This window comes from Anastrepha obliqua, chromosome 2, assembly GCF_027943255.1.
Source record: "Anastrepha obliqua isolate idAnaObli1 chromosome 2, idAnaObli1_1.0, whole genome shotgun sequence".
In the NCBI taxonomy this organism is placed as follows: Eukaryota; Metazoa; Arthropoda; class Insecta; order Diptera; family Tephritidae; genus Anastrepha; species Anastrepha obliqua.
Genome location: NC_072893.1, coordinates 116798035 through 117086392, shown reverse-complemented (window position 1 = coordinate 117086392; position 288358 = coordinate 116798035). Strand labels below are relative to the sequence as shown.

Genomic DNA, 288358 nt, shown 5'->3' with positions numbered 1-288358 from the left:
TATACGAGATCTACCAGAAAGATGGGGAAAAGTAGTAGCCAGCGATGGGCAATACTTTCAATGGTTCACTTGGAACCATTTTTTTTTTTCAGAATAAAGTTGTATTTTCACCAAAAAACAGCGAGAACTTAGTTGCGCACCTAATAATTTTTTTTATTTTTGCTCCCATCGTTTAAACAGTTTTAATAGCCTCCAAATATTTTGTTTTCGTACCAGTTCAAGGTTGATTTAACAACAAGTTTAACAAAGTAGCAAATTAAGTTATTGCTATTATTTATTTATCGATTTTTCTAACTCAATTAGAAGTCGTCTTCAGAAACTATTGCCTAGGCCAATCGCACTTCAATTACTACAACAAATTTTATCATAAATCCAAATGCGGCATAATAACTTTGAATAAATTCATAAAAATCGACTGAAAACAACAACTTAGCGCATCAGAAACCATAGTTTTCACACAACACTACGATCCCAAAGTACGAAAAGCACAATTTATTGCATTTACGAGTCAGTTATGCACCTTTTACAATCTCAAGACAGACGCTACTACTCACAATACTCGTAAGAACAGCGAAGTGGTTCGACATTCCGCCACTCTACTACTTCTGAACCAGAAATTTCCTTTCAATTAATTTCACTAACTCAAGTTTTCTCTATAGGGCTTCCGCGTAGTCACCAGCAACAGCAACAGCTTATGTTGTACGGGTTTCACCTTTACAATGCCTTGCCAGGTAGGCAGACCATTGCAATCTGGTTCGGAATGTGACGAGGAGCTCAAGCTTGAAATAAAGCAGTTGCTTGTAGTAGATTAATCTACTACCACAGGAAACACTGGATGGACAAGATACGATTATGTGAAGCAACTGAAGTCACATACATACGCAACACATGCCCACCCATATTTCCATTCCACTGCTAGGCTCATGTGCTCAGTCAGGCTGGTAGAAGCTAATAGGTGCGCAAGTGAAGTGGAAGAAAGCCAGCCAGGCAGGAATAATGGGCAATGGGAGGCATTCAGCTTTTGGCACTTTCGCTCAAAAGGACTCGCATCTGGGCAGATGTTTTGCTAAATGAGAGAAATTACGACCCTATGGGGAATAGTTTAAATTAAATTTAGTAAGACGAAATGAAATGATATGAAATGAAATGAGATGTAGTGAAATTAAATAAAATGGATGAATTAATTAGAATGAAGTGTAATGAAATAATATTAATAATAAATAAAAGCAAAAGTGAGAAAATAAAATAAAATACAACAAACGAAAAAAAATAATATTACAAAAAAAAAATAGTACGAGTAACAATAAATAAAGTGAAAAAAAATAAATAAAGAAATATAATAAAATAAAATAGATAAAAATAAAAAAAAATAAAAAAAAGATTAAATGATATAGCATAAAATATAATAATACAGAAAATAATAGAATTACCAAATAACAAAAATAAAAACGTAATAATAAATAAAATAAAATTTAATAGAATAAAATAAAATAATATAAAATAAAACAAAAAAAAATTGAAAGAAAAGGTAAAAAACTAAAAAAAAGTTTTCAAAAATTAAGTAATGTAAAATAAACTAAGACAAAAAAGTAAAAGTAAAAAGTAAAAAATTAAATAAAATAATAATAAAAATACAATGTAATAGAAATAATACAATATAAAATAAAATAAACTAATACATAAAAATAAAAAAACCAAATGAAATAAAAGAAATTCAAATAAAATAAAATAAAAGAAAATAAAATAAAATAAAATAATAATGGGAAGAAAAAAAGCAATCTTCCAACACGAATATGTAAAAAAAGAAAAGCAAGAGAAAATTAAAAGTGCAATACGCAACGAGCTATGAGGAGTGGAAAGAAACGAAGAAGAAATAACACCAGATATAACCGAGGCACGCAACTCACAGCCAGAATTTGCGAACGTCCGATCTGAAATTAACTTGATTTATGAAAGTACTGAAAGCGATAGTCCAGAAACTAATGAAGAACGGGAGGTTAAAGACATTTTCAATAATGATCTGGCGAATTATGAAGGAATGGATCCTTTGCTAAGACCAAGGATACCCCGAATAGGCGAATCGGAATAGTTAAACGAAGTGGTGAAAACACTTAACTCGAAAATTTTGCCAGCATATGTCACCAATAGCACCAACTCAGAATATGTGAACACTCTCTTTTATGTTTCTGCTCTCACTACTGTTCGATTACTGGGTACACCCATAGGTACAAACAGTTAAAAATACAACAACGCAAAAAACACCAGTAGTTCTCAAGTGGCAAAGAAGACTCGAAACACGAATTGCTGGTCTAAGAGAATCCATAGGGAGGCATACTTTATTTAAAAATGGTGCTAAATAGTTCTAAAAGGTTGTGCAATTATGTATCTAGAATCATCACGCCGCTTAAACCTCAGACTGTAGATCTTGATCAACTATCGGGGAAAGTACAGCAACTCGCAGCTTACTCAAAACGATTAAGAAGATACCAGTTGTTTTACAAAAATCAAGAGAGCATTTATAGAAATCTGCAACAAAAAAGGAATGCAGAATCTCAGAGATCGTATCCACAAGATATAAAGCAGTTTTGGGAGAAAATATGAGCACAAACAAAAGGCTTCAATGCCAATGAAAAGGAAAAATCGTACAACGAAGTACCAATGCACTTCCGCGACATAGCATCAGAAGAAATAAAGAATAATATATGTACTTCAGCTAACTAAAATCCTCTGATCTAGATCAGCTGCACAACATCTGGCTTAAAAAGCTCTCAGTAATGCATGAATCACTAGCAATATGCTACAACGAGCTACTGAAAAAAATAGAGGTGCCATCCCAGAATTTCTCACTGCCGGAGTAACCTATCTTCTTTCAAAGGACGCGCCATCTGCTGATCCAGCAAAATATCGGCCAATTACTTGCTTGAGCACGACATACAAGCTCTTGACCAAAAATTATCGCTAATCGAATATATGAACACTGTGAAATTAACAGCATTAAGAATAAAACTTGGAAGCTCATATTGGGTGCTACAAAACACCATAACTTTTTTGTGTGAAATTAGTTTTTATTGATTTCAAAGACAAAATTGTTCAAAAATGATTACAATTTTAACATATACTCACTTTAGTTCGATATGACCACCTTTTGCCTTGACTATAGTCTTCAAACGGTCAAAAAAAGAGTTGCGTGCTGCACGAATGTGATCTTGAGGTATTTTGGCCCATAATCGCTTTTTTCAGCGCATCCATACTGGCATATTTTTTAGTCCTCACCTTGCGCTCCAAAATAGACCAGATGGAATAGTCCATCGGATTTGCGTCTGGCGAATTCGAAAGCCATTGTGTGGACGAAATGAAGTGTGGAACATGATTTTTTAACCATTCCTGGTTCACACGAGCTTTATGAGACGGTGCTGAGTCCTGCTGGAACGTCCTTGGCCTACGACTGAAATGTTTGCGTGTCCACGGCTCTAAAGCAGCTTCTAAAACATTTTCCCGATAATAAGTCGCATTCACTTTGTCACCAGGCTCGATAAAAACGATTGGAGAGCGTCCATCAGCGGTCACTGCGGCCCAAACCATTACTTGCGATGGGAAATTGTTTCGAGTGGCCATAAAAAAAAAAAAAAATAATTGGCGCGTACACTTCTGTCAGGTGTTTGGCCGAGCTCCTCCTCCTATTTGTGGTGTGCGTCTTGATGTTGTTCCACAAATGGAGGGACCTACAGTTTCAAGCCGACTCCGAACGGCAGTTATTATTATGAGGAGCTTTTTCATGGCAGAAATACACTCGGAGGTTTGCCATTGCCTGCCGAGGGGCGACCGCTATTAGAAAAATGTTTTTATTAATTTTGCTTTCACCGAGATTCGAACCAACGACCTCTCAGTGAATTCCGAATGGTGATCACGCACCAACCCATTCGGCTACGAGTGGCCATATGTTAGCTCAAATTCTCGTATGAGCGTTCGGTCAAGTAAACACGATCGTTTTGAGTGTTTATGACTTGTAAGCAATATATTGTACCGTCATTAGAACAATTTTGGCGTTGATGTCATGAGCTGTTTTACAGATACAAGCAGTGTGAAGTTGGTAACACTTCATATCGTTCACCCTGTACTTCGAAATTCTCATGTTTCTCTCCAAAGTAAGCTTTACTTAGCTTTCTTGAAACCGCTATGGACATATGGCATTCAACTTCGGGGCACTGCAGCTAACTCCAACATCGAAATACTTCAAAGATTCCAGTCGAAACCTCTCCGAATGATCTCAGACGCCACTTATTATATCACAAATACATAAATTCATTGTGATCTCAAAATAAAACACGACTCCAATCGTACTCAAACCCTATTGTCACAGAAATAATTGCAAATTCCATAACCTTCAACAGACTCAAGAAAAGGCCTACAAAATACCTCTTTTGTGATAATAAATTAATCTAAATTATCATGTATCGTAAAATTAGTAAATGGTTGCACCTCTGGGTGTATTTCATAAATGTTTCTTCTGAGTTGAATAGATTTAAGTAAAATTTTTGCTTAGTATTTAAAAACACAAGGCAATACAGAAATGGATTACAAGCCAAAAAAAAGCAAAAATTAAATAAAATAATATAAAAAATGTGGAAAAATATCAGTAAAAAGAAATAAAATGAAAACAAACGATAAAATAAAATAAAAATAACAAAACAAAAAAATAATAATAATAATAAAATAATATAAAATAAAATAAATGAAATAAAATAAAAATTATGAACACATAAATAAATTCAATAAATTCAGTAAATGTTCAAACAATACAGTAAAATTAAAGCAAATGAAATAATAAAATAAAATATAAGCAATACATAAAATAGAAGTAAGATGGCAACCAAATTATAAAGGGTTTTCCCATAATAGGTGTTTTCCCCTAAAAGATCAATGGTTTCGTTGCGTCACACGCAACGCCGTCTTGTTGAAAATAAACGTTTTCCAGATCAATACCATCCAATTCCGGACATAAAAAATCGTTAATCATCTCTCGATAGCGCAATTCATTCACCGTAACTGTTGCTTTAGCTTCATTTTCGAAAAAGTAAGATCCAATGACTCCGCCGGACCATAAACCGCACCAAACAGTCACACTTTGAGGATAGAGAGACTTTCCATCAATAATTCTTGGATTTTCTAAGCACCAGATCCGACAATTTTGCCTGCTGACGAAGCCACCGAGGTGGAAATGGGCCTCATCACTCAAGATGATTTTTCGATGGAATTCCGTATCATTTTCATGCATTTGAACGACCCAATCAGCAAAGACACGACATTGTTGATGATCGATCGGCTTGAGTTCTTGTGTTTACTGGACTTTATAAACCTTAAGACCCAGATCTTTATGCAAAATACGGTGTAATGACGTTTGTGGAATGCCTAATTCCAAAGAACGACGAGGAATGGACAAACCGGGTTTTTCTTCAACACTTTCGGCTAACTTCACTAACTTGTCCCAATAGCTCGAACTTTTTCACCAATTTCTGTATTGCGGTCCGACAAGGCGCTTCACGGTGACCCAAAAATGTTCAAGTTTTACGAATCGTCTCCGCTAAATGTTCACAATTTTTATAGTGGTTTTAATAATTTCAATGTGTTGTTTAATCGTGTATCGTTCCATTTTTATTAATTGCGTAGTTTCTACTTGTGAAATATCAAAAAATGACAGCTTCAAAAGTGACATCTACCGAAATAGTGGCCTATTCAAAATAACACCTCCTTTTGAAAAACCCTTTATTAATTGAACTCAAATAAATCGAAATGGCATTTGGCTCAATGGAACGAAAAGTGAGGTTAATCAAAAAAAATATTAATTGAAATAAAATAAAGCTGGATTATATAATAATACTTAAACTAAAAATAGCAAAAAGACAAAATTAAATTAAATGAGTTAAACGTAGAAATCAATGGAATTTCGACATCGGCTACGCCCAATTTGAGTAGGCGGACTTTGGAGAATCATTGTTTTCGCTTTTTTGTTGTTGTTTCTTTTTTTTTTTTGTTTTTATATTTTATAAACTCTTAGTTAAACTTTTTTATAACATTATTGAGTACTGGCATAAAGTCAATACTTTCCATTTGAAATCTTAAAATAACCGCTTCCGATGGCGACTACTGATACAGGTAGGGACGGTAACACTTGCTAAGCGTAAATTCCCATAAGTTATTAGATAACAGGAAAATGTTAAATTTTGCGCATTAAAATATTACACTATGCAACTTTGTTTTTTCCACCAAACAGGGGTTAGCTGGTATCACTAAATTTTAGTATAACGGAATTGTAATCAACTTTATACTTATAGAAGTTATTTTATTGGTAAAATCTGTTCCATTTCCTTACTCATTTTAAGGGATCATTGAACCCGCTCCTGTGTCATTTTTTCTGCTTAGAGTGATAAAGCTGTAGTAAAAGGGACAGCAACTGTTGTAAACAGAAGCCTCTACTGCAAACAGAAGCCTGATGATTTAGTTTAAATAAATATCACATCACAAATTAGAAGGATTCTCATCAAAACATGCAGTTTCGTTATTCTTCTCAGTGAACAGTGCCTTTTAAATTTCCGAGTTATTGAAAATTTAAACTAAAATTTGTTGAGTTGATGATTCGGTGATTACAATAGCCATCCCTGATGTTAAATTACATTAAAATGTGAGAGATAAACAAAGGCTCAAGCAGCAGTGGTGCATGCGAGAAAAATCGAATAATGAACAGAGCAGAGTATTTGAGTGGTCGGAAAAAAATATAACCCCAAAAATAAAATGCGGTCACTTTGCATTAAGTCAACAAATTTCAAGATCTTTTCAACAACAACCTGCAGCAAAAATCAAAAGAAAAAAATTCAGGTTGCTTTCAGTAATGCTTTGTTCAATGAAACGAAAGACTAAAATTAAAATGAAATGCAAGTAAAATGTAATGTCGATGGCAGGGTGGGCGGGGGTGTGTATTCCGAGCATCTGGGGATTTCCTTCAGTTTTCGGCTCCCCAACTACTGTAGTGTCTTTCAGGCTGAACTGATGGCAATAATGAAAGCCGTGACACTGGTACAGTGTGATGCGATATCTGGTGATGATATCTACATTTTCACTGATAGCCAGGCGGCGATAAAATCCCTCACTAAACAGTCGACAACCTCTAAGGTAGCCATGAAATGCCGCACATCTCTTAACGAGATGGCTGAGTCATTTCACCGAACGATAGCATGGGTTCCTGGCCATTGCGACATAGAGGGGAACTGCAGAGCTGATGAACTTGCGAAAATCGGCACCAAACTGACTGATGAGCACATAGACACTGATATAGCAAACATGTAGACTACATATCCACGAGGAAATTGTAAGAATAGCGAATGAAAGATGGCGAAACGAAGCCACTTGCAAAATAGTCCGACAGATGTGGCCGACTCTCAATGCTAAACGCACAGAACTTCTACTAAGGAGAGACAAACATAGTCTCAACATACTGACTTCAGTCATAACGGGGAACTGCCTAATTGGTAGGCACGCCCAGAGAATGGGTGTGCAAACACATGACTTCTGCAGAAGTTGTCTAGACGAGGAAGAGGAAGAGACGATTCCGCACCTTCTGTGCCATTGTCCTGCTCTATCCAGACGTAGACTCGCCAATTTGGGCAAACATTTCTTTAATGAATTAGAAGATCTCGGCTCTGTCGAAATTAAGGATCTAGCAAAATTTTTGAATAGTACACTGTGGTTTCAGGAGGGATAAGGGCTAGTTTCCCCATGCGGCATCACAATGGGCTACGAGCCTGAGTGTGTCCACAATGGGCAACCGCTTCAACCTAACCTAACCTAAAATGTAATTAGTAGTGATTCAGTGTAGTTCTCGTAATCACTTAGAATTTCGTAATCACTAAAGCTATTAAATCACCTATAAGCACTTAACTGCAAGTGTTAACATGAAACTGTAAACTTTCATAGTATTGCGATCAAACGAAATGAGCCGATAATGGAGGCTAAAATGCTGGAGTTACTACTCGTATTATCGGTTGTTATATTAACATAATGTTACTATTAGCATCTGGATGAGTATTAAAACTACCGCTACTAAACCGCCTAACAGCAAGTGTTAACATAAAACTGTAAACTTAGATGAATTGTGATCAAACGAAAAGAGCCGACCATGGAGGGTAAAATTCTGGAGTTACTACTCGTATTATCGGTTGTTATATAATATTAACATAATGTTACTAGTAGCATCTGTATGAGTATTAGAGCTAACGCTATTAAATCTCTTATAAGCACTTAACAGCAAGTGTTAACATGAAAGTGTAAACTTACATAGTAATACAATCAAATGTAATGAGTCGATCATGGCGGCTAAAATTCTATTGTTAACAGTCGTATTATCGGCTGTTATATTGACATAATGTTACTAGTAGCATTTGTATAAATTGTAACAGATTGGCTTCGTTTGCTAATACATAGTACTTTTTCGTTACTTTTATTAAAAAAAATTTGTTGTCATTTCTGACTTGAAAGGCATTATTTTTACAATTTGAACTATATTTTATTAAATCTCTTAATTTTTGATGCCCAAATGGGATCTAGCGGTGCACTGCTATTAAATTTCACATTACACCACATTCCAAATTTAAGTTGCATTGCATAGCGTTGTACTTATTAATATTTGTTAGCAGTTACTCATTAATATTTGCCGCGAAATTTCTACAGATTTATTAAAGTAGGTATATATTTCTGGTTTATTCTGCTTTTCAAAATTAACTGACTTCTCTGTTATTTCACCTTCTGTTGGGCAGCCGGGTGTAATCAGACTTTTCTGGTCCGACTTTTTCGACTTTGGACGTGAATATCCGATATTTCTATTATTGCTTACAACTTGAGCTTGCAGATAGCTTCCACAAATTTTATTTTCTATCGATTTATGTATATAAAAAACCTTTCCTTTTTAAAAAGAATCCTCGAACTGGACAAAAGAGGTCAGACCCGGGTGTCCAATCGAAGATTTTTAAAAAAGGTGTACAAAAAGGGCTAAACTAATGTGTTTCGGCCATTCTCTGAATAAAAGAGTAAATAAATTTAAAAATTGTATGTAAAGTCAAAAGCTTTTTCATAGTTTACATAAAATGAATTGAAATAAAGCTTTAAGTAGCATAAAAAAAATTAAAATATCCTTCGTATGATCATAAAATAAAGAAATAAAGACAATAGGATGTATGCGCACAAAAAGTGAGGAAAGGAGGATGGAGGGAGCACCAAAATTAGCACAAACCAAAACAACCATAAAAGCCAAAATATAGACAATAAATAAAGACTAGGCAACGGAACAGCAATAAATAAAATTCTGTACGGTATTGCGGCCGCCGGTCAATGGCTGCGTGGGGATAGCAAAGCATAGCAGTCGAAAGGCCACTCCAAACGAGTGAAAGTGAAAAGTGCTGTGCTTTGTGTGAACTCGTTTGTGTATGTGCGTGTGTGTGTGTATGTTTTTATCTGCGTCGAAGGTTAAAACACTTATTATTTTTGTTTTATTTGTTGTTGTTTCTGCTTTTTTGTTAATATTGTTTGTTGTTGTAATTGTTTTCCGTTGTTTTGTGTTTTCTGCTTCCCACTCTTTTTAGTTTTTCATTGTTATTGCACTTTTATTATTATTTTACTTGCTTTATTTTAGTCTTTTTCTTTTTTTGATTTTTTACTTGATTTAGTGAATTTCAATTTACCGCGATTGTATTTGTTATTGTATGCACTAAAACAATGAAATATATGAAAGAATATTTGTTGTTATTGGAAAAGTTTTACCTTTCAGCGTTTGATCCTGCTTACTCTCTATACGCCATTCATTAATTCATTTTTTTTTTGCTATAGGATTTTATGGATATTACTTTTGTGTATTTCTGTTACTTTTTTTGTTTGTTTTGTATCTATAATTAATAGCGCCCCATCTGGGATCACATAGATGCACACAAAGGAAAATCAAAATATTATAAATTAGTCAGTCTAGACGGTAATGGGTTTTCGCCAACCCATTTGCCTCCTTCGGCGCTATGTGGCTGCGCTTATATTTTCCTATTCGACTAGTCCCAGAGTAGTGAGTCAATAATAAATTAAGGAACTGTTATAAATCCTCATCGCAGAAGCTGTACGGACTTTGCAAAGAGGGAGAACACTTTATGCACTTTATCTATAAATTTCCGGGCTTGGCAGCTCGATGATTAAGGTCACTGGGTGCTCCTTTCGATATTCTGGTGATATGCTCCTACGAAAATCCCATCAACCTTCTTTACATTAACTGCTCTTGCTGGCGGTAGATATCTGCCTGTTGGAGATCTAACAATGGTACCAAAATGGCGCTTTAGTGCTACTTGGGAAGGTACTTCAACCACTGCACCAACCTACCTACCTCAGGACCTGGCGGTGAACGAGAACAAAACGAAGTACCTCTTGTCATTAAACAAACAGTCGGCGCACTCGCGTATCGGCACCCACGTCACTGTTGACAGTTATGATTTTAAGGTTGTAAAAGACTTCGTATATTTAGGAGCCAGCATTAACACCGATAACAATGTCAGGCTTGAAATCCAACGTAGAATCTCTCTTGCCAACAAGCGCTACTTCGGGCTAAGTAGGCAACTGAGTAGTAAAGTCCTCTCTCGACGAACAAAACTCACACTCTACAAGGATCTCATCCGGTCCGTCCTAGCGTTTGGCGCCGAAGCGTGTACGACGAAGCGTCTCTTGGAGTGTTTGAGATAAAGAATCTGGGGAAGATTTTTGGACCTTTGGAACGATGAGGTGTATGAGCTTTACGACGACATAGACATAGCGCAGCGAATAAAGGTCCAGCGAGTCATGTCGTGAATACCCTATGATCAAAAAGTACCGGGATGGTGATGTTGACTGTTTTCTTCGATTCCTAAGGCGTAGTGCACCATAAGTACCTTCCATCGGGCCAGACAGTCAAAAAAGAATATTATTTATCCGTTTTTAAGCGTTTGAGAGATGATGTACGTCGCAAACGGCCTGAAATGTGGGCAAACAATTCTTGGATTTCGCATGATGATAGATCGTCATCACACCGAGCCTAAATTGTAGATAGATAAGTAGATACCATCGTGCAAGCACCGTATTCCCCTGATATGGCCCCGTGCCATCCCTTCGTCGGCCTACCAGAGGTGCCTGGAGGACTGGGTTAAACGTTGGCAAACGGGTCATATTTTGAAGGGGATAAAATAAATTTGCCTGAAATTTAACTCTGCTTCGGGAATGCTTACCGGTACTTTCTGATCGGGCATAAACGCTCCGACTGTGAAAGTATTCGATGGGTACCACCTAATGGTAGCAAAGGAAGAGGAAGTCCTCCTCTGCGGTGGGAAGATCAGGTGAGAAAGACTTAGCTTCACTTGTCTCACTGGCGTCGATTAGCAAGAGAAAGGAACAACTGACGTGCTTCGTTAAACTCGGCCAAAACCGCCCTAAGCGGTTATCGCTTCAAATAAGAAGAAGAAAAATATATTTACCATTTAAAACAGTTAAAAAAAGCACTCTCGAGTAATGTACTTGAGTAAGAAAGATTTTGAAGAAGCTCCGGTACTCATTTGCGGCCGTCGACTTGGACTAATACAGCCGGACGGGGCTATTCATCACGAGCTAGCCGCATTTGATACTCTTTCAAGGGTACCACATCACTGCATTCTGGCCCATGGTAGTGTACCGAACATTTTTTCAAATCTTTTCTCTACATATTAAATTAGCCCAATCTTTTGGCCAATCAAATTATATTTTCTAACGAGATTGTGCCTGTATCACAAAAATTTGAAGAGCATGAAGATGTGCTGAATACGCTCTTATATTATTATAACGCTGATCCACACCTGCGAATCATAAAACCAATATTCCAATTGCCCCAGTGTCAGAAAAATAGTTCAACTTTCCTCCTCTGAAATAAAGTATACGCAGTGTACGCCTCTGCTTACGCTTAACGTTTAAAACTTTAAATAGGCAAGCGAAACTCAGCCTAGCTTTAAAGACACCACTTTTTATTGTTAGTACACAAATAGAGGCGCGTGTTCCTTTGACCTCAAACCACCCAACTTTATCCACATGGCACAATTTGTAAACCTCCCAATGGACTGCCATACCTCCATTACTTGCTATCTCTCCGCATTGCTACATATACACAAGTATGCTTATGCCACGCGTGCACTCAAAAGCTGAGATTATTAAAATGAAAGCCACTTGTAATTAACAAAACAAATTTATATAATAAAGTATATTAGTAGTTGTGCTATTGACAATGCTTCCTGCGTTGCCTGGGAACAATTGTTGAATATGTGTTCGTAAAATATTTACATTAATATAATATTTCGTAGATAGCGATAATAAATGCATGTGCGTGTATGGGTGGGCATTCAACAAAGGCAAACTCGTTAATGTCAAGTGATTATCTTGAAATTAAACACTTTTCCATATTTACAATGTAACACATGTGCGAGAGCGCCCACCAAGGGACATGTAAATGAACAGTGCACGCGAAGAGTAAAGGAATGGAAAACATTTAAATGTAGTAAAATTGAAGTTAGGAAAAAGAAAACCTTGTGGGATATATACAAGCCGAACATTGAAGAACTCCATTAAGGTCTCATGAGATTTGAAAAGGTCAGGCGTTAGTGAATGAATTAAAGTTGTGTTAAGAAAGAAGCAGAAGTTAATTTCCATGAATTATTTGTGATAATAAACGATATTAGATTTAGATTTATTGGAGGTTTGCACTTCGACCTCGCGGAATTTTGTGCCCTCTAATCATCACAGTACCTCAGCAAAACCTTATTAAACTTAGGAAACGAGCTGGGTTGGACTGATCGTATGTGCCCTTCTTCTGGCTGCAAATGGCCGACATGACTCAACCTTCCCCGCACTATAGCGCTGCATTGAAGTCTCCTGGGATTGGTCACAGTGGAGGTAGTGGACCGCATCCCGAGCATGATGACTGTTGAGTCGCAGATGATCGGTATGTATCTGTAGCGATAGCAAAGCTGCGCTCATGGCCTTAGACAGCCCTCTAACCACTTCAAGAGTAGTTGAGTCCTGTAAATCCAGGTTGAACTACTACTGTGGGCAAAAAGTAAGGTGAATTTATTTGTCAAACTTCGCGGGATTAAAATTTCGCTCTAGTTATTTTTTCCATGAGTTCGTAGCACTGTTAATAATATCTGGGCCAACTTTCATGTGAATGTCATTATCAGTAATATATTTACGCTTGTGTTTACCAAAGGACCAAGAGTGCATTTTTCGATTTTTACAAGGTCTGGTTTGATTGAGCAGAGAAGTGCCATCAAATTTTGTTTGCGGAATGAAATTTCGGCTGCGGAAACGTTTAGAATGTTGCAGAAGGCATTTGGTGATTCGACCATGTCGCAGAAAAATGTTTATAAGTGATACAAAGACTTCAAAGAGGGTCGAGAACGTGTTGATGACTTGGAGCGCTCCGGACGACCATCGACGTCAACAGATGACCAACACGTCAATAAAGTGAAGGAGTTAGTGCTCAAAAATCGTCGGTTGACTGTTAAAGACCTTACTGATATGATCGGAATATCAGAAGGATCTGTGAAAACCATTTTGAAAGACCATTTGGGTCCACGAAAAGTCAAATCTCGTTTGGTACCGAAAACTCTCAATTTCTTGGAAAAAAGTCGTGGCGTTGATGTGTGTGAAACAATGCTTTCAGACTATCAGGACAAGCTCAAATGCATCACTACGGGAGATGAGACTTGGATTTATGCTTACGACCCTGAAAGAATTGACCAATCAAGCGAATATCGTGCTAAAGGCGAGGCCAGACCGAAAAGAGCACGTCAAAGTCGTTCAAAAATAAAGGTCATGATGACAGTTTTTTTCGATTTTCGTGGTGTGCTGCACTATGAATTCCTTCCACCTGGCCAAACTGTTAATAAGGAATATTATTGGAGCATTATGCTTCGTTTACGTGAAGCAATTCGTCTAAAAAGACCAGAATTATGGGCCAACAGCTCTTGGTTTTTGCATCACGATAATGCACCGTCTCATACCGCACTCGTTCTTCGTGACCATTTCGCCAAAACCTCCACGCATATCGTTCCGCAACTACCGTATTCGCCTGATTTGGCTCCGTGTGACTTCTGGCTATTCCCAAAATTCAAGAGACCACTCCGGGGAACGCGTTTCGAGTCGATTGAGGAGATAAAAGCTGAATCGAAGAAGGTGCTGATGGCTATACCGGAAATGGACTATTTGGCATGTTTCGGGGATTGGAAAAATCGTTGGCATAAGTATATTTCATCGAGAGGGGATTATTTTGAAGGGGATGAAATTGATTTAAAATAAATAAATAAATAATTGGCGCGTACACTTCTGTTAGGTGTTTGGCCGAGCTCCTCCTCCTATTTGTGGTGTGCGTCTTGGTGTTGTTCCACAAATGGAGGGACCTACAGTTTCAAGCCGACTCCGAACGGCAGATATTTTTATGAGGAGCTTTTTCATGGCAGAAATACACTCGGAGGTTTGCCATTGCCTGCCGAGGGGCGACCGCTATTAGAAAAATGTTTTTATTACTTTTCCTTTCACCGAGATTCGAACCAACGACCTCTCTGTGAATTCCGAATGGTAATCACGCACCAACCCATTCGGCTACGGCGGCCGATAGAAAAGGGAAAATTCGAATCATTCTTCTGTTCCACTAAGACTAAGGTGAAGAGTTGGAACAGGCGGCCAAAACCAGTTTAGCTGTTTCTGGACTCAATTTAGTATTCAATGCAATAGCAAAGTGCCACAAAAGATTCCGTTCTGATAATATGAGCGTCAAATATGAAGCACGCTCTGGTAAGCCAAATGAAAATGGAGAAAAAATCATCATAGTCGTATGTATGCATTAGGGCGGGTTGATTTAAAAATCGCTCATTGCTCTGTGAAAATCGTATTCTAAGGATCAAAATAAGAAACTTTGCCGAAGGAACCATACCTCTAAAACGAATTCTGATGTCCCCCAATTTGGGTCGAACGAAAAATTCCACTTTGACCCATTTAGAGTGCTCCAATCGAGTCCAAATGTATGACCGACCCCCACTAACTTTGGACGACCCATCCATCCATGCCATGGGCAAACCCCCTGGAACTCCCGTGGGTGGTTCTCCATACAATCATTTCAATATATCACCATTTCTGGCCTTTACATCAGAAAAGAAACTAAAAAGTTCGACCCAAATTGGGGGACATCAGAATTCGTTTTAGAGGTATGGTTCCTTCGGCAAAGTTTCTTATTTTGATCCCTAGAATACGATTTTCACAGAGCAATGGTCGATTTTTTTGCTTCCCCACAAATCCACCCGGCCTAGTGAGCGTCTATCGAACAAGAGTTGGGATCAGAAAAAAAAATTTGATTGGGATTTGTTGTTTATGATAATTTCATCATCGAAATAAGGCGAAAAACGAGGTGCACTTTTTACTTCACCTGATAGTTTTTTGTGCACTTTGAGACCAACGGCTTGGCCTTCTTCACTCAGGGTTGTTTGTTCACAATGCAAATATATATTTTTATACTTTTATGCCTTTATACTTTTATGCCTTTATACTTTTATGCTTGTTTACATAAATATACATTATACAAGTAACCAAAAGCAACAATAACCCTAAATAAAAACCAATGAAACAAACTCGCATACCAATCAGCTAAAAAGTTACTCAACCGTAAACCCCTTTAAGCAACAATCGCAACCCCATTTTCCTACACCCAAGAACACATCAGCACGCCCAATCACACACACAGCTTCAGCGAAAAAAATTAATTTCTTTAGACAGCCGTTTAAAAGTCCATAAAAGATAAATGCATGTACTTACATACATACATATACACCTGCTTATAATCTATATGGCGCCATACATATGGACAAACACCAAACGACAAAACGATAGCACAACAACATCATTGACTACTTCTCCCTCATTTTTTAAACGTTCATTTTTGTTTTTATGAAAACAAAGCTTATAGTCTAAGAAAAACCCTGCAAGTCACGTTTTAAAATTCTATATGAAAATTTGAAATAGTACACATATTTAAATTACAGTTCTAGATTTTAATCACGATTTCTAGAAAAAATGTTGGTATGCAGTTCTATAGTTCATTGAGTTTTAGCATAATAAAATGCAAGGTTCAAGTTGCTGAAAAATACCGTTAATTTTCTATAATTTTTTTCCTCTCATTAATAAAAAAAAGTCGTGCATTTGTTATATGGAGAAGATGCGCAACACCATCTGGAAAAAAATTACAGAAAATCTACCAAATTTTTTAGAAGTTTGAAACTCGCACTTTATCAGACTAAAATTCAATAAACTATATAACTGCACACCCAAAATTTTTCCAGAAATTCTAACTAAAAATCATGGAATTGTAATGAAAAATTGGTATATATTTTTTGAATTTTTGTATAAAGTTTGAAATTTCGTTTTTAATGGTTTTTGTTAGACAACGAGATATATATATTTTATATTTATAAAAAATTAATGCGCATTAAAAAAATAAAAAAATAAAAGTAGTAAAAACTGGTAAAAACTTTGATATGCCCGCGCTTAACTCGGACTGTAGACATGACCTTGCGTATGCGTGCGTGCAAAATAGTAAACAAACAGGGGACGTATACGCACACATTGAAGTGCAGTAGTCAATATAAACAAAAATAAAAGTATACACGACTGTTCGTGTGTATATTTCACTACTTCAAAGAAAAAGCGAAAATTTCCTGTGGCGGCGTGGGAAGCTTCGAGTACGAAGGTCATTGTGCGCGTTTGTAAAGTTGGTGGCAGTAGACAGGAGACGACAAAATTGTGGTTAATTTCATAAAAAAATTTTATTGGCCATAACAAAAAGCAAACAAGGAAACTAAAGCGAAAGAACGAAACAAAAGCTGAACCACAGAACAAAAAAAAATAAAATAATATTTAAACGAAAAAAAAAACGAAAAAGAAAAACAAAACATCAAACTTGATTTAAATAATAAATCGCAATTCATTAAATAAAAATTGTGCTCAAAATGTGTCAGCTTATTTTAAAGTCAATATTCAAAATAAACAATCTCAATTAAATGCGAATAAGGGAAATAAAAGAAATAAATACCAAATACCAATACCACAAGAGAAACATGAAGCGCAAAAAAACCACTCTGAGAAAACCAGAGTATTTAAAACGCGACTTTCTTTATATGTAATTTTTTTATTTGGCAGCCGTCACAGTTTAATGGCGCCACTTATAATTATAAAATTTGTATTTTACAAAAATTAGTTAAATTTTTTCTTAAGAGCGGTACCAAAATAATTTCACTGCCCTCAAAAATAAGTTGAAATTTAAAATTTAGCCCTTAAATTTTCTAAAAAAAAAATTACCTTTATATGCCGATGTGTGCCACGGTAATAAAATAAGTTTTGCTGGTATCAAAAAATGTGATGAAATTTCAAATTTAACCCTTAACTGACACTCGGTGCTATTTTGACTCCAGACCATTTTCAGGTTTAATTTTGTTTTTGCAAGGCTCTTGGTTGGTTGGTTAAAGTGGTGATTCTTCCAGAATCCAACTAGCACTTCCGCATCATTTTGTTGCCACATCCTCGTTACCAACTTGTTTACCGGTTATTTCCGGCATGACTACATCCAGTCTGTGCGGTTTAAGAACCTTATTAAGGTTTGTGACGTCTAAGCCCTCGAACAGCGGTTTGCCCAGGGTTAACATTCTGTCCTTCCATAGTGCGGGGCATTCACAGAGGAAGTGAAAGATTATTTCCTTTTTCTGCTGTTGTTTACAACTGTGACAGTATTTGTTGTGAGGGATGCCCATTTTGGCTGCTTGTTTTTTCACAGACCAAAAGCCGGTTATGACAGCCGATAGTCTCCAGTCTTCCGTCGTTTCATGTTTATCAATGTTGGCGATTGCTTAAGATTGTAGGTGGGCCACAACGTTCTGTTAATTTTGCATTTCGTCTGATCTCTCCAAATGCAATCCACGATTCGGAGGTATTTTAGGGAAATTGTACTCTTGACTGCACCTAATGGTGTGAATACCGATTCTGCAAGAGCGCTATTCATGGCAGGTCCCCCTCTTGCCCGTTTATCTGCATTTTCATTACCTTCAATGCACCGATGTCCCGGGACCCAGATTAAGGTAACATTATGGTTTTCACTCAAGGTGGAAAAGCTATTTCTACTTTGTTCCACCACCATAGAGGTTGTTGTAGCTGAATCAAGTGCCTGGATTGCGGCTTGGCTATCCGAAAAAATAGCGATATTGCCCTTAAAGGAGAAATCTGCGATTAGTAGCCTACAAGCTTCAACAGGCATTGGGGAGACGCAAAGATTTTTCAATTTTAAGTCTATGAGAATTATACCAGCTCCAACACTATAATCTATTTTACACCCGTCTGTATAGACTGTAGTGCTGAAGATATTTAGTGTGAATCCCTTATTCCATTCCTCCTTAGATGGAAAGAGAGTGGCAAAATTCCTATTAAATGTTACCGTCGGGAAGATGTAGTCAGTCCTCATCGAGGTTAACTGAGTTTGTCGCAATAATAGACTGTCATGGTCATGCGTTTTTTTCTTTCAAGCGACCCCCTTTATTTAGTCTAAATACACTTATGGTTGCTGCCTTTTTAATATGCAGGTCTATTGGAATAACGTGAGTCAGTGCGTTGAGGGCCTCCTTAGGACATGATCTCATTGCACTGACCGTTATTGCAGAGGCTGATCTTTGTATTCTGCCAAGTAATTTGATGTCTCTTTAGAGCTTTCCACCAAACCACCGAGCCATACGTTAAAATTGGTCGTATAACCGCCTTATGCAACCATAATGTATACTTGGGTGGAAGACTACATCTTTTTCCTAGCATACGCTTACAGGCATATAAAGCGATTTCTGCCTTCTTTACCCGTTCTTCAATATTTAATTTTCAGCTAAGTTTGGAGTCCAGAATTACCCCTATGTACTTTGCACTGGTTGAAATTGAGAGGGTTTGTCCGTTAATATTTGGTAGGGTAAAAATTGGTACCTCATATCTGATCGTAAATAGCATGAGTTCTGTTTTACGCTGGTTTAAACTTAGGCCACAGCCTATAGCCCAAGAGTTAAGCTCGCCTAGCGCCCTTTGAATGATCCCACTGATCGTATTGGGACACAGTCCTGTTGCCATTAACACCACATCATCAGCGTACGCAACCACTTTTACCCCACCTCCATTAAGTTTTATTAAGATTTTGCTAATCACACATAACCAAAGAAGAGGAGATAGTCCTCTCCGCTGTGGAGTACTCCTAGGTTTATGGTTAAATAGCAACAATAATTTTTTAAAACAAAAACCTCTTTTGAAAAACTTAGTAATAAGAATAAAAAATTTCAAAATTTTCTTGATGGGTAACAAAAGCATTTACATGGAGAGCAGAGATCTGCAGATATTCGTACTTCAAAATATGAGTACGCCTCAATTTGGCATAACGTGGACAATCCTTAACCATTTCACCAATCCTTAATCCAATCACTTCAACCATTTCACCTGTTACATGACGTCATTGTACGGACATGTCCCACTATCAGTGACTTCGGATCGTTTTAGGTAGGCATAATGGAAGTCGAGGCCAGAAAAAATTTGAGTCATCTCAAACGAGGTATCAAAATTTTGCGTATATGCGAGCTTCTTCAGGAAATTAAAAAAAAAAGTTGTGTACAAAATGAAATTTCTGCTGCAGGAAGGTTAAACATTTTATAAAAGTCCTTCGGAGACCTGATTATTTTACAAAAAAAAAATTTACGGATATCAAAGGTGCACAAAAATCTGCGATTGACAATTAGATACCTCGCTGATACTATAGTAAAAAAAATCATTTGGATCAGGCCAACTTGAGTTTGAAATATTCAACTCCGCCTGAAAAAAGTGAAATCTCGTTTAGCGTTAAAAACACCCATTACGGGCAACTCACACAGCACTGGCGCTTCGACAGCTATTCGCTAAAAATTAACAAACCAACTTTTCAATTCGCCGTTTCACAACCAACTCTAGTAAACTTTTTGAAAACTTTTTGGTTTATCGTGAAAATGGTGAATATGTGAATATAAAATTTCGCAAAATAGTGAATATTTTTAATGTTATAATCATCCAGCTGGGACTGTACTTGAATTTAAAAAGAAACTCATACACGAAAGACCCTGTATGCATAAATAAGCAAGCTGCACTGCATGTGGAGCAGCAGTCAGCAGTCAGTTATAATCAGCTTAGAGAGATTCCTTTTATTTTTCATCCAGATTAAGTCGATTTGCTTCAAATTAAAGGAAAATAATTCCACTCAAACGCACACATACATACACATGGATTCTGTGTTTACTTTGATGCAACAACATTTTTGCTTAAGCCACAAAGCTGTTAGCTCGATGAACTCGAGAAAATTAATTAAAACTAAATTCTTTGTATGCGCTTTCTATCGAATCAGTGGCGAGCGGCGCACAAGCTGCTCAAAGGGCCTGTAAGAAGTAGCAAAAGTACACAGCCGAGAGTGCAAAGGTAACTGAGAGGCAAGGGTTATTGCGGCTGTGCTTGTGAAGACAAGAAAAAAGTAAACTGGCATGGGTGGACAATCTAAAATCAAAGGCAATTCAAATGCGTGCTAAAGCGAGGTTGCAGGGATACGCTTTCTCAGAAATAAATGCTAGCACAAATGACTAAGTAATTTTAGAAAATTTAATAGATAACACATTCTAATTAAATTAATTGATTTTTTTTTTTAGTTTTGAACAAAAAGTTATTTTTACTAATTTAAAAAATATATATTTTTTGAGTGATGGCAATATTTATTTTGACCTTTTAGCGCTCCATTGCTTGTCTGTTTGTTTGTACTGCAGCTGTCCAGTTGGCAAGTGATTGACCTACGTCGCCATTGGCAAAAATTTGTAGCCTTATGATAGGGTGATTAATTCTGCGTTTGTCGTTAGCGTGTGAACTACGATCTTAAAAAAAAATATTTCACAAAATGGCGGACGTTCACAGATGAAAAACCGTTTTTTGACCCTTTTTTGACTAAAAAGTTCCGAAAAAAATACTAAAAAGGTTTTTTGAAATGGTTGTGGTTCACACGATAACGACATCAATTCTACGTCATTTTAAATTTTATTTCATCAAAATCGGTTCAGTAGAACCGGCTATATCTGTGTCCATTTTTTGAAGGCCGAAAACTTTGTGCGGGAACCTCGTATGGCGAAAGGAAAATTTTTATTTTTTAATAATGAAGCAAAAAGTTAAATAATGAGAACAAAAGTAAAAATTTACCTTTTTCGTTTCCGTTTTACACGCTTTTAAAGAAACACCCAAATAACACCATTTAAAATTAGGGGAGGGCCTTAATAAATCTTTTTATGCTTACTCGTGTAATGAAATGTAACTCATATTTCCATGAAGCCTATAAAAAATGCAAAGAAGAAGAAGAAGAAAAAATAGCAAAATATCATTACCCCCTAAAACCTTTGCCATCCTTGGGGGTGTTTACGTACCAATAGTGCTTTTTAAAAACGGATGTTGAAGTACCAGAAAGCCAGAAATTTAAATACTAATTTTTTTAATACTTATAAAATTTCTTAAGAACACTTCCAACTTTAATAAGAATATAATTTTGTAACTTTTGATTATTGCTTTGGGTAATAAAGAAATATTAGGGGAGAATGGGGAGTTCTGAGACGGGTTTTGTTTTTGGGCCCGTGTTACTCCAAATCTTAATATTCTGCATATGTCAGCGATGGAATCTTTAGTCAATGAATACTGGAAGCTATTGGTATGGCCTATTTAACAAAACTACAATTTTTCCTTAAAATTAAAATTGTATAAAAATAATACAATAATATAAAATATAATACAAAATACAAAAATGTGGGGAGTTGTGAGACACCATGGCTTAAATCAATAAAAATGACTTATTTTAGTTGTTAGTTCTTTATTAAGATGAAAAATAAAAAAGAAAAGACAATTGTTATAAAAAAGTGTATAAAAAATGCAATGCCGTCAATCTGATGATTCGCAGTGAGAACATGTATAATAACCAGTTCGTAAATTGGCACACTTTAGGTGCACAGCTCGGTCGCATACATTGCAATGAATGGAGTTGTTTCTGCTTAACTTTAAAAGCGGAAAAACAATAAAAACTAAAATTTAACCAAAAATTTCATGATATATGTACAAACAATGCATGAATATTGCGAGGTACTTATGAAAGATGCGTTAAAACGTCGAAAAAAACGGTGTCTCACAACTCCCCACATTTGTTGTCTTACAACTCCCCAAATCGTTTTTTTTATAAATGGCCGCGTAGTCATAAACACATCGAACGTTCATTCCCAAGTGAATGTGTAAATTCAAAGCTAATAGGACAATTAATAATTTGTATATATTAACATTTGCAATTTGCTTCAACAACATATCGAATGTATCGCAAAACAAATGATGAAAAAAACTTACCGAGAAATTCCAAAACATAGTAACTGGAATGACGCGTCGAATGCGTGTAAATATGACCAATGCTAGCTGAAAAGTGAGATCGCATCGAGAACACTTGTTGACACTTAAAATCGAATGTAAACAAATGAATAATGCCGAAAGGTAACAATGTCTCACAACTCCCTGTGTCTCACAACTCCCCATTTTCCCCTATTAAAATTTTTTTTTTTTTAAATAAGGTGTTATTTTAAAAATATATTTTTAACCACTAATTCATCCTCTACTTCAAAAAACAAAAATTCATACACTTTAATTCTGTGAACAAAATGTTTTTCTAGAGTCAATAGATATCGAGTTGAAAATTCGTGAAGGAAGCATGACTCGGCAGTTTTATTACCAATGTCTTGCACAAAAGTTGAAATGTTGGCGCACTGCAAATACACCACAAATACAATAAAATCATCAAAGAGCAGGCTTTTTATATTTTAGGCTAATAAAGCAAAAATCGTTTTTTTTTGTAATTCGACTACTTGTGCCTGCTGCTGCGCCTCATTAGCCGACTTCTTTTCAAAGTTAATTTTACCAAATCATGTAGAAAATATGAGGCTCGATGCTCTAATAGAAGCTGAAAAAAATGATAAATAATAATATGTAGAAAGTTGCTTAAATATCTTTGGTAGGGTGGTTAACAAAAAGTGAAAGTAACAAAAGAATTGCTATATATAGAGACGTTCGCAGAATTGAGCTACCTTGGAAGAGAACAGACACTTAAAGTTTGCTCATAGAAAACTATTGCTTTTTTTGTTTTTATATCAAATTTGCGCGAAAATTACTTTTTCCTAAACTCGCCTTACCAAGAGGTTGGCAAGTGGTAGTGCTCTCTCTCTCTCGCTAATTTGTATGCCGTACAATTCGCTGGTATATCACCAAGAATGATAGAAACAAGATTGCGCCCATCAGAGTGTGCGTGACGTCACATTGGCCGAGTTGTGAAGTGTTGCCCACCATTTGCTCTTCGCAATAAATTTGGTGCTTTTTTATCTATCAAAATGCGAAAATTTTTAAGTTGGTGTTTGTTTCTTATTTTTGATTTAAGGCTACCGAAACTATAAGTTAAAAAAAAAACTTTATTATTAAACAAAATAATCTTAAAACGAGGTCCCTCTGAGAAAATTTTAATAAGCGTTTGAATTTACTGAAAACGAATTAAAACCATAGAGGTGTAATCATTTCTTCCGGTCATAAATCCTAGTGGGACATAGGGCATCAAGAGGTAAATTCGTAGTTAAAATAAGCAACAAAATATCAGTAAATACTGGAGAAACCATAACAACGTTTTTAAAAAAGAGTATCTTATCTTGTTACATAATCTCAAATATAGCAAAAAAGTCGTTCTCATAAATTAAATTGTACATAAGTATAACAGATTTATTTAAAAAAACGCACATTTAAAGACAATTTGTCACGCGTATAAAGTTATTTAAGTAATTCAATAAAAACTTGGTGTTTCATATTCTTTAAATGGACATTTTAGTGCATTTTTATATCCAAAGCTAGGCAACACTGCAGTAGCGAGAGAGAGATTTAACTGCTGAAAGCAGAAGAACACCAACAACAACTGCAATAGCGGGCAATGCACCATATGTTAATGAAAGTAAGTAAAGTTAAATAAAACTGAGTGAATTATTGAACTAATTAAAAAAAAAATGTATATTTTACAAAATTATAAGCATTACTTTTAATTAGAACCGGTTAGAAAAATGTCATGAAGAAAGAACTAAGACTCCGAGACTAAATAACAAAAAAAAATCCTAAATCAAGTTACGAAAATGGTATTCTGGCCATACTGGTGCTAAAATGACGTAACTCATTATCAAATTCGCTGACAACAAAGTAACGGTACCACGATAGGCGCCATCTCATTATTCTTTCCATCACTATGCACTGCCAACCATATCAAAAGGATGCAAAAATATTCCATGGGCACTAAATATAAACTAATTTCAAGAAAATAAGCGTCTTTTATTTTCCTGCATCAAAACAATTCTGCAGAGTATCGTTATAAATATTCAGAGCCTCAACCTTTTGTAACCACCCTAATGTTAAGCTCCCATGTTTCATAAAACGAGAGCATTGAATAATGAAAATTAATATTTTGCTTTATTTTATTTTCAGAAATTGGACAAAAAATCGCCTGAATCGCTGCAAAAAAAGGAGGAGACAAAAACCTGCATTGTTTGCTTATTGCAAAATATTAAAAAAAAAATGAAGTAAATATTTGCGATGCAAGAGCACAGCAATGAATTGAATATTCAATTAGAAACAAATCACAAAAATCACAATAAATTGTAAGCAAAGCAAAGTAATAAAATTACTATTAATTAAATATATAATAAAAAACAAGCAAACTTAATGTAAGAATAAATGAACTTTGAAAATTTATATAAATATAACTGCTTCGTGGCTGAGCAATACAAATGTTAAAAAAAAATATAATATATATTGTTTATGATATAGGGAATACGAATAAATATAATACGATAATTTTTATAAACTTTGTCTGTCTGTATGAGCTGTCTAATGTGTAGAGCAAAAGAACCAAATTTTATGAGATTGTCACTAATAGATAGAATAATTTTTTGAGTGGGTTATTTGCTACTTTTTATAGACAGAATATAATAAGAGATGTTGTAACCTAACACATGGGCTGAAAAGTCCCGGGCATAACAAAGAAAAAACGTTTTTGTTTTTGTTTAAAATTATTATTATTATTTAAAATTATCCATCAACGTAATTTGCTTCAAGAATAACGCAATCGCCGCGCTAACATTTCAATACCACTTTTGTAGAACGATTTATCTTTTGCCTCAAAATAGGTCTCAGTTTCAGCGATAACCTCTTCATTCGAGCGAAATTTCTTACCGGCGAACATTTTTTTTAGGTCTGTGAAGAGCCAGTAGTCGCTGGGAGCCAACCAAATCAGTGGATGTGGGAGCAATTCGAAGTTCAATTCATATAGTTTTGCCATTGTTTAGACTGACTTGTGAAACGGTGCGTTGTCTTGATGAAACAAAAAACAGTAGGCAAACGTGGCACCCACTTTGAACAGAAACTTCTTATAGTAAAATGTTCATGCAATATAAGGGGTTAGGGGTAGGCAAAGGCCCGAAAAAATGATGATTTTCAATAACTTTATTTTGCTAGTCAATTGGTTTATTTTACAAAAATAAAAACATGGTAGTAATTCATCATGTTTCGACTTGAGCTAAGCAAAATTTCAAACAAAAAAAAAAATTAGTAATTGCAAAAGTTATCGCTGTTTGTGTGGAGCCCGTTTCTCCAGAAGTCCCTTGCGTTGATCATCACAAGTCCTTGGAGATTCATCTAAAATCAATCGGACAAAAGAAATTAGTTTTATTAATACAGGGGGGTCCATATAGCGTTTGCTTTCTGAACCACCTATTTTTTTGAGAATGGCAACACAAATGACATGTCTAATGTGTTCATAATTTACTTAAAGGTTTGACATTTACGAAATGGGACACTATACGGTTGAACAAAATTGGGAAATATTTAAAACCTATTTCCACAGTGATGAGTCTTCTTCTTCTTTTCTGATTTTCACATCGGTGGCTACGTCAATAAGCAAAATTGTCGGATTTGGGGCTCAGAAAATCCACACATTACTGTAGAGAAGCAAATGCATCCACAACGAGTCACTGTTTGGTGCGGTTTTTGGTCTGGCGGTATCATCGGGCCATTTTTTTTCGAAAATGAGCGAGGAGCCGCGGTTACCGTAAATGGCGAGCGTTACCGTGACATGCTCAACGAGTTGTTTCCTAAAATTGAAGAGGATGACATGGACGACATTTGGTTTCAACAGGACGGTGCAACTTGTCACACTGCCAAAGTTACACTCGAAGTTTTGGCTACCGTTTTTGAAAACCGAATAATCAGCCGAAATTCCGATATCAACTGGCCGCCTCGGAGCTGTGATTTAAGCCCGTTGGACTATTTTTTGTAGGGGGCCGTTAAGGACAAATGCTATGCGAACCATCCAGAGACGATTGATGCTCTAAAACACGAAATCGAAGTTGCCATTCATGAAATTGGAGCCCAAACAATCGAAAATGTGCGTAAAAATTGGGTTGATCGAATGGCCTACTGTAAAGCCAGTCGTGGCAGTCATTTGAACGATATTATTTTTCATTCATAAATGACAATGTTCAATCTTCAAAATAAAAAAAAAAGTTTGAAAAAATATTGATTTGTTTTTTTTTATAGCCGATTCAAAAAGCAAATTTTACATGGCCCACCCTATAGATAATCTTGTGCTTGATCGAAGCTTTTTTTTCAAAATTATCCAAATGACGGTCTCTGACAATATTTTTTAGATTTTCGAGAAAAAAACCGACAATTAATGGTTAAAAAAATCGAAATTTTTGAAAAAAAAATCTTGTGATCAGGTACGAGTTTTTTATCTTTTTCAAACGAAATATAAATTGTATTCAAATCTATCAATCGGTTTTTAAGTTACAGTGATAACCAGTTCAAAAAACATAGTTTTGAGAAAAACGCATTTGAAGTTTGGCTACTTGCTCTCGAACGCTTCGAAGCGCACGGTGCCCTTTGTTACTTGTTGAATAACTCGAAAAGTATATATTTGTCGGATTCACTTCGTATATTCACACAATATTTTTAAGATATTATAACTTAAGAAAATGCAAAAAAATGGAGTTTTCGAAAATTCTGTCTATCCTTAACCCCATAAAGCCCACACGTTTTTTTGATATCTTTACAATGCCAACTAACTCTCGCAACTTTACTTTTCGATCATACAAAACGATTTTGTGAATTTTTTTGTTTGGTGCTTTCTGGTGTTACCACCTCATTTGGACGTCCACTGCGTTGAGCATCTTCGATGTCTCTACGACCACGTTTGAAGTCAGGGGACCATCGTTTTATTGTTGTTTCTGATGCAGCGGAGTTCCCATAACACTTTTCAAGCCATTGCTTCGCTTAAATGATATTTTTTTCATCCAAAAATAGTGTAAAATTAAAACACGAAATTTTTTTTGATTCATTGTTTTTAAAAATAGCAAAAGTAGTGTCGTTCTTAGCACAATAAGTCACGAACTAATGAATAGAATATCATGGAATTTTAAGGCTAGTACTAACTGAAGAAGAGGTGGCTGCAATAAAACTAGTGCTATCATTGAGTTAGGCTCGGGACTTTTCAGCCCATGTGTTTAGCATTAGTTGCTCGTGTGTTATAATATTTACTGCGAATTAATTTATACTAAATTAAAATTAATAAAAATAAATATTTGGAAATCATTACCTGCCTGTTTGAAATTGAAAATTTTCAGAACAGAGGAACTGAGTTGCACAGAACATTTACTGGCAGATAAACACATTTTCTGGGCAGGTTATATTTACTCGTATGCAGTTTTTAATCCAGAAAACATTACTCGCTAAGTGTCGCTGATATTGATTTTCTGTTTATAGTCAGATCCGGACTATATTGAAAACACATTTTGACTAAGAAAGAACAAAAGCTTTCTCAAAAATATGTGCCCGCTAGGTGGCGCTCGGATCAAAATATTTTTAAAAGTCGTGTTTCTTGTCTATTTTAGTTCAATTTCGCGGAACGGAAAAACTTCTGCCAAAAATGTACTAGCTAGAAAGTCAGCGAACGGAGATTTCTCGAAAAATTGTATTTCTGTTCCATTTTAGTTCAATTTCAGAATAAAGTTTTTGCCACGGAGCGACACTTATTTGATGACTAATGCAAGGTTAGGTAGGCAGTGCTGGCTGATCTGTAAAAAGCTCTGACTTGGCCCTCTAGAGGCCAATGTGTTACCAGTGCTTTGTATTTGGAGTCGAAGATATTATTTTATGTAATTATTAATGCACATCTTCGCGAGATTTAACAAACCGTTCAGCCTCTTCTCAGCAATATCCTTCCAGGATTGTTGATTCTAGGCACATTTGTCAAGTCCTGCAAAGAGCAGAGCAGTGGAAAGGTAGGTGTTCCAAAGTACCCCTAGCATTCACATCGTTGCATTTGTTCTGCGCGATATTTCATGCGACCATCGAATGTTTATTTCAGTGGTAAATAAGTTTAAATCCCACTTATGGTATGCGAGTATATGGCTGTTTTCTATAAAAAAATGCCTTTTGGCTAATAATAACACATCCAGTAATTGTTCTCCCTCATGAGCGGTGCACTTCGCATGTCGCACGCATATTTTTTGTTATGGCAACGGGACCAAAAAGGCAGGAGTCTATTGGTCGTTGATACATAAAACTGTTGAACTGCAGGAAGAATTCAGCCCGTGTCCTGCAAAGTGCTTTTCAGCTGTTGCACGAACTCTGGCGAGACTTTTTCTCCCCTACCAGACTCCAAAAGTATGGCCCCGCCTTCGTTTTCCTGACGCACCTTATATTGACTGCATAACTATGGCCTTCTGCGCATTTTATAACAACAGCTTCTGGCTTTACGTGTTGTATTTGCGGCTTGCTTCTTTTTTTTTTGGCTCGGCTAGCTTATCCTTCGGCTTTTTTTGGTTGCCCCTCTTAGTAACTGTCTGTCAGCGTTCATCTGTTTCTCAGGGGGTCCGTTTTGTTTCCTGTGGGTCCATTTTCCCTGGCTTTCTTACAGCTCTCAGGGGCAGCTGGACTGGTTGCCTTTCGCTTCGGATTTGACGTCACAGAGGTTAGAGTATCTGTTATTTGTTGGTCGTAGTGTTCTTTCGGGCCGGGACCGCCCTTGTGTTCAGCGTTACATCCAGCAACTCAGCCATTTCGAATACTCCAGCTTTGACTTCGTTGCTAGTGTTCTTTTGACGTCTGAATGCCTGCTGCATAGACCTTATCACAGCTTACATTGGGAGATCGCATCTTCCTCCATCCTCCTCATGTTTTTTAATAGCTGATCGTTACGTCGATTGACGTTCTCTCTTTTATGGGGATCGATTCTGTGTTGCCATTCGCTGAAAGGGAGCGACGAGCCTTTTTGGCAATGAAGAGTACTGGTTGGCGTATACTGCGCTGGTTATAGCCCTCCAATGGCGATATTGGAGGCAGCCTTCAATTGAATGTTGATATTACAGTGCCCTTGCTGTTTGCGGGGCCATCAGCTTTGACATTTTTGAACGCAGTGTGGACTATTCCGCTTCCAGCTGCATTCAGGATTGGTGCGCTCTATGCCGGCGGGGATCTTAGCAGTAAGCTACTTTTTCAGAAGACTTCTATTGGCTCCCCGTTGTCATTTAGACCATCTCTGGCTTCTGTTCTTTTATTTTCGATTTTGGGTATTCATTTTCAAATTCTTTTGAGCCCCGACTTGGGCCGCTATCCTTACACGAAAGTGCAGTTTCCCTAAGTGTCCCCATGTGAGGGTTGACTGTACGATTCATGGCCAATAGAGTTCAGAGCTAGGACAGGAACTAGTCAGGATTTCTCAACTGAGCCTGCACCACCAACTAAACGGTGATATGTAAGGAATGTACCCGAAGACTTGCCACTGCTTTAGCGGTACGGAGGTGATTGCAGCATTAGCCTATCAACCATTTTGGTGAGGTGTAACCCTCCTATACTGCGGTGATAGAATACAACTCTCACCAACCCATAGACTTCCTAGTCTAAGAATATTTTCCAGTATACCGTAATCAGGATCTTACTGGTCTCGATCCTGATGAGATTTACATTCCTGACGCTGGAGGTACTCAGGGTATATGAGGCCTTTCGAGCGGAGCCTCCTCCTCCCCTGCCGGATTTTAGTCGCCTCTTACGGCAGGTGTGTTTGTCTATACAATCATAATAATATCGAAACGGCATTTTAGTGCTACTTGTGGAGTGCCAGAGTGACACTTCACCCATTTTACCTACCTTGTCGGTACAAACTTGGTAACTCGGTTTCCAAAGTATTTCCAGTATTTCCATTCTTTACCTTATTAGAAAGTGAATTTATTTATTCATATTTAAATGTAATATTTATTTAAATATACACTAAAAAAATTAAAAGGATGGTAGAAAATAATTCTCTTAAATAGCTGATATGATTTACCCAGCGATAAAAAAACAAATTAGTAGCATATCTCAATCCCCCACACTTAATGGCCTTCATCGTTTCTGGATTGTCAACATTGCATCAACGCTTAACGGCATCCTACCAAAGCAGCTGAGTGGTCTTAGCTCGCAGCTTCATAGAAGCCAAGTAGCATCACTACAATAGATGATTAGATGATTTTCAAGCTTAGCAGTCGGAAAATCTATTATGAAAGAACTTCTGTTGCACATAGCATACAATTTGTGAAACCCCAACTCACTAGAACCCACACCCCATTCATCAATGTTAGGCTAAAAAAACTGGTTAGCACGGCTGTGTATATAGTAGATATTTCTAGTAATCAAAGCGTTTTAACCCTCGAAATTTTTGAAGAAAAATCAGTTAAGTAACCAAACCGAGCCAAACGGCTACCACTACCAAACAGTCACACGTTCCTAATGTATTGGCTATTCTACGATTAATTGTCACTTTTTTACGTCATTGCTTAGGATACATGAAAATGTGCCTTATCTATATGATCGAAATTTGCTGCCATTTACGAACTGCCCCAAAGTTTATACAGAGATGTGACTGTTATCTATCTTAAATTTCAGAAATAATTGCAGCTTTTGAGCAAACAGACTGAGATTTTTAAGGAGAATAGTATACAGGACTGCTCCATCAGATGTATTTGTCGCCTAAAATGTTGAGAGTTGAAAACCAATGAAAGGCTTGCTTTAATTTAAGCTGCTGAGATAAGGAACATTGGCAGAATCCTCGACTGAGTGAATTGTATGAACAGAGGGTGAGCTTGTTATGTCAATTAATATATCCATTTTTCGAACTTTGTTCACAAACTTACGCAGACAAGGCGTAGGTGGAGATGTTTTTTTCTTAATTATCATTTTTTCAACATCACAGAATGCACTTTAAAAATTGGTTATTAATAATGCCAAAGAATCCATTTAGTAGTACCTATGGAATACCAAGTTTCTGTTACTTTTTTTGAGGACGAAAAGCTGAGGGTTTCGAAATAATATCAAATTTAATAAGAAAGCAAAATATTGGAAATAAGAAATAAGAAATATTACAATGTTGGATTATCACTATTGCTTTTATAGATTATATATAAATATATATCTCGATCTGTATGTAATTATTATGTATGTATGTGTTGTAATTTAGAAATTAAAAAAGCGGAGTTAAGACTATATATTAAAAAAAAATGTATTTTGAATAAAAATATTTAAAAAAAAATTCAAAAAAAAAAATGTTTAAATACATAACTAAATAAAAATATACGAGTATATTCCAAAAAATTAAGTTTCAGGAAATTAATAAAAAACGAACCAACAAATTAAATAAAAAAAATACGTACACAAATTTCAATCAACCGAGTTGCTCATACGCCCCGGTGAGCCAGCGTCATTTCTTATAATAAGCTACTAAAAGCATAGAAACTAAAGGCAACGGCAAAACGGCACTGAATGCGAGGCGTAGCTGTGAAAGGCCAATAAAAGCTGCAACATTGGCGTAGAAGAAAGTGAGTGAAAGTGTAATAGCGAATTAATGAAGTGATTATATAAGCGCAACAACAACAACAACAACATAACTAATTAAATGAAGCCAATTTGTTAAAGTGAGAAAAGAGTGAAGCGTGGGAAAAGAAGATAAAAGAAAATAAAAAAACGGTCTACAGACAACCAAAGCAAATACCTTGAACAACAACAACAGCGGCAGCATTGAACAAAATTGGCCAGTGTTACACAGCAATTGGCAACATGACTGAAAACAAGGATAAACACGCTACTGGCGGTGGCGGCGCTGAAATTGCAGGCAGCAACAATAGCAACGCACAAGGCCAAAGCACCACCGCCGCCGGCAGCAGCAACATTGGTGGGCCGAAGGATAAGAAAAATGACATCGACGGGACAGTTGCGCCAACGGATACGCAACATGAACGAGAAAAGGATAAAGAGCCGAGTGACAGGTGAGTAAGCGAGCGAATGAAAGCGAAAGAGCGACACGCACACACGTATATAAATAATATCAAAGCGCAGCTTGTAGAAATGTGTGTATTGTATAAAAGGCATACAAAATATGTACAAAGCGACATGAATGTTTTTAAGTAAAATTGTTGCTCTGTGTTCGTACTAACAACAAACAAGTAAAAGGTGTGTATGTAAGCCTGACGCCTGGCTGCACGTTTGTGTCAACTCAAATGGGGGAAAATTGTTTGTTTTTTTTTCCTGCAGATATAAAAAGTTCTGTGTGAGTGTGTTTGTGTATGTGCGTGTGCACGCTAAAAAGACAAATGACTGTCAGGTAAAGCCAAGTGATACGTTTTAATAAACTGCGTTGGGCATATGGATTTGTACATACATACAATTTGTAGATATTTGTATATACAGGGTTGGCCATATTAAACTGACCCATGTGATTATTAAAAAAATATGGAAAAAGAAACATTTTTTTGTGTTTCATTGTGAAAAACATTTAATTTAGTTCAAGGAGATTCGTTTACATCACTTTTTGAATATGATATCGCGCAAGTGGTCGCCCTTAGCACGTATTTGGATATGTACAGGGTTGGCCATCTTAAACTGACCCATGTGATTATTAAAAAAATATGGAAAAAGAAACATTTTTTTGTGTTTCATTGTGAAAAACATTTAATTTAGTTCAAGGAGATTCGTTTACATCACTTTTTGAATATGATATCGGGCAAGTGGTCGCCCTTAGCTCGTATAGCGTAATGTGCCCGTTTTTCGGCGTTTTCCATAGTTTTGGCCAGCGTCTCGGCCGATATGGCGGCTATTTCCCGTCGGATATTGGCCTTAAGTGCGCCTAGTGTCTTTGGCTTGTTGACGTAAACCTTAGATTTCAAATTACAGTAAAAAGTTATAGGGTTACTCAATGGGTCAGTTTAATATGGCCAACCCTGTATATTTCGATTTTATTTTATGTCATTTCATTTTCACCTTCATTGACTTTCGAAATTGTATAGAAATTTACTTTGCACGCCAGTGGAGTTAACTTTCTTAATATTAAGAATTGCCAGCGCAAATAAACAAAAGCAAAATGACACACAGGCAAGTGCGAATAAGTAGAGGTAAAAAATAAATACTGCAATGCTAATATATTAGGCGATGGAGTGTGTATAAATGTAAATATATGAGGTATATACCTATGAAACCGGAATGTACACAGATTACGCTAGCTGGCTATACGAGTAAATGTTAGATCGGGTTTGTCGCCATACAAAAAAAACCAGTTGTCAAAGTCCACTCCTGTATGTGAAGCTTATTCTGTGAAGATTTCGGTCGTTTTTGGTCGTACTAAAATCCGCCCAAATATATTTTTTTTAAATAACTTCGTTCCTATAAATATTTCCTTCGTATATACATTCTGTCAAAAATGTACCGGGAATTGTTCAACAAAACACAAAATAATTGTTCAATCATCAAACTTTATTTTGTCACCTTCAAAATGGGCTCTATTCGAAGCAATACACATATGCCAACGTATAGTCCATTTAAAGTACCTTCTGAACTTGGTTGAAGAGATCTTCTTCAGCTCCTTCATCGAATTCTCCTTAATGGCCTCTATCGACTCAAAGCAGCGGCCGCGGAGTGGCAATTTAAGTTTTGGGGAAAGGAAAAAGTCACAGGGAACTAAATCTGGTAAATGTAGAGGTGGTTCGATGATATTTGTCCAGTTTTTGGTCAAAGAAGTGCTCACAATATGAGCCTTGTGAGACGCTACGTTATCATGGTGCAAGACCCATGAGTTTTCTTTTCACAAATTGGGGCGTTTTCAAAGCACATTCTCTCTCAAACGTCGCATAACTTCCAAATAATACTATTCTTTAATTACCGTAGAACCATTTGGAATGAACTCCGAGTGCACGCCACCACGATAACCAAAGAAAACGAGTAGCATGACTTTCACTTTGACCGACTTTGACGTGGTGTTTTGGGTTTCGGCTGATGTTGGTAGCGCCATTCAGCCGTCTGTTGACTGAATGACTGGTTTGCATGTCAAACTCATATACTCTCTTCTGATCCATTACCTGTTATGATGCGCCGGCTAACGTTGGGTCCAAATTCACTTGCTCCAGCATGTCCTCAGCCACCTTCTTCCGATGAATTTTTTGAAAGAAATTGAACTCTCTTGGAACGAGGCGAGCAGCCGCGCGTCTCATCCTTCGTTCGTGAGAGCCGCCAAGGTCACGAGCTACCTCCCTCAAACTTAAATGATGGGTTTTCAGCATTATTTTCTTCACTTTATCGACGTTTTCATCCGTTGAAAACGTTGATGGGCGACCAGATCGGGGCAAATCTTCCACGACTTCTCTGCCCTCTGCAAAGGCCTTATACCACTCGCCATAGGCTTTCTGCAATATTTTCAACGATTCGGCACACGAAATCCCGTTCAAAACACAAAATTTAAGACAAATTCTTTGTTCGATATTTTTATCCATAGTGAAAATCGCAGAGCATACTTACGGTTAACCGATATAATTAAATGCCAAAAATAAGCTAATTGACAGATCACACTAAGACTCTGCGACGCTATAGAGGATAGTTGTACCAACATTCGAGAAAAAAAAATTAGACATTTGTGTAACGAGCACTTTTTAAATGAACAATTCCCGATATTTTTAAACCACTTGCGAACACATTTCTGCATATTTGCTGACTAAAAAAAACTCCAGTCAATGAAAATTTTCACTTCATACGCACAGATTTAAGTACTTATTAGAGATAAAAAAAATAATAAGGGCAATTAAAATTTAATAACTTAGTTGTCGTACACAATCGTGTTCAATTATAAAAAACTGTAGTTGTTAATTACAAGTACAAAAAATGCCGATATGTACACTCGGTGATTTAATTAACAAACCACAGTTGAAAGGCTTGTTAAGGCAAATATTACAATGCTGCTTATCCATTAAAACTTAAAAAATATAAATAAAAACAAAATGCAAAAATTACGTTAAGCTTAATGAGTGGCGAAGGCTTCAAAGCAAGAGTCATAATAAGACTTTTTAATTTTCGATATATTGTTCAATAACACTGCACGACAGCATTTCTGATGATTGGGTTATGATACATGTTTTTAGTCCAATTTTTAATGACAATTTCAAATATGTAACTGAAATTCCTGTATCAGCTCTATATGACTCTATATGACACATTTGACTTTTTGTAATAAAACACTATAGATTTAAAGATTATTTTATTTTATTGCCTTCTTAAGTTTAAAAAAAATGTCTTTTATATGATTTCCTTGCTGAAGTTGAAGGCATAGAACTGTTGTTAATGCTCCAACTATAGTCGGCCATCATGTGTGTGTTCCAGTAACCTTGATAGCGTTCCTCCATCGTACGAAGGTCCTGGTGGAATCGCTCGCCTTGTTCTTCGCTGAGATCCCCAAGATTGGCTGGAAAATAGTCCAGATGTTTGTGAAGAAAGTGTAACTTAATGCTCAGATTACATCCAAACCTTTGGAAATGACCCATTAGTTGTTCGACGTGCTGAGAATAGTCAGAACTTTTCTTATTTCCTAAGAAATTTTGAACAAGCGAAACAAACTCATTCCATGCCATTTTCTCAATCACTGTCATAGTGCCTATGAAATTTGAGTCTTTTATTAACGACCTTATCTGTGGCCCGTCAAAAATACCCGCTTTTATCTTTTCTGCACTCAATTTTGGAAACTTTTTAGACAGAAAAAGAAAACAATTTCCATTTTTGTCAAGAGCTTTAACAAATTGTTTTATAAGCCCCAGTTTTATATGTAACGGAGGTAAAATTATACGATCCCTTGATACTAAAGGTGGGTTTATCACGTTCTGTTGTCCTGGTACTAACGCTTCCCGAGCAGGCCAATCTTTTTTAATACAATGTTGATTTTTAGCTCTACTATCCCATAGGCAAAGAAAACAGGGAAACTTTGTGTAACCACCTTGTTGGCCCAAAAGAAAGTTTACCATTTTTAAATCGAAACATATGACCCAATTGTGTTCCGCATATTTAATTTTGTCTAAAACCAGAGCAATAGTTGTATATACTTATTTTACTTTAGTAGAATGTGCAATAGGTAATGACCCCAATTTGTTCCCATTGTGTAAGAGAACACATTTTCAACTCCGTTTTGATGAATCTATAAATAAACGCCACTCACTAGAAACGTAATTTTGTAATCCCATTGCAGCCATTAAACCAGGTATATTTTTACAAAATACAAAGTCATCTTCTTCAGCAAAATATTCAAGGAAAGTTTGTTCTCTTCTGCGATAGTAAGAAATTTTAGTTTCTTTTGTGACTAAGTTTCTTTCTTTTAATCTAGACGCCAAAATTTCTGAATCAGTCTTTGACAGTCCCAGGTCTCTACTGAGGTCATTTAAATCATCTTGGTTAAATGGTTTTGGTGTTCCCAGGCCACAATCAAAGTCACTATCGCTATTGTCTGTTTTTGCCTCAAAATGTAAAGGTTCTTCCTGTGAAGCACCAGGTTGAAGTTCAGATGACATCGTAGGGCTCAAAACACGTCTATGTGCCGATCGTATGGAAGGATATTCCCATTTGCCTCGATTTTTTCGGTTAATTCCAGTTATTTTTACCATACAAAAATAACAGTCGTCGTGGTGGTTCACAGGTTCAATGCAGATCATAGCAGTTTCGTATCTAAATTTATTCCTTTTCTTATTCGTCCACAAACGTAGATACTAAACGCACGTTCTGAATATCTTTTGTGGAATCCAAGGCTTATTTTTCATTTCCATTGGGTGACCGAAGTAATTTTTGTACGCCTCATTTACGAGCGATGTCACATTCAAACGGGTTTCTTGAAACATATACTCTCCGCAAATAAAACAAAAACTATTCTGGTCATTTATACAAACTCGTCTTGACGATGCCACAACAAATAATATTAAGAATATTTGTTTAAATATTCGTCAATTAACACTGAAATATAGTGATTTTTTTGTGATAGCTATAACTCGTAAACGAGAGCTGTTACAAAAAAAATGAGGGTATATTTAGAATCAGCGTTGTCAAATTATTGTAGTAAACATCAAGTATCAAAAGTTATTCATCAGACAAAAAGTGCGATTTTGTTTTTTTTGTGTAATTTATAATAAATATTAATTTAGGGCAAAGATTTCTGGCTTGAGATCTTCAAAAATTTTGAATAATTTAGATTTTTAATTACAAAAAACAAATACTAACAATATTTACAAATTTTTAAGATCGAAAATTTGCTGAGAAAAATACAACAAATTTTTTCGAACTTTTAAAAACTAGATTTCATGAGCAAGCAAAACGCAACCTTCATGTAAAACATCGTTCTTTAATTGTACTTTGAAATATGAAAATTTGGTAAAGAAAAAATTCAAAAGTTTATCAAAAATTTCCAAACTTGAAGAGAATAAAATCCCAGTAGTTTATTTAGTGTTTTAAAATTAGCTTGGAGTATCAAAAAGCCAGAATCTTATATAGAAAAAGAACACAAATTTATTTTTTCAGATATTTAGAAGCTGGAATTGGATGAGAAAAAATAAATTAATATTTTCGCTTGTAGAAGAACTCGTCAAGCAACCAAAAAAAGCTAAATTTTTCAAAACTACAATTTTATTAGAAAAATACCAATTCTTAAAAACAAGAATTACATGAAAAAAATAATTTGATGGTGAGAACTTTATACGAAATCAAAACTATTTTTGGACTTTCCGAAACCAGAATTTTACGGGTAAGAAATATTGAAAATTTGATAAATAAGGAGCAAAAATATTTTTTTAGATATTTGAAAAACTAGAACTTTGTACCCACAATTAATTTAGGCTTTTAAAAAAGGGATTTTTTGTCGGAAATGGGAAATTTTTGTTTTAATTATTTTACGAAAAATGTATTTAGAAATTTTCATTTTAAAAATTTTAGAAGAAGAATAGTAAGAATTTATTTTAAATTGAAATTTTTTGGAATTTTTAGAACTAGTTCGAAATACTTTTTTTATTTGGCGGGACAAACTAGCAAATACAGCACTCAATCACCATTAAGTCCATTGTACTGCTCTTGGGTTCCCTTTTTAATTTTCTTTAAATCTATCCGGGACCTCCGAAAAAATCTAAGTAGATCTTGTGTTTCCAACAAGCCAAGATGGTCGCTTCTTAACACATCAGTGCCAAAGACCTGAAGCCTCATTCGCGCGAAGGCCCGACAGGTGCACAGAAAGTGGTCTGTCGTCTCATCCTCCTCTGAGCATGCTGGGCAGAGTACAGAGGGTCTGAGATGCCCACCTTTTCCATGTGCTTCGCCCACCGAAAGTGGCCCGTCATTAGTCCAACCAGCTGCCAACAGTATCTTCTGCTTAATGACAGGAGGGTCTGCGACAGTCGGTCGGACATGACAAGTAACATCAGTTTTGTCCATTTTCAGTCCCTCTCCGCATGCCAAACTGCCGTTTGCTAACCGTGGCTTTGATGGCTGCAGAAGAGAGTGGCAGAACAGGTTTCGGGCCAAAGAAGTTTGGCTCAGAGCCCATCCAGCTAAAGAGTCAGAGATCTTGTTACCCGCGACACCCACGCATCCCGGGACTCATGTTAGCATCAGGATATCATATTATGTCTACCGACATAGTTCGGCCTGGATTTACAAGACTCGACTACCCTTGAAGTGGTTGGGGGGATGTCTAAGGCCATGAGCGCAGCTTTCCTGTCGCTGCAGATACATACAGATCTTTCTCTTCATCTGTTTTCCACAACAAAGTGCATCGCTTCTTGAATAGCATACACCCCCGCTTGAAACACAGATGCGTGCATTCCAAGAGCACAGTGTAGTTTTTTCCCGCTAAATTCCACGTAGATGCCAGAGCCGGACCGTACTCGATCCTGGAGCTCGGTCCGTGATGCGAAAACAGTGTTTGCTGGGCTCATTTTCAGAGTATGACCACAATTGAGTATCTGGCATCAACACACTGTATCTCTTTTCAAGTACGACTTTTGATGGCATGGAGTCAAGGGGGCAGGGAGAGCATCATTGGAACGAAGTCTATGCCTACTCTGTTGTCCAATGCCGGACAGGGTCCGTACAAATTCCCATTGTGTTTCAGCCTGCAGATAGCCTTCAAAGCCTCTCCTTGGATGAAAACATCCAGTGGTGGTAGACTAAGCAGAGTATCTACATAATGCCGGGCCTGAAGTAGTCGGAAAGGCTCTGGTGAAGCAGATCACCACACTGCGTTGTAGCCTTGATAAGATCCTCCTAACTCCCACGAGAGAGAGTCTACTCATCCAGATCACTGATGTATGTGATAATAGGTCTTATCATTGCCGAATACATCCATAGGACCTTGCTAGGAGAAAGACTCCACGTGTTCTCAAAAACACCCTTGCACTGCCAGAAGGCTGAATTTGTTTTAACGTATGACTTCCAAAGGAGTTTACTGTCTAGGACTACTCCAAGATGTTTGATTTCTTTGGATAGCTGTATTGTGACAGAACGAGTTTACCAAGCTTCCTCCTTCTGATGCAGAGGATAATACCAGTTTTGGTAGGGTTGCCGATAGCCCATTCGCACAGCACCAAGTGTCAATCATATCCAAAGTTCTCTGCACTTTTCTACAGATGTTCAAAAGTGAAGCAAGGCACTGAAAATTTGATGAAAAAGCAAAAAATTTCGTTAGGACTTGGAAAGAAAAAAGATTATAAGAATATTTTTTTCTGCTGAACATTTGGTTTCAAAATAATATGTGAACTCTAAAATGCTGAATTTTATTGAGAAAAAATACCGAAACATATTTTGATTTTTCAAAGGCTAGTATTTGATGAGCATAACATAAAGGGTTTTCCAATAAGAGTTGTTATTTTCATATTCAAAGAAAAATGCTACTTTTTAATATAAATGATCGGATGTTTATTTCATTATAAAAAGGAAGGTATATCGTTAATAGTAGAAAATAACATCAGACAAATTACCACCACGATCACGACTGCAGGACAATATCCTTTTCATGAAATTTTCCATAACCGAATTGCAAAATGGCTGCCCTATTGCCTCACGAACTCCATCTTTGAGGTCTTGAATCGATCCTGGGCTGTTATCGTAGACCTTCTCTTTCCCGTGGCCCCCCAAAAAAAAGTCACAAGGTGTTAAATCGAAAGATCTCGGTGGCCAATTGTGACCACCTCTTCCAGAAATAACACGGTCCGAAAGCTTTTCCCTTAAAAGATGAATGGTTTCGTTGCTTGTGTGGCACGTAGCGCCGTCTTGCTGAAAATAAACGTTGTCCAGATCAACACCATCCAATTCCGGCCATAAAAAATCGTTGATCATCTCTCCTGTTCAACACCTAACACCTGTTATTGGGAAACCCTTTATATAATATTACAATTTTATAAAATTTCACGAAAAACGATAAAATTTTGTTATGAACTTTTAAAAGAGAGAATTTACTGAAAATATACCCGAAACTTATGTCGGGCCTTTGGAAAACTTTATGCCATTGCAATTTACAATTTTTGCTGTCTTAACATAACCAAAAACCATTTATGAAGTCGAATAATAAAAAATTCAAAAGCAAGAATTTGATTAAAAATATATCTAAAATTTGATGCAATTTAATTTTTTGCTATTTACAATTTTTGTTGCCTTAAAAGAAAAAACAAAAAAAAAACATTTATGAGAAGGAAATAAAAAAATTTCAAAAGCTAGAATTTGATTAGAAAAATATCTAATATTTGAGTTTTTGAAATTTACAATTTTTGCTGTCTTAATATAGGATAATAATAAAAAATATTAAAAAAAAAGAATTTGATTAGAAAAATATTAAAAATTTAATCAAATAAATATCAACATTTTAGTGTTTTCGTACTTTTGAAAGCCAGAATTTTTACCGTAAAAATCAAAAAATTCTGCCAACTGTAAGGTTATTTTACCTTTATATAACACATCCGGGAACAAAGGAAACGCACGTTTAAACTGCTCGGTTGCTTTATTTCAACTAACTGTACATATTAAAACTAAGAATAACGCCTGAACCAAAATGTTCATGGCCAACTATGATTATTACAAATCATGGCCTGCTATGATTCTTACAATATTGTTTGCTGTGATTCTTATAATCATGGGTTGCTATGATTCTTACAATTCTCCCTCTCAACCCAGTTATTTTATAAATTACATTTTTCAAAATTTTCCGTATTTTAATATTTTCATTACGAAAAAACTGTAATAATAATATTGCTACTTTTGAATACATTTTAATTACATTGTAAGCTTTAGCAATTTACATCCATTTTTATGTTTCAATTTCTTTAAAAATTTAGTCATTATATCTGCTGCATTAGCATCAGAATTTACAAAATGTACCTCGATTTCGCCCTTTTCAAACAACTCACGGACGTAATGAAATCTTAAATCTATGTGTTTACTGCGCTTGTGCACCATCGGGTTCTTCAGCAAAAATTGTGCACTTTGATTATCGCAATGCATGTTCGTAGGTTCATTTACGTATCCGTCATACCCCATTTCACGCAACAACCCTCGAAGAAAAACAACATCTTTTGCGCCTTGACATAGAGCTATATATTCTGCCTCCATTGTACTGAGGGCAACGATAGACTGCTTTTTTGACTCCCAAGAAACCAGACCATCAGACATGAATACTACGTAACCGCTGTATGACTTGCGATCAGATACGTCACCAGCCCAGTCGGAATCTGTGTAGCACACCAAATTTTCGCCTGTAGATGAATAAGTTATTTTTGCTGCTGAACTCTGCTTCAAATATCGTAACACGTGCTTCGCGGCTTTAAAATGTTCTTCATGTGGATGATTATTAAATTGTGATAATTTAGATACAACATGGGCGATATCTGGCCTAGATATTACCGCCAGGTACATCAACCCTCCGATTAAACTTTGGTATCGCATCGCGTCAATATCTTTACACTGCTTCTCACACTTCTTGAGCACCGTGCCATCAACCCAAGGTGTAGTTGCCGACTTGCAGCAGTCCATTCCCCATGTTTTAAGAAGCTGATTCACATAATGTTCTTGATGAATTGATATTTTGCCAGTAGATGCGTCTCTCTCTATTTCCATACCTAAATAAAACGATACCGGCCCTTTATCTACAGCTTCAACAAACTCATTTAGCTGCTTTAAAATAATTTTCGTCTGCCCTGCATTAGAGCAAGCTAACAGCATATCATCCACGTACAAACCAATAAGACACATGGAACTATACTCCCTCTTAAAATATACACAACTATCCGCTTGACATCTTTTGAAGCCCATAGTCGTGAGGATTTCGGAGATCTTTTTGTTCCACTCGCGGCCTGCCTGTTTAAGACCGTAGATGGGTTTAATTTATTTGCAAACCTTATTGGGGTATCTTGAACTTTCAAACGCTAATGGTTGTACCATGAAGACGTCTTCGTTTAAATCACCATTTAAATAAGCTGATACTACATCGACATGATTAACCACCAGTTGGTACTTCGCTGCTAAAGCCAACAACAATCAAATGGTCGAATGTCGTACAACAGGTGCGTAAGTCTCGGTGTAATCAATGTTGCGCCTTTGGGAGCACCCCTGAGCTACCAATCTCGCTTTGTACTTTTCGATACGACCACATGGTTTTCGCTTCTTGGTGAACACCCACCTACAACCAATGACGTTTTTATGTTTTGGTTGGTCCACCAACACCCACGTATTATTTTTAATAAGCGAATCGAACTCTATTTGCATAGCTTCCTCCCAATATTCACGTTCTGGCGAAGACAAAGCTTCTTCTACAGTTTCAGGACTCTCAGCAATGTAATTTAAAACCTCTACCTCATTATACCGTCTTTTTGGTCTACCATTCTGAATTTCACCGCACTTGCCATCATCCGATGGAGATGACTCTTTTATTTCATGGTAGAAAGGTACTTCTTCACTAACGTCTTCTTGTATTAAAATTGGTTCAAAAGACGATTCAAAAAATATACAATCACGAGCTATAACAATACTTCGCTTGTTTTGATTATAAAGTCTATAGCCTTTAGCACTTCCGGCATAGCCAACAAATTTTAGTTTAGTGCCTTTTGTATCGAATTTGCCACCCTTATATGGCCCTTTCTTTAAAGCCACCACGTCACAGCCAAAAATTTTAAAATGTGACACCGAAGGTTTCCTTTTATACCACACTTGATAAGGAGTTAAGTTTTTCAACACTTTAGTTATTGTTCTATTTCTCAAGTACACCGATGTATTAATGGCTTCTCCCCACAAATATTGAGGCAATGTCGAACTTTCGAGTAAACAACGCGCCATTTCCACTAATGTTCTGTTCGCTCTCTCAGCCACGCCATTTTGTTGAGGCGAATAGCTAACTGAAGTTTGGTGAACAATACCCCTTTCACTAAAATACCGCTTAAACATCATATTGGCAAACTCTTTACCATTATCACTTCTCACAGTTTTTATTTTGCGGCCTATCTGTGTCTCCGCAGTCACAGCAAAATGTTTAAATGCATCAAAAGCATCAGATTTATTTTTCAAAAAGTACACTGTCATATAACGGGAGAAATAATCAATAAATGTAATGAAATATGACGCTCCCCCCAACGATTTAACCCGCATGGGACCACAAAGATCTGTATGAATCAAGTCCAGCACGTTTTCCGATAATACCCTACCATATGCACTGTAAGGCAAGCTACGAATTTTGCAAACAGCACAAGTTACACACTGATAGTTATGAACGCCACTTATATTCAAACCTCGTACCAGATTTTTGTTTGACAGAATTCGCAAATCGTTTATATTTACATGTCCGAATCTTTTATGCCACTTTTCTAACATTTTATTTTCAATTAAGGCATTTAACTTTTCAACCGGTTTTCTAATTGTCATTTTAACAACAAATACACCACCGACTAACTTCGCTTTTAACATGCTTTCTCCTTCTTTTGTTTCCATTAATGCGTAATTTTCCGAAAATTTTATTGAATGACCGTATTCTATGGCTTTGCCAATTGAGAAAAAATTTGATTTTAGTTCAGGAACATACCACACATTATGTAAAATTATGTTCATAAATTCCGTTTTTAAGCTCACCGTACCTATACCTTTCGCATAAATTGTTTTTCCCGTTGCAAGCACTATTTCTTGCCTTCTGGGCTCAATTGAGTTGAAAAAACTTTGTTTCATACACATGTGCGAACTAGCACCACTGTCCACATGTCACTATCATTTTTTCGCTCTTCAAACAAACAACATGCCTTTTCATTTCTTTTTTCTTTAGGCATTGGCACTTTACATTGGGCACGTATATGTCCCTTTTTGCCACATTTAAAACACACAATTTTTTGTCGATTTTTGGACTTGGCCAAAAACACCTTTTCATCAGGAGTTGAACACTTTTCATTTTGGCGTATTTCGCTTTCCAAAATTTTTGACACCAACGCATCGAATTTCGGCAAGGTATCCCGGCTTTCAATAGCCACTACAAAACTTTCCATCTCATCAGGGAGACTACAGAGAACCAAAATTGAGATGAAATCGTCTGGCACCACAATTCCTATTTCTCTAAGATCCTCAACAATTGAACGAAACTCATTTACACGCGCTGCGAACTTGTCTTGCATGGAAATTTTGAAGTGTATTAACTTTTTAAATAGAGCAACCTTACGCGAGTTATGAGTTATGTTATTGTATTAATTATGTTACTATGTACCCTGTATTTATTAAGGTATTTACTAATGTATGTATGTATTATATTATTCACCGGATTCATGTACTATGCGAGTTAATGATATAAAATATGAGTCGATGTAGTTTTGTTTTTTAAGTTGAGTTGAAAAAAGAAAATTTTCTGGAAGTTATAAAATTGAGTTGAATGAATAAAGTCATCAAAAAATAAAATTTCTAGAAAATATTTTATTTCTTTGAAAAATAAAATTTTCTTTAAAAAAATAAAAGAAAATTTAAGTGGCGCAGTCGGTAGGATTCCTATTTTTGTTTAAAAGGAATCCAGTGAAACGAAACGAAAACTCTAAAATAATTTTATACCGAAAAAGGACACACTGCTGGTTAATACAAAAAAAAGGCGTACTTTTTTCCAAGTGAGCAACGAAGTTAGTTAAAACAAAAATTTAGTAACTAACGCAGAAACAACACTGTGACAATATTGTATGAAAAGTCAGGAGAAACGCCAACAAATTTTTGAGAAAAACCGTAAAATGACGGAGGGTAATCAAAGTACCATCGAACAGTGTCTAACGGCTTTGACGCAGCTCGTAGTAGCGAATAATCAACCCATATCATGGAGGAGTAAAATAGAAAAGGAAATTCGGTATTTGCCGGAGTTCCGAGGAGAAGCAGGTACTCTGCCATCCTTTATAGAAGCTGTTAACAGAGCCCTTGCAGATTTCCCGTCAAGTTGTGATGATGTTTATAAAATAATTTTCAACCTGAAGATTCAGGGCATGGCCAAAAATGTACTATCCGTGAGCCCCCCTTCGACGTGGGATGAATGCAGGCAGCGGCTAAAGAAGCATTATCGAGCGTCCAAAAATCAAATGGAAATAACGAGTATCATCAATAATCTTAAAGTAAGAAGTATAAAAGATCTAGATTATAGAATTACTAAAATATTAGAGTATATAAGCGAACTTGCACTGTTTGAAGATGATTCCGAAACTGTAACTAATATATTTAGTGGCATGCTTGTACAAAGAACAAAAGAATTAGTTTCAGGTACTCTTGCATTCGCAATTATGAAAAAACTAAAAATTCAAGAAGTTAGAGAAATTGTGGTTTCTTTTGTAGGTCAAGACGAGGGTAATTTAAAAAGTAGTCTACTTCTAAAGCATACAATAAAAAATACTGAATGTCATTCAAAATATTACCAAAATCAAAATTACTACTCAGATCGTAATAGTCGCTACGAAAATGAAAAACCAAAACAGTTACAACAAAACATAAGCAAATACGATCGAGAAACTAGACATCATACTAATAGTTCACAACAGCATTCATATAATACTAGATCATACCACAATAACAATTATAACCGAAATCGTCACGATGTAACAAATAGCAGCAATGAACCATTGAGACAAGACAGCGATAATACTCGTAGGCAACAATATAGGCAAAGCGAACCGATGGAGGTAGATGTTATCAGCCAAACCCCATTTGAAACAAATACAACTGAAGACATTTTTTTTATCAACTAGCCTCGGACCGTAATAAAATATTACTTAAACTAACAATCGAAAACCAAGAATATCTTGCGTTATTAGATACAGGGTCCACTGTAAGTTTACTAAATACCAACAAAATAGGAGAAAATAAATACAAAATATTAACAGAAACCACAACACCATTAAATACGATAGAGGGTAGAGTGCGTAAATTTAACAAAACAGTGTCTACTAAATGCCCAAAAGAGTTTCAATACCCCTGCAATTCTAGAATGAAATGGCTTGCGATATCAATGGATAAGCCATATGACCTTTTATTAGGTATGGATTTTGTTGTAAATAATATAGCAAAAATCGTTCTAAAAGATCAGCTAATACTCTTAACTAATGGAGCTATTTTATATTTTATATCAAAAGAATTTGAAGTCAATGTTTTAGAAGAATGCAAAATACAAAAGGAACAATTAGATGATTTAAACAAAAAAGAGAAAGAAGTTATTGAAAGGTTATTGAAGAAATATAACAAATTACTTTACAAAGAAAATGACATACTGACGAGTACAACAACAATTACACATGAAATAAATACTACGACAGATAAGCCAATAAATTCAAAATTATATCGCTATCCACCCAAGCACGAAGCAGAAGTGAGACGTCAAATGGAAGAAATGGAAGCTCAAGGCATAATTAGAAAAAGCAAAAGTCGCTATAGCTCTCCTATAATAGTCGTCCCAAAAAAATTAGATAGCTCAGGAGTCCAAAAGTATAGAATTGTTGTTGACTATAGACGTCTTAATCAAGTTACAATCGATGATAAATACCCCTTGCCAAATATAGACAGTATTTTAGACAAGCTGGGAAAAGCACAGTATTTCACCACCATTGATTTGGCAAAGGGATATCATCAAATTTTGTTAGCCAAAAAGGATATCGAAAAAACTGCGTTTGTCACCCCTGCAGGCCTCTATGAATACGTTCGAATGCCGTTTGGCTTAAAGAACGCGCCGGCAACTTTTCAGAGGCTTATGAACGATATTTTGAGAGAATATATTAACAAGATTTGCGTTGTATATCTTGACGATATACTTATTTTTTCTACCACCTTAGAGGAACATGAAATATCGTTAAGTAAAATATTTTATAAACTGCAGCAGCACAATCTGAAAATTCAGTCCGATAAATGTAGTTTTATGAAAAAAAGTACATCATTTCTGGGGCATATTCTCACAAAAGAAGGAATGAAGCCAAATCCGGAAAAAGTAAGAACAATTCAGGAAGTTCCATTACCCAAAACAGAGAAACAGTTAAGGGGCTTTTTAGGAACGACAGGTTTCTATAGAAAATTTATTCGAAACTACGCTAGTGTGGCCTATCCAATGATCAAATACCTTCAGAAAAATAATAAAATTAATAGTAGTGATCCTCAATATATAACGGCGTTTGAAAAGCTGAAAAATCTGATAACAACTCATCCAATATTGAAGTATCCAGAGTTTGACAAGCAGTTTGTTGTAACAACCGATGCCAGCGATTATGCTATTGGCGCAGTGTTATCGCAACAGGGTCACCCAATATGTTATGTATCGCGGACTTTAAACAAGCACGAAAAGAGTTATAGCACAACAGATAAAGAGTTTTTGGCAATTGTTTATTCAGTGAATTACTTTAGGCCTTATTTACATGGAAATAAATTTAAAATTCGGACAGATCATTTACCGATAAAATACATGAACGACAAATACAAGGGTAAGGAATTCTCCCAAAGACATCAAAGGTGGCTGTTAAAACTTCAGGAGTACAACTTCGAGATAGAATATTTAAAAGGGCATGAAAATAAGGTAGCTGATTATCTTAGCAGGTTGACTAATGCGGAAAAAATACGAAAAAATAATGAAACCGAGTCTAATATGCAAATATCGAGTACTGAAGAGGAAGAATCAAGACAGTGGATACGAATAAAAGAAGAAATTGTGAACAAATATAAACTGCAGCTTATTTTGACATACAATATTGAAAATGAAATTCAAACAATTCATAATAGAAAAATCATTGAAATTAATCCTTTAGGAAATGAAGACTATATAAAAGACTTGTTAAAGTGGAACATCAAACCAGGAATAATTGGCATTTTTGCAGACGTATCGGACAGGGATTACCATAAAATCCAACTTCTTTTGATTTCCACTTTTTCCACCAGCACAACCAAGTTTGTAAAATGTACACTACGTGCAAAAGAAATACTGAACGAAGACGACTTACATAAACAAATATCATTATACCATACCGAAGAATCTCTACACAGCGGTATTAACGAGTGTTACAATAGTCTGAAAAATAAAATATACTTTCCAAAATTAAGAGAACACATTCATTTAATAATTAATAATTGTCAGAAATGTCAGGAAATAAAATATGACAGGTATCCTGTAAAGCAGAAGTTTTGTATCACAGAAACGCCAGCTGAAAAAAACGAAGTCATTCATTTAGATATATTCCACATAAAAAAACATTCATTCGTAACAACTATAGACAAATTAACAAAGTTTGCCGCAGCTTATGATATAGGAAATAGAAATTGGCAAACGAAGAAAACTTTGATTTTAGAACACTTTGCTAAATTTGGTAAACCGAAAAAAATTATAATGGATAACGAGTTCAGGGCAGAACAGTTGCTTGAATATTTAAAAGAGGAAAATGTAGTTGTCCATTTGACAAAACCCAACTCACACACTGGCAATGGCGACATAGAAAGATTACACTCAACTCTTATTGAATTAATAACAGGTATCGAGGATAAAGATCTTACTATAAATATGAAGATGCAGGTTGCTATAAATACTTATAATAACCGATACCATACAACTTTAAAATGTACCCCTAAAGAAGCCAGAGATGTAGTAGATGCAGCTGTTTTGTGTGAAAGAACAAGAAAAATTAAAGAAAATTTAATAAATAAAAGAAATATGAGCAGAGAAACTTATGTAGAAAAACGAATAACAGGCCCAGTAAAAAATTATAAAAGAGTTAGGCATAAAGACCAACCCTATTATAGAATACTGCCATTAAGAAATATTCATGTATCTAATATTAAACGACCATTTAAATATTCATCTAACCGTCTAGAAAATCCATAAAAAAAAAAAAAAAAAAAAATTATTGTTATTTTCAAATTTGGATTAATTGTAAACACATATTTGTGTATGCCCCTAACTAATTAAATGAATTTCTTCAGAATATATTGTATTAATAAAAATCTAGAAATAGAGTCCAGGAGAACTCTTATCTAATCCGTGGAGGAGTTATGAGTTATGTTATTGTATTAATTATGTTACTATGTACCCTGTATTTATTAAGGTATTTACTAATGTATGTATGTATTATATTATTCACCGGATTCATGTACTATGCGAGTTAATGATATAAAATATGAGTCGATGTAGTTTTGTTTTTTAAGTTGAGTTGAAAAAAGAAAATTTTCTGGAAGTTATAAAATTGAGTTGAATGAATAAAGTCATCAAAAAATAAAATTTCTAGAAAATATTTTATTTCTTTGAAAAATAAAATTTTCTTTAAAAAAATAAAAGAAAATTTAAGTCGCGCGGCACTATCTGTGCAATAAATTGAATTTAGGACCCGCCACGCTTCCTTTGAAGTTGCACAACTTTTTATTATTAATTCGCTAGATTTTACGCACAATGTAATTGTTGCCAATACTTTCTGGTCACTTTTTACCCAGAGAGCCCTTGCAATCTCTTCGTCCGGCTTTTCGCCAACCACATATTCCCACAAATCTAATGTTACTAACAGGCTTTTTACCTGTACCGACCACGTCGCGTAATTGTCCTGGGAAAGTTTTTCAATATTTGCGATTGAACTCATTTTTCCGTATCAACGCGATACCCAAAAACGAAACAAAATCAAATGCCCACGTGATCTGGGCCCATAACCAATGTAAGGTTATTTTACCTTTATATAACACATCCGGGAACAAAGGAAACGCACGTTTAAACTGCTCGGTTGCTTTATTTCAACTAACTGTACATATTAAAACTAAGAATAACGCCTGAACCAAAATGTTCATGGCCAACTATGATTATTACAAATCATGGCCTGCTATGATTCTTACAATATTGTTTGCTGTGATTCTTATAATCATGGGTTGCTATGATTCTTACACCAACTTATAAAGGCTTGAACAATTGGTGTTTCAATTTTAAAAGCTAGATTTTGATGCAATAAAAATGCAAAAAATGTACACGAGTGAGAATTTGATGCGCAAAACACCAATTTATTACCACATATTTTTAATGAAAAAAAAGAAAATATTCCAAAAATGCAAGAAAAAAAATTCCAGAAGCTTAGGCAAATCTGAATTAAGCTTTATTGCAAATATTTTTGTTGCATTGACTTTCGCTCCGAAAAGTTTAAAACGCAATTTATTCCTGCTCTACACAACCAAGTATTTCAATATAAATTATTAAACTGTTTCCCTCTAATGACTACCCAATAAAATGCTTTCAATTCTTTTCGTCATGGAAGTGTTGCATTTCACTGGAAATTAAAAGTTCAATTCCACAAACACATTAAAGTTGCATATTTCGTTTTATCATGCAAATAAATATTGTGCATATTGGCCTATATTTACTTATGGAATTATACGAAATTTATATATTTACGTTTGCTTGTGTGTGTGGGCAGCGATACACAATGCACAGCTGCTTTCATTAGAAATCCTTTGTCAAATGTCTTTTATGAAATGTTTGCATTTAATCTGGTACAAATTAATGCCGATTATTGCAGTTATGCTCTTCACACACACATATACACATATGTGTATTGAGCACGGATATGCTTACACATACACACCTATACATTTACATATATGCTTTGGAATTTAAATTTAGCTTAATGAGCCTGTGGTAAATGTTGTGCTAGGGGTGGCTATATTTAATTTTAAATTCATATGACATATTTAAATATATCTCCATGTAAATGGTGTGTGTAATATTACCGTTATGTGTGTGTGCTTTAAACAAATATATTTACCTGTTATTCGGCGCCTAATTGTTTGGGGATTAGTGATTGTTTAATGAGAATGAATAGCTTTTATTAGGAGGAAGCCAAAAGTTCTCCGCATACCCGCGTGTAAATGTGCATAAATACACACATTCAAGCATGCACATATACTTACACAATTTCATATTTCACATAAGTATTTGCATTACATTCCACATACATTCACATTGCACATATTTACATGAATGCTTACACTAGCAAATATTCGGCATGCGCTGCGCTGCTGTTAGTGCAGTTAGTATCATATGAAAATATGTAGGAAATTGTGGTGAGCAACACAATAGCAAATCAGCAGATTTAGAAATCAGAAAGCATACATTTTTCATCTTTGCTTTGCCTGCTAATACCAGCTTAGGGCAGTCTGACACACAATGAAATTTTTTTGTTTTTTTGAAAAATTGAAAAAATCGTCCTATTATTTGGAAAATTTTAATACTAATAGAAAATAATTGATAAAGTTCATTGGTGCAAAGTGATAGCAAGCATTTCAGAGTTTTACCGTCTGTGTCCGAAAAAAGGAACCGAAGTATAAAAGAAATGAAAATACATTAATGTACATATGTACAAAACTACGAGTCTCAACTACTCAATAATAGTCAATAATAGTCTTTATCGTTGTCGAGTATAGCCTGGCATATTCTTTATTCTTCCAGCTTTTCTGCGTAGCTCGTCGACAAACAGGACTAGATTTTGCGAACTTGACGCACGAGTTGCTTCAAATCATGGACTGGCCTTCCGGCAAGATGCGTTTTCATAATTCACTACACATTTTCAATGGGCTTAGCATGTGTGTACTGGGAAGGCCAGTCCAATACTGTCACGCCATTTTCTTTTTTCGGTTTGTTTTGGTTTTCTTGCAGTGGTTTTGATTATGGAAGACAGTAAGATATGTTCGCTCGTTTAAGTCGACGTTCGATGATGTTCATACTTACATCTATTCCCTTTTTAGCAAGAATTGATCGGGCTTCGCATAGTCTCAAAGAAGAGTCCCGCTCAAAAAGTTAGACCATCACTTTATCCTGCTTTTTTGTCGTCACTCGCTTCAAGCCGCGCTCGAAAAAGTCATCAACATTTTTGTACACCTTATACCGCTGATTTCACATCACAACAAACTTTTTTGATTCTTTAATTAATTTTGCAGCCGCGGCGTAACATAATTTCGGCCCTTTCGAATGCGCGCATAAAAATACCGCCTCGAAACGCTTCGCGTACTTCTCACTCATTTTGTTTGGTTACGTTTACGGGAAAGTATCGAACGACATTAGCTTGAGCTAGCACTGGCGTCGTAGCCCTTGAGTGGGACTATTATAAAGCAAAGCGCAGAACGAAATATATCTTGAAGTTACAAGAAAAACCCGGTTATTTTCTTCTGACACAGACTGTATAAACCTTAATGCTTTCACTCAGCACTTTTTTACAACTGTCATTTTGTATGAAGAAAATCGTGCACTTATCTCTCTAATGCACAAATGCGTTGAATCGAGTCATGCGTTAGCTTTAGTTCCATCTCAATAAAAATCTCTACTCGTTTTAAGTAAATTCTTGCATAACATCAAGAATTTTTTCTTTGGAACATCACTGCAGTTTTAGGACGGATAGCACGCTCGTCGTATGCCTAAACTTAATGGCCTTCTTTAAGTCGCATAAACCACTCAAAAGAGAGGTGCGAGATAAAACCTCATCACCATAAGCTTCTTGCATCATTTGATACTATATCGGATGCCGGTTTTACCGAGTTTAAAACAAAGTCTAAAATCTTTCTGAGCAGTTCTAAGAAAATAGGGAGAAATAACGAAAAACGTCTCTTTGAAAATTCCACTATTTTTAATTAAGATTCAAATTAAAAAAAAAATTTTTTTTTTTTTTGTATTTTTGGGAAAATTTGCTTTGTTTCTATTACGATTTTTTGGGCAATAATTCCTAAATTCCTGGCCTTCTTTAAATCATACAATATTAGCCCAACTGATAGTAGAATTACGAGATAAAATCGCATCGCCATAAGCTTTTTGCATCATTTGATGTGTACCAGATGTCTCTTTACCGATTTTAAAGCAAGATCTTATGTTAGGCAGTTCTCAGAAGGAAGAGAAATCCTGGTCTTAACTTAACAAAATTTTTTCTTAGAAATTATAAAAAATAACTTCTTCTTGAAAATTTCACTATTTTTTAAGGAGGATTTAAGTTAAAAAAAAAAACATATTTTAGAAATAAATTTTTAATAAAAATATTTTTTTCTAATTTTCTAAAAATATATATAATATATTTTTTTTGTTTTTGGGAAAATCTGTGCTGTTTCTATTAGGATTTTTGGATACTAAACAGTTTGAAGATTTTTCAGTATCGGAAGATTTTTTATTTAAAAAAAATTAGTAAACAAATATATATTTTTTTGATTTAATTTTTAAAACAATGTGGCGCAAAATGAAACCCCCTATCGGAAGATTTATCATTTAAAAAAAATTAGTAAACAAATATATATATTTTTTGCAAATGGCGTTGTACGTCAATCATATTTGACACTTATAAATGACAAAATTAAGATTTCCATCACTCAGAATATTTTTTTCCTTTTTTCGATCAGCAAAAAAGCTATTCAAAAATATAAGTAACGTCTTACAGGCCAATAAGTTTACTGACACTTTTCTCTAAAATATTTGAGAGAATATTTTTACGGAAAATATCGCCAATTTTAAAACAACATAATATAACACCTGAATATCAATTTGGTTTTCGCTGACACCATGGAACTCCCGAACAATGCCACCGAGTGGTTAACTTCATTGTTGATTCTTTCGAGAGAAAAGAGTATTGTTCAGCTGTCTTTTTGGATATCCAACAAGCATTTGACAAAGTTTGGCATCATGGTCTTTTATACAAACTGAAAACAATTTTCCCCTCACAGATATATTTAATTCTAAAATCGTATCTTACTGAAAGATCATTTTACGTGAAAGTGAAAGATGAAACATCTAGCATTACTTACATCAAAGCTGGGGTGCCTCAAAGAAGCGTACTCGGTCCAGTTCTTTATACTATTTTCACATCAGATATGCCAGTAACTGAAAATGTACTTATTGCAACATATGCTGATGATACCGCTTTTCTTGCATCAAGTTATTCTCCAACCGAATCTACCTCGCTAGTACAAATTGCATTGAATTACTTCTGGTTCTGGTCTGGTTAGACTGCTGGAAGATTAAAGTTAATACCAACAAATCTGTACATGTTTTATTTACACTACGGCGAAATGACTGTCCTGACTTGCAGATCAATGGAAACATTATTCCTAAATGTAACAGTGTAAAATATTTAGGCTTACACCTAGACAAGCGATTAACATGGAAGTGTCATACACAAGCTAAAGCTAACCAATTAAAAATTAAAACAAGAAAACTTTATTGGTTACTTGGACCTAAGTCACCACTTTACTTTGAAACCAAATTATTATTATATATTACAAAGCCTTATTGAAGCCAGTATGGACATATGGCGTACAACTTTGGGGAACAGCCTCTAATTCTAATATAGAAATCTTACAAAGATATCAGTCGAAAACCCTTCGATTGATAACGAGTGCACCCTGGTTCATTACCAATAAAGCCATTCATTCAAACTTACATATTCCTTTCATAAAAACTGAGATTAAAAGATTCAGTACAACATATTTGCAAAGGATAATTAGACTGAAAAGACAACATGTTCTAGATCTCCCATTTCGTACCTAATCACTATTTATTAATATGTTTACAACATATTCATATAACGTTATCACATGTATAGCCTTAACTTTGTATAAATATATGTATTACATATAAGTATATTATTATTGTTTTCACTGGAGATCAGTAATACATGTCAAATAACCACAATGTTATATAATTTGCCTATTGTTCTTAGAATAGATTGCAAATAAAAGTATTAAAAAAATATATATATATAATTGGATGATTATCATTTTACGTTTTCCCTTTAATTTAGTTAAATAACTTTTTCATGCTTTCCTTTTAACAGCTTTCTTTCATATACCAAATTTTCTGTTTGAAATATCTTGGAAAATATAGTTGTTGTTTTTTTTTTGTTTGCAAAATAGCTTAGCACAACTATTAGCACTCAATGTACTAAAAAAACTGTCGAGTTTACGGGGGGGGGGGGGGGGGGTAGGGTCACAAAATCGAAATTTTTTTTCTTCACTCATCTTATAGTAAATCATTTCAAGAATGTTGTGTCAAAATTTTAAGTGGATCGGAGCAGAACTCTCAAAGTTATAGCCTTTGTAGGCACTCTACCTCGAATGCGGAGCATAGATAATTTTTCAGAGTCATTTTTTCAAACGCGTTTTTCCCGAAACGACTTCTTAAAAGTCGGTGCCAATCACAACTCCGAAACTATTTAACCGATTCTTTTCAAATTTGGCACACGTTTTCTAAATCAAAAATGCCTGCCCCCCCCACTGTTTGTTTTTAATTTTTTTTTTTAAGGTTGTTTTTCACTAACAAATATGGCGAAATTTTTCGCCAAAAATCCTCGTTTTACGTTTTTTTGCCACCAAAACTACAAAAATAAAAAAAAAAAATTTTATTAATGGGGGGGGGGGGAGCATTACGTCATACTTTAACTGAAAAATTCGACTTTTTTAGTTTCAGATGATTCTACGACGAATGCCGATTGGCACCGCAGAGCACCTCTCGAAAAACATATCTCCAAAAAAGCTCTGTCATGGGCTTATTTGTCAATATTTTATTATTAATATTTTTTAAAAAGTTATTGAAAAGATGTACAATAACATGCAACTGATTTTATTAAAGTATCTTAAGCCATATTTCTGTAAAAAATTCAAAAAAAAGTGTTTTTTTTTTGCGCTAAACCCCCTTAAGAAAACTTTATAACACACCATTTCGTTCTCATATGGACCGGCGCTATTTGTTCTTTGTTCAAAATTCAAACTTCAATCGATGGTACAAAAGCTAAATCAAATTAGACGGCATAGCTCAGCTTCTTTTACATTGCATACCATAAAATTTTGGCACCACATTCATGATGGATGGAGAACGGAACACCCAAGTGGTCTGAGGTCAGGTTTGACACCCAATGTTCAACCTAGAAATCTCGGGGAAAAATATATATAAATGATCTAAAAGACAATGTCACTGCTTGTAGAGAAATGAAGACAATCTGGCTAATTTTGCCACAGACCCTGGATATTTTTTACTTGATGTCTAACAAATTTGTACACTTCTTTCAATAACAGCTTCACTGTATAGCAGTTTTACTGAATAGGTTCCTGTTTTTTATTTATGAAATACTATTTTCATTTAGCAATCACTTTTCCCAGCAATTCCGCATCTACCACTTGGCGTGCCATCTGGTTCCACTCAAACTATTCACTGTTCACTGTAATTTAATTTCACGGTGCGTTTCCCTTGCTGCCTCCATCTTTTCGAACTTACAAGAGAACTAAATACACTTTCAATCACTGTAATTTGGGATTTTCTTTTATTATTCCTTGAGGATAATTCAGCTTACTAAGCCTGTGTATTATTTCATCCAGCATAATGTAGATATGTCTGTATATCTCTTCGTGCCTAGGTGAGTACAGCAACAATGTTGCACACTTTGTTAATGACATTGAATATTCACTTTCATTTATATTGCCAGCTCTTTCATCAGAAAAAAGAAAAAATAAATTAACATTAGATATTCTCTTTTGTAGGCCAAACTCACTGCCGAATCAGAAGATAAAAGTTATTTTCCACATAATTCCTTTATAAGTACAGCAAAATAATATTAAATTATTATTTATGAATGCAGAAGAACGATTTTATGGGATTTTCTCATACAAAGGCAGACTTAAATAAGTGTAGCCGATGTAGACGAGCGAGTTTGTGCGTGAATAACATTTCATTGGCTCCAAGTTCGTGGCACATTGGATACATAGAGCGTTTAATGACAGAATAAGTGGTAGTCTAATGAAAAAAATTCAAGCACAGTTCGGTGATGAAAAGGCTACTTATAAAAGTCAGCTGGCATTCGAAGTCGGCAAAAAACTATTGGACCCTCCGTTTCTAGCACGAAACACAGAGGACTACAACTTAACTCAGGAGATGAAAAAACATGTGCAAATCACATCGATTTAGAAATCTTTAACTTTCATACGTGCACCAGTTCATTCGTTCATTAGGTTCGCCATGAATTGGAAGCATCAAACGGCAATGTAGAATTTGTTGCAAAACGAACAAAGTACGAGAAACGTTGTGACACTGTCCGATCGGCAGAATTTATTCGACAAATGCAAGCGATCATTGACGGGGAGCCTCAAAATACATGAAGGTCTTTGCGATACTTCTGTGGAATGTGGGATTATATGTATTCGTCGAGTTGTCCATAAAAATCTCCAGTACATATAAATCCGTTATGCGCAGTAGACAGTTTATATCGAAGCAAACACGAGAACAACGAGATATCAGATCAAAAGATCTTCTAAACAAAATTAAACACCCTAAAGTGCCTGAGATGTTATGGATTTTGTCTGACGAAAGAAATGTTGGTAAAGACAAGAAGACCAACTGTCATTTCAACTGCATTTTGCAGTTGGTCTTCTGGTCTTGGTTAAAACCTCCCACAGAAATCCCTGCTGTCATGCACACGAGGTTTCCAGCCGCTGTTTTAGATTTTAGGGCATGTCATGACACTATAAATCTTTACTCAAGGATTTCCATTTGAGTTTTGCTGCATTTATCGAGGTTCTAGAGACAATAATGAACCCCTGAATTGATAGTTTACGCGTTGACAAGCCCATACATCTTTTAGCAAGACTCTGTTCTCTCACACAAAGCGATGGCGACACAAAATTGGATGGCTGATAATTGCAATTAATACCGTTATGGTCAATATGAATAAGGATGATTTGATTCGGGCATGCAATGGTTTCCGGACCTGGTGCGAGGAGGTTTTTTCAGCTGATGGAAATTTTATTACGCGATTTTATTGATATACTAGCGGACCCGGCAGACTTCCTTCTGTCAAATAGATTTTGAATGTGGCAGTTTATATAATATATATAAGACGTTTTTACTCTGCTGAATTAAAGAAAAGGGTCAGCTGGGATGACCTAAGTATCTTCGCTTCCACGAACTTTGGCCACCCTTTTGGGACCCACTAAAAACTCCGACTGGGATGTTTGCCATGGCTTCAAACTATATTAAGAGGCGAACTTAAGGTGCAAACCTAATTGAAAAATAATCTAAACGGATAGTGGGAACCTAAAGGTGACAAATATTTTTAAAGTGGGTGCTTCAATGACAAAACATAGAGATAATTAATTTTTTATTATTATTAACATAGGGTTACTAACCGATGTAATAAAGAATAATGAAATAAAACGTGTATAAAGGGTTTTTCAATAAGGGCGGGTAGATGTTGGAATGGAATAAAATGGCGTTTGCTGTGTGGCACGTAGCGCCGTTCTGCTGGAACCACATGTCGTCTAGGTCCATATGGTTCAATATGGGTCATAAGAAATTGGTTATCATCGTTGCGTAGCGCTCGCTGTTGACGGTGACAGCCTCACCAACGTCGTTTTCAAAAAAATACGGACCAATGACGCCACCGGCCCAAAATCCACACTAAACGGTAACTTTTTGAGGATGCATTATCACCTGGTGAACCTCGTGTGTATTGGTGTCGTCCCATATACGGCAATTTTCTTTGTTAACACAGCCATTCATCCAAAACTGTGCCTCGTCATTAAAGATGATTTTTCGCCGAAAACTGGGGTTCTCTTCCAAACGATTCGAAGCCCAATCAGCGAACAAACGACGTTGTCTATGGTCATCAACTTTGAGCTCCTGGGTCAGTTGGATCTTGTACGGGTGTAGGCCCAAGTCCCGACGCAAAATTCGCCAAGTTGAAGTCTGCGAAAGGCCAATTTCTTGTGCACGGCGAGGAATAGACTGCCTCGGGTTCTGCTGTACACTTTCACGGACCGCGGCAATGTTCTCGGCTGATCTTGCGTTCCTTGAACGTACGGGTGTTGGCTGATTGTTTACTGACCCGGTCGTCTCAAATTTGGCCACCAAACGTTGAAGAGTTGACTTGGAAGGGCCACCACGTCTACCGAAAAATAGGCGCAATGCGCGCAACATTTGCGTTAATGAACATTCATTTTGATAATAAAGTTTTATCATTTGAACGTGCTGTTCAATCGTGTAACTTGCCATGATGATTTGGCATAAACAACTGAATAATAAACAAAAGATTTGACAGATGTCACCAAAACAAAATGGCTGCCACAGGGCGCCAAAATCGACCCGCGCCAATTGATAAACCCTTTACATAAGTATTTTCAGTGATCGCTTTATTGTAAATCAAGTGAATCAACACGGGAACAGGCAACATACAATTGAATATGTGAGAACTATGAGTTTTCTAGATTAATACAACAAACATCTAATGATTGCCCCTGGGACTTATTTATGGTCATAGCAAAAGCAAGCCGCACTGGAAACTGTAGTCGTTTAAATTCAAATGGCACATCAGCCGGAAACATTTTATACTTTATTTACCTTTATACTTTCCTTTCAGTATAGTTGCCTATCACGTTGTTCAATAATTTTTTCATCGCTAGCCGTGTGCCGTTGCAAAGACGCGGTTGTTTGATATTTCTCTACTAACTACCGATCCAACCTTTAATTGAAGATCGTGAGGTGGCAATCCTAGTAAATCCAGCGAGCTTAAAAATTCAGGCGGATAGTTGACGACATCATCTTGGTTTGTAGCTGAATCAACTGATTTATATATCCTCAATTCGCCTGTAATTTGTTCTTGAATTTTGAAATTTAATTTATTTACATCTATGTTTTTTGCAGCCAATATAGTCCGTTCGCTCAACCAATCATGGTTTCTGTCATTTTGAGCAACATCTGGAAACACCTTTTAAATAAGTTCATCTTTTGATCGAGTTAACTGACAAAAACTTTGAGGAAAGTTAATGCAACCAGTCAAGGTGTCTATAGAAAATTCGCCATTACCAATGTCAATGAGTTGTTTAGAGAATATGTCTCCAAATTGATCATTTTGCAACTCGACACGCATATTCTTGCTTAAGCGTAATACGAGTACCTTGACATGTTTCCACAAATTGGAGGGCTTTAAACATGCATTGAGTTCCACAGCTCGCGTTGATCGTGGAATCACTGGCAATGTTTGACGAAAATCTCTTGCTAATAAAATCATTGCACCACCAAATGGGTTATGATTGCTTCATAGATCTTGTAAAATATGTTTGTCTTTTGTTATTCTGTTTTAGGGGTTTCCCGGAAATTATTCGAATTTTCCTCGCCGCATAAACCATCCTTGGACTTCAAGGAACATTTTAAAAGAAGCATTGTTAAGATTGGTCCATGCGTTGTTGAGTTATGCGCTTACCAACAGCGATTCATTTTTATATTATAGATAATAAGACATATTACATAGGCAATGAAATAGGCATACCCTTGCAAACATATAAACAGCTTATCTTTAAGGAAATTGTAAGAGCAGAAAATGAAAGATGACGTAATAAAATCACTTGCAGAATCGCCCGATAGCTGTGGCCGACTCTCAATGCTAAGCGCACGGAACTTCTGCTAAGACGAAATAAGCACAGTCCTAGCACACTGATTTATAACAGGGCATTTTCTACTCGACAAGTACGCCCAGAAGATGGTTGTCTACATAAGAAAGAAACGATCCCGCACTTTTTTTCTATTCCGCTTCAACTTAACCTATATATATAAGTTAATATAGGTACACAATTCATGAAGTTCCATACAATTATCTTCAAAATAAAAGCTAATTAGTTTTACTTTTAAGTTATTCTCAAATACTGTATGTACCCTGTATTTTAAGGCTGGTACATTTTTTTCGGCAGATACGGATTCTACATAAAGTTAAGTTCGAGACTACAAAATTTTAAGGGAAGCTATATTTGGTTAAAACAAAGTTAGTATGTAGGTTGATGCAAAGTGGTGCAAATTTAATCAACCATTTTTATTTTGTAATAATTTTTTTACTAATTAAAAAAATGCTTTGTTTTTATTTGTATTGCAGCTATCGAACTCAAAAGTGTAAATTCTGATTAATGTACTACGCCATTTGCTAAAAAAAATAGTCTTCCGATAGACTGATTAATTTTGCGCCGCCTTACATTAACCAAGATATTATAAATATGTTTTTATTTAAAAATTCAGCGCCAGCAAATTACGAGAGTCGTTCGAAAAGTTCATGCAAATTCAAAAAGATGACACAAATGGCGAGTGTCGAGGTTAGGCTTAGTTAGTAGCATCACTTGGAAGAATACACACCGAGTTTCAGCCAAGTTGGTCTTATTCTTTGTGTTTGGCATTCGTTGGAATCGAGGAAGTCGAGTAATTTTGAAATAATGGACGAAAAGAATTTCGTGTGTGAAATTTCACGCCTTTCAGTAGTTTGGAAAATCAATGGAAATAAGGTTCCAATTCATTTCACATTCCACTATTCTCCAGACTTGGCTCCCTCGGATGCGTCGGACTACTATTTGTTCCAGAATTTAAAGAATTCACTGGCGCCAAAAAGGTTTATTCAGACGAGGAGGTAATTGCGGAAACAAATTGTTGTTTTTCAGACTCAGGCAAATCCTATTATTCAGACGCGTTCAACAAACTATATCAGCGCTTGAAGAAGTGTATAAGCCTAAAAGGAGACTTTGTAGAAAAATAAAACAAAGTTTATTGGGTAGACCACTGCTTCCGCAGTTATCCAGATTTCTCGAGCCGCTGTCAATCGTCATCAGTTCTGCATGGTCATCGATAACCGAACCTACCCATCTTTTCTTTGGCCTTTCTTTAGTTCGCTTCCCATACGGTTGCTTCTTGAAGGCTCGTTTTGGTGCTCTTTGCTCTGGCATTCTTTCTACCGAGTCCAAGCCAGCCTATTCGGTGGATTTTTATGTACCATATTTTATGATGATTTGTCCCTTTATAAGGTGTTAAAGTTCTGGGTTGTATCGAATACGATATTCGTACAATGCCACGCCACCTTGATTCTGCTATATATTTTTCTCAAAAGTTTCCTTTCGAATGTTGCTATTTGGTTCACGTCATTCATTTTCATCGTCCATACTTCACAGACGTATATCAAAATTGGGCGTAGGAGCATATTGCTTTAAATAAATTTTTATGTGCGACAAACAATTAGATGGGTTTTATTTTCGCAAGGACTTTTCAAACGACCCTCGTATTGTAATGTATTCAAACGCAAATCAAACTGAAACTTGCAAAAAAGAACCGAGAAACAATAAATCATCAATTCTTTTTTTTTAATATTTACAAACCTTTTAGTTTTAGGTGCTTTTTACTTTCAAAATGAGGCGCCATTTTTCTATTTCTATCTGCATAGGCATAAAAGCCTTTCTATTCTTTTATTAATAAAATATGTCTACCTTCTTTCAAAATTTTGGGAGCCTCGATATTGATTTCAGAACTATGCTCTAATCAACCCTTTTCTTAGAAGTTTATCTTCTGTAGAACCTTTTCTTCAGAATTTTAGAATCCGAACATTTTAGGAATGACGTGCAGAAAAGTCATTCCATGCAAATTTACCCACCCTAATGTATATATATGAATGTGAGCACCATCAAACCTTCAAACCCCATTCTCTAATTTAATTCCATAAAATCCTCAAACTAACCAGCTGATTCAAAGTGCTTTAAACTGCAAAGGACTCAAGGCACTCTCTAAATAGATTCAGTTGCTCATTGCGTTGCTTAACTCATACATCCGTACACAATTTATGTTAGTTTTATTTATAGTCGCAGCAAACGTGAAGCAACAGCGCTGCTATTAGCAAAAGATTATGCCGAAGGAGGGAAATTTGCTGGAAATGCGCGGATAGCCGTAATTGGTAACGAACTGAAACTATTGAAGCATTTCACTTTAAACACAAACTTCACACTGAGGGGTAGAAGAACTTTTCTTTCGCAAATCAGCTGTGTGATTAATCTTAATCTGCAAAAGTTTGTTAGCTTTCGTGCTTCGACAGCCAGTGAAATTCGCGCGCAAATTTCAATGAAAGCCCTGTAGGGAAAATTCGAATTAGGCAGATCTATTTGGTTGGTAAATGCTCTGGTTGCTATGCAAGCTCAAGAAGAGGTTCTACAGAAAAGCAAAGGAGCGAAGCGGAGTTTTTGAACCGAGAGGAACGGCGAAGCTTAGGCGGGATTCCTATTTTCAAATACAGCTGAAAAGTGCGCAATGTAATAAGAGCTGCCCTCTTATACAGAAAAGCAAAGGAACGAAAAAGACATGTTTTGTGGAGGGGAACTGCGAAGATCAGACCGATAACATTTGTTGGAAACATTTGAATCCCACTTTTATGGGCAAATCAGGTTGACAACGAAACTCGAGAGAGAAAAGCAAAGGAGCGAAAGAGGAATTTAGACAGACATAAACTGCCAAGCTCAAATGAGATTCTTATATGTTATCTTTTACCAGCATTTCACACTGAGATATTCTTATCTTCCATCATCCACCAGCGCAACTTATCGACTTCTACTTACAGACGACTCTAGCGTTACACAAGATGATTTCTGTGCAATTATGTAATACAACAACAAATGTAGTAAGCCTGGAGGACCTCGCTTCGTCAAAACTCCCGTTCTTGTTAAACAAACCAGCTGCGCCTTCAAGTTGGGTTGTAACGACTAACTGGAAATGTGTTGAAGCATAAGGACGATCGTCAAATTCTCTCTGACAGCCACCCACAGTATTTTCGACAGCTCCCCGTTAGTGTTTTCAGGATCCCGACACATAATAGTGTTTCGGCAAATGGGAAATCATAGAGTTGCGCGATCTAATATTTTAAGACCGGCATAAAGAGGAACAGAGTAATGCTGGCCTGGTTTTGCAAGTTTCAGAGAAAAATTGAGTTGCCACTAATGCATAGTAGGTGGAGCCTTTGGAAGCGCCTTGGACATGAAAGTATAAAAACTGTTCATTCACTTTTGGTGCAATATTAAGACGTACCGCAAACATTTTAGGAGCAGTTTGAACTCAAGTCTTAACAACGAGAGAAACTATTTATGAGTAAAAAATATTTTAGAAGGCATCAACCGGTACCGATAAATTTCCCTACGGGGTTGTTTTAAGACAAAGATATGCCCTTATATGTGAAGGACGAACGAACGATAAAATTTATGAGAGAAGAAAACTAACAAATTTTTAATGGGCACAAATGGTATTAAAGCCAAGGAAGAAAAATGGACGAAGAACTGTTCTCGGTATTGAGTTGTGCAGTTAATATAAAAAATTTAATTGCAAAGTTAGCGCAGAGCGCAGTTGATTGAACTGGTTTTATGGAATCCGAGCATAATTGGAAAACAATTTTCTTGCAAAGCTTAACGACAGTAGGGATGAATATTTCGGATTAAAAGTTATTTTTTTTAATTAATCAGCATTCCTTTTGCACCTCGTGGTAATTTTGAATTAAATTCAAGTTATTTTGCTCCACACTCGTGTAGCTGAGATAGCGTAAAAAGCTCTGTGACTGAAGTAGAGGAAAACCACATAAAAACGTGCAATTTAAGGATTTACTATTAGCAGCGTGCGACGCAAGTGGACGCTTCAATTTTCAATGAAGAGTATTGGGAGGCTTGTGGTGAGATACCATATTTTTGCTGAAGGCTATCGGAAGTTATGAACGCGTATAATGACTTTGTCAGAGAGCTTGCAGTATTGAAAATCTTGAGGTGAGATGCCCTATTTTTCGTGGATTCTATGGAAAAGTGCGGACAAGGTATGACGAACAGAAGGCTAGCTATAATTTCAGAGGGTGTTGTAGAGAAAACTTTGTTTCAAAATAATAGCGTCCAATAATCCTGCATAAATTATTCCCCAGACCGATACGTTAATAAGTATTGGTGGCCTTGTAGTGACTGCTGTATACTTAGGCCGAAGAAGGGCACCATTATGACACAAGCCTGTGGTGTCTCATTTGCAAAACCTTCCAGAGTCGCTGTTGGATTTTAACCAACTTTTGAATCGACGTCTGCTACCTGATTTGGACTATCTAAGAATATTGTCTTCAGATGGAAAATTTGCTTTTATTCTCATGTTTTACCATGTAGCTTCTATCTATTACCAGAGACTCTGGGACTCTGATGAGGGGGAAATGTGTGTAGCTATCCATTCTGGAAATGGGTGGCAGTGTGCCGTAAGTTCGAAATTGAATGTGACTAAACTCAGAGCTCAAATTGTCATCAGACTGTCACTTATTACAGATTCCCTTCGAAACTATTCCTCGACTTACATATAGGCTGTGATTCCTCAGTCTGAAAAAAGCAGCAGTGTTCGAATGAAAAAGTTCTGGGGTGAGTTTCGTAAGAAGACGTCACCTTCTAAACTGTTAGAAAGGTTAGAACCATCTTCATAAATGGCTACACTATCCAGCGATGTATTGCAGTACTGTATTTTCTTGGAATATTTAAAGGAGAATTGCTATCAGGAACAGTGATCCGGGCAAGCGATCTCTGTTGCGCGGACGAAGTTTTTAATAATTGTGGGCGCCCTAATTAATCATGATTTACAGCGTGATTTTTGTCACACTCAAAGCAGAGCTTAACTTAGAGTAGTTTTGAGCTCCTCACTTATGCTAATCGTTCCAAATGTTTGCGTTTTTGAAAACAGATTGGAGTTAACCGCCTTACCTAAAGTAGACCACCGCACCACCACTCTTCTTAGACGAATAGATCCGACGATAACTGTGTAGAGCCAGTCGAAAATATCTGCGGTTTGTGATTCATCCAACCTAATCTCTTTTTTTTGGGGATGACTTCCATGAAGAAGATACTCTCATAAGCATTGGCATAGTAGCTTATATTACTTGTAGTTTCGCAGCTGCACCTACGTACTAAATACCTCTCTACAATCTATCACTCTCCCTGCAGAACTGACAAATAGATATTACCTCTAAGGGCTGGTTACCTCAAAGGCTCCTAGTTATTGTTGACGCCAACGAAACTTCGCGCGTCTTAGATCATTGTGAACATATTTTATACTAGCAACCCGCCCAGCTTCGCACGGGTATAAAATATATACCCTATGTCACTCACTGAAAAAATGATTAAAATCGATCCAGTAGTTTTGGCTTATTCATTATTGCCCGTGGCCCGCACGCGTTAAATTTGGAGTAAAACAATTCTCCTTTCTTTACAGCATGAAGATTTCCTGCTATCTTTGGGATATCTAAATTCATACCCTACATTTTTGCATATTAACTTTCTGCATTTTTACATATGTATTTATTTTATTTTTACAACAATTACTATATTACAGAATGTCTTTATATACAACGTTCATAGCCTTCTTGTCATTAGACAATACAAACATGTTTTCTCTAGAGGTTACTCTTGAAAGAGCGACATACAGTTGGCCATGTGAAAAACAGTCAACACTCAAATCTAAGCCTGCAATGTTGAAGGTTTGACCCCGAGATTTATTAATGGTCATTGCAAAAGATGTCTTTACCGGAAATTGTAAGCGTTTAAATTGGAATGGTAGATCCGATGGTATCAGAGGTATTCGGGGAATCAATACATCTTCTCCGGTACCACATCCTGTGAGTATTGTGCACTCTATTATGAAAGTTTGCAGTGATTTTACCAGCAAACGCGTGCCATTGCAAAGTTTAGGTGGATTTAGGTTTCTTAATAAAATAACAGGACAACCTATTTTCAGCTCCATTTTGGGAGGAGGGAGTCCAGACGGGTTCAAAGAATTTAGAAATTCTGTAGGAAATTGAACAGCTTCTTCCAAATCGAGAACAGTATCGACCGAGTAGTATATTTTCGTCGGCGCATCAATCTTTGAAATAATCAAGTTATTTACTTTATCTACTTGTTCGTTAGTTGGTGACAGAATAGCTCTTTCTTTAAACCAAGATATTGTCTTATAACTTATGTTATCAATGTCTGGATAGACATTGTTGACTAACTCTTGGATGTTGTCTATCAAAACACAAAGGTTTTCTAAGTTAATCCTTCCCTCACTTTGTGTTAATTCTCCATTGCCAACTTTTAGCAGCATCTCTGGAAATAGCCTGTTCTCACGTGAAGATGACGAAATCCTCATATTAGTTTTAAGATCTAATTTATTGACATGCGACCAAAGGTGGGATCTTTTTAGCGAAGCATTTATTTCGTCAGCACGTGTTCCACGAGTCACAACTGGTAGGATTTGACGGAAATCTCCTGAGAACAGAATTGTACATCCACCCATAGGTGCATTTTTGTTGCGCAAATCGCGCATTGTCCTATCCAGTGCTTCCACAGACGCCTTGTTTGACATGGTAGCTTCGTCCCAGACTATTAATGAGCAGTCACGCATCAATTTTAGTGTATTGCTCTGTCTAGAAACACTACAGACGCTGTTATCATCATCGGTGGCGATTTTCAGCGGGTGCTTCATTGTAGAGTGTGTGGTTCGGCCTCTTTCCAAAAGACTCTTTCCAAAAGAGTAGCGGCAATGCCGGATGACGCAACAGCTAACGCAATTTTTCCGGTAGATCTCAATTACTAATTACTGTTGTAATATCTTGAAAAATATTGTTTTTAATTATATGCTGTAAAGAGCCATATACATAGATCTATATGAAAACAACAATGTATTTAAGGTATTTAATTGGATAAGGATTAATGTTGTACCCATTTGTTGAAATCGCTTCGAAAATAAGCTATTAGTTGTCGTAAAAAGTAAATGACAAAAAATGTTATTGTATGGAATTGATAGCAAACTAAACGCGCTCCGAATCAATAAAAACTATTCAAAAACTGTATTTTAATTATGTGCGATTTACTAATATAGAACCTGAAAATAGCGTTTTATTTCGCTGTAAAATTGTATGTACATATAATTACATGGAATTCAGTACATACATAGAGACATATGTACATATGTCCGAAATGAAATAATGCGAGCGATTCGTAAATACATACATACATACGTCACCATACGATGTAATTCAACATTAATGAGGTGTGGTGAGATTATCGCTTAACGCCTGTTGCTTCATTCGGTTGACAGCGAACACACACACAAACAGCTTTTTTGGAAAAAGAGCTGCTTTTGTTTAAACAATTTTGGTTAAATAACAAATAAATCAATTTTTTTTTTGATGCAGAACGAAAGTAAATATTTCAAAGTTAAACTTCAAGAAAGTTTCATTTTAATTGGTTCATTCGTTTATGATTTATGGCCTTGAAAACAAAAAAATCATGTTTTTTTGCCACATTTTGACCGATTGCCACGCCCCCTTTATATATTTCTTCACATTATATAGATATAAACCTTCCTCTTCAATCAATCTATCTTTAAAAAAAAACCGCATCAAAATCCGTTGCGTAGTTTTAAAGATTTAAGCGTATACGGGGACATAGGGACAGAAAAAGAGACTTTGTTTTATAATATGTAGTGATACGCGAAGATCTCCTTCCGGTTATCAGCTAATTTCAGCATCTACAAATCTTCAATATTTTCTCCGTCTAAGATTTTAAAAGTTTCGGAAGCATAGCGTAGACATAGGAACAAGACGTGATCAACATCTTCTTCCCTCACTGTGCGATTGGAAAGTTTGGTGAACTGTCATGGACAAATTTATGGAGGCATTTTCTAAATACCCCGCACCCTGAAAGGAATTGAGTTAGGTGGTGGTTTGTCCTGCCGTGGCTCCTTTATAATCGCGTCATAAGGATGGCTATTAACTCACGAGTCCATCTACCCTTACGTGAACTGCTGCATTGGTCTTACTAGTGGGCGATCGAGCTACGTCTTTCTGCTGCAGCAAGCAATCTATCCTCTAGTCCACTGCATTTGAGTGGCTGACCAGTGAACTTCACTAGAGAGTCATCCATTATAATTACTTAAATGGCATTAGTCATGGCTTCTGGAGTTTCATAGATTGTTGGAAGCGCCTTCAGTGTCTAAGCGGAAAAGCTATAAAGCTCTGCTGGGCAGGCTTCGGAGGGTTTTGTGATATGTGCAAAGAAGAAAATAGCGACAGGGCTTGTATGCGAGTACTCACGAATCTTAGGAGTAAAAACAATTGAAATATTTCTCAAAGATTAAACTTATATAAGGTTTTGAAAATTGTCAACTATTTGTCTATTTCGTTGACAACCTCTGCTGAGACTCTGGTGTTTTGGTAAGCTGCACGGATATAATCGCGTTGAGTCCGAAAGCTTAGTAAGTTTCTGTTTGCCCATTTAAACTTTTATTTCCTAAGAAGGCGTGGATTGCGTGTAAGCTGCCCGAAAGAAAAGTTTCCAAAGGTTCATATTTTAGACGATTTTGAGATTTTGAATGCACGGATAGGGATTTTATTTATGCTTTAAGTGATGAATACTGTAGCTTTTAGCAGGGAGAACGGGTACTTCTTTAATCGATTTTTGTATCCTTTTTTTATTTTGCGAGTTTTTTAATAGGAAGACTATCAATTAAGGAAGTTCTTTTGAAAGCAACCCATTTTTTCCATGTCAACTAATTTATTAGAGTTCTACACGACTTGCTGGCCACTGTAAGAAATAGCAGCCAGCTAAGACTGGCTGGCATCATAACAAGTGAAGCGGAAGCTATTAAGTGTCTCGGAATGGGTCGACGGGACCAAATATTTGCTTGAGTAAATAGCAAGTGCTACCTTTCGCTTGAATGCCACAATGCAGGTGAGGTGGAAGAAGCAAGTGCTTAGCAAGAAATGAGTAGAATTTATAATTTAAGGGTCCAATAACAAATCTCATAGAAAAATAAAAATAAATAAATAAATTTTCAAATAGAACTTAAGAGCTAAAAGAAAACCATGGCGATGCTTATGGAATATTAATTAACAGTAGCAATTCGAGAGCAAAAATTGAGAATGTTAAAACTGTTGATATGTGGCATGCAAGAAAAAAATTAATAAAATCAAATAAAAAATAAGAAAAAAATAAAAAATTAAATAAAAACATACAAAAGAAAAAAAAATAGAGTGAACAGAATACAAACAAGGCTGAATTTATTAAATGCATCTCGTGTGGGTAGTAAATGACTAGATTTTAAAATAACCCATAAAGAATGATGAAGATAGAAAGGCAGTAACAAAAGATAAAAAGGCAGTAACAAAAGGAACTCAAGTGCCTCTAAGTCATATAACGAAATGGACAACTGCAAATAGAGCAAATCTCGGCGCTTAACATCGCACCATCCACCAGTGCTGAAGTGTTGATGGTGTCCCAAAACCATGTTAATGGTATTGTCAAATTTGCTGAGTTCTCGATAAATAGATGAGGATATCACAAATGCTAACAAAAGCGATTGTAAATGCACACAGCGTATGGGCGAAGAAAATAGAGCAAAAGGTTGAAAAAATATTAGCATAAAATTCCGAAGAAATCGAAAGAGTACGGAAGAGTTCAAAGGCAAAGCAAAGTAAAAAAAAAAACAAAAACAAAATATACTTAAGCAATTTCTATTGCTTTGCTAAACAAGAACCTATGGGCAAAAGGTCAAAGGAGGTGATAATACAAGGCAAAAGTTGAAGGGACTGCTGCGGAGAGAAACAATGGCCAGAGAAAAGCAGTCGCACATAGTAAATATACCAGCAGCCAAATAGGCCGCGCTAAGCAAATCAATGACTCAAAAAGCTGAGAATAAAGCAGGCATGAATTATTGTCATGCGGAAAATTGAAAATTGAATAGCGACATGGAATATCCTTTCTCCGTCTTTGAACCTCAGCTGGCGCAACGCATCCACTTCAAAAATCATTTTGTGGCCAAGTGTTCGATAGGAGCATCCTTTGGGACAAATTGTCTTCGTTGGGGCAATTCTTTAGTGTCAATGAAAGTTGAAAAAAAAGGATTTCGTTTGCACAAAAGGCAAGTCAAAAAGAAAAGGCTAAGCATGTAGTGATAAGTAGCAACTGTTATGCCCAGCTCAAAAGGCGCTGTCTACGCTGACATGCGAGGCAGACATACAAAGGAATAATGCGCAGACAACTTGAGCTCAAACATTCCCTTCGTCTGCCTTTGGCATGTAGGCATACGAACAGATAAGAAAATTGACAAAGGTCCTGTGTTGGCTGACAAGCCGACACGGTTGTTAATAGATGTGTTGCGGGCAAAAATATTTAATCAAATTTAATTAGCTTGTTAGCGTCATTGAAAGGATAGAATAAATACGAAAACGGATTGCGGCGGGTGTTGATGGACGATGGGTGCTTGCCACCTTAGTGAGGTGGGGGAAATTTATATCTAAATTGAATGTGACTGTGTATAAATTTTGTGGTGGCAGAGGGGAGCGCTGATATCGCTAGATTGCGTGCAACATTTCTGACAATTTTTATTTGTTTGCGGCCTCTTTCAATTTGACACTTTTATTTGCTTTCACTTTCGTTTTCGGCTCTACGTGTTCGCGGTTATTTATTCAGTTTCTTGTTTATTTTTGGAGAAGAAGAAGAATAATGTTTTTTTTTCTTATATTTTATATATTTAGTTAGCGTTTCTAATTGAATTATCACTCCGGCTCAAGTTACGTTCATTAAGTTAACTTTTTCTGGGTAGTTTATTTCCAGCCCAACTGTAGGAATAATTTCAGGCACTCAAAAAGTTAGAGGAAAATGATGAGTTAATGATGCTTTCATTATTATTTTTGGTTTTTTGTTTTTTTTTTATTGACTAAATGAAGATAATTAAGAAGTGGAAAGGAAAGGAAAAAAAGGAAAAGGAGGGAAAGCAAAGGAAGGAACGTAAAGGGTGCGGTCTGAAAAAGTAAAGTAGGATGAGTTAAAGTGAGATAAGGAAAGGAAAGGAAACCAAAATAAAGGGAGCGAAAAGGTAGAAAGACGAATAAAAGGCGATTAAAGGGAAATGAGAGAAATGGTACGTAAAGGCAAAGGAAGGAAAAAGGAAAGGAAAGGAAAGGAAAGGGAAGGAAAGGAAAGGAAAGGAAAGGAAAGGAAAGGAAAGGAAAGGAAAGGAAAGGAAAGGAAAGGAAAGGAAAGGAAAGGAAAGGAAAGGAAAGGAAAGGAAAGGAAAGGAAAGGAAAGGAAAGGAAAGGAAAGGAAAGGAAAGGAAAGGAAAGGAAAAGCAAGGAAAAGAAAGAAAAGGAAAGGAAAGGGACAGAAAGGAAAGGGAAGGAAAGCAAGTGAAAGCAAAGTAAAGAAAAGGAAAAAAAGAAGCAAAGAAACGGTAAATAATTTAAGGTAAAGTAAGGTAAGGAAAGGAAAAGAAGGTCAAATAAATAAAAGGAAAGGGAGGAGACCGAAAGAAAAACGGGAAGAAAATAAAAGGCAAAGAAAAACAATGAGAGAAATTGTAAGGTAAGTTAAGGAAAGTAAGGAAAAGAAGAGAAGGGAAATATAAGTTTAGGGGAAGAAAAGAAAGAAAAGGAGAAAACTGGTAAGATAGAAACTAAAGCAAAGGAATGAAAGGAAAGTAAGAGTAAGGAAAGATAAGAAAAGGGAAGGGAAGGAAATGGAAAGAAAGGAAAGATAAGCAAAGAAAATGAAAGAAAGGGTAATTAAAATTAAATTAAGACAAGAAAATGTAACGTAAGATAAGGAAAAGAAAGAAAAGGAAGCAAAAAAAGGAAAAGGACAGGAAACGAAAGGTAAGGAAAGAAAAGAAAATGAAAAGTAAGTTAAAAAGCTAAGGTAAGATAAAAAATGGTAAAGTATAATATAATAACATAAACAAAGGCAAGGAAGGCTCAATAAAGTGCTAATAATTTGTGAAAAAAATTGAACAATATTTTTTCATGTATCTCTCAGTACACATCACTTTTCGAAAACAGCATAAATAATGGCACAGCAGGCAAAAAAATACACGAATGCAGTATATCAATACTGACTAAATTAGTTTTATTAAATCGGGCCCGCCATCTATCGTTACGGATTTGAACTAGGTATTATTTGAAGAATGGTAACACTTAGCTGTCATCTGATTTGACTGAAAATTAGTTTTATTCTTCCGGTGAACGAAAATGGTTGTGTATATGCTCAAAGAACGCTGGGAAATATTGCGACATTACTTTGAAAATCATGGTAATGTTGCAGAATGTGTACGAAAATTACGTTCGGCAACGGGAAGAAGAAAAGCACCGAATGAAGCGTATGTGCGTTACTCATTTCCATCTCGGCGGGTATGTTAACAAGCAAAATTGCCGCATTTGGGGCTCAGAAAACCCGCACGCACTTGAAGAAAAGCCGATGCATTCACAACGAGTCACTGTTTGGTGCGGATTTTGGTCGAGAGGCATCATTGGTCCATTTTTCTTCGAAAATGAGCGAGGAGTGGCCGTAACCGTCAATGGAGAGCGTTAACGGGCCATGTTGAATGAATTTTTGTTCCGAGAAATTGAAGAGGAGGATATTGGTGGCATTTGGTTCCAACAAGATAGCGCTACTTGCCACACAGCGAATGCTACGATCAATCTTTTGCGCACTGTCTTCGAAGATCGCATTATCAGCCGAAATTCTGATATCGTTTGGCCGCCTCGGAGCTGCGATTTGACGCCGTTGGACTATTATCTTTGGGGTGCCGTCATAGACCAGTGTTATACCAACAAACCAGCAACAATTGATGCACTGAAGACCAACATACGCGATGTCAAAGCTGAAATACAGCCGCATACAATCGGAAATGTGTTGAAAAATTGGACCGACCGTATGGGATGGTGCTTGGCTAGCCGAGGCAGCCATATGAATGAAGTTGTGTTCCATCATTAATCGGAAGGATTGTACTTCAAAATAAAAAAAACCGTTTGGAAAAATATTGAGTAGTTTCTTTTTTATAGCATATTTAATTCCGTAAAGTTATATGGCGGACCCTTTAGATCCTCTTGTGCCTAATCGAAGCTTTTTTTTCAAAATTAATAATATGGCGGCCATGGGAAATATTTTTCAGATTTTCGAGAAAAAACCGACAATTAATTGTTTAAAAAAATCGAAATTTTTGAAAAGAAAAATACTTCGATCAGGCACGCGTTTTTTATGTTTTTCAAAACAAATATAAATTTTATTGAAATCTATCAATCGGTTTTTAAGTTACAGTGATAACCAGTTAAAAAAACATAGTTTTGAGAAAAACGCATTTCAAGTTTTGCTACTTGCTCTGGAACGCTCCGAAGCGCCCAAGCGCCCTTTGTTAATTGTTGAATAATTCGAAAAGTAAAGTTTGCTAAATATGAAATTATCTAAATAATAAAATAAATAAAAAATTGTTTAAAAAGTTCATAAAACTCCTAAAATAAATTCATAAATAGTTCTATTTACATGGAATAGAACTTGAGATCTAATTGAATTCTCTTAGTTCGCGAACAATAGTAGCATTACGCGCATAATAAGTGTTAAGGGTTTCTAATATAATTTCATGGCGCATATTTTTATGGATCAATTCGGCCGAATATTTCTTATGCTTGTATGTAATTTTTACTGTTTTTTTTTTAATTTGAAAAATATTAAGTTTTTAGGGTAGATGAAGGGCTAGAGTGATAAGTTATACCCAAAAATATTTTCTGCAAAATTTTAGTAGGGGAAATTTCTCAGTTACACTTAGATGAAAACTGCTATTAAAAATTTTTTATTTTTCTATTTTTAATTTCGCATCTCTTGCTGTATTATAAAAATGTAGAGGAAATAGTGGAAATAGTGAAATACAGTATTAGCAATGGTTACTTTAAAAAATGCATATTTGTCCTAGCTGGGATTTTAGGTATCCCCATTCGAATGAAATCTATGAATCTAAATCTATATAAAAATGTGTTGTTGCATAATTTATACTGTCATCTATCTAACAGTGCATACCTGCATGCTCTGTTTGCTCTTTTTTTAATTTTTCGCATTTCTCGCAAAATCCTCGATGGTCTAGAAATAATGCTCAATTTCATTATTGTATTTTATTTTATTTCGAACTTATTTCCTCACTTATGGCTGCCATCATTGAACACTTCACTTCCCATTGTTAGCTGTGCCCCAAGCAATCGTGTATTTGCAAATCATCTTTCTTAAGTGCATCTGTTGCCATTCAACTGGTCCTTCTTTGTTGTTGTTGGTTTTAGTACAACGTTCTGCCTTCTTCTCTCTGTGCTGCCTCTCTCTCCTGCTTATTTTTGCAATACAGCATTGCATTTTCACAGTTGTTGTAGAAGTAGTTGTTAAGCGTATAATAAATTTGTTTCGGTTGTAGCATACTTTATGGCGCTTGACGGCATTGCGTTCAAAAATTGATTGCACTTAAAAGTGATAAATTGCCTTGAACAATGGGAGAAGGCGCAAAGATGTGCTAAAGTGAGAAATATAACGGGAGAGTAATGCACTTGAGCAAGTGTAAGAATTTGTATATGTGTAAAGGAGGGAAGTATACGAAAGAAGGAATACGAAAGCATTGATAATTTATATTTCTTATTGTTTCTTTAGATTGAGTGAAATATTTATTAATATGCTTTATTTAACACACGCATATAAAGGGTGTTCAATTTAGAGGTATCGGTACAAAAGGTCATATCACACGATCTTGCTCACGGAAACGACGACGTAGTAAATCCACTGTTTCACAGGCAATATGGCAAAAAACGGAATCTTGTCGGAACCTTATTCGATAGCCAAAAGTTGTAAACGAGGGTATCCGATTATTTACCTGAGGCTACGAATTTGACGATTAGTTATTCGAATAAGTAGGTTGCTTACCCGCCTATCCTAGTTTGGTTATAGTTAAACAAAGTACCTACACCTCCCTATGCTCCAACAGGAGTTAAAGGCGTTAAAGGAAAACATATAATATATATTGTTTGAACCAAATGTTTTGGAGACCACGGGCTGCAATTACCGGCATCACAAAGTCGTTTATCATGGCGCGATAACGTTCGCCATTTACTGTTACCTTGGCGCCAGCCGCGTCCTTGAAGAAATATGGGCCTTTGATTCCTTGATTCCTCCAGCCCATAGGCTGCAACAAAAGGTTGCTTTCAATGGATGTAATGGCTGTTCTTGACTACCTTCGCTCAAATAGTGCCATAAGATTGGCCAAGTTGTTGAGATCGGCGCCGAATCAATTCTTCGGGCTCTTCGGCAAAACTTTCATTTACAGCCGCAATATTTGCTTTACTTCGGGCTGTACGTGGTCTAATCATCTCATAACATAAAATTATTCACAATTTTGCCGAATAGTGCATTCGGTAGAAAAGTTATGTACACCATAGGTTGGCCTGAACGCTCGATGAGCACTTTTAACGGAGCGTCGGTTTTCGTAATGCAATTGTACGACTTGTAAACCTAGTTGAGGCGTAAGTTTTTTTAGGATGAAATGTGATTTAATACTGAAAAAAATTATGTATTTAGTTTGACCGTACTCATGCGTGATCTGTTAAAATATCTTATTGGAAAAAGTACCATATCTCCAATCTGATCACCTTTTATTTCTACCAGAAAAGAGTTTCATGCATGGTAAGACTCGAGTAAGATTCTTTCAGTTTTGGAGTCACCGGAAATTTTCGAATTTTTCTAACACGAATTATTTTCTGTACTATCTTTTGTTTATTATCTGCTTCGCATAGGTGCCGATGGAGAGAAGTTGCAGTTCGTGTACTAAATTTGGTGAATTGGTGCCAATAGGAATCCAATTGGATATAATTTTTAGCGAAGTAAATGTCGTTCGCGAATTTTTTTCCCGATGATTTGAATTACTATAGGTATTAAAAATTATTCCGTCACTTTTAGTACAAAAAAAAAATTCGGGACTGGTTCGAGGCTATTTCGGGATTGCTTCGGGACTACTTCGGTATTGTTTTTAAAATATATGATTTCCTGCATAACCACTAAATTTATGTGGTTCTTATGGTTTCCGCATTATCGCGTACTTTTTAAGGGGTTACATATGTACGTCCAGCAGCACCAAAAATGCGCTAAAAGGAAAACTGTTTTTAGAAGCGACAACAATAGAAATAAATATAAAAAAATTGTGTGCATTGTTTATTAGTACTTAAACTTTATAAAAAAATTTATTTGAATTTTTCTTTACAAAAATTAGTGTATAAAAAATCACGTGACCCAAAGTACAATGAAAAAAAGTTGTTCCACAGTCTGCATCAGTTCTCCTTGAAATGTTGATAGATCTGTAAAAAGTAAAAAAATTGTTGTAAAATAAAGTTGTAGTTATAGCCTGTCGAGCCAGATTTTTGAATTTCGAAAAATTTTGCAATTTACGGCATTTAAAAAAAAAATATGCGTTTTACGGCATAAATGTCAGACTTTAATTATGTTTATAAAATTTTTTAATAAAAATATCAAAAATAAAATCAATAGAGGAAACACTTTTGAATATTAAAAAAAACCGCATCAAAACATATCAAAAACTGTATGACCGTGACCATCCAGACCGTGACGAAAAAAGTAGTTTCGAGCAAAATGAGTTTAAACTTTCAAGTGCATTTCGCTCGAGGTCGCGCGCATTTAAAGCAAGAATTAAAAAATGATTTTTTAAATTTATTTTGTTAACTTACGTCCAGTCTCCCATTCCAATTTCATTTTGCATGCCTTCCTGATCAGTAAGCAATTGTTGTTGTTTATTTTTTTTTGCATCTTTTGTGCCTTGATTCGTGCGTGTTTTAGCCGGTTATCCGAGTCAATATTGGTATCCCTCATATCCAATTTGTATTTCAAGTAATCTTCCCATTCTTAATAAACTCTCTGTTCTATCATTAAAAGTAGATACAGCAACACTGGTAGCTATGCCGAATGCCCCAAACGAAGGACAACTACCTGTGCGCATCAAACTCTCGTCGCGACGCGTCGGGGAGTTACATTTTCTACCATAATTTTGTATCTATGGGGAATTTTTGCAATCAACTTCCAAAGAAATACACGTAAAACTACAAAGAATAATAATCTGTAAAAAAATCAATTTTTTTAACATTTTGGACGTATGTAACCCCTTAAATTAATAAGGTAGGTCTCAGGGATAAATAAAATTCTTACATAGATCCTTGAAGCAGCTCATTAGTTGTGGTGCACATTATTATCACACATTGATTTGATATTTCTGTAAAAACCTGCATTAATTTAATAAGTTTTAGAAGAATCTATTAGTAATTTTTTTATTTTATCTAAACGTAGGTTACCGAAAATTGAGACAAGTTAAGCGCGTCTCCTGCAAGTAAGGAATCTAATTAGATTGTAAGCGCTTTTTTTCAATTCAATATATTCAAGCACATTTGTAACTCTCATCTCCTATCACTAACACTACTATCCAATCAAAAACACAAACACAAACCTTTTTAATAGTGTAGTAGTAGTAGTTCGTACAGGCTACCAACCGTTACTAAATGCCTACGTGGCTCAGCAGGGCGTATGATTACTCTGCACTTTTACATAATGCGAGTATGCACTGCATAGTGAGTACAGTGACTGAGCGCGTGAGTGTATGACGAAGTGCTGGAGTGTGGGAGCGAATGGGCAAGCCGTAGCTGTTGAACAAGTGAACTGTTGCTGTCACAGTTACTGTTTTGCTTGATTTCCGCTGCGTGCAGTGATTTTGATGCGTTAGTTAACTCTCGATTGTAGTATATAGTTGTTTTTTCTTTTCACCACTCGTTCCACTCGTACGTGAGTGAACATTGTTAGATAGCATTCATTTCGTTTTTATTTTTATTTAGTCTTTTTAGTACCTTTTTGCATTTGCTTCGCCAAATGTAGCAGCGTTGGGGAATAGTAAATCTTATTCCCGCTGGGTTGGTGATTATTCATGAAAAATTAAACATCAACGCAAACAGCAGTGCGTGCGTTAAAATATGTATGAGTGACGAACATTTTTGTGGAGTGAGATGGGTTGGTGGTTATGTTTTTGGTAGTCGTAAATAATGAATGAATTTTGAAGTTATGCGATTCCCCCCACTGATGCGGCGGGAGTCATGAGTTAGGGCTGTTTTAGAGCAAACATTTTTCTTATCAATTTTAGTATTTTTTTTAAATGCGGCCGCCGTAGCCGAATGGTTTGGTGCGTGACTACCATTCGGATTTCAGAGAAAGAACGTAGATTAGAGTCTCGGTGAAAGACCAAAGTGAAGAAAAACTTTTTTTAAAGCGGTCGCCTCTCGGCAGGCAATGGCAAACCTCTGTATATGCAAAGCGAATGTATTTCTGCCATGAAAAAGCTCCTCATAAAAAAACTTAGCACAAAGTCCCCTGCTTTGTTGAGTTAAGAAACTCCGCAGTTACGGATCTTTGGGGTAAAGCATTCTTTTTTTTCCTTGTTCACTCCTCTCGGGTGCATAGGGCCTCGACAAGACTCTTCCATCGTACACGGTTCTGTGCTGTTGTTTTTGCACCGATGTCAGCATCACTAGTTCGCGCAGCATCGACCTTCTCCACGTGTTTTTTGGTCGACCGCGACCTCTGCTCCCTTGCTATTGCCAGTCAAGTGCCATTCTCGTGATGCTATCTAGTGGTAAAGCATATATAATGGTTATAAAGACAGTGAAAAGACTAAAAACCCCCAACACCCATGCCGGAAAGGCGGTCCCTCAACTATTTGCACCTCCGAGCCTTTTAAAGGTAACAGATTTACATCCTTCACCCCCCAATTCAGAAAAGTATACGATCTCAAAAGTAGAAGTGTTGGCCGCGCTTTCGAGAATCAGCGACGCAAAAGCTCTAGGTCCGGATGGTGTCCCTAACATTGCTTTCAAAGCAGTGGTCCAAGCAAGTCCAGATATTTTTACTGAGCTCTATAGTGAGTGCATCAAGTCTGGTATATTTCCCAGGAGATGGAAGCGACAGCGTCTAGTGCTGCTGTTAAAATCGAGCAAATTGCCAAATGGTCCATCAGCGTAAAGGCACTTCCTTATGTCACTTACTGTACGAATCAGCTGCGAGCATTTGCAGAAATACCTAAAGGGACAAACAGCACTTACGTAGCGACAATTTGGCTTCAGGCGAGCAAAGATCCACTGTCGACGCCATTCGAATTATGACCGAAATAGCGAGCGAGACTATTAATAACGCAGAGCATAAAGAACGCTTTCAACTCAGGAAATTGGACGCTTATTCTTTCCTCGCTGAGGGGTCTTGGAGTGCCTTCGTACCAGCTTCGGATTATCCGGAGATATTGCAATGACAGGATTCGTGAATACGCCTCCGATGAGAGACCTCAGAAATACATAATGTCGGGTAGTGTTCCGCAAGTATCGGTTCTTGGTCCATGGAATGGAGCTGCCCGTGAATGCGAGACTGGTGGGATACGCAAGCGATATTGCGCTGGTTATAACGGGAAAACATGTCATTGATGTGCAACTCACCTGCAACGATGCGATCGCAAGTTTAGAGCGCTGGTTGTATAATGCCAACCAGCTGGCAGCGCAAAAAGTAGAATAAGTTTTGTTGAGCAAAAGGAAGAAGAGATAGAGCTTTACGGTAAATGTCGGAGGTCTCAACATCCAGCCTAAACCAGCTATAGAGTACTTAGGGGTTTTGATTGACTCACGCATGACTTTCACGATCGCGACCATGACCATGAGCACGCCATGAAAGACAGCACAAAAGACGCCGAAGTTGCATATGCTCTAACAAGGATCCCAGGTCCAAGAAATATACCTTTCAGATGCCACAAAGCTTTATAGAGTGAGCGTTTTGCAAGTAGCCTTTGCTTATCGGACCGTATCGGAGGTTCCAATTTCCGTGATTGCGGGAAAAATCCCACTGGATATCCGAGCACGTGAACTGAAGCATCTCTATTCAAGGCAATGTGCAAAACAAAGAAGAGGCCAAAAGTGGGAACAGCGAAGAGCGTCACTTAAGAAATGGCAGCGAAGATGGAATAATTCTTCCAATGGCCGCTAGGCACACCAACTCATCCCTAACCTTGCTACGTTGCTACGATGAAGACACGGAAAAGTGGAGTACTTCCTGTCTCAGATGCTTAGTGGATACGGCTGCTTCCTACCTGCCCAGGGAAGGTTGAAGACGCGCTACATGTACTCTTCTACTCTCGAAGGATCGCAAGAAAACGAGAAGTATTAGCCACGATGTTTGAAGAGCAGCCAAGTGAGACAATTTAAACTGGCGGTTTATGCAATTCAAAACTTTGCTGGGATGCGACATGCAAGCTTTCGAAGCAAGTGTTTTAGGACAAAGAAAGGCGAACAAAAGAGCTGTTTTAGCTACGTCCGACCACACCGAGCTTCCCGACAAGTGCTGAATTGCAAATGAAACAGTGTTCCAGACGAAGTCGACTCAGATGTACCGACGGCAATTACAGGCGCTCCGTCAATAAGAAGGTAGGATAAATGGCTGCCCCTGCAAGTGGCTCACTTGGTCCGACAGCATCAATCGAAATGTTTCTGACATTTTAATCCACCCCGTGCCCAAAAACAGTTTTTTTTTAATTATTCCAGTACTCCAATCGTTAGTCATTTTTAATTTGTTTCAGTTTGAAAATTTATTTAATGATTTTGTAACACATTTTGACTCATAAACACACCTCTTGGTAAATTTATGATATTTATTTAGAAAAAAGAACCTTCCAGGAAAGATTAGCTTCAAAATAGAAAGAAAGGCAATTTTTGCTTTGGTCCGTATAATTTTTATTCAGCTTAAGTTGATGCCAAATATTCATAGCATTCACTTAATGTCGTAAAGATAAATTGCAAATAAAAGTATAAAAAAAATAAAATTATTCAGACATCCCATCTTAATTTATATTCACATGATAATACTTTTTTATTTTCATTTTTATTCATATCCCCATACATACACTCACTACCTTAACGCTACCATCACGGCATTGAAATGTATTTAAAAAATTTTATTTTTCCATATTTTGACCTCTTCCTTCCGCTCTTGATTTATTTATTTCGCTCGATAGTCTGTGAAACAATTTAAAATGCATCACTGATATCTGAGCTTAACACCCACACATGCACAAGATATTTGTAAACAGTGCCTTGGGAGTAACGATGAATTGTGCAGAGCGTAACGAACGAAAATATACAAAAAATACTTCTTATGTGTGACAGCTGCTGTTTTTGTTTATATTTCATTTTAAAATGAGCTTCGTTGTTATTCTTTTTTGTTGTGGTTTTTTGCCTGCTTAACTGAAATGCTGCTACTGTAGTGTTACGCTAACAGGCATTAAGGGTGCTGCCATGTACGTATGTATGTATGAGTGTGTACGCCAGTAATGAGTAAATTTTAAATTCACCGATTATGCGCTATTTAATGAAATGAAATGAAAATTATTTAACAAAAAGTGTTTTCCATTTTTAAGGCTTACTAATTAAGTGAAATATATAATAAATTAAATGGAAGCGATGGAACTTAAACCCAGTGAGGATTTGCCAGGCGTATGAGTGATTTACTACAGATTTGTCTTCGCCATATCTGGTATTCTCTTATTTTCCCTGAGTAAAATCTCCAGTATTTTAGATCAATTCAATTTAAAAAATTGTGCAGTACACACTTGCAGACCGAATACTTTTTACACCCAGCAAAGGAAGGACAATCAGGAGATTTAAGGACTCATTAAGGACTTGAGTGAGTTCAAGGACTCCTTTGAAAAGCGATGATCTACTCTTGGACTAGTGTGCAACCAGTTAGTTCATGAAACGCAAGCCGAGCACCCTCTCATGTTAGGTTGCGAGCTCTTTCTGATTATATGTAGATTAGAGGCATTGAAGAGCTTCGACGCGACCCTCGTTAGTGATGGCGGTTTTATCCAGAAAACTCATGCGATGACACTTTTTAATGGAAATTCATGCGATGAGTCTCAAATTCCATTTAGGTGAGCTTAGATGGGTCGCTTATACTTAAAATAGTTCACTTAGAGATCATAAAGACCCCTTTGGGGTATGCAGGAAAGACTTATGCATCCTTAATTTATGCCACTTTTTTGGCAAATATATTTGGAGCCTCTAGCGGGATTGTGTCTATTTTTTCAGACTGTCAAAGAAATACGGAATCTACATTTTCCTCTTCTCCACATTTTCCAACGTGGTTTCCATATGACCAAAATACCTATTTCATAATAGCATTCCCGTGAGAAGCCGTACATACCTAATTGTGTGCCTACTCACTTATTAGTAATAGCTACCGGAGCCATCTCCTCAAGCAATCATGGCTTATACGCTGGCTGTTAGAGATTACGTACATACTCCTGTTGTGTTTTAAAAGATAGCATAGCGATCTGTCATAGAGATTGTAGCAGTCTTCGGCAATCTTGAAGACATTTCGAGCTGGCTATCAGTCCAAAGGTATCGCTCGCATCCGAAGGGTCTACAAAGATTTCGAGCTTTTATGCAGTAAGGTCCATCAAGTTTAGCAGCTTTGCAACCAAACCAGTAGTGACAATTTCGGCTTATAAACATGGTAGTGGCGTGGAAGTCTATTAGCTTATGCCAATGAAAGTTGCTGGGAGTAGATACCAGTCTCTATCTCGATGTCCATTTCGGAACCATCAGTGGAGATAGATGTCTCATCATCGCTCAGAATGGCATGAGCAGTAGCTTCTTTGCAGGAAGGAAGCATTGAAGTTCTGGCAAAAATCGATGTCTATGCTCAGAAAATAAGAGCTTCTATGCTGCACACCTACGCTGTTTAAGTTGTAGACATGATATTCGCATGTAAGGGGCAATGTATTAGACGGCCTGAACCTGAAGACACTCTTTGCTGCCTGCGACTTGAGAAAACGCTAAAAGAAAACGTTCAGCGAGATAAAATCGCTCTATCGGTGTGGCCAATTCGCATCACCTCCGCGAGATATTACAATAACTCCAATCCATTTATTATAAATGTGCATGTGCTGCTCATTGAACCTACCATGAGGACTTTGCATTTTGACTCTGTAACTGAGCACTTAGCAAACACTCCACTTTCATAAAATAACTCAATACCGAACTATAAACTTCTAACCATTTACCTATTAATCTATGTTGTTGTTGTTGGTGTTGTAGTTCACTAGACCTAGTTACCGCCAGTGCGGTGTAGTCACCGATCGTCATCCTCTAACTTATCTAACGGAACGCCTAGGAAAAGTGCTGTTTCGACAGGTTGGCCGCAGAGGGAGAGTTCTGTTAGATGGCAGGGTTTAAGAAGACATCTGAATAGGTGGCTAATATCGTGCGGTGTACCTTCATATACCGGGCATATTGGTATTGCGTATGACGGGGTCGATTCTAGATAGGTAGGAGTTTAACGTGCTACAATATTTAAATGATAATTGAGCCAAAGTAATTTCTTTTTTTTAAATATGTAAAAAAAAAAATTTTGTTAAAAACTTGGTTATTTTTTTGTTAAAAATTTCGTTTTTTTTGTTGAAAATATTTGTCAAAAAAATTTAATATTTTTTGTTTCATATATATGTGAAAAACGAGATATTTTTTTTTTTTTGTTATTATTTTTCATTAATAGCTGAACTCAGTAACATCTGAAAGTTTCAGAGTGAGATTCCATGCACTTTTTGAGTTATATTCAAACGGAATTGAATCTCTTCATCTGAAATCGATAGTGGTTGGACTCTAATATCGGCATTCAGGGTTCGGGAATTTAGGATGGATGTGAGAGTCTCCCGATGAATGCCGTTTAATGTCTGCCTACATTATTGTCCAGTCCAATAGTTGCAGTTGTGTTTGGTGTAAACGAACAGATGTTTTGTGATTCGGCTGGTAGGTGGATTAAGCTCTAACAAATGCCCCCAAGGGTGATTCCTATGCTAACACAAGCATAAATTGCTTGCTAAGCATTTTGCTCTACTCCTTGACCGGGAGTATGCAAGCCTCATTTATCTATCTATATTTCTTTCTTCCTTTTCTTGTGATGATGGTACCAAAACTAATTGTTCTGTAACTCGATCTCTTCATGATTTAGAACCAGCCATCTTACTAAGTCTACCGTTTTATCTACCTTCAGCACCAGCTTTGTCTATAACGCTTAGTTTTACTATTTCAAGTTCTATATACGTTGACCGATACCCACCTAGACTAAAAATTTTCAAATCAACTTAATAAAATATGGAATATTTTTCGCTAATTAGAACCGAAATGTGTGCCGGTATTCTTTTCAGCAGCCATCAGAGCTACTTAAATTTTTGCTCATTTTTTCTTCTAATTAAATTTCATCACATTAGCATTCTGAGTACAAGGAAAAGAGCACCACGTTCCTCTTATTTCCACATTTTACATATTCGTTATATTTTTACATTTGGTGCTGAAATTTCCCTCAGTTTTTGCAGTACCTCGAAAAATACGAAGCCGAGTATCTGTACGTATATTAGCATTAAAAGACAGCTATGTGATATCAGATACCCCCAGTGCACACATACATCTACCTACCTACCTACTAGTATATGTATAAATGTATGTAGCTATGTAGATATGTATGCATGCAATTTTGGCTCACCTATTAGCCTCATCCCACTGGGAAATAAAATAGTAACACTTTGTGTGGCAGCATACAACTGTCTTTAGTTTTTGTAACAGTTTACACATACAACTGAACTTTCAGATGCATGCTGTGCTCAAATTTTCATATATACCTACTTACACATATGCATGTATGAATATGAGCACACACAGAACACAGAATTTGTATGCGCACCGGAAATGTGAAAAAACGCAGACACTGCCAAAAGTGGAAAAATTCCGTTGAAATATATTCGTTTTACTAATTCCTTCCGAGAATTGCAAATAACAAGAATGTGTAAGCCGTGCACTTGCATTTGTGTAGGGGCTAACAGGTGACGGTAGTCTGAGGCACTGCCTTCCATGCCGGGAAATTACTTATGAATAAATTTGTATGCTCCATAATAATCCATATTCAATTACAAGCAGTCGGAAGATACATTAAGAGGTAAGTAGGTAGGTGTGATACTTGACATACCACTAAAGCCCCGTTTTGATACCATTTTGAGGCATCCAACGGGCAGATGTCTACAATCAACTAGAGCTATTGATGTAACGGAGAAGGCTGATAGGGTCTATGTTGGAGCACTGCTTAGGCTGTCAAGGAAAGAAGCATAGTTCTCTTCAAAATCCTTACAACTGGAGCAGCAAACATATCGCGCAAAAGACTGAAGTTCACCAGCCACCAACTGATTGCACCTTTCTAGTGTGACTTTAGACCTGGAAAACCCGCACTTGACCAGATATGTAAAGGGTGTTTTTTAGAGGTTAGGTTTTCAAGTTGGCACTACTTTTTTCGTAGATGGTCTTTTTGACAGCTGTCACTTGATTTATGCTCAGTTTGGTTTGCCATTTCATAATGAATAGACTTACACCTGAACAACGTTTGCAAATCATGCAAATTTATTACGAAAATAATGGTTCGGTTCGCGCGGTTCGAAAATAATGGTTTTTGTTCAGCGATGAAGCTCACTTTTGGTTGAATGGGTATGTCAATAAGCAAAATTGTCGCATTTGGAGTGAACATAATCCACAAGCCATTGCTGAGATGCCGTTACATCCTCAAAAAGTCACTGTTTGGTGTGCTCTATGGGCAGAGGGAATCATTGGTGCATATTTCTTTAAAAATGAAGCCGGCCATAATGTTACAGTCAATGTAGAGCGCTATAGAGCCATGATTAATGACTTTTTCGTGCCTGAATTGGACAACAAGACGGCGCTACATGCCATACAGCCAACGCAACAATCGATTTATTGAAGGAAACTTTTGATGAGCGCATTATCTCGCGCCGTGGACCTGTAGCGTGGCCTCCAAGATCGTGCGATATAACACCGCTGGACTATTTCTTGTGGGGCTATGTGAAGTCGCTTGTCTACGCAGATAAGCCCGAGACGATTGACGTCTTGGAAGAGAATATTCGGCACGTTATTGCTGACATACGGCCCCAATTGCTGCAAAAAGTGGTCAAAAATTGGGCCTCTCGGCTGGAATTTATTCGAGCCAGCCGCGGCGGCCACTTGCCCGAAATCATTTTTAAAACATAATGGCAAACCCTTATCTTTATAATAAAGCTAAATTCTTGGCCATAACATTAAATTATATACGTTTTATTTCATCTTGAAAACCTAACCTCTATAAAAAACACCCTTTATTTCCAATAACTCAAGTTTTGGAAAAAATGCATGAAAAAATAATCGACCCACACCATATTTTCGTCGATTTCCAAGCCGCTTTTAATTAGGCGAAAAGGAGTTGTCTATATGTCGCGATTTCTGAATTTTATATTTTCAAGCTGTTCTTGTTATTGTTGCTGCTCGGTAAATGCTGCTAGAGTGACAGTCCTTGGCCGGATATAAATCCAAGTTGCTGCGGTAACGTAGAACCGACTATCGTGGGAACGTTCCAGGGGATGCCTCATCGGATATTGTTATCGTTCAAGCTTCTTGACCATACGATAGGACGAGCATGATGAGAGACTTATAAGTGTTAGGTTTGTTCTTGGGGAGAGGAATTTACTACTCAATTACCTACTTAGTCCAAAGTAGCTCTTATTGGTAAGACTAATTCTCAGTTGGCTTTCACGGCTGGAATTGTTGTCCCTGTTAATGCTGGTTCCTAAATAAACGAGGTCTCTTGAAAATAAATAAATAATTGAAGCGCACACTTCTTTTATGTGAAAACGCTTTTCATGCACAGAATTCGAACCTACGCGACACTGAATGGCTGTCGCGCACTAATCCATTCGGCTACGGCGGCTGCGAGGTCTCTTCCTACTTCCAAATCATAACCGTCAACAGCGACATGGATACCGATACGCAAGTGCGCCGACTATTTGTTTGATGACAGGAGATACTTCATTTTGTCCTCGTTCACCACCAGACTCCTTCGTTTAATTTCTTTATCCAGCTAAGGTAAGACAGAGCTAACAGCGCGGTTATTAAGTCAGAGGAAAGGAATATCAGCGACATTCGCAATCGATTGTGCACTCTTAAAATAAATGGTGTCGGTATCAAATACCTCGGAGTGGTCTTTCTCAATTCTGACAGAGCTGCTCTGGGCTTCGCTAGCTAGGTCATGCCGTTCGAATGGGAACAAGCGACCGACTCTGAAAGTATTCGATGTGGTACTCTCTAGTGATAGCAGAGGAATAGAAAGGCCTCCTCTGCATTGGAAATCTCAAATGGAAACTGACTTGGCTTCACTTAGTGTGTTCAACTGGATCCGGTTAGCACGAGAAATAAACGACTGATGCGCTTTGTTAAACTCGCAAAGTCGCCAATTCGTCCTGGCAAATTGTGCCAATTAATAAGAACAAGATTTAGTAAAACCTTATACAGATTGTCTTGCTTGACTCCACCTACAAATTAGTTACTCAAAAAGTCGTGTCCTAAAAGATACATCTAGCCTAACTCAACTTCTCATTGCAAGTAATTTTATTTCTCTACATAGGTAAAGATAGAAGTTTTGAGTATATTTCCGGTTTATTTCGACCATTAAATCCATTCATGTTCGAGAACTTATGTCCACTTTTAAGAAAATTTTATAGTTCCGTATTTGAAGAAGTCCTCATCTGTTACAAAGTGTCACGGAGTGCTTGTGTTCCAAAGAGCACGGCAATCTTTCCAGACTTCTCGCTTTAGCACTGCATGGAACCCGCAACCTACCGGTACTAAATCCACGGCGATCCTTTCACAGGCTGTGCGAAGCAGTTTGACAACTGGAGGTTAGGGTCGATGGCACACCAATGCTGGCTGACAATAACCCAAAGTTACTGGATATTACCGGCTGAGCCACCTCCCAGGCACATGAGGAGGCATCTCTTCGACTTTGCTGACGAGATCCAGGACTTTATACAACACTCACTGGTATTTTTAATATAGAGACAGGCAATACACGGCTTTCGAGGGGAGTCTTCTATCACCTTTTTAAACTCCTGCCACCCAAATGCCGTTATCGAAGTCCAACCACAAGCCATTGCGGACGTGACACCCGCGTCATCTTAGCATCGTTGCAACCATTTCGTTCAGGATATTGGCTCAAGTTAAACTCCTAGCAAACTCCTCGGCAAACGAATTAAGCAAACTGCATCGCCTGGTATGTGTTGGCATTACAGGGGCTATGAAAACGTGTCCCACGGATGCATTGGGTGTGCTCCTGAACATACCACCGCTTCCAATTCTAATTGAAAGGGAAGCTCGCTCGAGTGCCTTAAGACTAAAAGGTATATCTGAACTTAAAAGTGGGAATATGAAAGGACATTTAAAGATCTTAGAAGACTTCCTACACAGTCCCATTCTTCATAGGGATGATATACTATCACCCAAACCAATACTCTTCAGGAACTTCCAAGTTATAATCAATGAACGAACAGACTGGAGAATTAACTCTATCACTTTCAGACCTGGCTCCCAACTATGGTTTACTGATGGGTCCAAATTGGAAAATGGTAGAACAGGGGCAGGAATCAATGGGCCCAAATTCAAAAAATCGATTCCGATGGGATCCTACCCAACTATATTCCAGGCAGAAATACATGCCATCGAAATATGTGTGAGAGAATGCCTTAGAAGGAAAATGAGAGGTACTCACATCTACATACTCTCAGATAGCCAAGCGGCTCTATAAGCCCTTCTATCAACAACTATCACCTCTAAATTGATAAATGATTGCCTAAACCTTCTAAATACGTTAGGAAACCTCAACACAGTAACACTATGTTGGATTCCGGGACATGAAGGACATGTGGGAAATGAAATGGCTGATGACCTTGCAAAACAAGGAGCAAATATGCAACTTACTGGTCCTGAGCCTTTCTGTGGACTAACAAAAGGCCACGTAAATGAATTCCTTAGGAAATGGGAAGAAAGAAAACTTGCCGCACACTGGCTAAACTGTGCCGGTCAGCGTCAAGCTAAACTATTCCTAAGTCCCAACAAAGGAATATCTGACAAACTTCTCTCACTAAACAGAGTAGATCTGCGTCTTTTAACTGGATACCTTACAGGTCACTGCAGCCTGAGGTACCATCTAAATAATATTGGCCTATCCGAGACCAATGTCTGCCGCTTTTGCGAAATGGACATAGAAAGCTCAGAACATGTGCTTTGTGAATGTCCTGCGTTGGGCAGACAAAGACTTCACCACCTTGGTGGTACCGTAGTATCTCCATGCAATCTTTGGAACAACAAACCCAAAACTGTGCTAAAATTTCTAAAAAGCCTAAAACTCTAGGGTTACAAAATAGGCCTTCACAATAGATCAACTCTGGTCGCAGTGCGTAATGGCCTTCTAATAATAATAATAATAAACTCCTAGCTCCTATCCTCACTCGACCCCAACATACTCAACTTTTGTCCGATATGTGCAGACACCCCACACGATACGAATCACCTATGCACGTGCCCCCTTAAACTCATTCAATTAGTAGACATATCCCTTTGTATCCACCTTGACGAAACAGCAAGTTTCTTGGATCTACAGTTAGATGAGATTGACAATGACGACCGACAAGGCTTGATAAACTGCTGCAACAGTAACAACTACTGTACTTGGGTTCGAGCATCATTTTTTGGATTCGTAAGCGCGCTGATGATCGTACTTGTGAGGCCAAGTAGGACTAGTTTGTTCATAACGCAGGCAGGATGATCTTGTTGAAGATTGGAAGCGCGTATTCAACTCTCTGACATCAAATGTAAGAAATTGGATGAAAATAAGTAATTTGCCTAAAACATCGTTTGGTTTCAAAAGACTTGAAGAGAAACTTCCCAAAAATTACAGAGCCGCTGTGGAACTGTGCGGGGTTACCAAATTAAGACATGACATCTTATAACTTTAAAGTTGACGAAAAGATCTATACGTTGAATTTTTATCGAGGTTCTTTTATAGTATTGCCAGCTACCAGTGAGTAATTTTGGTCTATGGCAGATTCGCCAGCTATAAAGAGACAGAAAAACATACAAAGATTGCATATATCGGACAAATATTCGTCTTGCCATCTGCTACAGATAACAGTTGGTATTTGCAAGCATACAAACATACATTTAAAAAATTCCTTCCAGCTGCCTTTGCACAACTCAGCCGGTAACGCACTTTTTCAATTTTTCATTTAATTTTCTGCCACGTGTCTACATACATTGAAAAATATTGGTTTTATTTCTATGCATTATATGAATTCTGTTGCTCTCTTCTTGTTATAGAAATGTATTATCCTTGCCACATAGTGATGCCAGTGTCTTGTAAACTTAATTTAGTTTTTCACATTTTTTTCCTAGTACAGCTGTAATGAAAATATACTAAAAATTTAAGAGACACCACAAAATTCAACGATATGAGTCTGTACTGGATTTTCAGTATATGCGCTTATGTACCCTGCAGTGAAGCCTACTAGTTTTGAACTGGTTTGCTATCAACTTGCTTTGCAGCCCAATTATTTCATATTCGACCGTTTTTCAAGGCTAGCAAGTGGTATTTTTAACAAGGAGATCCCCAACGAAATGTCAGTTGTCAGTCTCTATATCAGCATTATTCCAGTCGACGAACTAGTAATTGACAACAAAAGTACTAGTCAATTTTGTGGTGAAAATCATCACTTTCGGATGAGTAAGAGAATCAATTAAAACTATTTTTACAACTTTAAAATTGTTTTTGGTTTACAAGGTTTTTTTTAACTTCTATATATATAGGGTTTTCCAATAACAGGTGTTATTTTGAATGTGATTGCGCTATCGAGAGATGATTAACGATTTTTTATGGCCGGAATAGGATGGTATTGATCTGGACAACGTTTATTTTCAACAAAATGGTGCTACGTGCCACACAAGCAACGAAACCATTGATATTTTACGGGAAAAGTTTCCGGACCGTGTTATCTCTCGCGGAGAGCTGGTCACAATTGGCTACCGAGTTCTTGTGATTTAGCACCTTGGGACTGCTTTCTTTCGGGTCTCGTGAAAGAGAAGGTCTACGCCAACAGCCCAGGGTCTATTCAAGACCTCTAAGATGGAATTCGTGAGGCAATCGAGGAAAAGGATATTGTCCTGTAAGCGTGATTGTGAGGGTCATTTCCTTTATTAACGGCATACCTTCCTCTTTATAATGAAATAAACATCCGATCACTTATCTTAAAAAATAGTATTTTTCTTTGAATAGCAAAATATCACCTCTTATTGGAAAACCCTTTATAAAAGAATTTATTTAATTATAATTTAATTACATTTAATTCTCTTTATTATACAACTTTTTTATTATTAAGTAATACTATTCACATACCACAATAATAGCAATAAAACTTTGAATTGGTATTTTTGGAACTAGTACATTTCTAGTCGCTCTCGGACCAGTTCTTATATAGCTTCTTTCATTAAAAAATACATTTTCCAAAATTTTATTTATTCTGAGACTAAATGCGAAAATTTATAATTATTGCTATTTAAAACTATAACAACAATAAAAACAACAAATATTTTTAAGTGGTAATTTTGAAACTAGTTCTCGGACTAGTACATATTTAACTTCCTTCATCAAAAATTACATTTTCCAAAATTGTATTTCAATTTGCCCTTTTGCAACTAGTATATTTCGAGTCACTTTCAGACTAGTACTTATATAACGTCTTTCATCGAAAAGTATATTGTATTTATTCTAAAACTAAATGCAAAAATTTGTAAGTCTTGCTATTAAAAAATATAACAACAATAAAAAACAATTGTTCACTTTGCAACTGAGACAATTCTAGCCACTCTCGGACTAGTACTTACATCAATTTTTTACCACATACCAGTTCGGGAACTAAATGATTTGCCGAGTAGTTTGGCTTGTCACTGCAAGATATTTATACATTACACATGCATGCAAGCTAAACCTATATGCATATTTGGCATACACCTGCCAACACAGCGCAAACACGCGGCAGTAAACGAACGTGATTGTCTTAGCAAACAGAATAAAACGAAAATGCTAAGAGTCAAATGTAAACTGCCACAAATTCGATTTTAACGCTGCCAGCGACACGTTTGCATATGGGTGCAGATGTACAGTTGTGAAAAAATAATACTACTATGCACAGAGGAATCGAAAAGCAGGAAATAGAAGTGGCTTTATAGCCAAATTGCGAATCTACCTTTACATCCCTAGCTGACTTCCAGTGAAAGCTAGGTGACAACCGGTTCAGTAGAAGCGAAGTTATTGCGTCTAAAGTGGCAGTATGTTTGTCTCATCTGTTTCGAACAAGAGCTAATTTGTTTTAAAATCGGTAAAACACTAGAATTGATCAGTTGAAATTCATGGAATCGAAGTTGAATATCTCCAAAACATCGATTTATCGCATTTTAACTGATCATTTGGGCTTCTGAAAGGTCTGTGCACGTTTCATTCCACACAAGTTAAATGAGGACCAAAAATTGCTCAGAATTCAACATTCTAAATGCCTCATTAAAGAGGCGAGAAGAGACGAGAACTTCCTTTAGACATTGTAACCGGTGATGAAATGAGGTGCTTTCAACATAAACCTAAAACTAAGCGTCAAAGTGCCGAGTGACGAGCCACCACCCAAAAAAAGAGAAGTCAAAAATTAAGTCGATGCTCATTTGTTTTTACGATTCCAAGAGAATTGCCCACCGGGCCAAAGCGTCAATGCAATTTTCTATCTTGGCATTTTGAAGCGTTTGTTGCATCGCATTCGTCGAACTCGCTCTGAATACCGCAAAGGAAGAAGCTGGCGCTTATTGCATGATAGTGCACCATCTCATCGATCCACTCTTCTGAGTGATTTTTTTACTAGAAATCGCATTTTAACCATCAATCACTCACCGTATTTGAGTGGCTCCCTGTGACTTCAACCTATTGCATTTGACCATGAAAGGAACACGTTTTGCGTCCGGAGAGGCCATCAAAAGGCTTGTACCGGTATCCTGAATGACATTCCGGTCTATGACCTGAAACACTCTTTCGAAAAGCTTTTAGATCGCGCAAAACAATGTATCGAGGCCAGAAAGGACTATTTTGAAAAAATAAACCCGCAATTATCAGAAGAAAGCTCCTATCGTTTCTAAGTTAGCTCAGCTTTGTTTATTTTGGACTACACCTTGTATAAACTGACACAGGTTTTGTCCAGACATGGGTAATTTCTCAAGTGATGGTGACGAATGAGAAAGGTGAACTTACCAAAACGCATTTATGGAGGAGAACACTTTCTTCAAATTCGAGACGTGGAACACAGAGAGAAAAGCTCTGCCACGAGATAAGCGAAATCTGTCCTTCTTAAGACGCCGTCTTGCACCTCTAACTCGAAGTAATGTGGAAACAGTCCCGGGATTGAGTGAAAATGACGAAAAAAGAGGTGGGATGTTTTTAGTGGAGCCAGTGGAGTGCGCAGGCATTTTTAAATCCATCTCACCGCCAAAAAATATAAACAAATTTACAAAAAATACGATAAATAATAGTCGGATGTTTCGTTTCCATATTCATTTTTTTAGTTTTTTTGCACATTTTCTCATTATAGTAAGTAGTTAAGTACAGTAGAAAGAATTGCTTTTTGGTTCTGCAATATGGAGTTCTGAAGGTAGAGCCTAAGCAACCTTAGTTTGTTCCACGAAAAAATTGACAATAATTTAGTTTTTGTGGTGTACCCATTGGCCGACAATTAGACCTAAGAGATCGGAACCAGAAGATCATGTAGGTCAAAGTATCAATCCGAAAGAACTGAATTCAGCTGTTGTGAAACGATTTGGCAAAAAAGTACGCTCCAATCTCTACTAACACTAATTTCAAGCTCTAGAAGTGTTACCAATTAGTCTGGCCATGTTGGAAACTTATGCTGTAATTTCTATAGCATTAAGAAAATCGGCATGCTATTTTTCTTACCGCAACTGTGCATGGGTATGCTCGTATTTTATGCATTTCTACTATGTCTCGTAAATTCGGCGAATGTGCGTTAGTCTGTGTCTATCAATTTTAACATGCTTTGGTATACTCATACGTAGAGGAGCACGTTTTTCAAATTCGATGCGATTACATTTCGATTTGCATGTTTACACACACACGCAAGACCACAGCAGGCAAGTCGAAGGAAGCTATGTAAAAGAAAATCCATGAATGGTAACATGAAAGGCCAACCGAAGCTTAGTCATATATATGCATACACATGCAATCACAGCCACCAGCATGCAATGCCACCTCCTCCACAAGTTCTTAGCGGCACAAAACGAGTTGTTATGCTTTCAAGACCTCCAACCACCAACGGCGCTAGTCCTAAGCATTTTATCGTATTAGCGTTGAGTTATCGCATCGCAAGTCACACAAGGCCAAATATACATATAAGTATGTATACGTTCTTCTACAAAAAGTTATACGCAGCCCGAGTGATACATCCATTCACATGCATCCACCCACTCGAAATTCAAGGAAACATATCCTTCGTTTATTTTTCCCATTTTCAGACATTACCAAAGCTAACAATGTAATTTGCATGTAAAGTAAAAGAGAATAATCTGCCTCTCGTGGTGGGGGGTAAAGTTGAGTTTAGCTCATAAAATTGCTGAAAAATAAACACGTCTATATTCAGGCAAGCCTTTAGTAAAAATTGTCGTAAATTAGAAAACTTGATTAAAAATAACATTTTGCTGGCTAAACAATGGCTCTATGGAGACAAACATTATGCATGCGAGGGAAGCGTGCAATCGTTGTATTTTCTGTATGTATGGAAATATATGTTAGTAGTTGTGTCTGTTTTGCTCAATTTAATTAACCTCCAGAGAAGTTTGCCAGTCATTGGGGAAAGACCACATGCAGATATCTACCCACAAACGGTCGGAATCACTATTCTGCACCGGCCCAGGGAGGCGGAGTAGCAGGAGTGCTTAACGGTAGCACCAGGAAAGGCTGCTATCAGGCGGGCATCCTAACACCCCTACTTTGCAGGCAGGTGGTAGTGGATAAACTTTTATAAACATTTATAGGCAACACTTACCATATTCACAAATATTTATCACAGCTAAAGTAATGAAAGTAATATAGACGTCACAACGAAAGGAAGTTATAGGAACACTGTTTGGGAAAACATGAATGGGACTATGCTAAACAAAAAATTGGGTCTATTTAAATCCATCAAACGCAGCCACCTCTCCGTTTACCAGTAGAAAATGTCTATCGATGATCAGCATTATGAGAAAATCTATGTTTCCATAGCAAAACGTTTAGCCCTAATCCTTGATCAGTGAGCCTTCATGACACTAGGCTAGTTGCGGTATGTCTAAATGCTGCTCAGCTATAAAATTAGCTTAGATGTGGACACAAATAAATTTTATTAAATTAATACATATAAAAAACTGTATACTGCTATACTCCTTTCTTGAAATTTTAAAAAACTTTTTCACAAAAATCACTGAATATTAATGTGGGTAAGAGCGGCCGCTGTAGCCGAATGGGTTGGTGAACGGAGAACGTAGGTTCGAATCTGCGTGCATTAACACCATGAAAAAGATCCTCAGAAAAAGCTTCTGCCGTTCGAAGTCAGCTGAAAATTGTAAATCCCCCCATTTGTGAAACAACATCAAGGCGCACGCCACAAATAGGAGGAGGAGCTCGGTCAGATACCTAACAGAAGTGTACGCGCCAATTATTTATTTATTTTATAATGTCAATGTCATTTTTAATAATGTCTCAGAGCTAAACCATAGAGCAAGTAATCATATACATCATAAGCCCCCAACATCGCAATAAGCTCCACGGCGAACGAGCTAGCGAAAAATGTAGTGATCTATTCTCGCACTTTACTTGTAATACAGACATCGCACACTTTCCCCGCTAGCGCCGGCTTAGGCTGTATTTCATGGAAAGACCACCTAACAGACGGATCCTGGCATCCATTTTTGAAGTTACCACACAAAGCTCAATAAAAGCCGATTAGAAGCTGGTACAATAACCAGCCGCCATAGCCGAATGGGTCGATGCGTGACTACCTTTCGGTAATAAACAGACTCGAAACCCGTTGTGGGCCTGAAACACCAAATTATAGAAAAGGTGTGTTCTAAGAGCGGTCGCTCTTCGGCTGGTAATGGCAAACCTACGAGGGTATTTCTGCAATGGAAAAGCTTCTCACAAAAAATCATATTCCGTTCAGAGGTGGCGCAAAACTATACATTGATCCAATATAGAAAATACTAAATAATGGATGTAAGGGTCAATTATACATATAAGTTACGGGTTTTCGAGCAGTTACACTTGAATCTATTAATGGGCCAGCCACCAAAAAGAAAATACAAGTTAATCAAGGATGCAAAGTAACCCATCCCGACTGCCTGATCGTTGTGGCCGTTCCTTGCTTCCCAACTTCGTCCACGGGCGGCGGCGCAATTCTTTCATTACTTGTTTGATCTTGACTTGTCACGGGTGCATCATCGAATGCAGTAGGTAATGACTCCCATTACATTATCTCCCCATATATATGATGACACTGCAACGCTTAAAACGGTCAACCGTGGGAGCGTTGCCACGAATGCGACTGATGCGTGTTAACTTATATATAACAACCAGAGCTCTTTAAAGGGGTTAGCATAATTTAGCTTTCCATAAAACAATTTTCACCGCAACTCTAGTAACAGGAACACTAAATCGGTCACTGTTCCGCCATGTGTAACATGCGACGCTGTTAACTGAACTTGATTGGCCTGCACTCCTAACTTGAAACTTGTCATGAAAATAGAGAAGGTGTAGATATAGAGCTCAACGTCCATCTTCTCCCACTCTACAAAGTCTCAACGTCTCAGATTGGATAAAGAAAAGGTGCTGCCTTCTTCTGATTCAATGAACCCAGAGATGTTATCAATAAGAACATTCATTTTAAAAGAAAATTCAAAATAGAACCCACAGCGATTTAAACATATGTGTACGAGCAGTAAATGGAAAGCAAAGATCACAGAATAAGAGAGAAACCTAGCAATTTACTAGTATTATTTAAATAAGCCACTGGATACCCTCCCCAACAACAAAGAATTCCAAAAATAGTAACCGCTTAAAACCTAATAAGAAAACAGGTATTTTGGTAGTTCATCGGAAACTAAATAAGAAATCATTCGCCCAGATTGAGTATAAGAGCAGATAGTTCAAGTCACTTTTGTGATTTACAAATCACAGACTTCAGAACACTTGTTTCTATGAAGACTGTGCGCTCATATCAAAGAGACGAAGAAGTATAGGGTTTTCCAAACAGAGGTATTATTTTGATATTCAAAGAAAAATGCTATTTTTTAATATAAATGATCAGATGTTTTTTTCATTATAAAGAGGAAGGTATACAGTTAATAGTGGAAAATAACATCAGGCAGATGACCACCACGACCACGCCTACAGGACAATATCCTTCTCTTCAAATTTTCCATTACCGAATTGCAAAATGGCTGCCCTATAGCCTCACGAATTCCATCTTTGAGGTCTTGAATCGACCCTGGGCTGTTTGCGTAGACCTTCTCTTTCACATATCCCCAAAGAAAAAGGTCGCAAGGTGTTTAATCGCAAGGTGTTAAATCGCAAGACTTCGGTGGCCAATTGTCATTGTTGAAAATAAACGTTTTCCAGATCAATACCATCCAATTCCGGCCATAAAAAATTGTTAATCATCTCTCGATCCATTCACCAATAATACCTGTTATTGGAAAACCCTTTATTTGAGCTCACCAAGTTTGGAGCTAAATCATTTGCACTCAGTATCATCGAACATTATATTTAAAGCTCGCTTAACCACTTAAGGGCAAGTCATTGTGTTTGATGGCGTCAAAAATCACTTGGAAATATAAACTTTGTTTTTGGTCTGAATTTCAAAAGTAAATTTCAAATGCAAAGAGAAAAAAGCGTTTATTTTTTTAATTGAAGAGGAGATAAGTGCTTTCGGAAGGTAATTTAAAGAAATTAAAGTCATTGCGAAGGACCGTACGCGATGAAAACGTTCAACTAGGAACCAAAGGAATCGGTTTATAAAATAAAAAAAGAATAATAGAGAGCGATATAAGATCGGATGAACGGCGGAGCAGACGAAGATGTCAACAACAGATAGAGAAAGATAAGGGCTGCGTTCGAACACTTATGGAAAATTTGGGCAAACTCGAAAATTTTCAGAAACAACAAGTTCAGGATATTCAACACACTTGTCAAGTCGACGCTACTATATTGTGGCTTGTTTCGAAAACGATCACGCAGAGACTTCAATGCTTCACCAAAAAATGCTGGAGTAATATGTAGAACGTTCTGGCCAAACATAATAAGTAACGGAGAGCTTTGGAGACAAATGAACGAGGAGCCCATCTTACATCAACTAACACGCAGGAAATGGAGTTGGATAGACCACGGTTTTAGAAAACCGCCCCACAGCATCACAAGAGTGGTCCTAAATAAAAATACTCAGGGACACAGAAGCCGCGGCCGGCCAGAGAACATCTGAAAAAGATCAATCCTGTCTGACTTATCTTCCATGAACACAAGTTGGGACAATGCTAACACAATAGCATCTATACGCGTACAATGGAGAAGTTTTGAAGACGCCCTATTCTCCTCGAAACAGTCATCAGGAGAAAAAAAAAAAATAAATAAAAATAAGATCGGGAAACCTACATATAGTAACTCACTTTTAAGCTGACGCTCATTCTTGTATCACTATTTTTATTAATTTTTATTTATTTATTTGCTTTTTTAACAACTAAATCTATGTCTATATGGAACAGAAATTTCTTCTAGCGGTTTTCTTCAGCTGCCGCCGGTATTAACAATTTCGACACCACATTGTTATTTTTTTCAATAGCGATCTACAATCAGCCACCAAAGATTAGATACCCATTTTCGAAAGTTGCGATAATCTTTTCCACCACAAATTGTCACAGCGGGCCGAAGTCTTGAAAACAAATGACTTACGCTTAAGTAAACAGAAAACAGAGCACTTCACTTTCGCTTTTAAAGATAGTGGCCAGATTCCAAAATTTCATATCGATGCTGCAACGGTATTCACGTCTGAGAGTTTCAAATATTTTGACTCCATTGTAAGCGATGATTCTGCCTGGCAAAGTTGGCGCGCAGTGTGAAGATACTTGTGCGAAAAAAAGTGTCAATAAATTTAAAAGGCAAAACTTATAAAGCTATGGTTAGACCTGCAATAGCGTGTGCCTCAGAATGCCGCTGTCTGTTAAAGAGGAACAAAGAATCCATGTGGGGGAGATAAGAATGCTGCGATGGGCATCGGGTGTAGCAAAACTGGATAAGATAGGCAATAAACACATCAGAGGTAGCTGTCATGTGGCTCTAATAAACGAGAAATTGGGAGAAAATCGTTTGTGCTGGTATGCGCACATTATGAGAAGACCCGAACAGCATGCAAGAAAGGTTTTGTTCACTACCACCAATGGGACGTGGCCGATCCTTTAAATCCTGGCTAAACACTATCGAAAATGATATGCAGCGAAGCGAAGTCAACGAAGGGACAGCCCAGAACTGTGTAACCTGGAGATTGCGTACGGCCGACCTTAACCAAGAGACCATGGCGAGGACGAAGAAGAAGAAGATGCTATAAAGTTCAGAGCTGTCATAGCTTTTCGTAATTGTTTGCTCACAGTTCTACGCCAGTACCTCCATCAGCTAGTACTCCAACTGTAAGAATATATTCTGCACCATACCAAAATCATTTTCTTTACCTTTATTTTTTCGTTTTTTCAACCATTTTTCGTTACTTAATATTTTTCAGCTTCAACGTTTCCTCTTCGAAACCTAAAAAATAACAAATACGGCAACACTTTTTCATTTCCGTTGCCAACAAGATTTCATCAGACTAACATCCTTTGCTGCACGCATCCGATTTTCGCATTACTTGTTTCATTTCCCCACGCTTTTGCAGTACTAAATGAAAGGGTCAACAAAACAAAATAAACTATGTAGAGCAATCACCAAAATACATAAAAAATGTGTCGTGTTATTTAGGCGCCATAGGGTTGGCTGGTAAAAAAATTGCCTTCATTCATGCCTTTGTATTTGAGGTTCACCACTGTGCCTGATTGTACTCCTCTACACTGCGTACACTACTTTTGTCGTCGAGTGCCAGTTTGTCTTTGGCTTGTATTCGCACTGTCGTTGACACGTTAGCCGCGTCAACTTGTCAAGTGGTTGGTTGGTTGTGCTTGAAGTGCATTCGAGTGGTGCGTAAGCGCATATGAGATAAACACGAAAAAACGACCATAAGTGGGTGCATGTGAGGAAGAGTGATAGTGTGTGTGTATGTAGCTGACAGCTAAGATTATCAGTTAACTAACTTGTGTTGGGAGATTGTTCTGAAGTGTAACCATTTTTCGTTCTTCATTGTGTTTTTTTTTATGCTTTTTGCATATTTTCTAAACAAATCCAACACTAAGCCCTTCATTTAAAAATTCTCGCATAGGAAGGGTTGTGCGTTGCGTGTTTTTTTTTTTTTTTTTGTTTTTTTTTTGTTTTATTATCCACCAGCACTATTTAGTGGATCTTTCTCGCCTAGCAGCCACAAGAATGATAGATCGCCAGGTTTGGTCTTCAGCTATGGTGCAAAATAAAATTGAGCGAGTAATTTCAATTGCCATGTTACAAGGTACTCGACAGCGGAACTCTGCCCGCTTTCATGCGTACTCACACACTCACCCAATCAATCGTTGTTCAGATGGCAACGGGGCAACATAAACGAAGACTGTTTTGCAATTTTTTATGTCACCAACACAATATCGATTTTTTCGTAAACAAACCGCTGTTATGATCCCTGTTACGTCAGCGAGTCAGCTGATTCTTTCAAATTCACTGAGTCCATCTGATCTTGGCTTGGCCACACCTTCTGAATTGTTTTCACCACTCTAGCTTCTAAGCAGTGAGAGAAATATGGATGCAAGAAAGGCATACTCCCAAAATCAAAAATGTCGAAAAAAATGGCTTAAAAGTTTTTAATTTACTATACCCCTCTAAGTAAAATTAAAGACATATTTTCATTTCATGAATTAGGCACAGTTAGTAGATATCGCCATGAAGTTTGTTTATACAGCATAAAATAGGAGCTAATGATCATTTCTGCATACTTACAAGGATGATAGATTATTATTTTTATTTATATACTTATTTATTTAATCTATTACAGGGGGTCTTACAGACTACTAGATCAGTTAAACATATTAGTTGTTTTATGCTTAAAGTTAAATACATTTAAATAAGTGTTGCATAGTCGGATACATCTAGATATCGGCCCATTATTTGTATAATTAGATTTATGTACAGCGACCGTTAGCATTCCAACCTGCCTCAATTCACATTTAGGATAATGAATATTTAGCAAATTGTAAATTTCACTACAGTCTACTAAACCATTAAGAACATTGTACTTGTAAAGTAAAAAAAATAAAAAAGCGAAGCCCAGTAAAAATCATAGGTACTAGTATTAGATTGACTCGATCACCATTTTTTCCCCTACGTATAGTTATTAAACTTCTGCAACAGTTCAATTCATGCCCTTGGCATTTTAAGCCACTTACATAAAACTCCCTTACATAAACTACACAACACTAACTCATTATCTGACGGAAAGAGAATAAAAACAAAGAGCGAGAGGGCACCTCAATACACCGCACTAAAGAGAGAGAGAGACATGTTTGCTTTTGTGGTTCATTATACCCAAGAATGATAGAAAGAAAATTGCGCCCATCAGAGAGTGCGTGACGTCACGTTTTTCCAAGTTGTACAGTATTGCCAACCATTTGCCCTTCGCAATAAATTTAGTGCTTTTTTATACCGAAAATGCGAACATTTTGAAGTTTCCTGTTTGTTTCTTTTTTTTAATTTAAAGCTACCGAAGCTTTAAGTTAAAAAAAACTGTATTATACAAAAGAAGGTTAAAAAAGGCCAATTAAAACCATAGAGGTGTAATCGTTTCTTCCGGCCATCAATCCTTAGTGGGACATAGGGCATCAAGAGGTGTATTCATTGTAAAAATAAGCCACAAACTACCAGAAAATACTAGAGAAACCACACTGGCATTTTTACAAAAAGATTACCTTATCAAGTTACATACCTCAAATATAGCAAATAAGTCGTTCCCTTAACAAAAAAAATCTCGCTTAATAAAAAAAATCAGAAATTAAATTGTACATAAGCATAACACATTTATTTAAAAAAACGCATTTTAAAGACAATTTGTCACGCATACGAAGTTCTTTAAGTGGTTCAATAAAAATTTTGTGTTTTTTTTTTTAAATGGGCATTTTAGTGCGTTTTTATATCCAAAGCCAGGCAACACTGCAGTAACGAGAGGGAGATTTGACGGCCGAAAGCAGAAGAACACCAACAATACCTGCAATCGCGGGCAATGCCACCAGATGTTATAAAAAAAGTAAAGCTAAATAAAACTAAGTGAATTATTTAAATAATTATTAAAAAATGTATATTTTACAAAATTATAAACATTACATTTTAATTAGAACAGAAAAATGTCACGAAAGGAAACTCCGAGACTAAATAACAAAAAAAAATGCTAAATCAAGTAACGAAAATGGTAATCTGGCCATATTGGAGCTAAAATCACGTAACTCGTTGTCAAATTCGCTGAGAGCCAAGTAACGGGACCACGATAGCCGCCATCTCATTATTCTTTCCATCATGATTGTACCTATAACTCGATGCAAATTGACTCGCAAGTCGCCATTTGCAAAAATTATAAATCTTCCCATAGGCTGATTAATTATGCGCCACCTTGTATAATGAACATTTATGTTTAAAAGTAATTCTTATATAGATTTAAATTTAATATTGAGTGTTACAAAGGCCTGAAAAATTCAACTTTGTCTCTGTCGAGAGAATGCAACCAAGTGCTTCCGAAGGGAATTTTTGCGCTGGACCCGAACACAGATCGCTTTTGGGAATTTCGGAAAAATCTTAGTAGCCAAAAGGGATGGATAAAGAATTTAAGGGGTTATATACCTTGTGTTGGACTAAAAAATCGAAAAAATGTGTGTGGTATATTCTAAAAATATCATCCTTATCATCCTCATCTTAAAAACACAAATTAAAAAAATCATAAAGATTGGAGAACTAGAACAAAAGTTACAGACCGTGGAAGCGCGCAAATTATCCATAAATAAAGTGCACGCAAAACGTTAGACGCGATTATCTCGAAGTCGTGTTTTTTGAAAATTAGCGTCGCGGTGATCATTATTTATCAAAAACTATTTGACCGATTTGCATAAACTTTATTTTAATTATTCGAAGTTACAACCTCGTGAATCACGGTTCACTTTTTATAAATATTTGCATAGTTCGCTGGAATTAATTTTTTTTTTTTCAACCCGAGCTCCTCCTCCTATTTGTGGTGTGCGTGTTGATGTTGTTCCACAAATGGAGGGACCTACAGTTTTAAGCCGACTCCAAACGGCAGATATTTTTTTTTATGAGGAGCTTTTTCATGGCAGAAATACACTCGGAGGTTTGCCATTGCCTGCCGAGGGCGACCGGTATTAGAAAAATGTTTTACTTAATTTTGGTGTTTCACCGAGATTCGAACCGACGTTCTCTCTGTGAATTGCGAATGGTAGTCACGCACCAACCCATTCGGCTACGGCGACCGCCTATTGCATATTTGGTAATATTTTGTACTTCACGTTTTCGATTTTATTTCCCAATAATTTATTTACTAATTATTTTGACCATCCCTCAGTAATATTAAGCTATTCTAAGGTATACCATCTTGATCAAAAGGTTCCCGGGATATATTCAGAAAATTCAAAATACAAGTTTATTTCTCAAAAGTAATATGATATTATCGCCTTCAAAGTACTCCCCATGAACTGCAACGGACATATGCCAGCGTTTGATCCAACTCTCAAAATATTCCGGTACACTATTTTCGATTAGCCATCAGAGACGACTTTAATTCATAACGTCTTTAACTTCTTTAATCCTTCGCTGTTTAAATGTAGTAGTTTTTTTACTCGATCAAGCTGAAAAATATCACAGGGAGCCCTATTAGGCGCATTCGATGGCTGTTGGATGGTATTCGTTTCGTTCTTGGTCAAAAATTGACGGATAAGAATAGCAATGTGTAACGGTGCGTAATCATGGTGCAGAAACTACGAATTGTTTTCCCCACAAATCCTTTCTTTTTTGGCGAATTGCTTCACGCAAACGTCTCATAATACCCAAATAATAGTATTTTTAACTGTCTTACCTTCTGGCAAAAATTCGTGATGTACAATATGTGGTTTTTTGGCCACAGTTCATTCGTAGCTCTCCACTCACACTTCTGATATCTGGATTGCGAGTCGTACTCATAAACCTACGTCTCGTCTCCTGTAATGATATGTTTGATAAATTTAGGGATTCAAACTAGGAAATCATGTATTTGGCAATATCAATGCGGTCTTCTTTTTTGTATGAAATTCAGGTCCTTTGAGACCAACTTTACAGCAACACGGCGCAAACCTAAATCATCAATTACAATGTCCTGAATGGATCTATAAGCAATATCCAAGTCTTCAGTCAGCTCTCTGATGATTATATATGTCGGTATTAGATAGGTTAGGTTAGTTAGCCTGGTTGGCAATAAGCCACGCATAGACCTTTTGGTCCCTAGCGATACCAGATGGAGACCGACCTCTATGAATACCTAAAGTAGACATCATGTAGGATGTCAGCGCTTTTGGCGAATCTAAGTAGGGCTGGGAGCTCCGCTTTTGAGACGTCTTCCAGACCCTCAAACAGTGGGCCTCCCAGACATCTTAGTCGCGTTTTTGATAATGCCGGACAAACGCACAGAAGGTGTTCTAAGGTCTCCTCAACATCGTCTCTGCATTTTCTGCATTTGTCCGTGTTAGCAATCCCTATCTTGTACGCATGCGCAGCCAATAGATTGTGACCTGCTAGCATACCTATGATAGTTCTGCATTCCTTTCGCGAGAGCGTAAGTACGAATTGAGTAAGTTTTTTGTCGTTAGTTCTACACATGACTTTTATTGTTTTGCATGTGGTCAGATTAGTCCACCTAGCTTCCCCTTGCCTTTTCATGTGGTCGCCCATTTCGTTGTATATTGTGTTTAGCGGTCTTGGTATGTCGTTCTCTTGTTCAAATGGTAGTCACACAGCACTTTTTGCTATCTCATCTACTATTTCGTTCCCCATAATGCCTTTGTGACCAGGTACCGAGTAGATATGCAGCCTACTGTTTCCGGCTAGCCTTTCTATGGCCTCCCTGCTCCATCGAACATTTTTGGACTTAATACAATATGAGCTTATTGCTCTTATTGCTGCTTGACTATCCACGTATATATTAATTGTTGAGTTCTTTCTTGTTCTAGTGTAGGCTAGCTCCGCGGCCTTCCCCATAGCAAAAACTTCCGCTTGGAAAATACTGCTGTGGTCTGGCAGCTGGATAGACTGCCTTATTCCTAGTTTTGAGCAGTAAATACCCGCTCCCACTCCGTCGAGCCGTATGTATAGATGTGAAAGGTTCTATGGCCAGGCTTCATGCCTTTGTGCCATCCCTCCTCTTCAATTGTATTGCGAAACCTTCTTTCCCAATTAAAGTACGGAGTCATGTAGTCTGTGCCACCTGAGCTCCACTTTGCTATTGAGCTGTAACCGAAGGTTCTGCAGGTGAATACCCCCGCAGCCATTAGCCTCCTCGCGGATTTCGCTGCCAGGTTTTCCGCCATGAGGTCAATAGGTGGCATGCTGAGTATCATTTCCAGCGCCGCCGTTGGAGTGGTCTTCATCGCTCCTGTTATGCACAGAGCAGCGAGTCGTTGAATCCTTTCCAGCGGCATTAAGTATGTCCGTTTTTTTGTCGCAGTCCACCATACTAAGGTTCCGTACAGCAATATCGGTCTGACTACTGCTGTGTAGCACCAATGCATCAGAGAGGGTGATAGACCCCAAGTAACGCCCAGCATTCTTTTACATACGTACAACGCATTACTGGCCTTTTTCACCCTCTCCTCAACGTTGTGCTTCCACAGCAATTTGCTGTCCAGTATTACTCCGAGGTACCTTGCATAATCTTTGAGAAGTAGTTCGTTGTTGCCTAGCCTCGGGAGGTTCCACGCCGGAACTTTGTACTTCCTGGTAAAAAGTACCATGTCCGTTTTTCCCGCGTGAGAGTGCTGTTCATCACATTACTGATGGTGTCCAGGTACTTTCCCGTAACTACTATAGCTTCGGTATTAGATAAAAGGAGCTCATTCAGTCAACACATAGCTTTGCAAACTATTTTTGAATTTACCTGCTTGATCCAGCATGATTTTATAGTTTCTTGTCTTTTAGAGCAGCTTAATATTTATTTTCCAGTCGCTCTGTCTGCAACTATTGCGCAGCTCAGCTTTGCTTATGATCACTCAGGGAGTTTGATCTCATGGCGATCGACCAGCTAATCCTGCTTAGAAAGTGGATAATTTTTGATGCCGATCTTAGGGCCATAGTGTCAAACACAGATCGCGTTTGTGGTATCTCGGCATCTGAAGAATCTTCAGTAACAGACCTGAAGTTCATCACAGTCTCTTTGTGTGTGTAGAATAAAATTGCTCCTTTGCCTTGTGAAAGGCCTTATTTTTATTTTATTTTTTAATAAAAAATATTTTATTTCTTTTATTAATTCCTTTCATTTATTTAAAATTTTACTCAAAATTTAATTATAAATAATCTTATTGCAAAACCAAGCCAACAAGCAGCAGAGGATATCAATCATTCATAACCTTTCAGTCATCACTGCGCCGCTTTGTCCTTTGAGGAATTTCTTATATAAGTACAAGACAAATTTAAATACAACTCTTTACTAAAATATTTTATCTGTTTATTTATGAGCTTCGCTCTATTCTTACATATCTGCTTCGTGTTTATTGCAATTGCATTTAGTTTGCTTGAAAAAAGCACTACAATCCATAACACTGAACTTAGAAAAGGAAGCTTTGTTTTGTTAAATTCGGCGCACATACACCAAAATATGTTATCTAGGATATGCTGGACACAATAGGAGTATCCAATTTTCTAGACTGGCTTACGTACGAAATGTAATGATCATTAGATCACATCATGTGAGCTCGTCACATGATATTACCGTATGATGTCATTATGTGATCTTATCGTATGATGCATCATATGATAACGACGTGTGATCTCATGGCATGATCTCATAATGTGTCTTTTATATTTTATATAAAATTTCGATGTGAACCAACAGACAATTTGTTATTTTGTAAGAATAGCCTTCAATAGAAGACATTTTACCAAAAAAACAAAAAAAAGCAATGACTTGAGTATCTATATGATTTTTTTGCAAATTTTATATAATTTTTTTTTTTTTTTTAAGTATTTTATTTTATGTCGGCTACAATAGGAAAAGCGTTTTGATCGACTAATATCAGTACCAAGTCAATAAATAAGTTTCATATGAAAAATATCAGATATATGAGATCATGCGATGACATCATATGATGCTCTCAAGAATACAATTTTTTAAGTCTTACTTCTTAAATGAGCCAAAGCCGCCATTTTCATTTAGCAGAAGTATTGATTTGCTCATTTAATTTTTTTGCAAATATTATTTTTTTTATTTGTATTTTTATTATTATTTTTTAGGAACGTTTGTTTTTTTTTTGTTTTTTGTTTCGGATTCAAACGGAACACCCACTTGATCGACTTATATCGATATCACATCAATAAATATGTTTCATATGAACAATATCAGATATATGAGACCATGCGATGAGATCATACAATGCTATCAGTAATACAATTTTTCATACCGAACCCAATCATTTAGCACAGTGTAACAAATTCCACTTATTAATTTCCACTGAATCCCTTATATTAATAAGTCCTCCTCTGGTGAAATTTCTGTTTACCTTCGGCTTTTTATGACATCCCACATAAATCATTACAGAAAAAATTTCATTTTAAAACTTTTATAAGCTGAAATTCTATTTTATTATTTTCTACATTACAATTACATGGAATTCTACGAGAACTTTCGAGGGAAAACAGAAATATTAATCTTTGCTTCGGGCAAAGCATCACGTACTAGAACTGCCAAATGTTCGTAATGTGAATAAATGCTGCCGCGCATGACAACCAACTGCAAACTTATGCGTGTATGAGTATTGACTGAGCGTGATTTCGTTTTGTTGATTAAAATTCAGTTATCACTTGCGGCGGGCTGAAAGGGCTAAGTGTGTGTGTGTGTGTAGGTGAAGAATTATGTGTAGATATTCGAAATTTCATATGAAATTGTTGAGAGCAACGAAGTTTTTCACGCTCACTGCCTGCGGGTAGTTGGCTTAAAAACATGCATACATATGTAGATATGCCCCACATCTAATGCTCGCGCGCGTGCTTCACTTTTCGCCATATTCGCTTATTTCGCCACGCATGCAGGGAATTTGTTTCACCCACATATTTACGCAGCATGCACTCAGGCAAATATTTGCTAGCCAAACCAACTCGAACATTTAAAAACAGTAATTTTGTTGCATTAGCGCACAAATTTGCTGTTATGAAGAATATTAATTTTGTTTGTTTGTTTCTTATGCAGAAGGGAAAATGCAGACTCATATTTTTGGTTTTAAAAATTTGCAACTACAGAACGCTGCTTTTTATTTAATTTGAGGAAAATAAAAAGCAATATTTTTACCAAAAAAATATTTCACCCAGCAGTACCTCCTTCCATTTCAGCGGGATAAGGTATTCCGGCCGTCAATTTCGACTTTTTCAAAAATCAGTAAATTAGCTTCGATGGTACTGAGTGAATTGCAGATATTCAATTCACCGATTCATCAGCAAATTAGCAAACAATGAGAAATAACGTCAATTATGTTGGTTTATTTATTTATTATATATTACTCAGCAGAGTTATTTTGTATATTTTGCAGTTTTTTTTATAAAAAATACTAAATAATTATTTTCCTAAATATTTATGCTTACAAATATTCATATAGGCGTGCATAAAGCTCACTAATTGCCACAGTATTGTTTAGTCACTAATAGCCCTAATATGCAATACAACAACAAAATACTTTCAAATAATCGACTTCCAATGGAAGCCTAAATATTCAACACCTACGGAAAAAAGGAACAAAATTTAAAGCGCAAAAGTTTCAAAAGCGTTGTTGTTGTTAAATATTCAAATTAATTCATCATCCATTAAATCTACCGATGACTGTTTTAAATGAATAAATGAATGGTGTTGGGGGCCATCAATCACTGCGCATATGAACTTTCAGTTTGATTTCGATTCTCCTCGTTAACTTTTTCCAAATAAATATTAAAAAGCTTTAATTATTCGTAGAAAAATAGGCGCCAAATAATTTGTTGCAGAGAACAGCATCTGTACATATGTACATACATATATTTACACAAATATAAATATTTATTGTATTTGCCCACGTTCGAGCAATTGGCTCTTGCAAGCTTTCCATTTCACGCAACGTAGAGAGATTCATGGAAGCATCTGTCAGCACCATATGCGGTTCAAAGCAATCAAACACGTATTTATGCATGTACGCAATCACATATATATATATACATATCTGTGAATTCGTTTCAAAATTATTCCGATATGTTTACATTGCAGCGAAAGTCATTATCATGAAAAATGTATCATCAGCGCAGACTGGCTTTTAAAGCTGCTTCTTGCTTCCTCGATAAATGCGATTGACTACTTTATTTCTAGTTGTTAAAATATAAAATATATTTTGGATATAAAAGTATTTGAATAGATATAAATATATACATATTTTATATTTTATTTATATACTAGCATCACCCAGTGGGCTTCGCACCACCATACATAAAATGTTTGTTTTATATCGCAAGAAATTTTTCATATTAAGTTTTCTTTATAGAACTCCTAAAATGTTTAAACAGTTGAATTAGTTGATTTTTTTCATTCAACATACTTTCTAAAGATGTCACAATAGCCTTTTCTGTACTTTTTTAAAATTTGATTGTGGTGGTCACCTATATACAGGTAAGGTACCGGTTCAAACACATCCTAGGGTTATCCAGGTCCACGTTTTGGTCTATATCTCGAGACCCTAGTTACGGAGGGGCATTAAAAATACTCTATACTATAGAATCATCAGCAGCTTCCATTTGCTACCCATATTGTACAAACACATCCTAGGGTTACCCGGGTCCACGTTTTGACCTATATCTCGAGACCCTATCTACCAATAGGTATTCAAACTATACGGAAACCATCTTCAATACCTACTTAACAATGTGTGTAAGTTTGGTTTAATTCGGTTTAAAGACACGGCGGGTCCACGTTTTGGCATATATTTCGAGACCCTAGTCATCAATAGGTATGAAAATTAACCCGTATTAAAGCACTTAACCACAGCTTTCATTTGATATCCATATTGTACAAACATATTCTAGGGTCCACGTTTTGGTCTCTATCTCGAGACCCTAGTCACGGAGCGGATGGAAATACTCTGAACTAAAGCATTCACCAACAGCTTCCATTTGATACCCATATTGTACATACACATCCCCAGGTTACCCGGGTCCACGTTTTGACCTATATCTCGAGACCGTATCTACCAATAGGTATCCAAACTATACGGAAACCATCTTCAATACCTCCTTAACAATGTGTGTAAGTTTGGTTTAATTCGGTTTAAAGGCACGACGGGTCCACGTTTTGGCATATATTTCGAGACCCTAGTCATCAATAGGTATGAAAATTACCCCGTATCAAAGCACTTATCAACAGCTTTCATTTGATACCCATATTGTACATACACAACCAAAGGTTACCCGGGTCCACGTTTTGACCATTTTACCCGCAATTATTCGAATTTTTCTCACCTTTTAAACCTTCCCTAGACCTCCACGAATAATTCAAGACCAAGATAAGATAAATCCGTTCAGCCGTTCTCGAGTTTTAAGCGAATATAGGGACAGATTTTCACATTTATATATATAGAATAGATAATTCATATTTTGCATCAAACATTTTTGGAAAAATAATTTGTAAATTTCTACTGCCTCAACAAAATAAAATTAAACAAACTGAAATAAAGTGCTCTAAAATAGAAACAACAACAAAATAAAATAAAAATATGAAAAATTATTATATAAGAATAAAATGATAAATATATAACAAAACATAACATAACATAGCATAAAAAACAAGAAAAACATTACCAAAAAATAATATATGATATAATAACAAAACAAAACACTGCATAACATAACATAAAAAATAATAAAATTTTACAAAACATCGCCCAAAATAACATAACATAAAAAATATAACAGAACATAGACAGAAATTAACAACAAAAACAAAGCACAACTAAAACTATGCAATTCAATAAACTAAAGCAAGATAAAATAAAACGAAATATATTAAAATAAAATGAAGTAAAATAAAATTAAACAAAGTAAATCAAATCAAACGAAATAAAGAAGGAACAAAAACAAAATAAAATAAAAATATTAAAAAATGTTAAAATAAAATTATAAATACATATATAGAAAAGCAAAGCATAACAAAATATTAAATAAGATAATAAAACATAACATAAGCAAACATAACTTAAAATAACATAACAAACATAACACAACATCACAAACTTAACAAAAACATACCAAAACTAAAAATGAACAATTCGAAATAATAAAATGAAACGAAATAAAATAAAATAAAATAAAATAAAATGAAACAATACGAAATAAAAGAAAATGAAGTAAAATAAAACAAAATAATAAAAAGTGCAATAAAGTTGGAAAAAAAATTAAATAAAAATGTTGGAAAATAAAAATATGAAATTACAACTATGTAATAAAGCAAAAAATAACATATCATAGCATAACATAACTAACATAGCATAACAAAAATAACATAACAAAACAAAACATAGCATACCATAACATTAAAAAAATTGTAAAATTTCACAAAACGTAACATAAAAAATATTATAGAACTTAACAAAGCATAAACAGAATTTCATAACAAAAGCATAGCATAAGTAGGAGTGATCAACTCAACAAAATAAAATAAATTAAATAAAGTAAACTTAAATAAATTAAATAAAATGACAAATATAACAAAGCAGAACAGAGCATAATATAATATAACATAACAACACATTTTTTTTTGTTGTTAGATAAGGTTCAAAATGCCTTCGCACTTATAGCGGCCGTCGGCAACTGCGTCGAATGGTGTAGTCATTACCAATCCCTCCGCCTCTTCTGGGGAGACTCCCTTCCCATAATCACACATAACAAAACATAGCACAACTTAACATAGCATAACATAACATAACGTCACAAAGCTAACAAAAACATAGCACAACTAAAAACGCACAATTCAACAAAATAAAATACAATAAACTGAAGTAAAATAAAATAAACCGGAATAAAGTTGAAATAAAACCAAAATTAAATAAAAATTAAAAAGTTAATATATCGCACCCTAAATACAAAAGGGTCACAACTCAAAATGTACTTCTGCTCAATTATGAACGAGACGTTATCAATAAAACGGTCCGCGGATGACATATGGCAAAAATAAACTTTTTGTTGTTTGGTAGGACGGTTATAAGCTTACATGGCAAATTTCAGCGTGATATGTCACATAGTTTGTTTTCTGTGCTACTGTAAACAAGTCAAGCTCGAGTGTGGAAAATTTTGAGTTGTGACCCTTTTGTATTTAGGGTGCGATATAACAAAAAAACATAACTTAACATGAAATAACACAACATAACATAAAAAGATAACATAACAAACATAACGCGAAATAACAAAACATAACATAAAAAGATGGCATAACCTTTTAGAACATAACAAAACATAACATAGCATAACAAGCATAACAAGAAATAACATAACATGAAAAAATAACATAATAAAGCTATTCTCTAAAGCATATTTAATATAAAACAAAATAAAATAAAATAGCACAGCATAACAAGCTATTTTTACAAGCCCATAGCATAACTAAACAGCACAATGCAAAATGACATAAAAATCATAAAACCGTATAACTTTCTATAACATAATAGTATAAGTAAAATGATGGCCAAAATATAATAAAATTGCAAAAAAACAAAACTATAAAAATAAAGTAAAATAAAGCACAGGGAATAGACGAAAAGATTTTAGTATGCCAGCCAGACTCCCTTCGGTGTAGGGAGCTCTAATTTAGCCGAATGATTATTTTATATATAATTGGCGCTTACACCCTTTTTGGGTGTTTGGCCGAGCTCCTCCTCCTATTTGTGGCATTCGTCTTGATGTTGTTTCACAAATGGAGGGGCCTACAGTTTAAGCCGACTCCGAACGGCAGATATTTTTTATTAGAAGCTGTATTTCGTGGCAGAAATACACTCGGAGGCTTGCCATTGCCTCCCGAGCAGCGATCGCTATTAGAAAACACGTTTTCTTAATTTTGGTGTTTAACGTAGATTCAAACCTACGTCCTCCAAATGACTCCCAATGGTAGTCACGCACCAACCCATTCGGCTACGGCGGTCGCCGAATATTAATAGTATCAATCAATATATAATTGGCCCACGTAAAGCACGATCCTTGCACTTTTCCAAATACACCTACTATACTTCCCCCGCTTCCAAAAAACACAAACCTCATTCCTCAACTCCAAAAACTTATGCTTTCCATGATGGAATCGTCTGCGTATTACTTGCATTGTGGCTGCTAAAACAAGCAAAATTCAAAGAAAAACACACAGTTACACATTGCATCAGTGGCGCCAGCAAGAGGAAGCGGGCGACTGCGGTAATAGCATAGACACACGAAATTTAGCGAAGTCCTCAACCATCTGTGCGATCCTTCCGGCAGAAAAATGTGAAACACAGATGGCGCTCCAAGCAGCAAGAAGGCGTTATGTCTAAGCAACGACAAGTGGGCATTCCCACTACTTAGGATTAGTAGCGGCAGGCTAATCACCTACCTTGTCAGAAATCAAAACAGATTAACGAAACCAACGCAAGGCTGAGTCTTCTCGAGGCCTTATGCCCCCAATAGGATTGACCAAGGACAAAAAAATATATATAATTGGCACTTGCACGCTTTTGGAACCTTTACCCAAGCTCCTTCTCCTATTGATTCACTGCCATATAATTGGGTCTCACTTTTCTTCCTCTCTTACTTCCCCATTGGTTTAGATCACTTAAAAAAATTATATTTTAAGGCAGTTTTTGAGCCAGATCCATCATAAATATGTCAATATTTAGTTAGCATTCGATACTTTTTACCATCTGTTTGTGTCTGGGGCTGCAACGAAACTTATACATTTGTAGACGACTCTTATTTACTAGATAAGTACCTTAATCCATTAATCTTTGGTCAGAACTGCGCTGGTACGAGCATGTGGATTATTTAAACCATATGAGTTACCCTTATTTTACAGAGATCGTCCACACTTTAAATATAACTCATTGAATGAAAGTCAGTTTACACCCTTATCAGCTCATCCACGGTGTAGTTCCCAACAAAATATTTGCCACTAACCCGTGCACAGACTTCCACTGCCTACCTCAATGTTGTGCAAGGCCCAAGGTATACAATTCCGCTAAGAAATTACTCGATATTCCCAAGTACTCATAAAACCTTCACGCTAACAGAAATTTTGCGTCGTCAACAGCTGACATTCAAAAGTAATGCAACTTAACATCAACTTAAGTATCCGCAATGTTTTCAAGTTGTAAAGGATTCTTATTTTATGAGGGGCAATTTCCTTGAGCTGTGGACACAACTTCGTACACACGCATTATGTATTCATATGTGTACTATTTGTAGCCACGACCTTGCGTTGAAATGCGTATTTGTTTATGCTTCACTCCTTAAAGTATGCTTCATTGTATTTTATGTTGCTCCTTTCCTATTCATTCGAGATGTCATTTATTTCTTCTGCCGCCCACCTTATTTGCCGCTATTTGGCATCTCTATTTGTTCCTGATGTTCATGTTTTGTTTACTCATCTTTATTTATTTTCCCTGTATGCTTGTGAATGTGGTTATGTGGCACACCACACAAATGGCCGCTCATCAAAGCAGGCAGGCTGACAGGTATGAATTAATGCGTAGATGGGGGCTCTTGCACGTGTGCAAATGTACACAATACACAAATACATACGCAGGTAAGCTGAAAAAATATGAAAGTACTATCGCAAAGGTGAAGCGTGCACGGAGCAGTCAAGAGGAAGTGAATATAAGTAAAAGCGGTTAAAATGTAAACATTTAGCGCTGCGATGAAAGAAATCCCCTGAAATGATCGAGTGCTACAGCAAAGTCGTCAGTCCTTCTATAATTTTTTACTAAGCTATAGATTCTCGCTTTCTTATTAGTTTTTCATTTTATGACTTTGAGCGAATATGAGGCGTGACTTTAAATTCATAATTAGGCTATCTGAATGTTTCCACAAATATTTTGCTCATAGTTTGTATAGCCAACAACAGTTAAAGAGTTAACCTCCTGGTACTTTAAAGTCATCTCGAATTTACTTTGGAGTGTAAAATATAGTGCATATTACTTTAATGCTTCACAATGAGAAAGTTCTTATTTTTAAGCGCGCTAAAAAGTATGCAATTGATTTAAATAAGACACGAACTGATCATCATGATAAACCGAAGGCGAATTGAATACTGAAGGTGGCGTCTTCCCAAAACAGCTACTTTATTTTTTGCAATTTTGACAAGTTTGACGGCAGGCTCCTTTCCAATACAAAATTAACAAGCACAAGGAAGAGAAATTACATATTCGTTTCCTGTGTTTCGTAGCTTCTATTGCATTCGCCTAATCTTCTTCTTCATAAACAAATAATTCCCTTCCTTTTTGTTTGTTTATTCATGGAGCCTGACGACACAATGAACTCCGAAGGCGCAACCTTGTATTCTATCATATTTGCGATGAGCCTATAAATCTCAACTCCCTTCAAACTGCATGGCACAAAAAAGTTCTATGCGTATGCTCTGTGACTAACATTAAGCTCGTGCTAAATCTATTATGGGATCTAAAGGCCTTCAAATTTAAAAAAAATACTTTATTGCTTAGGAAAACTTCAAATTTTAGAATTTACATATTTATTGAACGATTCCATGTCAAGAGATCCAAATATTTTGGACACTGTCTCCAATTTTTCCGAAAATGGGTTTACTTTTAGGCTTGAGTATGGACAGAAATAGGCTGAAACAATTCTTAAATAAAATTTATGATTTTGAGATTTATTCAATGTCGATAATTTTAGTACAGATTTTTTCCAAAGTAAAATCTCTTCGATTCTTGTTAAAATTCTTAAAAATAACTAATAATTTTCAGATTTATTCAGTATTAAAAGTTTTTGTATAGATTCTTCTAAAGTAAAATCTCTTCGGTTCTTTTTACCATTAAACACTTTTTTTTGTTCCTTCAGGATAAGGTAGTTGTGGTCGTTGTTTGCGCGTTCAAAATTAGTCTGGGAATGCCTAACTTCTCTCTCGCCAGCATGCGAATACTTCAATATTAGGCTCATCTGGATCCCCGGTTACAGCGGCATAGAGGGAAACTGCTGCGCTGATGAGCTGGCCAGAGAGGGGACTATAGATACGGTTTCATCGCAAAACGATAGCGATAGGGATTTCCTTGAGGACTTATGGAGCACGTCCTTTCCACAGAAGCTGTCTGGAAGACGAAGTGGAATCATCTCAGGACTTTCTTTTTGCCAACCCTGCTCTAGTCAGGCAAAGACTTAGACATCTGGGCTCTCACTTTTTTGCTATATCTGCGAATATTACGGATTTCAATATCACAGAGGATTGGGGCTCCCTTGGTACCCTTGAAAACCCGTGGAGCACGTCCTTTCTGCAGAAGCTGTCTGGAGGACGAGGTGGAATCATCTCAGCACTTTCTTCTCATCCACCCCGCTCTCTTCGGGCAAAGATTTAGATATCTGGTCTCTCACTCTTTTGCTATATCTGCGAATATTACGGATTTAAATATCAAAGAGGATTGGGGCTCCCTTGGTTCCCTTGAAAACCCGTGGAGCACGTCCTCTCCGCAGAAGCTGTCTGGAGAACTAAGTGAAATCATCTCAACACTTTTTTCTCACCTACCCTTCTCTCGTCGGGCTCTTACTCTTTTGTTACATCAGCGGGTATTGCGGGTTTAACTATGACACACCTGGTGAATTTCATCAGTAGCTTGAATCGGTTAATACAAACGTAATTAACCACTATTGGTCGGCACCCACTAATCCAATCTCTTCTTCCTTTTTTCCACCTGTTTGGTTCTTTTTCTTCTGGGCTCATCTTTAAGTTCCACCCAAATTTTCAAGAACTAATCCAAGCCATTCGCAAACCGAACGACGTTTCAGATGAAGCAACTCTCTTTGGGCAACTTCCTCAAGCTGATGCTGGAAAGCGTAATACGAGCTGCCAATCTGAACCGGTCTGGCAAAATATGGATTTTTATATTCAGTTGATCTAAAAGGTTACAAGAATATTCGGAAATTATGGTTTTACCAGTTTGCGTATAATCGACAGATCCTTTCGCATCCAAACAAACTGATAGTAACATCTTCTTGGCCGATTTCTCGACGCGAACTCATTTCGAAACCGAAGAGCAAGGTTCACACCACTCTTTAGCCTCTTGTTTTGATTTCGATGCACAAAATCCACTTTATCCTTTCGAAAACGCTCTAAATGTTACTGATAAAGTCACATTCGAATGTGTTTTTGTTCTATTGTTAACGAATGCGGCAGCCATTATGCGTACAGCTTTCTGTAAGGAAATACTTTAGTCACAAGGGCTTCCACTAAATCTCTTTCAGACACTTGACGATTTTCCAATATTTCTGTATTTTTTCTACGATTTCTGTTGTTGTTGCAGTTTTTAGACCTCCTTAATGTGCATCGTCTTCAAGGTGTCGTACCACGTTTCAGTTCAGAAACCCATTTTCTACTGCACTAATTCATGGCGAAAAGTCCTTTTACACTTTCAACATTCGCTCATAAATTTCCTCTGCTTTTAAACCTTCGAAAAATAAAAGTTCAATCACTGCACTATAGTTGATTTTTTCTGTTGTTGAAAATATGCTATGTGTTAGGCCCGGGACTTATCAGAAAGGAAATTTCACATACGTTTATATGAAGAGTGTGCCAAATTGGCAAAAAGCAGTTAGGCTAATAGCAAAAAGAAGAAAGTTTTTTTTTTTTTAATTTTAAAAAAACTGCTGCAGGGCAGAACCTCTTTTTTACTATTTTCGTATTTCATTCGGAGATGTCACATTAAAATTATGATATACTGGAATCCTGTATAAAAAACTGAGAATAAAGTAGGCGAGGTAAGCCGAAAGGAAGCAAGCAAACAAACAAGCAACAAAGTCGACATTCAGTGGGATGTTTATGAAGGTGCGAAGCATTAAAGCTTGTGGGTGAGTGCTTGCAACTGAAAGGACGTGCTGTTAATGTCATAGTGGGCACAGTAATAATAGTTACAAAAGAACGTTGCATACACAAACATCCACGCCCAACACCCATTCGAAATTTATAGCTGCACTCTATGGTCATTACTTACATATTTGGGCTTACATGGCGATATACCTACAGTGGCGAGTGTAATTGCGTGCATGGTGATTTTTTTTTTTGTGTTTTTTTTCTTTCGTAATATTTACAATGTTTTTTGAGTAAAAGTTTTTCTGTTAATTTTTTTTTGATATTATTCATTATTTAACCAAAACCTTGTAAATGAGGCTTTCGAACTTTATAAATACAAAATTTAGATAATATAATTTAAACAAATTTGCTTATAAATTTAAAAATTCTTTAACGGATTTTTTTTTAATTTAATTTTGAGTATGCAGTTTTATAGCCTATTGATTTTGGTATAAAAAGGTGTAAGTTTCAAGAGGCTAAGTAAACGCTTCGTTTTTAGAGTTTTTTATATTTTCTTTTGTTGGATGACGGCGCTTGCTGTTTTTAATTTTTGAAAACTAGAATTAAATTTTTCGGGTATGCAGTTTTGTAGCTCATAGAATTTTAGTAGTGCAAGTTTGAAGGAGCTCAAATATCGCGATGATTTTTCACAATTTTTTTTTTTTGTTTTTGAAGACAGCTTTGCCGGTTTTTCATTTTTGCTTATTTTTTTATTTAGGTTCGCATTTTTAGACATTTTTTAAGTATGCATTTTTGTAGGTTATTAAAATTAAGTATAATATATTGCAAGTTTGAAGTCGTTCAAAACTCTAGTCTATTTTTTTAGAAAAAAAAAATTTTAATTTACAGTGTTTTTCGAGTTAAAACTTTTCTGCTAATTTTTTTGTTAAATATTATTCACTATTTAATCAAAATCATGCAAATTAAGCATTCAAATTTTATATAAACTGTATACAAAATTTACAAAAAATCGACAAATTTGCATATAAATTTAAAACTGAAATTTAAAAAAAAAAACCGGGTAAGCAGTTTTATAGCCCAATGAATTTTAGTGTAACAAAATGTAAATTTAATAGGCTAAACAAACGTTTTGGTTTTAAAATATTTCTTATCTTTTTTTTGTTTTTTAGATGACAGTTCTTGCGATTATTTATTTTTACAAACCTCGGTTTTGTATTTTAAAAAATTTTTAGGTATGCAGTCTTGTAGTTTAATAATTTGTGGTATAATAAAGTTCAAGATATAGGGTGGGCCATGTAAAATTTTCTTTTTGAATCGGTTATAAAAAAAAACTAATCAATATTTTTTCAAACTTTTTTTTTATTTTGAAGATTGAACATTGTCATTTATGAATGAAAAATAATATCGTTCAAATGACTACCACGACTGGCTTTACAGTAGACCATTCGATCAACCTCATTTTTTAAGCACATTTTCGATTGTTTGGGCTCCAATTTCATGAATGGCAACTTCGATTTCGTGTTTTAGAGCATCAATCGTTTCTGGATAGTTCGCATAGCATTTGTCCTTAACGGTTGCCCACAAAAAATAGTCCAACGGGCTTAATTCACAGTTCTGAGGCGGCCAATTGATATCGAAATTTCGGCTGATTATTCGGTTTTCAAAAACGGTAGCCAAAAGTTCGAGTGTAACTTTGGCAGTGTGACAAGCTGCACCGTCCTGTTGAAACCAAATGTCGTCCATGTCATTCTCTTCAATTTTTGGAAACAAAAACTCGTTGAGCTTGTCACGGTAACGCTCGCCATTTACTGCAACCGCGGAAGAAGAAGAAGACTCACCACTTTGGAAGTAGGTTTTCAATATTTCCCAATTTTGTCCAAGCGTATAGCGTCCCATTTCGTAAATGTCAAACCTTTAAGCAAATTATGAACACATTTGACATGTCATTTGTGTTACCATTCTCAAAAAGGTAGGTGGTTCAAAAAGCATACGCTATATGGCCCACCCTGTAGAAGTGCCTCTAATATCGCTTTGATTTTTAACAACTTTTTTTTTATTGTGTTTTGTTTTCTTTTTCGATGGAGGGTTTCGTGATTTTTCATTTTTGTTGTCTATTTGATTTAAAATTTTTTTAAGTACGCAGTTTTAAAGCTTATTAAACTTAAGTATACCTAAAAACAAGCTTGAAGTCCATCAAAAATTGCGCTGATTCCTCAAAAAAGTTTATTTTTTCTTTTTGATGACGACTTTTGTGGTTTTTCACTTTTTCCATTTGTGTTCATCTTTTTAGAAAATTTTTAAGTACACAGTTTTGTAGATTTTTAAATTTTACAATACAAAGTTCAAGTCTGATAGCGCATAAAAATTGCGTTGATTTTTGACAATTTTTTTTTTGCATGCGATGCTGAGAATTTTCTTTTACTAGTCTTCTATATGGAAGCAAATGTTCAGCCACGAAAGCCATTATAAATTATGAAAAATCGACGTTTTTTAAGCGTCTTCAAATTTGCACTTTATTATACAACTAAAATTCAATAAGCTACAAAACTGCATACCCAAAAAGTGCCTAGAAATACTAACTAAAAATGTTTAAATTTTGATTATGATTTTCTGGATTTTCTTGAATTTTTGTGAAATTCGAACTAAAGACTATATTATTGTACAAAATTAGTAAAAAAGATTTAATAAGAACATTTTACAAAGAAAAACAAAACGCAGACTTTTTCCGTCTAGTGTACATACCAGCTTTACAGCTCGCCTACCTGGAGGTGTCAAAGTCTTGAAACTGCAAATTTCTATCATAATAATCTTCGAGCAGCCGGAGCGTGAACTCGTAAATGTTGTGTGTAAAATTGCAAGCCATTCAACAAAATTATTACAAAAATATACACAGTTATGTGTGTGAATGTGAGTACTCGCCTACATACATCCACACCTACGAGCTTGCATTTCAATGCCGTCTCTGGCAGTTGTGCATTTCGCTTAGCTACTCGTCTGCAACTGCAGCTTAACAACGTAAATATTTGCTATTTGTTTAGTTGCTTTTGTAAATGCGTACATAAATATAATGACTCACACACACAGATAGCACTTAAGCGCGGCAGGAATTCACATCGCAAATAAACGCATACCCATGCACACACGCACACGCCATCCCTTGCTTGAGTGGAAGGTGGCGCAGTGTAATATCTGCTTATGGAATTAAGGAATGCCAAGAGTTCCTTCGCACCCAGTTGCATGCCATGCACATTCTCCATGTTGCAATAGTTGCTCTGCACATTTATGTTGTTTGGTTTTACGACCCGGCACTGGCAGAGGTGCTGCGGTGTTGACGCGTCAGGTATTTGCAGTTGTTGCTTGTGATTTGTGGCATTTCTCGGGCACTTCGCAGCCAAAGGGGAGAAATGGGATTTTCGACGTAGCTAATTTACTTGCAGTGAAAGGAAATGTGGTATTCAAAATTAAATGAAATGGAAGGAAAATAAAATTAAATAAAAAAATATAGAAAAAGACAGATAAAAAATAAATTATAATAAAATGTAATAAAGACTATCATAAAGTGAGTAATAAAAAACGCATAAAAATAAATTGCAGACAGCAAAAATGAAGGTGCGAGTGTACTTTTCAAGGCAGCTCAGATAGCAGAGAGGACTTCTGCATTACTAACCTTTAGTTGGGACCTGGTGCGATGTCCACTATAGTTAAGATTTACAATAAGAGACATACAAATATTTGCTTAAATTTAAATTTAACTTATTTCTTTTACACCAAGAAACGACGTTATCTAAATCAGATTGAAGATTTATAGAGTCTGCTGTACTTGCAATCGCCGATTTTATCTTTAATTCATCAAAACAACTGGAAATATCTTTAGCAAAAACTATAAAAAAGTTAAAATGCCTGTACATTTCCCTGGGTTACACCAGAGGACACAATAAAAGAGAATTTCTGAGAGAAGAGATAGGATTTAATTCATTTTAAAAGACTGCCGTGAAATCCTATAGCCCTTAAATTGGAAATTAAAACCGTGTGTGCAAATAGTTTGTACACAAATTGTTTTCTTTTTTAATGTTGCGAATTAAGAAATACTTAGTGCAAAATCGTAAATTCAAAACTTAATCAAGCAACCACTTCTAACTGTTAGGGCTTGGTGGAAAATTTACTGATTTTGTTAATTGACATACCCTTCAACTAAAAACAGCAAAACAATAGAAACTTTGAACTAGCATTTAGAAAAAGTGGGCGTGCAGGCAAAAAATAAATATTTCTTTTAGTAATTTTTAAAATCGAATATGTCGAAAATAATATTTTTTTCTTTGTAAAAATTTTTAAAATCGAATGTTTCAGAAAATATATTTTTTTCTTTGTTATAATTTTTAAAATCAAATATCTCGGAAACAATGTTTTTTTTGTAATAATTTTTTAAATCAAATATTTGGGAAAAAATATTTTTTTTTGTAATAATTTTTAAAATCAAATATCTCGGAAATAATATTTGTTTTTTTTTTTTTGGAATAATTTTTAAAATCAAATATCCCAGAAATAATAGATACTTATTTTCTTTGTAATAATTTTTTAAAATCGCATATTTCGGCAAAAGTATTTTTTTTTTTGTAATAATTTTTAAAATCGAACATATGAAAAAAATATTTTTTTCTTTGTAAGTAATAATTTTTAAAATCAAATGTCTCGGAAAAAATATTTTTTTTGTAATAATTTTTAAATTCAAATATCTCGGAAGCAATATTTTTTTTCTTTGTAATAATTTTTAAAATCAAATATGTGGGAAACAATATTTTTTTTGTTGTAAGTTTTTAAATCAAATATTTCGGAAAAAATGTTTTTTTTTTGGAATAATTTTTAAAATCAAATATCTCAGAAATAATACTTTTTTTCTTTGTTATAATTTTTAAAATCAAATATCTCGGAAACAATATTTTTTTTTGTAATAATTTTTTAAATCAAATATTTGGGAAAAATATTTTTTTGTAATAATTTTGAAAATCAAATATCTCGGAAATAATATTTTTTTTTTGAATAATTTTTAATATCAAATATCTCAGAAATAATACTTTTTGTCTTTGTAATAATTTTTTAAAATTGCATATTTCGGCAAAAGTATTTTTTTTTTGTAATAATTTTTAAAATCGAATATGTGAGAAACAATATTTTTTTTTTTGTAATAAATTTTTAAATCAAATATTTCGGAAAAAAAATTTTTTTGTAATAATTTTTAAAATCAAATGTCTCGGAAAAAATATTTATTTTGTGTAATAATTTTTATAATCAAATGTCTCGGAAACATTATTTTTTTTCTTTGTAATAATTATTAAAATCGAATATCTCAGGAAAAATATTTATTTTTCTTTGAGAGAAAATAATAGAAACTTTGAACTAACACAAAAAAAGGGGGCGTACAGGCAAAACAGAAATATTTCAATTTTAATAATTTTTAAAATCGAAAATATCGTGAATTCTTTTTTTTTGTTTTTTTGTTTTGTGCAATAATTTTTAAAATCAAATATCTCGAACACGTTTAAGCCTTCAGCATCTTGTCATTTAAACAAAAAATAATCAGAAGTAATAATATAAGTAATAAAATAATCAGAAGTATTAATATCTAGGACAACATCGTCGGCGTGTATACACGCCTATCGACCAAATAATAGTATCGCGATATTTTGACCAGTTGTTTTGGGATTTCTTTTGCTTTTTTAATTTTTATGTTATAATCTATATATATAAAAATGAAATGATGTTCGTTCGTCCGCATTTTTTTGGGCCGATACGAGGCCAATTTTATTCGTTCTTTTTTCATATTATAGGGATCCACTAGGGGAAGGTTTTTAGCAAAAAAAAAATTTCTTTTAAATATTTTCTTCATATAAAAAAAAGAAAAAATCAAAATATTGTCCAAAACAAAACTTGCTCGATTGTTAGATTAAAGTAAGAATGAGAGTGATATTGAAGGGCCAATGCCCCCAAGCTCATTTAGAAGAAATATATACATATTATTTAAAAACAAGTGGTTAACAAACAATGACATATACGATTAGTTGACAATTGATTACAAGGATTTTGCAAGATCTGTTGGTGTTTGACGGTTAAGCCGACTTTAGGTAGATTTTTCTTTATTTGGTAGTCTTCTCATGATAGGATTTGTATGCGTTAATAGTCTATTTATGTGTCTTCTGCTAGCGCTTTGTATTGTTTCATCAATAGTATCGATGTCAAGGTCGCGATGAATATCTGCGTTAGGTATGTACCAAGGTGCATTAGTTAAGGTCCTAAGTATTTATGAAAATAATGTTTCAATTCAATTGAGCAATGCTTTCTTTGACCAATTCTATATGGAAATGAATGCGTTTGCAAACGATGTTTTCGGCTATGAACAAATGTTGGAATCGAATGAAAAAGGAAAGAAACGCGAAATGATAAAAAAAATTCTTGAATTCTTTGTTTATTTCTCATTTTTTCAGAAGTACACCACACAAGAACTCATTCCAACTCTGATTTTGAAATCCTGTTCGACTTGGTGATCGATAATTTTGTCACTATAATGGTCAATGGAAATTAGCGTGTATCAGACCCTGCATATTATTTACCATATCAACTTTTTATGGAACATATGGACCAAATGAACACAAAAAAATAATTTAGTTTTGTTTTGATTTTTTGCAACATTTTGGTTTTCAGTTAATACAATAAAAACAATACTGTTTTTTTCGTGAACACAAAATTCTAAATTTATTACGTTGTTTGTTTAGAATTTTTTTAGAAAAAAGAGTAAATTTTTTGGTTTTGAGGAAATTTGTTTATTGTTGCTATTTGTGAAAGCGTAGATATTTGTAAGTATTTGACTATAATCCTAAAAGTTAATGGAATACCTCTATGACACATAGAAAACATTTTTTCAAAGGGGTGTTTTTCGAAAATTATAAAAAAAATTGTTTTCAAAAATTTTGAAGAAATAAAGTAAAATAAAAAAATTTCGAAAGCATGAAATTTTTTCAAAACCAAATTTTCCTCAAAAAGATAAAAGAAATTTCTTCGAAGAAGTGTTTTTCTAAAATTACAAAAAAAAAATTTCAAAAATTTTAAACAAATAAAATAAAATAAAACTTTTTCAAGGGTATGAAATTTTTTCAAAACAAAATTTTCTGAAAATCAAACAAAATTTAAAAAAAAAATGGTGTTTTCAAAGCATTTCATATTCCACTATTAATAGAGAATACATTTTTTCGAGGGGGTGTTTTTCAAAGCGGAAAAAAATCTTTTTTAACAAATCAATTTAAACTTTTACAAAAGTGTGAAATTTTTTCAAGAACAAAATGTTCTCAAAAACGTTAAATTAAAAAAAAATAGTTTTTTCAAAATATTTAATTTTCAGCAATTAACTGAGAAGAAATTTGTTAGAGCGAAGTGTTTTTCAAAACTTCAAAAAACACTTTTTAACCAAAAAACATAAACCTTTTTTCAAAAACAACAGGAATGATAACATTGCCTAACAATTTCTGCACTTTTGCACAGTCTAAAGAGGCATTGATACAGAGTGTATTTCCAAACATAGTTCAACATTACAAAAACCATGATTGACTCAGCGAAAGAGCAATTTTAGCTGGGAAAAATAAGGACGTCAATGATATAAATTCAGCTATTTTAGATCAAATACCTGGTGACATAGTTGCGTATAAGTCAATGGACACTATTACTGATCAAGATGAGGTCGTAAATTATCCAACTGAATTCTTAAACTCACTCGATTTGCCAGGCTTACCACCTCATAATTTACGCTTAAAAATTGGAGCACCGATTATTATGCTGCGCAATAGTAATGTGCCCCGACTTTGCAACGGTACCTGACTCGCTGTGAAGAAGCTAATGGGTAACGTTATCGAAGCAACAATTTTGAAAGGGAAGTACAAAGGAGAAGACATTTTGATACCCTGAATTCCACTGATTCCGGCGGATTTACCATTCGATTTCAAACGTTTGCAGTTCTCTATTCGCCTTGCCTTCGCTATGAGAATTAATAAGGCGCAAGGACAGTCTCTACAAATGTGCGGTATTAATTTAGAATACCCAATTTTTTCTCATGGACAATTGTATGTAGCTTGCTCACGAGTTGGCAAACCATCGTCATTATTCACGCGAAAGATGAAAAAACCAAAAACGTTGTCTACCAAAAAGTGTTACAATAAAGTTCGAATGAAATTGTATCAAAGAATTTGCTTTGCTTCGTATTAATTTTATTCTCTTTCAGCAAATCATTGAATTTATCGTCTAGCGAAGCGGGCGAGGGTACGCTAGTTTTTTATAAAAATATGACTCACCAAAATTTCAGATTTTGTGCAAAATCTATAAAATTTCAACCCTTTTCATTAACATTTTAAACTTTTTAAACGAAAATTTAAAAAGAAAGCTTAATACGCAGTTTTATGTTTGAAGGGATGCCTGCAGACTCATGACAATCCTAACTGGCTTCTGGCCCATAGCAGAACAAGCAGCCAAAATGGGTACCACTTACAAAATACTCACATGGCATAGTTGTAATCAACCGGAGAAAAAGGGTGATATATTCCACTTCATCTGTGAATGCTTTGCTCTATGGAAGGCGAGGCTGTTAATCCTTGGCAAACCGAAGAGCTGGCTGGTATAGACGTAAACAACCTTATCAGGTTTCTCAAACGCACAGATTGGATATAGTCGTGAGTATAATCCGTATAACCTGTTGGATGCGGGGAAGTGACAGCAAAATAGTGCGGAAGCGCTAATTGGATCCTTGGAGAATTACCACTTAAAGCAACTAACCAATGCAGTTTTACAGCCCGTTAAATTTTATTATAATAAAGTGCAAGAGTGACCTGGCTCAAAATTCTCTTTACTTTTTCATCATTTTTTTTTTTTGCGGTGCACAATGGGGATTTTTCGATAAATTTAGTTCATAAATCCTAAATAAGGCAATTATTAAAATGCTCTTAATGATATTTAAATAAAAGTTCTAGGCCCGAATTTCAATTTTTTTTAAATGTCAAAGCACACACTTGAATATGGGTATCTTTATGAAAAAATTCCGAAAAACCTTAAAAATAAGAAAATTTTATGTAGGTATTCAAATTCAGTTTCTATTTTTTTATTGTAGTTCCAATCAACGGTAATACATCCTGGCAAGTATGCAAATTTCCAGCCCCTCTTAAGAGGTGAAATAATTCCCTAACTACCTTAAAACTTAAAAACTAATTTTTTCAAGGATAAGCCGCGAATATTCACCGGAAAATTTTCAAAAAATGTACTATATACTCGTTTTTGGGGTTGCTGAGTCCGAATTCGTTATCAGTTTGTTCTTGCGGGGTAAAATTGAAAGTCAGCTCGAGATCAAACACAGAATATTCACCGGAAAATTTAAAAAAAAAATTATATAAATGATTTTGGACTTGCTGAGTCCGAACTCATTATCTATTTGTCCTTGCGGGGTCAAATTGAAGGTCAGCTCAAAGTCATACACGGAATATTCACCGGAAAATAAAAAAAAAAATATTTAAGTGACTTTGGAGTTTCTGAGCCCGAATTCGTTATCACCGATGCCGCTACGAATGGTAGATGATTCTTTATAAGAAGTATAAATACCCTCGGAGGTTTGCCGTTGCCCGCTCTGCAAATATGAGGAACAATTTTTATATAATTTTGGTTATTCATGCCCCTGGGAGTGCCAAACACGTAAACTTCCGAATGATAATCACACACAAATCTATGCAGTTAAGGTGGTATGTAAGCCAGTAATTGTTGAGAAACCAAAAAAATTTAAATATTAAGACTCTTGGGCACAAGTAACGGGTGGGCCATATAGCGTTTGCTTTTTGAACCACCTACTTTTTTGAGAATGGTAACACAAATGACATGTCAAATGTGTTCATAATTTACTTAAAGGTTTGACATTTACGAAATGGGACGCTATACGCTTGAACAAAATTTGGAAATATTGAAAACCTATTTCCAAAGTGGTGAGTCTTCTTCCTCTTCCGCGGTTACAGTAAATGGCGAGCGTTACCGTGACATGCTCAACGAGTTTTTGTTTCCAAAAATTCAAGAATTGAAAATTGATGACATGGACGACAGTTGGTTTCAACAGGACGGTGCAACTTGTCACACTGCCAAAGTTACACTCGAACTTTTGGCTACCGTTTTTAAATTCCGATATCAATTGGCCGCCTCGGAGCTGTGATTTAAGCCCGTTGGACTATTTTTTGTGGGGAGCCGTTAAGAACAAATGCTATGCGAACTATCCAGAGACGATTGATGCTTTAAAACACGAAATCGAAGTTGCCATTCATGAAATTGGAGCCCAAACAATCGAAAATTTGCTTAAAAAATGAGGTTGATCGAATGACCTACTGTAAAGCCAGTCGTGGCAGTCGTTTGAACGATATTATTTTTTATTCATAAATGACAATGTTCAATCTTCAAAATAAAAAGAAAAAAGTTTGAAAAAATATTGATTAGTTGTTTTTTATAGCCGATTCAAATAGCAAATTTTACATGGCCCACCCTACACGTTGATTTCGCTAGAATCAATTGATGCTAGTATCATTGTCGATTTAAAGCGAAAGAGCGAACACCATTTTTTATTTCACCAAATGTAGGGTATGAGGATATGATTTTCTTTTCTTTTTTATTAAAAATTATTTGCTTCTTTTTCAAATTTTTTTTTTTATTTTCTGAAGCGCGCACGACAAATAATTATCGTTTGATGCCGTGAAAACGACACATCAATTTCGTTCGATCAAGCATAAATATTGCCCAACGCATAAATGATTATCTCATCTATGATTACCATTTACATTTGCATTTGCCTACAGTTTCTCCCACTCACTGCTTTTCTTCTTCACTGGATTTCGAATTTTGTTTTCGATAGAATATTTCGCATACGCCACCAAAGTCAAAAGGCTATTTAAGCTTTGCTTCCGGCTTCTCATTTCCTCTCACCACCACTTGCGGAGCCGCAAAGTTCTTCCACGTCTCTTAGTCGTTAGGCAATATGGCTAATGACATTCATCTAATGGCTTCGCCAGCCACATTGGCTTATTTGGCTTCATTGGCCACTTTTCTTTCTACTTCCCGCACTGCCATAAATTGCGACTCTCTCCAGCTACTTGCCACTCTTACGCTATTTGCCACTTACATATATTGATTTTGGCCAAACATTTGACCCACATATGCGGCAATTTCGCTGGAATCCTTTTTGCTGGGCTTAGCCACACTTTGCTTTGTGGCTGTGGCGTTATTTAATGCGCTTCATGTGCTCCTTTCGTAGGTCAACGTTGATACGTTCACGTATATGTACGTGATTCACAGTCATAAACACACACAAACGCGCTCATACACACACATACTACTACTACCACTTGCGTACGTGCGCTTTACATACACTTCGTCCGGCAGTGCCTTTTCCCTTGATCGTTTGCTGGTTGTGGTGCGACAGTGAGGCGTTGAATCGTGGAAGTAAGGAAACAGTGACGGTGTGTTGGTCAAGTTATTTCCCTTCATGACTCAACGAGTCCACCAGCTGTTCCTCCCTTTGAAGGCATGCCTTAATCGCCTTTGCTGTGTGACAGTCTCTGCCTGCTGGCGCAAACGAAAAGTGTTGCATAATTTATGGCGCAAAGTGTTGTACATTTCCTGCAATTGCTTTTATATAGCCATGTGGCATACGTATATGTATGTATCAGGATATGAAAATGTAGGTATCTGCCACATGCGACTTTTGTACGAAAACTGTTATCCGATTTCCTTTCTTAACATTTTTTTATGATTAATGTAAGCGCTTCTTTTTACTTCATAGCGCATAGGATTTCAGGGGCGATGCATTACATTTTTGTTTTAAATTCATAAAAGCAAAAAAACATTGTTAGAGGGATTAGGAAAGGTCAACTATTGGTTTATTTTTTATTTTGTTTGTTTTCTGAGGCTTTATAGACAACAGTTACTATTAAAAGCTTCAATACATGCATTATGATAAAATAACAGGCATGTATTAGGGATGTCTGTCCCGTGATTTCGGGATTGCAGTTTTTCTTAAGTCCCGAAAATCTGGTTTATTGCCATTTCTTATGAATCATATGAATTGGAGATGAAAAACTACTCTCTTTCAGCAAAAAGCCAATACTGGCTTCAGCTCTTTAACAATCAAGCAAACAAATCTGCTCGAATATTTCTGTTTTCTTGTATTATAAAAAATAATTTATATATAAAATGTATGTCTCTGTTTGAAAAAGTTACCACGTTAAAAGTTTCCGAATTTTTTTTAACTTAAATGAATCAAAAATTCCTCCGTTGTGATACCATAGTGAAGAATATAAGAAGATTACGAAGAAACGAAGGAGGTAAAAAAGGGGGATGCACATTTGTTGAAAGCGATCAAACGATCGAACGATGAGTTTATCAGCAAGCCTCGCAACGAGATGAGAGCCCAGATATTTAATTCTTAGCCCTGGGACAGGGCAGCCAAAGGGGAAGTGCTGAGACACATCATCCTCCATACAACTGTGACGCAAAAAGGATACACAGCATGTATGCCTCGCCAATGCCAATGTTCTATAAGAGCACTCACGAAATTCCAAAGCTAAGATTTGGTTAACCTCAGAAGATTCCTCGAGCTCCTCCGATCCACTCTTGGGCAAAAACATTTCGAGACCTTACACGTTTGTTTACCTACCCAGCGTTCGCTGAGTTGACGCAAAGCCCACCTCCCTAGGAACAGACCGTAAATAGTCAACGCAGGATCTCAATCCTCTCGTTTCGCGGTAAAACTACCTCACAGGTCTCCTCTCTAGCCAGCTCGTCCACCTCGCAGTGTTCAGCAATGACCAGGTACCCAGATGAGCCGTTTATCGAAGAACTCGGATGCGATCGAAAGTGATTAAAGTAAAGTAAAGTGTTAATATATATATAAGTATGAAGTATTATGCAATAAAATGCAGGTAGCTCTAAATAAGATTGAGTATTAGTGCGAATTGCATGTCTTTCGGTGAATCCTACAAAAAGTCCCTTAGTGCTTTTCACTAGGAAACGCAATATGGAAGGTCTGTTACTACCCACATTGATAGGGGTAACACTGCAACTGTCTTCTGAGCTTAAATATCTAGGAATAATCCTAGATAGTAAACTTACCTGGAAGAAGCACGTCGAGCAGAAGGTCTCTCGAACACTAAAAGTCTTCTAGCAGTGTAAAAGAACCTTTGGCAAGGCATGGGGTCTAAGATCGGCGATAGTACACTGGATGGTACATCACCCTGATTATACCCATTATTACATACGCCTCTGTAGTATGGTGGAAAGCCACTATGGTTAATTCCAGAGTAAAACACCTAAGCAGGCTACAGAGAATTGTGTGCTTGGGTATCACAGGTGCCATGAGCACAACATCTGGTGATGCCCTTAATGCCATTCTGAGCTTGCAACCACTAGATCTTCAAATTCGAAAGGAAGTAATGAAGGCGGCGTACAGGCTCAAGTTAAACGAAGTCTGGGGAAATGAAGTAAGCGCTGGCCACTGTCAGATATACCACCAGTTGTCGGAGCGGTGCACACTGTTCTCGATGCCGGTGGACAATCGGGTGCCTGTTGTTAGCTTCGGTAGGAAGTATGATGTTTTGATTTCAGATAGAGATCAATGGTTAAGACCAGAGAACCGATTAACGGGATACCAGCATACTTTCTACACCAACGGATCCAAAACCACCGTTGGAAGTGGATCTGGATGGTACTTAGATGAAGACACTAAGTACTCCTATGCCACAGGACAGATGGCCACGATAGTCCTTACGAAAGTCTATGCCATCTTGAATGTGGCGTACTGGCTAATTGAGAAAAAGTGGCCGGCAACAGTATTGGAATTTGTAGTGACAGTCAAGCTGCACTGAAAGCTCTTGCTAACCCACGCTGCTCTTCGAAGTTGGTCGGTGAATGTAAGACCAAACTCAACAGTGTTGCAAAACACGACAAAGTTAGTCTTATTTGGGTGCCTGGACATTGTGGTATTGCAGGGAACGAGTTAGCTGATAAATTGGCAAATGAAGGTTCTGCAAGTATGCCACTAGGCCCTGAACCCTTTCTAGGGGTCAATTCCGCATCGATTCAACTATGAATTGACGACTTCATGAGGTCTACTCACAGAGGTCGTTGGTCTGAGTTGAACTCGTGCAGAGTAGACAAGTGCTTTGTGAAAGAACCAAACTGGAAAACAGCGACCTTCCTCCTAAAACTCAGCAGGAATGACCTGAGAGTACTGGTGGGTGTAATCACAGGGCACAACGTCTGTGGTCAGCATATGGCTACCATGGGGGTCGTGGACAGTCCGATATGCCTATCCTGTCTTGAGAATGACGACACTGCAGAGCATTTTCTCTGTAGCTGTCCTGCATTTGTCAGAATCAGACTTAGGATATTGGGTTGCGATACACTGAGTATGGACAAAGTTCATACTCTTCCTCTTCCGGATCTCTTAAAATTCATCAATGAATCCAAGAGATTTGTGTAGTACAATGGTCTACTGACTGAGTGCTTGGACTTGCCCAACGCCCCACAAATCTAATCTGATCTAATGAAGTATTATTAAATGCCAAAAAATTTAACCACTGTTTTTTTTCTGGTACTAATGAAATAATTTTCATTTAAATAAAACAGGATTTATGTATATGGTAGGAGCGCTAAGCAAGAAGAGCAATATCGATAGAATTTCTTCGGAGTTAAACTCCCGCAAATAATATTTTTAATAATTTAATATCGGGGCTAGCACCGGGGTGCCGTATTTCTAATAACGGGAAAAAGGGATCGTAAAAGTCTAAAAAAATTACATCACTATTATTAAAGGCTAGAAGAAATACTATTAAGTCCACAGGTTCTATACCGACTGCAGTTATGGAAAAAATACATTATTTATCATTACTGCTTAGAGCGATACGACCATTTGCGGTCATTGCCAATTTCATACAGCAATAGGCTCACGAGAAACGAGTAGCTTCGTTATGGTGAAAGCAGTGAGAAGAAGATGTTACTTGAGTCGATTTATTCAGGCATGTGAAGAAGTTATCATAGTCCGCTTAGTTACAGTTATGTGATTACCAGGGGCTACCTTTATAATATATGTCGGGCATATGTTGAGTATATTGGGATGGATTTTAGATAGGTTGGAGCTTAATTAGCTAAAATCTACCAACTCTACGACAACATCCAAGAATCTGATTATTTAAAGGGTTTTCCAATAACAGGTGTTATTTTGAATAGTCCGCTATTTTGGTAGATGCCATTTTTTGATATTTGACAAGTAGAAACTACGCCATTAATAAAAATGGAACGATACACGATTAAAGAATACATTGAAATTGTTAAAATTCACTATAAAACTGGTGAAAATTTGGCAGAGACGGTTCGTAAAACTTGAACATTTTAGGATCATCGTGACGCACCTTGTCGGACCGCAATACCCAAATTGATGAAAAATTCGTGCTGTTGGGACAAGTTGGTAATTTAAGAATAAAACCCGTGCACGTCGCTCAAGAACAGCCGAAAATATTGCTGTTGTAGCCGAAAGTGTTGAAGAACACCCATGTTTGTCCATTCCTCGTCGTTCTTTGGAATTAGGCATTCCACAAACGTCATTACACCGTATTTTGCATAAAAATTTGGGTCTTAAGGCTTATAAAGTCCAGTTAACACAAGAACTCATCAACAATGGTGTGTCTTTGCTGATTGGGTCGTTGAAATGCATGAAAGTAATCCGGAATTCCATCGAAAAATCATCTTGAGTGATAAGGCCCCATTTTCCACCTCGGTGGGCTCAGAAAATCCAAAAGTTATTGTTGAAAAGCCTGTCCCATTGGACCTTACTTTTTCGAAAATGAAGCTGGAGCAACAGTTACAGTGAATGGATTGCGCTATCGAGAGATGATTAACGATTTTTTCTGGCCGGAATTGGATGGTATTGATCTGAACAACGTTTATTTGCAACAAGACGGGGCTACGTGCCACACAAGCAACGAAACCATTGATTTTTTTTCAAAATAACACTTTTTATTGGAAAACTCTTTACTTCCAAATATGAGCGGTATTCGCAATAAGTCGAATGATATTTGTCTTCGTAGTGCAATCTCAGAGTTTGCCGTAATATTCTTTCCTATTCTGGAAACACGGCTGAATTCAAGCTTCTTTGACAGCGAATTTTTTAATCCTAAATTATAGTATTTAACGTATTCCGATTAACAAAACAGGTTTTGCTTGTGGCCGAGGAATTCTTATTGCATCTCGGCGGTATCTTAGTGCTTTTCACGTTTCCTTAAGCAATGCTGATATAATCTTAGATCAATTATGTGTATGTATTAAGGGTTAATCAGCTGTATGTTCCTTATATTTACTGGCATCATACATCCCTCCTGGAAGTATGATAGTTTTGATATTTATATGGCTCATACGGACAATATTTCATCACTGGTCCATAATCAGCTAGCAAAAAATCACTTATGTGTATTTAGTGATTCTGATCTTCCAAATATTAACTGGTGTAATAATTTAACCAAACTGGGTTGTTTACCAATGAAAGCTAATTCGAAGATCGATTTCTGTGTCGTTGATAATATTTTAAGTCCTAATTTAATGCAAGTTAAGTGTTTTGAAACAAGATCAATAGAACTCGAGATCTCATTTTTATCAGCGACAATATTGATTTTAACCATTTTCACCTACAGACAATCATCAATTTTCTTTGGTACTTAAATTAAATTTTTATGAATTCGTTACTAGTATTCCTGAAGAAAAATTCGCCTTTGACTACAAGAAATGTGATTTTTCACGCATTGATAATTTTTTACTTGAAGTTCACTGGGAAAATTTTTTTGTATGGTCCTTAAAAAAAAATTCAGGCATTCTGTGAAAAAAACTGAAAACGCAACTTTATTTTATTTCGGGCTCTTATTTCGCGCGCTTAATGGGTGTCTCCTCACAAAAGCTATTGCGGAGCATATATGACTGCTAGATATCTTCGTCTTCCTATTCCGAGTTTGCATGTAAATCGACTATAAATTTAACAAACAGGATATATTACATTCGCACATTTCCTTTCTTTTCCCACAAAGTTTATATTTTTTGCTCCAGACAAGCAATTTTCGTAATTCGTAAATTCTATCGCTTACATATCACCAGTCAAGCCGCCATATATCTGCACCGGAAAATCTATCAGACTAATCAATTTGTATCTACCGTCATTGGCCATCCTTGTGCGCCGCTCCGCTCCCTTCACTCGCCAATTTTGGCCACTGTGTGATGAGTACATTCGCGTGTATTTGACAATTTGACAATTTTGTAAGCTAGTAAGCCGCTTGTAGCGCTGTGAGCATGACAAGTTGCTGGATATTATGCATGCAATTACCCAACAGTCGAACTTACTAGTTCTGAACGAACTACCCTACCTCCAGTTCAGTTTGCAGCTGAAGCAGTTTGATAATAATTTTTTTCAATAATATTAGCAGACCGGTGTTTGCGAAATATCAATTGCCAGGCTATGTATACATCGGTATTATAACAGTTAAAGAACTAATAAACCATTGCTTCAGTGTTGCACCAGTTAATGAACTGATCGATATCGGACGGAAAAAACAAATAATTGTCACCATCAATATTTATATTCTTGTATACGTCATTGCATGCACCCCTATCCTTTTTAGCAACAGAAACAAGAATATTTATTTGTCGGGCCACTCAATTGGTCCGTTTGCAACTAGTCCAATACTAGCCGCTTTCGTACTGGTATGACTTCTGCCTCCAAATACCAGCTGATGAACTTAATTGGCCCTTTTGCAACTAGTCCAAATCTAGTCGCTTTCGTTCTGGTATGACTTCTGCCGTCAAATATCTGCTGATGAACTTAATTGGCCCTTTTGCAACTAGCCCAATTCAAGTCGCTTTTGTTCTAGTCTGGCTAGTATCCCATTAAATGGTAGCTGATGTACTTAATTGTATCTATTGAAACTAGTTCAATTCTAGTCGCTTTCGTACTAGTATGATTTCTGCCATCAAATACCAGCTGGTGATCTAAAACGTTTGTATACGTGTATACTCATGCAAACGAAGACATACATACACAAAATATATTAACTACCATATATTTACTCCCCACTTCAACAGTTTTTGTGCGCCTGTCACCGCTCATCTGACAGCCCCCGCCTTTGTAATTGTCAGGAATACAATCAAAAGCACGCGTTTGCTCATTACTTCTCATATTTACATGTTGCTAATATAAATACATACTTATACCTATATGTGTGTTAGTGCATCCACACACCCGAAATATTACACCACCACAGAGATCCGTTTTGTCAAATTGGTTTTGTCGGCTTTGACGTCTTCAAGGCTGGAAATTTCATTATGAAAATTATAAATACATCAGCATACTCGTTATGTACCACATGGAGGTATGTGTATGTTCTTGATATAGACATGGGTGTGTGCTCATGTTTGGGAGTGTACCGTATACTCTTGATTTATATGGTGGCATGTCTCCTGCCTTTTCAAATGTGTTAGTTGTCTTGTCGAACACATTCCCTCTTTCAACACAAATTTCGATAGTTTTGGCCATACGAGTATTTGATTTTCCCTCAAGCATATCGTATAGATATTCACATGTGGATGTGTGATTTTGAAAATTGGCACACGTAAATTGACAAGCTGTCACATAATCAGCCTTCTCGACCAACTTTCATGTGCTATAACAACTGGATTTGAGAACAATGAATAGGAATGTGTATGAAACTGAAATTAATTAGTATTTTTATTTGTTAAAATTTCTTTAAAGAATTCTCAAAAATTGTTGGCACACTAAGTCAAGTACAGTCACTTTTAAATTAATTTAAAAATAGTTATAAAACTTGCATAACCTTTAGAGATGTATTCTTGTTTTCAAATGTACATCTAATATTTCAGACATGTGTAGATAACAGCATCCAAAACATAGGCTTAACTTAGATTTTTATTTAAAAATTAAAGTTAAACGGCAAATTTTAAAAGGTGACGAGTGACAAGTACCAGCTTATATCTTACGAGGCACGATTAGGATTTTTTTTTTTTAATTTTTATAAATTTATAAAGCAAACATTTTCGTTCTGAGCTTAGTTTAAATGCTTCGGAATGAGTGACAAATGACAGCTGACAGCCGACAGCATCCCAAACACAGTCGACCAATAAGGCATAGTTATAAGGCTATGCCATTTGCTAAGCATGGTTTTCATTTCAAAATTCAAGTTCAGCTGCAATCTTTAAAAGATGACAAGTGACAAATGACAGCTTACATATTCTGTACCACAGCTAAGGTTTTTTTTGTTTAACTTTTGGGAGTTTGTAAAGCAACAATTTTCGTTCAACATGTGAGTTTAGCTGACAGATGACAGCTGACACATCAGAATAGACCAATAAGGAGTATCTATAAGGCTGGGAATTTTTTTAAACAAGGCTTCTATTTCAAAATTCAAGTTAAACTTCAATCTTTAAAACATAACAAGTGGCTAATGACAGCTTATACATTCCGAGCCATAGTTAGGATTTTTATTTAATGTTTAGAAATTTGTAAAGCATGTATTTTCATTCAACATCGGAGTTTATTTTTAATGCTTCAGAACTGAAAAGTGGAAGGTGACAGCTGACACCTGACAGCATCCGAAACACAGTGGGCTAACAAGGGGCCATGACATTTTTTAAACTTGCAACATTTTTATTTCAAGATAATTTGCCAACTATGATGAGTTCTAGGTTAGATTAAGTTGAAGAAGTTATCCGTTATGAGACATGTTCAAGCTCATAGTCCATTGTGACGCCGCGTGGGGAACTTGTCCTGAGCCCCCCTTAAACTAGTGCGTACTATTCAAAAATTGTAGAAGATTCCTGATTTCCTCAGAACTGAGATCTCCCAATTCATACCTTAAATGGTGAATCGTCACTTCTTCTTCCTCATCTAGACAGCTTGATGAGCTATAATGCTTGAATAGTGGTTTCTTTTTAAAATTTAAGGTTTAAACTTTAAGAAGTGACAAATGGCAATAACAAAAACAATAAGTGACAGCTGGCAGATATTATATCACAATTTTCCTGCTAAGATGAATTATACAGCTTAAGTATATGCTAAGCAAAACTTTTAACCCAAAATTTATTTGGTAACCTTTAAAAAGTGACAAATGACAGCTGACAGCTGACAGATTACGAAACACTGTCGACCGACTAACACTGAGTATTTGTAAGTAAAGTTTTTCTTTCAAAGGTTTAGGTTTTATTTTTATCTTTTACAAGCGACCAAACGGTGCAAGCCAACATGACAGAGTCTGAAACAGGGGTCAGAGCATGTCCCACAATTGGATGACTAAAGCTTAGTATACATTTTAAATCTCTCAGATTAGGTAACAAGTGACAGCTTCCGAGAATTACTTTTGCTCTACCGGCCTCCATGAAAATCAATACGTCCTCAATATCGGAAAATCTAAGTACTCTCAAAGTATACCACTAATACTCCAGAGATTTTTCTCATGTATCGTATTTCGTCAAATATTTTAAATGTTTTCAGAATCTCTCGTTCGCCACTTTTCAATCTGCCCATCATCGTGTGGCCTCTTTCAGCTAACGAAGGTCATTTGAAAAGTTCGTGCAAAGTCAGAGAATTGGCACTACTGACGCCTATCAAATTTATGCTTAGTTAGTAGCCATCACTTGGACGAACCCACACCAAGTTTCAGCCCGAGCGGTCTGTTTCCTTGTGTTTGGTATTTGCTTGAATCAAGGAAGTCGAGTGATTTCCAAAAAAGCCTTTTTCCATCACGTCGACGCACCAACTCACGACTCAGCAGTTGTGGTCGCAAAATTAATGGAAACAGGGTTCCAACTCGTTTCACATCCCTCCTATTCTCCAGACTTGGTTCCCTCGGATGCGTCGGACTACTATTTGTTCTTAAATCTGCAAAAATGGCTAGCGTGAAAAATATTTTATTCAAACGTGTAGTTGATTGCAGAAACGAATGGCTACTTTTCAGACTCAGACAAATCCTATTATTCGCAAGCGGTCAACAAACTAGGACAGCGTTGGGCGAAATGTACTTAGTTTGGCCATAAGTTCTGTAACAAGTTAAGTCCGTTATAGATACCAAATTATTTAGAATATTTTTTAATGTAGTTAGTTTTATGTATTATTTGTATTTTTTGTATTATTTTGTATTTTATAAATGGTCACCATTTGCTTTTAGACAAGCCTTCAAACGATTAGGCCATTCAGTTCTTGCAGCACGCACGGTTTCCATTAATATTCCAGTTGAGCAACGGAAGTCTTTCATGTGGCGATCATCTCTAATTAGTCTTGACATGACTCGTACATCTGTATGAATTATGAACTGTATTCTGTCATCTGTCAAGAGTCATTTAACATATTTTAGTTGTTTATTGTTACTTTTTGTCATGAATTGTATTTATCGGAATCCTTTTAATTAGTAAACGCCTCTAACTGTTTGTCATATGTCAGCTAACATGTAGTAAATGCTTTCAATCACTAGCTAGGCACCGTAAACTTGTTAGCCGTGGTATCTGCAAAGCGAACAGTATCTCAATTGCAATATCCAAAATATATAATAAATTTATATCTGAGTTGGCTGTCGACTGTCGACTGCCAAATGTCATCTATCATCTGTCAAGTTCAGGTTCCCATTTTAATATTTAATTGTTACTTGTTGCTATAAATTACATTTCTTTTAGGTTATTTACCTTCAAAAACGTTTACTCTCGCTTGTCACATGTCACCTGTCATCTATCAATAGCCGCTCGTCACCAGTGGCACACGGAAGTAAAATGGAACTTATAACTGAAAATGTTATTTTGCTGAAAAGGAAGTGATAGTTCGATTATGACACTCCTAAATATGAACCCTTAGTTTTGATAGATTTAAGGCTCTATTAATAATAATGTTTTTATTTCAATATCTGAAATTGAAATTTTAATGATTCCTGAGCACATCTGAATACAAGCCTACAAATTTGGCTCTTAAGGAATTTATATTTATTTTTCTTTATTTGACTTTTAAATTTATTTCTTTATTATCTCTCACGCCCTCCACCAAATAATTTACCATATTTGTTTGTATAGGTAGGAAAAAAAATATATTTTTTATTACATTTTTTTTCAAGAAGCTCACCTGAAACACTTCACACTCACTATTTACTCACCCTTCAATCGCCTCCTTTAACCTACACACACACACATCCACACATCAAGTGCATTCAACCGCCATTAAACGCTGTCTAACTTAAGGCGCGCTAACAACCTCTTCACGATTTCGCAGCTGTTAGCGCCCAAGTTATTTATAAATTTCCGATAAATATTAATTTTTATGAAGTTCAAAAGCAACTGGAAAATAGAAAAATTTGAAATGCCTTGTCGCACTTTAGTACTGCCACTGGCAACGGTAATGGGAATTTTATTGATTTCCTGGCAAACTCATTATTTTCGGGACGTCGTCTTTCAATGTCACTAATACATACATACGTAAATAAATATATAATATTTTAAGTAAGTGTGAACAGTAAGCGCCACCCAAAGCGGCAGCTGTTTATTTATTTTTCATTGAGTTGAAAAAAGAAATTTATTTTAAATTAATAGTCTGCTTTTAGGTGCAGTAAAATTGAAAATGAAATAACAATGCAATCAAGGAAATGTTTTTGCTGTCCATTTCTTCCTTCACTTTACAGCACTTCACCCACTTTTGGCAAGAAAAACAAAATATTTCTGAAACTTAATCAGTTCCCGCATTTTTGTTGGCAATCATGGCCTGCTGTAGAGTGTCGCAGTCAATAAGTCAACAGCTTACTAACTGCCCTGTCGCCTTGGTTAAACACTTCAAATGGATTGCGTTTGACAGCTTGCGCTCACTGATACCTGCAAATAAAGGAGCGTTATAAATTAGGTTCCATAGAATATCGGCGAGCATTGCCTATTTAAAGGCGCAACATTAGTTGGAAATGTCAGTGTGCGACGGCAGATATCTACATGCCACCACTATCGAGTTGCCTTTGTCCAACCATGCTGCTCAACCTATGCAATAAGTAAATGGGAATATGTCTTTGCGTTGACTTGTCAACGCTTCAGCCACTTCGTCTTATATCCGCTAGTCATAAATTAAAAAGCCGTTGCTGCGCGTCACTTTGCATACTTATAGGTTGTTGAATGGCATACTAACAAAATTTAATTACACTTCAAATACATCAAAAGGCCGTCGGCAAGCAAGATGACTAACGATTTTTGATTTCTAAAACTGCGTCAGGCTGAAGGATTTATGTAATGGATGTTTTATACTTACATAAATATTTTCGGAGCATACTTTTAGGATGAGAACTTTCAATTTGTAAATTACTTGTTGGCCGTCCTTTACTTAACGAAAGTGCCATTTGCCAGTCAACAGGACATTTGGAAAATTTAATCAGTGAATGGTTAGAAGAAAGCGATTGATGGCTGGAAAACTAGAGAGTAGGGGTATTTCAATGACAGATGGCTTTTCATAAAGGTGCATGCACAATATAATGACAAGAGACTAACGAGAAATATGCGATTTCTAGCAAGTAAAAAGAAAGAAATGAGAAATTACAACTGGCAGCTGATTGATTACAGATGTCAAATAAGAGGCAACAGATTATAACTGGCCTGTTCCAAATGGGTGACAGAATGCATTGAGTGAAAATAAGTATAAGAAGACAGATTTTACATTTGACGTATGCGAGGGCTTACAACTGACAATTGACCATTCAGAGGCAGCAGATTAAACTGGTATTTAACAAATCTACTAGAGAATGCACATATGTCAGAGACAACAGATCAAAGTTATTCTGTAGCGAATAGACGATTGATCGGTGATGCTTGAAACAGGTAACTGATAGCCGGCTACACATTTGGCGTGCTCTTTGTGGGTAGTTGAAAAAATAGCATGCAAAAAAATTTTTTACATTTTGAAATTAATTTCTCTTAGTTTTCACTAACTAGCGGCACTTGGTTGTAAGTAATCAAAAATATTTGATCCAATAATTTCGAGTCACTTAAATAACCATCTTTAAAGGGTTTTTTAAATATATTTATCGATTACGTAAGTGAAGCTTAGTAAGCAAGGTGAGTGAATTTGTGTCAAGCGATCTAAGTATTATGCACATTGGCGTTGAAAGGCCTATATACTTAAAAATTTTGAGATTTATGCAAAGTTGAAAATTTTTGTGAAGAGCTTTAAAAGCTGTTTTTAATTTTTTTAGAATGAAATAAACTTCAGCATTTTTTTTAAGTATACATTTAGAAACAAATTTTTCTTAAATTTTCTTAAAATTATTATATTTTTTTATACAAAAAAAAATTTTTTTAAATATATTTAAAAAATGTTCCTAAATTTTCTTAAAATTAGTATATTTTTAAACAAATATTTTTTTCCTTAAATTGTAGAAAAAAAATGGTCATAAATTTTGTTAAAATTAGCATATTTTTAAACAAAAAAACTAATTAATTAAAGAAAACAATGTTCTTAAATTTACTTAAAATTAAATATGTTTAAACAAAATATTTTTGCTTTTATAAATATACCTTTTAGAAAAAAATATTCTTCAATTTTCTTAAAATTAATATACAGTGCACTCGCGATAACTCGAACTAATTAAAACAGGCGCCGTTCGATTTATCGAATTTGTTCGACTTATCAATTGAGTATGCTATGTTAAAAAAACAGTCATCGATATCGATTTTTTTCAATTAAATTTATTTATTTATTTACATATGGATATGAACATGAATATGTTTAAAATAATTAATTCGTTTCAATATTTTTCATCAAATATTTGGCAGTCTTTGTGTCAGTTACACAAAAAAAGTCAGCTTTAACAGAAAAGTTAGGCCGAAAAGAAAGTTGTAATGTGTGTTTGTCTTTTCTTGCCTGCAGCAATGTTGAAGAGTGTTAACCTTTGCGGGGCTTACTTGTTCAGTTGTGGCCCACTGAATTACCTTATTGATAGAGCTAACTGCCCCCTCAGATGATATCCGCTCACATGTCTCAGTTGTGTTGTTAAACTCAGACTCAGAATCACTAGTTTCAATTATTACTTCTGTGTCGGTAAATTCGGCACCATCATTCCATTTGTTAACATCATAAAGCGTAAATTCGACTTGTAAATTATGTTTTTCATGTTATGTTCTTTCAAGATGAGTCCACTTATTGGGTAATTCTTTTTTCTTTGGGGCAGAAACCATTTGTATAAAGCGGCTTTCATTTTAGGAAACTCAGAAGCTTTTAAAGTTCTCCTCTTCCCAGGACCCAAAAACGTGTTGTTTACTGCTTTTAAAATTGCCTTGTCTTTCTTTTTTATAAGACTTATGGTGGACTTGGCTACCCCATATTCCTTCGCTAGAGAAGTAACACTACATCCACGTTTAATTTTGTTAAGGACTTCAGCCCTCTCTTTTAATGTTAAACACTTCAACCTTTTACGATCCATTACTCACATGCACTGATACACTACAAATGACGAATTTAAAGCAATTTGGTCAATGCAAGATGTTGTTCCCAGAAAACTAACGGGATATTAACGTCGAAATATTCATATGGACAATACACTAGTATACATATAATTTATATACATATACTATTACATATGTACAAAATGTACATGTTTGAAAAGAATGTGTGTACAAATAAATTTGTTTTTTTGTTCGAGTTATAGCGCTTTAATATTGTTCGAGTTACAAACTAGTCAATAGGGAAAAAAATGTGTTCGAGTTAGCACGTCGTTCGACTTAGCGGCTATTCGAGTTACCGCGAGTGCACTGTGTTTAAAAAAAAAAATAAAAAAATTTAAATACACTTTCAAAAAGTAAAATGTTCTTAAATTTTCTTAAAATTAGTATTCAAATTTGGTTTCTTGAAATATAGGTACTTTGTAGAAAAAAATGGTCTGAAATTATGTTAAAATTAGCATATTTTTAAGCGAACAAATTTTTTCTTATATACGTTCTATAACATTTTTTTCGTAAGTATACTTTTTAGAAAAAAAAAGTTCTTCAATTTACTTTTTAGACAAAATATTTTTGTTTTTATAAATATACTTTTCAAAAAAAAATGTTCTTAACTTTTCTTAAAATTAATATATTTAAGAAAAATAAAAAACATTTAAATACACTTTTAAGAAGTAAAATGTTCTTAAATTTTCTTAAAATTAGTATATTTTTAAACAAACAAATTTTGTTTCTTTAAATATACTTTGTACAAAAAAAGGGTCTTAAATTTTCTTAAAATTAGTACATTTTTAAACAAAAAACTGTGTTTCTAATATACTTTTTTTATTTTTTTTTTCATATACTTTTTAGAAAAAACATGATCTTAAATTTTTTCAAAATTAATATATTTTTAAACAACAAATTTTTTTTTAAATATACGTTTTAGAAAAAAAATGTTTTGTTTGTTTTTGTTTATATACTTTTTAGAAAAAGATACGTTCTTAAATTTTCGTAAAATGAATATATTTGTAAACAAACATTTTTGTTTTTTTTTTTTAATATAGCTTTTAGGAAAAAACATGTTCTTAAATTTTCTTAAAATTAGTATGGTTTTAAACAAAAAAATTTTTTTTAATATACGTTTTAGAAAAAAAATTTCTTAAAATTAATATATTTAAAAAAAAAAATTTTTTTTAAGTATTCATTTCAGAAAAAATGCTCCTAAATTTTCTTGAAATTAATATATTTATTTCATTTATGATTAATTCTGCGCCGCTCATACAATATGTATACATATGTATGTCAAATCAACGCCTTTGAAGTCAATGTGATATAAAGAAACAGGTTTTAGTTTTCTTATAGCTAAATCATCTGCTTTATAAGAAAAAAACTTGCCCGTCAATCTTATTTTCTCGTAAATCTCTTTTCAATCTTTTCGGAAAATTCGTAAAGACCGTTGTCGAAGACAATCGATGGAGCAAGGGCTTAGTTCCAAGAAGTGGCACTATTAATGAATTTACCGATGGATCAAAATTGGAAGAGGGAGTTGGCGCTGGCACTAAGTATGAAAAAGTTTTGTACACTCCCTAACTATTGCAATGTATTTCAAGCTGAGATCTTTGCTGTAAAAAAGCAGCAGAGCTTGAGCAGAAAGAGCAGAAGCGACAATTAATTGAGCAGTAAACTTCTACGTGGATAGACAAGTGGCTATAAAAATGAACAAATCATACCTTCTATCATCCAAAAATGCCCACGAATGCAAGAAATCAATTAAAAAACTTAAAAAACTTGCTTGTAATCGCAGACTTTGATGATAGCTATACTAAATCGGTTATATCGTTCGATAGCAAACTGTAGAATTTTAGTTGGTGTACTAACGGGGCACTGCCTAGTTGCAGCGCATGCTTACGAGCTAAATCTAATTCTTAACGAAGCTTGCAGGAAATGTAATGAGTCGGGTGCAAAAGAAACCCTGGAGCTTAGTGGTAAGCTGCTACAACAACAACCATGTAGCCTCTCCTATGCTGCCGTCCGGCTCTCTCAAAACTAAGCTATACTATCTGGATGCTCTCAGTTTTGAGAGACTAGAATGTGTCCCTGAAGTGGAGATTGGGTGACTCCTAAAATTTGCGAACAGTATGCGCATCTTGAGTGATGCATATTTTCACTAAAAATAATACTCTGATCTGGTATGCCTGGACCAAAATGATTTCTGTTTATAGCCTGACTTAACCTCTATTTCGTCTTCAGAAGAGTTAGTCAGCGATTCTTGAGAAACAATTACCATTTCAATATTGATTTTTTCTAAATGGAAAAGACTTTCCTTCACCCTTTCCGCTTGACAGCTTCCGCAGATGGGATTGAAGGGGAGGGTAAGTCTTGCTGCATGATAACCTACTTTCCAATGACCTGTAAGCGTTGCAGTAATGCGTGAAATGTTTGGTCGAGAACAACCTAAGAGGTGATTCGTCCTTTGTATTTTGTACGACGTCCATGTGTTTTTGTTGTAATGCACGTAGTTAATTGCTTCCATCCATCAGTGTGGTGGAGACTGCCACCGCCTCTTCAATGTCTAGTGTTGAAATTTTTCTTGCTAGATCATTCGCTATCTCATTACCCCGTATGTTCTTATGACCGGGAACCCATATCAGAGTAATGTCAAGCCAATGGCTAAGTAATTCTAGTTCTTTTCTACACTGTAAGACTAGTTTGGATGAAATGGAGTTGGAGTCTTAGGCCCTTGATAGCAGCTTGACTGTCTGAAAATATAGCTATTCTTGCACCAACTGCCTTGTAGAGTTTTACTGATTTGCATGCTTCTCTGATCACTAAAACTTCTGCCTGGAACACGCTGGCGTAGTCAAGAAGTCAAATTGACTGAGATAGGTTGAGTGGCTCCGAATGAAAGCCAGCTCGCACACCACAGTTTATCTTAAAACCGTCAGTGAAGATTTCAATATGGAATCTTCCAATCACCTTCCCTTTGCTCCATTCGGCTCTCGGTGGAAAACGTACCGTAAAATCTTTCTTGAAGTTGAGGTTGGGAACTGTGTAGTCTGATCGGTTTTTGAACAGCGAGGGTCCCTGTAGGAGGATCTTACTGCGACCGTACGACCTTATTGTCCAGCTTTCTATGTCTCTGAGTCTCACCGCACTACAAATAGCGATTGTTTTTGGTGGTCATAAATGAGTTAGTTTATTGAGCGCTTCAGTGAGACTGATGATAAGCGCTCCTGTAGTTAATATACACGCTGTTCTTTGTATCTTGTTCAGCTTGGTTTGGTTGTATTTCTTTTCTATTGCGGGCCACCAGACTAGTGCCGCATATGTTAGTATTGGCCTTACAATGGCTGTGTAGGACCAATAGTTTTGGTTTTTTGTAGGATAGTTTTGGTTGGAGACCCCATTTTTTCATTTATTTAGTATTGCAAGGAATCCAACCAGCTCCTTAGAAGGGAGCATTTGCAAGGTTTCATCTTCTAGTAGGAAAGAGCTCAGGATTATGGGAGGATAATTTAAGAAAGTGATAAAAATTAAAAAAATCCCTAAGGTTTTTTGTAGTGCTGAAAAAAGTATCCGCTTATGGAAGGAATCCATTAAAAGAGTTTCCACTGTACATAATAACTCTTACATACAAACAGATAAATATATTTGACGTAAGACAGCGTGAAAAATTCTTGCTGTCAGGAAAGTAAATTCTAGCCTGTTTCCAAAAAAAATATTCCTCTTATCCAGTTGCTTGGTTTTTTATAAATTTTCCAGAGCATCTTTACACATCATCGCGTATGTGTATGTGTATATTTTGTGTTTTACCTTTCTTTCGCATGCTTTATTATATTTCATAATAAATATGACCTTACGCGCAATATGAGAATCACCTCAAACAAAACATATCCATAGGCGTTTTATGGCCTGTATTTAAATTTTAATGCTGCCGTCGCTGTTGCTGCTATCAGTATGACGGCCAAGAAAGCAGTAAAAGCAAATATTCTTACATATCGCAGCATATGCTTGTAGATGTATGTGTTGGCGTTATAAGCTCCAGAAATATTTTGCTATGCTTGTGTATGTATTTGATGTCAGCCAAGTGGAAAAATACTTCAAGTCTGTGGGGAGAGAAATTTCAATAAAAAACGCTGTTATTTAAATTAGTCAACCATAAAATTCTGAAAGGCTTTGAAATAACGCAGCTGCTTGGCAGTAAAGTAGAGAAGAGCAATTTCGTTTAGCCACGCCCACATGCTGTGCAATATTCATTAATGCGCAGCGCCTTAAAGCAAGCTTTAAAACAACTTTTACTACGAATTGTTTTTTATTTAACTTTTTCTTGTGGCAAAATAGACAATCTCGCCTTTGCTTGCACTTATTTTTGGTGCTTAACCTTTTATTATTGTAGATAAATGAAAGGCCAAATGGTGCGCTTTTTGATTTCTTGCTTCTAGGCGTGTAAAAATCAGCGATGATAAATGAAATTTGCTGCAATGTGTTAAGGAAGAGGAGCTTGTGAGTAAAAATGAGTGAGAGATATGGCATGTAGTGATGAAGACATCTGCTGTACGAAATCGCATGCGTGGGTAAATGTTTTTTTTGTTTTCTCTTACATAGAAACCGCCAACATGAACGGCAGTCACGATTCATACTGCGTCACTATTGCGTCAGGTCCTACCCTCCTTGATCTATTATCTTTACATATATAAATAATTGGCGCGTACACCCTTTCTGGGTGTTTGGCCGAGCTCTTCCTTCTACAGGGTGGCTCACGAATCGTGCTACAAAAACAAAACGTAATAACTTTTTTTCTAATCAATGTATTTAACTTTTTGTTTTTTTATTGTATAGATAATTCAATTTTATTTTATGTAACTAATTAGTTTTGAAAATAATAGAACGTAAATGACCTCCATGCTCATTCACGCATATGCGACACCTGATGAGAAAATTGTTCATTGCGCACTGAAGGGTTGAAGTCGGAATCGCCTCAATTATTGTTGTGATGGACTGCTTCAATTCAGTCAAATTACTTGGTTCTGCTTTATACACCTCTTGTTTGAGATAACCCCATAAAAAAAAATCTGGTGCAGTGAGGTCAGGTGACCTTGGGGGCCAGCGGAAAGTGGAATTTCTGGATATCAATTTATTTCTAAATTTTCGTTGGAGCTCCTCCATAACCGGTCTGGCTATATGTGCAGTTGCTCCATCTTGCTGGAACCAAATGCTGTTAAAAGCGATACGTCTTCGCCGCAGTTCTGAATAAAAAAACTCCTTCAACATGTTTAAATAACGGTCCCCATTTACAGTCGCTGTTACACCGATTTCTTCGAAGAAGTATGCCCCGACAATGCACCTTGATGAAACTGCGCACCACACTGTGACTCGTTCTGGGTGCAGTTCCATCTCATGGAGTATTTGCGGATTTGATTGACTCCATATACGGCAATTTTGCTTGTTTACATTGCCGTTTAGATCAAAATGGGCCTCATCAGACATAAACAAGCAATTTTTGAAGTTGTTGTCTTCTTCGGCCATTTCAATAATTTTTTGGCAAAATTCCAGGCGAATAGGCAAATCCAGAGGGTTTAATTTGCTTGTGATTTGAACTTTGTACGGAAACAAGTTTAAGTCATCATGAACTATCCGCTGCAATGACCGTCTGCTAACTCCAATTTGCGCCGACAAGTTACGAGTCGAAACTCTTGGATTTGCCTGAATTGACGATGCTACAGCCGCGATTGTGGCTTCGACCCGAACATGGGGATCTCGATGGTACGGTCTGCGTGCGATGCTTCCAGATTCAGCAAACATGTTCACCAGCCTCATAATGGTCCATCTGCTCGGGGGAGTGCCGCCAAACTCCCGCCTAAATTCCCTTTGGACGGAAATGATGGACTGCAAAGCATGGTACCGCTGCACTATCCAAATCCTCTTTTCGGTATCCCAAGCCTCCATTTTTTGTAAATCTAAATACTAATCTGCAAAATAAAATAAAAAGCCGATTACTCACACAGAAAAAAAGTTATTACGTTTTGTTTTTGTAGCATGATTCGTGCCCCACCCTGTATTTGTAGTGTGCGTCTTGATGTTGTTCCACAAATGGAAGGACCAAGAGTATCAAGCCGACTCCAAATGGCAGATATTTTGTATGAGGAGCGTTTTCATTGGAAAAATACACTCGCAGATTTGCCATTGCCTGCCGAGGCGACCGCTATTAGAAAAAACCTCTTTTTTTCATTTTGGTATTTAACCGAGATTCGTCTATTATCTTTAGGTTTAGTTTTTCTAACCACTGTTCGCCACTGAGTTGCATCCACATTCTCAGTCTCTTTTAGTTGGGCGGGCGGCCCTGTTGCACGCCTTTTACGCTTTTTATCGAATTACTCCGCTTTGATTTGGGCGTTAAAATGTCAGCGTCCCATTTCGTTTTGGGATCTGGCTTGTGCTTTAGCCATGACGATGTTTAAGAACAGCTGCTCTTTCTTATAACGCTCTTTGCCTTTTCGTCTCCCTGCTGAATGGTTGCCATTTCATATAACGCTTCGATGCTCTGGATTGCATCTCTCATACGTCTTTTAACATCTTCTAGCTTTTCACTAGGCTCGTATTTTCTCGCCTAGTCTCACCTTTTGCTTGAAGGTGAGGATTGCGCCTTCAACTTGTCTCTGCTCACTTTTTTTCTTCCACGACTTTACGCTCTAGCCTCCTGGGACAGCGCCGCACTCAGATCTGGAGATCTCAGAGTATGTGGCTTCTTTCGAAATGCATTGGTTTCCACCACTCCGAATTCGTTATCGTTAAGATTCCTGCCGTTGATATTGCTGCCACTCTATCGTAGCAATAGTTGTCACTATTTATCGGTGTTACTCGCATCTTGGTTTGATTTTTTTTTTTATGTTCTACTTTTTCTTCTCCATTCTTCTGTGCTCCCCACTCAGGTCGGTTATCTCTAATCGTAATGTAGTTGCTTCGTAACCCCACAATTGGCTATACTATGTAGAGAGAACATGCGAGGGACACATGACTATATGAGTGCATGTACTGAAAACTATGGTCAACACTAACCAGGAAAAGTTCTACTGGACCTACTTACCTGGTCAGTCGTGACAATCAGAGAGCGTTACATGAGGCCTTCCTCGGTTTTAATGGGACGGAAGCTTTCGTGACATTAACCCGAGAGCCATTTCAGAAAGTAACCACCCTTGCCTACTAAGGTCCTAGAATACCACAATAACCAGCCCATGTTAAACTTAATTCCTCTCCGATCGCCAGTACGCCATAACTAAGATCTTACTGGTCTCGATCTTAATGAGGTCCCCCTACCGATATCATGCGGCTTATTACAGATTGTAGGCAGTATTTATCTTATGCTCCGTTTTCTGAGAAGCTTCCTAAGGGTTGCGTTACCCATGTTGGCCTGTGCACTATCGCCTGCCTTTAGAGTTTGGCGGGGCTGCCCATAGGAGGCCCCGTGGAGGTTGTGAGTGGCCTTTAGTGCGTTTACAAGGATGATTCTGGCGTCTGGCCTTTGCCACGTCAAAGGCAGTCAGACACGTTGCCTTGTATCTGACTTATTTTATCAGCAACCCTCTTCTGAGGCTTGGAACGCCACCGTTGACCCTCAAGGGCTCATCCGCCGCCATTTCTACATGGCCAAAGAACCTGGTGTAGCACTTGGTACCTATCCGAACCTCATCTTCAAATATGTTAAAGAAGCTGAGAATAGGAAAAAGAAAAGGTGGTCATCATCTGCCTCCAACTGCCGTTTTCATACTCTGAGCTAACGCTAGCTTCGCCGTTGGGTTCAAGGGCATGGTCACAGAGATCATAAAGGCAAGTAGCCAGTAATAATCAATAAAGAACCGACATGTAATTAATAAATAACCCGAATGTGATCAGCAGGTAACTACTTCTCCTTTATTTGCTACTCTTAATCAATATAAGCGATTATACAATATAAAAGTAATAAAATTTGTTTACAAATTTTTTTTGGTTTTTTTAATACAAGTTTTAAACTATATTTGAAAACAATTCGTGATCTCTAGCTGCTTCCTAGAGTGAACCCACACGTTGTATACCGGTCTACTGCCTTATGTTTCTCAACCAATATACCCCGATACCTCTTCTTCCTTCAATCTTGCCCTGCAACATAAGTTGCAACAGTTCATATTTCGGATTCCGCAGGAAATGCCCCAAATATGAAGTTTTTCTTCGTTTTATTAACTTTAATAGTTGTCTGCCACCGGAAACTTTTTGCAGGAGCTCCTAAGCGTAAATTTCTGCCCTACCCAAGAATTTGGTATTCTTTCTGTTAAACAGATTAAGAAAAAGCATAGCCGCTCTAATGTTATCTGACGCATATGATTACTTATATCGCCTGCCTAGACTAAGCACCGAAACGACACAAATGCAAGCCACAAACACGCAAAAACCCATAGGTTAGGTTGGGTTAGCCTGGTTGGCAACAAGCCACGCATAGACCTTTTAGTCCCTAGCGATACCAGATGGAGGCCGACCTCTATGAATACCGAAAGTAGACATCATGTAGGATATCAGTGCATTTGGCGAATCTAAGCAGCGCTGGGAGATCCACTTTTGAGACGTCCTCCAGACCCTCAAACAATGGGGCTCCCAGGCATTTTAAAGGAATTTTTAATAATGCCGGACAAACGCACAGAAAGTGTTCTAAAGTTTCCTCAACATCCTCTCTGCATTCTCTGCATTTGTCCGTGTTAGCAATTCCTATCTTGTACGCATGTGCAGCCAATAGATTAGCATACCTACGATAGTTCTGCAGTCCTTTCGCGAGAGTGTAAGTACGAATTGAGTCAGTTTTTTGTCGTTAGTTCTACACATGACTTTTGCTGTGTTGCATGTGGTCAGATTAGTCCACCTAGCTTCCACTCGCCTTTTCATGCAGTCGTCCATTTCATTGTAACTATATTGCAAAAACCCATAACAACCGGTTGAAATTCATTTCACCGCACACTGTTGACAATTTTCACTTCACGTTCATTTCATGTTCGCCACCGAGTAAACATCGAACACGGAAAAAAAATGACGGCCATGCATGTGGGTGTTTATTAAGAATGTTGCCATTTTTTCGCGCATGTGTACACTTCCAAATCTCAAAAGAAATAGAAAAAAATCGCCAACTTCGCCGCACATATGCAACCAATTGCAAGAAAAACCAAAATTCCTGTGAACTTTCAATATGTTGCAAACCACGCCGCACACACGGCGTTCTGCTGAAATTTTAATCGATTCTTATGATTTGCTGCGTGTTTAAGTGTAGTCAACTAACTAACCTTCTATTTGAAGTATCTAGAAATTATAAACATTTTTAATTTTTGTTTTTAATTTTGTTTTCTGTAGTAAATATTTAAGCTACGACAGCTAACTCCGTTTTTAATTATTTATTAGATTTTTCTCCGAATAATTTACTTTCGTATTCTTTACACACAAATTCTCTGCCACCCAATTAAGTCCACCCTAATGTGCATATTAATTTCCAAATACGCATTTGCAAACGTGTTTCATGCACGAATGTGTATGCGCCTATGTTAAATATTTGTGTGGAGCATCTCTCTCTCTGCATGCTTCACCGCAAATAATTTCTCTTGCATGTGTCTCATTACAATGGCCAACTTCAGTATTATTGTTGATGTCTGTATTGAAGTGCTTGTAGCTATTAATTGAACGTTGCATACTTTTAGAGATTATCCCAAATTTGATTACATTAATTCTTTTTTTATAACCATCATATAATATTATGCCATTTGGGCTAAGATCTGTTTAGTGATAATGCGAGTGATTGGAGGTAATTTATTCCAAACTGCATGCAGCATAGACTGATTACAACAAGGCAATAAATATAACTGTGTATGCGTACTTTTCTATACATTGTTTGCATTTCAATTGGGCAAATTATATTATTAAGAATGATAGTAATTGAATGAATGTGAAGCTATCATTTAATGGAAATCATAAAAGGAAAAGCACAAATTGCATATGAATATATGGCACGTGGCTATATACAACGCATACAGTTTGTCAAGGAAGTCTTTTGACAACTACTACTCGAGCGAAATTCAGACATTTAAGCCACATGTATTGTGTATATTGTATATATTTTTTCTTGGCTTCCTTTCCATCTTTTATTTTATTCGACTAATTCAGGGTTGCCCATATTCGACGGACACATGTGTTTTTTTTTTAAATCAAAGAAAACACAATTTTTTTGATGTTGACGATAATAATCATTTTATTTGGTTCAAGTAGATTTGTTGACATTACTTTTTGAATATGATATCTCTCGAATGGCCGCCTTGAGCCTGTACGGCGTATTGTGCCCGTTTTGCAGCATTTTCCATAGTTTTAGCTAACATTTCGGCTGGAATACCGGCTATTTCCTCACGGATGATGTTCTTCAGCTCTTCTATGGTCTTTGGCTTATTAATATAAACCTTTGATTTTAAATATCCCCACAAGAAGAAGTCAGGTGGCGTTAAATCGGACGAACGCGGTAGCCAGTCAAAATCGCCATTTTTCGACATCAAACGACGAGGAAACAATTTCTTCAAAAAATCGATTGTGGTGCTAGCTGTGTGTGGTGGAGCGTCGTCTTGTTGAAACCAGAACTGCCTCATACGCTTTCGACGAATAATAGGCATCACAATCTTCTTATTTTCTTCTTCTTCTTTTCACAATTGATTCTTTTGTTGAATGCAAATTTCAACAATTTGGAAGCGCTCGCGTGACGCGCACTGTTCCATGGTAAAAATCTGCTTGGACTAACGCTTCCAACGCGGTATGTCATTAAGCGATCTGACGTCTCTGTCAAAAGATACCGGGGTGCCAGATGGGTCCGTCGAATGTGGGTAACCTTGTATAAATAATTCCTAAGCCAAGGCGAATCTATTAAAGATGGTATCGGTAAATCAGCTGCTTTATTTTTTTTCCTTCGCCGTGTCCATGTGGATGTTAGCCCAGAATGAAACAAAGCAAATTCATTCCTTGTTTTCTTGCCTAAGTAGAACTTTTCTTCTCTAAATGCTATGCTTGATTTGCTCCCATTGGATCTTAAGATACAACAGGAAGCAATAAAAGCAATGTGTAGACTCCATAAATATGGTTTCTGGCAGGAAGACGAAACTTCGGGACACAGAGAAATCTTTAAGTTGCTATCTGAGCAGTATCCACTGTTTTTATTTTATTTATTTATTATCTATCTTTGAATGGATACATGTACAATAGTTTAGTAGTTACTAAGAAAAGAACGATTGAAGAAGAATTTAAAAACATATTTGGCACCTAAAGACGACCTGATATCCACAGTTTCATTTGGCAGGAAATTTGATGTCATATTTCTATTGCGTGAGCAATGGAGCAATCCAGAATGCATGCAGGGAGGTGTTGGCGTATATTTTCTTTATCGGTGGATCCAAGAATGAAATATGATCTGGAGCCGGATGGTACTTAAACGATAATAAGTATCACTATGCTATGGGGGAAATGGCAACTGTTTTCCAAATGGAAATTTTTGCCATCTTGAAAATAACCGAATGGATAATCGAAAGGAGATGCAGCGTGAAAAAGTTTGGAGCTTTCAGTGACAGCCAGGCTGCAGTAAAGGCCTTAGAGAACGCGAAGCAATCCTCGAAGATTATTCAAGAATGTAAGAATAAGTTTAATTCTGTCGCAAGACAGAACAGGCTTGTACTTATATCCTTTCCAGGAAAAGAGATTGCCGATGAATCGGCCAACTGTAGATCAGCGGTTCTCCCACAGGGTTGGTCCCTTGGCCAATAATCGGCATCAGTTCCGCAGGAATTATGAGTGGGATCAGCTATTATGTATGCAATTCACATAAAGAGCGATGGTCCGGTCTAGAACGCTGCAGAACTGCAAAGTATTTTGTGACAAGTCCGAACAGAAAACTAACAAAGTTTTTACTAAAACTTGGAAGGAAAGACGTTCGGTTGATGGTCAGTATTATTAGAGGATACAAACCATGGGGTCAGCATATGACCACCATTGGAATCATTGAGAAACCAATGTGCCGGCCTTGCTTGGAGGAGGCGGACAGTACTGAGCATTTTCTTTGTGAGTGTCCTACCTTTGCTAGAGCAAGGCTCCGATGTCGTGAGAATGAGTAATATTCGTTCTCTAAAAATGGAGGATAATTACAGATTAACCAAAGAATCTGGAAAGTTCTCACAGTACTACCTATCTTTGTCTCTGTCTCTATTGTTTCCTATATCTTTCCTTGACTATCTACACTCTTTCCAGAGCTCTAAATACAATGGGCTTTTTAGCCTGAGGGTTTTAGGAGCCACCAAATCTCCTGGTGCTCCTTGGCTCGACCTATTCAAATTTGAAATTTCAGTACCAGTAAGGGTCAATAGGTCTGTGATGGCTTTCAGCCAGTCAGGTCAACCTAACCTAACCTAACTTAACCAGATATTTTGATCAACAAATCACACCTACGATCACTTTATGACTGGATGAATGACCAACGCATGTGTAAGAACTCAGTGAGGTAACGGTGCATCAACTCACCGTAGCAAACGATGCCAAAAATAGATATCACTTTCTTGACAGCCAAGAGAGGAATTTTTTTTTTGTTATGTTTGTGTTTGCTTGCTTTGGTGGACTCAAAAAGTTTATCGTTAATGACTTTAAAATACTTTAGTGTGTCAACATATTTGCTTCATCAACTGTATGTTATGTGCTTATACATTGGCATATGCACAAAGTGTAATTAGACACATAAATATGCTTGCGAACCACAAAATTACCTATATCTTAATTTTGCGAAATATCTTCACTATTTTTGCTTGTACATATCTAATATTATTTGACATTCGCATTCATCTATGTTTCTAAATTTATTCATTAAGATATCTACACACAACTGACTTTTACTTGTATGTGTATATTATGCGTTGCTCAATGGTTGCCACAAATGCCATAAGCGTCCCACTCATGAATATTCACACATACTAAAAATAGGCACACGAAAATTTTTGCATGAGCCTAACATCTGAGGCACTGCAAAGCACTTGAAATCTTCTTAATGCGAAAAGTCGTCCAACAATGTAGCTGACGCCCTAAAGTTTCGAACGACAATGGCATTGTCAAAAGCATTCTGTACGACCAGAAGCAAACTACTCGTACATGGCGCACAACACTCTCACTAATTGGCAACCAAAGCTTCATTCTGCCAACCAGATTAAACAAAGCCATTCTATCGATTAAGCATGCAAAAATGTAGATGGAGGCTATGTGATGAAAGCAAGCCACTTTGAATACAAAGCACAACCGTCTCTACAGGTGATTCAGTATGAATGGCAACATTGTAAGAGATCTGTAGCTTTTTGGGGCTAATATTGCTGTGACTCATAAGTGTGGCAATGAAGGGCATGACAAATACTCCCCAAAAGCTTGGTATGTAAGCCAGTCCAAGCGTCGTTGTGTGAAAATTTTACCATATTTCTTAGCCATGCTGAAAATGCTATCTGGAACTCTAGCAGAGTTGAATGATTTGTGCCTGAAATTCAGAAAAAAAGCTAACTTCTGCTGCTTGTTTTGGGTAAAAATCTAAATTAGAAGGGCATAATCAGGTGGCGATACAGGAGCACTACCTATACTCGTAGTCTGCACCTGTAAAAGAGACATAGGCAAGCCATGCGTAAGTGAGAGCTAAAACCGGATGCCACGGAACCTATGCAGCGGTTATTACACCAGTTCCACATCATGAAAAGATTTTGTGGCGAACAGCTTAGGGTAAGACAAGTAATCTAAATCTATGTTTTAGAATGCAAAATTCTTGTATAATTTGTTGTGAAATCCCGCCCAGAACCACACCAAGTGAAGTTTAAACGCTATTTTGAGTCTTCTTCTAGAAATATCAATCTGCCGTTCTTACCTTTCTGCCTTGGAAATACACATCTCTGTGGTTTCATGATATCCTACTTCACTTGTGCCTAGTTTTCTTCCAACAAACACAGATCGGTGTGCTCTAATCCTAGTTCCTTGGCGTAAGTTTAGCACAAAAAATTTGGGCAGAAAAGAATGGACAAAAGACAAGTCAATTTTTGTGAGAGTTAAGCTACAATCGGCGGCCGCCGTGGCCGAATGGGTTGGTGCGTGATTACCATTCGGAATTCACAGAGAGATCGTTGGTTGGAATCTCGGTGAAAATAAAATTAATAAAAACATTTTTCTAATAGCGGTCGCCCCTCGGCAGGTAATGGCAAACCTCCGAGTGTATTTCTGCCATGAAAAAGCACCTCATAAAAATATCTGCCGTTCGGAGTCGGCTTGAAACTGTAGGTCCCTCCATTTGTGGAACAGCATCAACCTGCACACCACAAATAGGTGGAGGAGCTCGGCCAAGCACCTAACAGAAGAAGAAGAATTATTTATTTTTTTTATTTAAGCTACAATCGAAACTTTGAATTGGGCAGAAAATTTCAATGTTACGACACAAAGATCATTTTCACAATTTTTAGGGTGGTCCAAACAAAATTTGCTTTTGGTTGAGTTGATTTCTGCGAACTTTTTTTTTGATAAAATATATACTATTACACAGGCCAACAACCAAAAAACTTTTTCGATAATTTTAACTAATTACTTTGTAATTTGGTGTCCTGATTACGAAAAAAATTATTAAAAAGTTATATCACCCATCAATTTTTCACATTTTACAATTAAGTAAAAATAAAGTTTATATACCAAAATGTATCGGATATATTTTTAACTTCTTAAATACTTTTTAGTTGGCAACATTATTAAAATGTAATCAGATTGGCAATGAAGGAAAATGTTTTTTAAGTTGGTAGTTCTTATAAATTTAACAGCTGTTAGCTTTCTTTCAGTGAGTTATAACCTCAAATTGCTGTGCGTTTTTTATTCAAAATTAAAATGGTTAAACGTGATTGTAAAAATGCTCCTAACGCTTTTGGCTACATATGTGGTAATTTTGTCATTAAAAAACATCAAAGGGAAATTACTGACTTTGTAAAAAAAGTTTACTTTGCATATTTTGGTTTAGAAATCAGTAATCAAGACAAGTTTGAGTTCCGCATAAAGTATGTTATGTTTGTGTCGAGGATCTAAGGAAATGGCTTAAAAAAACGAAGAACGCTTTTAAATTTGCAGTACCCATGGTATGGAGAGAGCAAAAAAACCATTTAGACGATTGTTATTTTTGCTGTATAGATGTTAGTGGATATAACTCCAAAAATAAAAAAGCTATTATCCATCCTAATGTTACATCAGTTGATCAGCCGGTAGAACATGGCCCGAGCCTTCCTACCCCTGTGTCACCTGAGGATATTGATGATGTTTTACAGTCTAGTTTCGAATTTAGTCAAAGTCAATCGACTGATATTCTATTTGAATTGGAGACTTTTAGAAATGCAAATTCAACCTTTCTAACTCTCTAACGCCCCTGTATAGGGGGAATTCAAAATAGTACAACTTTTTTTATATTAATCGCAAAAATATTTTTAAAACTTGATTTTAAAGCTGAAGAGTAGTACTTTGCGATGCCGTTGTGGAAAATTAAAAGAAAAGTTTACCTTGCTCAAAAAAAAAATTTTAAAATGGCCAAAATCTGCATTTTTTGACTATTTAACCTCAAATTGCCAAAAATCCTGACGTGCTGGAACATTTTCAAGATCATATTCGATTTCAGGATAAAAAACCTTCAGGAAAAACCCATAGCGGTTTTAGAAACTGTAAAAAAGCGAGATTTTGCAGGCCTCTGTTATAGAAATATAAAATTTTTGGGGTAGTCTAAAAAATTTTTTTTTACTTCAGTTGATTTTTTGCGAATTTTGTTTTTTGATAAAAACAATACTTTTATCGAAATATGTAATTTTTAGGGTGGTCCAAAACAAATTTTTTTTCCTTGAGTCGATTTCTGCGAAGTTTTTTTTAGCATTTATGTTAGCTTTCACCGGAATATACAATTTTTAGGGTAGTCCAAAAAAAGTGTTTTTGATTTTGATTTTTTGCGAGTTGATTTTTGCGAACTTCTGTTTTAATAAAATATATACTTTCATAGAAATATAAAAGTTTTAGGGTGGTTCAAACAATTTTTTTATTTGAGTTGATTTCTGGACTTTTTTTATAACATAAATGCTCTCACCGGAATATACAATTTTTGGGGTACTCTACAAATTTTATAAAAAATTCTGCGATTTTTTTTTTTAATATAACAAAACTGCTTTCATTGGATTATACAATTCAGTTTAAAATATAGAAAATCAATTTTTCAAATAATATAGATTCTTAAAAGAACAAAGTTTGCATTTAGAGGGGTACAACTCTGAAACAAGACTTCAATTGAAATCTGGCTTGGGAGATGAATAAGACCTTAGAAATCATGCAGAAAATTATAAAAAATATGAAAAAAAATATTTGAAAGATTTTTATGGTGGTTGAAAATTTTGTTTTTTAATATTTTTTCATTATAAATTTTATTTTGGTTTCGTGGTGGTTTTTTCAATCCTTTTTTCGATCCACTATATGCAGTGCTCATCGGACTACAGAATGTAATATCATTTATTTAAAAACACATTTTTCAATTTATGTTTAAAAGAAAAAGTTGGCACTTAGAGGGGTACAACATTGAAAACCAGACTTCATTTGAAATATGCCTTTTGAGTTAAATAACACCTTAGAAATAAGGCAGTAAATTACAAGTTTGTAAAAAAAATATTTTAAAGATTTTTAGGGTGGTCCAAAAAATTGTATTTTATTTTCGAGTTAGTTTTAACAAGCCTGTTTTCGATCCACTGTAATAAATGTAGTGTTTATCAGACTACATAATATAATTTCGAGTATTCAAAACAAAGCCAAAGTTATGATAAGAAATAATTTTTAGGGTGGTTAAAAAACTTTTTTTTTTTAAATTTTCTCATTGTTTTTTTCAACTCGCTCTAATACATCACAAATATATGTATTCAACGAAAATTTCAGCACGATTTTTATTTTGAGTTCTTATACGGCATGAAAATAAAATTAAAATAAAATAGAAATTCGTATCATTAAATCGTTTCAAAAGAGAAATTTGTAAAACATGCACAAATAAGAACACAGCTCGAAGTCTTGAAGGCAGTTGCATGGAATGCAGGTGGTTGAATTGTAAATTAAAAAGTGCCACACTAGCATGAAGGTCTACAAGCCGCTCACATACAAACATATTCATGCATAGGCACACACAAAAGACTCACTTCAATTGAGAATGTCTACTGAAATATTTCATTTCATTTCAATGCATATTAAATTCCACACACAGAATCAGGCGCCTGACACGCTTGCTAACGGATAAATGGGCAACGCATCACACACATCATGTAGCAGCAGCAACAGCAACGGCAGCAGGGAGTAGTGATGGCACTAAAAGTGAAGCCACTTCAACTAGCGGCGGTGGTGGCATGATGTCCAAAATTAATGCGCGTCACTGGCTACATCCAACGTCGACACACTCAACTTCATCCTCACCGTCAGTGACACCACCCACAGCAACGCCTCTGGCGACCACGCCCATTATGCCGCTTGCCACCGGCACCAGTAGTGCAACATTCCTGCCCGCCACATCGGCCACAACACCAACACCCTCTGTTGCATCGTCGGCCTCTTCTTCATCCGCTTCGGTGGCGGCCACTATTACAACACCGTCGTCTGTCATGCATCACCAACAATTGCAACAACAACTGCAACAACAACAGCAGCAATTGCTAACCAGCGAAGAGTTGCGACGCAATACTTTCTATCGCACGGTTTGCGCCAGCTTTCAAAGCGCCATTTTACTGCTGGACATGGACACGGGCGAAATAAGCGACTACAATGAAAGGTCAGAGCAGGCAAGATGCATGTGTCGTTGTACATGTGTATATGTGTTCGTGTTCGTGTGTGTGTTTGTTTATATCAAGGTAAACATATGTGACAAGATAGGATGTCTGCGCGCCGTTGCACTCTGATTGCGCCCATAAATAGGCTATAAAATATTTAAGCGCATTTGGAAGCAATTGAATTCAGGCTTCTTGCACTGAACGGGGAAATGATAAAACAAAAGCGCGTACGTAAATGTGCCCGTAAGTATGTCAAGGCTCAGAGACACATACGTGCCGGCATAAATGGAATGTTCATGCAAACAATGTTTTTCAATTATTTAAATGCAACAAAGTCTTATGGCCCGTGTGGCAGTTGCTCAGCAAAGCGCACAGAGCATTTGGTTAATGGGCTGCGATGAAATGTATGCAGCGAGCATTGGTAGCTATTACTTAATGAAATAATACATAAATAAAAGTTATTTAATAAAATTATATTTATTTTTTTTTTAAATGAAATATCCAGAATAGTAAATTTCGACACTCAACTTAGTTATTTGATTATTTTAATATCTGCGAGACGATCTGTTAAGCGATCTGGCCGATTTGCTGTAAACTTATTTGTAATCGCTGTCGGACCCCATGACAAGCTGATTCTTCATTAATGTCCCAAAAACCTTGGTTAAATACTCAACTGTCCCTTCGACAATTCCCTTGTGTTTCTACAATTCTGGCAATTTCAAGGCACTTTCAAAATTGTTAGTTCTATTTTACTCTAATCTTTAAAAAACAACTTTTGTAGTTGTTTACCTCTAAAGTTTAATATGCATTGTCTAAAAAAATGTAAAATATTATATTTAAGGAGATGGTAATATGGACGGGTGGCTGCCAAAGCCAAAAGGCTTGCTACGTAACTTCCATTCGGTACTGCCCGGGTTCGAAACCCATTGACAGCACAAAATGTGGAATGCAATGTACGACGGGATTCTCAAGATTGTGATGCCAGCAAAACCCGAAGCTGGTCCTTAACAGTAAATGTAGGCGGAGCGAGTGTATCTTGGAGTACACATCGATGAGAAGTTAACATTCAAGGAGCATCTAAAAATACCCAGTAACAAGGCAATCAGAGTGAATTGCGTTATTGCGAGTAAAGTTCCTTTTTATATACGAGCAGAGGATTAGATTATATTAGATTTGTAGGAGAGAAAAAAATGTCTGCAGTGTCGTCATCCTCAAGACAGAAGAGGCATATCGGGCTGTCGACGGCCCCCATGACAGCCATATGCTGACCACAGGCGTTGTGGCCTGTGATTACACCCACCAGTACTTTCAGGTCCTTTCTGCTGAGTTTTATGAGAAAGGTCGGTATTTCCCGGTTTGGTTCTTTCACAAAACACTTGGCTACCTTGCACGAATTCAACCCAGACCAACGTGAATTCGTCAATCCATAGTTGAATCGATACAGAATTGACCCCTAGAAAGGGTTCAGGGGCCAGTTTATGAGCTAACTCGTTCCCTGTAATACCACAACGTCCAATCACCCAAATAAAGTTAACTTTGTTGTGTTTTGCAACACTGTTCAATTTTGTCTTACATTCAAGGGCTTTCAGTGCAGCTTGACTGCCACTAAAAATTCCAATACTGCTACCCCGCGACGTTCAAGATGAGAGAGACTTCCGTAAACAATACCAAGGCCATGTGTCCTGTACCATAGGAGTACTTAGTGTCTTCATTTAAGTACCATCCAGATCTGCTGCCATCTCTGGTTTTGGATCGGTTGGTGTAGAAAGTGTGCTGATATTCCGTTAATAGTTTCTCTGGACTTAACCATTGATCTCTATCTGAGAACAAAAGATCATACTTCCTACCCAAGCTAACGAACCTAACGAAAGGCACCCGATTGTCCACTGACATCGAGAATAGTGTACACCGCTCCGACAACTGGTTGTATATCTGACAGTGGCCAGTGCTTTTTCATTTCCCCAGACTTCGCTTAATTTCAGCCTGTACGCCGCTTTCATCGCTTCCTTTCGAATTTGAAGATCTGCAGGTTACAAGTTCAGAATGGCATTAAGGGCACCACCAGATGTCGTATTCATAGTTTAGGGGTTCCACTCTGGAATTAACCATTGTAGCCTTCCACCATACTACAGAGGCGTAGGTAATAATGGGTCTAATCAGGGTGATGTACCATCCAGTGTATTATCGCCGGTCTTAGACTTCATGTCTTGCCAAAGGTTCTCTTACACTGCCAGAAGACTTTTAGTGTTCGAGAGACCTTCTGCTCGACGTGCTTCTTCCGAGCAGAGGAACTGTATCACTCACGTGGACCCAAACCAACACCTGAAGATAAGATAACTGATGGAATCACTCCTGCAAAGATCGATGGACACATAAGTTGATCACCAAACTAGATGAATGGATAAACAGAAAACACAGCGAAACAGATTAATATTCTTGCGTACCTCCACCGTTTTAATCTAGCAGATAATTCGACCTGCCCTGATTACCACAGCGAAGAAGAAAGTGCAGAACACGTGACTTTTCACTGTGCCAGATTTTATGAAGAGCGCTTCGAGCTCGCAAATATTCTCGACGTCGTCCCCACACCAAATAACCCTGTAACGCAAATGCTGAACTTGGAAGAGAAATGGAAAGTAGTAAAACAGTTTGCAACAAGGATAGTAATAAAACACCGAAACTTAGAATGGAAGCGCAAAGTGAATACGACCGATATAGAAGAATACTCAACAGATGTCCACATGCGTCGCCCAAAGAAGCCATTTTTAAACAGATCTCTTGTGGGGGTGACTGTATTCACGAGCAGGCGACAAGCACTAATGCCTCACGCATTCACGTAAAGCCTCAAGACGAACCCAAACAGACGACTAGACAATGACATAGATATATTAAGCTACGCATCGTTGAAGAAATCGTATGGAAAGCAAACGAAAGATGGCGTAATGAAGCCACCTGCAAAATCGCCCGTTATTAGCTCTGCTAAATCAAAATAAACACTGATTTCGGTCTTAACGGGGCAGTATCTAATAGATAGGCATGCCCAAAGGATGGGTGTGCAAGCTCATGACTTCTGTAGAAGTAGTCTTGACGAGAAAGAGGAAGAGTCAATCTTGCACCTTCTGTGCCATAGTCCTGCTCTATACAGACGGAGATATGCTATTCTGGCCACATCATTTTTTAATAAATTGGAAGATCTCCGTTCTGCAGAAATAGGAGATGTTCTAAAATTTTTAAAAAGCACACACTGGTTTTAGGAAAGATAGTGAAAGCTTCCCATGCGTCATCACAATGGGCTATGAGCCTGTGTGTCCCACAGTTCAACCGCTTCAACCTAACCATGCGTAGTGGAACCATGTCCCACATACCACTGGTGTCACGGCGCCTTTGATGATACTCGTATTTCTAACATTAACGATTTTAGCCTCCTCTGAACAAAAAAAAAAAAACATAAAATATTAAATGCTAGAAAAAAATTGCCTGAGGACGAACGTATCGTGGCTGATGAAGGCAAGCATCCAAGTATGTTTCTGCCATGAAAAAGCTTCTCTTAAAAAACATCTGCTACTCGGAGGCTGCTTTAAACTGTAGGTCCCTCCATTTGCGGAAAAACATTAACACCCACACCGCTAATAAAAGAAAGAGCTCAGCACAAACACCTAACAGAAGTGTACGCGCCAATTATTTATTTATTTAATTTAAAAATTTATTTTACTTCTTCCACTCGTGAAAAATCAATCGCGATTTTCTTCATGCATTTACAAGGTCAGAAGAGTTCGGCCAAATAACCAGCGAAGGATGTAAGCGCCAATTATATAAATATACGACTACATATCTACCAGACTGTATACTATCATAAATAATAAGAACTCAAGACGAATATGTGACAACGCGCAACGACCAGACGGCGCAGCCAAAATAAAATCGCGACACTGCTTGAATGGATAATCAATGGTGATAACGGAGACTGAATGAACAATAAGCAAGTCAAGAATGTATTGAGAAAAAATTTATATATTTATATATATGTTTATGTACATATGTATGTTTGTATGCGCAAAAAAATTTAAGTGCAAATTGAAGAGAGCAAAGCACAATTGAGATAAACTTAAAAGCGCTTTCAGAATAAACGGCAGCCAAGCGCGGCTAACAGCCTCCGATAGGGCACTAGCCAGTGAGTCACAAGAAAAAAACGAATAAAAAACGCAGGCCTTACAAGGAAGAGTGTAGTAACTTGACAGTAAAAGAGAAGAATTTAACTAAATATTCAGTAAAAAGTGCATTGTAAAAAACCGATAAAAAAGAATAAAGAGTAGGGCGCGTCTCGACCATATTTTTATGTGTGACGCTATTCAACATTTTTTTTTCACTCTTTTGTTATACAATAACGAAGAAAAAATTTATTGAAAAGCGCAAGATAATATTTCATTTTTATGACACTGCTTTTCTTAACAAACAAAAAAAACGCTACATTCACAAAAAAGTTGTAGGCGCCCATGTATGAGTTGAATATTAGAAAGTTGGCCGGCCTGAGCAAAAAGTTTGAAGAAGGTCGAGAAACGCGACACAAATGAGGGGTTGTAAAAAACTTGTAAGCATCAAATATTCATATATACATAAGCTGAGTAGATGTGCAACTTAGCAATACGAAGCATAAAAGGCACTTTCAAGAAGTACAAGAAAGACAAGTAGACCCGATTTTGCTGATGTGGATGTCTTTTTTTTTCGTTCTTTTTCTACGCGAAAAACCAGAATCAAAAATAGTAGCACACATATTTGCAAGTGACCACTTGGCGCATGGGCCGCCACGTGCAATGTGCTTGAATGGCAAATTTTGACATATTCGGTTAATTTTTGCACTTTATTTCAACTTTACTTCTGTGTATGGTAAAATAAGATCTCACATGCAAAATTAGAGAATTACTCAATGGCTTAGCTTAAGAAAGGCACGATTCATGCATGGACTTAGATAAACATCTTGGGGAAGAAAATTCCTTATCAATGCCCTTTAAGATCATAAAAAATTTCATAAGCGCTCTAGAGATTGAAGTACACGAAAATAAAACAACAGTTAAAAACTTAAGATTCTGAAAGAGACATTGAAGCCAATCAGCTCGACATATTGAGAATATTTGTTTTACTTTTGATTCAATTATTTTTAATATTTTTGGCTTACATCGCTTTCATTAAAAATTGCATGAGTTTTTTTTATGACCGTAACGGCTAGCTCACGTTGAAACAAAAGATAAGAGCAACTATGTTATTACATTTTATGCAGTTGCGAATGCTGGTCGAGATCGCGCTGACTGAATGCAATGACTTCTTTCAAATTGTATGTCCTAAACTGAGTGTCGTAATGATAAGGTCCCTATTGATAAATTTTGAGTATATTTTATTTGAAATGAATTTTAGTTGTATTTTTTTACATAAAATTGCATTTAATTCTTTTACAAAGCCAACAGAAAACAAAGCTTTAAACTTTAAATGTTTAAATATTCATTCAACTCCAATTAAACTTTCACACTTTTTTATTCATAAATTTTAGAAAATTTTTAGGTACGCAGTTTAATATTAGTATAAAAAAGTGCAGTCTTAAATGATTCAAAACTCTTGTTAAATTTTGATAATTTTATTCCCATAAGGCGTTAGGCCGCCGTAGCCGAATGGATTGGTGCGTGACTACCATTCGGAATTCACAGAGAGAACGTTGGTTCAAATCTCGGTGAAACACCAAAATTAAGAAAAACATTTTTCTAATAGCGGTCGCCCCTCGGCAGGCAATGGCAAACCTCCGAGTATATTTCTGGAACATTTGTGGAACAACATCAAGACGCACACGACAAATAGGAGGAGGAGCTCGGCCAAACACCCAAAAAGGGTGTACGTGCCAATTACATATATATATAATAGGCCGGGTCGATTTGTGGGGAGGCAAAAAAATCGCCCATTGCTCTGTAAAAATCATATTCTAGGGATCAAAATAAGAAACTTTGTCGAAGGAACCATACCTCTAGAACGAATTCTGATGTCCCCCAATTTGGGTCGAACTTTTTAGTTTCATTTCTAAAACTCACTTAAATTAATTTTTTCATTTACATATGTTCTGACTAAATAAATTTCTCAAGAGAAAAAACAGATATTATTATAAATAAATAATAAATATTATTATAAATAAATAAAAATAAAGAAAAATATAGCCATTTAGCTGATTTTTTCATGTAAAGGTCAAAAGTGGTGATATTTTTAAATTGGGGGACATCAGAATTCGTTTTAGAGATATGGTTCCTTCAGCACAGTTTCTTATTTTGATCCCTAGCGTACGATTGTCACAGAGCTATGAGCGATTTTTAAACCGACCCGCCCTAATATATAAGGTGTTAGGCATTCTTTTCATATGTGCTCTCTCATTCTTATTATTTTTTATATGGAGAAAAAATTTAAAAAATCAACGAGAACTTTCAGCCTGTTAAACTTGCACTTCTTTATACTAGAATTATATGGGCTACTCGTATAACTCCGACCACCGTAGCCGTATGCGAAAGCGATAAAATTTTTTTTACTAGCGGTCACCCCTCGGCAGGCAATTGCAAACCCTCGGGTCTATTTTTGCCATAAAAAAACCTCTCATAAAAAATTATTTGCTCTTCGGAGTTGGCTTAAAATGATAGGTCCCTACATTTGTGGAACATTATGTTGTTGTTGTAGCAGCATAAACATTCCCCGTGCATAAACGAGAAATGCTGCTGAAGTGAGTCCTTAGCCGGATATAAATCCGGGCCGTTCCGCTTACGTAGAACCGACTGTCGTGGGAACGTTTTTTGTGAAACATTACGTTTAAGTTCGGTTTACAAAGTTCAAAAATTTCCTGAAATGTAAATTGTAAAATTTTAATAAATCTTGTACAAAAGGTTTTCAACTGGAATTCATGTGGTATTTATTATAGAATAGACAGAATTTAATGAAAAAATAAAACTTTCACATTTTTTATTGAGAAATTTTGGGAAATTTTTGAGTACGTAGTTTTATATTTCATTTAATTCTGGTATAAAGAAGTGTAAGTTTGAGTGGCGGAAAATTCTAGTTGAGTTTTGATAACTTCTTCCCGATAAAGTGTTAGGCATTTTCTTCATATAATGAATCGACGAGTTTTTTATATGGAGAAAATGCGCAACCCTCCCTGAGAATAAAAAACAAATTTAAAAAATCACTTTTTAATACTAGAATTGTATGGGCTATAAAACTGCGTACCCACATTTTTTATTTAATTATGTTTTAATGTTTAAAATTTTCCTGAAAAATTTTAGAATTATAATAAATCTTGTACAGGGTTTGAAACTGGTATTCATGATGTATTTATTATATGTAGAATGAAATATGTTTTCATAAAAAGGAATTGAAATTAAGATGGGAATAAAATAAATAATAAATAGTCAAAATTTGTAAATATTTTACAATCCGCTCGACATATTTTACAATTTTACAATTTATCAAGCCAAACTGAGCCAAAAATATTTCTAGCTATATTTTAGCTATACTCCTTACCTATATATGCACATTTGATGCTAAAAATTAAACAAATTAGAAAAAAAAAATTCTCCATTTTTTTGTGAAAATTTCAAAACAAAATAGTTTTGCTGCGTAAAGACCATTTTTTAAACTATAATAAGTAACAACCAATAATTTACTGCCTATTTCCCTTTTTTAGTGAATAATTACACTGGGAAGCACTCCTTCAAAAAAATTTTGACATCCCTTTTTTTGATTGAAATTTCCCAGGCCTAATATTACTGTGTATTTGTCAACTAAAAATAGGTCATGCACTCAGAAGCATAGAAGGTGTACTCTAAAGTCACTTTGGAACAAAAAATGATAGTGTTAAACATTCATTACATGAGGCTGACACGAAGAACCGAATTGACCAAACACCACTCTGAGCAACACATTTTTGATTTGGCTGACGCATTTTGTTACGGACACCAGAATTTTATTTAAATTTTTAAATAAATGACGCATAAATTGTTCTGATTGAAAAGTGCAAACCCTGTCATTAAACACGGAATACAATAAAATGTCATTCAAATCTCTGGCACGGCTGTCTTTACAGTACTCCTCTGTGCCAATTTAAGTTTTTAGTACACCTCGAAACAATACTTGCATTTCGCTCACTTTTTGACGTAATTTCATGCTAATTTACGTTTCACTCACAAAAAAGTTGTTGCTGACACTCACATTTACAAAATTATTTATACACAAACAAAATATTCTATGATAACCCGCTTGAATGCAGTCTGGCACGAATTAGTGGACAGCAAAATTAAATAATTAAAATAATTACCACTAAGTGGGTAGCCTTTTCGTGACTCAAAATGAAAAAGCGCACATTCAAGCTGATTACGTTAACGCTATAAAGCGCTTAATATGTATGTTGGCACAAGGCTGATGTAGAACAGTCAGCCAGTCAGTTGCCGTCTCAGTAGCCAATGAAATTTTTCTGTTTTTGCGCTTATTTCTCATTTTATTTTTCCTTTTCACTTTTCAGCAGAGGCTCTTGTAATTTTATAAATTTTTGTTGCTTGACGCGCACATCCTTTTATGTGCTGTTTTTCGAAGCCTTTCGACGTCAACGGTAGCGTAGCGTTTACTCGCCGGACCACTTACTGACATTCATCGCCACATTTGTAGCACTTAATTTACAGTTAATGCTATTTTTGATCAGATACGGGTAAGAATTTGGCAAATAAAGTGTTAAGTGATAAAATTAATTGGAGAGAGAGAGAGAGAGAGAGAAAGGGAAAGAACGGGAAAACCAAGGGATGCGTGATTAAGTGAAAAATTATGTAGCCAATTGCGAAATTAAACTCGCAGCAAATCAAACGAACACATATTTTTTCATGTTATTAATATTATTACCATGTTTACTTCGAAACTTTTCCTGGAGACACAATTAAATTGATTTTGCTCCACAGGCTGTTAGCGCAGTTGCGTGCTACGGGGCGTATGAGTAACCAGAAGGAATATTTTTTTTTAGTTGTCCGAGCAAGTCGTTGCAGTTGCATATTTTTTGACTTAAGTATACGCATAAAATACAAAAATTAAATTGTTATAACTACATACAGTAATGCGCAAAATAAAGGAAACATTTCCTGTTGAGTAATAGATACCAATTTTTTTTTTTAGGGGTTAGGCTACTCAATTACGATTATATGTCAGTTGTGAACTATTCAACAGTTTCAGTCAACGGTTTTTTATTTAATTTTAAACACTTTATGAAAATTACAAAAACAAATTTTACAAAAAATTTGTCTCCATCAGTATCCCTGTTGTCTGTCCGTAGCTTGCCACAATATTATTAGAAAATATTTTTTGTTTGTGTGATCGTTGTAAATAATTATAAAATAATAAAAATTACTACGCGTTCCCGAAATTTTAATTTGCAATTTATTTTCAAGAACTAATTCTGTATGAAACTACGCGTGAATTTGTATTGTCTAACATATTTTTTGGAACGATTTTTTTTAACCTTTAACCTTTTGCTTACAATCAACTTTCGTATAAATATAAAAAACTTCCTGTGCACCCCTATAGCTATTCAGGCGTACAATCAGGCAAAAAAAATTAATGTTAACTGTAAATTGAATATTGCGGGCGCTGTTTGTACGTATGCGCACCCACTAAAAAAAAACTCCGTTGGAAAAAGTTATTCAATCTCCATTTTTTATATTTATTACTTTGGAAGTAATAAATTATACACCTAATGCTTACTTTCACTAGCACCGTGGCGTAAGAGTAACATTTACGGCATATAAAATTATTTTAGTAGAACAACTGCCACTTAAAGATATTAAAAATTATCAACAAGAAATTTCGCAAAGCGCACATTTAACTGTATTTGAGTTTCCATATTCACTAGCGAAGTCACAATAAATTAAATAAACTGTCACTTAAATTACACACAGAAACTTTCGTTTATCAGTTCAAACGCCATGAAGTTTTCTTCCATTTTCTATTCATAGTTTCTTATTTGGATTTTATTGTTTGTGCGTTCCACTTTCTTCGCTTAAAAAAATATTCGTGAAATTTCATTAAAGTTGACGTAAATTGCCGCCAGCATCAGCATAAAATCGATATGCCTATGCCGGGCCAGCAAAATAAACACCAATACTCGCAAACATCAACAGCATAAAATGGGAGGAAAAGTGTAGAAACACAAAAAAATAGCGTATAAAAACAAAATCCCAATGAAGCATCGAGCAATCAACACGTCAGCATCACTAGCTCCTACGGCAATAGCAAACAAATCTCCTTTCTAGCTGCGTCAGCTGTGCCGTACCTTTCGAATTATTCTCATGCCACTTCCTCGGCGATTATTACCCGTTTGTTTTACCTATTTTTAGAAACTTTCTTACCCAGTTATTTTTAACGTTCCAACTCTTTAGCTGTCATCAAGCACAAGTGAAGTTGAGGGGCGGATAGCCATACTTACAAAACTTATTTTCTAAAATGGTTGAAGCGAGCACTTGACAACAAGGCCAAATTGGCTGGCGGCTACCAAGTCATTTGGCAGGTAAGTAAATGCACAAACACACATACATAGACTAGTTCTATGTATGTATTTGTGCTATTGCTGGTATGGTTTGCTATTCTTCAGTAGGTGCAAAAGAAACTAGTGGAGGCGTGGGTAGTTTTCTAAAAGTATGCCACATCAAAACTTAAAAGTTTGAGCTACTTTTCCAATGTGTAGTATTCGCCCTGGGTGCAGTAATTTGACACTTTTTCTTTCGGACACGAATTTGAAACCGCTCGGGGTCACAGAGTTTGAAAATAGTTTGCGCCGACCAAAATAAGCTTAACACTGAAAAAAATTATTTTTGGTTTTGTGACCAATTTAGAAATTTCTTAGAAAAATAAGTTATTTTAAGAAAAATTTTCTCTACAAATTTTTTGTGACTTCATTTCAAACTTATCTAAATATTTCGATAAAAGTTACAAGTAAATACCATATATATTTTTATTTCTTGCCATATTTTAGATTTTTACTAAAAACAATATCATATTTTTGAAGTGAAACTTCTTAGGCGTCGATGGGCGAGCGAGAATGGAGAGTAAAATTTCAAGGCCATGCAACGTTTTGGGCATTTTCGTTCCGCGAGCGGGAAAAAAGATATAACGTAGAGGAAAAGGAGAGAGAGAGAACTATACCTTATATATAGTATATCTTAGATACACTTTAGGCTATTCACGTCTCCCTTTTTTTGTTTTTGTACCATATAATATTCTAAATTGTTCAGGGCCGTCGCGACTAAAAGAATCATGGTCGCTGCGACTGTGTCTACGAATGTATTTTGTTTTTGTAGTCACTAGGCTTAGATTTTGAGCTTGGACGACATACGCATATTGAGGCATGAAATGAATGCGAATGTTGTGTTCTAGAACATTTTGGAATGCGTGGTGCCAAAGCGCCCCTCGCACGGCGCTTGCTGCTGCTTTTGCGTCAATCAAGGTATTTTGTTTTTGTAAGTACAATATTCGGAATATTGACTGGGGGAAGACAAAAGTACACAGAAGCAAGAAGGGAGCGCTGTGCTCGCGAATATATAAATGTATGTTTGAACTTGCATGGATGTAGTTACATATGAATACAATTATTTTGTAGGAAGTTTAGAAGGCAAGTAGGTATGTGGGTATGAATACATGCTAGGACCTCAAGTGGGTATATATACATACACACCCACATAGGCTTTAGAGCAGAATGGTTTTTGCGCTTGTTAGGAAGAAACTCGTTCACTAGTGCGTACTTTTATCTGATTTCTTGTTGGAATGTGATGTGCTGTGACATGTGAATAAATAAGTCAAGGTTATTTGGGCATACATGCATATGTACAAAGGAAGAAGGATGATACATACAAATGTAATTTGCCGTCGAATACATAAACTATAAATAGAAGTACAACATAAAACAAGTGTTGATTTATCTTAAACCATTATTTTATTTTTGTAAATTTTGTCTATTGGAATTCTTTTCAAATGTTGTGAATTTATTTAGATATACCTGTGTGCAAAAAGTAAGTTGAATTTGGTTGTAAAATGAATAATCTTTTTTTATTCTTGTAAATCAATTTCATCCCCTTCAAAATAATCCCCTCTCGATGAAATACACTTGTGCCAACGATTTTTCCAATCCCCGAAACATGCCAAATAGTCCATTTCCGGTATAGCCATCAGCACCTTCTTCGATTCAGCTTTTATCTCCTCAATCGATTCGAAACGCGTTCCCCGGAGTGGTCTCTTGAGTTTTGGGAATAGCCAGAAGTCACACGGACCCAAATCAGGCGAATACGGAGGTTGCGGAACAATATGCGTGGAATTTTTGGCGAAATGGTCATGAAGAACGAGTGCAGTGTGAGACGGTGCATTATCGTGATGCAAAAACCAAAAGTTGTTGGCCCATAATTCTGGTCTTTTTAGACGAATTGCTTCACGTAAACGAAGCATAACACTCAAATAATATTCCTTATTAACAGTTTGGCCAGGTGGAAGGAATTCATAGTGCAGCACACCACGAAAATCGAAAAAAACTGTCATCATGACCTTTATTTTTGAACGACTTTGACTTTTCGGTCTGGCCTCGCCTTTAGCACGATATTCGCTTGATTGGTCGGTTGTTTCAGGGTCGTAAGCATAAATCCAAGTCTCATCTCCCGTAATGATGCATTTGAGCTTGTCCTGATAGTCTGAAAGCATTGTTTCACACACATCAACGCGACGACTTTTTTCCAAGAAATTGAGAGTTTTCGGTACCAAACGAGATTTAACTTTTCGTAGGCCCAGATGGTCTTTCAAAATGGTTTTCACAGATCCTTCTGATATTCCGATCATATCAGTAAGGTCTTTAACAGTCAACCGACGACTTTTGAGCACTAACTCCTTCACTTTATTGACGTGTTGGTCATCTGTTGACGTCGATGGTCGTCCGGAGCGCTCCAAGTCATCAACACGTTCTCGACCCTCTTTGAAGTCTTTGTACCACTTATAAACATTTTTCTGCGACATAGTGGAATCACCAAATGCCTTCTGCAACATGCTAAACGTTTCCGCAGCCGAAATTTCATTCCGCAAACAAAATTTGATAGCACTTCTCTGCTCAATCAAATCAGACATTGTAAAAATCGAAAAATGCACTCTTGGTCGTTTGGTAAACACAAGCGTAAATATATTACTGATAATGACATTCACATGAAAGTTGGCCCAGATGTTATTAACAGTGCTGCCAACTCATGGAAAAAATAACTAGAGCGAAATTTTAATCCCGCGAAGTTTGACAAATAAATTCACCTTACTTTTTGCCCACAGTAGTACATTCTTTCTCTCTCATTCCCTCTCGAGTATCTCCCTCTTTTTTTGTCTGCCTTGAAAGTTTCACTGCTGTTATGTGTACTACGTTACACGCACTTTTTTCAACTATAATATTTTCCAATTCAGAGACCAAACAAATATGCTCTGGAAAGCTTACTTTTATAAGGTCCCACGAATATGGTACTCACGACCAAGCGCGCACAAAACGAAAAACAAAACCAGCTTCAGTTACAGAATTTATTCAAGTGAACGCTTAATTCTAACATTTATTATGTCAAGTTAAAGATGCTTTTGGATTGCAGAGTTGCTAAATCGACATTTTTCAACACTTACCTTAAAGAAAGCTTAGTTTTTTTAATAATTTTTTTTTCATTCCTAGAACAAACAAACTTTACTTTGGAAGTATACGAAGAAAGTGCCATTATTTTTCATGATCTTTTCGACTTTCAATAAAAAATGTTTTATAGAAAATTTTATTTCCAATTCCTATAGCGAAAATGTTTTTCACTGTTTTTATATTTTTTTATTTAAAACAATAAAAGCCTAAAAATATTAATGACATTACTTTTCTTAACTTTTTGCCTTTTTACTAAAAAAACACTTGTTTAAAAAGAGGCATTTTTCATTATTATACGAAAAAGTTTTAGACAAATAAATGTATTGAAGATAATAATAACCTAAAAATTTAAAGCCATTATTTTTCGCCAGTTTTTCGATTATCATTCAGAAAATAAATTTTCCAACATCAAACGCACGCCACAAATATGAAGAGGAGCTCGGCCAAACACCCGAAAAGGGTGTACGCTAGACCGGAGTGAAATACGTAAATTTTTTCAAATCATATCGTAATAGCAGGGAAAAGTTGCTACATATCAATACAAATTTAGGAAAAAAAAGAAATTTCAAATCGGTTAATATCTTCCGTTCGCGCATTGCATTTAAAATTTACAAATTTTATCCCAAATCCAGCTGATTTACGAAAACTTGTAGAAGTTGTAAATGATTAAAGATCGAGCTCCCTTTTTATACATAGCACTTTCAGCATTGAGTAGTAGATTTTTAATTTACTAATCTATCCATTTCTCTGGTTCTGAGCGATTAACTTTTACCAATTTTACACCAAATCTACTAAGGAAGCCTATGCCTGCTTGCGTGAAAGCGGCTTACGGCTACTACAACACGTCTGTGCTTTAGATCGTCTTCCACTTGGTTACTTGTATTCCATCGTCTTTCTTTTCATTTTGCTTTTGATTCTGGCATACCGATAAACGAAGTGCACGGAAGAGCTAGTACTCTCTGGTCATTACCAGTTCTGCTTTCACTCTTGTCGAACAGCGCTGTTTGGTCAAAAAAAATTCTATTCGATGTTCTTTTGAATTACATAGTTTACACAATTACTTAACATTAAATCTCTTGAAACATTTTATTCATGTCTCTTACTCGTAAGGACATACACTGCCCATTTTTTGGTGCACCTAAACCACTGCTGTCATCGGTCCTTCCCACTAATACCGACATTATACAATGTTGGCAAGAAGTGAGGTACAAAATGTCAGTAGAATCTTCTGCTGCCAGTTCTGGTCAGAAGTTAAGCTTCACAGTTGTAGCAGATACTGTAGCTCATCAGACTGAGTCCCTTTATTCCAAGGCTTCGATTCCAATAGTTTCCCACACAAGAGTTGTACAACAGATTAAACATCTACATGATCGATACTACACTCTTCGTAAATCTTATTCAAGGGACAAAGACACACCTGAGAAACAAAAGAAGTACAATGATTTTATTGAACAATCTTCAAGTTATTAGGTTATTAGGTTACAGGTTAGGTTATTCAAACAAATTCCTTTTTTGCCCATCCAGAAAACATTCTTCTCTCGATGGTGGTAGATGACAGAGAGCATGTCAGCGATCTTGGATTGAGGCGAGTTCTGAAAATAAAAGAAATCCCTTCAAAAGACAAAAATATTAGAAACTTTTTGGTTCCTAAACTGAACTTTGAAGCAAATGAATATTTTGAGTTAATTAATTGGTCTGAAATGAAACTTACCTGCCCTCCAATTTTAGACAGCCTTTCTTCTGAAGATATCTTGCAATTAATTTCTGATAAAGAAAAACCTAAATTAACCATAGATTTAACAAATATTCCATGCCATACGCAAGCTGTGGAGCGTTGCGTAAAACTAGTAACTCAAGCGTCCTCAAAAGTGTATGGGAACGAGAGACGTGATGGGTTTATAAGAGCAGCACTCACTTCTCGTACAGTTATGCCTCAATTTGACACTAAAGCAGACTTTGCCACTCCCGAATAAATAATTTTTCATCTTTGGTTGGTTGGTTGGGAAGGGAATGGGTGGAACTCGTCGTACAGTCACCTTCACGCGGTGAGTTCTGAGTCGTCCAAAAAGGGCGGGTCAAGAGCTGTACAAAACTTCTTTAAGATAGTGTGGTCAGTGGGCGCGCTAAGAGGGGAATAATTTATTCTACTTATATACTCAAGAAGACTTATACAAAAATTAAAATAGAGAAACTAACCACCCGCAATTACGTAAATTTATACAAAAAATGACATTTTCCACTTCTTTTCAGGGGCTGTAGGGGCTTTGATAGAGCGGTAGACGTTTTTCTTTTCAAACTATACCTGATGTTGTAATAGTCTACAAAAAATGAACTTTATCTAACATCATTTCCACCTCTTACAATTTTTCGAATATTTGTTCAATTTATTATAAAATTTGTAAATTTTAAATGCAATGCGCGAACGGAAGATATTAACCGATTTGAAATTTCTTTTTTTTCCTGAATTTGTATTGATATGTAGCAACTTTTCCCTGCTATTACGATATGATTTGAAAAAATTTACGTATTTCACTCCGGTCTAGTGTACGCGCCAAATATATATATGTATTAGGTATACCTAAAAATTGTACACTGAAAAAAATTAATTTTTATTTAGGACAATAATAATCCAAATATATAAATGGCATCCGAATTTCATTAAAAACATTATTTCTTTAAGGGAAATTTTATTTTTTATTGATAAACGAAAATAGCTTTACAATCAAAAACATTATTTTATTTAAAATATTAAAAACTTAAAAATATTAAATTAAAATTATGTTAAATAAAACTTAAATATATTTATTGCCTTATTTTGTTCTACTTTTCGATATTCACTAAAAAAAATTAATTTTTTATGTATTTACAATAATAAGAACTTAAAATATAAATAGCATGAGTTGTTGCTTACTTTTCCTATTAAAAACCTACAAAAAATTGCATTATTTTTCGCAAGTTTTTCGATTTTCACGAAAAAAATAAATTATTGAGAGAGAATATTTTCCCAATCCCTAAGACCAAAAAACTTAAAATTGAAAAACATGGTAAGAAATTGAAATATAAATGATATTATTTTACGCCTGCTTTTCGTAAGCCTTTTTGTAAGGAAAATGTCATTTTCCATTGCTAAACCCTAAAATTTCTGCACTAAAAAAAATTATTTTTATTTAAAGTAATAAGAACCTAAAAATATGGAGCGCATTGTTTTTCGTAAGTTTTTCGATTTTCTCTGAAAAAATAAATTTTTTAAAAAAGTTTTTTTTCATTTCTATATTTAAAACTTTTACACTGAGAAAAAACTGTATTTAAATTAAAAAGAACTTAAAACATAAGTGATATTATTTTTCGCTTGCCTTTCGAAATTTAATAAAAAACAATTTGAAGGAAAATGTTACTATCTATTCCGAAACCAAAAAAGTTGTACACACAAAAGTTGTAATAAAAGCCTTAAAGTATAGATGAAATTTAAAAATATAGATATATAATATAGAAATTCAATAAGGAAAATTATATTTTCCTAACTAAAAACACTAAAAAAAAATTATTTTTATTTACAAAACCAAAAAAAATCAAAACTATTGATTTCATTGCTTTCCACTCGTTTTCCAATATCTAACAACAAAAGGAGAATTTTTGAAGAAAAATATTTCTTGGAAATTTCTTAGAAACTTTTTTCCTCCATTGCTACAAAATTAGTTTCATTTAAAAAAAAAAGAATTTTTTTAATATTCAATGTAGTAACAATTACTTTTCCAAAAAAGTCTAACTTAAAAAAAATACTTTTATTTAAAGTAATAAGAACCTAAAAATATGAGTGTCGTTTTCGAAATTCAATAAACACAATTTGATTTTCTATTCCAAAACCAAAAAAGTTGTACACTGAAAACAATTTTGTTATTTAAAATAAAATAAAAACTAAAACTATTCATGGCATTACTTTCCGCTAGTTTACCGATTGCTAATAACAAAAACAAAAAAAAACTTTTTTCAGAAAAAAATTTCTCAGAAATGTCTTAGAAATGTTTTTTCATTCATAAAAAAATAAGTTGTACTCCAAAAAAAAATGTATTTTTTTATTTACGACACTACATTGGACTACTTTTCAATATTAAATACAAAAAACAACGCTTTTTTATTTCCTATTTCTATTCCAAAAAAATTTTACTTAAAAAAAATACTTTTATTTAAAATAATGAAAACCTAAACATGTAAATCGCATTAGAAAAATTTCTAGACCAAAAAAGTTTTAGACCAAAAATAAATTATTTTTATTTAAAAAAAACACCTAAAACTATCATCATCATCAGTCAGCGGGGGGGCTTACTTACTATTCGCTTCCACACTTCCTTGCTATTTGCTAAAGACCGCCAATTTCTCACTCCAATTTTTTGAAGTCATCTTCGATGCAGCCTAAGAAATCCTAAAAGTATAGATAGCATTATTTTTCGCATGATTTACACTTAAAGAATAAATTTTTTATGAAAAATTGTCTTCTCAAAACAGTTACTTTTATATAAAATATTTGAGAAAAATATTTCTTTCATTGCTATGCCCAAAAAGCTTCACACTGAAGAATGCAACTTTTTAAAATAAGTAAAGCTGAAAAAATATTCATAAGTTTCTCGAATTCCACTAAAAGGATAAATCTTCTAAAGAAGAGATTTTTCTGTTCAAAGTCTGAAAAAATTTTAGACTGGTAAAAAATATTAATCGGAAAAATAAGCTTATAAGAAAAAGATAAATTAACCAGTTTTTCGATTTCAACAAATTTCATAAAAATGTGTGCTTAATCAGTCAATTTTTAGTTTTTTGTAATTCAAGTTCAGTCGCCAAACATTATAACATATTTATAAACCGTGAGCCTGTCTCTATTGAGCGATTCTGAGTCACTCTTTGTTGGGTGTTCAGCCGAGCTACTCCAACAATTTGCGCTGTGCATCCTCAGGTTTATTTGGAAGCTTGAATAAAATAAGAACTAAATTGGCAAATTTTTTAAAAACACTTAGTAATTTCGAGATCTATGCAATTGATTTATTAAAATAATGAAAATTCTTCAAAAAAATGTTAGAGTTCAATTTGGTATAGACTTTTTAAGTGAAATATCTTCGGTTCTATGTATTTAACATTTGTGTAACTTTTTTAAATTTTAATATAATATAAATTAAAAAAAACACAACATTCGGAAAAAAATTTAATGATAACGATACAACTTTGCTAAATACTTTTAACAAAAAAATTAAATTTTCTTCCGAAATTAAAAAAAAAACATCAAATTTTCGTCCGAATTTTTAAAGAAATAAAAAAAAAGGAAAATTTGTTTTTTTTTAATTCGGGAGACATTTTTTTCCCCGATGCTAGCGCTGCACTACTTTCAGTTTGTATAATAATTTTATTGTTATGTAAACCTTTATAAAATAAAAACAAAAAAATAAAATAAAATTTTTTTTTTTAATTTCGGAAGAAAATTTACTTTTTTTTACAAAAATGGAAGTAGTTTTCTGGTTTTTTTTTTAATTAAATTTTCTTCCAAATTAAAAAAAAATTGTTTTCTTCCGAATTTAAAAACGAAAAACATAAAAATAATTTTTTTTTTTAAATTCGGAAGAAAATTATATTAATTTTTTTTTCAATTCAGATGAAAATTATTATTTTTTTCTTTTGGAAGAAAATTTAATTTTTTTGTTAATGCAAAATTTTTTGTTAAAGCTAATGCAAAATGACTAACAATTTGATATATCATATAAGATGAGTGAATATTTTAGCTGCTTCCTATGATTTCCAGCTCCGCGCAACTTGCATCGCACCAAAGACTTAGAATTTGCTTATGGTCAACTTAAACGAAACACTAGTCTTCCAAATTCTTCCTCAAAAACGAGTTTTCTCTGAAACTGTTGCTGCTTTAATTGCCTATCAGTATGTCTTACACGACGCAATTCACTTAAAGTTAGTAGAATCCTTGAAGGAGCCCTTGTGAAATGCGCTTGTGTTGCACTTGCTTAGAGTCCTTTAAATTGTATCGATTTATTTCCTATACATGCATACATGTATGCAATACAAAATATACAAATATACATACATACATATATATATATACATTCACTACCACTAAGTAGGAAAATAGGTAAGAAATGGTTTGCGTTGCTTTGGCTTTAGTTTCCACTCATACGCGTGCATAGCAATGGTGTGATTGTATGTGTATTTCGAAGCTAAGAAGTGTTAATTACTTAAGTGAAGTGAAGGTTAAATGAGTTAAAAGCAAAGTTATGCTCGGCTTCGTGGCAGCAATCAAACAAACGAAAGCAAGGATAGCGATGAAAATGGAAATTGACACTGTGAGATATTATTTTGAAATTGCATACATTTTTACATTACCAAAATTAATATTCACAGCTCCTTTATGGCTTTAGCTCGCCAATTTATGGATAAGAAGATGGGAAATGAATATGAACACTGAATACACTGAAGGAACCTCAATTACAATTAAATAAGTAGAAAAACAAAAAAATCCCATTCCTCCACCCCAACAACTTATCCTTTCCATACTTATATATATATATATAATTGGCGCGTACACCCTTTTTGGGTATTTGGCCAAGCTCCCCCTCTTGTCTTGATGTTGTTCCACAAATGGAGGGACCTACAGTTTCAAGCCGACTCCGAACGGCAGATATTTTTATGAGGAGCTTCTTCATGGCAGAGATACGCTCGGAGTTTTGCCATTGTCTGCCGAGGGCGACCGCTATTAGAAAAATGTTTTACTTAATTTTGGTGTTTCACCGAAACTACGTTCTCTCTGTGTATTCCGAATGGTAGTCACGCACCAACCCATTCGGCTACGGCGGTCGCCTTTCCATTTTTACGTGCGGGGCACAATAGTCAGCGCATTATTTGCAATTATGGCTGCTAAAACAAGCAAAAACAAAGAAAAATACACACTTACACATTGCATCAGTGGCGCCAACAAGAGGAAGCGAACAACCGCGATAAGAGCGCAGACACACGAAATTTAGCGAAATCCTCAACCATCTGTGCGATCCTTCTGCCAGAAAAGTTTGAAACACAGATGGCGCTCCAAGCAGTAAAAAGGCGTTGCTTCTAAGCAACAGCAGGTGGGCATTCCTATTATTTAAGACTGGTAGCGGCAGGATAATCACCTACCCTGTCAGAAATCAAAATAGATTAACGAAACCAATGCAAGACTGAGTCTTGTCGAGGCCCTATGTTCCCGAGAGGAGTGATCAAGGAAAAATAAAAACAGGAATAAATGGAAATGAACGATCTGGCATGAACCGAGGATCTGTCATGAGTAACGTTCCTGCAGAATCGGTATACACGCCGCCATCGGCAATGAAGGATGCAATTTCCTTAAAATATCTACAACTTGCTTAACGCAGATGGAGAGACCACACAACATGCAAAGTTAGCAGAATTTTATGGGCCACCCGCACCCATAAACAAACGTCAGTGATAACTGGCTATTCTGGTCTAATGGGGAACAAGCAGCCAAAATAGGCATCCCTCACAGCACACTCAGTCACATGTAAGCAACGAGAGAAATAGAAAATGGTTTTCCATTTCCTCTATGAATGCTCTGTCTTATGGAAGGAGAGAATGTCAACCCTTGGCAAACCACTGTTTGTTCACTGAGAGTCGCGAACGACTGCCTTGTTTAGACGCCAACAACCTAATAAGGTTCTCGAGCCGCACATTCTGGAGACAGTCATGCTGTAGATATTCATTAAGCAAGTTGGTAGCGAGGATGTCGCAACAGAAGTGCGGAAGTGCTAGTTGGATTCTGAATGAATCACTACTTTATCCAAACAGCCAACCAACCAACAAGTATGAAGCAGAACTTTGCTTGTAAGGCTCGAGGTCTCTAGCTTTTTTTCTTTTCCAGAATTAAGCCACAGTAAAAACCTTAGTTTTTTTTCGATTTAATAGTTTTATTTTAGAAAATAATTTCTTAATACTCTGTAACTTCTCCTAATGGACACCTCTAAAAATTTTTTTCTATACAAAATCTTATGTATCGGAAAAAGTTACCCTCTTTTGAGTGGATACCTCTCTTGGACGGAAAGAAGCTGATTGACGATGAGTGTCCGCTATGAGTGTCCGCTACTTCTATCTATTCTTCTATTTGGAAATAAACGACTCCATCAAAGAATAGGAAGCTGCACCTTTTTTCATTTTACATATTTTTTCATATTATTTTATATTACTTTGAAATAGTATTTAGCCCAGTCTCTGATATTTAGAATATAGAATCCTTATCAGAACTTAGACATATTTCATTAAAAAAAATGCATGGAAAAAAATTCTAACAAATTACTATTTCTTCCGCCTAGCACCGCCTGGTCTTTTGTTTTGGATACGCTATTCAGTCCAAACACTCATGACCAGCAATTTCACAAAATAGAATTTGTGCTGTCCGTAGGCGTCTAGTCGCTCGCATATCATTGGAAAAAAGAAGCAAAACAAACTTCAAATTTCTACCCGATATTTGAACCACTTCAAACTTGCAGTTTTCATAACAAAATGCCATGGGTTATAAAACTGCATACTCGAAGTTTTTCGAAAAATGTTGATGCAATTTTTTCATTAATTCTTTTTTAAATTTTCACAAAGTTTGAAGGTTTCGGTTTATATGGTTTTTGTCCGAGAATGAACTAAATTTGCATACAAAAATTAAATAACAAACAAATAAATAGTTCAAATTTGTCAATAAGTCCATGTGCTACAGTTATTTAGCCCAGTCCATGTACATCGAATAATTTTACCAGCGTCGACTAAATAGAGTAGGATATGACAACGAGAAATTTGAGTAACCCAGAGGTCTCTAAGAAAGTAGTTCAATCAATTGTACAATAATAAAATAAAATAATTCAAGTTCGCAGTCAAACTTGCTTGCAATATATCGTATATATCAGGTCAGTCCATAAGTTCGTGCGTATTTTACCCATAATTTCACTTTTGTACGATTTTTGCATACAAAATATTATTCGCGGAATATAACGGAACTATTTATATTTTCTTTGATATATTGTGCATTCAACAAGTGATTTGAATCGCGGATAGAAGCACGTGTTGTTAAAAATAAAATGGAATCTTCGAACGCGTATAAGAGGCATATTTTTTTTTTTTTATACAAGTGGCAAAAATGCAACAACTGCTTCTGCAGTGTTTATACACTGTTCACGGAGAGGATCCCGTGAGTGTAAGGACTGCGCAAAAGTGGTTTGCAAATTCCGAAGTGGTAACTGCGACGTGGAGGATGCCCCGCGCGCTGGTCGTCCTGAAGTCTTTAACTCCGTAGCCTTGCTCGAACTCGTGGAAACTGAGCCAAATTTGATAGTCGATATGATAGCTCAGAGGGTAAATTCATCGCATGGAACAGTTCACCTACATCTGGTTTAGTTGAGAAAGGTTTCAAAGCTGGGAAAATGGGTTCCGCATAGACTTTCCGTCGCCAACCTTCAGCAGAGAGTGAATGTGTATTCTCAGCTGCTGCAACGGCTTGAAAATGAAAGTTTTTTTAACCGTATCGTTACTGGTGATGAAAAATGGGTCCTTTACAATAATCCTGTTCGCAAACGCTAATGGTTAGATAAACAAGAAGCGACCCCTAGAGTTCGCCTTCACCCCAAGAAGATTCTCCTGCCTATTTGATGTGATATGGCCGGTATTGTTTATTATTATTATTATTATTTTATTATTCCCATCAGCTATCAAACCTGAATGAGGCGCTTAAAAAAATCGACCGTCTTTAGTGAAGAGACGCACAGTTTTGTTTCACCACGACAACGCAAGACCTCATAATGCCGCATCTACCATACTCTCCGGATATTGCACCTTGATATTATCACCTTTTCCGTGGACTTCAATCCCATATGAGTAACAAGAACTACTCCTCAAAAGAAGCTATAAAAAGGGATATCGAAGCGTATTTTGGCTCCAAGGACAACAAATTTTTTGAGCAGGGAATTAAAAATTAGCCTAAACGTTGGAAAGACATTAGAAATAATGAAGGAAAATTTATTATTGATTAATAAATACTTTAAACATATTTTTTATTAATTTTAAAACCACCTTTAAAAAACGCACGAACTTATGGACTGACCTTATACAAGGGTTTGTCCAGTATCGACCACATCGGCTTAAATATTTAATTCTAGCAACGCTAGGCACTCATAAAAAATGTATCACTCAATCCACGGATGATTTCGTGTTTGGTCTGTCACGCTAAAGGTATTCGAATTTTTTATATAAATTATACGTAATTAATTTCCAAACTTTTTTTTAGAAATTATCCATTTCCTATTTTTTTTTATAAATTATAATATAATTAATTTCCTCAGCGTCTATTGCAAAATCGCATACAAACGAGGTAATAGTAAAATTACTCATACGCCCCGTCCCACGAGGTTTCATATTGCATGCCACGCACTCTGGTAAATCGGCAAATACCTATTATTTAAATCCATTGATTAAATTATTAATCGCTACAATTAGTGAAACAGAGCAAAATACTTGTTGTGCTACACAACAACAACAAATTAAAAATATGGGCTTCCTATCTAACTAATCAATGCAGCAAAGCCATGCAATGCATTTTGCGCAAATTTTGAATTGTATTCATAAAAGCCATGAAGCGGGTAAATATTTCGTGGCCATCCATCCCAAAGTCCGATGTAATTCTATTATTTATGGAATTTATTATTTTTACGCATAGCGATCTATTAAAATTTTCCGCTCTACGCTCCGTTGGGTAATTAATTTTACTTGATGTATAAATAATTAATTTTAGATTAGTAAACGCGCCACAATATTATGAGCCACAATAAAATTTTTGAACTCAACTGGGTATTGCTTATTAACATTAAATATTTTCTTAACATTCGAGCTTCCATGAATTGGGCTATCACTGATTTTGGCGAACAATATTAACAAATATTTGCAGCTTGCGGCTGCTGGACTCAAAGTATTGTTAATTACTGCAGTAGTGCAATGAAATATTAAATAATATTAAACAGTGTTGCCAGCTAATACATTTAGAATAAAAATTAGAGAGATTAATTTTGTAAAATGAATTTTTACTGTAAACTCCAGATTACAATTTCGTATTTTTATGTTTCCATTTCGATATAATTTTCTAAAATTTCCACCTAATAATTTTAAAATAAGCTTAAAATAAACAAATCTAAAATTCAGGCAAATTACAATTAAATCTTTGAATTGTATTATAAATACTTGTAGGGTAGACATATAATAAATGTACAAAAACTTAATAACAAAAATATTTTAAGCAAAAAATTGGATAATTTAGTCCACTGATTTTTTTATTTCTATTTCTATATAACTTTTTAGGGTTGCCACCTAATAATTTTATATAAAGAACAACTAAATTCAGGCAAATTGTAAATACTTTTAGGGTTGCCAACTAATAAATTTACAAAAAGGCTAACAAACTCAAGCACATTGATAATATTTTTCGATTCCCAGCTAATAAATTTTCAAAACAATTGAGAAAAAAAATAAATTAGATTTTCGTACACTTTTGTTGGTGTCAAGCCCCTACTATACTTTGGTCAAGCAATTTTTATATTTCCATTTTCAAATAATTTTCTAGCGTTGCCGCCTTAAAGTTATAATTTTACCAGAAAGTTGAAATAATCAGTACTGTAATTTGGTCAAAAAATTTTCGCTAATTAATTTCGAAATATTTTTCAAGGGTTGAAATCTCAAAGTTTTGCAAAGATTTTGCACAAGAACCTGCATGTGTTCATTGTGGTATTGTATATTTTTCTAGGATTGTCACTAAACATTTTTCAAAAATGCTCCAGAAAAAATTGAATAAAAGTTTGGCAAAATGACTTTCACATGTTCTTTTTCATACGGTTTTTTGGGGTTGCCGTTTAATCATTTTAAAATAATGTTAAAACCTTTTACACCAAAACTTTGGTTAATTCTTTTTTTCACTTTGAAAGAATTTTGCCAGAGTTTGACAGGCATTTTTATATTGTATATTTCACTAGGGTTGCCTAATAAAAGGTTGTCTAATAAAAGCGCAATAAAATTGAAATAGGCAATACTGTAATTTCGATAATCCAATGATTTTGCGATAATAAAATCCAATAATTTGTTCAGCAGCTGGAAAAGCTTCGCAAAAAGTGAAACAGTCTGCGAAGTTTCTTGGGTTCGCACAAAAATGTAAAGCCAAACAGAAGAAAATAAATGGACTGCGTTTGAATAATTAATATTTACCGGGTATCCTATTGGACTGCAATGGTCATCCAGTTACCTATTTAATAAGCAAACTAACTTCAGATTCTTATAATTATATTTTTTTGGCAGGAATAAACTTTTAGTGGTACAACTTTTTAATGCCATTAATTTAACGGTCAGAAACTTTTTATATAATATTAAAGGAAACCAGCTAACAAACCAACAAATTTTAGAGCATAACTGCTCAAACTATCCACGAATCGTCAAAATTCGTTCTAATCTGCAATTACACCACTAATACTCGCTCTGTTTATATTAAGTTGTTGTTTGTAAAACTGTTAATTTGTCAAGTCTTTACACAGCATAAGTGCAGGCGACAGCCTCTGCATACCAATGCCATTTTATGGGGACGTAAAGTCGGCTAACTAAGTTTGCGACAAATGAGTTGCCAATATGCGTTGCCACATACACCCACAACTGCGTGTTTGTTTGTGGTGAAACGAAGCGAAAATTATCTGCAGTGAAAAGCCAAGCTATTAAGCACACATTCTATGTAGTTCATGAATTTTGATTTGGTGGAAGAAGTCGCACTAGGTCGAGACGGCCTAGAATGTGACTAGTTGCAAGATGAACATTCATGTAAAACAAATATTTGTTGAAACTTTCCAGCACACATTCTAGATCATACAGTAGTATTTGCTGGAAGAAATCGTACTAGTTCGAGACGGACTAGTAGGTGACTAGTTGCAAGCGAACCATTCATGCAAAACAAATATTATTTTTTTTGTAATTCAATGGTATTCGGTGGAAGAAATCGTACTAGTTCGAAACGGACTAGAGTTGGACTAATTACAAGAGGCCCATTCATGCAAAACAAGTATTATTTTTTCTATAATTCAAACCGATGAGGACACACGAAATGAGGATTAAATGAATAAAAATGTTCATGAGGTCAATCAGCTAATTTTTTGGCCATTCTGAATTAATTTATGATCAGGTATAAAACTGGTGCTTGAGTTCATTAACTGGAATAATGTTGAGGAATGATCTGAAAATTGGCATTTCGCAGTACTTTTCCAAGTAAATGTATCAGTTGTTTACATTGATAAAAAATAGAAAACGTACTAGTTTAACTGCAAAACCATCAGGTTTGACTTTAGGGTTATTGATGTATGCCAATGTGGTGGAACTGTGATAGTTGATGTCTCATGACTGCTTGTCAGCAATAACTAATCCCAATGAACTACTATACTATGTATATGCTTCCAATTGTTGACTTATTTTGCGGCATCTGGGCAACCTAAAGTGTACAGCGTGGCATTGATAATCGCGTTTACGTGTGCCAATGTGAGTGCCTGTTCATGTTTAATGCCTATCCATTGCCACTAGCACTTCACTAGAATTTATTGCGCCTTAATCGAATTATCACTTCATATTATTAGGCAGGCGAAGGCCAGCCATGACAATAGAGCAGAAGGACTTCCTGCTTGTCAAGGGACGCCAACAAAGTAAATGTGACTGGTGGCCTGTTTGCGACCAAACAGAGTTGCTTTATGCGCCAATTAATTGTTTGCTGTTCATTGTATTTATTTTTTTTTTATCTAGCAAATTAGTATCAATAGCATCGTTCAACAATTTCCTTAGTTGCCTCTACTTTTCAGACGTCTCTTAACTCCAGCTAATTCGCTGGGGGCCACAGTACTAGCAACGACTCCGAGCACTGACCAAGTAATTTAATTTTAACTTAATTTGTATTATTTTCTAATTTGTACATCCGCCCTTTGTCATCATCCTGATATCTATCGGGTAATTTTTTCGCTTGCTCATTTTTTTTTCTCTTTTATTTAATTTATTTTTTTTGTGTACTTTGTTGCCCGCCAGCATATCATGTCACTTCCTGCCGTCCTTCATATTGAAGCTTCATTTCGCTTACGATCACCTTCTCATCTCTCATTTCGTTTAACGCGCTCCTCTACTCCCTGCTTCTTTGTCTTCTTGCACACACACACACAAACAAGCCCTTACAAGTACTTTGTTTACATAATTTGTGGAAGCTATTTAGGTTTGCGGCGCTTAATTGATATTAATTGAGAGTTGTAATGCTATTAAAATGTGACTTAATTGAGTGCATATGTGTGTGTTTTGGTATTTTATAGCTCATAGACAACCACTCATGCACATGATATTCGTTCACATAAGTATTTGTGGGGCAGAAAGTTCACTGAGTATTACCAGAATGAGAGTTATGAATGTGAATGGAAGAGCGGCGAAGAAACGTTGAAGTTAACAAATTTTGAAGTGAATAAATAAAAGTCTCAATTTCGGAATATATATTGCCCTTTTTCATTATTATAACTTGAGATGTAGGCGCATAAGGGATTAGCGACTCGAAGCGGCTTTTGTATATCAGTAACACTGGATACTCCTTAGCTGTTTTGAAGCCAAATTTCTAATAAATAAAGAGTCAGCTATGTAAAATTTTAATCAAAACTATTTATAATTTCAATTTCAACTCGATTGGGTATTTTTTGATAACTTTTCATAACCTTTTAACTTTACAACTTTCATAAACTGGGTTAACACAGATTGTGGGGAATACTAAACATAAATAAATAATCTAACTTACGGCTTAAGGAGCGCAAGCATTGGGTTCTAAATAATGATATTTACTAAAATTTTAATAGAAAATAATTTTAGATAGAGTTGCCATCTAATAATTTTACAAAAAAAAATTTTAATATGTAACAAAATTTCAATAACGTTATTTTGGTATTTTTCTAAAACGGTCGTCTAATAGTTTTACAATAAAGTTAGGAAAAAATATATAAGTAATAAAATGTGACCGTAAGAGTGATAGTAGTAATAGTGACATGATTTCCGTATATACTCACACGTATAATTTCTGCTCAGAAAGTTTTTCAGAGTTGCCATTAATATTTTTTTATAAAATTAAAAAAATAAATACCATAATTCCGATCAAATGTTTTTCACATTTCCTGCTTGGAAATTTGTCCAGGGTTGCCATTCATATTTTTTAATAAAATTAAAATAATAAATACAATAATTCTAAGTAGGCGCTCCTAATATTTTCGGCTTAGAAATTTTTCAGGGTTGCCATTAATATTTGTTTATAAAACTGAATAATACTTTCTTTTTAATATTTCTGCTTGGAAGTTTTTCCGGGGTTGCTATTAATATTTTTTTATAAAAGTAAAATAATCAATCAGCCGTTTTTGATATTTTCTGTTTAAGAATTTTTCTAGAGTTACCATTAACATTATTTTATTTCGCAACTAAAATAATAAATACCATAATCCTGATCAGACGTTTTTCATATTTTCTGCTTATACATTTTTTCAGGGTTGCCATTAATATTTTTTTTATAAAGTTAAAATAATAAATACCATAGTTCTAATCAGGCGCTTCTCATATTTTCTGCTTAGAAAATTTTCCATGGTTGCCATTAATATTTTGTTTTATTAAATTGAAATAATAAATACTATAATTATGATCAATCCTTTCTCATGTCTTCTGCTTAGATAATATTTCACGCTCAGCAACATGTGATACAGCATGAATCGAAAACACGGACTCCCCTTTAAACTATTTTGTGTGGCCAACAAACCTGAGAAGCTTCTCATTTCACTGTGCCCGCTGTGCCCGACATTTTTTCTACAGTCCCGCGTAGAGCGTTTTTCCTCCACATACGAGTTACTTTGAGAAAAAATTCTGCATTTGTGAGCTTCCAGGAAGCAAACGAGTAGTACAGAGGAGCCTATTCATGCAAGCTCGTTTACATATTCATTACTTGGTATATTCCATTTCAGGAAGGAATAGGAATTGTTGTAGGATCTTCAGAAATTCGCAAGTTCGCTGCCTATTTCTGTCTGGCTAAGCCAGCCAGTGTGTACCCTTTTTTCACACTATCTAGCAATTTGGCGCTCTTCCCACTAACAGAAGGGTACCCACAGCTACGTAATTAACAGTCATTATTTGATTTCAACTGCCGCTTCTCACCTCAAAAGCACTTTAGTCACACCTAAAAAGTGCTTATTTCTGTAAATCACCAAACAATAAATCGAAATTGGAAAATGTCAATGAAAAATTCCATTGGCTACATCTCACTCCCAGTTTGTGAGTGCCTCGAATATTAACGCAAATAGAGTTAAATTGCTAATGGCACGCTTTTAGGCGCTTAAACGAAATTTCACCTAAATATCCATCATTCACAATTGATTTGCGGTTTCCAAACAGGAATGCCCATTTTGTGATAATGACGTGGGTGAGATGACCAGCGCCCGGGAATGTAATAAAGCGAATATACGCACGTGGAGCAACTGCAATGCGCAATCATCATTATCACCGAAATACCTTGCATACTTTTGTGAGCGTAAATTAGCACACATTTCGTACGGTGTGCATACTTAACAGTAATACGAGGAATGTTATTCGAAATTTGTGTTTTTTTTTTGTTTACTTGGATTATTTTGTCACGACTACTCATTTGTTTGTGTGTGTGTTTGTCTTACGATGTGTGGGCTGTATTTGGCTAAAAGTGTAAACATATTTTTATTTACTTTTTTTCAGCTCAACTTCTGTAAAACCACGTATGCTTTTTGTGGCATGCCAATCTTTTATAGCATACCTTTGTGCGCATTTGTACCATTTGCAGTTCCTGAAATTTCTCTTTAACAAATATTTGCTTTGAGAAAAAGTTTTTGCTTTTGTTTTTTTAGCAACACAAATGACTTGTGGCGTTTTTAAATTGATTTAGTTGGAATTTCACTCATAAGTGGGTAGCACTGCAAACTTAGAGGCTGTCAGCCTGGAGGTATGCAAGGCAGAGAGCAGAAGTCTGTAGCTGTGGGAGATGGGATAATACGCCAGCGCCTGTTATTGTTGTAGAAAAGTTACTATATATTTTTCAGATTTGCTTTACATAAACAAACTTTGATGCGCAATGCATTTGTGTGATATGCGTGCGTGTGTGCACACATGCATAATTCCCCAATGCCTTCAAGAAAACATGCTCGCTTGCCTTGTGCACTCATTTCATTCATTTTTGTGTGCTATGCTTGGTTTTTTTTTTTGGTTTTTTGTTGATTCCACTGGAATGCGTTGTTTTCAGGAATTTGCTAGTAAATGAAGGAAAGTGAAATAAATCAATTTTGTGAATGGCACAGCAAAATTTTTACATTTACCCCGTCTGCAAGTGTTGCTTGGGTTTTATTCCCTTATGCATAAAATATGTAAAGGTAAGTTTATTTTTATAAAGTACTGAAAAATTTTTGTTCATTGTGTTCATTTCTTCATCTAAAATACATTTCTTTACAAGCGCAAAAACTGCTGGAGTCAGCATGCAACTTTTACGATTATTTATGATAGCATTTTTTACTTCTGCGATGAACTAAGAAGATATTGTTTAGCACACTTGGTGAATAAATATATACTCTTGCAAAAATTAGAAGCAAAAAAAAAACATTTCCGAAAAAAAAATGTTAAAGGTTCCAGAAAAAGTGCAGAAAGAAAAATATTATTAATATTATTCTATTCTCAGTAGATACTTTCCCAGTGAGAAAAAAAAAACTGTAAGAAAAAATTATGGAAGCATATTGCTATTTATAGTAGATATTGCTATGAAGAAAAAACTCAATATACGCCAGCAATGAAAATTTTTTTAAAATAAATAAAAATTTTATAATAAAAATTCTCTCCCAAAGACAATATTTTACCAACTTGGTTAAACTTTCTATTTTCAACTTACAAAAATTTAATACCGAAAGTTAATATTTTTTTAATTCTTTCAAAAATAATAACAATTCTGAAGAAAAATATTTCACTAATTTATACTAAAAAGCATTAAAATAATTAAATTAAAAATTTATATAATATTTTTTATTTAATTCTGATACAAAAAATTCCCAAAAACAATACTTTACTGATTTTAGCTCAAAACTGTCTGAGTGCCTTCATTTAAAAAAATTAATAAAATTTAGTATCTTGATTTTTCATTAAAAAAAACAAAGAAAAAATAATTTACTAATTTTGACTCAAATCCGTCTGAATGTCAGCATTAGAAAATCTTACCAATTTTTTTTTTTTTTTTTTCAAACAAAAAAATCTCAAAAAACATATTTTTCTATTTCGCCTCAAAACTGTTTGAGTGTTTTTTTCTTAATTTCGATAACAAAAAAATTCAAAAACAAAAGTTTTGCCGATTTGGATCCAAACTGTCCGAGTGCCTGCAATAAAAAAATTTTGCACAATTTTTCTTTCATGATATCTAATAACAAAAACTTCTAAAAAAAGTATTTTACCAGTTTTGGCTCAAAACTTTTTGAATGCCTACATTGGAAAAATTTACAAATTTTTTTCTTGATTTCTGATTTCCAAAAAATCCAAAAAAAAAAATATTTTACTAATTTTGGCTCAAAACTGTCAGCATTAGAAAATCTTACAACATTTTCTTTCTACATTTGAATTTTAAAACGAATTTTTTTCTTGATTTCTGATAACAAAAAAGTCCAAGTCATCTGAGTGCCTGCATTAAAAAACCTACACAATTTTTCTTTCTTGACTTCTAATAACAAAAACATCTAATAAAATATTTTACAAGTTGTGGCTAAAAAATCTTTCAATACCTGCATTAGGAAAATGTACACATTTTTTTCTTGATTTTTTATTTTAAACAAAATTCAAAAAACCAAAATTATTTTACTTATTTGGCTCAAAACTGTCAGTATTAAAAAAATTTAAATTTTTTTGTTTTACTTTTTACGCCACAAAAATAATTTTCGATTGGTTAATTTGGCCACAAACTCCATCAAAAAATAAAAAATTTAAAGGAAAATGTTTTAGTAATTTTAAAAAAAAGTTACATATACATATATTTTTGATTTGTGCAAAAAAATATTTTCTCGTAACGAAAACTGGTTTGAGCGCAACCTCTCTGAATGAGGTGGCATTCAAAAACTTATAATATACAAATTTTTTGGTTTTCGAAAATTTTTGTTTTCGGGAAAAAAAATATCTTACTGATTTAAGCTAAAAACTATCTGAAAATCTGCTTGGAAACATACTAAGGGGGTATTCTGGTCTAGACGCCTTAATTTTAGGTATTTTTAAAACTAAGATAAAAAAAGAAAAACATTTTCAATATCCATTTTTTTATGGTTTTTATTAATATTGGAAAAGTATAAAAAAAAATAAATTAAAAAATCGTGGAATTACAGGCCTGCTAACTGGAAGCTACATAAAAAACGGTGCTCCATGGTTGACATGATTCCAACCCTTGCAGTGATTTAAAACAAACAAATTAAAAATATTCTTCATTAGTTAGGATGTCGCTATCAGACTACGCCAAATCAAAGAAACAAAAACAAAATTCACAAAATGGCGTCAACTTGAAAAAAATGCTTACTCTCTTTTTCACCTTTTCAAATTCTTTAAAAGTACTTCAAACTTAAATTTTTCAAACTCCGAGGCAGGCGCGATAGACAGATGTATAATAAAAAATTCTTATCAAACTGCAAAGCAATCCGTCAAGTAGAACTTGATATCTAATGACTACCATCTCAAAAAGAGTAGTTTTGAGAAAATCGCGTTTGAAGTTTGAGCAACAATTCCAATAGAATAACTTCGATCATAATATTTACTACTCATTCTGGATTAATCGGCGATATATTTCCAGGTGTATATTATAGAAGTATAAAGTATATATATATATGTATAGAATAAATAAAGGTTGTGTGGGATACAAAAGACTTTCCGGAACAAACGAGGCCTCAAATCGTCCGGTAACATCTGCCGTTCATTGTGCAATTCGCTCCACTCGGCCGGCTTAAACGCCACGTCACAAAATCCGCTGTAAAAATTCGTTGAAGGGCATATTTTTGAAAGTCTAAACTTTGAATGTATGCAAAACAAAACATTTTTTTCAAATTTCTAGACCAGAATACCACCTTAAACGTATTTCATTTTCGGAAAAAAATATTCGAAGAAAAAATATATTTATTGAGTTTTGCTATAAAGAATTGTGAATTTTGCAACAACAAAACATTTTTTCAAATTCCTACACCAGAATACCACCTCAAACGTATTTCATTTTCGGAAAAAAATATTCGAAGAAAAAATATTTTTATTGAATTTTGCTACAAGGAAGCAAACTGTCAAACAACATGCGACTATTACTATGTTTGTGGATTGCCGACCAGTACTGGTCCTGTTTTGAAATAACTCTGCATCAGTCAAGACAATCCAACCTAACCTAATTTTATCACTCGCACTTTTCACAAAAATGCAAATTTTTAATATCTCTAATTTTAAATCTTATCTCTTCTTTCATAATTTTTCATTGTGCTACAAACTTTTGCATTTTTTATTCATTTTGTTTTTTTTTCATTATTATTTTCCTTCAAATAAACGCAATGGCATTGAACGCCCTTTGACTAACTAAGTCGTTGGCCTAGCCTTGTTTTGTGTGTCCTTTTCGGTTCTGCTTTCATGAAAGGGTGCATGCCGTCATGTATGCCACGCTGTATGTATGCGTTGTGGCTTCAAATAGGTGCACAAAATATCTGTCCGAAAAACACAAAGCGACAGACGACCACCCACACATGCAGCCATTCAACAGCTTGTCAACACAGTTTGGGTTTCGCTTTGTCGCCTGTCTGTATGCATTTCGCCAAACCACTTCATTAAAATACATATCTCAGCGAGTGTGCGTGTGTGTGTGAGTTTGTGTTTGCGCAAAATTGTGGGCGTTTTGCTGACGAAATTAAAATAATATTAGCACAACTTTAAAGGACTGTTTGACTTGGCGTTTTTTCTTGAATGTCGTTTGGCTTTGAGTCGGTGCAGCCACTGGGAATGCCAAATTGTACAATGTAAATAGCAAATTGACTGTGGTAACTTGTATGCTCAGTAGTAAATTAAATGCTAATCGTATTTATTCAACAAATTTTCCAAACAAATTAAAGTTCATTCGCACTATTTGAGTTGGGCAAATTATTGCTTTTACACAAACACTGAAAGGGATAGTGTGGAAAATTTTGGTGAAATTTGTATGAAATTATTAGCATTTAGTGTAAGAATTTATATAGATTTATAACTAATATCGATCTGTAAACATTTTATAACAAATTTACGGAGCAGTACAGTAGATAGTTGAGTCTGCCAATCGAAACAAGATAAGAGAAGAAACAAAATAAAATTTAGATAAATGTGCCTCTCTAAATGTGCAGTCTCAAAGACTTATTTCAATTTCGGCCCAGTACTACCATTTTGTTCTCATTGCTGAAATTTTTAGTAAACATGAACTTCTAAATTTAGCAACGAAATATTCATTTAATGCAAAATAAAGTCTATCAACTATGGCACAAATTTTATATTTTTTTATAAAATCTTTGTCAAAGGCATTAAAGAAGATATTTAACTAGCAGTCGTTACTTAAGCCAATACTAACAACTTCAAGGCTGCGAAGGCTCTTACTGGGAGTATTAAAATTAACTCTACTAAGAAGGGCAGGAGAATCAGTTTTATCAGAATTAACATCGAGCATAAAGGACTGCACCCAAAGCTATTTGACATACTAAGACAAATGGATATTTCCAACTTGCATTGGAGCAAACAGCGCGCCTTGACTAGAAAATGTTTTAACGAGTAATATTACAATCAAGGATGTATTTATCTCCTCAATATTTACTCGGAAGAAGGTTTGGCATCAGTCAACTAGGGAGTAAAATTCAAAAGCGAACTAATCAATAATATAAGATGTGCCGATGATCCCACAATATTGGCTTACAAAATGAATGGCTTGCAACAACTCGGGCGCGAATAAATTTTTTTCTTCCTATGTTTTCACATATTTTTCAATTAAATGAAGGGTGTTTTTTAAAATTGACTCAATTCAAACCAAAAAACCAAAAAAAGTTGTGCTGGAAAAATATTAAAAAGCGAGGGCATCGGTTCGTTCCTTTAAAAATCGTTTGCTTAATAATAATTTGCCTTTTGATTTAAAAATTAGCATCACACGCACCCCTCGTTGTCTCTTTTTCGGCATATAAATCCATAAATCATGCAAATTTACTCATTAAAGCTCCTTAAGCGGACAGTTAACAGTATAAATTAATTTTCCAATTACTGAATTACTGCTTCATTTAAGATTTCATTAATCATTCCTTGACGTACAAATACATACACAAGCACACATGTATGCCAAAAGCTATGAACCTTGCAATTAAATCTAGTAGATTCGGAACTACTTAACTACCAGTTTGTTTTGCAGCTCGACTAGCTCCAAATAGACTAGTTGTGATCTACTTCTTTACAAGGTTGCTTTGCAGCTCAAATAATTCCAACCATACTATTCTTGAACTGTTTCACTACCTGTTTGCTTTGCAGCTCAACTAGTTCCAAACATACTAGTTCCAAGCATACTAGTTCTGAACTACTTCATTATCAGTTTGGTTTGCAGCTCAACTAGTTCCAAACATACTATTTCAGAACTACTTCACCATCAGTTTTCTTTGCAGCTCAACTACTTTACTACCATTTTGCTTTGCAGCTCAACTAGTACTATATATACTAGTTCTGAAGTACTTACCCACCAGTTTTCTTTGAAACTCAACTAGTTACAAACATACTTGTTCGGCACTACTTAACTAGCAGTTTTCTTTGTAGCCCAACTAGTACTAAGCATACACGTTCTGAACTACTTAACCAGCAGTTTATTTTGACACTCAACTAGTACCAATCATACTAGTTCTAAACTACTACACTACTACTTTACCACTTTGCTTTGCAGCTCAACTAGTGTCAAGCAAACTAGTTCGGAACTACTTACTCACTAGTTTGCTTTGACACTCAACTAGTTACAAACGTACTAGTTCTGAACTACTTAACCACCACTTTGCTTTGCAGCTCAACTAGTGTCAAGCAAACTAGTTCGAAACTACTTAACCACCAGGTAGCGCACCAGAACAACAGGTTATTGGCTCCATCAATATTTATACTCATCTAATTCGCATTGCCTGCATTCTTAAAGTTCGAATAATTCTTAATTTTTCTAAAGAAGTATATTTGCGGAGGTGTATGCAGCTCTAACTGTCTATATTGCAACTAGACCAATTCTAGGCACTCTCCCACTAGTATGACTTTCTCCACTGAATACCTAGACTAAAGTGTAGCATATCTCTACACACACATATAAGTACTGTGATTACTTTAAATATAATATGTAAATGTATTATATTGTACACAAAAGATGTATGGCAAGTGTGCAGAACTTGAGCGAATAATTAAGTGAGTGGATAATGAGGCAATTGAGGTTGTTTGCACAGAGTAGGCAGTGGAGGAGGGGTGAGTGCGTGTTAAATTGCGAAAATGACAATCGTACACCCCTATCACTCGGCCACTCATGCCAAATCGGTTGTTGGTTTAAGTGTATTTTGCGCTGCGACAGGCAATTATTTTTCGCGCTAGCTCTATGCCACTGCAACTGCTGTGACCACTGCCCACTTACGCACGCAAGCATTTCATTGCACGCTGTTCTACTTATAGTATTTATGTACATATTTACTTTTTCGCTATTTCTTTTTATTTTCGCGTAATTAAACATTCTTCGGATTTAATTACAAGCGCATTCAGGGAAGTTCGGGAGCTTTTGTGGCAAAGAGAGAAAAAAATTAAATTTTTATTTATTAAAGTATGGAGCAGACAACGCTAGACGCTTGTAGAATCAACTACAAGAGAAAGTAAAAGAAATTGGAATGATAAAGTAAAAATTTTTATAAATTATTCAGAGTCGTCCCTTACCATAAATTTAAAATGGCTAGGAAAAGTTGATATTATCACAAAACCACACAGGTTTATACTGTAAATTATTTGTGTCTATTTATATTAATTCTCTTCGAAAGAAAATTTATTCATAAATATTTAGTTCCAAGAAATCGCACATTTTCCATTAAACAACATTTCTTTTCTCTCCCCCAGCAGAAGCACCATCAAGGATGATTTAGGCACACAACGCGTGTACAAGAAGACCTCACCAAATTGTGTGCTCACCCTTTATTTGCCAACACGCGAGATCACCCTCTCTGGAAATAATCCAGCCATAGTACACGGCATTATCTATGTGGATCCGAAAGCAATACAGGGTTATCGAGTGTATGCGCAGTTGACATTGACGTTTCGGTGAGTACTGATTATGAATGGGCATAAGCTTTCAGCTTAAATGAGTTTTAACCTCAGAAAAAAAGCTTTCACCTTAAATTAGCTTTCACCTAAGTAAATAAACTTTCACCTTACCCAAATTTTCTCATGTAACAAAAAGCACCACTTACATAATAATCAATCAAAAAATATAATAATTTGGATAAGAAGTTCACAGCCCTGATAAGCAATGTCTCAGCAAGTGAGGAGTATCTCATTATATATATAATACATTGCATCGGATCATATTATACATTACGTTTCAAGAAAAGTTTCTGGACAGCTTTTCGCTTAGTGAAGCCACTGGGATGCCATAGCGCTCCATAAAGGAGCTAAAAGAAAAACGAGAAACTTCGATTTATTCTTCAGATCCACTAAGCCCAGGCGAAAAGTCAGAGCAGATGACCAAACAAAATGACTGTTATTCATGAACCCAATACAGCATCGAATGCAGTTGATGATATGGACGTTGAAGATGAGACAGGCATTATACAGTAAGATGATCATTGAAAACATCAATGAAATCTTGCAAATCGTGGAAGCGGACCGCCATATGACCACTTATTCCATAGTACAAAAACTTAAGAATAGCCAGTAAATTGTGTAGAACCAAAGAAAGAGAACCTGTTTGACCGTATTGAGGCAAGCGATTATTTATAGAAACATTCTTTTTGAAGGAAATGGTAACTGACAATGGATAAAAATGCAACGAAATTTGCTTGAAAAGATTGTAGTAAAGTAAGCCAACAGAAACGATTGCCAAGCACAGATCTAGAAGTTTTTTTCTAATTCTCGTGAAAAGTCGACTTGGCCAGTGTGGGGCTTTAAAACGGTCTTCTAGTGTAGAGCTATGAATTTCGCCCGGTTTTTGAAGCACTGCAGAAGGGAAACAAAATAATATGTACCACCCATTTTTTTACCATTTGTTTATTTATTATTAATTATTACATTAAAAACTAACCGGAAAAAAATAAAAATGACAAAATTATGCGCAGTCAAAGTAGGAGTCCAAAAAATAGAAGGTGGCCTAACGTGCATGATTCCTGGTGATCTGAACCAAACGGATTCTTAATTATTGAACAATTTAGCGAGAATTTTTTTTAACAATATGGCGGCTATTTGAAAATTATTCTTTTTGTTTTTTCAGCAATCGGAATTTTTTTTTAATACTTAATGAAAAGTTATAGTTTCGAGCTAGGGTCATCCGATCTAAAGATCTTCCCCGCCAAATTTGAAGTAAATCGGTCCATTAGAATTCGAGATATCCTTACCGTCAGCTGCGTCAGTTGTTGTTGTCTGAAGTTCACCTTTCGGGCCCCTCTTCCTCACGCAACACTTTTGTTATACGCAAACAAAATTGTCGGATCTGGGGCTCAGAAAATCCAAGAATTATTGTTGAAAAGCCTCTCTATCCTTAACGTGTGACTGTTTGGTGCGGATGATAGTCCGGCGGAGTCATTGGACCTTAGTGTTTCGAAAATGAAACTGGTGCAACAGTTACGGTGAATGGATTGCCCTATCGAGAGATGATTAACGATTTTCTATGGCCGGAATTGGATGGTGTCGATCTATTCAACGAGACGGCGCTACGTGCCCCACAAGCAACGAAACCATTGGTCTTTTACGGGAATAACGCCTATTATTGGAAAACCCTTTACTTTTAAAAAATCAGCTGCCTTTCGTAGGCTACATAAAACTGCAGCCCAAAAGTTTGCGCGGCTCGAAATTGACTTTGTAGCTATGCTCTGGTTCTATTCTTGTCTTATAATTTTATATACTTATAGAATCCAAGTCTGAAGAAAAAAATTTATCTGCCCAAATATACACATAAGTTGACCCCCTTTGCGCGCTGCGAAATTAAGTGCAAAATTTGCTAAATTCAATATTTACTAAACTCGTCTGCATTGCACAAGATCTCATCATTCATTTGCACTTGTCTACCGAAATAATTCATCTAATATTCAGTAAAATAATCCATTCATGTATATAAATGCCCACATTATATTTACACTCAGACTACTCGTATAAGTGAGCCAAAGGCTCAGTCAATCCCATTATCACTTTTCTGGTGTCAATATTTACCCAATACTTCTTTCAATTTACTCCTTGTTGTATTCACAATTTGCATATATGTTTTATTCAAAGTTGTCTACGCTTCATACTTTTTTCATATTTCAATTTTCCATCTTTACTCCACTATATTTCCACTTTTCCTTAACAACATGTTTCATTGCTTCAGTCTTCCATCTTCAGCTTAATCCATCTCAATTAAATAATTCACAAATTGTTTATGTTCTTTCTTTTCAATCAATATTCTGCAGTTATGGACGAGAGGATGAGGAGGTGATGGGTTTGCGTTTCTGCAATGAGGCCATCATGTCGCTGCATCAAGTCTGGCCGAGGAATGAGGAGCCTGCGCTTGAGTCACTCAGCCCAATGCAGGTGAGTCCACACAGCAACAGTTTTTTGTATTTTTTTTAGCCACACACAACATTAGTTACATAGCTACTTGCTGTGTACGAGTATGTATGTTAAGTGAATTATTTACGTCAATGCAATCTTTTCAGTTGCGGTATTTTTCAATTTTCTTTGTTTTGATTTTTCTTGTCCTTCGTGCCGTACAAATTAATTCGTAATTTGTATTTAAAATGCGCATTTTTTTCAAATTGTTTTGTGCTGAATATATGCAGGTTGACTTGTGGTTTGAAAGGGATGGCAATTTGCTTCTTGCATAATTTATTCCCATAATATTTGCATTTGGGTAGTATTACAGAAAATTGTTTTCTTCAAGCTTTCGATTTTGCTGTTGCTGACTCACCATCCATCTTGTGTTGCTTAGTGGAAATCGAAATAGGAGCTAGTGTGGTAGATACTGACTTGTTGGCATATGAAGGTACCCCGCACGACACTAAGCACCTATTCCATGGCCCATTCAACCAACTCTCCTAACACCACGCTCGCTTTGAGCCCAACCCGTTCAAACAGCATGTCTCCTGGCCCTACACTACTGGCAGGGCTTAATAACCAGCTACAGTATTGACATGCAACATAAAACATTTATTATACAATTTTAGGAATTCTACTGTATTAATACCACTGCGAGAAATATATGCAGGGTAGCCAAGAAACTCTTACTAGATGCTTGAGAAGATTATTATTTACGTATTGTAATTTCTGATAAATTTGGTACCTTATATACCCAAAGCTAAGCAAAACTTAAGCGTGTTTGAGATATTCGATTTGAAAATTTATTTAGTGAAAGGATATATGAATTAATAAAAAGAGTCGATCAAATTTAACCCAAGCCCTGACAGTTCAAAATGGCTGCTTGCTAAATTTTGAATTTACTAAACAGACAGATGACACAGACAATTTACGACAAATTTGCAGTCAGAGTGCAAGGGAAGAGAGAGACGAACATGAAGACGTTGCGCAAGCCGTCGGCTTCAAACTAGCGGTACTATTTTCAAAGACGAAGGAAGGACTTATTAACATTTCATCTAATTGTTTGCAACAGTGAAATAAACGCGCATTACGTTTAAAATTTTACCAGCTGCAATTTAATTATTGGGCATGGGAATAAGTTTCCGTCCTTTCATAGCCAAAGCCACGAATTATTTAAACAACTAAATAATACAAGATAGTATGTGAAGTATGTCACATTGGAAGCTACAACTTTACTCCATCTGCAGCATACGGATTATTTGAGTACTTTTGACTTGATCCATTCATTGAGCCAGTTTCCGATGTTCTCGTAAGAAGTGCACCGCTCTCCAATAAGAGCTGACTGCATTAATCGGAATAGAAGGTAATCCGAAGGTGCAGTGTCTGTGAAATACGGCGGATGGGGCAAGAATACCCAAATCGGTCCCTCTAAATATTTCTAGACCGATTTAGCAACGTGTGGCCTGGCGTTGTCGTGCAGCAAAATCAGTTGATCCTATCTACCGTCCCATTCTGGCCGCTCTTCTTTGAGAGCTCGATTCAAACGAATTAGCTGCAGTCAGTAACGATCGCCAGTTATAGTTTCAGATGGTTTAAGGAGTTCATAATAGATGACACCCTTCTGATCCCACCAGATGCACAACATAACCATTTAACCATGAATATTTCCTTTCACTGTCGATGAACATTTTCTACGCTTCTTCTTAATTGGCGCGATAACCGTTTACCCGATTTTGGCCGTGTTTAACAAAGCGCGACAGACCTTTCTGTCTCGTGCTAACCGGCACGAAGTGAAGCCAAGTCCTTCTCCATCTGATCTTTCCAACACAGGCCTCCTCTTCCTTTGCTACCACCAGCTGATACCGCATACTTATAGAGCCGGAGCGTTGATATCCATTCGGACGACATGACCCAGCCAACGAAGCCGCCGGATCTTCATTTGCTGCGCTATATCTATGTCGTCGTAAAGCTCATACAGCTCATCGTTCCATCGCCTACGATACTTACCGTCGCCAACGTGTTAAGGTCCAAAAATCTTACGCAGATTCTTTCTCTCAAACACTCCAAAGAACACCTCATCGGATGTTGTCATCGTTCAAGCTTCTTGCGCCATACGTTAGGACGGACATAATGGGAGTCTTGTAAAGAGTTAGTTTTGTTCATCGAGAGAGGACTTTACTACTCAATTGCCTGCTAAGTCCAAAGTAGCACTTCTTGGCAAGAGATATTCTTCGTTGGATTTCTAGGCTGACATTTCTATCGGTGTTAATGTCGAAGTCTCTTACAACCTCGAAATTATAACCATCAACAGTGATGTAGGTGTGACGACTATTTTTTTAATGTCAGGAAGTACTTCGTTTTCTCCTCATTCACTCCCTGACCCATTCGCTTTGCTTTTTTATCCAGTTTGGAAAATCCAGAGCTATCAGCGAGGTAGTTAAGGCCGATGATATCAATATCACCTTGCCAACATCAGGTTAAAGAAGTCACACGATAGAGAGTCACCCTGTCTGAAACTTCGTTTGGTATCAAACGGCTCGGGGAGTTGCTTCCCAATTCTGAAGGCAATGCAAGTGTTGAGCAACGTCATTGCCGCTATTCTCACCTCGTCATGGTCGGGTAGCGGAGCGACTGTCTCGTCGTCAAAGACTGGGGTATCGGTATCTTTACATTCTCTGTGACATGCGTAGTTGTCTCTATTTAGCATTTACTGATAAATCGAAGAGCATAAGGCAAGGTTGTCCCCTGTCGTCCCTTTTCTTCGCCATCGTCCTAGACGACTTCATAAGCCAATTGGCCCTACACAAAGGGGTCATCGTATGGAGCTTCACCAGACAGCTTGAAATGCAAGCAAATGCGGACAGATTAGTCACGAAGGCTATGAGAGTTAACCACAACAAAGCAGTGTATATAATGGCTGACGTGTGCTCGCTGGAATTTGTCGAAAGTTTCTGCTACCTCGGCTGCACTATCACGACAGACGGCGGAGAAGATTAAGATGCTAAGATTAAACAAAGCAATATGGGCGAGTTCATAACTACACAGACGATTTTTCGAATGTGTACGCAAACTTTGTCAGCTAGCAAAGTTGACGGAAAAACCTTTGATTTGACATTTATTCATAAGCTTCTACAGCGCATTGAAATTGTGATAAAAATGTTATCAAAATCAGTGACTGGTTAAAAGTTGCATGCGCTTTCGTGGCCATTCCTGACTCATTTGACTTGTCAATTGACTTCGTAAATGAGCAAAAATACTTGAGAGGGAAACGGAAAAATGCATGAGGGATCCATCAACTGCCTTTACATTCCAAACAAGTCACTGTTTAGCGTAAGTTTTGGCCCAGCAATATCATCGATCTTTATTTATTCGAGGAAGCGTAAGGAGCTCACTGCGCTCACTGACAATGGTGATCTTTAGCGGATGATAATAAAAAAAGTTTAGTGATCTAAGATATCACGAAGTATGCTAGTACTTGGGGTCATACCACTTTGTCGGCACAATATTCTTTGTCACTACTCCTATTTCTAATATGGAAGTTGAAGCTTCAATAAAGTGGAGGTTTAAGCCGCATGTCACAGCTTGCCTTATTGCGACGAAATATTGAATTTATTAGCTTTACATAAGCGCATACATACAGCACCCACAAGTCACTGTCGCCAGTCACATACAATCAAGAAACTTCACATTTTATTCATTACTAGCGTACCCTCGCCCGCTTCGCTAGACGATGAATTCAATGATTTGCTGAAAGAAAATAAAATTAATACGAAACAAAGCAAATTCTTTGATACAATTTCATTCGAACTTTATTGTAACACTTTTTGGTAGACAACGTTTTTGGTTTTTTCATCTTTCGCGTGAATAATGACGATGGATTGCCAACTCGTGAGCAAGCTACATGCAATTGTCCATGAGAAAAAATTGGGTATTCTAAATTAATACCGCACATTTGTAGAGACTGTCCTTGCGCCTTATTAATTCTCATAGCGAAGGCAAGGCGAATAGGGAACTGCAAACGTTTGAAATCGAATGGTAAATCCGCCGGAATCAGTGGAATTCAGGGTATCAAAATGTCTTCTCCTTTGTACTTCCCTTTCAAAATTGTTGCTTCGATAACGTTACCCATTAGCTTCTTCACAGCGAGTCAGGTACCGTTGCAAAATCGGGGCACATTACTATTGCGCAGCATAATAATCGGTGCTCCCATTTTTAATCGTAAATTATGAGGTGGTAAGCCGGGCAAATCGAGTGAGTTTAAGAATTCAGTTGGATAATTTACGACCTCATCTTGATCAGTAATAGTGTCCATTGACTTATACGCAACTATGTCACCAGGTATTTGATCTAAAATAGCTGAATTTATATCATTGACGTCCTTATTTTTCCCAGCTAAAATTGCTCTTTCGCTGAGTCAATCATGGTTTTTGTAATGTTGAACTATGTTTGGAAATACACTCTGTATCAATGCCTCTTTAGACTGTGCAAAAGTGCAGAAATTGTTAGGCAATGTTATCATTCCTGTTGTTTTTGAAAAAAGGTTTATTTTTTTTGGTTAAAAAGTGTTTTTTGAAGTTTTGAAAAACACTTCGCTCTAACAAATTTCTTCTCAGTTAATTGCTGAAAATTAAATATTTTGAAAAAACTATTTTTTTTTAATTTAATGTTTTTGAGAAAATTTTGTTCTTGAAAAAATTGCATACTTTTGTAAAAGTTTAAATTGATTTGTTAAAAAAGATTTTTTTCCGCTTTGAAAAACACCCCCTCGAAAAAATGGATTCTCTAATAATAGTGGAATATGAAATGCTTTGAAAACACCATTTTTTTTTTAATTTTGTTTGGTATTCAGCAAATTTTGTTTTGAAAAAATTTCATACCCTTGAAAAAGTTTTATTTTACTTTATTTCTTCAAAATTTTTGAAAACAATTTTTTTTATAATTTTCGAAAAACACCCCTTTGAAAAAATGTTTTCTATGTGTCATAGTGGTATTCCATTAACTTTTAGGATTATAGTCAAATACTTACAAATATCTACGCTTTCACAAATAGCAACAATAAACAAATTTCCTCAAAACCAAAAAATTTACTTTTTTTCTAAAAAAATTCTAAACAAACAACGTAATAAATTTAGAATTTTGTGTTCACGAAAAAACAGTATTGTTTTTATTGTATTAACTGAAAACCAAATTGCAAAAAATCAAAACAAAACTAAATTATTTTTTTGTGTTCATTTGGTCCATATGTTCCATAAAAAGTTGATATAGTAAATAATATGCAGGGTCTGATACACGCAAATTTCCATTGACCATTATAGTGACAAAATTATCGATCACCAATTCCAACAGGATTTCAAAATCAGAGTTGGAATGAGTTGTTGTGTGGTGTACTTCTGAAAAAAATGAGAAATAAACAAAATAAATCTAAAAATTCGAATTCTAACTTTATCTTGTGTATGTTCTTATTACCTTTGAATTTTTCCAATGAAGCACCATTCATTTTAAATTTTCCAAGAATTTTTTTTATCATTTCGCGTTTCTTTCCTTTTTCATTCGATTCCAACATTTGTTCATAGCCGAAAACATCGTTTGCAAACGCATTCATTTCCATATAGAATTGGTCAAAGAAAGCATTGCTCAATTGAATTGAAACAATATCTTCATAAATACTTAGGACCTTAACTAATGCACCTTAGTACATACCTAACGCAGATATACATCGCAACCTTGACATCGATACTATTGATGAAACAATACAAAGCGCTAGCAGAAGACACATAAATAGACTATTAACGCATACAAATCCTATGATGAGAATACTACCAAATAAAGAAAAATCTACCCAAAGTCGGCTTAACCGTCAAACACCAACAGATCTTGCAAAATCCTTGTAATCAATTGTCAACTAATCGTATATGTCATTGTTTGTTAACCACTTGTTTTTAAATAATATGTATATATTTCTTCTAAATGAGCTTGGGGGCATTGGCCCTTCAATATCACTCTCATTCCATCTTTTTGTAAATCAAATTACTTATTGTCTAACGACAGGTGTAATATTTTGTGGAAGAAATAAAAAATAAAAAAATTTCATTCGAATCATTTGAAATTTCTGTATACAATACATTTCTGTATCACAATACAAATACAAAAAATTCAAAAAAAGTTGTACACATAAAATTACACATAAAATGAATGTCGATTCGAAACTTACTTTAATCTAACAATCGAGCAAGTTTTGTTTTGGACAATATTTTGATTTTTTCTTTTTTTTATATGAAGAAAATATTTAAAAGAAATTTTTTTTTGCTAAAAACCTTCCCCTAGTGGATCCCTATAATATGAAAAAAGAACGAATAAAATTGGCCTCGTATCGGCCCAAAAAAATGCGGACAAACGAACATCATTTCATTTTTATATATATAGATTTTAGACAATTATAGGAAATGTACGGAAAGGCATACAGCAAACGTAAAAGAGTGAACTGGAGAAAACAATTAAAATTATAAATGATTATCTTATGAGTTTCTCTTTAACAATACAGGACAGAGTAGGCGTCAAACAGCTCAACTTAGCAGCAACACACAAGCAGGCATTAACGCCTACGCAGTAATTCAGCTACGGCTCGGAAGCGAAATGATATCCATTTCATACGAGTTTCTACGAACTTCATTCAACAAATTCTATGGCCCGAAGCAGAACACCAGAAACAAGCAAACAAAGCATTAAAGCAATGCTGACAGCGACACCAGCAGGATGAGCGAAAATTTATAAATAGTGAGGGTGAATGTGTGGGGGTGTGTGTGTATTTGTATCGAAATTCATTTGTGTCAATTCTAATAAATCTATGTTCATATTTGCTTAATTAGTTACTCGTTAAAGAAAAGCATTAACATTTCTGACTTCTTGAATCAACTGACACAACTGTTGATTTGTGCCGTTCAGCGTCATTGCAATATTACGAGGGTGCTGCTCAATGATTGTTTAAATGAACTCGAAGACAATCGCAAGCTAAGATGATAATGGGCGGTGCTTAAGTAGGAGGTGTGACTGTATTGAATATAATTATGAATGTTTTGAATGCTTGAGATGAGCTAGACGCCTATGTGAGTATACGGATTTTATTTGTATATATGTATGTGTAGCTATCATTATGAGCGCGGCGATAGTGTTAGAAATATTTAGCATGGGCGTTGAGTTGCTGGTAACTGATAGGCAATTAATGATGAATGATATCAGTTGTATCGTGCAATGTGTATGTGTATGTGTGTATTATGTATTCTATACATAACAAACATATGTACATACATATAAACATATAGAGACGTATTCAAATATGGGTGTACTCATTAAGGTACTCGGTGAGAATTTTGCCAAGGAAATTATAGTGTCGTGGAGGCTAGTCACAGTGGGATAAAAGTAGAAAAAAATGCATGCTTGAATTTAAGAAAAAAAATAGAGTTTTTATTAAAATTGGTAAAACAATAAATTTTGAATATTATTGTAAAACTTTAGGACAGTTGAAGGAAAAAAATCCTGAACAAAGACTCAATTTGCAAGAGAAAAAAATTAGTTTTCCTCAGAACTATCCACCATTTTACCAATGGCAAAAATCCAGAAAATTTAATTTCGAATTGTTGGAGCATCCACCAAATTCATCAGAGTTGGCCACTAGCGATTTCCATCTGTTTCCAAACCTAAAAAAATTAATGCGTGTTAAGTGTTTTTTATCAAATGATGAGGTCATAACAACTGTAGAAGGGTATATTTGAAATTCTCACTTCAGGAGGATAGAATTCATAAATTGAAATCTCGTTGGTACAAGTGTATTAATGTTCAGGGAGGTAGGTAGGTAGGTATAGTGGTTGTCAATTGACACACCTAGGCCTGGTGTAAGCCCATTGTGATACCACCTGGGCTGTCCCCTCTCCTGACTCTACATTGTCCTCATTGAGCCAACCTATGGCTTTAATATATCTAACAAGGCTTGTTATTTTTATATTGCCTATTTCTGCCAAGTTATTCAAAGACCTTTTCCTAAGATATTGAACCTTCTTCTATCCACAGCCATGCACCCGCATAGAAAGTGTTCTATAGTCTCTTTTTCTTCAATATCGTTACAGCTTCTGTAATAGTCGTTATAGCGTGCTGCCAATATACTGGCATGTCTGCGAATCAGACAATTCCCTATTAGAACACGCCAAGAAGATTTTCTGTTAATGTGGTACTACCGATCTAACAAGACAAAGCGAATATACCTACCACTTGTATGATGCTTATAAACAAACACACTATCAGAGCTGCCAACGGGCTATGGTCTCAGTTCCTGACCTGTGCAACAAGCAGAATGACGTGGCCAGAATGGAACATGGGCCGCACAAACCGACTGTTGAAACTGAACAGAAAGTCTTCTTGACGTGTTCTAATAGGGAATTGTCTGACATCGCTAGTTCATCTGCTTTGCAGTTACCTGCTAAGTCGCTGTGATGCGGCAACCAGAGCAGGTTTATTGTAAAGTACTGTTTCATTCGGGGAGATTATACTGAATAATAAAATATATTTCAAACAATAAAAACGTGTTTTTCTTAACGAACCGCTAAATCTACTGAGCAACCTAATACGGTTGCCACCTAATTTAAAATTTAAAATTGAAATTTACTCATGTGTCACTTAAAAACCTCTTGTTTTTTAATAGCCGTAAAAAATAACAACTGTAAAGTTTCAGTAGAGAAATACAAAATTGGTCACAATCCATTTGAAATCTGTTTATAATTTTTATAATAAAAAAAAATTGGTTTTTAATTTATTTATTTAAAAATATTTTTATGCAAACACTGAGTACATTGTCAATTAAAAATACTTTATTACCCATATATTTACTTTTTATGCTAATTTTTTTTAATGACACCTTCATCAAGAATTGATCTTATTTTCATAACTTGGTATACGGCCAGCTCCACGAATAAACACTGGGTGCAGAGCATCGCAGTAGGGTAATTTATAACATCTGACGGTTTCACACTTTTCTAGGTAAAACCAATACGTGAGCTGAATTTCATCAAAATCGGTTAGCACTTGGCATTTCCACCCCCAAGATGAATAGGCGTAGCAGTGGGTCAATAATTAGAGTATTTCATAAATCTTTTTTTCTAAGTAAAATTACACCTCGCACTAAGTTTCAGCAAAATCTGAGCAGGTTCACTATTTTTGCCCACAGATTACATGGCGACGTTACACTGTGCGTATACACGCTAAATTTAATAATAAACTCCCTTCATTAGCACACCAACCGCATGTGGTTGGTCGTCATTTCTGAAGGTTATAGGTTCCAACTGTTGGCACGTGAAATACCTGCGACCTCTAAAGGTCAGAGCGAACGAAGGAATGTTTTTTGTTCAAGCAAAAGAACAAAATAATTTATGTTTTATTCGAGCGAGATCCAACGTTAATCACTGTCCGTCACTAGCGGACTCTTGTGGCACGCCTTATGTATTGCGGGACAATTCAACAAAGCAATTACCAGAAATATTTAGTAAAAGTACAGAGATGTCTACCTCGAGTCGGAGTCACGAAAATACAAGACATTTTTGTGCTAGGCTCATGAAGTAAACAGCTTTTAACTGAAAAAGTGGCAGCAGCTTCCACGCCATGATAGGAGCTAAGTAACCGCAAAAGCCACCGTGACGCCCTTTTACTTCACCTGACTGAGCAGAATTCATAAAGAGGGCAGAATACAATAAATTATATGGTACTCAAGAAACAACTAATTCTCAAAACTGGGGTGAGAGGAGCTTGTAGAAGAGCTGCTATTTGCAGGCTACCACCGAAAAAATGGGGAGTGAAGGGGGTAGATGTTGATACCTAACCTGATGAGTTAATGATCTGGTTTCATCTACCCTGATCTGAGGGTTCATCTACCCTCATCGGACAGAGACAATTTGATTGTTAGAGACAATTTGATTGTAACGACTTTTCTCACAGAAATACCTTTACTATTGGCCTAGTCTTACCATCCACCGGCGGTCTAAACCTCTACCGTTCAATGTTGGAGAAACGTGTTTGGAGTATTTTCGGCCTGATCACGAGATTAATACTCTTAAATAAGTACCTCAACATAATAGAGGTAAGAGACTTAGAGTTATGTGAAATAGGCCTAGAAGAGACAAGACTGCATTTTATGACATGTGTGAATATCCCGTATTCGGATGAGTACGGGAGACACGTCATTCGAAGAGACGATCCACACGGACTCCGATCCCACGAAGCTCATCTTGATGGACTTTCTTTATTTTACAAAATCGACGTTCTCTTGGTTGCGCATCAGAGGCTTTGGAAACCTCAGGTCCGATTTGAGTATAGTGACACTATAAACTTCTAGGCAAGGTATCAAAAAATTGTGTCAATCACAAAAAATGAGTTAACACTGTCAGCATATGTGGCCTTATTCTTTTTGTTTGACTGGACTGGCTTATCTTTCTTGGTTTGTTTATTTTTCTTAATAACTTTCTACCAGTCCTCATCTTTGATCTCTGGGAGTCCATTTTTGTTTCCACTAGATTCTTTTGACTTGGATTTCTTACAGCTATAGGAAGTAGCTTGACTGCTTGTCGCCCGCCTTGTGTTGCCGCTCGCTTCTGTTGGTTGAGTGACACTGCTCTTGCGGTGATTTGAGATTCTCATTTCGTCTTCTGCAGCCTTCCACGAACGCCTGTAGGTCAGCGTTACATCTTACAGTTCAGCCATTTTGGATACTCCAACTTTGGATTTCGTTGCTCTTGTTTTTATGTTGTATAGCACCGTATAGTGGCCGCCGTAGCCGAATGGGTTGGTGCGTGACTACCATTCGCAATTCACAGAGAGAACGTCGGTTCGAATCTCGGTGAAACACCAAAATTAAGAAAAAAAACGAGGTTGTCTGTAAAGTCGGTTTACTGACGATAGTTTAACGTAATAACGTCATAAGAAAATACTGATTGAATGGTTGCATTTTTCGAAAGAAAATTTTAATTTTATTTGTTTGATAGATATTTTTTATGGATATAGAGAATGAGTTAACATTAACATAACATAATATAACATAACATAACATAACATAACATAACATAACATAACATAACATAACATAACATAACATAACATAACATAACATAACATAACATAACATAACATAACATAACATAACATAACATAACATAACATAACATAACATAACATAACATAACATAACATAACATAACATAACATAACATAACATAACATAACATAACATAACATAACATAACATAACATAACATAACATAACATAACATAACATAACATAACATAACATAACATAACATAACATAACATAACATAACATAACATAACATAACATAACATAACATAACATAACATAACATAACATAACATAACATAACATAACATAACATAACATAACATAACATAACATAACATAACATAACATAACATAACATAACATAACATAACATAACATAACATAACATAACATAACATAACATAACATAACATAACATAACATAACATAACATAACATAACATAACATAACATAACATAACATAACATAACATAACATAACATAACATAACATAACATAACATAACATAACATAACATAACATAACATAACATAACATAACATAACATAACATAACATAACATAACATAACATAACATAACATAACATAACATAACATAACATAACATAACATAACATAACATAACATAACATAACATAACATAACATAACATAACATAACGTTGTCACGTCAAAAAATATTAATAACATTAAAACAACAGGTATTTATAACAAACTCCGTTTTATTTTAAGTTCTTCAAGTAAATCAAATTAATAATAATCAATAAGAAGGCATATGCAAATACAAATACGTGAATTTATATATGTACATATGCGCATATACATACACATATACGCTCACTTAAGTAGGAGAGAGCAAGATGTCGAACGTTGCCGTTCGTTTGCTTTGGTTGCTTTGTCGTTCGTTCCGCGCTTTCGCTTGCAGTTCATTCAAGGTAACGGCAATGAGCAAGGTAACGACAAATGAGCAAGGTAACGGCAATGAGCAAGGTAACACTAATGAGCAAGGTAACGACACATTTTGTGCGTGCAGCCTGTTAAATCGAATTATAAGACGTTATCACGTCAAAAAAAGAAAAACATTTTTCTAATAGCGGTCGCCCCTCGGCAGACAATAGCAAACCTCCGAGTGTATTTCTGCCATGAAAAAGCAAAATATCTGCCGTTCAGAGTCGGCTTAAACTGTAGGTCCCTCCATTTGTGGAACAACATCAAGACGCACACCACAAATAGGAGGAGGAGCTCGGCCAAACACCCAAAAAGGGTGTACGCGCCATTAATATATATATAGCACTTATGACCAGCCTGCATTGGGACATCGCATCTATCTCCATCCTCCTCATTTGTGTGATCAGATCGAGCGAACGAGGTTTTTCAATTGCGTCAATTGACACGCTCTTTCTGGTAGCGGGCGTTTCCACAGGCCAATTGCTGGGTGGGAGCGACGAGCTATTCTACGGCTGCATGAGTACTGGTTGGCATTTGCAGCCCTGATTATAGCCTTCCAATGTTGATACTGACTATCAGCTATTGGGACGATACTCCTGATAAGCTATGACGCTTTGGAGCTTAGTGTGATCTGATCCGCTTCCAGATGCATTCAGAATTCGTGCATTCTTTACCGGTGGAGATCTTAACAGTAGGCTGCTTCTTCTAAAGGCTCTTGGATCTACGTCGGTCTCATTTCGTCTATCTTTGCTTCATTCATGTGTTGTTTTCTCACTTCTCTCTTCCTGTTGTTTTAAGGTATTCATTTTGATTGGGTGCCAACTTCAAGCCGCTATCTTCCGATGAAAATGCAATTTCCCTAAAAACCTCATGGTTGTTTATGCGTGTAGAAATGCCATGCAAGGATTGACTCTATGCTTCATTGGCAATAGAGTTCAGAGGCAAAACAGGAATTTGTAAGGATTTTTCAACTGAGCCTTCACCACCAATTTAATGGTGAAATATGACGAACGTACCTGAAGACTTGCCAAAGTTTTAACAGGACGGGGGCGCTACAATATTACCCCGGGAGCCATTTCAGCAAGATGTCACTCTTGTTTACTAAGGTCTCAGAATACTGTGGCAATCAGCTTTCGCGACCTTCTCACGTTATCAGGTATCCAGTGGCTGCTAGAGTCCCAGTATCCAGGGAGTGCCTGAGTTAGTCTAGGAGGCCGTGAGCTGCTTGATATGTACTTTCAAGGATCATGCTGGGCATTTCCAGCTTAACGCCGGTCCGGCCTTGTAGTTGCACACCCACTCCCTTAACGAAAGGTGTTCTCGCCTAAACATAACCATTATTTTAGTTCTTTGTTAGGAACTCGACGAAAATTACACGAAAATGCCATTGTTTGTTTTATGTTTTTCAACTGCTTTTATCAAATATTTACTTCCTGTTTAATTTCTTTTGTTCTCTACCTTTTACTGTTGAATAATTTTAATTCATTGAAAAGCATCAACTCAATGCAACACTTTTTTTCACTCCATTACAGGAAGCCTTAGTCAAGCGTCTCGGCGATGGTGCGCACCCATTCACACTCACCTTAACCCCACAAGCGCCACCAAGCGTACAATTAGTGCCGGCAAAACGTTACTTTGGCGCACCAATAGGCACCAGCTACGATGTGCGTTGCTTTATAGGTAAGTGCAGAGTAAAAACAATTGGAAAATAGAATGGAGGATTCTAGAAACTGAATTGCAAAAAATTAAAAATAATAAACATATCGAGCGAACAGAGAAAGACAGAGCAAATGGGATCTAATAAGTAAAGGAAAACCTTAACTTTCAGGGAGACAGTTAGAAAAAATTAAAATTACAAAGAAAATTGAACGCAAATTGTTTGAAAATTAAAAAAAAAGCATTTGAAATACGAACACGTCTTGGACATCAAAAGTAATTATAGTAAAACGTATTCTGAGAAAAAAAGTGCGAAATAAAAAAAACCCCCTTTGAACACTCATTGCACAAAAAGGGCCCTAATGAATACAAGGACACATAAATATATCCTTCGTGGAAGATACTAAACGTATTAGAATTGCGCGCAAAACACTAAACGAATCAAAGGATGCGAGGTCCAATGGAAAATATGAGAATATATTCGTGCTTTGCCATAGCCGGTAGTGGAGAGATCTCAGTGCTGCTACAATCATTGATATTTACTTTTTTCCACCTCACACTCACACTCACACTCACACGCATACTATTTACTATTGCATTTGTCATCCGCATATATGCATAACATTTTTCTATTAGTTTTACCTTCGCGCAATTTTATTAAACCGGAAATTGAATATCCTGTTCGCAGGTAACACATCACTCAACACGCTACCACCGCCACCACAATTGATAAACGGAAATCCGTTTTACTATATCGACGCACATATTTTTGCACCCCTTAACGCACTTAGAAATGTGATTGTGGTTGTGTTGGTGCGCGATATGTGACACTCACGTCAAGGCCGTCACTATCATAATGGAATTTACCTATTCCCTTTGCTCGTTCGCGAAAATCGTTACAACTTTGCAGTGTAGAAGCGACAATACTACTCACACACACAGCAACAATTTTATGATGACAAGTTGATGGCTCTGCTAAATGCGCATAATCATTTGGAATTATTTGTAAAATTTATTCCAATTTATAAAGCGTTTAATGCTAGTTTTTGCAAATAAGTGTATTTCGCAAAAGCAAAACTAGAACTTCAAAAAATGTTACAAGACTTTATAATAAATCTAAGAAATTATTTGATGATATCAAAATGTTCAACCCAAAATAAAAATATTGTTCACATGTATTTCCGAAGCCTATCCTAAAAGGTAATATGTTAAATATAAGCTCCGAATTCGCCATATAAATTTAGCAGGTGACAGATGATAGATGACAGCGGACAAAAGCACATATATGACATATAACAAATGACAGAAGAGAGAAGGCATGGCACTGATTTCTTGAAATATTTGATTTTTCGATAAAATTTGGTACAGGAAATCTAACAGCTGTCAGCTAACTCTATGACAAATGGCCAACAATAGATATGTAATAAAAACAAGATAAGGAGTAGATGATCCGATTATTAAAGCTGATCAAGCTTTAGCAAAATTTTACAAATGAAAGCTGACATCTGACAAATTACCAATTAAATGTATGCAAAGAGCATGACAAAATCACCCTTTTGGGTCTCTCTTGTCTTGATGTTGTTCCACAAATGGAGGGACCTACAGTTTTAAGCCGACTCCGAACGGCAGATACTTTTATGAGGAGCTTTTTCATGGCAGAAATACACTCGGAGGTTTGCCATTGCCTGCCGAGGCGTGACCGCTATTAGAAAAATGTTTTTAATTTTTTTTTTAATTTTTGTGTTTTACCGAGATTTGAACCTCTCTGTGAATTCCGAATGGTAGTCACGCACCAACCCATTCGGCTACGGCAGCCGCCAGGTTATACTTACTACAAAATTTTACAATGATAGCTGACAACTGACACCTAACTCACAATAAAACACAAATTACACTGTGGAAGTAACGTAAAACTGTAACGCAAAACTATAATAAAAAAGGAAAACAGTTGGCATTGTTCTGAACTATTTAGTAGGATGACTGCTGATAAATGGCATATAAGAAATGAATAGTAGGAATTCGAATGAATAAATTAGTTGACACTTCTCCATTTCAAACCAAACTGTGTAAAGGAAATCGTACAGCTCTCCACTGACAGCGGACACCTCATATATAACACATAAAATCCTAGAGCAGGGAACTTAAGATCAAGTAATAAGTTACGTAATAACCAATAAAAAATAAGAAGGCTAGATGGTATTAATTTGGAGACTTTTGAACAATGACAACTGGTGTGCGACATTTAAAACATAAAACTTGAAAATTTTGCAATACATATGAAATATCGATAATTACTTAAGCTCGGTGGTACATTTCAGTACTTCAAAAGAAACTTCGCAAATAACTACTGACAACTGCCACATGACACAAGACATATAAGAAGTGATAAATAATAAATGACTTATGATAAATAAAAAAACACAGATGCTATTAGTCCACTTACTTAAATTTATTTGCTTTTGGCATTTCAAACAAAATTTTAGAAATAAAATAATATGGCTGACACATGACAAGTGACACCTGACCAATAACAAATGGCCGATAATAAATAAATTAAAAAAGAGAAAAGCTGTCATAATATGTTCGTTTCCACTACGACTTTTAGGAAAAAACCTTTAAACCTGCCAGCTAACACATGACACGTACCAAATGACAAATAACCAATGATTAATGACTAATGACTAATGACTTATGACTAATGATTAATGACAGATGACTGATGACTAATGAAATAAGCAGATGCCATAAGCCCACTGCCTAAATTTTTTTACACTTCTGTATTTCAAATAAAATTTTACAAATGAAATCCGATGGCTGGCGCATGATATGTGATACATGACCAATAACAAATGACTGATAATAAACAAAACAAAAAATCTGTCATAAGATGTTCGATCACACTTTGTCATTTTAGAAAAAAATATATATACTTTTAACCTAACAGCTGACACATGACGCACAGAAAATGACAAATGACGAATGAAATTGACATATGCCATAATTCCACTTACTTCAACACGTTCAAACTTCTACATTTCAAATAAAATTTTACAAATGAAAGCTGACAGCTGACAGCTGATAGATGACATATAAAAAATACTCACGAATGAATAAAAAGGTCGGATGCAATTAATTTGATTATTTAAGCTCGGCAACTATTGGAAGGGTTAAAATAAAAAAGTAAAATAAATCAAAGAGAAATTTGGCGCCCAATAGCTGACAGCTGACACATGACACAAATTGATCAGATTTTATTGCTTATTTACAAATAATGTAGAAAATACATGCTGACTCAAAACAGATAAAGATAAAATTATAAAATCTAGACGTATTTACAAGTATTGAAAAAAATGTTTTAATTAAATATTTTTTTTTTTAACTTTTTGTTTTATAAAAATATTGTTTTATTTTTTGGTGATAGCCCTGGCAGCTACTGCTCCGTAGTCAATTTTTAGCAAGTTAATTTATTTAGTTTTGTTAATAAATTATAAAAACAATAATATTTTTGGTTAATTTTTTTATTTATTAATTAATTTTTTTTATTTTTATTTTTTTATTATTATCATTTTTTTATAAAAAATATAATTCATTTTGCAACAAACAACATTTGAATCCAAGTTTCAATTTTTGTACAGGATTTATAAAAAATCGACAAAATTTAAAACTTTTTAAGCCAAAAAGAAAAAAAATTACGCGCTCAGTTTTATGTTTCAGTATAAAAAGGTGCAACATTTTAAGTGGCTTTCGTTGATTTCTGATTGTTAATTGTTTCCCCTGATGACACATTTTCTCCATTTAAAAAAATTCCCATTCGTTATATGGAGAAACTGCGCAACACCATCAAGAATAAAATATATCAAAAATCAACGAAAATTTTGAGCTACTTAAAACTTGCACCTTATGGAACTAAAATTTATTAAGCCGTGACCTGCAAATCCTAATTTTTTTTTTCATTCTGAATAAAAGTGTGCAATTTTCATAGAATTTGGATAAGAATCAGATTTATATAGTTTTTTTTATGGAATGGAATATTTAAAAAAATATATATAGGTTGTCAAAACAGTCTTGCGGTATTTCCGCAAGCTTGTCTTTGCAAGCGCGTAGTTCTAGTTGTATTCGTCGCATCGGTTCACGCTAGAGCTTTGTGGAAAGCTCTTTTCACGTGCTAACACGTGTTTGATTAATTGTTGTTTGCTTTTAGTCGTTCGTGAGTTATAGCGTCGCAAACATGGAGCAAAATAAAGAAAAAATACGGCATATTTTACAGTACTACCACGATAAAGGCAAAAATGCATCTCATGCTGCCAATAAAATTTGTGCAGTTTATAGACCCAATACTGTTTCCATTTCCACCGCACAACGATGGTTTCAACGTTTTCGTTCTGGGGCAGAGGTGATCGAAGATGCGCCACGGTCCCGGAGGCCTGTCGTCGAAAATTGCGACAAAATCGCTGAATTGATCGAAAGAGACCGGCATAGTAGCAGCCGTAGCATCGGCCAAGAGCTGGGCGCGAGTCATCAAACCGTTATAAACCATTTGAAGAAGCTTGGATTCAAAAAGAAGTTCGATGTATGGGTGCCACACGACTTGACGCAAAAAAACATTTTTGCCCGTACGGATGCATGCGAATCGCTTCTGAATCGCAACAAAATCGACCCGTTTTTGAAGCGGATGGTGACTGGCGATGAAAAGTGGGTCACTTACGACAACGTGAAGCGCAAACGGTCGTGGTCGAAAAGCGGTGAAGCTGCCCAGACGGTGGCCAAGCCTGGATTGGCGGCCAGGAAGGTTCTTCTGTGTGTTTGTTGGGATTGGCAGGGAATCATCCACTATGAACTGCTCCCCTATGGCCAAACGCTCAATTCGGACCTGTACTGCCAACAACTGGACCGTTTGAATGCAGCACTCATGCAGAAGAGGCCATCTTTGATCAACAGAGGCCGAATTGTCTTCCATCAGAACAACGCCAGGCCACACACATCTTTGGTGACGCACCAGAAGCTCCGGGAGCTCGAATGGGAAGATCTTTTGCATCCACCGTATAGTCCGGATCTCGCACCAAGTGATTACCACCTATTTCTGTCCATGGCGAACGAGCTTGGTAGTCGGAAGTTGTCCACAAGAGAGTCCTGTGAAAATTGGCTCTCCGAGTTTTTTGACAATAGGGAAGCGAGCTTCTATAAGAGGGGCATTATGAAGTTGGCATCTCGTAGGGAACTCGTCATCCAACAAAACGGCGCATATTAGACTTAAATCGCATTATTATAACCAATTTTATGAACAATTGAAAATTCAATAAAAATACCGCAAGACTTTTTTGACAACCTTAATTGAATTAATTTGAAAATATATAGTCACATGCTATGAATAAGCGATAGTCTTGTCATTTTGACACGCACTTTAAAGTAAATCTGACAAATGACAATTGACAATTGACAAATGAGAAATGAGAACATATACCTATATGAGAAACTATAGCATAACTAAGGTTACTTAGCATAAAAATAAAATGAAGATTTGCACTTCGACTTTAGGCACATTTTTACTACCTAAATTCAATATAACCTTAGCCTTCCAAACAAAATTTCGCATAACACATAACAAAACACCAAAATCAAGTGAAAAATGAAAATTTAATATAAAGAAAACATAACGTAGCTTCTCTCAGAAAATACTCATGCATTTTTCATTTCATTCTTCTCAGTATTGAATTTTCAAAAATCCACAAAAGTATTTATGCAATAACACAATGAAGTCTCGCTCCACAAATCCAAAGCATTGAATTCTGCAAAATCTATCGACTCACTACTATTACAAAAAATTCTGATAAAAACAAAAATATTTATAGGTGCAAGAAAACATAACGTAGCTTCTCTCAGAAATGACTCATGCATTTTTCATTTCATTCTTTTCTGTATTGAATTTTCAAAAATCCACAAAAGTATTTATGCAATAACACATTGAAGTCTCGCTCCACAAATCCAAAGCATTGAATTCTGCAAAATCTATCGACTCACTACTACCACAAAAAATTCTGATACAAACAAAAATATTTATAAGTGCATAAATTGCTCGCAGTTTCCAACCAAATAGTCAGCTTAACTATAACTAACCCCAAACGTACCCACCCACTGTGTGCACTTTCCATCTAATAGCGCGCGGGATCATTGAAAAAGCAGCATACCAATCAAATAAATCGGTGCAAGGTAGGGAAGAAAATTTTATTAAATATGGTTTCAAATATGCGCAGCAATTCATACTCATACATAAATTTACGTAGTAAGAAACAAAAAGAATGCTTAGGAAGCTTTCAATGGAAATGGGATTGAGTAAAAATGAAAGCTGGAAATACTAGGAATACTTTATCAGCTGACGAAACAATAAAAACCACAAAAAATCTGCAGGGGTGCAGATATAGCTTTCTAACTTACCACCTTTAAGGAGATTTGTTGATTTGGGCTGATGGAGGACTTGTATAGCATTCCTTTGGCAAGCAGCTGAATCGATATCAAAGTGGTCGCAAATTCTTTTTTCTATGAATGGCAGAAGGTAGAAGAGGAGTTGTCAGTAAGTAGACGGATAAATTTATCAGACTTAAGTGTGGTATCTAGTATGAAAATGATTCTTGATGAAAATAATTATTGGTTTGGTTAAAAATTGGTGCTTGCACAGAGATCTTTAAATACCTGTGGTCAGTGAAAAAACAAATTGCAGAAAAAATTATCTGAAAAGTTGCAAAATACTGCTCCTACTGCTCTCACAGACCCAATCGGCATATCGCTCCTGCAACCACGAGATCACCCCCCATTAGAAGCAGATACTTAGATCAAAAATATCCCACTTAGTAGTTAGGTTAGTTTAGCTAAGATGGTTGCCCATGCGAGAACCTACTCACTGGAACGAATATACAAAACATCGTACGTTAACATCATTGTGAGGGGGGAAACCCAAGAAAGAAAAGATAAGGGAGAAGTGGTAATGTTTAAGGGTTATGGAGAAGAAGATTGAATCATGGCTTTCGCTGTTATTGTTCTTGTTGTTGTAGTAGCATAAACATTCCTCTTAGATATACAGGGAATGCTGCTGAAGTGACAGTCCTTGGTCGGATAAAAATCCGGGTCATTCCGATTATGTAGAACCGACTGTCTCGGGAACAAAGGTCGGTAGTATTAACCGCTTCTTACTACTGATGAAATTCATCAGGTGTGTGTATCTAGACCTGCCGTATCTGCAGGTATAGCAAAAAATTTAGAGCAAAGATGTCTGAATCCCAGCCCAGCGAGAACAGAGCAGCTGAGAAAAATACGCTGAGTTAATTTCATCTCATCTTCCAAACACCCACAAAGTTCAAGGGAGGAGAAATTAACCTTAGAATTTCTCTCGAGCACCACCGAACTAGCCATGCGCTGAGGATCTTGCGACATTTTACGTACGCACACTAATCCATGACTCGCTGAGTTGAGACGAAGCTTATACCACCCATTAAGCAGACTATAGGTTTGCAAAGAATCCCAATCCTTGCGTTTCGCGGGAAAACCGCCATGAGGGTATCCCGTCTAGCTAGCTCATGAGCCGAGCAGCTTCCCACAATGTCTCTGTGACAAAGGATATATTATTAGACTAATATCAAAGTATTCAGATGCGGTCGCGAATGAAGTCCATCATTCCCTGAGTAATTGCAAGCGCCCATCTATGAGCCCATCGCCTTAATCGCCACTTGGCTGTGAGTGTATTTACGAGTATTAACCTCCTTGATAGTAGTTACACAAGTAAGAAACCCTTTCACTGCTTCTTTGATTCCAGTTACCTCCGCCTGAAAACACTGCAGTGATCCGATAGCCTGAATGTGAGCTTGAGCTTGAGCTTCTCCATCAGCTTTTCCGTTTAACTTGAAAAATTCACCAGGCCCCACTTATAGTTAAATTAGTCAATGATTTAAGGGTTTAAGGGTAGTCAGAGGCCCGAGAAAATGATGATTTTCAATATTTTTTTAATGCCAGTCTGTTGCTTTATTTTACAAATACAAAAACATAGCTTTAATACATCACGTTTCAAATTGACTTCAGCAAAATTTCAAAAAAAATTAATAATTGTAAAAGTTATCGCTGTTTGTTTGGAGCCCGTTTCTCCAGAATTCCCTTGCGGTGATCATCACAACTCCTTGGAGATTCATCTTAAATCAATCTGACAAGAGATATTCGTTTTATTAATAGATAATATTTTACCTGATCGAAGCCTTTTTTTGAAAGTTAACAATATTTCGGACTCAGGAAATATTTTTGAGATTTTCGAGAAAAAACCCGACAATTAATTGTTTAAAAAATTCGAAATTTTTGAAAAAAAATCCTTCGATCAAACACAATTCTTTTATGTTTTTCCAAAGCAGTATAAATTTTATTGAAATCTACCAAGCGGTTTCTAAGTTACAGTGATCACCAGTTCAAAAAGCATAGTTTTGGGAAAAACGCATTTAAATTTTTGCTATCAATTTATGTATTTATGTAGCGCCCTTTGTTAATTGTTGAATAACTCAAAAATTATTTGTCAGATTCACTTCAAAAAAACCAATCTAATATTTTGAAAATTCTGACTGCCCCTAATCCCTTAAAAACGTACTATTAGACACAAGTTTACCTCTAAGCGATTTTGTAAAAAAATAAATGTACATACAAAAACTCTTAGTACAGATGAATATCTACGTATAGGCCATCATTTCATAAATCATTGAAATATAAAATAAAAATCATATGTGTTTTTCTCTCAGTAAGAAAACTAAATTATTAACCCCAGTAAATTCCCTTAAACGGTTTGTAGAATTAAGTAATGTTTTCACTCATTTTAACAAGAACTGAAAAAAGCTAAAACACAAAATTTATCTGGAATTTTTCATAAATTGTGGCTTTTATAATTTCTACAAGTCCAAAGTTCTAACAAACTCAAAATCGTGTTTCTTTTTTCCTTTATTAAGTTTTATTTTCTTGATGCTTCAAAGCACGTTTTCCCTTTGATTATCTCACACACTAACCACAGTGAAGTTGCGTAATTAAAAAAAAGAATCCAGTCAAAAGCGCTCTAAATGTTTCTCACCCGAAGGTATGCTACATGTTTCTGGCAATTAAGCGACACATGCGCATACATACTACACAGAGCTGCACATACTTACAAACACATATACCACCATCGTCCCGCAGTGCTTAGTGATTCGTTTGTTCGTACATTTTCGCCGAGGGTCAGCTTAAAGGACAGTCTACCAATTTAGCGAAAAAGGGTTGATAACGGAATAACACAAAAATCCTAAAATGACACAGCCGCTTTGAGTGCGGTGTGTGCTAACAACACCAACAACTGCTACTCAGGTGACCGAAAAGCATACACAGCATAAAGCATACAGAGGTATGCGTGTGCGCTTATGTTTCATTGCCCTTTGTGGTTCCTGTAACCTATTGTGGCTGCTATTAGACTGCCATCCATTCATTTTATGCAGCTATGTGCATATGCACGTGCGGAAGCGGATTAAAGGCGAGAAAAAAATACCTTAAAAATGTTTGTATGTACTATGTAGCCGTAAGCCTCTTATAAACCCATTAAACGCTAAAAGCCATTTGAATGCCTCGTTAGGTGCACGCAACTGCCGCATTCAACAGCCAATTTTTTAATGCCCAGCCAGCGCTTTTCAAATTACACGCAGGCACACACACTCACTAATTCTCTCCCTCCCCCTCTCTCTCTCTCTCCCTCACTCTCTCTCGCTATCTCCATCTCTACAGGACTTCAATTTGCACGGATTGATTTACGTTTATCGATTCATTTAAATTGCAGTCACACTCTCTGCGCGCTTAAGCTATTTATAATGCCTACTGCTTTCGTTTCTTTTTCTCTTTCCAGCCGACAAAACGGATGAGAAATTCCATAGGCGCACCGCCGTCAAAATGGGTGTACGCGTCATTTATCGCACCGATGTCTACCATCATGCCAATGGACCGGACAATTTCGGCGCTTTCAGCAGCCAGGGCACCTCACCACCGTCCACTGCTGCTTTGACCTCACCCCCATCGACGCTCACTAATACTGTCAACTCTCCTGCACACACTCAAAGCGGCAGCACTACACCCGCCTTAGCCTCGGCGCTGGGTGGCAGCTGTAGCGCCGAAAGCAATACTAGTTTTGAGGGTACATCTGGCAGCGATCGCGCGCAGTCAACACAGCCGACCACACAAAGCCACGCCAAGCCACGCAAATCGGAACGTGGTGACTCGTTCCCTAAGCTGCGTCTTTCGCCGAAGTCCTTTCGCTTTAGCGGCCGCTTTGGACGCAGTAAAAGTGAGATTGAAAAGTGTCCGAGCGATCCGTTCTACAACTATAGTAAATCGTTTCAGGAGGTAAGTATTGGATGGTAGAGGAATTATAGTGATGAGATTAAGATAATTATAAAACAAACACAAACTGGTAAAACAAACAAACAAATAATTGGTGCGTACACTTCTGTTAGATGTTTGGCCGAACTCCTCCTCTAATTTGTGGCGTGCGTCTTGATGTTGTTCCACAACCGAAAGGGCCTATATGTAGTTTTAAGGCAATTGCGAATCCCAAATATTTTATTTTTATTTTCCTGGCAGAAATTCACTCGAAGACCTGCCGAGAGGTGAACGTTTCTTTCATTTTGGTGTTTCATGCACAGAGATTCGAATCTACGTACTCCGAATAGTACGATCGATACGGTCTTTGGTACCACCAGGACCAAAAGGAAAGTCAGAGTAGGTAGTCAAAAAAATGTGCTACGGACCTAACACAGAATCGAATATTCGCATAAGATGAGAAAAGCTCTGCTAAGCTAACTATCGAAAATGTGGATAAAATCATGGAAATCGGGAAGTTACTTCTTCCATTTCCCAAGAATTGGCGATTAGCTAAAAAACTATTTACACTTATTTGCATTCGGTAGGTCTCAAGAAGAAGTTACATGAATTGACGCAAAAACAAACTTAGGGCTGAATTTACAACTGCGACAATTTTCCGAAATTTAACGAAGTCAATCCATTTCTGAACAGGATAACAACCCCCGATGAAAAGTGAGTCATATATGAGCTCAATTCATCACAAATCCCATACTAACGGTCAAGAAGGCCAGATGGATGCAAGTTATCGATCAGAACTGGCGAATAGACAGAGTGTTGTGTTGCAGAAAGCAACTCTAGGCCGCACATATCTCAAACTAGGCACAATAATGTCCGCAAACGTCAGGCAAAGCGAGATTATCACATTTCCAAACTTTTAGCATACCTTTCATCCCTATTTTACGTCGCTATATAGCTCGTATGCTGTTTTTCAAGTTCCCCAGAAAGTAATAAATATATCAATATATCTTCGCTGTACCCAGGTTTGAAACCTACCACGAGCCAAGTCATAGAGAACAATTTTTCTAATAGCGTTCGTCCCTCGTTACCAACTTGTTTAACGGTTATTCACAGCATGACTATATCCAGTCTGTGCGGTTTAAGAACCTTAAAATTCTGGAACAACGGTTGACCCAGGGTTAACATTCTGTCCTTCCATAGGGCAGGGCATGTTTGAGGTTATAGGTGGGCCATAACGTTCTGCTAATTTGCATTTCGTCTGGACTTTCCACCTAAAATCCGCAATTTGGAGGTATTTTTGGGAAATTGTACTCTTCTTCTTCTTCTTAATTGGCGCGATAACCGTTTACGCGATTTTGGCCGAGTTTAACAAAGCGCGCCAGTCGTTTCTTTCTCGTGCTAACCGGCGCCAATTGGACACACCAAGTGAAGCCAAGTCCTTCTCCACCTGATCTTTCTAACACAGAGGAGGCCTTCCTCTTCCTCTGCTACCACCAGCTGATACCGCATCGAATACTTGTAGAGCCGGAGCGTTTATATCCATTCGGACGACATGACCCAGCAAAGGTCCAAAAATCTTACGCAGAATCTTTCTCTCAAATACTCCAAGCTTCGCTTCATCGGATGTTGTCATCGTCCAAGCTTCTGCGCCATACGTTAGGACGGGCATGATGAGAGCCTTGTAGAGTGTTGGTTTTGTTCGTCGAGAGAGGACTTTACTGCTCAGTTGCTACTTTGGTAGCACTTGTTGGCAAGAGAGATTCTACGTTGGATTTCAAGGCTGACATTGTTATCGGTGTTAATGCTGTTTCCTAAATAAACGAAGTCTTTTACAACCTCGAAATTATAACCGTCTACCCTGACGTGGGGGCCGATACGCGAGTGCGCCGACTGTTTGTTTGAAGACAGGAGGTACTTCGTTTTGTCCAATGTTCACCATCAGACCCATTCGCTTTGCCTCTTTATCCAGTTTGGAGAAGGTAGAACTAACAGCGCGCTTGTTAAGGCCGATGATATCGATATCATCGGCATACGCCAACAATTGTACTCTTGACTGGTGTAAATACCGATTCTGCCATGAGCAGATCCCCCTCTTGCCAGTTCATTTGCTTTTTCGTTACCTTTAATGTTCCGATGTCCCGGGACTCAGATTACGGTAACTTTATGATTTTCACTCAAGGTGGTGAGGCTATTCCTATTTTGTGCCTCCACTTTAGAGGTTGTTATAGTCGCATGCAGCCCCTGGATTGCAGTTTGGCTATCCGAAAGAATAGCGGCATTGCCCTTAAACGAGAAATCTGTGATTAGTAGCCTACAAGCTTCCCCTATTGCAAGTACTTCCGCTTGGAAGACGCTGCTGGTATTAGGGAGACGCACAGATTTGTCAATTATAAGTATGTGAGAATATGTATCAGCTCCAACACCGCAGTCCATTTTACTACCATCCGTATCTACAGTCTATACGAAGTTGTTTAGGGAGAATCCCTTATTCGATTCTTCCCTAGATGGAAAGAGAGTGGCAAAATTCCTATTGAATGTTACCGACGGGACGATGTAGTCAGTTCTCACCGAGATTAAATGAGTTTGTCGCAATAATAGACTAGCATGACCTTAAGTTTTTTCTTCCCAGCGACCCGTTTCATTTAACCTAAATCTACTCATGGTTGCCGTCTTCTTAATATGTAAGTCTATTGGAATAACATTTGTCAGTGCATTGAGAGCCTCTCTAGGACATGATCATGACCGTTACTGCACAGGCTGATCTTTGTATTCTGCCGAGTAATTTGGTATTGTACTCTCTCCCTAGAGCTTTCCACCATACTACCGAACCATACGATAAAATAGGTCGTATAACCGCCTTATACAGCCATAATGTATGCTTAGGTTGAAGACCCCATCTTCTTCCAAGCATACGTTTACAGGCATATAAAGCAATTTCTGCCTTCCTTACCCGTTCTTCGACATTTCATTTCCAGCTAAGTACTGTAACGTATATTGAATCCAAAAAACTTAAAAAAAAATATGATTGGGTAGTCGAAAAAGTCTTTTCATATTTCTAATCAAACTCAACTCATTTTTTTTATATTTATAATGAACTTTATTAAACCAAATATGGCGACGCCCTTTCTGCTGATCAATTCTTGCCGTTTTTTTCGATTGCTTGCTTCAATCTCATCAGTTGTTGACAGTAAAGTGTAGAATCAATCGTTCGAGCGGACTGGAACAGCTCATAGTGGATGATTCCTTTCCAATCCCACCAAACACACAGCATAACCTTTCGAGGCGTCAATCCTGGCTTTGCCACCATTTGTTGAGCTTCACCACCCTTGCACCATGATCTTTTTCGCACATTATTGTCGTATTTGATCCACTTTTCGTCTCCTGTTACCATTCGCTTCAGAAATGGTTCGATTTCATTTCGTTTCAGCAAAGAATCGCAGATGCTAATTCGGTCCATTAAATTTTTCACAGACAATTCATGTGGTACCCAAACATGGAGCTTCTTTTTGTAACCAACCTTTTTTAAATGGTTCAAAACCGTTTGATGATGAATGTTTAGTGCCTTGGCGATTTCATGGCAGCTTATGTGACGGTCCTGGTCAATTCCTGGTCTTTTCCATAATTTCATCGACTTTTTCAACGATAGGTCGACCGGAGCGAGGTGCATCTTTCACATCGAAATTTCCAGAACGGAAGCGAGCGAACCATTGTTGTGCTACACGAACTGATACAGCATCGTCTCCGTAAACTTCACAAATTTCATTGGTGGCTTGCGCGGCATTCTTCCCTTGTTTATAAAAAAATTTCAAAATATAGCGAAATTCTTCATTATTTTCACTCATTTTTGAACAGCTATAACTTTTTTTCAACTTCTCCAAATTTAATTTTTTTTGGTTAAATGAAGCTTAAAATGTCACCTTTCTAACACCATATGATATGACACAATGTGATTGGTAGCACTGGAGATAGATGACTCCAACGACATCTATTGACAAAATACGAAAAGACTTTTTCGACTACCCAATAAAAAGAATGGCAGATATTTCACTTTAAAAGCTCTACTAAAATTTACAGCGTTAAATAAATTTGAAAATTACCATAAGATTTTTTTAATATGACTTTTGGTGGTTCTTTAATTTTGCAACGGCGTTTAATATTTGCTCAATAAAGCACAAAAAATAATGCTATAATAATGTAAAAATTGTAATAAAAAACTGCTAGCGAAATGACCAAAGCGTAAATGTAGAAAATCGCAGAAGCAGGAGAGTAGCAAAAATGTCAATCAATATAAAATTGAGTCAATATTTGCTTGCAGGCGGAAGAATGGCAGCCAATAAAAGGCAAACTTATATTTATCTATTGTCGGCAAACACATATTAACCCATTGTAAGCAAAGGCCAGACAGTGTGAGCTAGGGAGTAAATTGAAAAATGAAAGCTAATAAATAAATAAACGACAGGCGAGGCACACTAATACTTGACAACTAATCGAATTTCCGTTTCCTCTCTTGTTTTCCATGTCTCACGCACTACTCCGGGAATGCCACTACAAATGTCCATCACAAACAAATAACAACAACAATAAATTCTTGAAAATCCTACTTCAACTACATCCTCATCATCTTCACCTTCATCATCACCGACGTTTACATCTTCCACTGCGCACAGTACGATTCCACTGCTGCTGGCGGTGGTGGTGGTGGTGCCGGTGTCGGTGTTGGTATTGCCAATGTACCACCACCTCACTCCGCATCGCTTGCTGGTGGTTGCGCGGTTGGCGGTGTGATTGGTGGCAATGCAGCCACCGCCATGGCGGGTGCGCTTAGCTGTGGCGGTGGACCACAGGGTGCGGTGGACAAGCCATTTCTATTACAGGATGGGCGTGTTGGCTTGCAGGCGAGCCTCGATAAGGCCTGGTATACACATGGTGAGGAAATCTGTGTGACGGTGAATATCAAGAATGACAGCCGCAAGACGGTGCGAAAAGTGCGGGTGAGTATTAAAAGATACTATAAAATGCTGTGGCTGTGTGTTGGTGGTGGTGGTATGTGGCGAGTGTTTGTATGTATAGAATTTTCAGCTAATTTCTGCCGTCAGCAGTGTTTGTTATTTGTTTGCTCTAATGCGAAAGTTTATTGCCGAGGGACGGACAAGTTAATAATGAAAGTGTTCATTGCAGGAAAATTGGTATGAAATTTGTCAGGAATAATCTTTTCAACACCACTTGAAGGGGTAACTTTTATGAGTAAATCAAATATTATAAGCAGCATTGCTCACTTAGCTGGCATTGGGAATGATTTAGAATTTTGTGCTGCTATTTATTGACAAGGATTCTGAATTTTATTACTGCTATTTGTTCCTAATAGTTTTAATACTTTTGCGACTGCTATATATTTTATACGTATTGAAGTGTTATAAAAAATGATTTGTAATGCCTTCTAATATTAATAAATAATTTCTTATACGAAATTTACTACTATTCTCATTTATACTACTTTCGTGACTACTGTATGTTTCTGAATTTTATTACTGCTATTTCTTATACAAAATCTACCAATATTTTAACTTTTATTACTTTTATGACTACTACTTACTTCGCTTTAAGGGGGGGTAGGGTTAGCGCTAAAAAAAAAACACTTTTTTTTAATTTTTTACAGAAATATGGCTTAAGATACTTTAATAAAATCAGTTACATGTTATTGTACATCTTTTCAATAAGTTTTTAAAAAATATTAATAATAAAATATTGACAAATAAGCCCATGACAGAGTTTTTTTGGAGATATGTTTTTCGAGAGGTGCTCTGCGGTGCCAATCGGCATTCGTCGTAGAATCATCTGAAACTAAAAAAGTCGAATTTTTCAGTTAAAGTATGACGTAATGCTCCCCCCTACATTAATAAAATTTTTCTTTTTTCATTTTTGTAGTTTTGGTGGCAAAAAAACGTAAAACGAGCATTTTTGGCGAAAAATTTCGCCATATTTGTAAGTGAAAAACAACCTTAAAAAAAAAAATTAAAAAAAACAGTGTAGGGGGGAGGTATTTTTGATTTAGAAAACGTGTACCAAATTTGAAAAGAATCGGTTGAATAGTTTCGGAGTTGTGATTGGCACCGACTTTTAAGAAGTCGTTTCGGGAAAAACGCGTTTGAAGAAATGACTCTGAGAAATTATCGATGCTCCGCATTCGAGGTAGAGTGCCTACAAAGGCTATAACTTTGAGAGTTCTGCTCCGATCCACTTTTTTCACCCAATATTTTCTTGAGCAATCTACTACTACTCATTTATTTACTACTTTTGTTACTAATGTATTAAAAGTGCACATTTTAGTGTCTCTACGAATGAATTTCAACTTAAGTGGTTAACTTCTTCCACATATTTTCTTATAGAAAACCTACTACTATTCTAGTTTTTAGTGCGTTTGGAACTACTGTACATTTCGTACTAAAATTGCACATTTTAGTAACACTAAAATGATTTGGAATTCTTTCACTACCATTTTATCCGAAAATTTTCTTGTACGAAATCTACTACTATTTGTATTTTACTACCTTTATGACCAATTTCGAAGTAAAAGTAGTCATTTTAGTGTCATTTACAATGATTTGGAGTTCTATTCTTTGCCAATATATTCTTGTAGGAAATCTACTATTACTATTCAGATATTTTAGTGCTTTTGTGACTAATATATTTAAAGTGCGCATTTAAGTACCTTTACTGATGATTTTGAACCTTTGTGCTGCTTCAGTGGTTTACTACTTTTTTTTCGAATGTTTTCCTCTAAGAAATCTACTACTATTTGTAGTTTTACTGCTACTACTACTGAAATTACCCACTTAATGTCAATAAGAATGATTTTAATCTCCTCCACTGCTGTTTTCCCCAATATTTTCTTGTATAACGTCTACTACTATTCGAATTTTTAGTACTTTTGCGACTACTATATATTTCGTACTAACTTTACACATTTTAGTCTCATAAAAACGAGTCGGAACTCCTTTATTGCTATTTTCCGATAACTTTTTTATCTACGAGATCTACTACTAAACGTATTTTTAGTACTTTTTTGACTACTAAATATTTAAGACTAAAATTGTCCATTTTAGTGTTATTTATTTAGAATAATTTGGAATTTTTTCGCAGCTGTTTTCCCCAACAATTTGCTTTTAGGAAATCAACTACTATTCACATTTTCATTGATTTTCCCCCTATTTATATTTTCTACTACAATGACACATTTTAGTGCCAATTTTTCACCCTTATTATTTACTTTCTGTTTAATACATAATTTCTTAGTCTTCTTCATTTTTATTTTTACTACTAATTCTTCTTCTTTTTCTGCTGCTGATTCTCATTTTCAATATCGCTTTATTTTAATACCACTTTCTATCGCTCTTTTATTTTATAATTTTTTTGTGCCCTTCTTAATATTTCTACTTTAATTCTCGACTACTTTTTAAATTTTTTGATTTAAGATTTGTGAATACTTTTTTCGCTAGTGCTTAACATCTAAAATACGATTTGTAGCACTGATTTAATTTGGGTCCTAAATTTTTATTTCTACTACCTTTTTAACTTATTAATATGAAGAATAAAAATGTTCTTTTTTTCTGTCTTGACTGAAATTTATTGGGTCTTTCCTCTCAAACTCTATTTCTGCTTCTTTTGAATTTCGTGATTTAAGATTTGTGAATACTTTTTATGCTGGAGCTTAAGATTTATTTGCTTCGAAAATTATATTTCTACTATCTTTTAACGTTTTTAAAATGAAAACTAAAAATTTTCCTTTCTCTGTTTTGGCCACTAATTAGTGAGAAAAGTACTATTTTCCTCTCAAATTCTATTTCTGTTACATTTTTAGTTTTTTTTATTTAAGATTTGTGAATACTTTTTATGCTGGTACTTAACATTCAAAGTTGTTCCGGTCCGGCCCCGATTTGGTTTTGCTCCAAAAATTGTGTTTCTATTCCCTTTTTAACTTTTTGAAATGCAAACTAAAAATTTTCATTATTCTGTTTCACTTAGTGGAAAAAGTATTATTTTTTTACAAAAATTATTTTTACTACGTTTTTAATTTTTTTTTAATTCTATGTAGGAGAGTAGTTTGTAAGATATTACTTTTTTAACAATTTTTATTACTTCCAAATTTATATTTATACTACTTTTTTAATTATTATTTAAAGAGCTATGCAAGTTCTGTTTGCTGTTGATAGTCGTAGAAAAAATTTAAAGTTCTGTATACGATTCCAATATATTTTACTTCTAAGCTTAAAACTTGCTACTACCTTTCAAATTTTCTGGCTTAAGAAATCTGAATTTTGTTTTTAAAGCAACCTTTTTTTCGTAAATGACTATTTGCATTAGCATTTTTTATTACTCCTAAAATTTTATTTCTACTACTTTTTTGATTTTTGCCATTTGAGAACTATGAAGCCCTATCCAACACTTTATTTGTAAAATACTAATTTTAGTTCCAAAGCCTCAATTTCCATTGCATATTTTAACACAATCTTCCAGTGTTACTGCAACAATTCTCATTAATATAATTATGTGCGTCCAAAATATTTACTAAGTATTTCCCTCTCTACATATTTTGTTCGTTTAACAAAAAGTTCTATATTCCTGTTATTCGTAACTCATCTTCATTTGCCTCATTTTGCACTTTAGTGCTACTCAAACTATTTTTTAACTTTTACTTTTCCTTCAATTCGGTTTTCCTTGCTTCCCGTAGTTTGCTTCCGTTTGCAGTTTCAGCAAAACTTTTTATCACTGTTTTCACTTTTCAAATTCCATCTGTTTCTGTTGTTGTTTTTTGAAAATCCACTCTGTCTTCATTCAAGCCGTTTTACAGCTTAAACTTTTAAGTGGTCGCTGTTGGCTGTGAGGATAATCGCATTAAGAAAATTATTGAAATTCATTTGGATGAATGAGGCTTGAGGAAAAGTGTTGAAATGCAAAACACGCAAAATTTAGATGATCAGTGTTGCGATGGTGAAAAGGACACTCATGGATATTATTTTAGAAATTTTTCGAAAATGGTTATTATTAGGAATTTTTTATACCGAAACGGGCGCACTACAAAAGCTGAAAAGATATTTTGTATTTCTATGGAAACAACAAATCGAACGCTATTGCGAAAGAAGCAAGATTTCTAGACTAACAAAGAGGTCTCCTTCTGGTGGGCAAGCGTCTCGCTACAATTCTCACACAGCGAGACACCTCAAAATCTCACTCAATTGTACCCACAGCCCATCGCAAGTGGATCACGATCCAACCAAGAATCGTATACACAGGCAAAGGAAACTCAATCAGCCAACTGGAGAGCTCTACACCACCAGATGTTTTTATGAAAAGTCTTTTCATGAAATAAATGTGCTCAGAGGCTTCAAATTGCGTGTCTAGGGAACAAAGTCAACAGAAAAAATGTTCGATATCTACAGTTTCAAGTCAGTCGAAGGAAGCGAAAGATGTGTCAAAGAAATTCGGGACAGCTCAATAAAGCACAGAAAAATAGGAAAGGAAATCAAAGGTGGCCGGCGACTACCAACACAACTTGGTCTACTCCGCTCAAAACTCCTTCGCGGACTCCACAACCTTTCTGCTGTACTTCGATGTTTCTCTCTTATAAACAGCGTTGAAAACGTCTGTGGTCTCCTCCTCCTTTCTTTCATCATCATCATCATCATCATTCCTTAGTACTCCAGCGCCAATGTAAAAATGATCCCTGTCTTATAGACAAAGCTCCCCTTGCAGTAGTTTCTTAAACATTGAGATTTAAAACTGTTCAATTACCGCAATAATTTGTACAAAGAGAATAGTAGAGTTTTCTTAAGTGTGAAAAGTAAGCCGCACTTGCTTCACGGTTGACAGTTATGATATCTAGGTTCTAAGAGACTTCTTTTATCTGGGAACCACCATGAATACCGATAAAGGTTGAGTGGCTATCGGATAGGGTTAGTACAAGTGCGACCATCAACTTATATAGCAATGAATTAGGACTTGAAGGGAAGATCCATAATAGTGTTTACTCGTATCACTTAACTATATAGTTTAGCTTTTCTTTGCCTGTCTACTTTAGCGAATTTCAGGCCGATGAAAATGCCCGAATGGCGATTCTCCGGGCATGAAACATCAATTGATAAAAAAAAGTTGTTTCTATAGCAGGCAATGGCATAGCTCCGAGTGTATTTCTACCATGAAAAAGTTCCTCATTAAAACAATCTGCCGTTTGGAGTAGGCTTAAAACAGTAAGTCAATATTAGCATTTGAGCAAAGTTGCGAAAATGAAGAATCCAAGGTGAATTTAACAATTTAGGAATGTTAAAAAAGTGATTTTGGGGTGATGTAACAAAAATAACAAAAAAATACTTGCCAGTGTTAAAAACAATTCAACAAGATGGCGTGTGCATTGAATATGGAGCTCAAACTAATGGACGACTACTGGGCAAAAGATCAACGAAACCAAGGATTTGGTGCTCCATAATCATCGGTTGACAATGAAAGACCGCGTTGATGCTGAATTATCATTCATGCCGCATTATATTTTGAACAACTTTTTTTGCCTGTAAAAAGAGCAATTTCGTTTGGTGCCACAAAGTTACAATGCACTGGCACACAGTGCCTCTTCGAGAGCATTTGCTCTTATTTAAAATTTGCTTAAAATTCAGCATATTATAAGTACCGTATTTGTTATTGGCTTCTGGCTATTTCCTAAACTATACAGACTGCTCTGGAGACACCGTTCCGATACGATTAAGGAGCTAGAAACCAAGTGGCTGTGCGCTTTGCGGACCATTCAGGTAGTCCTTTGCGGAAATCAACTTCATTTACATCGACTACTTTTAAAATCGGAAAGCCAGTGTGACAGGCGTATTGTAGAACATGTGTAAACATAATTGTAGATTTTTAAAGCTACAAGTTATTTCCCTTTACTTTTTAGTCACGGTGGTATTTAATATTTGGAAAAAAATACTGGTTTTGAAAACCTCCCCATTTCTTGCAATGTCTCACACCACCGCTAATTCTCCTTGAGTTCTTGAGGATATTCTTATACATAGCAGCGCAACTGTCATTTTTTGTTTTTGCCAAAATGTAGTTTAAATTGCTAGTAACTCAGTACAGCTTCAACCTCTCATCCTAACTAATATGCTGCTTTTATCGTCAATTTCACTTACATCATCCTTAATTTCCCTTCACTTACTTTGACACATTTACAAGGTATACCTGACAGTTAAACGACATTCGTTTGGTACGATTATTCTTTGCTCTTCCCTCCTGATTTGCCACATTCAACAGTTTCTGTTTTCTTTGTTTCAAGTGCTCGTAGTTATCTTTGTAGAGTTCGATATTTTCTTTCATAAAGTTGGCGATTGTGTACTTTGTACCTCAGTCACACACACACACACACACAAGTACGAAAATGTGAAGAAGAAAAGAAAATGAAAATAAAACAGTCGAGAGAAATGAAAATAAAGAATTATCGAGGTAACTTCAAGAGCTCGTATTGTTGCAAGTTGTACTTGTAAAACAAAACAAAAAACCGTGAAAAGTATGCAACCGTGAAGAGTATGCCAAGTACATAAGACAAGCACCAAACTTTCTAAGAAAATCGCTCGCATTTGTTGGAGGAAATTGAAAATTGAATGAATGACAGTGAAGAGACGTTGGCTAGTACCACTGCGCATGAAAATTTTTTTAACGTTTATGGGTGTACGAGTGGCTATGTCATAAGCTCACAAATTTGCTTAGCTTAGTAAGTTGAGTTGCGACTCAGCAGTTACTGCCAATTAAGCTTTTAGAAAATAATGTCATATGCGAGGGAGAGTATTTCTTCTTTACAGGGTGAACGATACGAACAAAACACCATAACTTTTTTGTGTGAAATTAGTTTTTATTGATTTCAAAGACAAAATTGTTCAAAAATTATTACAATTTTAAAATATATTCACTTTAGCTCGATATGGTCACCTTTTGCCTTGACTATAGCCTTCAAACGGTCAGAAAATGAGTTGCGTGCTGCACGAATGTGATCTTGAGGTATTTTGGCCCATTCTCGTATAATCAATTTTTTCCGCGCATCCATACTGGCATATTTTTTAGTCTTCACCTTGCGCTCCAAAATGGACCAGATGGAATAGTCCATCGGATTTGCGTCTGGCGAATTCGAAAGCCATTGTGTGGACGAAATGAAGTGTGGAACATGATTTTTTAACCATTCTTGGTTCACACGAGCTTTATGAGACGGTGCCGAGGTCTGTTGGAACGTCCATGGTCTACGACCGAAATGTTTGCGTGTCCACGGCTCTAAAGCAGCTTCTAAAACATTTTCCCGATAATAAGTCGCATTCACTTTGACACCAGGCTCGATAAAAACGATTGGAGAGCGTCCATCAGCGGTCACTGCGGCACAAACCATTACTCGCGATGGGAAATTGCTTCGAGTGGCCATACGTAGGTTCAAATTCTCGTATGAGCGTTCGGTCAAGTAAACAAACACGTTTGTGTAACAACAACTCCTTTACTCTTTCGCGCCGATTTTTTTTTTGCTGGGGTGAAAGATCGTGTGCTTTTTGAAACTTGTAAGCCTTGACCTTGACCTCATTTTGGAATATGCGTCGAATGCTGTCTTGCGATATTTTCAGTTCTATGGCCATTTTTCTTCCACTTCGACGTGGATTTCGTTCAAGTCGAGCCTTCACTTTCCGAGCCATGTCTGGCGTTGTTACGGTTTGTTTTGGTCCACCTGCATAGCATTTTCAAATGCTAGCAGTATCATTGTAACGTTTTATAGTGCGATACACAAACATTTTATTCACTTTGAGGTGACTGAGCTCACGAACAATGGCTGGTTGTGATTTTCCAGCCAAATATAACGCAATCACACTATTACCTTTGAATTCCATCACAGAAAAAAAAATTCAACAAAACTGAGACGCAAATGCTTTTGATAGCTTATAACGAATATATTGAACTGTCATTAGAACAATTTTGACATTGATGTCATGAGCTGTTTTATAGATACAAGCAGTGTGAATCGGTCACCCTGTAATGTAGGCGATAAAGTAAGCCAGCTGATTTGAAGCTCGATAGTTAACTTTATTTGCTTTTGTTGAAGAAAGTGTTTTGATGTCGAAGTGAAGTTGAGGTGTGAGCAAAGTAAGGCTACAACTATCAAGTAGGTACAAAGGAATACTGGAAATAATACCTTATACTTTTTTTTCTTCTTGATTGACGCGATAACCGCTTAAGCGATTTTGGCCGAGTTTAACAAACCGATGCAGTCGTTTATTTCTCGTGCTAATCGGCAGGAGTGAAGCCAAGTCCTTCTCCAACTGATCTTTTCAACGCAGATGTGACCTTCCTCTTCCTCTGCTACCACCAGCTGATACCGCATCGAATACTTTCAGTTTGTATCCATTCGGACGACATGACCTAGTCAACGTACCCGCTGGATCTTCATTCACTACGCTATATCTATGTTGTCGTAAAGTTCATACAACTAACTGTTCCATCACCTACGATACTGATCGTTGCTAACGTGTAAAGGTCCAAAAATCTTCCACAGAATCTTTCTCTCAAACACTCATATGTTATCATCGTCCAAGCTTCTGCGCCATCCGTTAAGGCAGGCATGATGGGAGCAATGTAGAGTGTTAGTTTTATTCGTCGAGCGAGGATTTTACTACTCAATTGCCTACTTATTCCAAATTAGCACTTGTTGGGAAGTATTACTGCCCTGCATGAATTAAATGCCAGCTGGGCTGCCACAGTAAAAAGTTATCGGTTATGCTACAAGGGATCCACAACGCAGTTTATTTTACAGGAGTACTAACGGAACACTGAGTTATTGGTAATGTTCAGGGTTAGACGTCGCGCTTTCTGTATAAATTGAAAAGACGAGAAAGAAATCGAAGTGATACAGCTTTTCCGGTACAAATGTCTCTGACCCCGAAAAATGTGCGTCACATTTTCCGTCGAAGATCTAAGGCCAATGAGTTGACTAGTTTACGTACAGCTTAATTGGATGGGCCTATTGGATTTGCGAAAAGTTTGAGATGGTTTAAAGATATGTAGAGAGAGACTAGAAAAATCTTCTCCTCGCTTCTATACGCGCCGAGTGAACTCTTGATCAAAGAACATGCCGTCAAAGCTAATGTAACTTACGATCGGGTAGTAAATTCTATAATCACCTCTGACACTGCTCAGCTTTTTAATTAGTAGACAAATTAATTACTTCCAGCTAGAGCGCAAGAGAGTGCCAAAGTCATCAGGATATGATAGATGAGTTCGATAAATGCGGCTTCAGGGTTCAATAAATGCACACCAACTAAAAGATAATAACTAATTAAAGCGCTCTACTCTTGACAGTTAACTTCTAATATCAATGTCTTCCCACTAAAAACAGGTGTTAGTCTCCCTAAGCAAAATGAATTTGTTTTTCTCACTCTCACGTTAATCTCCTGCTGTCAGCTATTCCATTAACTAAATTCTTGCGATGCAACCATAGCAACAGTCATGTGCGTGGTAGCACTGCCAGAAACACAGAATTTGCTTCGCCAAAGGGGACAAACCAATATGAGAAAATGCAACAATCACAGCCCCAAATTATTACGTACGTAATCTGAGGCATTCCAGCATACCTTCCAATCTGTTACCTGATGGTTGGAGCAGATTGCCAGTTTCGTCCTCCTGCCCTTCATCATTACTTGCCGTGCTAGCTTCATTGCAACGGTTGCTGGTCGCTTGTATATACTCGTAAAAGCTAAAATATTCTCATCTACAGGATGGGTAATTGCATTGCTGTTATATGAGTTGGTTTCATCCCGCCAACAAATTCGCTCGCTGCTTACCTCTCCTTCTGGGATATTAAGCAACTATGCAATTTACTGATGTTACAGCGATGTGTCTTCAGTACCGAAGGTTGGCAATGACGTGCCTGTTGCCTGTCAGCTGGGGCTCTTTTGGCTTGTGGTTTTGTTCTTCCTGGTATTTTATGTATTATTGTTAGCAGGTAGTTGCAAAAGATGCTGTCTACATACTTTTTTCATTATTATTGTTGCGCAAGTAATTTCGCTTTCACGTTTACGCATTTCCCTATGCTGATTTTTTATTCCAGTTTCTTGTGTATTAATGTGATTTGCGATCGTATACAAATTTTCAAATGTATTCAATGGGTTAAAATAAGAAATCAATACAGTCATGATTCACCCTTGACTGCGTACTACTTGCGTGCGAACTCTTCGCGAATATTTCAATACAATTTTCAGTTAACTAAGTATTTTCTTTATATACTTCAAGTAAGTGTGCTGAGTGTGAACTGGTATCTTTACTTATATTTGTATCTTTTAGTTGGTTGGATACGAAATCAAAAACTATGTAACTCAAAGTTTCATACTTTGTATAAAATCTGAAAAAATTCAACAAAATTTACCAAAATTTCCAACTTTTTAGTGAGAATCTTCAGAAACATTCTACAAGGTGAAGTCCAAAATAAACAAGACTGAGCTCAAATAGAAACGACAGGAGCTTTGATCTGATAACTTCCAGTTTATTTATTCAAAATAGTCCCCTCTGGCCTCCATACACTGTTTTGCGCGATCTAAAAGCTTTTCAAAAGAGTGTTTCAGGTCATTAAACGGAATGCCCTTCATGATGTCGATACGCAAAACGTTTTCCTTTCTTGGCCAAATGCAATTTTTTTAATAGATAGAAGTCACGGAGCTCCATATCAGGCAAATACGGTCAGAAGAGTGGTTGGATGAGATGGTGCATTATCATGCAATAAGCGCCAGCTTCCTCCTTCGTGGTATTCAGGGCGAGTTCAACGAATGCGAGGCAACAAACGCTTCAAACGCCAAGATATAAAATTCTATTGACGGTTTGACCCGTTGGCTGGAACTCCTTGTGGGCAATTCCCTTAGAATGGTAAAAACAAATGAGCATCGACTTGATTTTTGACTTCTCCAAACGAGGGTGGTATGCATTTTCTTCCATATGAGGAATGCGCTATTTTTTTATATAGAGAAAATGTTAAAAACCGCCAACGAAAAAATTGAGGCACAGCTATTATTATGACCACAGGTATAAGAATGAGTACAGTTCAAATAGAAAACTCAAAACACGGCCTGCCTCAAAAACTATTATTCCTGAAAATATATATTCGTATGCGATTTAGTCGTAAAATATTTTTGAACAAAGTTGCCACCTATTTTGAAATGATTATAAAAATAAATGAAATACTCCAATATGGGTAACAAATAAATAGTTGCTTAAAAAGCAATAGTCCCAATGCAATTTTGAACAAAGTTGCCACCTTTTTTAAGTTAACTAAAAAATAAATGAAGTATCACAACGCAATCAAGTCGAATTAAGGGTCTTAATACATGTTTCAGTCTTCAATCATTTAAAAAATAAAAATTAAAATATGGATATAAATAGAACTTGAAATGGTTTCAGCTTTAAAATATTTTTGAACCCTTATTTTGAAATGATTATAGAATTAAAATTGGCAAATGAATTGTTTTTAAAAAACCAATTTCACAAAAAATATTTTTTATATACTCAATATATTTTTTAACAAAGCTGCAACCTTTTAAAATATTGTAATTAAAAATTAAATGAAGTATCAGAAATAATGAAGTTAAATTAATGGTTTTAAAAACAATTTTAATTCTGCGATATTTTTCAACCAAGGTTTCCACTTAATTTTCAATTATTTGAATAAAATATAAAATATGGATATGAATAGACCTTAAAATAGTTTTAGCTTTAAAGATGCCACCTATTTTGAAATGATTATAAAATTAAAATCGACAAATTAATAGTTTTAAAAAAACTAATTTTTTAAAAAGCTGCCACCTTTTTACATAATTGTAATTAAAAAATAAATGAAGTCTCACAAAGCAAAGAAATTAAATTAATGGTCTTAAAAACAATTTTAATTCTGAGATATTGTTGTTCGAAGGTTGCCACTTAATTTTCAATTATTAAAAAAATTTAATTATATAATATGGATATGAATAGAACTTAAAATAATTTCACCTTTACAATATTTTTAAACAAAGTTGCCACCTATTTTCAAATGATTATAAAAATAAAATCGGCAAATGTATAGATCTTAATAAAAGCCATTTTAAAATATATATATTTGTATGTAATATAGTTGCCCCCTTTTTAAATTATTGTAATTAAAAAGTAAAGCAGAAGTTAAATTAATGGTTTTAACAACAATTCTAATTTGGAGATATTTTTTAACCAAGGTTGCCACTTAATTTTAAATTATTTGAAAAATAAAAAAAATATGAATATGAATAGAACATAAAATAGTTTCAACTCTAAAATAGGTTTGAACAATCTTGCCACCTATTTTGATTATACAATTAAAACTGACAATTGAATAGTTTCTGAAAAACTAAATCACAAAAATATATTTTTATGTAATAATATACGCAATATATTTTTTAACAAAGTGGTCACCTTTTCAAATTAATTAAAAAATAAGTGAGGTATCAGAAAGTAATGAAGTCAAATTATTGGTTTTAAAAACTATTTTAATTCTGAGATATTTTTGATGAAAGGTTGCCACTCAATTTTGAATTATTTGGAAAAAATATAAAATATGGATACTCGTATTAATAGAACTTAAAATAGTTTCAACTCTAAAATATCTTTTGAACAATGTTGCCACTTATTTTGATTATAAAATTAAAACTGACAATTGAATGGTTTTTAAAAAACTAATTCAAAAAAATATATTTTTATGTAATATACGCAATATATTTTTTAACAAAGTCGCCACCTTTCCAAATTAATTAAAAAATAAGTGAGGTATCAGAAAGTATTGAAGTCAAATTATTGGTTTTAAAAACTATTTTAATTCTGAGATATTTTTGATGAAAGGTTGCTACTTAATTTTGAATTATTTGAAAAATAAATAAAATATAAAATATGGGTATAAATAGTCCTCAAAGTCATTTTAGCTTAAAGATATTTTTGTATATAGTTGCCACATATTTTTAAATTATTTAAAATTGAAACTAGCACCTATAGTGCAGTGTTAACTTAGTGTGTTCCGCTTGTGCTACAGTGACATATTTTTTTGCAATATACGCCCGTGAGAGGTAGCTTTATATTGTTCGAGAGTTAAAAGACTTTCACTAGATTACCATACATTTTCACCATTTATCAAAACAGTCCTGAATGAAGTCATTGTTTCATATCACCTAACGCGTCACCAAGAAATCGTTGCTACTCCAGGCGGAACTAATTTCCGCTATAAGAGACTTTTCGTACCAACTGACCTGTTTCCTTGCTGATTCTCTGCTTTAGAGAGATCGTAATATAGCAGAAGCTTCAGAGTCATAAGTGGCCAAAGTATTCATAAGACTAATCTAGCGCATTAAACGGGCAGCAACATTCTGCTACTTACGAACTTGAACTTTTTAAAGTTGCAAATGTATATGACACACAATCTGCTATATATATAAATATACATATAATATCAATTTTCAACCCTCATAGTACAGTGCGTATGAGTAATTTTTCTGCAAACTCAGCAAAAGCAATTCTTAGAACCACAAACCAATCCACACCACAATGATTTATTTATACGATTGCAGCAATTGAACTACATCAAACCAGCAACCACGTACATCTAAGTACGTGCACATACGCATCACACATTCGAATTAATGTCCCTCATACGCCACGTACTACAGCTGCTCAATTGCTTCTGTCGTGAAAGAGTTTCATCAGCACACATTCTCATTTTGTTTTCTTTTCTGCGAGAATTTTTCCCTTATAATCTTTAGCATTCATTGACAAATGCAACGCTGTGGAATGTCAAACGCTGTGCAGCGATGCGGAATGATTGTGAATGTTACAATGTGTGCACTTACCAGTATGACGCTCGTGCTTGCTTATCACATAATGGAATATTTTCAATAGTGTGCATTGGCGGAAATGGTGCACTTTTATGTTAGCATCTAAATGTTTTTTTTTTTTTCAATATTCATACTTCTTTCCGAGTTAAATATTAGCACATATCTGCATACTTATATACACATGTATGCTTATAAATATTTTATCCTTTTACGTTTATTTCATGTCTCTATATTAGTACAGTGTTATGCTTATTCACCTGTAAGCTTTAGAAAAAAATCTCATAATCTCTCTATCGTCTTGCTGTCAAGCAGAAAAATGCTGGTTGGTATTGGAAGTATTCTATTAATATTGATGAAGCTGAAACGTCTTCAAAGCATTTAAGGAAAATAAATTTTGTGCTTAGGAGGTGCTATTATTTGCATAAGTGCTTGAAAATTGCTGAGAAAATTTCTATTTGCACTCATGAATGACTGAGTAGCTTAGTTATTTATAAAATGTTGCTCACCGACGGCAATCTTTACATACTTTGTTCATAAAAAAAGTAGCTGAGTAAGCATTAGTTTGTTCATTCATATATGTATAGGTAAATTGAAAGAGGTTTCCAATAGAATGAGTTCAACTTCTTATGCATATATAAAAAATGTTCTTATGAAACTTGAGTGGCAGCACAATCAAGAAAAAGCAGAGTCGTTTTTTAGTGCAAACTTACTCTTCAAACTGCCTTTGGGCTGTGTGGCCTAGTAGCTCAGCCCCAAAATATGTTTTATAAACAAATGTATGGAATATAGATTGCAATATATAAATAAATAGTATAAATATATGTAAGTATAACACTCACCGCACCTGCGTCTATGTTATATAAATCAACTACAAAGAGCAAACTTATCAAGGTACAAAAGTGCTAGCAGTATGAGAAAATAAGATTCTTACAGCAATTCCACCTTTAACGCGAACAAAATCCTTTAAAAGCGTAAGCAAGGAAAAACATGAGGATTACTATCTGACTGTTTCGACGTTAGCCACCATTATAGGGCCAAATAGTCATTACACCATGTAAGAAAAATTTACTGTTTTTCGTTATCCGAAAAAAATTGTATATGCACATGAAACCATAGATTTTATATAGTAATGCTGCATTATAATTTTTTTGTTTTCTCATTATTTTAATTTTTTTAAATAATATAAAGTTTCAAAGGGATAACCTGAGCATAGGTTGCCATTGCGTATACTTTATTTCATAGAAAGAAAGGTCAATTAATTTTTTACGTTATTATAAAAAAGCAAAGAGAACGAAGCAGAAGAATATTATTGTGCTATATTAACCCTTAACTATCTTCACGTTTCTCACCATTAACAAATATTTGTTAAAAAAAAATCATTAAAAAATTTGAAATATACTTCAAAATAAATTTTTCAAACGACATTATTGCACTTTATTTAGTAAACAAAACCTCATTTTTATAGCTAGATAGAGGGTATATCTTATCATATCAATATTAATATCATGAGAAGGTATAAATATTTAAAATAATTTTTGGAAAATTTAGTCCTTTGAAATTTTAAAGTTCTTTAAAAAATAAATTTCAGGGAAATGGAAAACTAAGTATGCAATATATAAAATATATATTTTCACGTGAATATAAAATTTGTTCTTAATAACACCCCGTGTGTTATTTGCTCGTACGATTAGTACTTCAGCTATCTCTCCATTCTCCTTTGAGATTTCATACGAAATGTGGGATAGAAAATATGTCATGCTAGGCTGAAACTTCCATTAAACATCAACGACTCCAAAACTCCAAAAGTGTTTTCTAGACAGGAATATTTGGCACTGCGTAATGCTGCCCATACATCGTAATGATGAAATGCGTGGAGACAACAACTCTCGCCTGGTTAACCAGACCATAAGCGGTACCATAACTTCTAAATCTTAATTGCATTTTCTGCGGCACCGAGCATGTCCTTTCTTCTTTTGCTAGATGTCAAGAAATCTTCTAACGTTAAAGAATAGAAGTTTGGCGGTATATCAAAGTCGGCAAAATGCGAGAAATTTTAGTTAAGTCTATGATTTGTTTAAAAATTGTTTCTTGCTGACCTATCCTCTCTAGTACTATCGATGAGTGGAACTTGACTCTTATTACACCAATTTTTGAAAGCGAAAACAAGAGTGATGGGAGCAATTATATGCCTATTTCCAAGTTTTTTTTTTCAAATATTGCCAAGTTGCTTGATAAAACGTTTTTTGCTGTCAAAAGCTTAATTTGTGCCAATCAGCACAGCTCTATCCCTGGTATATCGACTGTTTCAAATCGGGCTGCTTTCTCAGAAAATATTATATCAGCCTTTTAGAAAAATTTTCAGGTCGATATTGTATCAGTATGAGCGTTTGTAAGGCCCAACAGGACATAATTTACAAGTCCTCGTACACTTAAATTGCTCTATATATAATTTATTTGTTCTAAAGTGGAATGCACATCCTTCATTTGGAGATTTATTATGCCTGTCACATAACTCGAATTGAACGTATCCAAAAAGTTTGCATTGTCTTTGCTCTACGTTCCCTTCGTTTTCATGAAGGGTATGGGTATTTCATACTATGCCAAATACCTGCTAATGTATTTGAAATGTCAGCAGCCTCGGCGATCAATTTGATATTTGATATTACTCAAGGTGTTGGGGAATGGCATTCCCTTCTGAAACGAACCTACCTTAATATCCCAACTAGAAGGCTTCGCAATTTATATTTTTCCATATTGGCCTTATAAGAACTCTGTATGCTAGAAATGCATCGCGTTCAATACCATTTACAAATTTATTGGAATTGGTTTTGCTTCTCCTAAACACTCTGACATTAAATTTGTTAGTTATGTTTATAAATAATTTTATTAGGATATACAAGTATTGTTTTATTTTTTCTTACAGATTAAAATTATTATATTATATTATTATATTTTTTGTTGAAATATCTTTATTAGTATGTATGGCAATTTGTGTTTGTTGCCTAATTTTTACTTCGATAAGCTAAGAAATAAATAAAAAAATAAGATTAGGATTCCCAGTACCGACTCCTCATATTCTACATCAGATCTTTGCCCTTGCCACTTTTATTCGAGATAATTCGAGGCAAGTTTTCAAGAGAATTTTCATGTCAAAAGTTCCATTTTTCCATCGACATTTTATATTATCTATTACTGGCATTCAAACCTATCAGCTTAGGGAAATTTTTAATCATCTGTATTGAAAATTTTCAATAGAAACACATATAAGAAAACATACCCTGAAATCGCCATGGTTCAGTTTTTCTGATTGATGAACAACAAAATTTCCTTCTGCAAACATCACCTTTCAGCACGTCCCCTTGCTGTGGTTTGTTTCTTGAGAAAAGATCATTATTCCAGTTATTCTTTCATCAATTCAACAGCGCGTTCAACCTTCGTGTTTTTTGGAAAATTACTCAAATCAAACAATCATTTTAATAGTCATTTTCCATAATTTGTACGAGGTGTTCATGTAGAATACATTTTCACGATGACTTGCTCAATTATAACATAATTTCCAAAATTAATATAACTGACGTGATGACTATCAACGCATTTGGTGGAATGCCTAATAATTATTGATTGTATTTACGAATACTGCGTGTACTCATTATTTTTAGTTTATTGATTTTTTCTTGGTTTTTCTTCTTTGGGACTGAAGGTTGTGAATAGACACTAATTTTGGATTAACTGAAGTTCGCACTGAAGTGAGTTTGTTTCCTGTTCTTCTACCCACTTAATGAATTGCCAACATCAATGCCTTCATAAAGTGATAATATTTATATGCTTATTAGTATAAAGGTAAAAGTATATGGGTAGCTCCAGGAGCAATTATCTGGGTTAGCAAGTTTTTTCAGCGGGAGTTCTTTAAAAAAAAACCAACAAAAAAGCAAGCTATAGAGTCTAGCACTATTTTCGGCACGTTTTTATTATCTCAAGAAAAGAGAAAGTGTGTCAGAAGGTATCGTTAATCGAAGAAAAAGAGGTGAAAAAAGATTTCTCAAAGCCTCTAATTAAATGTGCCTAGACTGGTCTTAATAATATATTCCTCATACAGCTTCACAACGCATCCGAAGGATATGGTCGGTTGCTGACCAATATTCATAGCTTTTGCCCCAATTCAACCCAAAATTTTCACCACGGTGAAAATTGTCTAAAAAGGAAATATATTTCGTGCATGCTAAAGTATACGAGGGGACCTTTCAAAGAAGGAGACTTTTGAGCACTTTCTCTGTAAATGTCCGAATTTGGCAGCCAAACGATTATAGTCTCTATGTGCTCCTTTTTTCGACAACGTGGAGCAGTGCTCCACACCTAGATCGCATGAACCTTCTCCGTTACATCAACAGCCCTGGTGCGCTTTAGATATCTGCCCATTGAAGATCTGTATCAGATCTAGTCTTAAATGCTCAAATTATTGTTTATGCTAATGAGTTTAGCATAATCACAGTGCTCACATATTCTCATGTTTTAGGTTGATTACTTTATTACTTTGATTATTATCGGAGAATTTGTAAGGTCATAAAGTCGCCATTTTAATATTCTGATGACTTAGCTCTCACTTCTTAATAATTATTACTTTTCTGGTAATAATTGCTGATGTTCAGCCCCAGATTTCCATTAATCCTTGTTGTGAATGTTTACGAACATTAACTTAAAATCCGAGAAGCCTACATTTTTATGCCGTCTTCAATACATAAATGCTTAACGTAAGATTTTTTGCATTTTTTGTAAACATAATAAACAAAATTTTAAAATAAGTAAACAAAGCAGAGCTTTCACTGATGAAAGCTCACAACAGTGGCTTTTATAGAAGCTATGTAGATATAGGCTATGTAGAAAAAAAAGAACTCCACAAATAAAGTTTACAAAGCTTTCCTCAATGAAATTTGAAAAACCCTTCCAACTCAACTAGTTATAAAAATTGTTGAAAGCTTTGAGAAGATTTCATCGAGCTTCCATGCACCAAAAAGGTTAAAGAAACTGTCGCTTCCGACTGGAAAGCCAAAAACTGTATTACTGAGTCTCCTATTTTAGTCAGCAGAGCTTTCATTTGTTTGAAGTTTTTAAACTAGATTTTTCTACTTATGAATAAATAATAAAACAGATGCAAGCTGAAAAGTGCTCAGGCGGAACTCCTCTTCTAATTTGGGTGGTGTGTTCCGCTGTTGTTCCACATTTTCCCAGTACCATGTTTTTCGTCAACAACGAAGAGCATATGAGTTAAGGCCCTCGCCTCATTTGAAATGGTGTTTTTTGAGTGTTTCTTTAAAAGCGTGTAAAACGAAAACGAAAAAAGGTTTTGCATTTTTGTTTTAAGTCATTTAATTATTTTTTCATCCATTCTTAAACAATAATACGAGGTTCGTTCAAAAAGTTGTCAGCCTTCGGTCTTCCAAAAAAATAGGTGTCGCTAGCGACATGGGTTCCGGGACTCACAGGTGTCTAAAAATCCAAGAGACAAAAACGTTCTTGTTCAGTATAAATGTCGTTATCGTGTGAGCTACGCTCTTTACAAAAATAAAATTTGACAAAATGGTGGACGTTCAAAGATGAAACGCCGTTTTTTGACCTTTTTTTGACTTTAAAGGTCCGAAAATACTAGCAATTTTTTTTTTCAAATAATCGTAGTTCATACGATAGCGGCGTCAATTCTACGTCATTAAAGTTTTATTTCATCAAAATCGGTTCAGTAAAACCGGCTATATCTAAATGCATTGTCCATGTGAAGCCCATGTTTTGAACGAAGCTCGTATGACCAATAATAATGGATGAAAAATAAATGACTCAAAACAAAAATAAAAATCTTTTTTCGTTCCCGTTTTACGCGCTTTTAATGAAACGCCGAAAAAGCACCATTTAAAATGAGGCAAGGGCCTTAAATGAGTAAATTATTATTGTAAACTAACTGTTCCCGCAAGAAATTAACTTTTTCCTCATTCTTATACAAAATTCCTAATTACCAACTTTTCGAAAATTTCCTTTTCTCTCTATTTTTCTTGTAATGGTGCCGTAATGTGTAGATTTTCAAGCCACGTTAAGGCTCACTGCACTTGTAAGTCTTCAGCAAAGTAAGCCTTCAAGATATGCTCCTTCATAATTATTAGTGCTTATTCGTGTTGAGTAACATTTTTGTAAAATTGTTGAACTATGCTCCTTCGGTCTGCTCCTAACCCTACTGCATGGCCTTCTTTCTTCTTCTTATTAGCATCACATTCCTTGGTGAATCATTTTTTCATTCACAACCTTGCGCCATTTGCGTCTACCTAAGACTAACTCCTTCCAGCGTCGCACGTTTATCTCTTCAAGATCAACTTCTACGTCTTCGAGCCATCTCTTTCTGGCGCATCTTCTTCTTCGGCCTGCAAACAGGGCATATTTCAACTGCCTTTTGGGTTGTTCTCCTCTTGGGCATTCTACACACGTCTGACATTTTATAAATCTTATCACCGGTGCGTTTTATGCAAATAATTCCAGCTCATGATTATATCTCATTCGATAGACAGCACCATCTTGCAATCTTACAGGTCCATATACTCGCATTTTTCGCAATACTTTTCTTTCAAATAGCATTTTCTGATTAATGTCTGTAGTTATTAGCGTCCACAGTTCACAACCATAGTAAACACGGATGGATCAAGGTTGTGTATATCGTAAACTTTTGGTGCGGAGATATGAGCTTAAACTCAGAAGGGTAAAACGTATTTGCTGCTAAAACTCCATCATTTCTATGTATCCCTATTGATGTATCCTCGAATGCATTGTCTTCGAACAACAGTTCATCATACCTAGAAACTGGAGCTGGCTCGGACCGTAAACTTCGTTTTCTCGATGTTAGTTTTTAACCCAGTATTACGTATTATTTTTTCTTTATAAAGTTTTATAAATGCACTCTTTAATTCACCGCTTTCCACACCGCTTTTACAATACCGTTCTATGTATTTAGTCTTCCAAATGTTCCGATGCAGTTCAGAACTTAAGCATCTATTAATATATAATTAGACAGCTTACATACGTAGAAATCACGAAATCTGCGTTTCCGACTATCAGCTCTCTGGACAGTCTCAATTGCAGCTGTAACTTCTATTGAACCTACGCTGCAAATTCTAATAGCGCTTCCAGCCGCATACGTCGAGGTATCCCACCAGCGAGCTCACCTTTTTTGAAATGAACTGGATCCAGATTGTAATTTATTGCCATCCAGAGACCACTTTACGGTACTGCATTTGAAGCAGCTTGCATCCTTTGAAATATCTAATCACTATCCACTTTCCGGTGCATAGCTAAGACAAAAAAGAATGTCGCCAAAAATCTTTTTATCGCTTTAAAAATACAAAGCCCCAAATCTCAGCCCTTCTTTTCTGGAGTTGCTCACCTACACATTCTCACTTTTATACTGCTTACAAGCAAACTATTGCTTGCGCCCCCCTTGGTTAGCCACTTATCGATTACGCTTTAACCACTAGAGCAATTTATATTTGTCATCGTCAAAAAAAAAAAATTGTGAAGAACTTTATAAATGAAACAGAAAACCACTACAAAACTTACAAGCAATCATAGATGTTTTACATTTGTAGATATGTAAACCCACACAAATGGCCCTTGTTGTGCGTGTCTGCCTACCATCAGCCCGCATTAGCTACCCTGTGGTGCGTACCTACACACACACTTGCAGTTGCATATCTGTATGGGGGCACAAAGCTATGTATGTAGCATTATTATTCATGTACACTTACACATACGCCTTTAAGTATGAACCACAGCTCTGTATTGCAGGATAATGGAGACAAAAATAGCAAATACTTGTATATATATATGTATGTATGTAGATAGAAAATTACATTACGAGCTTTCAACGAAGAGGAGAGTGACAAGTTGATTTGTTTGCACAAGTTACACAAATACTTGTATATACAAATACGAGTATGTATGCAGGCGAGCATTTGTGTGTGTGGCTTTACGCATTTTATCGAATAACCTTTCAATTTCGCAGAAATGTGCAAGCAAAGAGGCACCTAAGAATATATATGCACATATATGCATGCATGTGAGCTTACGAACAGAGGTACACCTAAGCATATTATTGGCTATTTTGCGTTTAAACGCAATAAAAGTGTATCAGAAATTGAAAATCAATACACTTGCATATAGATACAGAGTTGATATATAAATATGCATACTTTCATATGCATGAATGGTTAATGTGCTTGCGGGTATGCATGAGAAAAGGGTGGTAAAGGCAAATAAGTTAGGGAAATAGTAAACTTTGTTGAGCGTAGATAAGTTAACCTTAGCATAGTTTACCTTAACTTTTGCTGGTTTTCTACAAAGCAATCGCTTGCAATTTTCGAAAGCTAGCACACTTACACAGGTAGTTCCTGGTTCATATAGGTGTATGCGCATGCATATACTGAAGTACATAATTAACTTAATTAAACTTTCGCCACCAACAAATGGCCTTATATGTACAACCAACTTTCAAGGCACAAGATTTGCTTGCTTCATATGAAACAGCTTTGTTGTACATATAAATATATATATACTTATATACATATATATATAAATATATGTATAGATTATATAAAAATTGGTGCTTGCAGTCTTCATCAGCTGTTTGGCCGAGCTTCTCCACCAATTAGTTATATACCATCAGCGTCAAATATATAAGCTGATATAAATATAAGCAAAAGGAGGCCGCCGATTTGGGTGAGTTTATGGAAGCCAACCGTATGGGTTGGTCGGTGGTTCAAAGTTCATTGAATTCTATTATAATAATATGCAAGTTTCAAGTTGTTCAAAAATCGCATTGATTTTTATTTTTTCTGCTGACGATGTTGAGTGTTTTCTTTCATATAAAAAAATGTGGAGTAGACGTCAAATGAAGAAAATGTATAAGACCGGCTCCGAAAAAAATTCTCAAAAATCACTCTAAGTTTTGATCTACTTGAAACTTGCACTTTACCAAAATATAATGATCTATAAAACTGCATACTCAAAATTTTTTTAAAATTCTGAATAAAAACTTGAAAATTTTTCGAAATTTGTTTTTATAAAAAGATAATTAAAATTATAAAACTTCATATTATTCTACAAATGGCGGAATCTCCCACATAATGTAACTTCCGTGCAGCAAATGTGTATTTATGAGCCTCTTTTCATTAAAAAAAAACCGCGCTCAAAGGTTTGCCTTTATCTGCCAGCGTAAGGCTAGTACCATAAGAAATAAAATATGTATCACTTGACTTTTCACAAGCCTCTTAGTAGGCTTCGAACCGGTTACCAACCGATGCGGTAGTCTGCCATAAACTCTCCCGACTTCGACAACCTGTTTACAATTGTATGCATATCTAACAGGTGGCGCTAAAGTAATCTTCCTATCAGAAAATGCTATAAATTTTGCGATTGGCCCCTAATGTCAGTTCTGTTTTGACATTTGTGTAGTAAACACATGCGAAATACACGTTAATAAACAATGTTACGCTACACTGCTCCAGAACGCGGAATATTGCTGACTATTTATTTGACCAATAATCGGTCGGTGACTTTGGCACAACGTGTATTTCGTCGCAGATTTCCTCGCCGTCCAAGGCCTACCGGTGAAACACTGCGACGTTTAGCCGCTCGCCTCGAAGAGACTGGCACAACACGAGATGCTGCCAGGCGTGGCAGACCCCGAAGTAGCCGTTCTGCAGAGAATATTGCTGCTGTAGCCGAGGATGTCATGGAAGCGCCGTCGACATCGACCAGACGACGTGCCACGCAAATGGGTATCAGTCGACGGTCTTTACAGCGAATTTTGGTACAAGGTTTGAAGATGTTTCCGTACAAAGTTCAGACGGTTCATCAGCCGTTAGCTGCTGACCGCCAATCGCGTCTAACATACGCTCAAGGCCACCCTTACTCACCACCAAAAGGAAGATGATTTTTCATCAAAAATAATCATGAGGGATGAGGCCCATCTCCATCTTAGCGGGTACGTAAATAAGCAAAATTTACGCTTCTGGGGCACTGAAAATCCGCGTGTAACCCACGAAGAGCCATTACACCTGCTCAAAGTCACTGTATGGTGTGCTGTTTTCGCTGGAGGAGTCATCGGATATTTTTTCTTCGAAGACGTCGCAGGCCAAACGGTTACTGTGAATGGTGAGCGCTACAGAGCAATGATCAACGAGTTTTTTTTTTGCCGCAACTTGATGAATTGGGATTGGAAAACATGTGATTCCAACAGGACGGTGCAACGGCACACACTGCACGTGCCACAATCGATATGCTGAAGGATGCATTTCCCGGGCGCCTAATCTCCCGTTTTGGCGATTTGCACTGGCCAGCAAGATCGCCTGATTTGACCGCTCCAGACTTCTTTTTGTGGGGCTTTTTGAAGTCGCGGGCTTATGTCAACAAGTCTCAGACTCTTGCAGCTCTTAAAGACAATATCCGTCAAGAATGTGAGGACCTATCGCCGGAAGTTTTGGCCAAAGTGATAGAAAATGCCATAAAAGGGCTCAAATGGCAATCAACTGTGGTGGCGGCCATTTACATGACATCACATTCTCGACTTGATGTAAAAAAAATTAAAAGACCAAATATAAATAATCCACAAGAAGAATCAAAGTTTTTCATTTTTTTTTTAAATTACAGCCAAAAAACATCGCAAGGTTACTTTCGCGCCACCTTGCATTATATTAGGATTCTAGCACACACTATTTTATGTAGCTAAAATGACAAAATTTAGCTGACAAGTAGTGGACCAGGATTACCACCCGGTCATAAATTTATAATTTCTTTTCTAATTAGTGTTTCCAAAACAAAGTCTGCCTATTACTAGTTTTGAAATTAAAAAAATATTATTACTTTATATATACCAACCGCACAAAATGATAATACAAATATACACTACAAAATATAAATCTTATATTTCCAAGCCACCACCATCTTGCATCTATACACATAGCGCGGGATAAATTAGAAAGATTATAATGTCAGCATTAGAGATTTAATGAATGCTTTGAACTTTGCTCTCAAAAATAAACTTATCCCACGTGATTTATAATTTTGCTGAATTTGAATATCTGTATCCACTCAATGTAAATCTTCTGCTTTGTAAATAAAAAAATCTCCATTAGAACTGGCCCTACGGTGAAGTAGCATTTGTATTCGCTAAAGTTGCGAAAAAGCAAGTCCCACATCTGAATATTTATTTCTTTATTTATTTATAACAATTTATACAATAATTAATTACGGTATATACGCGACACTGGCTACGAGGCTTTCAGTAAATATACAAGTTTTGGTGCCATGGCTTAGGGGATTTCCTGAAAGATGGTTTGGCAGTGGATGAAAATAATATCTGAAAGGCAAATTTTCTTTTCTATTAACTCCGTTTACTTATAACTATTTTTTTTTTTTTTGAAAAAGAAAAACCAAAATCATTTGGGCTTGGCATCCATAAAGGAGGTACACAATTAGACCTGCAGGAAGGTCGTATTAAAAGTAGACAATTAGAGTCTGGTTCAAAAATAGAGGAATCAAAATTTAAACTTCATTTTAATACTTCATCTTGCTCAGAACAGATCACAAGCCCACAGAAAAATTAATCTGATCTGTCGATTCAGTTTTCGTTGACAAGCCATTTGCATTTTTTTAATATAAGGAACTGAATATCATATTGTGAAAAGATTCTATAACTTGAAAGGATTAACAATAACAGAAATTTATAGAAAAAAAGGTGAAAGTGTTAGAGTAATTAAATCATTAATCTGTGATCTTACACGTTTAGGAAATAAATGTTCAAATCTTAAGGTGCCCAGAAATCATTGGGCAAGTGCGTGGCATTGTTTGTGTAGATCCAAGTTTGAAAATATACAGAATTGCTGATACTACACGCATCACAGAAGAATGAGTACTCCATATTCTATATGAAGAATTATATAAAGAAAAGCTGTTCGGAAAGTTAGTGCGGCTTTCGTTAATAATTCATCAAAATGCAGTGAACACTAATTTACAGCATTTCTCGGAAATTATTAGAGGGATAATATAAAATTACTGGTATATCTTTGTAATGAGTGTATTAAAGTAGAGTGGGTTGTATTGTTTCAATGAAATGAAATTTTTTATTTTTATTTTCTATATCTTAGCCATTTGATCATTTTCGATAGGTTAGTGTCTACTGAGCACTGCCCAATAGGCTGCCATAGAACCTTCGAATAAACGGGACGGTTTCCCTTTTGAATGACTTTTGTCGCCACTGCTTCGCTCTGACTGACCTCCGACATAGCTATCGCGCAAGCAAGCACAAAGTTGGCACTAAATGCAGCAAGAACTTATTCAAGTTCTTCCAAAAGGCGTCCATCGGCTTAAATGTGTCACTTTGCACTACAGCACCGCAATCGAAGCTAAACTTAACGCTCATGAAACTTAGTATCTGTGCGAAAAATTGTTGCCAAATATTTATTGATACGCACCGCAAAACTTTCGTGCACCTACTTTCTTTCAAAAAGTTGTTAACTTTTACGGCCAAACTACAGCGATATAAAATCTGAGTAGTGTCCTACTCCTTTCATTTACCCATTCAGCACAATCGAATACCACTTTTGATTTTAAACAAGGTATTGGACTTTTCGTAAAGTTGAAACTGCAGAAAACGCACAAGCAAACAAAATAAATGGCTAACGTACAGGGACATGGGTAAAGAACTCACACGTGTATATTGTACTACGTCCGAGTACTTGTAAGTATGTGTTGCTTCACTTGCAGGCCTGGTGCGGGCACTCCACCTGTCCTGCAAGATAATGACAACTGACAATGACAACTGCCACTGTTGACTGCCACAATCGTAAAACATCTCAAGTTTTACGCACCATTAAACTTGCTCAAGCCAATGACAATCCAAGTATGTCGAGACACCTGTGTCGTATACGTAACATTTCCTCTCCACTTACTACAGTATTCCTGGCAGCACTTGAGCAATGCGCTCGCTTAATATTTGAGCGTATGCCAAAGTGTATTGAGGAAATGAAGCTCACACAACCGAAGGTTAAATGAATTGAAATTAAAGTCAAATACATGAAATGTAATGAAGGAGTAATAAAATGAGAAGGGATTGGCAGTGAAATCGAAATCAAATTTAGTAGCAAGAAATGCCTTTAAGTTAAGAAGATTCGAGCAGATTTTAATCAAGTAAAGTGGAAAACTTTTGCGCAGATAAATCAAAACAAATTCGTTAAATTTGTGGGAGGCAACGAAATACGTAATGTACGTAAAGGGAGGGCAAACGAGTGGTATCAGTGAAGGGTATCCTCGATTTCAATTCACTTCTTTTGTGTAGAAATTTTGACAGCTAAAACATAGAAGAGAATTCAAGCGCACCACATGCGCTAGCTATTAGAATCAACACCTTAATTTGAACATGAATATAGGCCATTAGCTGGATTGACAATTTCACACTATGACCAATGGACGGCTACTATTTAAAATAAGGTTAAACGAAATTATGTAAAAGATTATTGGAAGACTAGTTAGATAAATGAAAACAAAGGGCATACAAAATGTGCATAAATATGTACTTACTCGTATACACACATTACGGAATTTCCACCGGAATTATTAAAACTATTACATTCCAAGACCGAGTTTTTTTATAAATTAATTTAGGCTTCACAAATAATTTTCTCCGCAGGCCGTCCTTTCTTCACCTTATTTCCTTTGCAATGGTCTCACAAGGAATAAATTTGATTTCTTCGTCCAAGTGTACCCTTTCTTTGGGCAACCATATTAACCTAACCTAACCTAACCGCAGATGATAGATGAGTTTTTGCTTAAAAGGTCGGCATACAAATTTAAAATTTAAAATAAACGGAGCTAGTGGAATTGTAACTACATGTGTTGTTAACTGCGACACAAAAACTTGCGAGATAATGATTTAATTCTTGAAGATATCTAAAGTGTGGAAGAATAACTTTTCAAGAATAACTCAGAGCCTTAAGGGGTAACACCACTGTACACGCGTAAAATAAACACGATTTTTAAAGAATTTTTTTGTATAGAAGGAAAGGGAAAACAATCACTCTGATTTGGGAAGTTATTACTTATATACTAAAATACAAAACTACAAAGTTTGATCGAAAAATTTTACAAAATGGCTACATTGGAGACATTTTTGTGATGTGGTTTCTCTTGAAGGAGCTCCGCGGCACGCAGCACAGAGGGTGCAAATTTTAATCTGGAACAAAGAAACATTTTTTTCTTAATCTAGATACGAATAGCTAGAGAAACACGTAGGGGATTTAAAAAATATTTATTTTTGTGGAATAAGCAAGCATTTGAAGGAAAAAACTCTATTTTGGACTAAAAAAACGGCACTTAAATAACTATAACAATCGTTTAAATTAATCTATCGAAAATCCCCTACGCTCTTCTCTTAAGAAGGTTATTATACAGACGTAGTGAAAAACCTGATTAAAAATATTTAAAATTGTTTGAGTTATGCTGCGTGCCAATTTCAGAAAACGTGTTTTGAGAAAAACGCGTTTAAAGTTTGGAAATTTGGAGAAGTCGTTAGGTAGCAGTCACTAACGCTTGGTTAAAAGCTTAAAATATTTATGAAATAAACTTCGGTAACGTATAAAACTTTTTGTTCTGTATTTTAAAAGGTTCAAAGAATTTTTTAAGCTTATAAAAAAAAAATCAATTTTTTGAAATTTCTACAGTGGTGTTACCCCTTAACCGGTCAAGGTTTGGTTATTTAAGATTTAAATAAGACGAAAATGAAAGAAAGAAACTACTGGCGCGCTTCGTTAAACTCTGCCAAAATCGGGTAAGCGGTTATCGCGCCAATTAAGAAGAAGAAGATCATTGATTTGTTTGTGACAAAGCCGAACTTATCGTTGCGTGAAGTTAAGCAGTTTTAAAGGAAAGTGATACTAATATCGGCAAATACACGATTCGAGGACGTTTTATGTGCAGCAGAACTCAAACTCCTGAGCACAGTGAAGAAACCACTGCTCTCATTATCATACAGTGAAAAAGGACTTGCTTGGGCTAAAGCAAATTCAGAACGGAATTAGGCAAATGTAATATTCATGAGTGAATCTTTCTTTTGGGCGAATACGTCGGCCTTGGTATACTGCTAATAATCGACAACTTAAACGAACTGTTAAATATCCAGTTAAAGTCCATAATTGGAGCTGCTTCTTCAAAAAAAGCTTTGTTTTTATGAATGAAATTTACGAAAAATCATCATTGACATCAGCTACGATAATATTTGGAAGAACTAGCCAACCATAGACTTTAGAAGAGGACAAAGATCCCAAGTATCGAAGCCAAAGTTGTGTAGATTGGAAACAGCAAATGGCCAACTCTATTGAAAATGTTTGGGCAGGAGTTAAGCAAAAACTCAAACGTTAACAAATATGGACGCTCGAAGAGTTATCAAGCCAAACGCGGTTGCTTTGTAGTCGATTACTTCCACAACATACACACAAAGTATTACTCAACCGCCGTAGCTGAATGAGTGGGTACGTGACTACCATTCGCGATTGTGTCGGTTTGAATCTCCGTGCAGCAAAAGGGCAGAAAAAAGTTTTTTTTTCTAATAGCGGTCACGCCCCGGCTGGCTCTCCTATAAAAACAAGCTAAGCTCCTAATAAAAAATAAGATAAGAAATATATCGGCCGCTCAGAGTCGGCGTAAAACAAATAGGAGGAGGAGCCCGAAATGCGTGTAAGCGTCATTTATATATATTGGGTAGGGGAATTAGTTCGTAGCGTTTTACCGCCATTACTGTTTGCAACTTATTCCCACCTCTCAACCAATTCGTTGATGCCGTTCCGCCAAAAATCGCCTGTTCTGATATCAAGCAATTTGTTGAGCCAGTTTTTAAGGACCTCTTTGTTATCGAAGATAACGCCCTTCATATAGATTAGCAGGGAGCAGAAGAGTTGATAATCGGTAGGTGCAAAGTCTGAAGAATACGGCGGATGCAGAAGGACTCGCCAATCGAGCTCATGGAGTGCCGCTTAGACAACTTGTACAACATGGGGCCTGGCGGTGTCGTGAAGGAGTATGGTTTGACCATTTCGATAAGGTATTTTCGGTCGAATATCCTCATTCACGTGGTGTAGCTGGGTACTGTAGAGCTCCTTGTTGGGCGTGGTATACCTTTCGAGCATTTCCCAGTAGCCCTTGCCCTCCCAATTTTATCGTGGACTCTCAGTTTTAGCGTATCTCTTGGAACCACCCACTACTTTCTTTGCTTTATATTGATGCATAGGCACCATTTCTCATCTCCCGTGACAACTCGGTAGAAAAAGCGCTGTTTATGACCGCGTGTTACTCGATGGCGGGCGAGACGCTGAGAAGCAATTTGAAGGCGACTTTCTTTGTTTGTTTTGTTAAACTCGTGAGGCACCCCGGCTCCCAACTTTTCGGTAAATCCCACTGAATGAAGGGGATTGAGAATCGTTTTATGGTCGCAGTTCAATTTTTTTTTTGCCGATTCATGACTGGTTTGGCGCACATTCCTCTTCAAAAAAGCTTTGAGATGTTCTTTATCGAATTCAGAAGGACTTACGCTTTGGAACGTGTCATCGATGTTAAAGCCACCATTTTTGAATTTTGCAAACTATGTCCGTGCTGTATACTCGTCTATAGCACCTTCTCCATACACATCGCAAACGGGCTGCTACGGCAGCTTTTTGACCTCGATGAAAAGCAAAGAAGAGCAATTGTCGAAAATGTTGATTTTTGCCTGCTGGATATTCCTTTTCTAAGCCGCAAAACGAGTAAAAAAATTAAATAACTCAAAAATACAATTAAGATAGTTTTGTAGGGCAGAAAGAGTTTTTCGCATGAATGCTTACCCTTTGCCAAACAGCAAGCAAACCATTGTAAAATAAAAGAAAATATGACGCTATGAACTTATTCCCCAACCCAATATATATAAATGTGTATCTCTCCTTCTTTTCGGCGCAACCGCTTAACTTAACATAACTTAACACAACTTAACATAACCTAACTTTCCATCAAAGCGAGTATTTGCTTAAAAAAAAGTATCCCACATATCTTAGATAAATAAATAAATAAATCTGGAATGAAAAACTGGTCGGTAAAAGGCTGACCCTAGAAGTTGTCACCAAAAGTGGTCGCTGAACTCAGATGGTTACAATTTCTTCTTTTAACCGCCATGTAATTGGAAATTTACTTAATTTTTCTTTAAAATTCATCTAACTACACAACGCCCGCAAAAGTATGCTTAGCCACAACTATTTCAGTGGGCAGGCGCGCCTCCTACACAAACAAGGAAGTGTAAGCGAAAAACTTTTCACGGTTAAGCCGCATGACACGCAGCCTCATAAGAGTAGGCGAAACTTTAGTTGCCGCTGGCCGATATCAAAAATGAAACAAATAACAAAAAACAAATCGTTTAAATCCCGTCGCGTGTACTTACTTGCAAAGCTTCTATGTTGTCGAAAAGCCGTGCGCTATTTTATGGTCACTTAAAGTTTTATAATGATTAGTAGCTGGAGGTGGTTGAGGCGTGTGAAGATTTTTTGTTTTTCAAGGAATGCGGTACATACGTATGTATGTATGTATGTATGTATGTATGTATGAGTGTGTGTGACTGTTTTTTGCTGCACACGCATTTCTATTGCTGTTGGCATCTGCGTACAAGTTTAAATTTTTGTGGGTTTTCCGTTTAACCACCTAAAAGTTATGCTTTAATTTAACTTTAGTTTCCTAGTTTCTTTTTATAGCTGCTATCAATCGAATTTCGTTAATATATTATAGTTTTTAGTTGGCCGCTGCTGAGGTCATAAAGTTCAAGTGTAGTTTGTCAATCCGGTGATTTCTCACCCTTCAAACTGCAACGGTTTATTTGTGTTTTGTGTGCGACAGAGAAAGCGAAAACGGTGATGTTGCAAAAATTTTCTGAAATTTGTGTTTAGAAAGTCGTAAACACGCTGGAACAACTACTTCGTTGTGTTTAGGGGGCGTGTTTCATAGCTCAAGTTTTAATGCTTCAGCAGTTGTTTCTTGTTTGTTCCTTCACTTTTTCCCTCCCTTCGCACTTTATTGCCACCAATATGCCTTTTTTTGTACTGAAACCTTTCCTTTTCATTTTCTGCAGTTCTTTCTTGTCCCTCGTGCTTTTCTTCCCGCTCTTCTTCTTCCCTAGCTCCAGCAACCACACTTCCGTGGGTACTGAAACCTTTCCTGTTCTTTCTCCCTCTCACTGTGGACAATCCATTGCCTTTCCGTCATCCGTGCTTGGTAAACAGTTTCGCAAGTCGCAAAATTTTTAAGTTTCCGTCGTTCAACTTAAAAGTTTATCATATAGTGCTTAAATTTTTACTGCTATAAAGACTTAAACTAAATGCGAAGTTCGCACATATTTCTGCATCACACCCACCGGATGTCATTGCAAAGGGTGATCAAATTCGAGGTACTTTTTCCAATAGGGCTTTTTCAACTTGAACTTTTATTTGTAGGGCTATGTAAAGTCTGAATACTGTGTGAATAAACCAGCTGCGATTGAGGCATTGGAAGCCAACATTTTTAAAATTATTAATGAGTTACCGAGTCATTGGTGTTTACGGATAGCCGAGTTACGGGGCAGTTGCGGACAACATTTTAAAGGGATTATCTCTAAAAAAAATACATATCATGAATAGATCTACACAAAAATACTAATAAAAATAGATATTGCCCAATCAATTTGAATTTTCGTTGTTTTATTTCATTTTAAAATCTGATAACGCTAAATTGATCACCCTTTATATAGTTCAGCTGACTATCCCCCGGCCGCTATGTCGCTCTTTACCGCTCATTTTCTTTTCTCTTTTTCTCTCTGCAATTTTTACTACATATTTTCTCCACTAGCATTACATACCTTTCGGCTTTCCTTTTACTACTTACAAATTTCCGTAGTTTATGCCCCTTTTTATGGCTACATTTTTATTATTTTATTTCTTTTCTTCTTTGAATCGCAAATCACATCAAATGTAGGAACGAAGCACACAACTATTTGCTGCTGGTAACTTTATTGCCACAAAATATTTTTATGGCTGCCTGTAAATATACCCCACACAAGCATATCAAACAGCACAAAAGCTTCATCGAAATTCCACGAGTGTCATTTGATTTTCAATAAAACGTTTTACTTTCCAATGCTATATTCAATATTCATTTCGTGCTTATTTGTGAGTTACGAAGTGCTCGCAAACTTAAAGAAAAATGTTGTTGCGCCACAAAGTGCGTTTGTAGGCATTCCTTTTAAATGAGTTTATTTGATTGAATGCGTACTTTTTAATTTAATCTTTATTACTTTTTTGGCTTACACACACACATCTACGTATTTATATTGACACAAGTCTTTATTTATATTAATTTTTTATTAGGAAGTAAGAGGGTAGGTAAACTGAAGGTGGTATAAAGCCTTTGTATGCTTTGCACGGTGAGCTGTGATCCTCACGGTGAGCCAATCGTTAGATTGGCCAATTGATATTGAGTGATTGTTTCTAATAAAAAGCAAAATCAAAAATCATATCCCAGCACCTGTATGCAATATTTTGAGCAATGGGGTTCGATTTGCGGATATATAGCATACTTTTCGGATTGTTAAAAAATTATTTAAATTAATTGAGAGAAGCCCCCCATAATGTATCCCAACACCCACATGTAAGCAATATTTTATGCAATGAAATTCGGTTTTCCGATACATAGCATACTATTCGGATGGCTAACAAATTCTTTAAATGAAGTTAGAACCCAAAATCATATCCCGAATCTCAAAAGTATGCAATATTTTGAGCACTGCTGTTCCCTTTTCGGATGCTTAGCATACTTTCCGGATTGCTATCAAATTCTTTAAATTTAGTTAAAGAAAAATCTACATTCGTAACCCGAACCCCAAAAGTGTGCAATATTTTGAGGGACGAATTTCATTTTTCGAATGCATAGCCTGCTTTTCGGAATGCTACCGCATTGTTTTAATTAAGTTTGTCAACGTACACTGATCATTTCTAGTTCTTCAAAACAAGGAAATGAAATATAAGCCTAGTACCCGAAAGCAGGCAATACTTTAGGCATTTAATTTCGCCTTGCATAATTTTTTGGGCCACTACCAAATTATTTAAGGGGGGACCCTCGTTTAGACGGTCGAAAAATGCATCATTTTTGGGAATTTTTTTCTCAGGTAAAATAACTTCAAACGTTTTGTAATTCATAAAGTACTTTAATAAATGTCTTGACTGTCTACAAAAATTTTCGGAGAAGAAAAAAAACATTTTAAGTATGGAAATATACACCTTGTCCATGGCACCTCATTCTATCTGTGTACATTCTAGCGCTCTGAATATTTTTCTGAAATAAAAAAACCAAATTTTTTTTAAAACTTTAGGATAATACCTTCGATGTGACATTTTGATTTAAAAAAAAAATGTCGAAATTGATATTTTTTACCCAGTTTTATGTTAAAAGTGATTTTTCATGCATAAAAATTGACTTTAAAATTACAAAAAAATATGAAAATCTTTTTTTTTAAAAAAACACTTAATGTCACATTGAAAACAATTTAATTATCTTTAAAATGAGCTATTGTAAAGCCTGATTGGTTCAATACAGCGTTCTCAATTGTGTACACAAAATAGAAAAATGATGTTTCGAGAAAAACGCGTTTAAAGTTTTGGATACAGGCGATCAGGCCACCCGTCGCGTCCTGTTAAAAATTTTGTCACTCCTTCAAAAATACAGATATCGACTTGAAATTTTGAAAGTATATTCTTAAATAGTTGTAGAATAGATTAAAATTATTTCCAAAAAATCGATTTTTTTGACCCGATAAATGAGGGTCCCCCCTTAAATTACATTATTTAAATTATTTTTTATCTCACAATGTGTGCTGCTTATAGCCCTCAAAAAAAAATCTTAAAAACAAAATTAAGTACTGAAAATCCAAAAACAGAACTGTACGCAAAAGTAGACAAAACTTCAAGATAATCTAATTCAGCCTGCCTACTTTTCGGACTACTACTCAACTGGCAATGATTGATAATAATTACTAACGAGAAAAATGCATAAACAGTGTGCTGCCCAAAAGTAAACCATACCATCAGTATTAAGGTTCACTTTGCATACTTTTCCGATAGCTACTAAAGTTGGCAAATTAAGTTATTAAACTGGAAACGAGTAGTTGTATATAGGCTTTAAGGAGCAAAATCTAATCTAGTCTAGCACTCAAAATGGAGAAATACTCTGAACATTTCGTTTCACTTTGCATACTTTTTGGATTACCAACAAATTATTTAAATTGATGAATTTATCTAGCAAGGCAAATTTTTAGCTTGTACAGAGAAAAATCTAAAAACAAAGTGCAGTACCCAAAAGTAGGCAACACTTTAAGGGAATCTAAATCACCTGGCATACTTTTCGGAGTATTATAAAAATGTTTAAATTAAGTTATTTATTTGGCAACGTTTCAAAGTTATTTTACAGAGAAAAATCTAAAAAAAATTCAGCACCCAAAAGTAGGCAACACCTTGCGCGAATCTAAATCGGCCTGCATACTTTTCAGATTACTAATAAATTTTCGAATTAAATTATTTATCTGGCCATACTCACCCACAGTTCTTTTACAAAGAAAAATCTAAAAAACAGCTCAATACCCAAAAGTAGGCAACACTTCAAGGAATCTAAATCACCTTGCATACTTTTCGGGGTATTACTAAATTTACCAAATTAAGTAATTTATTTGACAATGCGCACACACAGTTATTTTACAGAGAAAAATCAGAAAAATCTAGCACCCGAAAGTAGGCAACATATTCAGTGAATCTAAATCGGCTTGCATACTTTCCAGATTATTAATAGTTTTTAAAATTAAGTTGGTTATCTGACACTACGCAATACTTACAATGCTTCGGAAGAAAAATTCAAGAACAAGCTAGTGCCTAAAAGTAGACTGCACTCCGAGCATTTGAATTCTGTTAGCAAACTTTTTGGCTTACTACCGAATTAACTAAAACGTAATATACATCAATTGAAAGAAGCTCTCAATTTTATTAAATAATTGATTTAAATAAATTCAAACAAGAAAAACACACAACCATTATGAGGTTAAAATTACTATTGCATACTTTTCAGCTTGGCACCAAATTATTTTAACAAGTTGTATCAGGTCAGTCCATAAGTTCGTGCGGAATATAACGGAACTACATATTTATATTTTCTTTGATATATTGTGCATTCAACAAGTGATTTTAATAGCGGATAGAAGCATAAATAAAATGGAATCTTCGAACGCGTATAAGAAGCATATTTTGTATTTTTTTTATAAAAGTGGTAAAAAGGCAACAACTGCTTCTGCAGAAATAAACACTGTTCACGGAGAGGATACTGTGAGTGTAAGGACTGCGCAAAAGTGGTTTTCAAAATTCCGAAGTGGTAACTGCGACGTGGAGGATGCCCCGCGCGCTGGTCGTCCTGAAGTCTTTAACTCCGACGCCTTGCTCGAACTCGTGGAAGCTGAGCCAAATTTCACAGTCGATATGATAGCTCAGAGGTTAAATTCATCGCATGGAACAGTTCACATACACCTGGTTTAGTTGAGAAAGGTTTCAAAGCTGAGAAAATGGGTTCCGCATAGACTTTCCGTCGCCAACCTTCAGCAGAGAGTGAATGTGTGTTCTCAGTTGCTGCAACGGCTTGAAAATGAAAGTATTTTTAACCGTATCGTTACTGGTGATGAAAAATGAGTCCTTTACAATAATCCTGTTCGCAAACGCCAATGGTGAGATAAAAATGAAACACCAGAACCGACCCCTAGAGATGGCCGTCACCCCAAGAAGATTATCCTGTCTATTTGGTGGGATATGGCCGGTATTGTTTACTACGAACTTCTGGGACCAATCCAGACGATAACTGCTGATTATTATTCCCATCAGCTATCAAACCTGAATGAGGCACTTAACAAAAATCGACCGTCTTTAGTGAATAGACTCAAAGTTTTGTTTCACCACGACAACGCAAGACCTCATAATGCCGCATCTACCATACTCTCCGGATATTGCACCATGTGATTATCACCTTTTCCGTGGACTTCAATCCCATATGAGTAACAAGAACTACTCCTCAAAAGAAGCTATAAAAATGGATATAAGCGTATTTTGACTCCAAGAACAAAAAATTTTTTAAGCAGGCAAATAAAAAATTTGTCTAAACGTTGGGAAGACATTGTAAATAATGAAAGAAAATGTATTATTGATTAATAAATACTTTGATCATCCTTTTTATTAATTTTAAAACCACCTTTAAAAAACGCACGAACTTATGGACTGACCTGATAATATAAGGTAAATCGTTTGCTTTTCTACATAAAAGCACGTTCTAATCAAGTGAAATGGTGTAGGTGTAGTATTGCTGTAAGCTCCCTCCGGAGTAGCACCCACATGTGGATTTTGAATTTGGCAGCTAGGTTTGATAAAGTTACAAATTGCTTTGCATACTTTCCGTCATACTACCGCAAATTGGAGCGAGTAATGAATTAGACTAGCAATCCAATTTCATATTTAACGCCTGAAGCGGCAGAAAGTTAAAAAGGGAAAAAAACATAAAGGAATTTGAAGCAAATTGTAGATACATTTGAGTTTCGGATATGAAGACTGGTAGAAACTGTTTATAGCATTTACTCTTGAAGCATAAAATTTGCTTTGCATACTTTCCGGCACACTACTAAATTATATCGGTGTAAAATGTAGTAGCTAATGCTGATAGCTTAACCAAGAGTGCCAGAGACAGTTGAAAAAAAGAATAAAAATAAAAAAAATATTTTGTGCGCAAAAAAATAAGCAACGGAAGGCACAAATTAGTTTACAATCTTAGAGAAAAGGAAGTATAATTTGTGTAGTCAAACTCACCTAAAAAGTTAAACATATTTTGGGAAATAATTCGCGCACCAAAAAGTATGCAATACTTAATTCAGGGCACAAATTAATGTAAAATCTCTGGCGAAATCTAAATTTAATTTATAAAACCAACCACAGTACCCCAATTATTCATACCACTTCACGCTAGCTATAAAATTTATTTTTATTGCATATTTTTCGGCGTGAAATAATACTTTTTTAGCAAAAGAGGGCTGGGCATAGCAAGTTTACTTTGACCACAGCCATTTAGTCAACAGAACATAGTAAACAAGCAGCATAAGTGAGCACGCCTAGAAATATGCTTGGTTTTTCAACATAAATCGGTGTACAATCAGTTTTTCAATGCAACACAATTCAGTATAAACTGTTATATGTGGCACGCTCACGTGCGTGTATGCTTACAATAAAAAAAAGGTAAAAGATTACTACTCATTCGTGTGGTTAAAAAATGAAAAAAAAACATATCTATGTACAGGCGCCCAAGCATTCTCTAAGCTAATATTTTACTTTGAAATTTTAATTAAACACTAACTAAAACCTACTTTATCTAACGCATTTGGCTTTCGCTTATGTGCCAACGCCTGAAGGTATGCTCAAAATTGCGTGCACGTTTGAAACTTTTCACGTACCACTGGTTTCAAGAACTTTTGCAGCGTATTGCAAAACTTTAAATGAACGCACGCGTTACTGCACTTAACTTATCATTAGATTGACAGTGCGTGTCAGCAGAATGTTGGTCAAATCCGCAAAGTGTAGCCAATAGAACCTTCGGAGCTCTTGGCACACTGGCCGTTTTTTCGCACTTTAAACACATTTAAAGAGAGGAAATTTCATTTGCTGCCAAGCTGACTATTAAATGGTCTTCAGCTAGTAGCCGCACACTTATATATTTTTATTTCTATTTAAGCGGCAAAACGGTTCTGTAGAAGTCTATCGATTTTGCGGACATTGAGATGTACTTTTCTCTTACGAAATTAATACCAAAAGAGGCTTAGAGAAAATTTTTAAATTTATATGAAATTAAATGGGGTTCTTTCTTTGTATTTGGAAAGTCATTTCCTTAATATGCCGCTCTTTTTACACTATATTTTTTCATTTAGGTATAATATTTCTGCTGACAGTGTTAAACGTTTTCTTCCATATAAAGAAATTGTCGGGTAGGCGTTAAATGGAGGAAATGCACAATAATGTGACGAAAACAAATTCTTAAAACCCCGTGTAGACTGGACTAATTTTAAAATGATTCCAAATATATAAATAAAATTAGTTTCGAAAATATTTGGTGAGGAAACAAGTTTCCGTCTTTCTTAGCCAAAGTTACGAACTATTTTTTGATTTATTTGAAACATTTGTCACTGGAAGCTACAATTTTACTCCATCTTTCAGGTAGCATACGGATTCCTCTGACGAAAAATTCGAGTTCTTTTGACTTGATCCATTCATAGAGCCAATTTGCGATGCTCTCGTAAGAAGTGAACCGCTCCCCAATAAGGGCTGACTGCATTGATCGGAACAGATGGTTAGCCGTAAGTGCGATGTCGAGGTAATACGATGGGTAGGGCAAGATTTCCCAATTCAGTCCCTCTAACTATTTTTGGACCGATTTAACAACGTCTGGCCTGGCGTTGTCATGCAGTAAAATCAGTTTTTCATGTACAACGTCCCATTCCGGCCGCTTTTTTTTTTTGAGAGCTCGATTCAAACGCATTAGCTGTAGTCGGTAACGATCACCAGTGATGGTTTCAGATAATTTAAGCAGTTCATAATAGATGACACCATTCTGATCACACCAGATACACAACATAAGCATTTGAAGCATGAATTTTTTTTTTTCGCTGTCGAGAGACCTGGTTCACCTGGCTGACTCCAACATTCTCGACGCTTAGGGCTATCAAATAGATCCGTTTTTCATCGTCAGTGATGATGCGAAAACTTTTTCTTTTCTGCCGTTCAAGAAGTATCTCACACGTCACCAAACGTCTCTCGATATCCCTCTATTCCAATTGATGTGGCACTCAGTTACCTGCTTTCTGGACCATTCCCAACGCGTGCAAACGTTTACCGACGGTTGATCTGTGAACATCCAACTCTTTAGACATATCATCAAGGGTTCGACATGCGTCTTCATCCAATAATTGTTCTAGTTGAGAATCTTCGAACTTTTTCGTTGCCACTTCGCAACCTTTATTACTCACGTCGAAATTGCCATTGCCACTTTGGAAGCGTCGAAACCACTCTTTACAACTTGTATTTAATGGAGCGTGACTACCGTAAATATTGCTCAATATATGACACGTTTCCGCTAAACTTTTCTTTAAAAGGTACTAATGAAGCATGACTTGCCGCAAATGCTGAATTTTCGGGACGAACGTAGAGATTTTCGTCGTCAGATAAAAAAGGATCTTTACGCTTCAAACGAATTTCAACTACTGCGGAAACTTATTCCCATTTCCCAATACAATTCTGAAATATTTTCGTGAATAGGCAAACAAAGCCTAAAATTCTCATTCTTATTATAGGCGCCTCACTCGTAAAAGCAGTACTAAAAGCGCACGGCAAAGGTTTTTAAAACGTTTTATTTTTATGTTTGCTAGGCAATGAAGTATTTATGAAGAAAAGCGACCGTTAACTTGAATAAACGACCGCCTACGAGTTTTTTATATATATTTTTAATATTTCAATTTTTCGTGGCGCCACATTGTTTGGACAGGTTGTGATTATTATTTTTCAATCATGGCATTAATATTAAAATATCATTTACCTAAAAACGGTGTAAAGTTTTCATATATTTCTCTTCCTCTTTCTGTTATATTTTTAAATTTTTTTAATTTTTGCTTCACTTTATTCCTTTCCCCATTTCTTTGTTTTCATTAAAGAGCACCCACTGCACAGCAAAACAGTCTACCCAAAGAAATTAAAACTTTTCGCCAGCAAAGCATCCACAAATTGCATAAAATATGGCGCCTGAACTTTTTTTTTTTATTTTTGACTAAAAAGTTTTTTCTTTGCAAAACATGTTTTAATGCTACCTTCTTACACTTATTTTGTGCTATGTTAGGTGAGCTGGTCGCTCCCAAGGAGAAGTTTTCCGACACTGTCTTGCACAGCATAAATTTTGGGTCAGTTTGTTGCATACTTTTGTACACTTTCGCTCTCACTTAGTAGTTCGTTTGCCGAAGTGTGCCTGAGCGGTTCAAAAGTATGCAACAGTGTAGTCAAAACAAACGACTTTCTTGTTGTGCGTCAAATTACGTATTGTGTGTTGAATTTTTTTGTTCCTCACCATAAAATTTTGCTAAATTTTCACGCTTCGTGATTTTGCTACAGAAATTAAAAGCCATACGGATGTTATGGAATGTGCAGAACAATGTAACGGTGGATAAAAACTTTATATAAACATAAATATTTACTCACATCCATATATGGTTTACTAAAAGCCAGCATCATTTGCGCAAAGAGCGTGTATATACAAAGGGTGATAATTTTAGATGTAGCTGATTTTAAATTAAAATAAAGCAATGAAAATACAATTTTATTGCGCAATCTTTATTATTTTTATGTAGAACCATTCACGACACTTATCTTTTTAAGATAATCCCTTTCAAATGTTGGCCGCAACCGCGCCGTGACTCAACTATCCATAAACATGACTCACTGAAGGACTTCGGTCGGTATCTAGTGAAAAATTTTAGTAATGTCTCAATCGAAGTTGGTTCATCCATAAAGCATTTAGGTTTCCAAAAACCCACAAATAAAAGTATAACGGTGTGATATCACACGACCTTAGTGGCCAATCCACTGCTCCGAGGTGAGAGATTAATTGCTCACCGAAAAAACAACGCAGTAAATACATTGCTTTGTGGGCTGTGTGGCAAGTAGCGCCGTCTTGTTGATACCAAATCTTTGGGAGATCACGGGCATCAAAAGGTCGGTTAGCATGGCTCATTAGCGTTCGCCAGTCACTGTTACATTGGCGTCCGCCTCGTCCTCGAAGAAATGTGGGCCGATGAATCCTCCAGCCCACAAGCCGCACCAAACGGTTGTTTTCAATGGTTGTTATGACTGTTCTTACAGGGCTTCCGATTGCTTTTTAGTCCAAATACGGCAATTTTCCTTATTGACTCAATCATTTAGCCAAAAATGGGGCTCATCGCTGTTCACCATAAGTTGACGTGAACGCGCGATGAACCCTTTTCATAATTTAATTGAGCAATTTGTAAACGGAGTTTTGAGGCGTAAATCTTTCCCTGACGAAATGTCAATGAATACTGAGAAAAAGTATGTATTTAGGCTGACAGTAGTCTAAAAACCCCATTGGAAAAAGTACCTCCAATCTGATGACCCTTTTCATGTGCAAATGTATATATACTCAGAAGTCTTATTGGGTTGTTGTTTTTGTTGGTTTTTTCTTTTTTTCTTGTATGAATTACATTTCCATACAAGCATTTCCTTTGTACAAACTTTTTGCTGCTTACCGCGAACACACAGTTTTTAATTATATTTTGCTGTTACGCTGTTGTGACGCATTTTTTTCTTTTAACTTGTTTTTGTTTTTAATTTCACAGCGTGCTCACTTTCCATTACATGTCTAATGTATATCGCAAACTGACTTAAGATTCAAATTTTTTTAATATGGAGAATGCTATATACCTATATAAGTTCTTTAAAGCCATTGATTACGAGTTGGGGCTAATAATAATAGGTGGCGCAAAATTAATCAATTATGGAAAGATTTATAATATTTGCAAATATCGTCCTACGGCAATCATACTTGACACTCGTGTGCTAGACAGCTGCAGCATACAAACAGACAAGCAATGGAACACGTAAGGGTCAAAATAAAGATTTCTGTCATTCAAAATAATTTTTTTTTTAGTAAAAAGTTGAATGGTTAATTTTGCGCCACCCTTTACTACGATTTAAGGTACTTAGCCCGGACTTAGCGGGAGGGCATTTGAACAGCAACTTATATACTTTACTGGAAAGAAGTGGCGTCAAGTTAATATCAGTACCTGTAGTGACAGTCAAGTCGGCCTGAACGGCTCAGAAATCACTCGCACCTCTTCAAAAGTTACTCTGAAATGTAAATTGAGGCTTTAATCTGTTAGAGGACAGAATGAGCTTGACTGCCGGAACATTGCGCTATACAAGGCAGTGAACTTCCTGGCGAAATGGCAAGCTACGGTTTCTTGGAGTGTCCAATTGGACCGGAACCCGTTGTAAGACCAAGTACGGCGTCAACTGTCGCGTACATCAAAGTTCTCGGTATTAAATCTAAATACTAAAACCTGCAAAACAACCATTAGCTTCCATCAAACCCCTAACAAGGTTGCAGCAAAATTCACTCCCAGACAGCGGGGTAGTGAGTTACGAGATCTGATGGGTCTAATCACACGGCACCGTCCATAATAGATGAACCAATGTGTACATCTTGTTTGGAGAATGGAAATGGTATAGATCTCTGTCACTATCCGGCATTCGCCCGATTTGGTGCACTGAGAATGGAAGAGATACATTCTTTATATATATACATATATATATATATATATATAATTGGCGATAATACCCTTTTTAGATGTTTGGCCGAGCTCCTCCTCCTATTTGTGGTGTGCGTCTTGATGTTGTTCCACAAAGGGAGGAACGTACAGTTTCAAACCGACTCCGAACGGCAAATATTTTTTATGAGGAACTTTTTCATGACAGAAATACGCTCGGAGGCTTTCCATTGCCTGCCGAGGGGCGACGGCTATTAGAAAAATCTTTTTCTTTATTTTGATCTTTCACCGAGATTTGAACCTACGTTCTCTCTGAATTCCGAATGGTAGTCACGCACCAACTCAGATGTCCTTCCCCATCCAATAAAATCCTCTCTCTTGACGTTAAGTGCCATGGGCAATAATACCTGGGTGTTTGGAAGAACATTTCTTGCTATTGTATATAAAATTCTATTCCATCCATAAGATGCATAACGATGACGCAAGAGTTTCCAGTACCGCGCTGTAATTAAATGCTTTGTTAAAAACTAAATACGTCAAAATAAGAAAATTACACAAGCAAATGTTTTTCCTTTTCGAATTTATTGCTCTCCGAGGATGATTTAAAAATTGTCTCATCTATTAAGTACTCAGTGAATACTCAGAAACTTCAACTCGACTTGAACAATCTTCATCGATGGTACATGAGATCGGGTCTGTCTTTGAATATTAAAAAAATTAAATTAATAAGGCGTTCGTCCATTTTTAACACATATTTTACCATCTCTCCAACAGATATCTATAGATATTCACCAGTGCTGTTTGTAATGAAGTAATTTGATGGCCTGATGCCCCAGGCAGCCGAGGAAAGGAGCACCCCGTGACCTTAATCGTCTAGGTGCCAAACTCGGACAACTACGGAGAGAGTGCTTAAAAGTATATTTCTAGAAGTGTAACCACAGTTTCTGCAATGGGGGTTAAATGGTAAACCTTGCTTTTTCGCGTGTGTGCCGATCGTCCGATTACCGATAAACACTACTAAAAGTTTTGGAATTGAATGGCGCGGAGTCCCCTGGACTTTTGGAGTCCTCCATCTATTGTGCTAGCGCCAAAGGGTTTTTGAAATAGCACATGAAGAAATCGAACTCCATCTTTTCTGCGCTTTACTGAGAAATAAGTTCTGTCCCGTTAACAACAATCAGGGGGGTGGCGATGACCGGATAAGAGGTCACTGAGACTAATTCACTCCCCTTCCTGGCAAGCTCATCAGCAATTTCATTTCCCTCTATGTTCCTAGGGTCTGGAACCCAGAACAGAGCAATGTCACCTGCGCACCCAAGATATTTGAATTCCTCCTTACAAGAGCTGCGCCATGGCGCCGTCAGAGCTTTGATCCCGGCTTGACTATAGCATTTTTCATGTCTGCAAAATCGCAAAGACTTCTATCCGAAAAACATTAGCAGTATTCGGAAATTTTAAGGAAATGGATAAATTGGTTGATTTACTGAAGACAGAGGTACCAGCTTCGATGCAGGTTTTCTCGTCGTTCCAATCCTGCCTTCTTGGAAAGATTGCCCTGCGCATCCTTCCAATTCCAGTTTGTGGATAGAGAGATCTGTCCCAAGTTCACAGAAATACGGGGTTAACTCCCTAAAATTTCTACCATGACCCTTGAAAGATTGCCTCTAGAGGCCAACCTCCTCGAACCTCCTGTTTGCACTTTGAGCAGCGATTGAAACAATGTAAAAGTCTATGGGAAGTAAGTGCAAAAACGCATTCAGGGCAACACTAAAGCAAGCTCTACACATGAAATTTATACTCAGATCACTAAAATTTTCTATCCCATCTTACACATCAACTTGAAGCCTTACGAAAATATTATAGAAGAACGATTCTTGCTCTTCCGTTTGTTTTCAATGTTATTAAAGGTGACACTGATTGCTCATTTCTGTACAATTGAACTCTATCTTTTAGTTTACTTAGATGTAAGTTCGTAATTGAATTACTTGTATGTATTTATTTTCATTATTCTTTATTATTAGTAATCACTTTGAAAGTATGTTTTCTTGACTTTTTCAAAATAAATAAACATTAAAAAACTATTTTCCTCTAATATTTTTCTTATATTTCGCTTTCACTGCCATCGAGTTTTGACCAACAGCAATTTTCTTCAATTGTCATCTAAAGAGAATTCCCACTATGAAAAGGTCACGCGACATTTTGCGCTTCCTCACGACCACTAAGAATATCGCGCAATTCAATTATTGACAAACCATCATAAAAATCGCATGTTTAGTATACCTTCAGGCGCAAAAGCAAAATATTTATGATAACAAACACCATTTGACTTCTCACCACCACATTCTACCAAACGTTAAGTGGAAGTAGTTAAGTGAAATGAAATATAGTAGAGTGGATATGTCACAACAAAACAATATTTTCCAATTCATTGATTGGCACAAATGAAGAACAGCAAAAAGCAATCGAACTAACACACAAGTACGAGTACGTATTTACATTTGCACAAGAGTCGACAATAAAACGAAAATGGAATACTCAGATTATGAGAAAAGTAAACGAACATAAATGTCTGCGGTAGAAAATATTTAGCTGGGGTGATTAAAGTGTATTTAACTCGCGCATGACATGACACACTGTGTTAGCGGGGATCTCAAAAAATGCAAATTTTTTTTTTTTTTTGTTTATGCGATGTCTACTTTACACTCCAGTACTAAATACAAAGTTTTCAATCGTTGAAGTCTTCTTCCTTGCCTTTGTTCCGTTTTCTTAGGGTCAGTTCTCCTAGTTCGTAATCACCAAATTTTTCGATCTCGGCGCGTCTTGGTGTTTAAATTCGCTTCGATCTGCTGGCTCCCTGGCTTCTTCAGCGCCGCAACTCTGTTTAGAACCTTTTTTTTGTCATATCGGATTCAGATTTCCAATGGCCATGACCATACCAGCGAAGACGGCCCTCTTGTACTTTTTGCTCAATCGGCTCCATTTTAAGGTTTCCACAAATGTATCGACTTGGTACTTTGTCAACATATAATATTGTGACCCATGTTGACCGTCTCAGCATTTTCATTTCAGCTGACTGAATCTTTCAGCAAAAAATCTATGATTAATGCAGAGGCCGCTTCAAAAAGTATCGAGATTTCTCCCGAATTCAATACCCAATTTTAAGTCCGTTTAAGTCTTACGAAAGAGAAGGTCTTATAGCATAAACTGTATCGACGTGATCAGATTAAAAGTAAATTCGTGCTAGATGGCTTGATTTAAGGGGCAAAATTAAGAGATAGCTGATGTTATGGCAAATGTGAAATATGTCGAAGTCAACTATGGATATTTAGAGCTGCAATATCTAGTATGCCATTGTGTTACTAGGCAGCTGAATTTTTTTGTAGCCAATACATGATTGGTCTTCAATGACGGCATAGGACCAGAGCTGGTTATATATCGTTCATTTGATTACATCTGGATCTCTTCAGTCAATTAATGGAGATTATTTTTTTGTTATTGTTGTAGCAGCATAAACACCCCCCACACATATACCAAGAATGCTGCTGGAGGAAACATAGAACCGACTGTGGTGAGAAAGTTGATGGATATGCCTTCAAATGTACCTAAGAGATGGTTCCATCTCCAGCAAGTGCCTATCCGAGTAGTTCCTAGGAAATTACTTGCTGTGCATAGTATTATGCTCCTTAATAAGAAGTTTACAGACTCTACGGTGAAGATGTTGGATAAGCGACTTGAAGAGGCATCTCGTGGCTGTTTTGAGTGCAGTATTTTGGCATGTCTGCAGCTTCAGCCTCTGTGCTTCACTAGTAGTTCAAGGCATTGAAATGAGGGTTGTGTAATTAAAAACTGGTTAGCAACATTTCTTATTAAACAACAAAGGCAGCTGTATTGGCACTGGAATTAACTCCTCTTAATGCTCGGACAAACATTTTCATTGAAAGCCAAGCGACTATTAAAGCGATTATGGCTCCTTGGACTCACTCGGAATGTGTTCAACAACGGAGATCCGAAGTGCAGAGTTCATCCATTGAAACGGAAATGGACAGGTCACTATTTACTGAACACCAGAACACAGAGGAATAGAAGAAAATAAGAGAACTCTTGAGCTCACTAAGGCAGTTATTCGTTCGCCGAGATTGAGCAGGTCAGACACATACCCATCAATATTCTTTCTGAAAATGGAACCAAATGAGGAACTAGCTCTGGAAACTCAGTCGGTATGCGAACACTGGACCTCGTCAAAAAACAACCAAAATTATAATAAGGGCTTGGAATACGAAAATTACAAACTTTATTTTTTCACTTTCTAGAAAAGACTGACAAAACAAATGGTTGGAGTACTGACTGGGGCACTGTCTCACTCCACATCACGCAGCTGAATGGGTTTATTCCAGAGCGATGCGCATAACACATGCAACGAAGTGAATGCGAAGGTATTTTGGATCACTTACTTCTCTACTGACCTGCTCTTTGTAGAACTCGACATATGTGCCTAGGATCAGCATACTTTTTAGCCTTGAACGATATTGCTTCTTAAAACTCGCGAAGGCGTGCATTAAGAATTATATAAAATAATATCTTCCATTCCAAATACATAGCACTGGTAACACAATAAAGCTTAGAGATCTATGTGAGATCTTTTACGAACCATCTGACCTAACCCATCCAAATCTGAAGTCGCATTTCCTCTTCCACTCATAGTTGTACCACCCTAAATATAAAAACTGACCTCAATTTCCATTAATTTTTGCGATCTTGGTTCTAAACAAGTTTTTGCTTTCATGCTTTTTTCCAACTTTTTTTCGACTCACTTAAATAAACAAGCACCAGCGAAATATGAATTTTGCGGGGACATTATCTGAGTTGATTTCCATGTATGACTGCTGTAACTAACACAACGAATCATATCCTGCAGGCGGCACACAAGCCGAAACACAAATCAAATCAATATCTTTGGGAGACATACACGTATGTTAAAGCTGGGTATTGGTAAGGGCATGAAAGCAATAAAAGAAGCCAAATCGTGCCTGCAATACAATAAATGTAGCTACACGGCGCAAGCAATAAATATCTGGATACATATAAACACCATACATTTAGATTTGCCCGGCAGAGAAAGCTGCTAGCTCTTGCTTCGCCAGGCAACGAGAAGTCCAGCGATCTTAAAAGAAGGGGTTCAGATATTCTGATCGCTTTCTAGAAGCTCGGGATTGGGAAATACTTACCGAAAAAAGAGTGTTAAAGTTAAAAATTGTACAGCCCTAGCAAACCACATGAAGGCTGAGTAGAATACTAGAAAATTGGGAAAAGTAAAACAGAAATAGCCATAATCATGAGTCAGTTTATGGGACATATTTCCTCGAAAACAAACAGTACAAATACAGGGTTGGCCATATTAAACTGACCCATTGAGTAACCCTATAACTTTTTACTGTAATTTGAAATCTAAGGTTTACGTCAACAAGCCAAAGACACTAGGCGCACTTAAGGCCAATATCCGACGGGAAATAGCCGCCATATCGGCCGAGACGCTGGCCAAAACTATGGAAAACGCCGAAAAACGGGCACATTACGCTATACGAGCTAAGGGCGACCACTTGCGCGATATCATATTCAAAAAGTGATGTAAACGAATCTCCTTGAACTAAATTAAATGTTTTTCACAATGAAACACAAAAAAATGTTTCTTTTTCCATATTTTTTTAATAATCACATGGGTCAGTTTAAGATGGCCAACCCTGTACATATCCAAATACGTGCTAAGGGCGACCACTTGCGCGATATCATATTCAAAAAGTGATGTAAACGAATCTCCTTGAACTAAATTAAATGTTTTTCACAATGAAACACAAAAAAATGTTTCTTTTTCCATATTTTTTTAATAATCACATGCGTCAGTTTAATATGGCCAACCCTGTAGAGTCCCCCTCATTAACCTTTGTAGGAGTTGCTAAGATGAAGATGAGCCACACGACTTAAGAAGTCTTTGTGACCGTTCGCCATCTTGTAGAAGAAATGAAACATTTTAGGCACATTATTTTAAACAAACCTGAGAGCCCTAGCAGAATTAGAAATGTGATAATTGCTTAAGTTCATTGACCCTACGGGCTGGCTTGTAGATGGGTAAAGAATTCGGATCAGGTTCGTTGACTTTACAGTTTAGTATAAGAGAAAGTACAGGTTTTTAATCGAAGTTGGTATCACAAAGAGCCCATCTTAGAGAGAGAATTTTTAGCAGCCACCTCAAAATAACTTAATCCAACCTAAACCAATAGCGAGGTCTATACTTAAGAACAGTACAGATTTCCTATCCGTTATGAACTGCCTCCCACTCTCCCACACAATTATGAACCATGTGTCGATAAATTCGCCGTCCCGTTGCGCCAAATGTTAGACACTCACCCAATATTGACTTGAGCGAATGAGTATGAAGAAGAAACTGAAGTAAGAAAGGAATGGTTTCCGCGATTTTTGAAGTTGCGCGTTCACAAGGGATAGCAAACTCGGTGTTAATGGTATGATAGTCATGCGCAAATCCCCTATACTATGGCGCTTACAGGCAACCATTGCGCAAATAGTTAGTTTCAAAAAATAATAGGAAGAATGTTTTCAATACTATTGCAGTTAGTATATTTTTCAACTAGTTACAATCTAGTTACTAATGAACTGGTTTATACCTGGTTAAATAAGTACTAGTACTGAATCAAAAATGTATTTCATTAATTTTAGAACTTCTCTGCAATATAGTTACCTCAGGCTAATCAAAAAATTGTTCATCTGAGTTAAAATATATTTAAAAAAAATAGTAAAGAATATATTTTTATAAAGTAATGCCCTAAGCCCATTTCTGTTTTAATTAGTTACCATATAGTCACTAGGGAACTGTTCGCAATTATCGAAATTGATGCTAATCAAAAGTTTATTTCACAAAGTTGAACTTATTTCAGAATTTCTCTGCGGTGTAGTTACAGCGGCTACTGGCTACCCAGAAGTATTAATGAAGTTTGCTAATACTTAATATAATTAAAAACGCTTGTATTAAGAATGATTATTAATAGATGGGTCCATTTTTGTACTAGTTACAATTTACCCACTAACGAACTGGTTGGTAACTGGGTAATTTCGTACTAGTGCTAAGCTAAAAATTTTAAGCTTGTATTAAACATATTTTTAATAGCACCCCATTTAGTCCATTTCTGAACTAGTTACAATTTTGTAATTAACGATCTGGCGACATTCGTACTAGTGCTAAACTAAAAGTATCTTTCAATAATTTCAAATTATTTCGGAATTTCTCTTCGGTGTGTTTACGGTAGTCATAGGCCACGCAATAGTGTTAATCAAGTGCGCTTATATTTACTATATATAAAAAATGTTGTATTGAAAATGCCTCTAATAGCACTCCATTCAGTCCATTTTTGAACTAGTTGCAATTTAGTCACTAAAGAACTGGTTCGCAATTGGTGAAATTGGTCTTGATGACAAACTTAAAAGTTAGAAGTTTATTTTAAAAATGTTTCTAATAGCACCTCATTTAATCGATAGGTACAGCTCAATACCTTGCGAACTGCTTCACAACTGGTGACATTGGTAATAATGCTAAACTAAAAATTTCAAGTTTGTTTTAAACATGAACAACAGCAATCCGTTTAGTAAACTTTTTGTAATAGTTACTTTTTACTCACCAACGTACTGGTTCGCAACTGGTGACATTGGTACTAACGCCAAACTAAAAGTATCTTTCAATAATTTCAAATCGTTTCGGAATTTTTCTTCGGTGTGGTTACGGTGCTCATAGTCTACACAAAAAAGTTAATCAAATGTGCTATTATTTAAATAAAAAAGCTTGCATCAAAAATGTTTCTAATGGCAACCCATTTTGTCTATTTCTGAACTAGTTACAATTTAGTCCCAATTTAACTCGTTCGCAACTGGTTAAATTGGTACTAGTGCCAAACTAAAAATTTACTTCGATTGTGCTAAACTATAATCTCGACAAATAGTAATAAAAGTTTTCTTACTCCAATTTTGAACTGACACAATTTAGTCACTAAGGAACTGGTTCGCAGCTGATGAAATTAGTACTAGTGTTGAACCAAAATTTATAAATGGCTCTAAAAATCACAAAGAGCACACTGGTTGGGAACCAAAAGATTTCCATGCAGGGTATTGTCACTATAGCTTTGCTAGTGTAGGTACCTACACACATATCGTTGCACGTAATAGATTATTTATGGAGTTGTTCGAAAATCCTCAGAAAAAAATCAGTTACCGAATATTGAACTTTTCGTTGGCATTTATTGATTTCAAGGTATTTTATTTTGTTTCACCTTTTTATTACATGCCTTCACGTTTCAATATTTACAGCTTTTACACACATATGAATAGAGCAAAATTTATTGGTGCATAAAATTCTACTAAAAATTCTCTTAGCTGGCCACCATTTTTTATAAGGCTCACCACGCGCTACGGCTTTAGACACATTTGGTGGCATGTTTGCTTCAATTTTTAAATTTGTCTTTTCTGACTTTTTTATTATACAACTTCACTTACATATTTACAGGCGTTTTTTTTTATAGCGCACTGCTTTGACTATTTTATAGCCTCTGCTAGTGATTTTGTACCAACTTTTTTGAGTGGCACACTCTACTGCGCCTTTTTTGTGTCTCTATTTGTTTTTGTTTTTGTTTTTCTTTTTACTTACCCGCTTTCAATGCTCTTTCGTTCATTATCGGATTTTGTTGATTTGTTTGTTGACTTATGCGCACGTTTACGACTTTACTTTTCCACGTGCTTTTTGCCATACTGGCTTATCACTTGTGTCACTGTAATAACAAACATTGGGGTTGATTTGGTGACAGATGACAATCATCAATGATAAGAGGATTATTTGATTTTTAATTTAAAACCAGCAAATTTCGGTGGTATAAAGCTTCACCAAGGACAAGTAAGATTTTTTGCTTCTTCTCCGGAAGTGGCAACAAAGAGAAAATGGATTTTAAAGGGATTGAAATTTAAATTTTTGCTGGCATTTTTTTTTTTCTCCGTCGACTGGTAAAAATGGGATTGAAAGTAAAGCATTTCCAATAATTTCCATATTTTAATAGAATCAAAATTTCAAAAATCAATATAAAATCTTGCTTTGACTCTTTCGATGGCTCTTATGCAATAGCGATAGTTAAACCTCGCCAGGAGTCTATCAAAAAATCAATTTAAAGCAAGGAAGCCATGGTTGTGCTTGGTTATATAAATCTTCTAAGAGATTTTGTTGTAATGACATAAAACATTTCCTATACATTTTTGGGGAATCTGGCTGAAGTGACAGTCCTTGAACATATTTCAATATGGATCAACCCGTTACAACTATCGGCGTACAAACAATCGGGAGAACTTCTTCTAGAAGAGGAATGTCTAAAATAGGCAGGAAATGAAGGATTCCGATTCCAAAGAGACCATCATTAGCTCATCTCAGGCGTTTTATAAGCCATCATATGCACAGCGCCCCAGAAAACGCAAAAGTTCTAGTCTTTATTGAATACCTCCAAAATCAGCATAGCGCGCCTTCAGGGTGACATGCACGTCATAGACGCCAATTTCCTCTTTCGTTAGCTTAATCCTGTGAGTGGAATTAAATTAAAATTTGTAGTAGGTTTGGTAAGACGGTTACCACCAAGAATAAGAGAGATCTCTCTGTGACATGACACCTGAACTCGTCCGTTGTGGTAAAAGCTGAGGCAGAGTTGATTCAAGTAAAAAGAGTCAAGGCTCTGACGACGCCATGCTGCAGATCCAAACTAGTCAACTCCTGTAAGGAGGAGATCAAATATCTTGGGTGCGCAAATAATATTTCTGTAGTCTGGGAAATTAAATTGCTGATGAGCTTGCCAGGAAGAGGACTGAATTAGTCTCAGTGACCTCCTACCCGGTCATCGGCATCCTCCTGACTATTGTTAAAAGCGCAAAAAACATGGAGCTCCATTTCTTGGAAACCAACAGAAAACCCCATTTGGAGGCGAGCTAAAGAGAACAGGCGAGTATTGGCTAGACCTTGGGTTAAGGTGCGATGGGCAAGCGACTATTTGACTTAAACATTCCAAGAAATGAACAACCATATTTCGGGCTTGAAACCGACACGCAAAAACAATTTCCAAACGATGCAAAGCTTAAGATGCGCAGAAATCAAATCCAAGAATATAAGCAACTTCTTTTTCTTCTTAGCAACTACCGGACCATAAATGTATCCCTGTTTCAAAAGATTATTTCAACAATAAGTTCCTTTTGAATTATGTAACGTTCTTTCCCACTGGTGGGGTCTTTCAATGCATACAAACTTATCTCGCTGCTGTACAGTGAGCTTTTCTTCTCTGATTTTCAATTAATTCTTATAATTTCTGCGCATATTCCTCACATTTACTTATCTCCCACTTTGACCTTCTTCCATTTCCAGGTGAACGCCATCCAACATGTCGACGTCTGCATGTTCAACAACGGCAAATTCAAAAATGTTGTCGCCGACTCCGACACCAGCTCGCCCGTGGATCGCACAGTCCCTCCTGGTGGCACGCTAAACACCACAGTCATACTCAAACCCCAACGCGGCCAAACCAAAAACTGGATTGCACTCGAAGATACGCTACAGCACGCCACTGAATTGGAAGAGGTCAACGGTGTCATCGCTGCCTCAGCGATACGTTCACCAAATCTTATACTAGCGCCCGGACAAGCGATGAATCCTTGTCACAGTCCCGCCGTGGGCATACCACAACCAACAGGCTACCATGGACACGGCGTTTCGGGCAATGTGGGTGATGACCGTAACGTCTTCGCCATTTATGTGTCCTACTATGTGAAGGTGAAGCTAACATTGAGCAGTATGGGTGGCGAACTCTCGCTGAAGCTACCATTCGTGTTGGTGCATGTGGAAGAGCCGCGTATGCATCACATAGTTGAGAGGCTAGCGCTAGACGATGTGCCAGCGGGTAAGAGAAGTGATAATAAAGTGGAAAGTGGCGCTACTACAACAGCAGCGGGTATAATAGGAGCGTCGGCACGCAAAGATGGAAATGGACGATTGAGTGGGCATGCACAACACCTCGATCGCATCGAATCTGTGGACGATGAGATACGCTTGCCGATACCAGAACCAGATACGCCAACTACTATATCAAGCAACAATAACAAGCGTAAACTTGTGCGCAGCGAAACGCTAGCTAAAGACTTGGAGGAGGAAATAGAAGAGCAGGTAGCAATAGAAGCTAGGAAATCTACGCTTACCAGTGCAGAGAACAGTGTTACAAAAGAAGACGCAGAGTTGGAACAAGTGCATGTAGTGCAAATACACGCACATGAGACGGTGGGCAAAGAAGCTCAGTCGGAGGAGGCCAAGCAACAAATGATGGATACAGAAGCGAAAGAAGATGTGGTATTGGAAAATACCCCCTCGGTTGTTGATAAACAGCAGCAAACAGTCGATCAACCCAACGCCCCAATCACTGAAGAGATAGTTTATGCAAATGTGCAAATAGGTTCCACAGCTATGGAGGAAACGCCTAACGTCGATGGTCTCAACCCACAAGCAACTAATGTGTGATTCTCATTTCTACGCGGAATGTTCCACAAGAAACGACACACAAACAAGATTTAGATTTAAGCTGCTCATTGAAAAATACTCCTATAGACAGAGCGATTATATTTGGTTTTTTAAGAGATGTGAGATCATTTGGAAACAAAGCGCGCGGGTGAATCTCGCAAGGCAGTAATTATGAAAAAAAAATAAAGTATCAATGTTAGCTGTATGTTTCTGGATCATTAAGAATGTTTCAAATGAAACAAAGTAAATAAAAACAATTAAATAGGTTTTTTACAGTGAATCAAGCAGTCTAATCCAAAATGGA

General features: G+C 36.0%; 2 protein-coding genes across 2 annotated transcripts; both read left to right on the top strand.

The window, feature by feature from the left end:
* The first annotated feature begins 32331 nt into the window (after positions 1-32331).
* Positions 32332-32544, top strand: LOC129237620 (uncharacterized). The gene has a single exon (XM_054872478.1). It carries the CDS (start codon positions 32332-32334, stop codon positions 32542-32544), a length of 213 nt encoding a protein of 70 aa, XP_054728453.1.
* Positions 32545-162770: 130226 nt separating this feature from the next.
* LOC129238377 (uncharacterized) lies at positions 162771-288054 on the top strand. Its single transcript, XM_054873403.1, has 8 exons — positions 162771-162787; positions 162942-163499; positions 201401-201598; positions 203938-204058; positions 217655-217802; positions 227665-228158; positions 232802-233125; positions 286912-288054. The coding sequence occupies exons 1-8, from the start codon at positions 162771-162773 to the stop codon at positions 288052-288054; spliced, it is 3003 nt and encodes a 1000-aa protein (XP_054729378.1).
* The last annotated feature ends 304 nt before the right edge of the window (positions 288055-288358 follow it).

Excerpts from the sequence above, each read along its gene's own strand:
- LOC129237620 (XM_054872478.1), top strand. The coding sequence starts at position 32,332 with ATGACTGAAAACAAGGATAAACACGCTACTGGCGGTGGCGGCGCTGAA.
- LOC129238377 (XM_054873403.1), top strand. Across the intron at positions 204,059-217,654 it reads AGTCACTCAGCCCAATGCAG|GAAGCCTTAGTCAAGCGTCT; the intron begins GTGAGTCCACAC and ends ACTCCATTACAG. Across the intron at positions 228,159-232,801 it reads ATAGTAAATCGTTTCAGGAG|TACGATTCCACTGCTGCTGG; the intron begins GTAAGTATTGGA and ends CACTGCGCACAG.